The 280,126-nt window shown below is 42.4% G+C and overlaps 29 protein-coding genes and 4 pseudogenes across 30 annotated transcripts; 18 read left to right on the top strand and 15 right to left on the bottom strand.

Annotated features, from left to right (window-relative positions):
* Window positions 1-7,342: 7,342 nt before the first annotated feature.
* Window positions 7,343-7,787, top strand: pde6gb (phosphodiesterase 6G, cGMP-specific, rod, gamma, paralog b). The gene is made up of 3 exons (XM_070852025.1): window positions 7,343-7,488; window positions 7,580-7,620; window positions 7,711-7,787. Exons 1-3 carry the CDS (start codon window positions 7,343-7,345, stop codon window positions 7,785-7,787), a joined length of 264 nt encoding a protein of 87 aa, XP_070708126.1.
* Window positions 7,788-10,045: 2,258 nt separating this feature from the next.
* Window positions 10,046-19,516, top strand: nploc4 (NPL4 homolog, ubiquitin recognition factor). The gene is made up of 17 exons (XM_070851591.1): window positions 10,046-10,206; window positions 10,948-11,028; window positions 12,483-12,592; window positions 13,138-13,374; window positions 13,451-13,499; window positions 13,580-13,674; window positions 13,754-13,877; window positions 14,509-14,688; window positions 14,804-14,890; window positions 15,453-15,524; window positions 15,617-15,743; window positions 16,926-17,086; window positions 17,280-17,351; window positions 17,451-17,543; window positions 18,280-18,396; window positions 18,724-18,826; window positions 19,084-19,516. Exons 1-17 carry the CDS (start codon window positions 10,192-10,194, stop codon window positions 19,242-19,244), a joined length of 1,884 nt encoding a protein of 627 aa, XP_070707692.1. The 5' UTR covers window positions 10,046-10,191; the 3' UTR covers window positions 19,245-19,516.
* A 9,952-nt stretch (window positions 19,517-29,468) lies between these two features.
* rnf213b (ring finger protein 213b) lies at window positions 29,469-58,730 on the top strand. Its single transcript, XM_070851346.1, has 61 exons — window positions 29,469-29,536; window positions 29,631-29,914; window positions 29,996-30,234; window positions 31,113-31,319; window positions 31,406-31,619; window positions 31,711-31,757; window positions 31,830-31,995; window positions 32,080-32,232; window positions 33,356-33,454; window positions 33,572-33,700; window positions 33,824-33,989; window positions 34,068-34,235; window positions 34,357-34,506; window positions 34,636-35,255; window positions 35,578-35,737; window positions 35,828-36,045; window positions 36,126-36,269; window positions 36,358-36,510; window positions 37,140-38,421; window positions 38,621-38,805; window positions 38,900-39,052; window positions 39,533-43,264; window positions 43,360-43,496; window positions 43,583-43,681; window positions 43,794-43,906; window positions 44,015-44,128; window positions 44,238-44,293; window positions 44,400-44,556; window positions 44,818-44,953; window positions 45,204-45,392; window positions 45,479-45,612; window positions 45,731-45,906; window positions 45,990-46,193; window positions 46,442-46,629; window positions 46,707-46,827; window positions 47,135-47,235; window positions 47,457-47,636; window positions 48,070-48,215; window positions 48,303-48,402; window positions 48,758-48,869; window positions 48,975-49,173; window positions 49,336-49,526; window positions 50,131-50,253; window positions 50,820-50,921; window positions 51,009-51,254; window positions 51,884-51,965; window positions 52,053-52,087; window positions 52,180-52,283; window positions 52,386-52,530; window positions 52,626-52,788; window positions 52,881-52,969; window positions 53,120-53,368; window positions 53,779-53,911; window positions 54,000-54,083; window positions 54,950-55,133; window positions 55,855-56,056; window positions 56,161-56,238; window positions 56,408-56,605; window positions 57,226-57,315; window positions 57,684-57,862; window positions 58,350-58,730. Exons 2-61 carry the CDS (start codon window positions 29,663-29,665, stop codon window positions 58,486-58,488), a joined length of 14,115 nt encoding a protein of 4,704 aa, XP_070707447.1. The 5' UTR covers window positions 29,469-29,536; window positions 29,631-29,662; the 3' UTR covers window positions 58,489-58,730.
* Window positions 58,731-59,054: 324 nt separating this feature from the next.
* cep131 (centrosomal protein 131) lies at window positions 59,055-76,212 on the top strand. Its single transcript, XM_070851773.1, has 29 exons — window positions 59,055-59,154; window positions 60,048-60,244; window positions 60,371-60,465; window positions 62,095-62,206; window positions 62,434-62,561; window positions 62,961-63,065; window positions 63,337-63,516; window positions 63,631-63,748; window positions 63,869-63,985; window positions 64,891-65,083; window positions 65,358-65,452; window positions 65,555-65,683; window positions 65,772-65,964; window positions 66,090-66,187; window positions 66,308-66,487; window positions 66,621-66,812; window positions 67,023-67,160; window positions 67,264-67,389; window positions 67,816-67,932; window positions 68,652-68,754; window positions 69,565-69,766; window positions 69,951-70,058; window positions 70,663-70,780; window positions 70,908-70,982; window positions 71,619-71,761; window positions 71,958-72,135; window positions 72,335-72,531; window positions 73,280-73,340; window positions 73,458-76,212. The coding sequence occupies exons 2-29, from the start codon at window positions 60,059-60,061 to the stop codon at window positions 73,527-73,529; spliced, it is 3,759 nt and encodes a 1,252-aa protein (XP_070707874.1). The 5' UTR covers window positions 59,055-59,154; window positions 60,048-60,058; the 3' UTR covers window positions 73,530-76,212.
* Window positions 76,213-77,378: 1,166 nt separating this feature from the next.
* Window positions 77,379-89,849, top strand: st6galnac (ST6 (alpha-N-acetyl-neuraminyl-2,3-beta-galactosyl-1,3)-N-acetylgalactosaminide alpha-2,6-sialyltransferase). Its single transcript, XM_070852176.1, has 10 exons — window positions 77,379-77,493; window positions 78,779-78,989; window positions 81,760-82,114; window positions 83,299-83,464; window positions 84,765-84,939; window positions 85,297-85,435; window positions 85,523-85,626; window positions 86,935-87,018; window positions 87,343-87,442; window positions 87,870-89,849. Exons 2-10 carry the CDS (start codon window positions 78,841-78,843, stop codon window positions 88,059-88,061), a joined length of 1,464 nt encoding a protein of 487 aa, XP_070708277.1. The 5' UTR covers window positions 77,379-77,493; window positions 78,779-78,840; the 3' UTR covers window positions 88,062-89,849.
* A 16,996-nt stretch (window positions 89,850-106,845) lies between these two features.
* Window positions 106,846-109,895, top strand: LOC139220156 (zinc finger protein 155-like). The gene is made up of 3 exons (XM_070852225.1): window positions 106,846-108,126; window positions 109,550-109,649; window positions 109,712-109,895. The coding sequence occupies exons 1-3, from the start codon at window positions 107,004-107,006 to the stop codon at window positions 109,893-109,895; spliced, it is 1,407 nt and encodes a 468-aa protein (XP_070708326.1). The 5' UTR covers window positions 106,846-107,003.
* Window positions 109,896-112,404: 2,509 nt separating this feature from the next.
* Window positions 112,405-117,497, top strand: LOC139220154 (neoverrucotoxin subunit beta-like). Its single transcript, XM_070852224.1, has 3 exons — window positions 112,405-112,495; window positions 114,930-116,390; window positions 116,953-117,497. Exons 1-3 carry the CDS (start codon window positions 112,405-112,407, stop codon window positions 117,495-117,497), a joined length of 2,097 nt encoding a protein of 698 aa, XP_070708325.1.
* Window positions 117,498-119,246: 1,749 nt separating this feature from the next.
* LOC139220153 (hydroxycarboxylic acid receptor 2-like) lies at window positions 119,247-120,929 on the bottom strand (annotated as a pseudogene).
* Window positions 120,930-136,114: 15,185 nt separating this feature from the next.
* Window positions 136,115-138,376, top strand: LOC139220149 (zinc finger protein 260-like). Its single transcript, XM_070852216.1, has 2 exons — window positions 136,115-136,198; window positions 136,975-138,376. Exons 1-2 carry the CDS (start codon window positions 136,115-136,117, stop codon window positions 138,220-138,222), a joined length of 1,332 nt encoding a protein of 443 aa, XP_070708317.1. The 3' UTR covers window positions 138,223-138,376.
* Window positions 138,377-140,561: 2,185 nt separating this feature from the next.
* LOC139219380 (zinc finger protein OZF-like) lies at window positions 140,562-145,967 on the bottom strand. The gene is made up of 2 exons (XM_070851204.1): window positions 145,737-145,967; window positions 140,562-142,229 (listed from the first exon to the last, which is right to left on the bottom strand). Exons 1-2 carry the CDS (start codon window positions 145,921-145,923, stop codon window positions 140,812-140,814), a joined length of 1,605 nt encoding a protein of 534 aa, XP_070707305.1. The 5' UTR covers window positions 145,924-145,967; the 3' UTR covers window positions 140,562-140,811.
* Window positions 145,968-149,592: 3,625 nt separating this feature from the next.
* LOC139219392 (gastrula zinc finger protein XlCGF57.1-like) lies at window positions 149,593-150,740 on the bottom strand. The gene has a single exon (XM_070851216.1). The coding sequence runs from the start codon at window positions 150,407-150,409 to the stop codon at window positions 149,633-149,635; it is 777 nt and encodes a 258-aa protein (XP_070707317.1). The 5' UTR covers window positions 150,410-150,740; the 3' UTR covers window positions 149,593-149,632.
* A 4,171-nt stretch (window positions 150,741-154,911) lies between these two features.
* LOC139220148 (zinc finger protein 502-like) lies at window positions 154,912-157,655 on the bottom strand. The gene is made up of 3 exons (XM_070852215.1): window positions 157,503-157,655; window positions 156,620-156,773; window positions 154,912-156,032 (listed from the first exon to the last, which is right to left on the bottom strand). The coding sequence occupies exons 1-3, from the start codon at window positions 157,653-157,655 to the stop codon at window positions 154,936-154,938; spliced, it is 1,404 nt and encodes a 467-aa protein (XP_070708316.1). The 3' UTR covers window positions 154,912-154,935.
* Window positions 157,656-160,160: 2,505 nt separating this feature from the next.
* Window positions 160,161-164,590, bottom strand: LOC139220145 (gastrula zinc finger protein XlCGF26.1-like). The gene is made up of 3 exons (XM_070852213.1): window positions 164,438-164,590; window positions 163,357-163,435; window positions 160,161-161,323 (listed from the first exon to the last, which is right to left on the bottom strand). Exons 1-3 carry the CDS (start codon window positions 164,588-164,590, stop codon window positions 160,179-160,181), a joined length of 1,377 nt encoding a protein of 458 aa, XP_070708314.1. The 3' UTR covers window positions 160,161-160,178.
* A 2,482-nt stretch (window positions 164,591-167,072) lies between these two features.
* Window positions 167,073-170,987, bottom strand: LOC139219388 (zinc finger protein 235-like). Its single transcript, XM_070851213.1, has 2 exons — window positions 170,704-170,987; window positions 167,073-168,465 (listed from the first exon to the last, which is right to left on the bottom strand). Exons 1-2 carry the CDS (start codon window positions 170,888-170,890, stop codon window positions 167,324-167,326), a joined length of 1,329 nt encoding a protein of 442 aa, XP_070707314.1. The 5' UTR covers window positions 170,891-170,987; the 3' UTR covers window positions 167,073-167,323.
* Window positions 170,988-172,277: 1,290 nt separating this feature from the next.
* Window positions 172,278-172,982, bottom strand: LOC139219396 (gastrula zinc finger protein XlCGF57.1-like). The gene has a single exon (XM_070851219.1). The coding sequence runs from the start codon at window positions 172,892-172,894 to the stop codon at window positions 172,286-172,288; it is 609 nt and encodes a 202-aa protein (XP_070707320.1). The 5' UTR covers window positions 172,895-172,982; the 3' UTR covers window positions 172,278-172,285.
* Window positions 172,983-175,776: 2,794 nt separating this feature from the next.
* Window positions 175,777-178,486, bottom strand: LOC139220144 (zinc finger protein OZF-like). The gene is made up of 3 exons (XM_070852212.1): window positions 178,478-178,486; window positions 178,081-178,165; window positions 175,777-177,482 (listed from the first exon to the last, which is right to left on the bottom strand). The coding sequence occupies exons 1-3, from the start codon at window positions 178,484-178,486 to the stop codon at window positions 176,170-176,172; spliced, it is 1,407 nt and encodes a 468-aa protein (XP_070708313.1). The 3' UTR covers window positions 175,777-176,169.
* A 3,547-nt stretch (window positions 178,487-182,033) lies between these two features.
* On the bottom strand, window positions 182,034-184,343 carry LOC139220142 (B-cell lymphoma 6 protein homolog; annotated as a pseudogene).
* A 1,745-nt stretch (window positions 184,344-186,088) lies between these two features.
* On the bottom strand, window positions 186,089-189,931 carry LOC139219386 (zinc finger protein OZF-like). Its single transcript, XM_070851211.1, has 2 exons — window positions 189,701-189,931; window positions 186,089-187,341 (listed from the first exon to the last, which is right to left on the bottom strand). The coding sequence occupies exons 1-2, from the start codon at window positions 189,885-189,887 to the stop codon at window positions 186,098-186,100; spliced, it is 1,431 nt and encodes a 476-aa protein (XP_070707312.1). The 5' UTR covers window positions 189,888-189,931; the 3' UTR covers window positions 186,089-186,097.
* A 1,090-nt stretch (window positions 189,932-191,021) lies between these two features.
* LOC139220141 (gastrula zinc finger protein XlCGF57.1-like) lies at window positions 191,022-194,426 on the bottom strand (annotated as a pseudogene).
* Window positions 194,427-196,395: 1,969 nt separating this feature from the next.
* Window positions 196,396-200,873, bottom strand: LOC139219379 (zinc finger protein 83-like). The gene is made up of 2 exons (XM_070851203.1): window positions 200,603-200,873; window positions 196,396-198,153 (listed from the first exon to the last, which is right to left on the bottom strand). The coding sequence occupies exons 1-2, from the start codon at window positions 200,787-200,789 to the stop codon at window positions 196,433-196,435; spliced, it is 1,908 nt and encodes a 635-aa protein (XP_070707304.1). The 5' UTR covers window positions 200,790-200,873; the 3' UTR covers window positions 196,396-196,432.
* A 2,164-nt stretch (window positions 200,874-203,037) lies between these two features.
* Window positions 203,038-206,709, top strand: LOC139219378 (oocyte zinc finger protein XlCOF6-like). The gene is made up of 2 exons (XM_070851202.1): window positions 203,038-203,280; window positions 204,713-206,709. The coding sequence occupies exons 1-2, from the start codon at window positions 203,094-203,096 to the stop codon at window positions 206,476-206,478; spliced, it is 1,953 nt and encodes a 650-aa protein (XP_070707303.1). The 5' UTR covers window positions 203,038-203,093; the 3' UTR covers window positions 206,479-206,709.
* A 1,663-nt stretch (window positions 206,710-208,372) lies between these two features.
* Window positions 208,373-211,287, top strand: LOC139219390 (gastrula zinc finger protein XlCGF57.1-like). Its single transcript, XM_070851214.1, has 4 exons — window positions 208,373-208,615; window positions 209,892-210,329; window positions 210,381-210,859; window positions 210,929-211,287. The coding sequence occupies exons 1-4, from the start codon at window positions 208,429-208,431 to the stop codon at window positions 211,127-211,129; spliced, it is 1,305 nt and encodes a 434-aa protein (XP_070707315.1). The 5' UTR covers window positions 208,373-208,428; the 3' UTR covers window positions 211,130-211,287.
* A 1,310-nt stretch (window positions 211,288-212,597) lies between these two features.
* On the top strand, window positions 212,598-216,505 carry LOC139220140 (zinc finger protein 771-like). Its single transcript, XM_070852210.1, is given in 3 exon segments — window positions 212,598-212,784; window positions 215,251-216,326; window positions 216,329-216,505. Coding segments are annotated over 3 exon segments (1,386 nt in total). The 3' UTR covers window positions 216,452-216,505.
* Window positions 216,506-218,174: 1,669 nt separating this feature from the next.
* Window positions 218,175-224,196, top strand: LOC139220137 (zinc finger protein 235-like; annotated as a pseudogene).
* Window positions 224,197-229,097: 4,901 nt separating this feature from the next.
* On the top strand, window positions 229,098-233,188 carry LOC139219383 (gastrula zinc finger protein XlCGF57.1-like). The gene is made up of 2 exons (XM_070851207.1): window positions 229,098-229,373; window positions 231,684-233,188. The coding sequence occupies exons 1-2, from the start codon at window positions 229,187-229,189 to the stop codon at window positions 233,078-233,080; spliced, it is 1,584 nt and encodes a 527-aa protein (XP_070707308.1). The 5' UTR covers window positions 229,098-229,186; the 3' UTR covers window positions 233,081-233,188.
* A 6,969-nt stretch (window positions 233,189-240,157) lies between these two features.
* LOC139219391 (gastrula zinc finger protein XlCGF57.1-like) lies at window positions 240,158-241,134 on the top strand. Its single transcript, XM_070851215.1, has one exon. It carries the CDS (start codon window positions 240,173-240,175, stop codon window positions 240,947-240,949), a length of 777 nt encoding a protein of 258 aa, XP_070707316.1. The 5' UTR covers window positions 240,158-240,172; the 3' UTR covers window positions 240,950-241,134.
* A 1,222-nt stretch (window positions 241,135-242,356) lies between these two features.
* Window positions 242,357-253,844, top strand: LOC139219381 (zinc finger protein OZF-like). 2 transcript variants are annotated; one of them, XM_070851205.1, is made up of 2 exons: window positions 242,357-242,622; window positions 252,438-253,844. In XM_070851205.1, exons 1-2 carry the CDS (start codon window positions 242,436-242,438, stop codon window positions 253,841-253,843), a joined length of 1,593 nt encoding a protein of 530 aa, XP_070707306.1. In that variant the 5' UTR covers window positions 242,357-242,435; the 3' UTR covers window position 253,844. The 2 variants fall into 2 exon arrangements, with proteins under 2 accessions (XP_070707306.1, XP_070707307.1); XM_070851206.1 differs by lacking the exon at window positions 252,438-253,844 and adding an exon at window positions 244,758-246,081.
* On the bottom strand, window positions 247,406-250,040 carry LOC139220102 (oocyte zinc finger protein XlCOF6-like). Its single transcript, XM_070852172.1, is given in 2 exon segments — window positions 247,406-248,703; window positions 249,854-250,040. Coding segments are annotated over 2 exon segments (1,485 nt in total).
* Window positions 253,845-256,728: 2,884 nt separating the features above from the next.
* On the bottom strand, window positions 256,729-258,652 carry LOC139219387 (gastrula zinc finger protein XlCGF57.1-like). The gene is made up of 2 exons (XM_070851212.1): window positions 258,589-258,652; window positions 256,729-258,182 (listed from the first exon to the last, which is right to left on the bottom strand). Exons 1-2 carry the CDS (start codon window positions 258,650-258,652, stop codon window positions 256,906-256,908), a joined length of 1,341 nt encoding a protein of 446 aa, XP_070707313.1. The 3' UTR covers window positions 256,729-256,905.
* A 3,286-nt stretch (window positions 258,653-261,938) lies between these two features.
* LOC139220136 (gastrula zinc finger protein XlCGF57.1-like) lies at window positions 261,939-266,024 on the top strand. Its single transcript, XM_070852208.1, has 3 exons — window positions 261,939-261,948; window positions 262,419-263,909; window positions 265,975-266,024. The coding sequence occupies exons 1-3, from the start codon at window positions 261,939-261,941 to the stop codon at window positions 266,022-266,024; spliced, it is 1,551 nt and encodes a 516-aa protein (XP_070708309.1).
* Window positions 266,025-267,639: 1,615 nt separating this feature from the next.
* On the top strand, window positions 267,640-270,484 carry LOC139219385 (zinc finger protein 260-like). Its single transcript, XM_070851209.1, has 2 exons — window positions 267,640-267,860; window positions 268,843-270,484. The coding sequence occupies exons 1-2, from the start codon at window positions 267,671-267,673 to the stop codon at window positions 270,111-270,113; spliced, it is 1,461 nt and encodes a 486-aa protein (XP_070707310.1). The 5' UTR covers window positions 267,640-267,670; the 3' UTR covers window positions 270,114-270,484.
* Window positions 270,485-275,117: 4,633 nt separating this feature from the next.
* On the top strand, window positions 275,118-276,392 carry LOC139220135 (zinc finger protein OZF-like). Its single transcript, XM_070852207.1, has one exon. It carries the CDS (start codon window positions 275,118-275,120, stop codon window positions 276,360-276,362), a length of 1,245 nt encoding a protein of 414 aa, XP_070708308.1. The 3' UTR covers window positions 276,363-276,392.
* Window positions 276,393-278,272: 1,880 nt separating this feature from the next.
* On the bottom strand, window positions 278,273-279,651 carry LOC139219395 (parvalbumin-like EF-hand-containing protein). Its single transcript, XM_070851218.1, has 4 exons — window positions 279,546-279,651; window positions 279,274-279,409; window positions 278,632-278,747; window positions 278,273-278,316 (listed from the first exon to the last, which is right to left on the bottom strand). The coding sequence occupies exons 1-4, from the start codon at window positions 279,649-279,651 to the stop codon at window positions 278,273-278,275; spliced, it is 402 nt and encodes a 133-aa protein (XP_070707319.1).
* Between the last annotated feature and the right edge of the window lie 475 nt (window positions 279,652-280,126).

The following is a 280,126-nucleotide window of genomic DNA, read 5'->3' as shown; positions in this document are numbered from 1 at the left end:
GCTTGTTGTGATGTCTGTATGAACATTATTGTGAGATCACCACTCCTCTAATTTTAAATAATCCACTTTAAATGAAATGGCGACACCTGCTGGACATAGCTTGAAAGTGCACTCTTGTTTTTTTTTTTTTTTTTTTAGGACCCGCCCAGAAACGATCCAACGCTCGCCATTGGTTTAAATTTAGACTGCTGCCATTTGATTGGTCGCCTTATGTTCTCTCAGCCAATCAACGTGTGTGTTTACAACCGGACACAAATGTCGTAGTTCAGGTTAATGTGAAGTGACGCAACGAGGAAATCCTTGGATGCAACACCCGAAACGGAGCGATTCATGAAATCTAGCGACAGTTTAAAGAAGATGAGTTGTACAGACACATAAACGAGCCTCGTATTTTCTCCGAAGATGCTGTGTTTGGGTCTAAATGTGGCGAGGTCGTCCGTGTCTTTGCAGAAGGTTGGTGGCTAAGCTAACGGTGATGTAAAGCTAACGGTAGAGGAGCTAACTAGTTAGCATAGGTTATAATAAACCCTGGTAGATTGGAGGCAAGTTTACTTTGACCGTCAGTGGGGAATATTTGTAGAAAGTTCTCATTATTTCAACATCAGGAAATGTCGATTAGGTTTTATTTCTAAGACAGTAACGGTAAAAAGCTTTGGCTGAAAGCTCTGAGGTTGGAGAAACTTATGGCTTATGATGACAATGGTTGGGTGTCCTTTAGGTGCTGCCCACTAACTTGCCTGTTGATAAATGGTACTGGGTCAACTAAATGGAACAGAGCCATGTTGTTTACAGCTGCCATTTCCTGCTTTGTCTGCTGTGAAAAGGGTCTCCACAAGATAGATTTTCTCAAATCCGTGATCATTACCTTTGATTTCCTTCTTTTCAGATCTCCAATGAGTTCTTACTAGACATATATAGACATTAGGCAACTAGATATACATTAACTGTGGATTCAAGTTTCATTGAGATGCTCAGAGACCCAGCAGCACTGCAGCTTAGAGTAAAACTTCCCGACTGCCATCAATAATGGAAAAGGAGAAGAATACAAACAGGGATGGTTTCAAAGTTGGATTGGATTAATCGATCATATAACACAACATATTGCTCTGTTTCAGCTATGCGTCCTGTCCCTGCTACACATGAAGCACGGCTCCCATCGCTGCTGTCTGCAGGCGTGGAGGAGAGGTGACAGACGCACCATTCGCTGCGTCTCCACTGCACCAGATTCTCCTGCTCCTCCTGCACTGACTGACTCTGGGTGCACTGACCCCGAGCCCAGCCTCAGTGCCTCCGCCTGGTCCCCGGACCAGGGCCCTCCACCTGCTCCCACCCACTGCTGCATGAGCGGCTGCCATAACTGTGTGTGGATCGAACATGCAGAGCAGCTGCTGGCGTACTACCACGACGGAGGCGATCGAGCACTCGCTGCTATCGAGGAGAACGTTCTTGATGAGAATCTTAAAACGTACCTAAAGATGGAGATCAGACTCTTGAAAAAGACGTGACTCATGTATTTTTTTACCTCTGTTGACGTGGAATAAGTGTTATGAGTGTTCTTAGCTGCACACTTCAGTGACTGATTATACCTCCACGTTCTTATTTCCTCTTTCCGTGAGTCGCACAGCTCAGAAACTTGACACAAAGCAAAAAGTGAAGGTAGCTGTTGACTTCAGGAGTCTTTACGATGGACAAAACAAATCAGCTGTAGCTAAAGCTAAAATGTAAGAGACGGTGGTCGTTGTGTAGCTTGGCTGGTTAACACACTGCACATTTGTTGGATACAGTCAGCAGATAAAAGAAAATAAACTGAACTTACTGGCTGAGGTAGTGGGATAGATGGATGGCTCAGCGTCAGGCTTCAACATAAGTTTTGTGCTCTTGGAAGTGGCTACTGCAAACGTTCTTCATCCCTGCCACTTTGGCTGAGACGGGATGTGAGATTTCAGTCATTTTCACCCATTTCTCTCAGATGTTTGGATCCTTTGGTAATAAATGAAGGCACACTGTTCATTTGTACAGTGTCACCTCGTCCATAATCAGGATTGGTTCCTTTGGCCTGACAAACTTTCCCTGTAGACCTGCTGCTCAGCCATGGAGGTGGCTGCTTAGTTTGCTCTGCATAGAGTCTGACTGTTCCTGTTTCTTCACCTGTTAGTCCTCTTTTTAGTGATGTCCGGTGTTCCCAGATATCAGCAATTCACTTTAAACATGATCATTACTGCTGGGGGTAATGCCAAATATTAGAGAAAATCAGATCAACTTGAATTGTTTCGTAAGTTTCAGCGTAAAACTTCTGAGCCCGCTCTGTTACACTCGAGGGATGCCTGAACTGTTGACACGTTGGTCTGTGCTTTATTGTTTAAGGTGCTTGAAGTGGTTGTTTTGTGTGTGATTGCAGCTGTTGCACTGAATTATATGAAAATGAACACACCAGGTAATGTTTCTAATTCTTTGTTGTGCACCTTTTTAGTTTTGAGGCACGTTTGCACATTTGTTTTGTTTATCAGATTGAAGTTTTAACTGAAGTGCTAATATATATTGTGATGATTTGCTTCATTGTATCTAAAGATAACTACAGAATATGTATTTAAAATGTATTCAGAGTTATTTGTCAAATACACTTTCTTTCTAAGACGATGTGGACAAAGTGTTTTCCTCGGCGTCACTTGAGCCACCAGGGAGTGCCAGACCGGCCTAAAACTGTCCGCTCTCATGAGGATAAAATATTTTGGCTGATCCTCTTAACTTGGTCATTTCGTCTCCGTGTGGATTTAACCAACAAGCACAAGCAGCTCCCTCTCAGGAACACTTTGATGTCTTGTCAGACTCTTTATTATAGTTGAATTAAAACAAAATCTTTCCGTGTATTCAAGTGTTGATGAGTGATCTCAACCTAATGAGTGTAGTCACATAAGTCACGTGCAATCAAGTTTAATATTAAGTGTCTAAATGTATTTTTTGCTATCTTACATGAATCAGGGAGGCTTCCTGCAGACCAGAGCTAATTACCTGGCGGATCATGTCAGCAGTTGTCTGGTTATAGTGATGTGCTGTAAATCCTGATTACCCAGGTGCCAGTGGGGCGCTCCAGCCTGCAGTTATTCTTTGATCTGGGTTATGCAGGGGATTACAAATGAGGCCTTTAACTGATCATATGCAGAACGCTGTACCCAGTGACTCTGACGTCATGGAGCCAACACGGGGCAGATTAGTGCTGATGTCACAGTCGCAGTGTGGTACTTCACACCATGTTAGTGTGAAATATTCATCTGACATAAGGCTACGTCTGATCACATGAGTCACTGTGTGTCACTGACGCACTGCAGGGTCCAAGAGCCCAACACAGCACTGGAAATCTTAGAAATGTTCACGTTAATCTGGAAATAATCAGGCAGTTTGAGGATTCTGGCACTTTTAAAGACATAACATGTTACGATGTGTGAAATGAAGGAATATTTAAGATTCTGCACATTTCCAGCCATCAAATTTAAGCTAATTTGTAACACTGACCAACTTAAGTCATTTTTGCAGGTCAGATTTCCTGGAGTTGCATCCGTCTGTTGAAGCAGAAGGATTTGATGTGCATTTATACAAAGGAGTCAAGTTAATCAATGCTGCATGTTTGTTTAATTTGGATTTGATCAGTAGAAATAGTGCAGAATCTTAACTATTTCTCCTCTTTATATTTCATAACATCGTGTGTTTTTAAATGTCTCTGATCGTTTCCAGGTTCATGTGAAAATGTTTGAGAGTTTCGATATGGTCTCCCCCCACTGGGCCCCACTGACAAAGTGATTATCCTTACTGACATCAAAGCCAACACATCCTGTTCTCTGACAGTGGCCACTCGTTCATTAATAGGGCGCAGAGAGCCGGGCACGTGTGCCCCCCTGCCCCCCCGCTGACAGCTCAGGGTCCACCAGGGGAGGCTGCACAAACACACCCTGAACCAAACCCCCCCCACTCATCCACGTGGGCTAAGACAATGGGACAGATCTGCTTTATTCACCACCTTGACAAGCAGAAATCACATGTTAATTCTACTCTCTTGTTTATTTAGTAGCTGTTCTGGAGGATTCATCATCAGGTGGATGTAGATCTAGTGGAAATAGATCTTGTAGGACTGTTTTATCAACTGCTGCCTCCAAGTTGAGGCTGAACACTGATCAGCTGATAAGCAAACATAAATGAGAGAGAAGTCCTTATAGATCCCATAAAACTACTGCTGCACTTGTCATAAGAAGGAAGTACTACTAGACTTTCATGTCCATCACTGCCCCTGTGGTTTGTTTCCACTTCTTCACTGAGCTTTTTTGTCTGATTTAAAATAACCTTGAGATCTTTTTGATGCGAAACCTGCATCACAAACTGGAGGTGTGGAGGGCAATGAGTCAAGGCAGCGTTATTCTTACAGCACATTTCAAATGTAGAGGTAATTCAAAGGGCTTAACACAGCAATAACAAGCAATAAGGGAAATAAGATAAAACACATCAAATGAATTAAAATACAAACAGAACAGACCAGAAGTACAGTTAGAGTGCAGTAATAAGAGATCCTGCTGGAAATGAAACCATTAATGAGTTAGTCTAAATAAGGATTTGAGGATTTGTCTTCATAAAGAGCAGTGAAACTGAGGCTGTAGCTCCTTCATGCCACACACAGGACAGATAATCAAAATGATCAGAAATAAACAATAAATACACAGTTAATCCTAAACATATATACAATAAGTCAGTATAGTAAATATAAACAGAAGCCACAAGATGGTGTTGACAATGTTAATTCTCATGTTAAATTGTATGTCTATTTGTTAGAGACGATAAAATGCTCATTTATTTATTTTCTTGAAGATTTCAGATTTCTAACTTGGTGTTTTATAAACAGAGAGTCTAATGAGAGAAGCTATCCAGTTGTATTATGGGAAGTTCTTGAAGAAAAGAAGCGATGCTGAGGAAACATCCACCTGAACTCACTAACAAGCCCTGATTAGCAGCGTAGTAATTGATTTCATGTGTGGAGGCTGCTGTTGGATTATTGCTCTGGCCACTCTCAGCGCGGGGATTTACACTGAAGCGTACATTAAGATGATCTAAGAGACCTTTGCAGGATGCAGGGGGATTGAAGGGTTTCGCCTGAAGCAGATGGTGAGACTGTTGCATAACAAGAAGAGAGTGGGCTACCAGGCCTTCCTGCAGCAGCATCCACAGTCTGAACCTACACGCTCCAGCCAGCGTTACCCCGACTGTCACAGTGTTTATCTGGAGGCATACGTTACAGTTGCCATTGTATTTGTGTATAAACAGTCTTTGTCACGTCTCTTTGCTTCATCTCGTCATCTTTATTCATAACACCTGTGTTTTGCTCTGCAGAAAAGATGAATTTCCATGTGAGTAAACAACAAAGATGTCTGTTCTATCTCAAGCACAGTAAACTACATCAACATGAGCAGGTTGTGTCCTGTTTGTCTTTCTTCTCCTATGTTTTAACATTCTGTGAAACACTTTAAATGACCTTTAATGTGCTTTAGTTTCATCACAAATGCTGCATAATGTAAAATCTGGATAAACACAAAGCATGTGTGACATTTTGTTTGTTGAGACAACTGGCACATTTCTAAAAATGATCCAACAAACTTTACAAAGGCACAGTGCTCATCACATCATCATGACATCAGAGAAATGGAGTTTGGACATCTGCACACCCTCATCTTCTTCGACCCAAACCCCATACATGTGAAATGTTGACAGTACAGCGCAGGGAGGCGGCGCGTTCATAATCCTCTGTGGGGCTCAGCATATAAGAGGGGCCCTAAGCCCCGACTGGCCCTCATAGCAAGCCTAGCATAAAACTCCACTCATTTGCTAGACAGACCGGTGCTGCGCTCACACCCACTCGTCTGGCTGTCCTTCACCCAAGCAGCCGGTGAGTAGACCACCGCCACATCACCACCACCACCACCACAGACCAGGCTGTTACAGAGATAGTTGGGATTTAACACACTGTAGTGGTAAACGATGTGAAAGCAGGGGAGGACTCGTTGTTTCCACTCTGGAGCTGCATCAAGTCAGTGGATATTATGGATGCTGTTATCTTTTTTTTTCTTTTTTAACTAGCAAACAAGGAATCAAGTCTTTAACCAAAGCAGACCTCCAGTGTGTCTATTAGAGCTACTGTGCACTTACTCTCTGGTGGGTTTGGTTGTTGTTTGACACCAAATGAAAGTTTCATGACTAACATGAAGACTCTTTCATTGAACATATTGTGTTGTGATTTGGGGACTCAGGTTTCTTGTTCGCTTCTGGTTTCTGGTGGGTAGAGGTAGAGGTCGGTACTATTTGAAATGTTTGGATACTACTGTACATGTGATGCACATTTTGGCACTGGCATCAATATAATACTTTTTTTCTTTTTTACTTTACTTAGAGAAGTTGAAACATATTTTTCTCTCTTTTTGCCAAATATCAAATGTTGTCCAAGCAGCTGGAGGCACAATGTCTCCTGGATCTTGTGATCAAATATATGACCGTATATCCGATACCAGCTTTTCAGGGTTCGGATACTCAACTATTCAGTTCAACACTGAGCCCTAAAGGATTTTCTACTGCTGTGAAATCAAGGGTGCAACTTATTTTCAATATTCACTATTTTCACTATACAGAATATTAATTCTAGAGTTTTAAAGATGTGCTTGCATCATCACCATTTTCAATCACATTTAGTTATATTTTGATGCATCTAGATATACAGTGTCTTCGGCACGCACACAGTAAATAGGCCATGACGGCATTGTTATTACGCCACTGCCATATTAAACCATATTCCTGGTTAAGACTTGTTCAGGACTGTGATCGTCACTGGGACGCTATGAGCGGATTGATCATTTAGAACCTCAGTGCACGCTCAGCATATCTGCTGTATTGTCCTTGCTCTAACGAGATTAGATGTGGCCTGAAACAGAGAGGGGGAGTGCTTATTAACTTGAGCCTGGGATTATGGGAAAATTGGGTCGTCCTCACAGAACACGCTGCAAGACGTCCATCTCAGAGAAATATGAGTGTAAATCCTGCCCACTGCTCGTCACATCAGTAAGAGGATTACGGCCTGTAATGTCAGACAGAGGTGACAGAGGCTATATGCTACCTGTTGTATGAAATTAATGGTGAAAAAGAGAATCTTGGATAAAAGGGACTAGAAAGGGGTTCATCCCTTCAAGCACCGTGGTTTGGATGAATTATCGGACTTTTTCTTTCTCCTTTTCAAAGATATCATCGAGACGACAACACTCCTGAGAGGTGTCTCTAAAACACACCAGCCTGCACACAGGTATCATAACCGCTCAAAATGAATCTTGACGCACCAAAACCTGAGATCAAGTCGGCCACCCGTGTCACCGGAGGCCCCGCCACCCCACGCAAGGGACCCCCCAAGTTCAAGCAGAGGCAGACCCGCCAGTTCAAGAGCAAGCCTCCCAAGAAGGGCATCCAGGGGTATGTCTGGAATGATGCACATATTTTCTTTAGAGGTTTGGATGTGATGTCGAGTTACGGTGTGTAATTTGTTTTCTTTTTAACTTTGCAGCTTTGGAGATGATATCCCTGGAATGGAGGGCTTAGGCACAGGTGAGTTCTCCTGAGGTTTTAAAATGCATTTCATGCCAGTTTGCTCTGCTGTGGCCTGAACACCCTCACATCTATGTCTCTTTGTTGCAGACATCACCGTCATTTGCCCCTGGGAGGCCTTTAATCATCTGGAGCTAAATGAGCTGGCCAAGTACGGCATCATCTGAGCCTTCCTGCGTCTCCCTGCAATCCTCTGAGGATTACAGGTCACGTCCATACACTTCAAACCATCTGCCTCAGGCTCCATCTCCCAGTTTTAAATGGAACTATTCCAAACAAACTACCGCAATGAACCGTAACGAACACAAAAAATGGAAAAATTGAGAAAAATTCTACAAAAAAATAACTTTCTGTCCTCTTTCTCTGGATTCTTCTTCTGATTCTGCAGCTCACACACAACATCTGCTCATGTTTAGGATCTCTTGATTCTCACATCTTCACTAGATCTGCACTGTGTCTCTAAACTTCTCTCAGCATCCTTTTCTCTTCTCCTTTTCTTTCTTTCTTTTTTCTCTTCTCTTCTTCTCTTCTCTTCTTCTCACGGACAAAACATGAAACTTACGCAAGCAAGGCAGCCTCAAATTGAGTTTAAGTGACAAACCCGTGAAGTGGGTGGGTTCCCACTTCATGTGCTTTGGCGCCTCTCTCACCATCTCAGAGGCTTGTCCTCCAACGCCGAACATGTAAAAAACAAATCCTGAATTCTGTAGAGACCGGACACCAGCTTGCCATTGCTGAGCGTAACCTTTCAGTGGGATAACGTTAATCAATCATCACCAGATGTCCCTCTTTTCCCTCTGTTGACTGTTTTTTTTGTCTCTAAATTATCCACCATCATAATATATGGAAGTCTGATGCATGTGGGATAGTGTTCTCAGGAGCAAGAGCTTTAAAAACCAACTAAGCAGAGAATAAATGTCCAGTTTTCGTATTTCTTCTTATTTGTATTTCTCCCTTGTGTAATACCAATGTGTATGAAAATATCCATTTTATGTTTGCATGTTGATTTCTCATACTTTCACACAACACTGTTGTGCCCAGTGTGTTTATATTTGTGTTTTTAAGCTCATTATCTTTGCTCTCGTTTGTTGTCATCTTGTAGAGTCGAACGTTTTCCATTTTCCTCACTTTCCTTCATCTTCCATCCATCATTCAGTGTTACATTGTTTTGATTTCTTCACCGCTTCATCTCCATCGACCTCTTCATCATCATTGAGCTGTCATTCTGTTCATGTTTACACAGTGAAGTATTGCCCTCCTCCTTCAAACCTGTACCAATCTGTTGTACACATTGGATCAACGCTTTTCACACCTTGCTCTGTTATCCTAAACCAGTGATGGAAGAGTTGGTGGATTTTCTTTCAGATGATGTTTACAATGATTATGCTGTCGTAATGGGGGATGGCAGAGGGATGAGTGGGATGGATGTTTCAGTACACGCTCAAATCTGAAGACTTGTGTCCTCTCTAGAGGATGAGGAAAAAAATAAAGCATAAAAAGAGGAAAATTAAAACGGAGATTTATTTATCGATCTTCATAAAGTCTATACACACATTAATTCATACGATATATATATATATATATATATACACACATATATACATTGGGATTTGAATAAATGATCCTTTCATACAGTGTTTAATCAAAGGTAAGGTGGGTAGATTGATGATTTGCAATTTGGAAAAGCAGCAGTATTTAGTATTCGTAGTATTATGTATTTAGACATTTATTGTTCATTAAATTCAAAATAACTGCTGCTAAAATGCAGCCTTTAAAACCAGAAAACATTTACAAACCACCAGAAATCTTTTAATTTCATGATATAATGTAAGATATCCGTTATCCTTAATGGTCACGGTGGGCTGGAGCCAATCCTAGGTGATATTGGGCGAGAGACGAGGTCTCCAGTGAATCACAGGGCTGATGTATAGAGACAAACAACAGATCACACTCACACCACCAGAGGACCCAGAGAGATGCCACACAAGCGTGGGGAGAACACGCAAACTCCACACAGAAAGATCCCAGCCGGCCTGCAGGCTCGACCCTGGAACCCTCTTGCTGTGCTGCTCTTAATGTAATATACATTAAAATAATTATAATACATTACTCAGATGAAAATCTTTGATACAGATTATAAAGACCCCTCTTTTAGCATTAAATAGGTGATATTTAATTTTTTTAAAAAAAAGTATGTAACAAAACATGCATGAACATGAACCTGTGGCCTTGTTTGCTCTTTATGCTACCCTGCATATATTTAAAACATAATTTAGTATTTATGGGAGCTTTAATGCGCACTGTAAGTGCTGCTCAACATTTATGGTATGACTGCAATTCGACAGAAAAGAGGAACCTCCGATTTCAGCTAAAAAAAAATCGCTTGTTTCAGCCGTGGTGGCTTCGGTGTAGGACCGGTGGAGGACGGTCGGTCACTAATGTCTGCAACACCCGGTGTCTGCGTTGTGGGATGGAGTTTCGTTGACAGGCACTAACGCTACGTGAAATTTGTTTTCATTGTGTGTGGCTACTAACACAGCGATATCTACCGGGAGCACCGACCCGAGCAAGATGGCAGATAATATCGTAAGTATAACGGCAGGTGGTATTAACGGCTCTGAAGGGTCGACTCGGCTAACGTGAGCTAGCTTGTTAGCCGAAGTCCGGAGTGATGAGGCAGCAGAATTAGCTTGGTAGCTAACGCTCGCCCGCTATCTTTAGCAAAGAGTGACTGGGGCCTGTGTAGCTAACCGGCTAATCTTAGCTGTTTGGCTAGCTGAGGGCACTCGGTTAAAAAGAGTCATCGTTGGCTAACGAAAGCTACGTAACCGGCACGAAATCAGGGATTAAACTATCTGGGACATTGTTCAGCACGCTGAGCTCATTAGCCAAACATTAGCTGGGATGTGCTCGTTAAATGTGAAGGAAGCCGAGATGTTGTTGATTCACGTAAAGTGATATTTTGTTGACTGTTTTTCATCCCCACACGCTGTGACAGCTTTAGTTAACGTTGCCTGCCTCCAAGCCGACATCTTGATGTCAAAATATAAAACGCTCGCTGCTTAAAAGTAGCTAGAAGCTCACAAGCTAACGTTAACATTACTTTTTTCTGCACTGTCATCGTTGTCAAAATATCCTGACACTGACACCACTGTGAAGAGGGCAGTAGCGCCCTGGTTTTGACTGACAGGTCATATTGAAGCTGTATTAAGCTAATTTTGGTAACTAGCTAACAATGGTGCTTCCCTTCCCAGTTGTTTGAAGTCATAACATGAACAGATCACTCAAAGTATTTTGTGTTTTAATCTTTTTTTTTTTTTTTTTTAGATCATTAGGATACAATCCCCAGATGGGATGAAGAAAATTCCTTCTACCAAGAGGGAGACAGCTGCTGCTTTCCTGAAGAAGGTACCGCCTGCAAAACACAAAAGTCCTCAAGTCATTACACTGTCAAATGTACACACACCTTAGGTAATCACACTGTTACAAGACATTATAAGTGTACAACGTGTGGACACCACATCTGTGCAGCCGTGCAAGCTGGGCTGTGTTTGTGCCGGCTCATTGTTCATTTATGTAAGAAGCTGTGCAGAAAGTAGCAGAGTAGGTCAGTCCTGCACTGCTCCCACTTGTTCCTCTGGCTTTTACATTTGGCTTGCCTCTTGCCAGGGATATTTGTGTTCACAGTGTGTATTGGATGCATTGTGTTGATCACTTGTCATCACAGCTGCTTATCAAGTTGTGGCTTGTGACCCCGATGCAGATAATAAACAGACAGATCTTCTCTTTGTTTTGTTCCCTGTGACCTCTATTTATACATAAACTTATAAAATTAGAAATGCATTTGGAAAAACATGAAATAAAATTGTATTCTGGAAGACTGGCCACTGCAGAGCATTGCAGTAGCACCTCATTAAAAATGTATGTATCCGTGTAAAGGCAGGATGGTGTAGCCTTCAGATCAATGGAAGGAGTAGTTTTCATTCCCTGCCGATTTGTGCAGTGGAATAGAGGATCATGGGTGTGAGGCAGACAGGGCAGAGACAGTCTGAGCTCTGCTGGTCGTATTTCTGCAGCTGAGTCAGAGTTAAAGGAGCTCAAAGTGACTTTCCGTCTCATACAGTGTGACAGTGTACAGTTTCACTCAGCAGTTATAATGTGTCCTGCTGTGTTCGGTTGGAATTGCTTGAGAAAGATAATAATTTTTTGCTCAAATACCCTGCTAACATGAACAAAACACACAAACAGCCAACTGTGATGGTCTGTATGATGGTCTGTTGATTTAGATGTCATGGGATCAGTGCAGCTGTTCTCTTTTGTCATCATGAGATCAGTTTTTATGCCAAGATAATGTAAGGACTCTTACTTTTTATGTTAACGGTTCTTAAATTACATACACTTCAAGAGATGAAACGCAGGGAAATAACAATACAGGCTGATTGTCTGCCTGACGCGTGATGTGATGAAAAAGGTGCGAGGGGATAGTGATCTGGCAGCCAGCTCAGACTGCTCTTAATAGCTTAGTTTGGCTCACTGTCTGATGACCTTAAGAGGTGTTCCTACAAGCGGAGTTTCTCTCGTGCCTAAAGCTCTTTGCTAATCTGCTTTGATTGGGTGATTGGCATCTTTTGAAGAGAGGGCACCCTTTACACATGGATCTTTTTCACTGTGGTTTCCAAGGAAAAGCAAATCTTCATGAGACATGCTAATACTGAGCTCAGACTGATCTAAGACATTGTGTATTTTGATTTCCTTTACATCAAACATTTCATCCATGGTGCTGAAGGTTGGTTGAATTTTAGGCTGTTTGACGCAACATTGCCATCCAGGTTAATCAGCACGCTGCATTATTTCTTTCTCAGGTGGCCAAAGAGTTTGGGTTCAATTCCAATGGGTTTTCTGTTTACCTGAACCGCAACAAGACCGGAGAGATCCTTTCCCAGAACAAAACTCTGAGCCTGCTTAAGATCAAGTAAGTGGAAGCAAATAGCGTTGAACGTTTGTTTAAAGTCTAGATTTTACAACAAACCCCTCATTCAGAATGAGCTCTATAAGTTCTTAACTTTTAGACTACTTAATGTGTTTTGCGAGTGCTTCAGGTGGAGTTATTGGTTATAGCTGTTCAAATTAGAGATTCATTGATTGCAGTTTTCTTGCCGCCGATTCTGATTTTCTTTTTAAGAACATAATCCATGTTTGCTGAAAAGGCCAAGAAAATAAAACTAACGTTAACTAGCCAGCTCACAACAAAAGTATTTCAGGATTTTAGCCACAACATCTGTAATAGGACAACGACAACATTAAGCTCACAGCAGGTGAGCTAGCTAACAACGTTGCCAGTCTGTAAACGATCGGCACATGTGTGTATCATAGACTGACTGATCACCAGCTGACTGATTGGTGCATCTCTAATCTAATAGTTCCATTCAGGGAGAACATGTGGTGAAGCTATGAAGTTTCAGATAGCTTCAGTGTTTCTGTAAATGGGTTATTTGTGTTGTCTTCTCTCCTTCGTAGGCATGGCGACATGCTGTATCTGTTCCCTTCAGGATCCTCTTCCACCTCTGGGGAGGTGATGGACACGGCCACCCCCCACTCATCTTCATCGCTACCATCCATCTCATCTTCCTCATCCTCTTCTTCGTCCATATATATCCCCCGTTCATCCTCAGCGCCCCAGGTCCAGGAGGATGAGATCGATCAGTATCTGGCCAAGCAAGACGGCAAGATCTACAGGAACAGAGATCCACAGCTGTAAGACAGAGACCTCCTGCAAATATCCAGATTACATAGAAATGTCAGACACCTAATGAATCTTCTCTTGTTACAGATGTCGCCATGGTGCCCTTGGAAAATGTGTGCACTGTGTACCATTAGAGGTAAGAGAAGTCCCTCTTGTTTTTGTCTGAAGCAACCATCACTGTTACTTATTGAATTTTTATTTTGTTTGTTTTTTCAGCCTTTTGACGAAGACTACCTGAATCACCTCGACCCACCCGTGAAGCACATGTCATTCCACGCATATCTTCGCAAGCTGACCGGCGGAGCTGATAAGTGAGAAGCTGTTTTTACTCTCGGGTGGAAATGCGAATGAGTTCTTGTGAAATTCTAACACTGTTTTCGCCGCCTGCAGAGGGAAGTTTGCAGCTTTGGAGAACATCAGCTGTAAGATCAAGTCGGGCTGTGAGGGCCACCCTCCTTGGCCGGAGGGGATCTGCACCAAGTGCCAGCCCAGCGCCATCACACTGAGCAGACAGGTACTTGTTGACCCATAAGTCTGTGACAATGAAACTGTCAGCGAGTGCAACAGTAGAGTTCATGACCAAAATTACAAACAACCAACAGCAACAGTGTTCAAAGTCAGGCTTGATAACATTTTACTGTTTCTCCCAGTTTATAAAGATCCTGTAAGGGACATTAGTGAACAGTGGAAATTGATGCTAAAGAGAGAGAGCAGGAACGATTCATATCATCACCTGTGCTGCTTTAACAACTCACTGCTCTGTTAGTGGAACAGTAAATATCAGATTTTCATTTTTGTTTATTCTGTCCTTGATAATCATAGAAAACATATTTTATGCCTGGAAGTTGGTGGAATGAGTAGAAAAGGATGAATTTATTTGTGCTAGTGATGTTTTGGAAACAGATTATAACATTTTGTTCAAATAACAATTTCCATCAAAATATGTTTGAAAATGAATAGTTTTCTTTTGTAAATCCGTCTTGGCTCAAATGCTTTTCTTCAGTTACTGGACAGGTAGCAGACCTGACCGGAAGGAGGAGTTTGGGGTTCCTAAGGTCACCTCGACCATGTCTGAAAACGTCCTGAGGCACTCATGAATCTCAGATGCTGTTGCGTGACAGTAGCGTTCTCTGTTTTTCTCCCAGAAATACAGACACGTGGACAACATCATGTTTGAGAACCACACCATTGCTGACCGCTTCCTGGACTTCTGGAGGAAGACGGGCAGTCAGAGGATGGGGTTCTTGTATGGCCGGTACACTGAGCACAAAGACATCCCTCTGGGCATCAGAGCTGAGGTGGCTGCCATCTACGAGCCCCCACAGGTGCTTCATCTCCTCAAGTCTTTGTTCAGTTCCTTGATACAATATGTTTAGTATACTGTTAGTTCTCCTAAAGCCCTTTCTAATCTTGTGGTTATAAAACTTGTCTGTGTTTCAGAATGCCACTCAGAACAGCCTGGAACTGGTGGACGATCCTAAAGCTGCAGCTGTGGACGAAATCGCTGCCAAACTGGGCCTATGCAAGGTCGGCTTTCTTTTCTTACTTGCTCTGTTAAACGCTCCCAGTTACCTCGGACAGGGCGGTTTCTTACCTTGCTTTCACACTGAGTTTGCACAGTTTGACAGATTATGAAATTTCAGAGCTCGAGACGGATATTAGCCTCTCCATCTACTCCGCTTTATTTATGTGGCCTAATATTACAAATCAGTTTGACATTATACCATCAAGGTGTTTTTGCTGTCTCACCATTGACCTTTGAATGAGAAATTATTTACATTTCATTGAAAAATAAATACTTGAGTTTCTGGTTTAATATGAATATGTCTGCATGGCTAATGAGCCAATCGAACTGATTCCCCCAGGATACAGTCCACCACCTGCTGTCAGTAGCATTTGAGGTGTACTGTTTTCACCAATCTGTTAATAAGAAAAGATTGTTGAAACTTCATAAACGAGTGCAGATCTAAAGAAAAAGGAACCGTCAGTGAGGAACCGTATCAAGATTGCTGCTTTAAGAGAAATCTCCATTGCTGCTGATTGATCAACTGATTGTTTCAGCTGTACTCATTTTATCTGTGGTGTTCAGGTGGGCTGGATCTTCACTGACCTGCTCTCTGAGGACACGAGGATAGGAACTGTCCGCTACACGAGAAACAATGTGAGGATGCAGCTGGCTCAAAGACGACCTGTTCACCACACTGTAAAATGCTGCTGTCCCCCATGTTTCATTCTTGTCCTTACGTCTGTTAGGACTCTCACTACCTGAGCGCAGAGGAGTGCATCACAGCAGGCTACTTCCAGAATCATCATTCAAACTCTTGCAGACTCTCTCGAGACGGCCATTTTGGCTCCAAATTTGTGACCGTGGTGGCAACAGGTATGTTTTTGTTGTCTGAAAGTGGAAGTGAGGGCTGAAGCTAATCTCTTTATCTATTCCTGTTAATACCATAATTCTTGACTAAACCATGGCGACATACAAATGCTTGTTAATATAATATTAGATAAAACAATTCCTGTACTGAACCCCCAATTTGATAGTAAAATATCTTTACTTGACATGTAAAGCAGGAGAGGTGTCGTCTCCTAACAAGGCACCAGTAAGTTAAAATGTTTAGCTGCATTGTTTACTGGCTTAACTTTAAGTCTAGTCATATGTAATTGCAAAACAAATAGTACAAGCTGGCAAATTCCACTCGGTGTGTTTTTAAGTGCAGCTCAGCAGCTTGTTAAAACACTTACTACTTTTTCTTTCTTTGCAAGACTGTTTGTAGTGATTTTGAGGCCAGCGGAGGAGTCTAATACAAGCCAGGCGCTCTGTGAGGTTCTCTGTTTGGTCTGTGGGATCAAGGCCAAGTGTTGACCCCCCCATTACAACCTTGTGAGACTTGTCTGTGTCCCAGAAAAGCACGAAATGCAGCAGTGACCTCATCCCTGTCATTTGCATTAATGAGGCTCCGGCAGCCAAAGCTGACGTCATGGCTACATATGTATCGGCAGCCAGGGCCAAGTCCATCTGTTTTACTTTCCCTTGTGGAAAGACGTGGGCTGTTTACAAATGAGCTGCATGTGCAAAGCTTTTCATAGACACCGACACACGGCTGTGCAATATGACAAACATCTTGTGTCCCGATTTAGGTCATTTCATATCCAGATAACAGTACATGTCACAATATAGGCATTTCCCCTCATTGCTGGTGCTAACAGGGTCTGATTGCCAAAGTTTAAAGCCATTATAGTTTCTGACTGGCAGAAAGTTGATGAATGACCTTTCTGATGATCATTGCAGTCATTTATCAAGTACAACAAACATTTCCTGGTCTGAAAAATGAGGACTCGCTGCTCTTATGTCATCACTGCTCAAATACTGCACATGATACTCTTACAGTTAAGATATCACTTATTTTGTCATCAGCATTTGAACATTTCAAAATGTCACAGACAAATTCTAACGTTGCACCGTAGCTCAACTAGTCTTCAGTCTAAAGTAAAGTCAGCGATGACTCCGTTTATTCTTCAGCCAACAAATGAGCACACGTCTCTGTCTGTTTGCTGTGTGCAGGTGGTCCAGATAACCAGGTGCACTTTGAGGGATATCAAGTGTCCAATCAGTGCATGGCTCTGGTGAGAGACGAGTGCCTACTCCCCTGCAAAGACGCCCCCGAGCTAGGCTACGCTAAAGAGTCCAGCCCTGAGCAGTATGTACCGGACGTCTTCTACAAGGTGAGACTTCACACATGGAGCAGCTGCCCGTGTTAAAATGTCACTGTCCATAGTGTTTAATGGTGTCTTGAGTGGCAGAGCATCGCTCAGATGATCGGACTGCTTCTCACTATGTTATAAGTTGGCTCATCCAGATGTTTGGATCTGGAGGTTAAGAGTTTTATGACCCTGCTATTTCTTGCTCTCCCAAAAGGACAAAGACAAATTTGGAAATGATGTCACATTTCTAGCCCGGCCTCTCCCGGTGGAATACCTTATCATAGATGTGAGTATGACGTCGTGTTTTTATGGTCAACAGGTGTGTGTGTGTGTGTTTTTAGACAGCAATGTACTGACTCTGCCTCTCTGTTGTCTTCCTCTACAGATAACTACAACTTTTCCAAAGGATCCCCAGTACACCTTCTGCTCCACACAACGATTCCCCATTGAGAACCGTGAAATCCTGGGAGAGACACAAGTAAGTTATTTCTAACTTCTCTAAACCTTCTCAACTCTGATTCAACCAGTGTTGGTAAATAGGTCAACTAATGTAAATGAATTCATATATCTTCTTGTTAAATACAGTTGGAGGAAGATTGTGACTGCTGAAAAATAAAAGAACCGTTATTCTATTGTTTGCTTAGATAAGATAAGATAGAGATAAGTCATACATTAGACTAGAGGTAGAGCAGTGGCTACACACAGTATCCCAAACCTCCTCTCCTCATAGTGGAGGTTGATTGGTGACTAGCTCGCTCTTTAAATGGAGCTTGGCTTGCAGTAACATCCTAAATCTATCTCTGTGCTGGAAGCAGGAGGTGAAATGAATCTTCTAATGTGAGTCTGTGTTCCAAGCCCACAGTCAGTTCATGCACTTTTCATTGTTTCAGTGTTTTGCTTGTCTTGAATTTTCCCTTTTCTGCTGTTACAAATAATCATCACATGCATCAAATGATTGCGGTTGTGAATAATAAATGTCTAATTATTGGACATGCATGTTGCAAAGGCAGAATCCCCACAGCAGCCCTGAGGTGCCTGAAGCTGCTGCTGTGCTTGTCAGACTTTCTTCAGGCGACTTCAGCCTTCATCTGTGCCTGCTGTTCAGCTTGACGTGATCGCTCACAGCTTGGCGCCAGACAAAATTAGGGTGACCTTTGGTTTCCATAACCTCCAGAGTTCAGAGGAAGTTGGTCATCTTGTTTTTGTGTCTGCAGGATTTCCACACTTTAGCAACATACCTGTCCCAGTGCACCTCCACGGCATTCTTGGACATCGTGTCAGACTTCCATCTGCTCCTCTTCCTCGTCACTAATGAAGTCATGCCTCTGAGAGTAAGTCAGCTCTTCAAAGCCTCTTCCTTTCTAGTTTTCCATTTGTAGATCATTTGTTTTCCATTTGTACTGCAGAAAATGGTCTAGAATAAGTCCACATTCTTCTCTGATCTGGATCTGGTTACTGGATGTTTTCACTCAAACCACTCGTTCGTGCTGATTGATTTCAAACTGGCCTGAAGCCCATCACCATGAACAAAAGGGGCTTTGATGTGTTTAAATTATTATGAACTGCCTGATCACATTTGCACATATTTTATAAACTCCAGACTGGTGTGTTCCAACATTGTCTAGTTTATAGATGAGAGTTTGTGTTTGTTTTTGCAGGACAGCATCGGGTTGCTACTAGATGCCGTGAGGACTTCCAATGAGGATCTGGCACAGACCTGGAAGAAGTCGGAGCAGTGGGCCACCATCGAGCAGCTGTGCAGTAAGTCCCATGCTCTGCCTCAGCTGGACCTGCCTGATCTTAGCTTGGGTTGTGCACTGCTGTTGAAATAAGAAAGGAAGATGAACAGAATAGATTTTAGTTTTTACATTAATATGATGTTTTCTTGGGTTCTGGCAGTTTTCAGTTTATTTTGAGATCTTATAGGAAAGTAAGCAGTTCATTGAAAAATGAATGAATAGACTGCTATGAAAAAGAGTTGAGCCTGATCTCCTGCACTCCCTCTCCCGTCCCTCCAGGCACCGTGGGCGGGCAGCCCTCCAGCTCTCTGGGTTATGGGGCCATGGGCGGCCCCTCTGTCCCCGCCTCCTCCTCGGCCATGTGGTCCTGCCTCCATTGCACCTTCATGAACCAGCCTGGCACGGAGCACTGTGAAATGTGCAGCCTGCCCCGCAGTTAAAACCCCCCCACCCTCCGCCCTGCTTCCACGCCCTGCCCTGCCCTGCCCTGCCCTCCCCCGATCTTACCCTGCCCAGCCCTTCTTTTAACTCGCCAACGACATCAGCGCACCAGGACCAGCTGCGAGATTCGGATGCCCTTTTTTGTTTCCTGTCGCCTCACTTTGAAGCCTCTGTCCTTCCCGGCTCGCAGGCTGCTGCGACGCGTCCAAGGGATGCACTCGTTTACATCGGAGTCACTCAGTAAATAAAATAAAACCAGACTGCATTTCTTTTTTATCCCTCCTCACAGCGGCTCTCGCCAGTGGCTGGGTTCGTTACGTTAAAGCACTTTTGGCTGAGGCCCCCTTACCTCCACCCACAGCCCCCCCCTGAATAATCACCCCCTCAGATAAAACCTGCTGTGACTCAGGACGACAGCAAAGACTCAAGTGTTTGGATGTTCTCTCACATCAGTGCCCCTCTCACTCTCACAACGTCTTCTGGAAAGTCTTGCTGTGTATAAATACATTTGAGGAATGATACTGTTATTTAATTAAGCTTCTTTTTTTTTTTTTTTTTTTATCTGATTGTAGCGAATACCTTAAAATTTTGAATCTTCAGCGTGGACTCTACTCAGTCAGGTGTTTCTAGGTCTTGGTCTCTTTGACAAGCTCCTTTTAAAAGTACAATCATCGGTCAAAGCTCAGACCCGAAAACTCTAAAGAGCTCCAGAATGATTCCATTTAAGTAGAGAATTTATATTTTTCAGTATTAAATTACTTTCAAAATAAGTCCCAGATTTAAAAAGGAGTACACAAAAAGCTCTTCACCCCTAACACATCCTCCGCTGATTGCAGATGTAACACGAGCTGTTGTTGATCACTACCGTCTGGACTCATGTCCCACCAACTTAAAGTGGTTCCTAAAGATCTTTCGCTGGTTTGTTGGGATTGTAGCTGTTGGATTTGGTGGTTTGAACTTGAGCAGGCATAATATGTAGCTTATTTTATCAGCTGTCTGGTCTTGTTTCTGATGAAAAGCCCTGGACACCATCCATCCTCCTCCTTGTTGTTACTGACTCGCACTGTATTAGCCGTGAGGTGCTTCTAGAAACAACTGGTGCTCGCCACTTTTCCTCCCTGTCGCTCCCTACCTGGGGTTCTTCTTTTGTTTTTCCTGTTGGCGCCACTCCAGAGGAGTCCGACCATGACCAACGTTCCTCTCTGCTGATGACGCCCCACCGGGTTTTTCCATCACTTAGCCTTCAAAGACTTTGCTACTCGGAGTCACAGTCCAGTGTGGGGCTGAAAAGATGCCCAATGTTTGTGCTCGTCTCATCTGATGCCCGTGCTGCTCGTCGGCAGGCAGGATGACGGCTTTCAGCTTTTAAACTCTGAGCTTCTTCCAGCGGGAGGCATGGATGATGTTTCCTCTGCTTCGCAGGGCTGCAGGTGTCCGTGGTGTTCAAGGGTCAGAGCCTGGAAAAAAGCACTTATCTTCCCTTAACAGTCGTAAAACATTTTCTCACTTACCTCTAGTTGTTGTCTTCAGCTATAAAAATACTTGCTATGTCTGAGAGGCGCCCCACTACAGTGGAGGTGAGTGGAATTAAAATGTGACCTTAAAAAATTCAACTGTCAAAAGTTTTTAGAGGCAGAAATCTCTTGAAACCAGGACACACTTAAAAACAAGATCTCCATCTTTAGAGGCCACTAGTGATAAGTGGGGAAATGTTTTTATTTAATATAATTTCAGTGAACTAACCCTTTAACATACATGACAGTCAGTAGTGGGCATATAATGATAGTTGGTTAAAACTGGTTCTTTTTATCACTTCCATGTTTTACTTGTGAAACTAATATTGGGACCAAAACTTGTGAAGTCATTCAAGTCGTGAAAGTTCAGTTGTGGTTGCTCCTCATTAACATCTGGCAGCAAACTGTCACTTTGATCTGCTCCACCCCCCCAAAAAAAACCCTCCAAAACGTTCCAACACGCGAAGTGACAACACGCTGGCCTCGTCCATGCTGTGTAGGGGGCTTTAGTCCAGATGGAGATTCGTGCATGTGTAGAAGCTCGACAGCATCTCATAGATGAAATGAAAGAGCTGTGAAGCTAACGCGCGTCGTCTTCGAGGCTTGTGACCAAAACGATCTTGCATGACTTGAATACATTTGGTATTCTTTTTAGTGCTCATATGAAATTGGAGAATGTCGAGTGATTTTTAAAACTAAAAACAAAACAAGAAGCTAACAAAATGCACATTTCCTAGATTTCTACTCCTAAATAATTGTGATTTGTCTAGTTTTTGACCAACAGAATCATGTCCTCTATGTTCGCTGCTGACTGGAAACATTCTTGAACCTTTTATCTCCACTTTTCATATTTCAGTTTCTTCTGTTTCTTCCTCATAACTTTATGCACTGTTTCATAAAATGGTTTTATGCTGAAAGGATCCAACTGGCAGGAAAACTGAGCGAATCACACAGTGTCGTTTGGGTTGTTGTTGTTAGGAGGGCGAGTCGTGGGCCGCAGATTGGTACTCATGAGACGTGTGCTTCTTCATAAGAGCTTGACGGTAATTCCATTGATGAAGTGAGAATATATTTTTAGTTGTAGATTAATTTGAAAATGCTTGAAAAAACCTTTTTCTTTTTTTTTTTTTTTTTTTGCCCCGTGATATCATTCTTGCCCCCGTGTGAGTTCTGAAGAGCGATTTATCTGATGTCATGCTAAAGGACAACAGTGACCTTTTCCTTTTGTACTGATCCAGGGGCCGTTTGCTGAGCAAGCATGCTCTTGGAGTTACTGCAGGTCCTCACTTTCCACTGAGCTCACCGAGGACCCTGAAAGTTGTGTGCTGTTGACCTGGATTTGAAACAAATAAAAAAAACAAAAACTCAAAACCAACAAAGAACCTTTTCTTGCACATAATCCTGTCTTTGATTTGCTTGTCTGGTTTTCAGATTGACTTCTTTGGTTGTATATTTATAATACAGGAGGGTATTAATAGACATCACATGAGAGCTCAGAGTAGAGAACACTTATTAGACTATTTTTAGACTACATGGCCAAAAGTGTGTGGACGCCCTGTCTGTTCTTATGTTGGTGCTGGTTTTAGTTCCGATGAGGGAGGCTTTGATTCAACAGTATTCAGATGATGGTGTCCTTTCAACTTTGTGTTAACAGTTTGTTAAATGTCCTTTACAGCCTGAAGGATCGATGTTCTGAGGCTGATACAAATGTTAATGATCCAAATTAAATAATCCAAAAAGCAAAAGAAACAACATAAATATATGATTTTTTAAAGTATTGAGACAAAGTTCTATAATGAGGGAGATATTTTACAGTCTGACACTTTTCAACATAAAACTGCAGCTTTGTCTTCTTTATCAGCCGACAGTTATACACATACGATACCTGCATGGAGCTCTAATGACAGTGCCCCTGTCAGGTCCAGAGCCCTCGACCCCGTCCGGCACCTTTGGGAGGAACTGGAACTGGAGCCGAAGTGGACTTTGGTCTCCCTGAGGCTCAAATTCAACCTGGTTTCATCCTCACTTCAGGATACATGCAGATTCCCCACTGTTAGGTTGTTGTAGGATATCCGTCCTCAGAGCTGGCCGAGGGTTCAGGTATGTGAGCCCCATCGCCTCTGATGCTGCTCAGCTGGACAACAGATGAAGAGCAGGAATTTGAGAGCTGGACGAGGCCATAAAACATCAAACACCTCTGCCGAAGCTCCCAGAGGCCTGAGATCACACTGTAGCGTCTCCACTCCATGTTTCCCCTGGATCTGTTCTGCCTTGTTAAAAGTTTAAGGTTATTAACTGTCAGTTTGAGTGTTGTCAGGAAGAAAAACAGCTCATGTCTTGTTATGTTGATCCTCTTGAAACCAGGATTTGAGAATTGACTCCTTGATAGAAAACAGTGGAAGGAAAGTTTGGTGCTCGGCTTTTAAATGAAATCCTGATGTTTCAGGATCACTCCTGATGGGAGTGGAGACTGGAGGCCCTCCCTCCTTCGCAGATGATATGCTGCTTAAAAAGTGAGGGCTTCATCCTCGCTGGATTACTTGACCTCAGGCTGCCGCTGCAGGTATGTTTTCTGTGTGTTGAATTGCTGCAGACGAAGGTTTAGCTCCTCACTCGCTCGCTCGCTCACTTTGTAATGCGAGACAACTTTCTCATTCAGAGTCATTTACAGTAAAAGACGTGTGGTTGTTTCCAGGTGCAGGTTTAAGGATGAACACTGCTGGAGTTCTGCTCATCTTCTCTGTGACTCTGTGTGCTGCTCAGAAACAGAAACATACCCAGAGACCAGAGTGGGACCACAGGAATGAAGGTTAGCCAGAATTTACTTTACCTGCTTCCTACTTTTCGCCCCCCCCCCACTATATTTTAGTGGGAAATATTTCATTTCTCACAGAATTTGGTGATTTGCAGGTAAAAAGTTGTCTTGTTGTTTTAAAACTGGAGTAAATCAGCTTTTAGACCTTTATGCTACGTATGAGTCCTTTAAATAGTTAATATGAGATATAAATGATAAAATCCATCTCATCTCTGGACACATTTCTTTTTCTTAAAGTGACTTCAGGTAGCAATTATTTTATCTTGTCTTGTATCCTATTTTATGAGATTTGCTCTTGTGAATGTTAATGACTAATATTATGAGGGAAAACATGGGAAACTATATGAATAAAGACGATGTAATCATCATCATAGGAGTGTACAATACTCATGGCTTTAGTATTTGTTTAAAATCATAAACAATCATCATTTCTATAACAAGGAAATGTTAACAGCCTGAACTACTTATATTATAAGACTTTATTGAATTTATATTCATTTAATGGAGAAAATGAGTTTTTCACTTAAGCTGCAAGTGAACAGATTTCAGTCATACTGGGTTAAATGATGTGCAAATAATAAAAGGGCTAAATCATTTCACTAGTATCGTCATTGAATATAAACCACTGAATGTGATGTTGTCTGTGTGTTTCTGTTTGTTTGTCTGCTTTATTGTGCTTTGTATTTTTAGTTCTTTTGCAGTTTGTGCTTATAAATTTATAAAGTGTGTATATATATATATATATATATATACATATGAAAGAGTAAGACTTGTTTTAATACTCTTATGTTTTATATAATTAAAGCTAATAAAAGTGTTTAGGTTATGTGAAGCACTTTGTGTTGCACTGCATGCAGAAACTATACTATAGAAATAAAATATTATTCTAATTATTCTAATTATTATTATTATTCTACCGTTCTAGACATCAAAAAACTTAAACTTTTACAGTAAATTTAGCAAAATTTGAACCCAGATATCTTTTTGACTTGAGAAATGGCAGAAGTGACCTTCAGTCCTTCTCTCTACTTCACTTTTAATATTGTCCTTTTAAATCTGAACTGAATTCAGACCTTCACCTCGTCCTGCAGTATTTCTGCTGTTACTGAATGAAGTGATCTAACTGAAGATCATTTGGAGCCATTCGCCTTTTGAACTATCGCTCTGTGAAGCATCAGAAGCAGAAACATTAATAACTAGGTCTGTTTTCTTGTAGCCTGTGGTTTCATAAAGGGTTTATACTTCACCTGCTCTGTGTTTCACTGCCCTGCAGCAGAGAGGGTGAACACCAGAGGATGTGCCAACCTCACTCTGGTTTTGGACAACTGGAAATATGCCATCATGACTCAGGTCAAAGATCTGCTCCTGCACGACCACAGCACCGTGCTGCCTGACTACGGAAGGTGAGGATCCATTTAGTACTCAGTATTTACTGTAATAAACTGTAAGACGTTAGAAGCTTTTCAGTGTGATAGTTAGAAGAGGACTTTTTTCTGTCCCTCAGGATCCAGCCGCTGTCAGACGCCCTGGGAGATCTCTACAAGGAGTTCAACACCCTGAAAGAGCGCCTGGCCGAGCTGACGGCCAAGTTTGACGGAGTTGAGGCCTTTGTGGACAATATGCGATCAGGAAGGAAACGTGCAGCGCCCCGGGTTGAGTCCTGGCCTCCCGGGGTGCTGCTGGGAGAGGCAGAGGCCTCAGCGACTGATGCAGGAGGTCGACCTCAGGGAAGGAGAAGCAGGGTGGTGATCCGGAGAATCCAGAGACCTGCAGGCCCACAGGACTGAGGAGGGATGAGGAAGCTGTCCTGTCTGGTGTGGAGTGACGCTGAATGAGTCCAGTCCATCCATCATTTGTCTGCTGAAGACTTTTGTCCATCAGCACCTCAAATATCATCCAACCATCAAAACAAAAAACTGTGTGGATGATACAGTGAAGGACCAAGACCCTTAACAGTGAAAACTTGTGTTATGTGACACATCGTCTACATAATAAAATGTCACTGCTGAACTTTTCTGCCTCTTTTTGGGGGAAAACAATCCCACAAAAATGGGACCATGTTTGTCTCCACTGATTTATTCATCTTTCCTCATTGGGCTGCTTCTAATAACCTGCCTGCAGGGAAGGAGTTCACATGTTGTAATAACCATCTCATGTGATTTGATTAAACTGTCTTCATACACAGGTGTGTTCTAGAAGTCCTGCATTAACATTAGACTGCAGTAAATGTATATAAGTAAGCTATCTGATGTACTTAAAGTACCGAAAGAAAGATATTCCTCATGCAGAACTGCTAATTTATTATATATGAACATTCATTAGTTGCTTATATTTTGTGTTATTTGTCTGAATCAGCAAAGTAAAGTTATTAAATACATGAAGTGGATCTCACCACTGCACAGCTCAGTACTGGAGACAATAGGTTTCGAAGTGGAAAGACGAAACTTATGAAGAGTCCCTGAATGCACCATAAGTTTCTTGTATTGTGAGACTCAAAGAAACGAAACTGAAGCGGCTCCTTTTGCTTTAGGGACAGTCAAAGAATTCAGGTTTTAAATCAAGACGCAGAAAGCTCCAGGGCAGTGAACCAGCGGACCTGAAGCGTGTGAACAGTGATTAATATGTTGAGTGTGATTTAACTGATCAATAGGGTTGTCTTAGGTAGCTCACCTGGAGAGAAACCCGCTCACTGTACAGCTGGTGGTGAACTTCTCGACGGTCCCTTGAGGAGGTGACAGCAGCTCTTTTCCTCATGATTCCTCTGATTGTTGTCTGACAGAGCTGCAGCCTGAAGCTGCCGACTGATCAACACCAAAGGTAGGAAAACAGTGCTCAGCACCTTCAGTGTCTTCTGTGTTAAATGCTCTGTCTGACTCCTCTAATGTAACCACATGTGTTTCAGATTGCTGCAGCTAAATAAATATAATGTGCAGCTGCGCAACAGCCTGAACTAACAGGTGAGTCAGTGAACATATCTTCTCAGTTATTAACCTCCGAGTGTTTCTCAACCACAAGTCAAACCGTCTGAAATGACATCAGATCAAATCATTCAGAGGTGTTTTCTCCTCTTTTTCCTGTGTTTTATTACCTTCCACTTACTTCCTCCCTCAGTGATGAAAGAAGAGTCAGTACCACACTGTCCAAGTACTCTGCACCAAGTACTCTGCACCAAGTAAAGGTTTAACATTCCTGTCTGACTGAAGTAGAAGTCCTTCTTTATGCAGAACGGAGAACAGAGACTTGTGTTATTATGTATATGATGTTATTGGAGTATTATTATTAGTGCTTCAACATGTTACAGTTGGTGGAGGTGAAACTACTCAGTATCCTGTTTGATTGTGTCATATTGTGTTGATATGTCATCATATGTTTTCAAAGTGTTTTCTATCTACAATTTTGATATTCATTTAATCCTTTTAGTCATTTAACACACAAAAACTCCAAACCTTTGCTGGTTCCAGACGATAAAATGGGACAATCTTCTGCTTTTCTGCTGTTTAATATCGATGTAAATTGAATATGTTTTGAGTTTCTGTTGTTTGGATGAAACTATTTAAAGATGTCACACTTTTCATCACTTTCTGATGTTTTAATGATTAATCAGTTCATCTCAAGAGTTATTGATTTAAAAAGATAATTGCTATTTACAGCCCTAGTGGTGTTTATTGTATAACAGACTATGTGACGTAATGAGTTTATTCTAGTGGTGTAATATACTTTAAATGATTTATGATTGGACAAAGTCCCCCAGGAGAGTGAATATGTGCATTAAGAGACGAGCTGTGGCAGCATCTCTCATTTATCCACTCCTTTACTAGCTGTAATCCAACTTGAGTAGTACGTCTGAGACATGAAGGGAGTAACTGCTCCTTATTTTTATGTTCAGAGACAGAGAACAGGAGAAGAGGGAGGCTCCCTGCAGATGGAGGAGGGAGCAGCCAACCGCCCCATCCCCTCTAGATCCCAGACAGAAACCCAGAAAAAGGAAGATGTTTCAAATAAAAGACCCCGAAAAGGAAAGGAGGTAAGCATGCAGTCATAAGAGGAAAACTGAGGGTTTCAAACAAAACCAGTTAACAGTAAAAAGCAGATATGTGATCCTCAGTTAAAGATGAATGTGTATTCCAGGAGCAAGGAGGCGGCAGTCCCAGCAGGAAAGTCCAAGAGAAAGAGAGGAGGAAGAGGAGGCATCACAGAAGAAAAAAGAGAATCTCAAACACAAAAGGAGATGTAGATGTCGTACCTGAAGACACAGAAAACGTTGAGATGGAGGCTGTGGAGACAGGCAGCCAAACTGTGCCTGCAGGAGAACAACAGGTGGAGCCCCAGCTGGAAGATAAGTCACACAAAGTTGCTACGATGGTGCAAGTTCAGACACAGACAAAGAAACATAAAGGCAGAAACAAGTACACACAAACGCCATTTGTTTGTCAGAGCACCCAGGAAACACAGACAGACCTCCCCGAGCCAAAACAAGATGCTGCAGAGGATCAGAAGACTCAACCGGACACAAACAGTGCTGCTGAGTCACAGCCAGAACAGGCCGAAGACACGCCTGAACCCAAACCGCAGGACGACAACGGCAATCAGACTCTGTTAAGGCAAAATGAAAGTTCAGACAAAAGTAGAGCACCACCAGATTCAGCAGCAGAGACAAACCCCAAGAAAGAGACAAAGCCTGAAGAGAAGCCTCCCTCCACGGGAACCTTAGGTGACTCCACAGGCTCCCAAGCTGAAGAAGATGCCAAACCAAAGTCTTACGCCAAAGCTGTGTCCGGAGAGGGCGGGAGTGAGAAACAGTCCGGCACGGGAGCCTCGAAAGCAGCAGATAAAACCACGAAACCATCCCAAAGCACATGGTGAGGATCAACCCTGCAACAGCTACGTCACATACGAGGGTTAAATGTGTGATCGTTGATATGAATGTATGACTTTTCTCCGCAGTGATCGAACGCCGGTGAGACCTCCACCTGCTGCTCCTATGTTCACCTTTCACATCTACGCTGTGCTGGACAAGAAGTTCAGATTCGACCAAGGACATGACAAGCTTCAGTTGATTTGTGGAGAACTTTGTTTTCCCCTTGAAATGACTCATTTTGTGTGAGTATTACTGGTTTTTTACTGGTTTACAACTATGGTCTCATATTTGTAGTGTATTGATTCATTTCTACCAGCTATGATTACATTATACACGTCACAGCTGAAAAATGGGAACATGGGGACGTCACTACAACAAACTCTGACAGGATGAGAGACATGAGAAGGGTTCATGTGTAAAAACATCTCTGGTCTAATCTATTTCTTTAATCATGTTGTCCTGTGAATATCTGTTTAGCTGGTGTTGGTTATCCATTTTATGTTTGGTCCAAGGTCAAGAAGAAAACGGAATCATTTTACAACCAGCCTTTGTTTTCTTTTTTCTTTTCCTTTCTGGGATCTCACCAGTTTCACTGTAGTTATCCTTTAATGCTGAGTACTAAAGGATTTAGCTCCCCGTCTCTGACCTGGATTGTTTTAAGGGCTTTTACTGCCAGTCCGGTCTTCTGTAGTAAACCAGTCCAGAAACGTCCACTTTTGGCCCTAAACAGCTCCCTGGTTGCCTTGACAGACATTTGTGCCCTGATATATGATATATGATATATAGGATCTTTGTCCTCAGTGTTCATTACAAGGTCTACAAGTCCTACACTGTTGAAATCCACATTGCTGAAGTACACTGCCAAAAATATATGAAACACACACCACTTCAGTAAAAGTGTTATTACAACAAGTGTTCAACATTCTGTGTTTAGTGGACTAAAAGATGGAGGCTATCTGGTAGAAGCAAGTCTTTCCGTTGAAGAAAAGAACCTGGAGAGGGACATACTGTTGGAGTATTGGTACAGTGTAAAGCAACGACACAAAGAAATTTCAGGAATCGGCATCCGATGTGTTCGAATCCCTTTCGACCGCAACATTAAAGGTAAGAAAAGCAAACCGTGTAGTCTCAGCTTGTGACCTTGTCACCACTGTAGGCCTGTTTGCTTAACTGTAACCTGAACCTGTATCTCATCTAGAGCTGCACCTGTATGAAGGCTTCATTGCTCGTATGGATAGGCAAGGCTTTTTCCAAACTAGCCTTCAAGCTGTCGGCCTGAGGAAATCGAAAAGTGAAGAGGTATGGAACGCCTTTCAGGCCTCAGCCAGAGATCTGCTGATCAGAATCTTCCAGAAATGGTCCCCCTCAGACAAGCAGAGCATCCAGAGCTTGTGTTCCCACTTGAATCATTTTAACCGGACTCTCGGTTCTGCACATGAAAGGATGTCGTTCCCTGACAACATACAACCTCCCATTGTCAAGGTCGGTACAACAAGCAGAGCAGCATCCAAAACATTCGTCCTGTTTTACCTGTGATATTCCAGCAGTTTCTTTCATTTCCAGACGTCAGAGCTGATTTCAGAGACTTTGGATCAGGTCTTAAAAGGAGAGCTAAAGGAGGACAGCTGGGGGAGCACCAGTCCTCTGATGCTGGGCCTGTCTGTTTTCATGATTACCAGAAACTGTAACATCAACCTTGGAGTGAAAGGCTGGGCTCAGCTGTGTCTCCTGGTGTCTTCAGGGGCCACAGCGGACAAGACAACCCTGGACGGGGTGTTCAGTTCTTTCCAAAGTCCACAATAGTAAGTGGAGCTAAAAGCTGAGGTACACTTACTAGGTAAAAGCTTTCTACTGCGTCTTACAGTCTTCTTCAGGGGTCACAGCAAACAAACCTCAAAGATCTTTGCTCAAAACTTGTCAGTGAACCAAATGATCTCACACACATACAGTTAATCAAACTCCAGTGATTATATAAAAGTGAAAATGGCTCCAACAAACATTCTTGACGTCAAACCCTTGATTGGTTAGTTTTAGGCACAGAGGGTGAGATGGTGAGGGTAAAAATATAAAGGTCAGAGCCAATCAGGCAGAGAAGGGGCAGGACTTGAGGTGAAATTTCAGGTTCATCCAGTCGTGAACTTTGGAGCCATTGGAGCTAATCGGAGATATGGACTGGCACATAAATGTTGGGTTAAAATGGTGAGGTGCTCTAATTTTACTATCCAGTACACAAGTAGATACACATTTAACTTGGAATATGGACTATTCTTATTCTTATTCTTATGTTTCAGCATTTTAGAAAGACCAGTGACTATTTAACCTTCATTATACTAGACAAGTCCCTGTTGGGATACATAATTATTACATAGACATAGCAGATAAGACAATATTGAAAGAGACAGTAGAATAACAGACAAGACAAAAGCTAATAACAGAGACACTGATAGAGTCATTTACCATTCAGCTAGAATGATCAGTTCAATGAATTAGATTATATTAAGTGAGTATTTCTAGTAAAGTAAAGTAAGCAAAGAAAATGTATCAAAACTCCCTCATTCCTAGAAACAGTACAGCAGAGGTGGCTTTGAGTGGTAAAGGGAGTAGAAGTGTTTGGTATCTGAGGTCCTGATGTGTGAGCTTGTACAACACGTTCTCACACTCATCTCTTTCCTCCTTTTAGTACCGTGTTGGGTCTGATGAACCTCTGTGTGCAGCTGAGGGTGTCTGAGCTCGTGCTGCTCGTTCCTCTGCTCGTCCGCCTCCGACAGCCCGGAGCTGACGCCACAAAAGTGGGTCCAGCTGTCGAGGAGGAGAACTGGTGTGGACTTGAACATGTCAACTTCAGGATGTTCAGGGAGAACATGCAGGCCTACCCTGATAAAAGAAAGTGAGTCCACATCGATGCAACCTCAGCTTTCTTTTCCTCAAATGGTGATTAGATTGTTTTTTAAACGTGACATTTTTTTTCCTCAGGATAATGCTGGATTCGATCCAGACACACTTATCTGTGGCCAAAGAGAAGCCTCTGCTCCTGATGAGCTGGTTATCTCTGGTCGCTTTTCAGGATCTTACTGAATTTTCCGAGCTGACAGAAATACCTGTGGAACACCTGATCCAGAGTCTGTTGTACAGACTGCGGAAATTTGGAGAGACAGGAGATTACAACACAGTAGTGGAGAACGTAAAGGTGGAAAAAAAAATCAAAAATTGATGTTGTTTAACATCTAAAGTTTTATCTTTTTGATAACCGTTGTCCTTTCTACATGCAGCACCTTCAGAAAATCTTGACCCACGTACTGGTGAAGGTTGACCAAGAGAAGGACAGGTGAATATTCTTCAGGTGCTTCTGATGCTGTGGTTTGGGGCTCTGTTGTGACCTTTTGCTTTGTGTCTGCAGACTGATTGAGTCTGGAAACATCAAGCCGGCCTTCATGAGCAGCGTCACTGTGGTGAAGAGCACATGTGGCTTGGTGCGGCTGGTCCCAGGTTACCGGGCTGCAGTCCTGTCCTACCAGCTTGTGTTGAAACTGGCAGAGATTTTAGATGCCAAACTGAGGAAAGAGGTAATAATCTCTTTATTATGAGCTGTGAATGCCTCTTTACAGAGCAGTAACTTAAATTCACCATATTCCTTTTGTGCCTTTTAGTCCTCAGAAGATGAGATTGAGACCTTAAAGCAGAAGCTCTTGGACGATGTATTTGTTGTGCAGCAGCGAATCAGTGACTGGAGAGATGAACTGCTGCACAAACCTCTGTTGACCTCTGTTGTGAAGTTTCTCGCTTACCCAAAGGAAATTGAGGTACCCAAATTTTTTCAAAATAAAGAGATCACCTTAAACTCTGCACACTTTGATTTGATGTTTCTAACCAACAGTGCAGCAGAGTCCCTCTGATAAATGATAATAAACAATAACTGGTGACTGTAGGGGTCTGAATGCAGGTTGATTTATTTACAGCTCATATTTAGACTAATGCAATAAGTTTAATTTTTTGTTTCATTGAACTTAAAATGTGTCAATAATTCAAAATCTCTGTTGTGTTATACACTACTCACTAAAAGTTAGGGATATTCGGCTTTCAGGTGAAATTTCAGGATGAACCTAAAATGCATTCTAACCTTTCCAGGTGAACTTAATGTGACCTTCTCTAAACCTTTGAATGCACATGTCCAACTGTTCAGTGTCTCAGTACTTTCTGCACCAGCTGCTGTTCTAACAAGAAGCTTAACAGCAACATTCACAACAGGTTTGATCCATGAATCCACCAATACATTTCCTGCTTCAGTTAGAATTGGTATTTAAACAGTCCTCCTCATCCTGCTGTTCACATTCTGACATCATGAGACCAAGACGACACCTAACAGTTGATCAGCAGCACCTCAACACTGGAGGCTTCAAACAGGAAGTCCTCAGACGGAGGTGTTCACTGAGCTTAGAGGGTCACAGAGTGTCATCAGGAGGTTGGAACAGTGATACAGAGACTGGAAGAGTCACAGAAAGGAGAGGAGTGGACGTCCTTTGGCCACATCCCAATTTATTGAGACACTGAACATGTTTTGTTGTGGTATACCTACCACTGTTGGTAGATTTTCTTCAAATACATTGTTTAAAATGAAGAAACTACCAGTGCATGCTTCTACTTAAATGTCCTACTCTCATGATATAATATCACTGTAGCATTCACTTTTTACATTTTCCATAAATTTCACCTGAAAGTCGAATATCCCTAACTTTTAGTGAGTAGTGTATATGAGCATATTTGTACTTCTATTCTTACTTTAGTTTTACATCCCTCTTATTGTTTATTTTTTACTGATTTCTGTTTATCTGGATATTTAATTCTACCCTTGCACTGCTGCCACAATCAATAATGGCTTTTCTTATCTGAATGCCTCTTATTGTCATAACTGTGTTGAATTGTCAGATGTGGGATGCCCTGCTGAAGGTGGAAAGCTCTCTTGAAGGAGTTTCATCACGTTGGAGGCTGAGCCTGGAAAAAGACCTGAAGAAGAGGATTTCCAAGGTCAGCGAGTCTTTATTGATTATAGTTCATCATTACTGGTCTTGTTTTTGAGCCACCTGAGCTGCCAGCAGATGAATGGGTCTTTTTTTATGGCACATCTGGACTGTTTCTTTGCAGGCAAGTGAGGAGGATAAAGTACTGGTCTGCTGCCTGGAGTCGTCCCTGGCAGCTATAAGCGAAAGCCACACTGTTGTACGGACCTGTTTCGACGAGCTGTGCCAATCTGCTATCAAGACAATCTGCCAGGTACAGAACATATCAGTGATCCAGGCTCATCACCATCACAGTGTCAATCTGTGTGCTTCTTTAACCAAGCAGGTGAATGAACAGAGTTTAATACGGTAAATGGTCATTCATTGGTGTTTTCAGAGTGGGAAGGAGGGAGACCTGATGCGGACTCTCAGCTCGAAGGTGAAGAATCTCCCTGAGGTTGTCATGTCTGCTGTTGTGGTTGAGTCAGCAGCACGATTCAGAGACAACTCCGTAGTCCAGCTGCTGGATCCACAGTCCGCCATGAACCACCTTCTTTCTCACGGTACTTTCCATTATTACTTTTTCTTTTTCAGTGCTCTTAACATTTTATGATGGTCACAATGTCATCATTTTGGCGCAGGTGATTGGAGGTCGATCCGGGTGGATGACTCTGCAGGGCAGGTTGTCCACAGCTGCCTGGTTGCTCTGCAGTCTCTGGTGGAGTCCCTGCTTCAAGGACACGTACCCCTGGGACACCTGCTGACCTGCCTGAAATATAAAGAGCAGTTTAAGAGACTTCACCAGCAGTGTATGAGCCTTAAGCAGCATCATCACAATGTCACAGACGTCCATGATTTCTACATTAAGTTTCCCCCTTGACAGAAAAAAACAGTATTCAATTAATTATTACTGCATTGTGTCTTCCACAGACAAGAAAAACACCAAATCTGAGACTGTTCCTGTCGATGCAGAAACTGTTCTGGCTCAGAGAGAGAAGGATTTAGACTTGTTCATGCAACAAAAACAGCAGATGGACACACTGATTAAGATGATGGGAAAGGTTACAGAAAGCATCACTGGTAAGTATAACTGCAAAAATAAGTACTAGCCTGAATTAAGTTGAGTTAGGTAACTTTTGCAGAAGGTTTAGTCGTGTCTTGTGGTTTTATGCACAGTTTTCTTCAGTAACATGGTTCTTATTTGACCAGTTCCTGAGATGTCGCCTCTGGAGGAGCAGCACAGTGCAGATCTTAACAATGTGGGCCTGAACAACCTGGTGCTCGTTCAGTCCTTTAATGCTGACGGGAAGTTGGGAAACACTGGCACTCCCCGTGTCCTCTGGTATAAGGCCAGTCTGAATGTCCTGAAAATGGCCAGTGAGATGCACAAACTCCATCACAGCAACCTGATTTTGTCCTTCTGGGTCAAGGGAGCTGCATATTTTGCATCAACAAGGCAACCCTGCCCACTTCCTGTTCCAGTCACCTTAACACAGATCTGCGAAAACATCTGGAAGCCACAACAGGCAGAGTTCTGTCAGCTTGGTGTCAGAATTGCCAGTGCAAACATCACTTTCAAGCACCTTGATCAGGTCTTGGCAGAGTCTGGCGACCAGGGAGACGGTAAAGTCATGAGGAAGGAGCTGAGTCTGATGAGTACAGTTTGTGAGCCCAAACCTAAAGAGAGCTGGGTGGAGCCGAGGCTTCGCCAGATCCAAGTTTATCGACAGCTCCACGAGGCAGCAGCTGCAGCCAGTGCAATACTGAAAATTGCAGAAAAAATGAAGCTTTCTGGGAACTTCACAGAAATTGACACGCTCAGCCAACTGGTAATAGTCTTGTGATTTGACATCTCATTTTAATTACAGTAGCTAACCAAAAAGAAAGCAGACTCTTGTTATTCCTGCTTCTCTTTTTTTACAATTTTTATTCAGAATATTCACTTACACAAGAGATGCACATTCAACATTTAATAGAAATGCATGTAAATATAGAATAGAAATGAGGTGAAACGTGACATTTATGGCAGCTGCATAATGATTTACTTTTTAAAAAGTAAATGCCAAAAGCAAACACACTTTCTATATTAAAAGTACTTTCCTTTTTAGGAAAAAGTATAATTCTTGGATTGTGTGCGCTGCTTTTTAACAGGAAGACGACACATTTAAGCAGAGGCCCCTGGGATCCCTCAGTGATGACCTGTTTCATGCCAAACAGAAACTGTCCACGGTCACCAAGCAGAACACGGCCTGTTTGGAAGAGTTTATAGCGAGCCAAACTCTGGTCAGCTGGGTCAAAGAGAACCTTAAAAGTAAGCCGTTTGCATAAAAGTCATTAACATAAATTGTCTTTTGCTTTGCATATGATGCATGCCTGGTCACTTTTTCTGTGCCCTCAACAGATATAAGCGACGTGAAGGTCTATGTCGACCTGGCCTCCATTTCTGCCGGAGAGAATGACACGGAGATTGACCAGGTGGCCTGTTTCCATGATGCAGTGATGGGCTACGCGCCTCTGCTCTACTCCCTCTCCTCTCGAGCTGACTTTGACGAGTTCATGAAGTGCGCTCAGCCGGTGTGGGACGCCCAAAAAAGAGATGAGAGGCTACCAGACAAATTGGTATTTACTTCTCCTTTGTTTGTAGACAGAACATATAGACCTGTTACTGTGACAATGATGCCACTGGGTTTGTCTTCCAGAGAGAGTCTACTCGATTGCTGAGCTGGCTGAAAGGACTGAAGGAGACCCATGGGTCTGTGGAGCAGTCCTCTCTCTCCCTGGCTTCCTCTATTAATGCTCATGGAGTTTATTACATAGGATGGTCTGATAAAAACACAGAGAAAGTAAGATCTCCTATTAAAAGATACTGTATGTCAGACATAAGAGAAAAATGCCAATTCATATAAATTTCTGATTTTCACTGTTTTGCAGAGATGTCTGACAAACATGGTACATGTCACAGTGAAAAAGGGCAGAGAGGAGAAGAGCTACAAGCTTGAAGACCTGCTGGAGCTACAGAACAAACTCATGCTCATGTCGTCCAAAGGGGAGCACGGCAGAGAGCAAGTCAACAGGTTCACAGAGGTCAGGGGCTTTTGTAAAAGGCAGTTCAACATTTAAAGCTGAAGTATGGAGCTTTCTGCACAGTGTCAAGAACTTATTTAGATGTTTGAGCTACAACAAAAATGGCATCATAAGTGGCCTCTCACTTCAAGCTACCTGGATAAAAGATGTTCTTTTCCAACTGGGTGACATCTTAGATCATTTTATTTTCATCATTATAGTTTGATTGATGAAATTACACCATACAGTAGCACTGGGTATAGACTCTGTAGTATATAATATGTTTACAGTAACTTTATTTACAGTAAGAAGCAACATGTTGCAAACCAGAGCAATGTGAATGAGCAAAGCAAAATCCAATGTGCCAGTCTAACACTCTAAGCAACAATAACTGCATGACTCAGTAAATGTGCAGTAAAATCAAAACAGTGTGCTAAAAAGCTTTGAGGGGAGTGAAAGAGTTGTGCAGGTGTGAGTCACTATGATTGACAACGTTCATGGTTTTACTACACATTTCAGTTATTGTTATTTTAGAAAATTTGTTGAGCTTTAATCCAAAATTTCATCTTTAAGCCCAAAGTGTGTTGTCCAAATGATCTGTTCTGATCAACTGTATTACGGCTCTTCACTCTTGTCTGCACGTCCCATAGGTTTTTGAAGGAGTTCAGAGACTGGGCACCATCCTTCTTCAGATGCAAACATCTGGCAACATGCTCTTCAGAGAGTGGCAGGCTGAGGTCCAGTGCTGCCCACAGCAGCAACCGTGCATCCGAGTCACCTTCTCATCCCTGATGGGTAAAGAGATGACATACGATGGCGAGGTGACCGAGCAGCTCCAAAAGCTGGCTCACTCCATGGATTGCTGCCAGCAAGAATGGCGTTCCTTCATCAGTGAGATGCGCTCCAACTTCAACCTGCTGAACCACTACACCTCAGAGCAGATAGTGTACCTGTGCCACTGGATACACAAAGTGTGTGAACGGCAGACATCAGCTCCTCCACAGTTATGGCATTTACTTTTTCCCATAAAGCCCCAGTGCACTCTAACTGATGTCAGAGCTGCTTACAGTACTGCAGCAAGTATGACCTCAAAGCATGATGAAGCTGAAGGTGTTGAGCTTGATGATGAAGATCAATATTACGAAGAGTCTATGGACTTACACACTGAGGAAGACGTGGAAGAGGCCCATGATTTGATGCAGTTTTCGTCAGAGGAGGAGGATGATGGTGGTCCAGAGGGCTCACTATTCAAACACAGTGAGGAAAGTCTTGAAAAACTTTGGGCTAGATTCAAGGACAACATGCCACAGTACCTCAGCGAACACTTGGACATCTCATCTCTGGCTCACTTTCTCTCGTGCCTCTCTGACATGAACCAGGAACACATAATCAGGAACCTTCCAGCAGTTCTCCAGGAGGGAAAGCCCAATCTTGTGCTTTGTCCTTGTGCAGAGGTTTTTACCACCGTTCTGTCTTATTACATGGAGAGTCCAGAGCAGCCTCTCCCATCAACCGACGAGGTTCTGGTCTGCAGAGAGGAGACTGCAGATGAGGAAGTGGAGATCTTTCTCCGCCGAGCCCTCAGCCAGCGGCCCGGGCGAAACTGCCAGAAGATATACTCTCTTGTCAGTCCAGGGCTGCTGGGATATGACATCAGTGTGGCCTTGGGGGAGCTCTTTGAGGCTCTTCAGAGAAGTGCCAATCCGCATTATCGTTTGATAATAATCAGTCCTGTTGTTCACCAGCACAGATACGTGCCATCTTTCTTCAGCAATGACAAAGTGCAGGCTGGTGTGAGTCTAACAGCAGAGACAGCTAGGAAATATCTACAGCACCACTTCACACAAAACACGATCCCACAAAAGCCTGTCGCACTGGTTTCTCCACATCAGCTCTCAGTCTGGATCGTGTCATCTGTACGCCCTGCAGTTGGTAAGGCTAACTCTAATTGGCATGCTATTATGAGAATGCTTATGCAGTAGTGGCAGTGATAGAATTAGTATATTGTATAAAAGCTATGTTTTGTCAAATGGTGTCACCTAAAATTTTACACATAGGTGCCTTCTGTTAAAACAATTTATATTAATTCATACTATATTTTTCTTGACATAATTCTCTTTTCTATCAATAGGGAAATCCCTTTATGTGGATCGCTTGTTTGAGAAGTTTCAGCAGAAATCTTCCAGAGCAAGGCATATCAGAATCAAGCTGATTGAGCCTTGCATTGACATAGACTCCTTGATTAAGAGTCTGTCAGATAAACTGGCCCCACTGAGAGAGCAGGACCCTGTTCTCCTGCATATCGACACTGCTGGAGTAAGTTTGCAAGAGCTTACCTCTGCAGATCGCTTGCTCTGTTGTTGTTTGACCCTGAACATCTGTCTTATTCTTGACTTTTATTAACGGCCAGGTTCGCTCAGGTTTGGAGGAGCTCCTGTTCCATCTGCTCATTCTGGGCTGTTTCAGCGACAGCCATGGCATGCTGTGGAGAAGGAATGTAGATCACTTGCTCATTGTAGAGGTCCTAAGAACATACGCTTTGCCTCAGAACCAGCCAAAACAGGTAGCAATGTCTTTTTCAGATTATAACTTCTTTTCTGTGCGGCCATTAACTGTCAAGTGACATTTAACAAGTTATGTAACCTGTAAATTTGGTGAAGTCCCAGCTTCAATAACAGTATATTCTCACATTTTATGACATTTATACATCTTATTTCGTTTTTTTATGACTTACCCATTACTAAAAGTGGGCAAAGTCTGTCAGAAGTTGCACACTAGAGACACAATGACACAACCTCTAAAGTAAATACAAGCAGAAAAACATTAATTAAAAAGCTTAAAAGTGCCTTAATAATATAATATGTACTCACCTGCTCATATAAACTTGACTCTGAATTCAATGTCTTAACTTTCCTGAATTTATAAGTATTGCTTAAATTATTAAACTTGTATGTCAAATGTGTCTGTGGTCTTGGGGTAAATTACAAAAATTACTTCAAGCTGCAACTGATTTAATAAATGTGTGTTTAATTTGCTTACACAGGTCAAGTTTGGACTTCTTGACATTCTGCCTGCCATCCATTGTAGACCTCCAAAAGAGGTGAAGCAGTTGTTGGCCAGTAGAGTGACCCGGACCTTTGATCCATTCATGGATGAGCAGGAGTTTTGCAGTGAGGGGATTCAAAGACCGTATCAATACTTAAAGCGCTACGGCAGGAATGAGAATCTGGACCGCTTTAACTACCAGAAAGGATCCAGAGTGGGGGATCCCATTGATTGTGTCACTCACTTTCTGCATTACTGTGGAATGAAAGATCCATCTTGGGCTGAGTTGAAGAACTTCTCCTGGTTCCTCAATGTGCAACTGAAAGACTGTGAGAACTCTGTTTTCTGTGATCCAGATTTTCTGGGTGACCAGCTTCAAGGTTTCAAGGGCTTCATTGTGAAGTTCATGATTCTAATGGCAAGAGATTTTGCCTCACCATCTCTAAACACATCTGATCAAAGTCCATTGCTGTACAGTTTGGAGGATGACCTTCTCGCCCGTCTGACAATTCGTAAACATTGGGAAAATGAGTCTCATCCATACATTTTCTTTAATGCAGACAGATTGTCAATGTCTTTCCTTGGCTTTAATGTGATGAAAGTGCGAAACATGCTCAATGCAGTTGATCCTCACAGCCACAAGGTCCTGATAGAAAATGTGATGTCACTAAACCTTTTCAGTGGTTTGGAACGGCAAAGGATCTCTCTCACCGAAGACTTTGATCAGTTGTCCCGACAGGACAAAATCAAAAGGATTTCGTGCGTTGTTGGTGCCAGGAAAGGAATTTTGGACAGAAACTTTGACCCAGATCCAACCTATGAGCTCACTGCTGACAATGTGATGAAGATGTTGGCCATACACATGAGATTCAGGTGTGGAATACCAGTTGTCATCATGGGAGAAACCGGCTGTGGAAAAACCAGATTAGTCAGTTTCCTTTGCGTCCTGCAGAGGGAGGCAAAACCAGTAAAGAACATGGTACTAGTCAAGGTACATGGCGGAACTACGGCAGAGATGATCTACAGGAAGGTGAGAGAGGCAGAATTACTTGCTAAGACGAACCGTACAATGCACAAGCTTGACACCATTCTGTTCTTTGACGAGGCGAACACCACAGAGGCCATTTTTGCCATCAAGGAAATCTTGTGTGACCAATCAGTGAAAGGGGAGCCGCTGAAGCCAGACAGTGGTTTGAAAATAATAGCTGCCTGCAATCCCTACAGGAAGCACTCCTCTGAAATGGTGGAACGTTTGGAACGTGCAGGATTAGGATACAAGGTGAAGGCAGATGAAACAGAAGACCGCCTTGGCAAAGTCCCTCTGAGGCAGCTGGTGTACAGAGTTCATCCTCTGCCTCCAAGCATGGCTTCTTTAGTCTGGGATTTTGGTCAGTTGAGTGATTCAACTGAACTTTCCTACATCAAGCAGATTGTCCAGAAGAAAGTTGATGACCATGGCTTGCCAGTTGCCTGCAAGGACATCATTTCAAAGGTGCTTGGTGCCTCGCAGGAATATATGCGAAGTCAGAAAAATGAGTGCAGTTTTGTGAGTCTCAGAGATGTGGAGAGGTCTATGAAAGTGCTAGTTTGGTTTTACCAGCATTGCGAGGTCCTTTTCAACAACTGCTCTCAACTCAGTGCAGCTCTTAAAACACTGAAGTGTTTAATTCTCTCAGTTGGAGTCTGCTACTACCCATCTCTGGTGACCAAAGAGAAGTACCTCTCTGTAATTTGTAGGTACTTTCCAGACCCTCTCTGCTCTCCAACAGCATTGCAGGCAGAGATTACATCTTGTCAAGACGTCTTCCTTCAGAACATACACACAAGAGAGACCATAGCCAAAAATGTTGCACTCAAAGAGAACGTGTTTCTGATGGTGGTTTGCATTGAGCTCAGGATCCCACTCTTCCTGGTTGGCAAGCCAGGCAGCTCTAAGTCACTTGCTAAAACAGTGGTTGCTGATGCCATGCAAGGTCAGAGCTCCCACTGTGAACTATTCAAGTCACTCAAGCAAGTTCACATGGTCTCCTTCCAGTGCAGTCCTCACTCAAGTCCTGAAGGCATCATAGGGACATTCAAAAACTGTGCACGCTTCCAGAAGGACAAAAACATGGACGAGTATGTGTCAGTGGTGGTGCTTGATGAAATAGGACTAGCAGAAGACTCTCCTCAGATGCCCCTGAAGACCCTTCATCCTCTCTTGGAGGATGGCTGCATTGACAATGACAGGCCAGATCCACACATGAAGGTCGGATTTGTTGGCATTTCTAACTGGGCCCTTGACCCGGCAAAGATGAACCGAGGAATATTCGTGTCCAGGTGGGATCCGAGTGAGGATGAACTCGTGGAAACTGCCAAGGGAATTTGTTCATCTTCCAACCAAATTCTCTTGAAAATCAAACACCTCTTCCCATCTTTGGCAAAGGCCTTCTTACACATCTGTAAAGAGACCTCAAAGAATCAGTTCTTTGGGCTAAGAGACTACTATAGCCTTGTCAAAATGCTCTTTGCCACAGTCAAATCCACACAACAAGAACCAGATGGTGAACAGTTGGTAGAGTCCATCTTGCGTAACTTCAGTGGACAGCCAGAGGGTTTTGACCCTGTTGTTTTTTTCCAAGAGGTTCTCCAAAACGTAATGGAAATCCCCAGACCAAGCACCCTGCAAATGGTGAAAAAGAATCTCGACCATGACACCAACCAGGAGAGTCGCTACCTCCTGTTGCTGACCACTAACAATGCAGCTCTCCATATCATTCAGCAACAAATCTTTGCCAAAGGAGACTATTCACCACCTGAAATTATCTTTGGTTCTGGATTCCCAAAAGACCAGGAATATGCCCAAATCTGCCGTAATGTTAACCGGGTGAAAACATGCATGGAGACTGGGCGTACAGTCATCCTCCTCAACATGCAGACTCTTTATGAAAGTCTGTACGATGCTTTGAACCAGTACTATGTTTACCTCAGTAAGCAGCAGTACGTTGATCTTGGTCTCGGCTCCCACAGAGTCAAGTGTCGTGTTCATACAAACTTCAGACTGGTGGTAATTGAGGACCAGAAGAAGGTCTATGAGCACTTTCCTATGCCCCTCATCAACAGACTGGAAAAACACAGGGTGGATAGGAGTACCGATTTGGAACCATGGCAGCACAGGGTTCTCCACAAACTGAAGGAGTGGATGAAGGAATTCTTAGGTGAGGCTGCACATGATTTCAGACTGTCTGACATTTTTGTTGGCTATCACGGAGATGCCTGTGCCAGTGCTCTCTTGCAGGCTCTAGAATGTGGAGCACAAAATGCTGAAGACAGTGTTGTAAAGCAACATGAAGAGACCGAAAAGGATCACGATCAGTTGGGTGATGCAATGGACTTAGAGATTGCTGGAAAAGATCAAGAAATTGAGTCAATGGAAAGGAATGATGGTTCCACTGAGGTTTGTGAGGATGAGAACAAAGTGATCTCTGAGAGCGAAGAAATGATGGAGACAGAAAACGATGTTGGGTCTGCTGGGGAAAACAAGGAAGAAGAAGTCTTCAATTTAGCTAAATGTCTCTTGTTGAACTGTGCCACCCCTGATGCTGTGATGAGGCTGAAGTATTCAGATTTAGCAAACCAGGAGAAGGAGAAACTTCAGAGAATGTACTTCCAGCAACAGCATCACCACTCCCTCCGAGATTTCTTGGAAGATTGCCTGAGCAAGCATGAGGGGTCCAGCAAGTTTCTAGAGGTGGGACAGAAACCACTGCTCCAATTTCTTTTTCATCATTTCTTTACAGTATGTTCAAACTGTTTACACCACTGTCCCCTCTGTGGTTTTCATAGATAACTACGTTCTCTAGCCTGTTAACCAGATCAGATGTCAGGGTTGTAGCCCATGATCTAGGACTCCATACGAACAGAATCCTCCTGCTTTCGCTCCACCAGTTTGACACTGAGGTCTCCTTCTGCAACAAAATACGGTACTGAGTATTCACATAACAGCAGCATGGCTTATGTACTTTATTTTTGTCATTTACTCTTTTTCTTACTCGCCTTTCTGTGTCAGGGGCTTCATTCAAGATGCTGGCCACGCTCTTCACACCTTGATAATCCAGATGGACCTCGAGGACTCCCACTGCAATGATGAGCTCATAGCATCAGCAAAGTAAAGCTCAATGTCAAGATCCTGAACACATTGCAATGTGATTTATGCATCCTCTGTGGAAAAAGAACATCAAAGGCATTTCAGACGTGTTTGTGGTTCCATCTGCCTCCAGATATTGCACCATGAATCACTTGTTGTCAGTGGAAGATCAGACCTGTTGGGTGATTTTCATTGTGAAGGTTTCAAGGATCCCAAGTCAAACTCAGTACATTGGTTTCCAAGGAGGTGAGTGCTAAGTGGAATATGATCATTACTGCAATACAATTATTTGCTCATTGCACTGTACATGTCATTTGATAAGAATAAACCCATGTTTTGTCTTTTGCACCAAAGGGGTCTGGCAGTCAGTGCACATTGATGACCTGAGGGATTCAGAGGACATGAGCCTGAACCTGTCAGTTTTCTGTGGAACTCTCATCAGCAACCTAGTCAACCCTGCACTGTCAGGTACATACTAGACATCCTCTGGGCATTAAAGAGTCTAGATAGAGATAGTGTCATTGATCTCTGGGCTAATTTTCACTGTAAAATAAACAATATTCTTGATTTCTAACAGAACATGAAGATGGAGAAATGGTGGGGAAAAGAAAATTCTCTCAGGTAGATACAAATGTGAGTTTAAGAATAAATAAACTTTAGGATTCTTTATATGTGCTAGAATAAAAAAACCTCATGTTTTAATGTTGCTTGAATGTACTTTACTTGTGTTTGTGTACAGGCAGATAAAGCCCATCTTCACAGCCTATCCTTAGTGAGATCGTGTATCCAAAAAGCTGTGGGTTTACTGAGGGAGACCAATGGCGTGACTTCACGAAGCATGCGACGGATACACCTCCTTCTGACTCTTCTGGGAGCTGGTCAAGGGTGTAAAGGAGGTAAATATACCTTAAAAGTGACGCCAGTTTGTATATTAATATCATAAAATTGACCTGAATGTATCTGCTGGTGTCTGACCAGGTTTGTTGATCAATACCAGTCACTTTCCCTGTGAATTGTGATGTTATTTGTTTTGTCTGGAGTAGAATAAGAATTAAGAATAATATTATAATATTATAGTATTATAATGGTCTAGACATTGTATCAGTCTTGATGCATTTCTGGTTTCTGATAGATGTCAACTGTATCCTTTTCTACAGCTGACTTTCAGGAGGTGTTGTTGGGTAGACTGGCAGAAGCTTTGGTACAGAGAGAGAAAAACATGGGCTCTCCCAAGGACTGGGTGAACAGCGAAGCCAAGAAACGGCAGGCTCTGCAGGAGGGGGGAACGCTGAGGTACAGTAACCAACAGGATAAAAAAATCTTATTAAAAGACGAAAAGATTGGGCAGTCATACAGCAAAACACTTGTTCCTTGTATGACTTTGGTAGGAATTCAGTTGTTTGTGGAAATTTCACTGCAGAACCAGATCCTATTTTCTTCTTTTTTTAAATAATGGCGCTTTATGTGCACACTTTCAGTGATCCCTGGCTTCTAGTCAATGATTTCATCAAGTACAGCCTTTCTTTGTGTCTTTAACTGGCAGACATACCCTGTGGCGCTGTCTTCAGTCCACTGTGACTCCAATCTTGGCCAGCATGTTGGAAGTTATGGACAGGTATGGAAATCTGGACCTGCTCTCTGACAACAGGCTCAGTCAGGGCCTGATGAAGCTGTGGTTGGACATCCTGGCAGATTCACAGATTTTACACTTAACACCGGTCCAAAACTCAAGGTACTGTGGATCACCACTTCTGTATAATCTCCACAGTTCATTAGATCAACAAAAGGCATCATGTTCCTGATGATTATGTTTTCTAGTGAGTCAGACCAGGAGGTGCTTGTCCAGAGCTGTTTCATGTTGGCTGATGAAGAACAACTCTGCGCTGCCCCGTTCAGCTGGCTCATCAAATTGCACCTTGAAAGTCTGTGGAATGAATCAGAATTCATGCCAGGTTTGCCTTATTCTCACTGGGGTTTTTTTAAAAGAACAAAATGTTCAAACTCGTGGAGAGATCATGACGTATGTATGGCACAGTTTTAAATTATGTTTTTCTTATAACTGATCCCCAGTAACAACAGAAGATGGCACAGAGAGGATTCTGCAGTTTGTGAGCACCTTCAACGCCAGCAGGCTGGGCAGTCACTTACAGAAGCTCTCAGATGAGGAGAGATTGGAGTATAGCCACCACTATCTGCAGGACTTCCTGCTACTTTCCTTGAAGATCAAGTCAAAGAGCGAGCTTGGGGTATAGACATTACAAGCCATACATTTAAGTGAAACAGTGTTTGCCAAATAGACTTTTAACTTTTCTTGACATGTATTGTACAGGTGCTCACCAGGGCCATGCTCAGCTGTGTGTCTGAGCTGCAGATGTCCATGGGTGTTCTCACACACCTCTCTCCTGCCTGGATAATGGCTGCTGCCAAGCATTTTGCCCCCAGACTGGACACTCTCTGCCACATATTTCTGCTGCAGCCACATCTCGCCACCGATGTCCTTCAGCAGGAGTTAAATAGGCAGCCTCAGGAAATGGTGAGAATAACCTTTTGGCTTCATCTCTGTCTCATTTGTTTGCTGAAATAAGAGATAGTTTGGAAGCATTTGTATAAAATGCACACTAGTGTTTCATCTAGTGGTAGTTTAGTTTATGATGGGATAGCTGGCTAACACCCTCTGCTCTACTGTGAGACTAGTGATGATGTAGACTGCTAACATGCTAAAATGTTAACATGTTCTCATCTTAAAATGAACTTTAACATGATTTCTTTTATTTTTGCTAGGCGGAGGACATTTTAGCTCTTGGTATCTGTGTTGAAAAGACCAGACTACAGACTTTGACGTCCCTGCAAAAGTGCAAGTCCTTTGTGAGCAGGGTTGAGCTTCTGCAGCCGTGTCTGGACAGAGCGTTTGGTCAAAAATACCGTTCCCTCTGTACACAAAGCTATCTGCAACATCTGGACTCCATCAGGTGAGTCTTGCATGACACACAGGGAGAAACGTTTTCAGTGCTTTAAGGTTTATTTCTAAGCTCTTTTACCCCTCCAGGTCACTGTGGCAGGGGATACTGCTTGTTGCATCTTTCATCCAGCACGTCATTTTTAAAGTTAAACAGAATGACTCAAGATTGAAAGAACTGGCTCTCAAATACTGCAACCTTCTCTTGAACGTAAGTAAAATAGGATTAGGATCTATGTTTTCATCTTGATCCGACTGAAAGAGCTTTCCCCCAAGAAATGATTTAGCTGAGGTGGTAAGCCTCCAAGATCCTGATGCATTTTGTCTCATGATCAATTTAGTCAGCAGAAAATGGCCTTAACACACTTTAAAATCATGAAAATGTTTTTTTCCTTTGAGGTTAATTAACTCATCAGAAAGTCTTGATAACTTTTTATCTTATTAATTTCTTACTAAGAGCAGAATATATAGTTTATCTCCCAACAGTACTAGCATTTATGTTTGTTGTTTTCTAACAGCTGATGCAGGAATCTCCTGATGTCAGGAACCTGGACACACTGCAGCAGCTGATCCGGATCCTCAATTCTTTTCATGATGAGTGTATCAGCAGGGATCTGAGGTCCGATTCTTCCCTTACAATTTGTTTTTGGTATTTCATTTGGTATTTCAGTTTCAGGGAACATCTGGTCTTATTCCAGCTCCAAGCAGATACATCTCACCATTTCAACATGTTTACTTTATAATGTATAAAATAAGATGATGATGAATATTACTAGAATCTCTGTTGGTCTTTTCCCAAAGTGCAACAACTCATGGTTTATAATATTTTGCTCTGTAAAGGTTTGGCATTTCTTGCCCAGTTTGCCTGTTGGGTCTCACAGAGCCGTCCGTCCTGCCCTGCCAGCACGTCATCTGCCTGCCGTGTCTCCAACGCTGCCTACAGATAGACAGACGCTTCTGTCCTAAATGCAGGACAGACCTGCCGCCTGAATTCAAGCCCACTGTGTCTCAGGCCGTCAAGTGAGTTCAGAAAAATCACTCCGAAATCAAAAGGCAGGACTTGGTCAAGGGTTCAAGGTTAGGGTTAGGTTTAGGGGTCAGAGTCACATTTTGGCCTTACAGTTCTTCAGTTATGAGGACACTGGTGTGCAGAAGTAGAAAGTACAGAAATGATATTTTGTCACGTCCAGGGGAATTAAATAACACTGAGCCTTGGTTCTACCAGCTGCTAACGGAACAGAACATGTAGTGAGTGCCAGCAGTCACAGAGTCTGACTGCATCAGTTTGAGTTTTTACAGGTTAACATATAAACTCAGAAACTTCTGTTCACAATATGTTTTCCTCAAGTGGCTAAAAAACTTTGGGAAACAAAGGTCAAGGGACTGAAGCATCTGGTTCTCATTTGATAAAGGTTTTCAGGTTTTCACAAACTTGTTTCTTTTCGTGATTCAGGGCAGCACTTCAGCAGCAAACAACAATCAGGGACTGCTGTAACTCCTTCTTCCTGGAGGTGGTGTCCAGGTTCTGTCTATCAGAGAGGCAGAAGCCCGGAGAGGGAGTGGTGGAGCTGCTCTTCTCCTTACTTGTCTCTGCTAACGGTCAGTGAGAGAATAATCACTGATAGTAATTAAATAGGTGATGTGATAATGAGACACTCACCCTTTTTATTCCTTTGTGTGCTGCAGGAGATGTGTACAGGACCAGGGAGCTCACTCCCTTCCTGGAGTGTGTGGACAACAGTCCAGTGGTTCGATCTGTGCTGCCAAAACTGCTGCTCCAACACAGGTGAGGACATGAATCCAGTGAGCGCAGGCGGAGGAAGCTCTCACACCATTTGTTGTTTTAGAAAACCACATTAGGAAAGGAAGAAAAGTACAGGATGGTTCACTTTTTTCAAATTCAAACCTGGTATCAAATTGGAGGTAAAAAATGGGAATGAAAATGTCACACGCTTCTCTACAGGCTGGATAGATTTTGTGATCCAGTCTCTTAGATGTACACTATTTTCTACTGAACAGCAGTGCAAAAGAGAAAAGTGAATAGTTTCAGAAAGTGGAAATACTTAAACAATAAGTAGCTCAAATTTAAAGTAGCACTTTTCTAGAAACTGCATGTTTGTAAATCAGAGTATGTCTGTCAGTTTTGATCAGATGAAAGCTCACATTCAGAACTACCTAAAGAATCTGGAGGAGAATCTTCTGACCAAAGAAGATCGAACTGAACTCTACCTGCTGTTCGTCAACTGTTTCCAGGTAAAAAAACCCCACAAACTTTCACTCGTCTATTTGTGCTTTTATGTAAACGGTCCATTGAATGCCACCACTTGTTCATCATCATGTATTTCCTGTTTTTCTCAGGACTCTCTGCTGTGCTCAGAAGTGAGAGAACAGAGTAGAGAGGAGCGAAGACAAGCGGAGACCAGTTTCCTGAGCAGGACTGCCAGGAAACAGACTCCAGACAGACAAGAGGACCCAGCAGAGTTCCTGCTCAACATAGCCAAGCTGAGAATATGCCTGAGCACTGCTGCTCAGCTGCTGAAGAAAGCTGCAGTTCAAGGTGTGTGATGTAGAAATTCATCACTCACACACTCATTGTTTAACTGCACATTGCCATGATGATATTTGATGCATCAGCGCGGGTAATTAGATGAACTTCAGCTTCATTAAAAAGGAGTAAAGTAAAGGACCATATCTGTTTGTGTTCCCTCCTGAAATGCAGACAGATGTGAAGAGGGTGAGGCTCAGTACCTGCTCCAGGTGAGGGCGGTGTGTGAGTACAATGGGAATGACTGGCACAGGGTTTACCTGCTCCGAGCCCTGCACAGACTCTCCGGTATGGACTGCATACTGTCCCTGATGAACCGTTCGGGCTGGAGATGGGTCTTTCCCGGAAATCTGATCCAACTTCAGGTAAAGACTTCTTAGAGAATCTCAGAGCTGCCAAAGTGAGAAACGAGTTGTTATAACGAGGACGTCTCGTCTTGTGTCCCTCGTCTTACTAAGAACATCTTAAGATTCATGATTCTCAAAAAACACCATATATGTGAGAAATATTGTCCTATTTTTCTTTCCACCATTTTTGCTACAAAGACAATGACGATGAATTGATAATCAAAGTAGTTACTAATTTCTTTTCTGTTGATCAACTATGGTAGGCGATTAATTGACTAGTCATTTTATACGTTAAGCATAACGTAGAATTTAATGTGTTATGTTACATAACCATAACCAACAAACAATGTTTCTCAGTACATATTCTAACCATAACATGGAACTACATTCCTTTATTTGCTAGAATTAAGATAAGATAACGTTTATTAATCCCTCAGTGGGGAAAATTTGCTGTTACAGCAACTCAAGGGGACAAAGCACACAGTTAAAGAAATAGAAAATTAAAGAAACATTACATACACAGAATACAATAATTACAAAGAAACAACAACAGTGATTTACTCATCACTTGTAGTTTGGAACAAAAAAGAAAACTAAACTAAACTTCTTCTTCTCCTTAAAGAGGACATTTCCAATTAACGTGGACCAGTTCCTCTGCTGTGGGACGACGTACGCAGCTATGAGAAAAGCTGTGACCCAGGTTCTGGTGGAAAGCAAATCTGACGCCTTCGTGACAGAAATGCAGGTCAGAAAAACTGAAGAAAGGCTGATGAAAATGTTTATTAATTTAGTTAATGAGCAGTTTAGAGGTAGAACAGAAGAGAAAAGGGGAATTAAGACAATAGACACTGTGTTTAAGCACCGTACAGACATTAAATAAATGGATTAATGTAGTTGTAAGTAGAAATAAGGACATTTTAACTTCTTATCAATGTACAGCATTTGTCAGCAATAATGACTCATATGAGGAAAGCTGTGTTTTACATTATATTTTCATTCATTATTGGTTTACCTCCACAGGAGGAGGAGCATTATAGGGTGTTATAACCCATTTATTAAATGTTTATATACTGCTCATGAATGCTAAATAGGGGTTAAAGTCAAGTTATCATATGTAAGTAAGTTACTGCCTTCATCCACTGGCTGCATCACATTAAAGCAGGTGATAAAAAATATCATCATTCACTGTTTGAAAACCTCTTCTAATGACTTTGCCAAAGCAAAATGTTGTCTTTAACTTTGTGTCTCATCACATCAACTTCAGAGTTTCCTGTATTCCTCTTCTACATCTCCGTTGTTTTATCTCTTCAGAAGCTGAGAGGATCTCAGATCAGCGTCCTGGCCCTGGCCTTGTTCAGACTGGTCACCTGCCGCCACAGATCACCTGACGCCAACGCACATCTCTCCCCACAGGTGATACATGGCGTCTAATGTAAACTGTGTCTGTCGCAAATGTCCACTTCTTTTTTTTTTAACATGCGGCTCTACGTGAACGTACAGGAGACGGCAGGACTGGAAGAGCTCCTGAAAAAAGGCGTCGCGTCAAAGGAGTTCAGGGATTTCTGCACTGCGCTTCTGTCCAATCAGATTGGTGGACCAGGCTCAAGGCTCTGCATCAACAAGGATCTTTTGGCTCAGAGACAAACCCTCCTGGAGCTGCTGGTCCATCTGGACTCTGTGCTCCTCAGTAAAAGTCCTCTACTGGTTCCTCTCTATCAGATCGCCTCCCAGCCTGAGAATGTTACAGTAAGACACTTTTCTTCTTCTGTCTACAAGCTAAACACCAACGATGGCGTTACAAACTGGAGGTGTTGGGTTTGAAATAAGTGGATGTCTACTTGGCAGAGAGGATCTAACAAAAGATGCAGTAGTATTTAATTTTTGAATGTCCCTCACAAGTCCCCCAGCTTTATGGAAGTGCACTACTAACTCGCTGGAGTACCACCGTGATCTACTCATCTTTAGCTCTAAAACATCTTAACAGGACCAGATTGCTTAAAGTGATACATGGTTTATGTAACAATACCCTAAAAAGATACTGACCACCCTAGTTTACAATAAACTGTAGCTCAAAAATAGAAAAAGGAAATCTAATAGAAAGAAGAATGGAAATTGGGCATCTGCTCATTATGCATTATATATAAATTCCTTGTTAACAGTCATGATGAGGTTAAACTATAGATTGAGATTTCATTAATGGTTGAAAGAATGATTGAATGAATGAAACAAAAATCTATTTTCAATTTTCACTTGCACTTTTATATACACACAGATAAATGTCTTGAAAAAAAACTAAACAGTAAAGGTCATTTACCTTATTTCAAACTTTTTTCCATTAATGTTGCACATTAACTCAACTTACTTTTTCCTCCAAGAACTCCTTTCTGCCAACCATGCCTGATGATCACACGAGTGAAGCCAGACAGTGGCTGAACAGAGAAAAGTTACAACCATACTGTAAGTATTTTACATAATAAATATCTTAGTTAGTTCTCTATAAATAGTCCATCAGTACTTATATAATGTGTTTTACGTCCTTTGCAGATTGCGTCAACGGACATCTATGCTTTGTTGGAGAAGTATGAGCTTTTTCTCTGTCCCTCTTGGCAAGCATTCTTTAAGAGAGGAATTCAATAACTAATGTATTATTTGTGTCTGTATTGTCCTGTAGTGTGGTAAACCAGTGGTTGTATCAAAATGTCCAGACTGTGGAGTTACAATTGGTGGTCACAATCACAACCCAGTCCGTGGATTTTCCAGGCAGACGGAGCAAAGGTATGAATGTCTTTTAGTCAGCCAGCTGTGTGGAAACATTTGCTGTCAGATATTTGTGTTTGATTTATTTTGCGTTCCTCCTCGTGTGTATAAAAAAATCAGAGATCAAACTCGGACAGGACATGTGTTAGGAGAGGCTCGTCGGAGGTCTGAAGCCCCTGAAAGACAGATGACTTACGCTCAGTCCTGCATCCTGCGGCTGTTTACACACCTCGCCATGCTTCAGGGCGCTACAAGAAACCAAGGAGTGAGACTTGAGCTGAATGTGCAACAGTGTTAACATACCACTGCTATTGAAAAGACAGAATTATGTGATAATATCGTGTTTTTTTGTTGTTGTAGGGAGTTCGTGACATGATCCACCCGAGGCCCTCTGATGTTTTCAGCTTCCTGTGGAACCACCTTGAAAAGGACTTGGATGCTTTGGGGCAGGCGCTGGATCAGAACATGGACAACACAGCGGTTACAGTTCATTTGATTATCAACTCCTGCACAGGATCCACAGGTTATTACTGACTTTCCAGTGATTTTCAGCACGCTGACTTTACTGTTTGTGTAGAAAAACATGTCGCATAACTCTGCTGAATGTTAACAAAGGTCAGAGAAGACAGGATCTGTCCTCCAGACAAGGACGTCAACAGTGGGAGAAGCTTGTCTGTGATTCTGCCATCAACCCTGTTCTTCAAGTAAGGAATACAAAATCAGTTTTTAAAAGTGACGCATTGATTGATGACATGTCCGTGAATCAGTACTGGGACGTTTTCATGTGAAAGACACAAAGACGTTTCGTGCTACAGGGTGATAAAGTCTTCTTTCTTTCACCTGCCTGATTTCAGGATTTGAAAAAGAATCTGCGTGAAGCTCAAGACCGAATCGGTGCTGATGATGAACTGGCTGGAGGTCCCCTGTTGATTCTCCTCCGTGGGGATCCAGGGAACATGTTATCCCTCCCCTCCGACTGCCCGACACATCGCTCCTCTTTCTGGAGTCTACCCGAGATGATGACAGTAGAGCGCTTCACTCAGCTGGTGGGAGAAGCACAGGGAAGGATGTCCTCACCTTTACTCATCATGTTCCTCAACAAGGTACCGATCTTCATCGGTGACATTTGAAATCCTTTTTCTGACATGGGACACAATAGAGGGTAATCAGGCTGTTAACCAGATCCAACTTGATGTAAATCCTTATCTGAGGTATGCCGAGGGGCTGATGATCTCAGCAGATGATCTCATGCTGCAAGAATTCCTATTCAAATGTCTGTAAGAATGACAGATTGATCCTAGAGGGGAGAGTAACCAAAGAGAGTCCAGCTTATAGAGAAAGTGGTGTGCACCTTTGCCTTCATTTCATTTCATTTTTTTCTTTCATGATTATCTTCCTCTAATGGATCCTCCAGCCAAAGAACTTGACACCAGTGTGCTGGTACAACCTCAGTGACAATAAAAGTGTAAAAGTGTTCAAATGTACTGACTCTGTTTGTGTGTGTTTGTCGCAGATACACTGTGTGAGGCAGTTACACCACCTCCCTGAGCTGGCTGCTCTCCAGTCAGACCTGATGAGGGTGTTTCCTCTGATGTCAGACTCCACACCACAGACTATTGCACAGAAGCTACAGCAGATACCAGCAGGTACATCACAAGCTTCATTTGTAATAGAACGTACAACAACAAAAATGACTTACTGACACAAATGGAGCTTTGTCATTCTCACCATTAGGATATCAGAAGAAGATCCTGCAGGAGAGAGTGGAGACATTCATGAAGGTGTGGAACTGCCTGAGAGCAGAGGTGGCAAACAACTGTAAGCATGTCCCCATTAACATTTGACATTGAACTCTAAAAACGCTGAAGCTGATACTGATACTGATACTGATACTGATACTACTGTCAGTAACATCAATATTACTATTATAATACTAGAAATAACTTTATTGAGCACTTAAACTTTAAGAGTTTTAAGTGAGTTAAACATGACATTGTAATTGTTTAGAATGAATTAAATGCAGGGTAAGCTACACAATAAAAGCATGATTTTATAAGTGATTTAAAAGAAGACATTGACTTAATGAAACATTATATATTAATGCCATTGTGTGTGTCTTTAAAACTGAATGTAAAGTGTTAAAAACAAGATCAAATGTTGGGATCAAATTTGACAACAGTTTTAGCCCCTATTGCTGAGGGTGAAACTTTTTTTATCGCAGTTTGGTTTATTATACTTAACGGGACGTCCAGGGTGTGTTTAAAAGCAAGAAAGAAAGAAAATAAGAGACAAAGTGTAATGTTTCCGTTATTTGTCTTCCGCTGTGACACCAGTGTTTCCTGTAAACAGTCGTCAGTGTTTGGTGTCATAATGTTCGGTCAAATAATGGAAACACTTTGTCTCTTATTTTCTAAACATTTTCACTTGGAACGAGAAAAAGAGTCACACGATTGTACATTTTTATGTAATGAATATACAGAGTTGATTAATTAAGAGCTGATTAATTGTTATTGAACAGTTAGTAATGCCAGACTGATTTGAGAAAGAAAAAATGATAATCAGTCTTTAACTGAACTGAGCTGAGGTTCCCTCCTGTGTAGAGGAGTGATTAGTTGTGTCCTACATGTCTGTATGACTTCATTTACTCTCTCCCATGCGTGTGTGTGTGTGTTCTGTATATATAGCAGCAGACTTGGGCGTGGATGTGAACTTGTGTGAGAAGGAGGTGACAGCCGAGAGCTCTTGGGAGTTTCTGACACCATGCCGACATGGACCGGGGTCGTGTCTCCGAACTCTGGTAGACTTCCTGTCAGAGACTCATAACAGCCTGGTGAGAGAAGCCAGGAGAGCGAGCTGCCAAGAGGACAGGTCAGTCCGTCTGCTCCCGAGTCATGTGCAAAGGCTGCTGGGCTTTGAATGGCTTGGACTGTGTTCAGACTCACTAGAATATGAAAATGTGTCCTGAATGATCTGAGGAGGTTGTTTTTATGCATCTGCACCGGTGACAGACACGGCAGGAGGCGTTATGTTTTCACACTGTCCGTTCAAATGTTTGTCTGTCCGTCCCATTCTTGTGAACATGATATTTCAGGAACCGCTGGGGGGAATTTCTCCAAATTTGGCGCAGACATTGACTTGGACATTTTGGTGGTGAAAGATCAAAGTCATAACTCAGGAATTCATACAGAACTTCACACAAATGTTTAATAAAATGAAATGATGACATCTAATATTCAGAAGGTCAAAAGTCAGCTTCACTGAGACATCATAACGTTTGGCAAAAACACTTTTCTGGTCATTAGATAGAAGAAGAGAGCTTAACTCATTTTTAATTGCATTTAGTTTACTTTGTGATCATCTATGCAGTGGATCAAATTATCGCGGTCCTGATAACTTTTCAGAGATGCATCATCCAGTCACATTAACTGTTGCAAAGACTTTTAGCATCTAATAAGCCTTCAGATTCATATATGTGTCCTACTATACTATTTCTCACCTGTACCTGTAACAGTATCTCAACTCCGATGCAGCCTCTCATGGTTTTAAACCTATGATTAATAATGGATGTGCTTGTGTTTTATTCCCTCAGTGAGTACAATGTTCCCTTAGAAAGGATGTCAGAAACCCAGCTGACTCTGTGCCACCCAGAAAGAGAGCTGCTACCCCTGGTTCTAGCCCACTGCCACTACACCTTGAAGAAAGGTGGGGAGACAGACAGCAGCTACGATCTGCCAGCCATCCAGACCCAGCTGATCCGTCGCTTCCTGGCTGGAAAACCACTTATCCAAGCGGTATAATGAACAAAATGAAAACTAATCACACAGCTGCATGCAGGCAGCAGATAATCCCAAACACACGGCTAACCAGCACTGTCGTCCTCTTTGATTTAAATCAGGACACCTCGAGGTACTTGAACAGACACCTGCAGGATTTCTCTGTGGTTCTGGCCGAAGTCAGAGACAAGATTCATCAGGTAGGAAGTTCAGTATTTTTTCTTCATCTGGAACTGACTAATGCCAGCCGAAGAATGTTCACAGTAGTTTCCCTTTAGGATTTTGTGAGGCCACTTTGTTAGAGGTTAAATTCCTTCACTCTCACTCCTCTTGCTGGGTCGCTGACAGTTTTCTCCATCTGTGCTGCAGGAACCACTGAAGGGTTCGGTGAGCAGCGCCATGAGGACGGTGCTGCGATCATACACAGATGTTTGTGACGCCGTGCGTGTGGTGGAGATTGGCCTTCGCTTACTTGGCAAGACGGGGGGGGATCCTCAGGGTCAACTTTTGTCCTACCTCACTGATTCACTGCAGATGGACCCACAAATTTCCAGCCCTGTGGCCAAGGTAGAAACCTCCAGACTCATAGTGATTTCCATTACAACACTGCTGTGCAAAGACTGTGATTATGTTGATCTCATTTTGTTACAACACCCCTTTCTTCTTGTTTTCTTTCCTATAACCCCCCTTAAATTGGGGGGCAATTTAAGACCACTTTTTTTACAATGTCACTCTGATGTCACTGCCTGGTCTGGTGCTCTGATATTCACTAAAACAGGTAGTACCACAGCTTGCATATGCCAAGCTCCTTTTTAAGATAAAACACACTTACTTGCATGTTTTATCCATTTTCTACCTCATATCCCAACTAATAGTTTTCTCTCAGGAACTCAGGAACCACTCCAGACATTGAAACTTGCATGAATCCATCACAGTGAACAAATGACAATGTAGACTTTGTGATTTTCACTGTGATGAATTACACAATTCAAGTTGCACAGGTTTGCCACACAGAAATGAATGGAAACCAGTGGCTACGGTAGAAAGAAATACATTAAAAACTGTACAGCCAGCATTCAAGAACTATTAGCTACAATTTGAAGCATACAAGAGCTGTAATTCAGGGCCAAAAATCCCATTTGTGTGGTCTTTTGAAAAATGAGCTGTCCGTTTCATTTCAATGTTAGGGTCTTGGAGAAAGCAGACTGGAACACAGCATATTCACCTGGCAGCTCCTGACATGTTGGAAGTCTGAGCTTATGCTGAACAGGAAGCAAGTAAGTATTAATAAAGTCAAACAATTCCAGGAATGGACTTAATATGGCAGAAAAAATGCAATTAAAACATATGATAGAACTAGAACAGTGAAACTTTGCATATGCCAAGCTCCCACCACGGTAACCATATCATTTATTTTTGGGTTTGTGACCCTGCTGGCTGCCAGTGACTGACCTCAAACCCAAGAGAGAGTTATATTTTCTGGCCTGTAATCCGTTGAAAGTGTGCCGTCCGACACGGCTGGCGCCCAGAGTTTGACCCCAATAAAAGCTGAATTTGAGGAACTGCGCTGCTGTTTCTGCTTCAAAGCACTTTGTTGTTGTTGTCGCATTAAACTTTGATCACTTAATTGATGATACTGTTTCAGGACCCCTTTCAGAGGCTACCCTCAGGGTTCCAGCAGAAGCTGTCTGAGGAGGAGAGGAAAGGCCTGAAGGTTTTCCTCTCGGTCACAGATGTTGACGCTTTCTGTTTGGAGCTGCATGAAATTCTGGTACTGAAGACGAGCAGTGCCGTGCCTGACGAGGGTTACCAACCACACTGGGAGTAAGCACAAGCCATTTGTACCCCCCCCCCCATAGTGAAAACACAACTAATTTACCATTTGTGAGTTCAGCTTTTGCAGCAGGTAATGCAACACATGGTAAAACAATCCCAAAACATTTGCATCATTGACATTTATCCCCCTAGTTTACACAAGAGGTGTTTTTGGGATAAGATATTTTTTGTTTAGCTCATGAATGTAAGTCGTGAGTCAGTTCAAAGATCACCACCCTAGTCTGAAGGAATCCATTGATCCTAGACAGCTTTAATCAGAGTAAAGTGTGGCGGTCTCACCCAGGGCTCTCCCCTGGGATTTTGACCATAGTGTGACCCCTCCAGGCAGCCATCTGTCAGGGGAAAGGAGCTTAAGTTGTATCCCCTGTTGAAGCAGCAGCTGGGCAGGGCAGAGAATAGGCATGCTTGTGGTGAAAACAATGGATGCAATGCTAACAGTTGTTTTCTTCATGCCCTCCCTCCCTGCTGTCTGCAGCATCAGGAACACCTTAGAGAACCATTTGGAGCAGAAAGACCTTCCACCTCTGCTGGAGCTCGACTCTTTACCAGAGGACATCACACTAGGACAAGGGGCCGAAGTGTGGAGGGCAGCTGTAGAGTTTAAAAGAAGATAAATTGCCTCCTGAGAGAGACAGCGAGAGAGAGAGACAGCTTTATGGGATTCTTTGAGTTGTTATTGATATATTGCTAACTGTCTGTATTAATTAATTCCATATGACAGGACATGTTGTGATGAAATATGCCTTTCTATAATGTAGACCACTTTCAGATGTCTAATTTGTTAAAGGTTTAAATGAGAGAGACAGTGACAGGGCACTGAATTTGAATTTATTATGTTACGTTCCATCTGTCAATGTGGTCAATAAATCAATAAATCAGATGGTGCTTCCTTTTTTTTTTTTTTTTTTAAGTATTTCCCGAAACTGATAACTTGGATAAAAGGTATTTTACCATCACGCCTCCTTTTGCAAAGTCAACCAAACCGTCGCTTGAGCCACGCCCCTTGGAGTCTTCATTGTTAGACGGACAGCTGTGCTCAGCCAATCAGATGCACGAACAGAGGGACAATGTTGTTTCTCCGCCAATCACAGACGCCGAGAGGCGGCGACTAACATTGTTGTTACCAGCGAGATGATGTTACGCGTTATTTGGTTCCCCGTATTTGTACACTGAGTCAACGGAGCACTTTCTCTGGGTATCAGAGGATTGAGTCGCGAATTAAAACACATCCGCGAAAGTGTACAACAGATTATCAGCAATGGTGGCATCCAGTTCGTGAAGTAAGTGCACTAACTCGCTTGGTCAGCAACTACCGTTTTTGGGGGTGATGGGAGAAACGTTAGAGACGTTAACTATTAGCTAGAAATGCTTCCTTTGACAAGATTTCCCCCGCAAAACAAGCTTTTATACCTCTAGCTGCTCCAAACCAACTTGATACTAATGATTGGAATATAACAGTTGACGTTAGCTTAGCGTGGCGGCAGAAAAGAGGTTAAACAAATCAGTGTAAGTTAACGTTATCACGTTTTAACGACGTTACTTTGCAAATCATCCTGATTTGCATCAGTTGGGAATAATCTGTAGCAGTCATTAAAGTAAGGACAGCGACAGTCACCGTTAATATCGGCATAATGACTGTTAGCTTACCGCAAAGGTAAACGTTACCAATGACTAGTTAGCTAGCAAGTGTAATGTTAACTAACGTTAGCTAACGACAGCTGTGTTTCTGCTGTTTCAGACGTGTTTATCACACTTGTCATGCTTCACAAGCTGGTTTTAGTGATGGGAGGATGAGGAGGTTTGCTAACAAAGCTAGCAGACACCTGCCACAGGGTAGTGTTGTCAGGAGCAGGCACATGTTTCAGGAGAACTTGTCTTCTATTCACCAATTATTTAACTGGGTTCCTATCTTACAAGATAAACACTTTACAGTAAGTAAGTGCTGTTAGTTCCTCGTTTGTGCTTTGATTTTAGCTTGTTCTTGTTGCCAGGTTTTCCCTGCTGCTGTGAAAATAGTGAGTGGTTTTGTTGTTGGTAACCCTGGGAGACAAAACAGTCAGGGGAAAGTGGCTGTTATTTCCTCTGTTGTTGTGGTTGTGCTGCTCAATCCCCTGGTGAGTACCATGTGTGGGCTATTGTGTCTTACATTCAAGCCTATTTTACTTTATTCCAGGTTTTCAGAGAATGCATGCAACACGTAGCCCTTCATCCATCCCGACAGGTGTCCCAGGAGATGCCTTGGACCTCAGCTTGTCAGGCTCCCAGCTCTCTATGTCCAAAAGACCCAGCAGTGCATCGCCAGGGAAATACTTCTCTCGGTCTGTGTCGGTTTCTGTGGCTAGTGACAGCAGAGGAAAACGCAACACCTTGGTGAGTAACTGCACTGCCACATGTACTAGCCAATCAGGGCCGTCTTTTAGGGTGCTTGTTTCCGAATCCTACATGATACCAAGTGTTTGGTCTTGCTTTTCATCAACACATGTTTTAAATCCACAGAGTGATGCCAGCTTCGGTAGCTCCCGCTCCATCAAGAACCTTAGGCGGTCCAACAGCACGACTCAGGTTAATCAGCAGGCCAACATCAGTTTAAGGTACAAACACACATGTGCATACACACTGGAAATATTTATGCTTGTAACACATTTACAAGCAGTAAACTGGTATCCCCTCTTGTTTCTCTGGGTCATTCCTTATCACTGACATTGAGACACTAAACTGCACATAGTACAGTATGTGCTGTTACATCGACTCTGCAGAGCTTCAGGGAAAAGTCAGTTAGATCATCAAATGACCTCTACAGTGACATACATGCCACTGAAAGAAGAAGGCCATGTTTTTGGAAGTGACAAAAGAATATGTGCATTTTAGATAATGTATGTCAGACAGTCTTGAAGTCAGTGCTTCTGTAACCAGGAACAATCTCTATACTTAAGCTGGCTTACATGGAGTCTTAGCTCTTAGAACCAGAGTGCTTCTCTTCAGTGAGCAACAGCTGGCAGCCCTGAAGCTTCAGTGGTTTGGACAATGGGAATTGTGGCGCGCCAGCTCCTGCATGATAAAGAGGAGAGGGAAGTTGGGCGACTGTTGCGAAGGTCGCGGGGTGCAGGGACTTGCTTTGTCCCAGGTTAGAGGGGGAGGGCCGGGACCTCGAGGTCAGGTTACCCCCTTCACCAGGAGCTAATGAAAGGAGAAGTGTGTGTGCACGCTCTGGTTCTATTGTCCGGCAGCTGCCGCCATCCCCCCTCCCCTCTCTCCCTCTGAGGATGCAGAGCAGAGGGGCTTTAAATTTTAAGACATTCTAAATACCTCCAATACCCCCTCCCAGCCTCTGAGTCTTTCAGGGCTATCATTGGGTCACTCACCACCCTCTCTCTGCTGCTTCCTCCCCTCCATGCATCCCTCTCTTGTAAAGCAAAAAGTAGAGGAATGTGCTGCCTGAATAGTGTTGTCAGATTGCTTTTCATTGGGCCAGCTGGCCTCACCCCCCCCCCTCCAAAGACACACACGTTCACACACATACACACGCTCATTTATATACTTAACCAGAGAGAAACACCCTGCGCAGCGCCGGCAGGCTGCAACATAGATACCAGTGGAGGCCCGTCCAGACAGGAGGTCACCCTACATCTGTGCTTCATGATGGGAGGTGCTGGTGTGTAAAGCTATTTGAAGGATGAATGACAGGCCATCGAGATCAACATATGCATGCATCCATTTACACGGAATCCATAATGGAGTTCCCCCTAGCAGACGGTCAGCTGCTACATACTGAATTCCAGCACTTGGAGGGGGGGTTGAGTCCCATTTCTGCAGCTGTCATTACAACATTTAATCACAAAAGCTGCCACTAAAAGCTGTGACTTAAGGTTCCTGCTTTGTGTTGAGTTGTTTAATTGTTTGTTGGGCACTACTAAGCCCTTGTTGCGTGAAAACTGAGCCCAGGATCTGCTTTTCCCGCTCTAATGCACATTTGAAATAGCAGCTACCATGTCAGGCTTTTTAAAGGCAAGAAATGTGCAAAAAATATATGTTTCTTTACCCTGCTCTTGTAGTTTCTGTCAGTCCATACACTTTGTGTTTCATTTCCCCAGGTTTGGACTATCTTTGATTTTTGTTGCCACCAGTGATCATTTGGTTGATGTTCAAAAAAAAAATAGTGCATTATTGTTCCACGTTAAACAATGGGCCTAATCTGTGGCTGCCTTGTGTGCTTTTCCTAGTCACGACGAGAGTGAGGACTATCTGTCCCTGTTTGACAGCAGCTCAGATGGACGCAAGAAACTGGCCAGCCTCAGCAAGGCCTCACCAGACAGAACCACATGGAACATCCTGGTATTTGCCATCAACCACACTCACACAAGACACTTGTCCACTTGTCATCACATTTGATTTAATATACATCCTTAACATCATATTATGTAGGATAATTACCTAAAACACAGCCAATATCAGAATTAGAAACCAAAAGTGTTTCCTCCTTTGCAAACAGTAAGAAGATATCTGATTTACAGGTAGTTTTACAATAGTTCAGGGTGTAACAAGTGTTTCCCTTCTTTAAGGATGATCAGCCTAGAGCTTTCCCCCCGCACTCGAGCTCCCGTAGTACTGGCAGCGTGGATTCTCCCACCAGCATGAAGAAAAGAGAACCTGGCATCGCTCTGGCTGCCACTTTCACTGCTAACAACAGGTGGGCAGCACCTCTGACACATTCACACACACACAGTAGTCCACGTAGAGCAGGGACAGGCCTAACATCAGCCCGGTGACTACTTGCACTGCTGCATTCTGGATGTCTACCTGCTTCTCACGTTTCATAGCTGTTGATCATGTCAGCTGATACTGCCTTCAGGAATTCCACCCACACTCTGGGACTGACACTGGAAGAAATTGTCCAAAAAAGCTTGTGTGGGCTGAGATTGTGATAAAGTCAAAGCAAGTACAGTATCTGTTACTGTAAGGCCTTTAAGGGTGTGCAGTGCAAAGGTGGCAGTGGCACTGTCACAAATTCCTGCACATGAGTTTTGCCTAGTTTGTAACTCAGAACTGTCTCCTGGAGAGTGTCATTGTGCCATTTTGTTTTTCTCAGGAGCAACAAGGGAGCTGTGGGGAACTCTGTCACCACCATCTTACACAACAACTACTCTGAGAAACCACTCACGCCCAAGAGCTCCAACCAGAAGCCGTCCTTTAAGTATGTCCGGAAATTAACAATTCCCTGTTCGATGTGGGTTTGGAGATTTTGTTGATGGCCAAGTCAATGAACTAGGCTGATAGTGGCCATAAAGAAGTGCTTGTAATTTTATTGAATGTTGTGAAGTTTCAGAAAAGTGGACAAATCTATTCTGATCAGTTCAAGATATCACCATCTTGAATTAAGATTCGCATTTCCATTCAGAGCCACGTCCTTGTCAAACAGTTTAAGGACCCTGTTTCTCAGAACTTCCAATCATATTGTCTTTCAGCAACATCCTGAAGGCCACAGCAAACGATGAGGTGTCATTGGAGAACGGTTCCCTGACGAAGTCCCAGAAGAATTTCTCTTCAATTTCATGCAGCTCCAACAACAAATCTCCAGTGTCAGCCCAGCGCGGCAGCCCCGTCCTGTCTCGAAGGAGGGAAGTCACTGAGGAGGAGGCAGAGAGGTCAGACCCACCAAACTGTTCTTCTACAGGGTTTTTACTGTGTGTTTACTAGTCGATTGATGATCTTTTGTCAATTGTTCTGTGACTCATTGCAGTTCCTTTGTGTATTTGAAGGTTTATTCAGCAGGTGAATCAGGCAGCAGTCACCATCCAGCGCTGGTACCGACGACATGCTAGGAAACAACACACTAACCAGGCAGCGCTCAAACGCATCCTTGCCAGTAAAAGAAAGGTATCCATCTGTCCCCAGGCTGCCTTACTCCTTACCTTGTGTTCTTCAAGGTCTCAACTGGTTTGATGTCTTTATTTCCATTGCTACTATGTTAACACTATCTGTGTCTCTCCCTTTCAGGAGTGGGAGGAGAGAACAGAGGAGGACAGTCGCCTGGAGCAACAGATGAAAAAAGATGAAGACAGAAAACGGGTTCGTGAAGAGAAAGCTCGTCTGGCCCGCCTTGCTGCTATCCAGGTGCCCACCTTTGATTTACTCCAAGTGGTTGTGGTATTGAGAAAAGAGAGAGAAAAATGCTGTTCTGCTGCTAAAAACGTTTATAATGTGTAATACAACATACTGTTCTTACCCATCTTAGTGTATGTATAGTTTATTAATGTTTAGTAATGTTTCAGATATCTGGTTTTATCTCACTGTATTGTCACTTACACACCTCAGCCTTATCATCTTCAAGTTTCACACACAACACTTTTGTGTTCTTCTCTCGTGATCTCTGTTACGCTGATCACTGGTTGTCTCAGATCCATTTAGGTATTCCACCTAATGATAAACAGACTTGGGACCTGGCCTAGACCTGAACCCGTACATGTCTCAGTCCAGTTAGACCCCTGAGGACCTCTAGTTTAAGCTCCATAAACACTTCCTCAGTAGCATGGTTGTGTATTCATATATGCTTGTATGTAAACGTCTGCATCTTTGAAATCAAATCCTCGGCATGTTACATACAATACAAAGACTCTCTCAAAAAATGTTACTCCCCGAGTGGATATGCTCCAGTGGCAGTCCGTTAGATAGCTGTGGACACTTTTTAGGCCTGAGTGACAACTCAACAGACAAGAATTACTATCTGTAGAAGCACATTGCTACTGCTAAAACAGACTAATCCCCCTGATAAAACTCAGTTTAACTCAACATTTTTGAGTTGAGTCTGTGCTAAAGTTAAGACAAGATGTCTAACTGTGGACTACATTTACAACCAAATTTACTCTACTAGCTCATACACTTGAAACTGTTATGTATATATTATGGCCTTATCCCTTCATATCGAGCACTACTTATATGAAGCCTCTTTGTGGATGCCGTCCCTGGATTATGATGGTTTACAACATTGCCCTGTGTCTCCCTCTGGTGTTGTGTGACAGGAGCTGCAGCAGAAAAGAGCCCAGCGGGTTGCAGAGGTGCAGCAGGCAGCTGAGGTGGAGCTGGAGAGCCTGAGACAGACCGGTGTGGTTGGACGCAAGAAGCCGCCTAAGATTACTCCCACCAACAAAAGCCCGGCCTCATTGAGCAACAACAGCCCGCTGTCACCCACAGATGTCAAAGCTAAGAACACAGGTCTGTGTGTCTGTTTTACTATAAATACTACATCATTCATTTTGAATAATTCTCTTCAGAAGCGGAGGTGTGTCTTGTTAACTGATTTTTATTTTCCTGTCTGGAAAATGATTGAAAGTTATTTTTTTCTGTACCTCAAAAGGTCTGAGAGAGAACTGAAATGATTTCACACATATAAACATACACTAGTAGAAAGTATATTGTCCTTCTAGTTCTTGATACTTTTGTTGTATAGAATAACTCTGGTATCTTATGGTTGGCAATGTTTCCACAGACTCCAATTTGAATGTGGTGGTCGACTTAGGTGAGCTGACCTTTAGAGCCATTTCTCCAGCTTTGTCCAATCACAGAGGCTCTCATTGTTCCCAGGTAAATATCTCTGTACCCTCATAGCTCACCTCTCCACTTCCTTCACTCTGTCTTTCCCATCCTCCTGATATTTAACAGATCCTCTCTGTTTCTCCCTTGTAGGATCAGGAGGACAGAGCAGAGGTAGACGTTTGCCTGGAGCAGCAGCACCAGGAGAACGACAGGAGATTGATTCGCAAAGAGAAAGCTCGTCTGGCCCGCCTCGCTGCAAACCACGTGAACACATCTGATGTACGTGTTTCGTCATCCAATCACATCATACTGAGTTTGGTTCACAATTCTTGATTGTCTAATGTCTCCCTCTGATGGTGTTTTACAGGATCTGCAGCAGAAAAGAGCCCAGCGGGTTGCAGAAGTGCAACATGTCGCTGAGATGGAGCTGGAAAACATGAGGCAGATCGCTGTGGTTGGACGCAAGAAACCGCCCAAAATTTCTCCCACCAACAAAAGTCCAGCCTCACCAAGCAACAACAGCCCGCTATCACCTACAGACGTCAAAGCTAAGAACACAGGTCTGTATGTCTCTTTATTCCTACTAAAGAGCATCTTCATATACAGGTCAGGTTTGTGCCGATTTAACATGGAATGTTCAGGATGTGAACCCTGTAATAACTGTACTGGTTAATTGTTTCTATAGATTCCAATTTGAATATTGTGGCTGAGTTTGGTGAGCTCTCCAGCTTCAGAGCTGTTTCCCCGGCTCTATCCAACTGCAGAGGTTCCCAGTGTTCCCAGGTAAATCATTGACTGCACTTGCATCATTTAAACTGCTAACCAGTGGTCCACCTGCAACATTTTAAAGTAGTCCTTCTGTTTAGTCCCATTTCAAGCCTGTTTGTTATCTGTGTGCCCCAGGAGATCCTGCAGAGGTCGGTGAGTGTGGAGGACCAGCGGCAGGGAGCTTCGTCCAGCAGAGCTCAGTCCAAAACCACCCTCAACGAGCTGCTGGACACCCTGAAGCTGTTAGAGGAGGAGCCAGAGAGGCTGTCGGAGCCAAAGTGCTACCGCAAAGAGAAATATGCCTGGATAGATGAGGTGAGACTTCCTCAATGCAACAGTACATGTTTATCACCTGAAGTATTACGTCTTTTTTCTTTGTCCAGATTGAAACCATATTAATTTGATTATGCCATGACTGTTGCCTGCATCTCCACTGTGTCTAATAAAGGACGGAGACTCCAACTCTCTGACCACTGACAACCTGGAGCGTCACGGCCAGCTGAGCCACCACCCTGCACTGCCAGATGGGGGCGCCCTTCTCTCTGAGGCCAAGCTGCAGAGCATCATGAGTTTCCTGGATGAGATGGAGAAGTCAGAGCAGGAAAGACCGCGCTCAGTTACTTCAGGGTCACACAGAGAGGTCAGTGTTTTTATGACTTTATTTTTAGATAAACTAGTCAGTATATTAATTAAAATGTTGGGTGGATTGTTTTATAATTCAGTCGATCTAAATCTGTCCATTTTCAGATTATATTAATTCTGGTGTTGTTTAATTTCATGATTAATATCAAAGTGCAAAAACAGTTTACACGTGTCAAGTAAACGTTGGATGGATCCTCTTTGTTCTCAGGCTGTGCTGTCAGAGGAGGAGCTTGTCGGCGTGGAGCAGGCGTCCGCCACGGCAGCCGAAGTAACTGGCTCCATGATGAGAATCAAGTTGGAGCTGGAGGAGAAGAAACGCACCGTTAACATGCTGCAGACCGCATTGGTGGGTGAAATGCACACAGTTTTGGTCACGTTAGCTGCTGTGATATGACAGGACCTAATCCTCAGGTTTGCTGATCTTCTCTATCTCCTCTCCTGTCCAACAGGCCCAGCAGAGGGAGCTGACGGTGAGACATGTGAAGGAGACTGAAAAGGAGCTGAGCAGAAACTTCCAGCTCCAGAAGGAACAATATGAAGCCACCATCCAGAGACACCTCACGTTCATTGATCAGGTAGATCCATCCAGTCAGTACAGTTGAAATTCTTCATTTAGGGACAGCAGTATATATTACAATACACCAGGATGAAAGCAATTTTATATTACCCTGTCCCCTGATATTTTTTTCAAAATTTAAGAACTTAATACCTTTTGGGAGAAGTTAAGTGTGCACAAAAGAACACTCAAAAAATACTTGAGAGAAAATAAGTTAAAAAAAAATTAACAAGGCTTGTTAGAATAATAAAACAACACTGTAGGGTTTTTTCTGTATTGTGGGGTCATCAGGAAGTAACGAGTGCATTGTGAGTTCTATTTTTACAAGAACAAGTGAAACTCTGCCCAGAAGAGGCTTATAACTGAACCAAAATATATGCCAGTGATTGGTTTATGCTGTTTCCATCTTGCCTTCTGGTCTGAAATATGTTCTGTCTTTCTTTAGTTGATCAATGATAAGAAGGCTTTGAGTGAGCGATGTGAAGGAGTTGTGGGAGAACTGAAGCAGGTGGACCAAAAGTACACCAAGAAGATTGCACAAATGCAGGAACAACATGAAATGGTGAGATAGCTAAACCTACACAACAACAATAATCGAATGTTTCCATGAAAATTTGAGAGTTGGCATGTAACTTCTGTGTCTCCGCGTCTGCTTTGCATCTTGTGTGGTCGTCTTGCTTTCTTGCAGTGCTGCTTTTGTTTAACTGTCTTCTCTCTTTTTCCCCTTTCTTCCTCTTCCTTGCTGTCTTTCTCTGTCCTTGTCTGTGGGTGTGTTTTTTTTTCCCTGGCTTTTAGGTGTGGCAAATTCTGGGTCCCTTGTGCGAGGTAACCTACTTTTCTCCTCTAACCCAGTCATCCTTGGCACGATCATCTTTCTCATTCTACCATTCCTTTGTCCTTACATTTGTCTGTTCGTCACAACCTCTGTTGGACAGTCTGTCTGCATGTGAGTGTCCTCAGTCTTTTCTCATTTATCTCTCGATTCAAATATAAAGCTTTTGTTGCTTTCTGTTGTAAGGGTAATCGTCTTGCCTGGAATTTATTTGAACTTTCCTCTTCCTCCCATTACCTGTATAGTGTTTTTTATTTGACTGTTTTGTATCCTGCTACATGCATAGACTCTTGAATTTGTGTAAGTTGTCGTCAGCATGTAAAAACTGAACCTGGAACCTACAAAATACCCCCCTTGCTTTAAATAAGACAAATACCCTACAAATACCCTGCTGCTGGTGTATCATCGGTCCCAAAGCAGCATCATGATTTACCCACCTCCCTCCACAGGAAATCAAGAAGTTAAAAGAGCTAATGAGTGCCACAGAGAAGATCCGCCGGGAGAAATGGATTGATGAAAAAACCAAGAAGATTAAAGAGATCACTGTGAAAGGTACTGTAAACAAACCCTCAGCTCGAAGCAGGAATCTGGAATTAAACCATCTGTACCAAAACTCTGTTAGCATAGAGCATGAATAAAACAGATGCATGTAACATAATGAGCTCTTCTATTGGGGATAACTATTCCTCTCTGCTGTTATCAAGCACACTTTTATTTACATCACAATCCTCTACTGTGCATGTGTCACACACCCTTTAGGGGAAGTGTGGCCTTATATAGTCCACTGGTGGCTAATCGTCATTGTATTACTATTATTGTGCTTACTTGCACTATACGTTTGCCCCTGTTTGGATACACAGCTGTCTGCTTTGATCACTGATCTGTAGCACATCTTTGGATGTCTCACCTCACATGACTTCTTGTCAGTGCTCCTATCAGCTCTGTAAGGCCGTTCAGCAGCTAGTAGCAAAATATGCCATGTTATAAGTGTGAAAGTATTATTTGGATTGGTAAATAAACTTAAATTCTTAAATTATACTGTATCCAGAAGTTGGTTATGCAACTGCAAGTCTTGTAACAAGCCATGCAGTTCTTTTTCCAAAAACTTGCAGTGTTGTTTCCCTCCTTTGATGAGCTGATTCCATGAGAAGTCACAGACAGTTGTCAGCCAGTGCTGAATTGTTTGTACAGCCACAGAGCTTGAGAACCCTGAATTGTTTGTATTTCTTTAGCTAGTGACTCCTTAGGTATGTTTACTTCTATTTTCACCAACAGTAAAAAAAAAAAAACAGTAATTATCCCTTTTTCCCTGCAAACTTTATCCAGCCACAGAACACAAACTGCTTCCTGTTCCTCCCTCAGGTCTGGAGCCAGAGATCCAGAAGCTGATTTCTAAGCACAAACAAGAGCTGAAGAAACTGCGGACGCTCCATGAGGCGGAGCTGCTGCAGGCGGACGACCGGGCGGCCCAGCGCTACGTCCGCCAGTGCGAGGAGCTCCGGCAACAGCTGGAGAGGGAGAGGGAGGAGCAGTGTCAGAAAGAGAGGGAACTAGCCAAACAGAGGTAGGCATGTCACATCACCAACATTCAGATTTGCCTTCTATACACGAGTACATGACTTTCACTACTATACTGTACTTCCTGTAATTATATATAGCAGCAACACGCTGACACACAGGGATTATTTTAGCAGCCGGTGTACAGTCATATTGAGGTGTGTGTGTCTTTTTGTTTATGTGTGTGTCAGATATGAGAAGCAGCTTCAGGAGGAGGAGCTGTCCCTGCAGCAGCAGAGGAGGCGTCTCTATAAGGAAGTGGCTGATGAGAAAGAGAGGCTTGCTCAGCTGGCCGCAAGGTAAGCTCAGGGGAAATCTGAAGGCATAAACCAGATTTGTCCATCTTACAAGAGAACTCCTGAGAAACGACTGTGATGCAAAGTCCTCAAGTAGCTGGTCATCACTAAACTCTCCAGAATAAAAAGCTGAATCAGTGGAATATCACTAAAATCTTGTTTGTGTCAGAGCAGAGAAACACCATCCTGCTCCTGCTGAGGGTTTGTGCTATGAAGTCTGTCTCTGCTATAATCCTGCAGGGAATATAAACCCGACAGGTTTATTTTCTCTAAATAAATGCAAATGCAATCTGCTCAGCTGTTAAACAAGTGACTGTTAGAAGATAGAGGACTAAAATTAGCTTTACTAAATGCCATTAAATTAACATTAACAGCAAGCAGGAGTGTGAGCTAAAATGAATGTATGCATTTGGATGCATACTGTTTATTGGAACTAAATACATTTTATAGGCATGGTTAAACCTCAATCAGCAACAGTAATGTTGCTCTTAATAACTTACCAATTGCAGATTTTGTGTCCCAGCTGTATTTTCTATGGATGACGTACTGTATGGAGTAATTATTGTAGTTCTCCTTTTCAAGGCTCTTCTTTGTTTTTCCCGTGCAGGCAGCGCGCTGAGCTGGAGGATCTGCGGAGGCAGCTGGAGGAGAACAGCTCTCTGGCTGGACGAGCCCTCAGAGAGGAGCTGGACAAGAGCAGAGAGGAGCAGGAGAGGAGACACCAGGTGAGGAGTAGAAACGGTGAAGAATAACGTCAGGATCATTCCTGTCTAGTATCTCTATCGACATCCATCAGACATCTAAGGCAGATAACTGGGCTGCAGCTGGCTAATTGAATGTTTATGTAATTAGGTGGAGATGAAGGCTTTACAAGAGCGCTTGGACATTGAAAAGCAAACCTGGGAAGAAAACTACAAGAAAAAAGAGGTTTGTTGATATTCCGAATCTGTGCACCCACGTTCTGCTTTTTTGTTCTTTATCTGCTCTAAAGCACTCCTTCGTTTGTTTACAGTGAAGTGAAACAAACCACAGAGCACCCATAAATATTAAGTATTGTGCTCATAGGACCCTGTAGCCCTCTGGGTCACCCACTTATTTCATGTTTCAAGCCAAATAAAGAATTCTGGCGTTTCTAGTGCAGCTGAAAAGGTGAAATGTAACTGTTAGTGCAAAAAGAACAGAAACTGAGCTTTTATTCTAAAAATGGTCTTTTTCCATTGGATGTAGTGACATAAGCATGTAGCACTTATCCAGCTCTCTGAAGTGCAGCGAGGTGAGAAGGACCTGTTCTTTCCTAATCTACCTAAATGTAATTTGGATGAAACCTTCAGGGTGTAAATCCAATTTAATGAAGAACAGAATCAACGAGTGAGGAGTTGTTGTGAAAATATGAATACAGTCAGTGGAAATCTTGTTTTTAAGTAAAGAATACATTTTAAAAAAGGGAACTAATTTCAGATATATGAACCTGAGTGTGTTATATTGCCATTTTATGTGTTTGGTGTCTGTATCAAATGAGAAAGCAGCCAGGGACAGACAGCATGTGTGTGCGTGTGTTCACAGGAAGCGTGGCTGCTGAGCCGCGAGCGCGAGCTCAAAGAAGATCTGCGACGAGAACGTGACAAAGAGATCGAGCTCGCAATCTGGACGCTGGAGGAGGAGACGAGCAAGGACAAAGAGGAGTGTGAGAGGGCTGCTGACAACAGGTGTGTGTATGAGAGTGTGTGTGGTGGTGGTTTACACAGATACTGTGAACTTGTGTTTGCTTTACCAATAAAGATGTTGACCTGAAAAATATTTTGGATGTGCACATTGTTCCCTTTTATGTTTCTACAATTCCTCTGGCGTGTAAACGTCAGCCTCACCAACAGTGTTAAACCATCAAATTCACGCTGTTCCCAGGGTGAAGCGTGTGAGGGAGAAATACGAGGCTGAGCTGAGGGAGCTGGAGCGCTCTGAGAGGGCGGCCATGGAGAAACAACAAGAGCTGAGGAAGCAGCAGATGGAGATGGAGGGAGAGCTGATTAGACTCCAGGCCGTGCTCAGACAGAAAGAGCAGGAGAATGAAGAAATCTCACAGGTAAGGAGCTAGTCCCTCTCATTAAATCATTTATAAAACCCTCGAGCCCCCTGCTCTTTCATCTGAAGGCATCAAATTATGTTTCTTCTTCTTGTCTTCAGTATACCAGCAAATGGCAAGTCGACAGAGTTTTTTCACATGTTTACAAAACAATACAAAAGAACTTCACATTCCATTCGAATTTCCATTGTGTATTCAGACCAGGGACAAGCTGGCCGAAGAGCGCCGCAGCCTGGCGGAGGTGATAAGGCAGGAGTTTGCAGACCGACTGGTTATGACGGAGGAGGAGAACCGCAGGATGAAAGTGGAGGTGTCAGAAGTCAGAGCGAGGCTACGGCTGGAGGTGGAGCGGGTCACCAGGGAGAAGGAAGAGGAACTGGCTGAAGTCCACCAACGGTAAGGTGGAGGGGAACAGAGCAGCTTTAAAAGTATGGTTTGTCCATCCATCACACCCTGATAACTGAAGCCATGGTGCTTAAGATACTGCTAGGCAGTTTGGGCTACTGCCTCTGTGTGAGACAAAATCTGATGAATTTAGATCACCAATTGGCAAATCCAAAACCCCACCAAACTTTCTGTAAATCTAAACCCCTCTGTGTGGATTTAGGCCAGCCTCCAAACTTTTAATTTCATGTCTGGTTGGAGGCTAACTGGCTCCTTACAGTTTTGCTCTGTTCAAGGTGTAAAAGGAAGGTTTGACAATGGAGCTTTGTGGCACAGAGGAAGAAGATATGTCAGGCTTTGTTGCACACACAATACTTGTTAGTCGAATAATTTCACCTTAACGTGAGACTTTTATGCTTAGGAGAATGACCGAACAGTTGGTGAGAAAATAGTTGAGTTAATGTGAATAGTCACACTTTAAACCTTGTGTTATTCATTTTTTAGTTTTTATGATTTGTTTGGGTACGTCAGCTTCCCAGCAAAGCTACTAACATGAAAACAGACCAAAGAGGTTCACGCTCAAACCAGACCAAAGCCAAGATCTGTTCATTTGATCATTTGTTGGCAAACATGTTATTGTTGAAGAAGTTAATTGATGGAGCAAAACATGCAGTCACTGCTTGGTGTGTTTGAATGGGAAGCAAAGCTTCATTTTGTTCAGCCCCTTATTGTTAACATCCTCTTACGTGTGAATTGCTAGAGTGAAGGCGGCCATCTTGAAGAAGGAAGAAACTGTCAATCATCTCCGAAAGCAGCATGAGGTGAGAAGCCTGTTGGGGCACCGGCAGCGTCTTTCTGTCAGAGCATGATTAACAATAACACACATGTGGGGAGAGATGATTGACAGCATGTGTAAATATCACCCTCTCCTCTGATAGGCTGCCCTGAAGAGGGCAGATCACCTGGAGGCCCTGTGGGAACAGCAGAGGAAGCAGCTGCTGGAGAAGTGACTAACAGGAAGGCCTGGACCTCTGCTCCCTCCCTCCAGCGTCCCTCTCTCCCTCTGCTCTGAGCTCTATCTATTGTGTCGCTCAAGCCCCCACCTGATTTTTTTTTTTTCTCCTTTGGATGTTGTTTCTGCCAGCAAGACTGAACCTGTGGAACTTCAGAAGGCTGAACAAGTGACTGAACCTTGTCCTACCTCATTTGAAAAGTACAAAATGGGGAAATGCACTGGGCATCACTGTATAGCCCCCCCAGACATGAAGGACTGTGTTGTGTTGGAACTTCCCTAACTTAAACGCCACAGACCAGGTGGCACCAGATAAAAAAGACTATATTTGCTCCCCATTCTTTTACTCCCCTTTGCAGAGAAGGATTGCTGCATTTTTTTTTCGTGACTGCATCCCCCCACCTACCCCCACCCCCTCCCTCCTCCCTCCTCCTTCCCCTCTGCAGTCTGTGGGTGCAGGAATGCCTCCACGTTCCCCACAGAGCTGCCACAGAGAACAGTTCCAGATGTTTCTGAAACCAACTGAAGCCTGCGCTGGTGTAAAGTTGGAGAAGCTGGAGGGAAGGGGGCTTGGGGGGGAGTCTCTCTGTCTGGAGGACCACTTACCACCGAGGACTAAGATCACTCAGCATCAGAGATACAATGAGAGCTTCTATCTGTACCAAGTCATGCTCCTGGTGGCCCTTTTTTTCGGTTGAGTCATGTCTTTTGTCCCGGTGTCCTCTTGAGGCGAGTGCTAATTACAGGATCTATAACTCCACCCTCGCTGCAGCGCTGTGACCAGCTCTAAACAGTTTGTTAGGTGTGTCTCCAGCCAAAATTTGGATCTAACAGAGAAGTTGGCAGTAATATACTAACACTGGTTAGAGGCTAAAGTTATAGAGTGCATGTAGAACGTTGCTAGAAAGAGCTATAGTATGAGTTTGCAACTTAAAGGAAACCGAGTGAAGAAAAGTGGGACTGATGACGGCATGTTTGAGGTCAAAGACAGATGATTGCTGAGTGGCTTTGAAAGTTTCTGAATGTGAGGGGAAAAAAGAAGAGGATGGGTGGGCGGGTTAGAGGGAAGAAGGAATGCGCATAGAAAATGTTTATAGGATTAGGAAAGCAGAGCTGGGACAGAGCGGGGTGGTAGGAGGGTCCGAGGGGGCACGAGGCATGTGACCAGAAGTACGTCTAAAGCCGTATTGATTTTGCCCGGCCTGATTCAGAGGTTGCACCGGGACAAAATGCGTCAACTCAATGGGCAGAGAGTCTGCCTGGAGTCACACACTACTCCTGCTCTGTTTTGTAATTCTCTCAGGAGCCACCACCTCTCAGCACTTGCACATTTGTATGTCATTTCTTTTTTTCTCAAATGTCCCTGCTTCTTTTTTCTAATTTCTTAATCCTTATAATGAATGAAAATGTTTGAAAGCCAGTGTCGGTGACACAAAACGTCTTTGTGGATAAGATTTCCCTTTGAGCGGCCCATAGCATGAGTTGGTGAGGGGTTGGGTCGGGGGGCTGTAACAAGAGTTTGTGGTGCAGAGAGAAACTCTAAACCTGGAAGTAAAGCCTGTTATTTAGGTGCAACGTGATGTGAAGGACCACACTGAGGTGATTGTAAAAGCCCCACATATCAGAAAATATTTATTCTGTTTCTCTTTATTTATTTTCTGTTTTAGGACTCTCACTTGACCTTTGGAGTGCTCTTGGTCCACAGAAATGTTTCTGAAAGCTGGTCAACACTCACACACGTGTTTTTAATTCGTTTTGCAAAAACACTAAAAGTTACTTGGCAGAACTGAAAGCTGCCAAATGGCAAAACCGTATAATTATGCCATTTTTAGATGGTTTGAATATAGTATGTCAGGTTTTTCTGACATGGAAGTTGTCCGAGCCACGATGTAAAGGCTACATATGAAGTGTAAAGGAGTAGAAGGATACGGGGTTAACGTGCACAGCTTTATGGATAATACAGTTTCTGATCTCAGAAGCATTAGATCGGAATGATTATCACATTTGCCACTTTAGTAAAGAGTAATAATGTTAAAAACCAAATACTGAAATCACTTCCAACCCCACTGATATATATCAAGATAAAGTCCTGACTGCAGACAGAAATGTGTCACTGTGGTTTCATGGTCACTAACTGTGAGTCATGAGGACTTTGGTGCAGAGGCCTGAAGGCCACAGTTTGCTCGCAGCCTCTCGCTGCTCTGCTGGTGTTGGCACAGCAGACGGGGGTGGGGGGCTGTTGGCCTCGAACCCGGAAGGGTGACGATGTGAGTTGGCATTCCTTGTGCATGCCCGTCCTACAAGTGCCAATTAGCTTTGCCTTTGTGTGTATGTGTGTGTTTGTGTGCCCACCATTCCTCCCATTTTGACCCGAGATGACCCTTGTGGTGTCAGATACTCACTCGTACTTACACACACAAGGCGCCCTTGTTTTTTTATGCTTCATTTATAACTTTGTATACAAACCATTCCAGCTGTCATCAGTAATTGTTGTTTTTGTTCCATTCCCACATGTATAACCCTCTATGCCCGAACATGTAGCTCTTAAATACACTGTTTTCTGATCTTGTTTTAGTCTAGTTTTTATTGTTATTCATGCTGATGGTTCGAAAAACTGTGAAGATGATGGCGACTGATCTGTCAGCAAAAAAGAGAATAAAAAGCGAAGGCTGTTGGGAAGACGCACTGTGTTCCTCGTTTCTGTTCCCTGTGTGAAAACAGACAATTGTTTGCTTGTTTCTGTCCCTCGCCCTCCCAGAACATAACTCATGGGTTGAGAGATGAAGTGTCTTCAGTCACATCTTGTCAATACCCTGTGGAATCCCAATTCTGAGCCAAAATAGTTGTTGGTTTGGAGCCTGAAAGGATTTATTGACCGTGTATCTGAAGTGTTGGAGTGCCTTGGTAGCTGAGTGGTTACAGCGCATGCCCCATAACCACTCCAGCTGGTGACCTCTGTCTCTTGTCACACCCCTCTCTCTCCCCCTTTGACCTTCCCTTTACAAGAAGAAGAAGAAGAAAAAGACATTTCTGAAGTGTTAATTCCTGAAATATTTTTAAAACCGTTTGTCGTGAAAGGATATTTCTCTAATTGCAGTCCTTCCCTCCTCCTAGCTGCCTTCATGGAGACGAGTTAAAACAACCTCAGGGATGTTTCAGCCTATACATCTGGAATAATGTCCAGAGCTGACCCACTTCTCCTCCTCCTCCTCCTCCTCCTCTCCCACCCCCTTTTGCTTCCTCGCCCTCCAGCTAGCTCACTTCCTCCGGACTGCCAAAGCAACCGGTGGGGCGTACTGAAATGTGTCCCCCCTCTCAGCGTATTTCCTTTCTTTTCACAGAGGAAACCGAACCCAGAGAGGCACACCGACTATTGACTCTCACTTGGCTCAGAGGACCCAGCTGACTGGCTGGCTGCTGGAGGGCTGTGCGGATGGAGTGAATGCCACTATGGATGGAGAGAGAGAGACAGAGAGAGAGAGAAGCATCTTCCTGTCTTGATTTTTAAAAGCTGCCAGCTGTGTGGTGGAAGTTCAGGCTGCATGTTCCTGCTTGTCTCCTCACAGTTTCTGCGTGTATATACATTCATACACGTATGTGTGCTTCTCCTGCTCTCCTTTGTCTGTCATTAGTGTGATGTGTTCAGGGTCTCCACACATTGTGAGCATAGCAGAGATCCTTAGAGCTGCCTGCTCATGTCTAACTTTATTGCAGCCTGGAGTGGGCTTCTCTCCCCCCCCCACCCACCCCCACACTCTCATGCTCTGGAGTTGAGGGGGTTGACCAATTGCCAGCAGCTGTTGCTCATTTCACAATGGTCCCGCCCATACAGTGCCGAGGCTGGCAGTGCAAGCGCTCCACACTAGATGAACAGCAGAGCTCCCAACTTAGAGGAATATGTCTACGCTGTGACCATCATGAAGGAAAGATTGAGACCACGGAACACAGAAGATTTCCTACCGGTGAGAGGACGTTATTTTTTGCTTTCATTTAATGTTTTATGTCATATTTGAGGAGCTTTGTGTCTGTTTAGCGGGGACAGAGACAGATAGCAGAGAGTAGAGTCCTATGACTTTCAGAGGAAGAGAAATTGAGTCATTGTTTGTAACAGTCTGATGCATGTGATTTGTTCCTCCTCTTGTGTTTTCCTGTGACTCTTTTTTAAAGCTGCACTAGACACATTATTTGATCATGTGAATGTCATGCATTTAAGGAAGGAATCTCTTCTAAAACTTCAAGCTGTATTTTTTTTGTCTGGAGAAATACATCTCCCAGAGTTTTCCTGTTATAGTTGTTATCAGAGACATGGGAGCTGACTTTATCACTGGATCACAGCAACACATTCTTTCCATTCCCCATTTAGCCTCAGCCAGGAGTACCCAGTCACACAAGCCTGGGAAACTGTATCACTCACATTGTCATCAGTGCTGTTATTATTTTCTTTATTCGCCCTGTTATTATGTGGTTGCTCTTGAGGATCGATTGTACTTAAGAAAGCAGCTCCAGACTTGGCTTAAGAGAAGTTCAGAGAGCCATTTCAGTCCCTGTCCTCAGGCTGTGTTTATTACAGTACTTACAAAGAGGTGAGAAGTGGAGAGGGGTGGTGCTCAGTGTGTATGCTAATGTCTTCCACTTTCCAATGAGACCTCTCAAGTCTCACAACGTGCGTTGGACCACGACATGCAGGGTGAATAAGAAGAGGTTTACTGTGAGATGGAGTTTTTGGTTTCCTGCATTAGTTGCCGCCGTCATCTGCAGCTGACTCTGAGGTTTTTTTTTTCTACCTTCAGTCAGCAAAGGAAGACTGGCCAAAATATTGTCTGTTCAGCTCCTCTGTGGCTCTTTTACATGTTATTAGGTTTTGCCACAGTGTCTCCTCTTCTATATTTTGCAAGAACAGCGAGAGTAGAAAGGAAAGTAGATAAATAAAAAGCAGGATGTAAACCGATATGAAGACTGTGACCCTGCACTCTGTGTTCACGGGCATGAGCAAAGGTTTCATTAAAAAGGGATTATTTGTCTGTTGCCACTGAAAGATAAAGTTTCCCCTTCAATCCTGCCCCCCCTGAGTCTTTGCTCTCGTTCCAACTTTCTTTCTATCTCCCTTCTACTGTAGTTGTGCTAAAAGAAAGCCAGGGTGGAGCCCAGATCCTGTTGTGGACTAGTTAAATCCCCACCATCACTGGCAGCGCAGCATCCTCACCTGCCTGCTCAAGCTCCAACCTCTGCCTTCTCATGTTCCTTCAGGCGGAGTGGAGGGCAGGGACACACACAGCCTGCCAACTGGGGTCTCACACACCTTGACGGCTATGGCGCTCCAGAGGAGGCTGATGCTGTGTGTGTTGACTGTTGGCTCTCTGCTGTGTGTCTACATCCTGTGTGTAAACCTGGAGAGGCCACTGTCCTGGTCTATAGAGCCTCTGAAGCATTTCCATGGATTCTCACAGGGAGCAAGCAGGTGAGTGACGGGACAGGACCTGCACTGATTATGGGATCATTCGTATATGTGCTATGATGAGTTTTTCATTGTTTTGGCTCTCTGACACGTTGGATATAAAATGACGGAGCTTAAAATGTTGACTTGAAGCTTTAATTTGAGTTCGTTTTACAGATTCCCCTTAATTGCAGGATAAAGTAGCAGATCAGTGATCATCGCTGTCCACACTAGTCACATGACCTAAATCCATGCATGGTAGAGAGCGAGTGTTCACGTCACCAGACAAAATAAGAAAGTTGTGTGATTGCAGAGTTGGTTATGTGAGAGTTAAAGGGCCACTCCACTGATGCAGTGATGCACAACACAAAGGAGACTGATTAACAAAAGAACCATGAAAGTTAAAGCCACAGAGGCTGAAATATCTTGGTTCAGAAATACTGGATCCCACATTTCCCTTAATGCAACTGGATTTTAGTTATGCTGCCCTCACGCCCAATAAGATGGCTGATAGGCAGCCAGTATTTATGCCACAATCTGCCACTAGCACTAAAACACCCAGATCTGTCACAGCCTTCAAATGGAACTTGTGAGCTCATGGTTATAACATGTGAAGTCATGCCTGGTGTTCAAGTGGATATATCGTGAGAGCAGCGTTTTCTTAGTGAGGCAACATGGACACCAAAAGACTGCTTGTTACAACATGGAAGTTTTACAGTTTGCAGTCATGACTTATAGCTAAATGCTGTGAGGTTACCAGGAAAAGCTCCACATGACTAAATTTCTAATAACTTACTGATTAACTTGCATGGCCTCTGCCACGTCTGACAATGTCAACAACAGGTCACAACACAATTTTTAACTAATTCCACTTCTGAAATCGAAAATACGACCCTGTTTGAAGGAACTGTCTGACTGAACTGATAGAGTTTGAGTTGCATTGTGGGTAGAATGTGTGGAATAAAAAGGATGATGTCTCCCAATTATGAGTTTGACTTGAATGTAAACAGCATGTACAAATTAATTACAGTAAGTCCTGTATCACATGAATGTGGCATTAGACCGTCTTTGCCTGATTTGGTTTGGATGTAAACTCCCTCAAATAAACATGAGATAAACCGTTTTACTCTTAAGAAGCTGATTTGGGGAAAATAAGTGTCCAATAGTATTAATAGTCTCCATTTGCTGCTTCAATTTGCCTAAATTGTAGCTGGATGAGGAGACAAAGCAGTTTTATCCGGGACAAAATTGAGGTCAGATTCAGCAGTCGAACAGGCCGGGGTGGAAGAGGCCAAACTCTTAGATCATGAGTGGTATGAAAAGTTCCATGGCTTTTTTTTTGTAACCAGCACTTATTCCCCCTCTAGTTGTATCATTGTGGTTTTAACAAAGGAGCCACACAGCGCTCTGGCTGCACTAATGAAAAAAAGCCCCTGGAGTTATTTCACTAGAGGTGGTCTCTTACACGCGTATGTGAAACGTAAGCTTTGTTGTAACGGGCAGCGCTCCAGGTATAAAAGCTAGCAGGTCCAGATAAGACGCATTAAGTCGGGGGAGAAAGAAATAGGAAAGATGGCTGTTTTTCTCAAAGGTCTATTTCAGACTCTTAATAGTCGGCCTAAGTTTGGGCATGAGGAGCTCGCAGGTCTTTCATTTTAAAAGCTGTTCTTTAATCTGTACGCCTGGGTACAAAATATGACGCAAATATCCTCTTCACTTCCCTTCTTTTTGATGTTGGAGAATTGGACTGCAGAGCCTTTTGCATTTACATACATAAATAAATACATATTATTGAGGTTAACGCACCAGCTAACCAAATATTGATTATTTAATACTTTTTAATTAATAAACTTGCCCCCCCCCCAAAGGAATCAAATAAAATCATGATGACTTTCTCTGTCGCCCCACATCCTTCAAAACAAAACACATGTAAAACCTTATTCCTAAGTGGCCTATAAATATACTTATTTATTTTAATAAAGGACAAAACAAAAACAAAAATAGCATGGGGCAAGAGAACGTGTGCACAGTGACAGAATTCAATTAATGTAGTTTAATTTTAGTTCATTTTATCTTTCTCTCTCTCCTCCTTTCTTCAAACTCTTTCAAGGCGACATAAAACACAGACAGACAGCGTTTTCACTGGCTTCCTCTCTGCAGGTGAACCTTTGATCTTTGTTCAACATTAACAAGTTCCAGTTGCACCTCAGTTCAGCTGTTTTATTACATTTTAGTGTCATTTACTGCCCTTTATGAGGTTTATGAGCAGCATCTGGTGTGTCAGGCTAATAATAAAGCACCAATCAGGATGCAGCGGGTGCCGTGGTTACCTGAGACATTAAATATTTGACTAACGAGCAGTCTCCATAGCAACACAAACTACCTTTATGTTTCACAGTTAAGTCCTGACTCCCCCTCCCCTGCATCATATACAATCACCTGTTGTCATGTGACTGAGGTTTCATACTGAAGGCCATGTGATCACAAGTAAAACTCCAATCTCCATTTCAGGTACAGGTCAGCAGATTACCTTCAGACAGATCCCAACGAGCTGTTTCTAGTCTTTAGGCTAAGCTGAAAGAAAAATAATCTAATGGACAAATATCAGGAGTGCTATCAATCTCAATCTTCTCACCCAACTCTCATGAGGAAAGCAAACAAGCATATTTCTGACATTTTTGAACTGCTCCTTTAAGAATGTGGATCTTACCACATGAGAGCACGTTTGGGGGGTAATTTATTTCCAGCAGTGACTTGCTGGGCTCGCTGCCAATTATTGTTCTGTCTTCCGCAGCAGCTCACGAGACTCTGAGGAGCCTCTTGACAGAAAGAGCAACAGTGACCAGTGGACCCATCCGCCCCCTGCCTCCACCTTTCACCCAGAGCTCACAGTTCTGCATGAACACACACGTGCCACACAGACTCCAACTTTAAAGCCCCAAACACCCACAGCTGCTGAACACAAACCAGCAGAGAGTACTGTCCCGGGTGTCTCAAAGTCCAGTTCCAGGCCCGATGGCGTGGATAAAACCAGGACCAGCACCAAAAGCCCCACACTGAAGCCTCGACTGGCCACACAGGCAGCCGGGCCAACAGAGCCTCCCTTCATCGGAGACATTTATATGAGTGATGACATCCCACCACAAACAGTGAGTTCTACCTGTGAAGAATTTGCTTACTTGTCTTTGACAAGTTTGAGTTGATGTGTAGCTTTCAGAATATTGTGACGTCTTTCTGACTTCCCCGTCTGTGGCCTACTGCAGAGGAGTCTTTAAAAACAGGAGGAGGAAGATCAGGCTTTAGATACACAAACAGATCTCGTTGGTCAGATTGTTGCTTTGGCCTTTTCATGGGATTTGTTAAGCATGCACACAAGTAACATTTGGTTAAAAATGTACCCAGCGTGGGTCAATATAGCGCACAGGCAATACTGGATTAACGGTATCAACACTATAACACAGAGTCAAAACACCCCGTTGGTCGCCAGTCTTTCAGTTAATGGCAAAAATATCCAATTAATTGTACAGATCAGAATAGACACTTCTGGTTTTCATCAGGTTCAGGATGCTGTAATAGGCTGGCTCCTGCTGTTATAATGGGTGGGAGCTGGATGCCAAACCTCTCCCGTCCCACCACCTCCCTACCCAGTTCCTGAATGCGTCATCAACGCAAAATCTCTTTAATTGAGTTGTCAGATGGTCCGCTGAGGGAGATGCAGGGAGGGAGGATGAGAAAACGCACGAGATGAAATGAAAACATTACTCAGATCTGCCTCAAAGTCTTTGAAGGTCTCATGGGAGAGATCACGTGGGTTAATGAAATAATACACCCTATGCTGAATCAAAGTTTTTCATGTGAATTTCCTGCCAGGCGCACACTGAACTATCATCTCAATTCAGCCGCAGTTACGTAAGAGGAGAGCGCACGCACTCTGAATCAGTCTGAATAATTGATTTCACAGAGAACCAGAGGCAGATAACAATTAATTAGATAAAGATCCTAATGGGCTCAGTGCCATTTATGTGCTTGTCTTTGTGGGGCCCTTTTTATGCTTCCTTGTCTGGCTACATGTGATTTTATGTTTTATGCATCAGCAAAGAGTGTTCATGTAAATTTCATAAAGAATATGTCTCGATGGTTGGCGTTTGATAAGTGACAGTCTGGAGGTTCATATTGAGGTTGTATAACCAGTCAAGTGGAGCTGATGGTTGCTGGCTTTGTAATAATACAGTTGGACACAAACGTCAGGTGCTCCTCAGGCGTGGGGAGTGGTGATAAGACTTTTCTGTATGTGGTTTGATAACAACATGGCCGTGTCATCTGCTCCCCTCAGGACTGCCCGGGTGGCATCCGAAGTCGGGTCTCACAAAGCGAATTTAGAGGGCAGTTTCTGAAAAACATTCCAGTGCTGCAGTGGGCCAAACACGTCACTCCTGAACAGCATCAGCGCCTGAGCCACTACCCTGGAGCACATGGCTGGGGGGGGGTCGACTACAAGAGTGAGTTTTTGTTTTTCTTGTTCCAATATATTTTTTCTTTTTTCCTGTTCTTATCCAGTTCATCATTTTCCCCTTGGCCCTATATGATAAACATATTATCATTTCATTGTATATTGTTTAACATTTACTTTCATACATTTTCACCTCTTATTTTATGTCTATTTATCTTCATGATATTGAAAATATTTGTTTTTCAATGACGCCTACACCTATAATAACTGTCTGGGATGGTCGTGCCCATTTTGTACACCTACATGCTGCTGCTCTTCATCACTACACAGACTGTGTAGGAGTATTTGAGCCTTTGGCCCAATGAACAAAGAGTGTTGCTCTCATCAGTGTTGATAAAAGAACACTGATTAAATTTTATCTATTACAAATGCTGGTGGTTTTGTTTTTGAGTCTTCAAGTACTTTGTGGACTTTGTGAGTCCATGGATTCTGCATTGTGTCAGAGGCCATCATGATGCACAAGGCAAGCAACATATGGCAGCTTCACTGTATCTAACTTATGTTCGTTTGTGGTTATTGAAGAGGCATATTTTTATAACTTTTTTCAAAGAAGAGTATCAATTGGAAAAAAGAAAACTGCAGGTATTTGAACAGCTTAGGTTAAGATGCAGCATTTGCTTTCAGTTTATCCATCTCTTCACTGGTGTGTTTAACCTCACACATTTGCAGCTAATCATTGACAAATGGACCCCTTAGAGTCTGGAGGTCCACAGCAGTTACCTTGGATGTTACCTTGACCATTCGGTAATTCAGCTCTGCTCCAAATTTGTTATTGGTGAAAGAAAATCTTGCATCTAAATCCGCATGAAATCTGTCATATCCTTCCTTAAATCCTTGGTTGAGGTAAATGTAAACATGCGATTAACATGGCGTCACAAACCACACGTAGTGTGATTTGTAGTGCAAATGTAACTATAATTCATGTTAGAATTATTATGTGGACTCTGCATCATTGAATCAGTCAGCTAAAGCAGATGGTGTTCTCCATCTTTATAGAATTTGCATTCCAGATATATCCAGGCGGAAGATGAGAAGTCTTTTGAATCATCTAATTGAGGACATGTGGGCCTTATCACTGTTCCGATGCTTATTGTGTTAGTGTTAGTTTCCTGTCTGTGTGCCCACACATGTAGCCTTGGGGGTTTTCTGTCTCTCAGAATAATCACAAGTAATCTAATCTGTGAGCAGATGCAGTTAAATAGGCAAAGAAAAATCAGCAGCGAAATATTTATTTTTATTTTTTTTTTTGCTAAATAAACCTCACCCAGCTTAATTTTCTGTGTCAACAGCTTTGGTGGAAACTCTTTCTGTCCTCAACTCTTCTGCTAACTGGCAGATGTTGGATGACTGGAAGCATCGCCATAGTAAATCCGGGTGTACCCACTGTGCTGTGGTGGGAAATGGTGGGATACTGAAAGATTCAAAGAAAGGGACAGAGATCGACAGTCACCACTATGTGTTCAGGTAGATACTGACGTGGGCTTTGTTAGGTGCTTCTTTGTAAGACAAGTTTTACCCTGACAATCAACAGTTATAACAAGTAGAATTTATACTGATTAAAAAGCTCTAGAAACCTCTTGACCTCAAATAATGTATCACCCCTCTGAAATTTAAATGTCATGATCACTATATTTGCTATAGTGCCCCTAAATCCTAAAATGATGCCCCCAGATTTTTAATTTCCATTAACAGAACACAACCACAGATGTGTAACTTTAAAACATACACTGCATCTTTTAATCATCTAATGGATTAAAGAATATTTAACAGGTTCTGTGTCACTATGTTTGTGTGTGTTCATCTGTCTTTGTGGATCCCCAGGACCAATGGAGCAATCATTAAGGGCTTTGAGGACGACGTAGGGACTCGGACCACCCACTACACGTTCTCCACCAATACACTCATGAACTCCATGAGGAGCTACGCAGGCGTTGGGTACAGTGGACCCCCTCTGTCTAATGTGAGGATAAAAACGCTCTCATGAAATGCTAGAATTGTGACAGAAAACAATCAGAGGGACACGTCACACTTTGCTGCCTTCCAACAGGAGACGCGATACATCTTCCTGCCCGATCATGACCGTGATTACTTGCTGATGAAGGCCGCAGCGACACACGCTCCTGTAGAGAGAGGGCCCGAACGGGGCAAAGAGTAAGCAACACCTCCAGGCTAATGATGAATATGTTCATGCTCTTTATTCCTCTAATTGTTCTTCTGTATCTTCTTCATATGTTCATGTAGAAACTCCATACAAAAGTTGACAGTTTACAGTCGAACCCTGTGGAGCAGTTTGAAAATTTCTCATCAAAAATAGGATGGATCGCCATGAAAGTTTGTCTTCATGGTCCACAGAGGATGAATCCTATTCACTTTGACCCCTGACTTATCCTCTATTTCGACTTAGCACAGAAGTGGTTGAAAACCAAACAAACATGTCTATCATCAGTCAAAGTCTGTCATTCGTGGTAACTGAGCCCAAATGTAATTGTTAAAGTGTTAACACAACAAAGACCACAGTCACGGGCCAGTGGTCACGTATGTTCTGCACTCGTGTGCACATCATCGTTGTTGTCAGCCCTTCATCACTTACATTTTCCTTTTTGTACGAATCAGAATATCTCCCACCAATGAGCTCCGCCGCCAATTAAACCTGCTCAGTTGGCCAAAAAGCCCCCGACAGGAGTCCAACGAGGGCCAGTGGTGCAGGACACAACGCAAACACTGGGGACACCGTCTGAACATTTATACTGTCAATACATTGTATTTTTAATTCTCATACAATCGACTCTGCTATCACACGAGGGTCTTCAGTTGTCGAGTGATCCCATGAAACCACATGAAAATTCATTGATGACACTAATCCAATAATAAAACACATAAGATATTGTAACACTCTGAAAGGGGCAATTCTATACTATGAGCACTTTTTTTTTTATTTTTGACTGAAAACATTTAGCTTAAAACACTTCTGTATTATTACTTATGTAAAGTTTTGAATGCTGAACCTCTAGCACAGTATTTCTACAGCTTGTGTAGATGATCACACATCTTGGAGTCTTTGTACACATGTGTATTTTTTACATTTCTCATTTTTCCAAAAACAATGTGTGCATATATTCTAAAGAACATGTTCTGTCACTCCTGCTCCAAATTACACAACCAAAAGAGTGATATGTTAGTTTTACTTTCTGAATCATGCTTGCTGTGTACAGAGTGCAGTTCTGTGGTTAGTGCTGTTGCTTCACCCACAGACGAGTTTAAACCTCACAGTATTGGAACTCTTGTGGCTGTCTAGAGAAAGTCATTGCGCATGTTCAGTAAACACTGACATTCAGATTGAGTTTCTTGTCATTGCACAACACATTGAAAACATTTTTTCCTGGTGAACTTGTTTTTTTTTCTAAGTGTAAGTAAGAATTGTTTGTGGATTTTTGCGGTAATGTCATATTTTCTCCACAGTCCACTGCAGTTCTTTGGAGAGGACGTGTCGGCAGAAAAGTTGAAGATGTACCACCCTGACTTCATCCGTTACCTCAGAAACAGGTGAGCGAATCATCTGCAGGGCAGGTGAACAGAGTGAAAGCAGCGCTCACAGCTCAAAGAGTTGGAAATGAGATTGAAAGAGAAGCAGAGGCTGAAACCACAGTTTAACAGCTGTGGAAACTTCCCACACTTCCTACACAAAACATGTATGTGTACAACTTTCACATCCTCTGTATCACTGCTGCTTAATCTTTTTTTTGTGTCAAGGACGACCAATTTAAACATGTCACACAACAGGCCTGTATTTGATAAGATGCAGTTCCCCTTATTAGTTATTCCATAACTGAGACTGAAGATCTTTTTACGTTATATGTTACTTTCCAGATTCCTTCGTTCTAATGCTCTGAAGACCAGATATAAGAACATTTACCGTCCGTCGACAGGAGCTGTGATGCTATTGGCTGCAATGCACACCTGCGACCAGGTGGTATTCTCATTCCTGTACTGCATGTTACCATCATTTAGCTGTTTATTTACTATGGGACATGGCTGCACTTGCCTGATAGTGTGAGAATGTTTTGACTCCCAGCTGCTGGCCTTGTGATTGTACGTATGTCTGATATTGTGTAGCCTTGCTACATGCTGATAAGCACCCACTCTGTAGGAGTGCACACAGGAAATATAAAAATGTCCCTTTCCGTTTTGGTTATATGATTTAGCACCCATCCCCCACAGATTCCACAAGATCTGAATGAGCTGTCAAAACCTGTTTTAAACCTGTCTGTGGTAGAAATGAAAATAAGATGCAAATGACTCAGGATACCAAGTAAAAATATGAATTGATTAAATGAGACTGCAACAGAATTTGGTTTATTCTGACTGTAGCTTTTGTGTTTCCTTTGTTGATGAAGGTGAGTGCGTACGGCTTCATGACCCCAGACTACAAGAACTACTCTGACCACTACTATGACAGCAGCTACCACGCAGTGGGCTTCTTCATCAACCATGACCTGCGCATGGAAATGACTCTGTGGCAGCAGCTGCACCAGTCGGGCCTCATAAAACTCTACATGCACAAGTCAATTCAGGTCGACCAGGAATGACGTCATCCTGTCTGCACACCAGTTACCGGTACGGGGACATGGTAACAGGAAACCAAAAATGGGCAGTCCTACCTGCCTCGTCTCAAAATGACTCTCTGAACTGAGCAAAACAAACAAGTAGCAGAAGTTTTCTTTTCATGAAGGTAACAAGAATTCTTTTTTTTTTTAATGACAGCTGCTGTGATTATTCAGTATGCATATTTAGTTTTATTTATCAAAAAAGTGTCTGTCATAACCTTTTTAAAAAGTGTTTCTATATCCCAGGAAGCATGGTTTTAGTGATTTGATTCAAAATGGGTCCAGATGTTCACATTAAAACCAGCCGAAATCTTGTTAAGATTTCAGTAAAAATTAATTAGTCGTCTCTCCACTTTGAATCAGATAGACTTTGATCCAATAGTTGTCAAAATATGACGATTAGTCCTCAGGTGATGAATCATGAAGCCCCTTCATGAGGTCAAAATGTGTCTCAATGTTTTATTGCCAAATATCAACAACACTAACAATCCCATCAGCCTCTGCTAGTCTGCTAATGAGCAAACGTTGGCATGCTAACACCTTAACTTAAGATTGTGAACAGTAAATATCTCACCTGCCAACAATAGCACGTCAGCACTGTTATTGTGAGCATGTAAACAGGCCTATGTTAATGTTAAACTCAAAGCACTGTGAGGACATATCGTGTTCAGGAGCAATTAAGTGCGAGAAATGGCTCGGGTCAACCTCAAAGTTTTAATTTTGAGTCTGAGACTTCAGGAACTTGACAGCTACGGCGTCTCCAACACTAAGTGTTAACAACCTGTTGGCAAAATGGCTTTAATGCCACCATTGCCTGTAGTTGCATCAATAATAAAATCCAATATTAACACGACTATAACAGCACTCCCAAGGGATCATACTCCATTTAACCCCTTTTGCGGACATTGTGTGAATGCAGCAGCTAAAACCACCGCAGTGCCTTACTGACAGCTGTGCTTAGTGAACTAAGCACTGACGAGTATCAGTGCCAGGTAATGAGAGCAGAAAAATCTTTATTATGTAATCAAAACTTTCCAAAGTGCAGTCAAAAAATAGAACAGAGAGAAAAGCTATCATTATTGCATGATCGAGACGTAAAAGTGACCTCGTACTAATACTCATCTGTAGATAGGAGATGCAAAGAGGAGGGATTGAAGAACATGTTTAGGGTAACGAGTCAATCTGTTAAGAGAAGCAATATCTCAATAATTCTGTTTTTATTGCCCCAGAGTTTTCTACTTGAACAGATTTTTATTTAGGTTAACTTTTAGACTACATTCAAAGAACTACATTTCAAAGTGTAGTTACAAGCTGCTACAGACTGACATAGTGATTAAACAAAAGTTACCCTGCACCCACATTTAGTCCGATTTATTTGTCTGGACTTGCAAATCAACAAATCCATGTTTGCTGGGATGACTTAAGAGAGTGTCATGCAATCAGTCACTGCCTGAGAAAAGTGGAATTTCTCGTTAGTGTGATACAGTGTGTTGAGAAGGGACAAGACTGCAATTGAGTTGGCCACTTGCTTAAAATATCCTGTCTCCCCACCCTAAATAGACAGTCAGAGCACTGCTGGCAGTGGCCAAGTTCTATTCTGACATTTACTCAGATTCTGTTCTCTCTATGAGTCTGTCTGTGTTTGTGTATTTTACTGTGGGTGGTTAAAAAAACCCAGAAACCCCACAGAGTGTGACTATAAAGCTCAAATATTTAAACCTGAAACTGTATTTAGTTCAAGGGACTTAACTTAATTTTCTGTGAACTCTTTTATTTTTAAATAATGTGCCACACTGTGATGATAAGAACACTGAGTGGGCTCCACTGGACTTTCAGTGCCTTTAATGTGAATGAGCAGTTTGGATGAAGCACTGTGACAGAAGTGGAAATTTCAGAGGTGATTCAGGAAGTTTCCACAGCAACGCAAACGAGGAAGTCTGAGTCATTTTCGCCAAGGACTCATCTCATGGAGTCTGCTTACGCAACCGCCACATCTGAGCTGTGACAATGAAGGGTCAAAGTTTGTGAGCATTTGTTGCCACTCATCTCAAACTGGACTGAGGCATCGCATCCTCAATCACAGGGATGTACTGTACTGTCTGTGTGACCAATGATGTACTGACAGAAATTCTAGCTTACTGTAGGTCTTAGATTGGGGGAAGAGAACAGAAACCAAAGACGCTGAAAATCAGGGAATATATGTATTTAATTTTTATTATTGTATCAAATCAATACATATTCAAAGTGATCCAGTTATCTGAAATAGTGCATCTTATTTTTACAGTGTAACAGGGGAAGGGAAGACATTTTTATAGTGCAATTTCTGATTTTGACCATTTTTAAAATCTGTATAAAAGGAAACTGATTTTATTTGAGCAGTTTGTGATTCTTTTTTGGGAATTCTATAAGAAAGTCATTTGGTGCTAATTAGAAGGAAAATTAAGTGTTATGTTTGCGCATTTCCAATAAATTAAATCCAATGAGGACAGCATTTCTTGATGAAAATGCTGTCCTGGATATGCAGAACTCTGTTGCCTGGAAAATCTTGAAGCCAAAAAATGTTGCAGTGCCGAAGGGTCGAGAGTCAAATGGCTCACGAGGTGTGTGGACTCATGCAACGTGCTCGGACCACTGAGCAGCAAAGCAGAGGTGAAATTATTGTTGCTGTTGAAAAGATCTTAATGGTGAAGCTGCAGGTGCAGTCATCCAATCAGTTTGATCGGTTTGAAACAGGACGGCTTCAGTAGTCGTCGTATGGTAGCAGTGGTGCTGGACTGCTCCACTGAACACACTGATGGTAAATTGACTGTAGCTCGATTATAGTCTTTGAACCACCACCAACCAAGCGCTTACCCCACGTTTACCCATTCACACACACATTCATACGACAGGTTGACAAAGGAAACTAATCATGCACAGACGGGAGTAATTTGGGGTTCAGTTTCTTGCCCGAGGATATTAAGGAATGCAGATTACGGAAACCTCAGATCTTTTAATTGGTGGACCACCCATTCTACCTCTGAGAAGAAGTAGCAGTAGAAGAAGAAGCTGTAGTAGTACTAGTGCTATTACCTAAAACTTACTTGGTCAAACCACCCAGAAGGAACCAATAACACAAACGTGCTAACTGCTGCCTTTAGTGACAACATATATTCAGATGGCAGCTGTGTGTTAACATCTCATCTATAATTTTACACAAACACACTGAGGGTTGACAGATTATTTGTTAGTTTTGGACACAAGGTGGCCGGCAAATAAAGTAGTCATGTCCAGTTTTCTTCAGTTTTCCACAACTCAGAGTATTTTTTTACTGTACTGATAACAGTCCTCACAGTCACACAATTCATGATCTACAGCAAGAGGAAGAGCGTTCTTCATGGAGGGTGGATCTGGTATGCAGGGCCTCTCCTTCCTCCTCTCCTGTCCGTCATACTCTCTGTAGTGTACAGATTAACCACACAACTTCTACTTCCTCTTCCATCTTCACCAGGTCTGAGAATTGCGCAAGGCGGGAAAGGAGACATATAGAGCCAGAAGTGTATGGTGTGAGATTGTCGGGGCGGGGGTTGCATTAGGGAGTTACCGAAACCATGAGTCAGACTTTGCAGCGTTGCCAAAATGTCTGGCAGCAGGATGTTACAATTACATACTGCAGTTAGTAGAGAGCAGCCACCAGCCTGCAAGACCAGGCATTTTTCAGTCTAGAATATAAACAGACAAATGTAGGACAGATGATCAGTTTACATAATGTGGATTTCTGCTTGTTTCAGCTTTTCCGTAAAGCAAAACAGTTTCCAGTGGATGATGCTGAAGGTGTGGGTACTTTTTAAACTTCCTCATGAGCTCCCTTAAGATGGTTTTTCTTCCGCAATGTAGAGATTAAAACTATTTGTTGTGTAAAACCTCAATTTTAGCTCATAACTCATTTATATTGAATGTAAAACTTGAGCATTTGCATCATGCTGAGCTCAACTGATTATCTGTTTTTAAACAAATTATACACAAACAAACATGGCGGACAAAGCCGCTGTCATGTCTGCATATTTATTCACTTAAATCAATACATGATCCACCTTTTTAGAACCCAAGGGGAGTGACCTGCTGCACTTACTGCTGACCTTCAGTGGTGATGAATGTAAAAAGGGCCCTCATCAGTATCTACAGCTGGGATTATGGCCTCCTCCTCAGAGAGGGGGCCTACCTGTGGACTGAGAATGATTTCATAGCATGAATTAAAAGCTATGTGTATTTCAGATGCATAGTATGAGGATTTTCTGTGTGTGAGAGATATCTGGATGGCATCTCTCATGTTCTGAATTTCTAAGTACGTGCCATGAGCTCACTTGACATACTGAACTGCCCCAAAATGTGCTGTGTCTTATTAAAGTGTTGCTGGGAGGCAGACAGTTCTAGCACCACAGTGTGGCTGGTTAGAGGCATAGCTGGAGAAAATAGTTAATAATTGCGAGGAATGATTTGCAATTATACACACATAAATCCTCCACCTGCCACCCAACAGAATGAATTATCATCAGTGAATTATAATCCAGGTGACCTTTTTATTGTGTGGTGTGCTGATTTATGAGCATTTTCTTCAATGATTTACTTCTTTGCTTTCAATAATTCTAAATGTTTCCATGTGCGTAGTAATGTCACTGCTGCAAATAGCCTGTTGTGGGACATTTAATACTAAAAACTGTAATTATAAAGCTCGAAACTCGCATTTGGGAAACAGACTTAAACTTTTAGCTTCTGAAATGAAATATTTTAGACAACCATGATGCCGCTCAGTGTTAGATTACTCTCAGTGTCATGGACGCTGCTGGAGCTTCCTGCTGCTTCTCCCGCACACATCCTTCTGCTCATCCTCCAGTCAGCACCTGCCAGCTTTTACTGCTCTGCCACACACCTGGTGCTGGTTGCATCATTTACCCTTCAGTACTTATACCAGTCAGTTTGCCTTAGTTGCTTTGTCATATCGCAGTTTGTGCTCCTGTCTGCTTTGTGTCCAGCCTGTTTGTGTGACTTCCCTTGTGGATTTTTTTTTACCTGTGCTAGTTAACGTGATTTGTATCTCTGCCTAATATCGTTGTAATTCTGCGTGGTTGCTTTAATATTCGGTTTTGACTTCTGAAACAGACTGTAGCTGCCCTGTCTGAATCCTTCAGTAAGGTCACTGTGTTACTTTACTCCTTTTGATCCTGCATTTGGGTCGTCTGAACTGTGACACCTAGACTGTGTCTGTGTTGATGTTTAGACATGTAGAAGAACATTTAAATAATTCAATCAATGAAGTTACACCATATATATATATTTATTTCTATCCAGCTATTTCATAAATGGTAAATATTTTAGATACAAGCAAAAGAAAGGAAACAGGAAAGGAACAGGAGAACATGAGAGTGCACTCTGAAGAGAAACCATTTAGTTGTGATGTTTGCAGGGTAAGATTTGCATAGTGCAGTAGCCTGAAGACACACATGATTCTTTTTAAAATACGAAGTCAATAAGTCATGTGACTTTTGCACATTGGGATGCACTTTTTTATTTATCGGATAAAAATCAATCAATTCTTCTTCTTCTGCCTCTTTCAGATCTTTTGTTGCTGTGTTCTGTGTTTGGAAGCTGTTTTCTCTTCTGTTTTATCTGTTTTTAATTGTTTGTCTGTAAATTAGTGTCCAGCATTGACAGCCATCTTTAATTTCAGCGTTCTAAAGCCTGGTTCTCTTCACAATCCCACCTGTGCACTCTGTTTGTTCTATGTTCCTTCTCTTTAGTTTTACTTTATTATACCGACAACCGAAGAACTAAAGACGAGAACTGTCAAAGACACTTTTAATCAGGATTCTGGTGTCAGAGGTCGCCTCCTGCATAATGAAGCATTGCTCACATCACTCTCTTGATGCTGGGCTGTGAAATATAAGGAGGACGCAGAGGGAAAGTGTCAGCGGCCGATATCTCAAAATCTGGTTCAGTGAACTGATCGATTTTTTTTTTAATGAAAAAAATCATAATAATTCTTCTGTTGGTTTTAGGACATGGACCCAAGAGACTTTTTTGTAGGTCTTAGCATTGGCCATATACACAGTGAATTTGAAAAAAATTCGTAGGTGGCGCCGTTGAGTCGTTTTAGCAAATCCAGACCTATAAACCAGATGAAATGACTCATTTTGACACTGTACAGCAACTTTCCATCAACTTTTTGCTCTGAAAACGAAACGCCACGCCCTTAAGAATCTACTCAGATAACTGATAACAGATTTTTGATAACTTTTCATCGTTAATATTATGGGCACACACACACATGAAGTTTGAGGGAGATCTGATAAACCCCCTGGGACTAGATAGACAATTTACAAACCCTATTTATGGCCAAAAATCCATTCAATTTTTCACTTTATTAAAAATAATAAATTTCCTGTTGGCTTTACAACGTGGCTCCAAGAGACTTTTTTGTAGGTCTTCTAATTCTCTATATACTCACCAAAGCACATATCTGTAGGTCAAACATATCGCGGGGGCTGCTTTGTTGAAATGTTGCAGGGGGCGCCGTGGAGAAGGAGGCGTGGCTACAGGGACAGCGTTTCACGAAAGCTCACGTGCTTCGTAATGTTGCATCATCAAAGTCTTGGGAAGGTTTTCACCCAATTTGAGGTGTCTGTGGTTAACCTGCTGGGAGATAATCTTTCGAGAGTAAAGCGTGACACTTCCTCCCGCCAATAGGTGGCGCTATGACTATCGTTAGGGCCCTAATTAAAGCTGCAAGCAGCATTGAAGGACCCTCGCAAATGTGCGCGCGTCATTAATCTATACAACTCCTCACTCTGAGTGTACATGTTGTATATTATTGTTGGTAGTAGTATTAGTATTATATAACACATCTCCTCACTCTGAAGGTACACGTTGTTATATATTATTATTAGTAGTAGTGGTATTATTTGTATCACTATTATTATTATTATAATATGGTACAGCTCCTCACTCTGAGTGTACATGTTGTTATATATTATTGTTGGCAGTAGTAGTAGTGGTAGTAGTATTATTGGTATTATATAGTACAGCGCCTTACTATGATTGTGCATATGGTTATATATTTTTATTAGTAGTATTATAATAGTGGTATTATTGTTATTATTATTATTATTAGACTCTGGACTCACCTGGTGCAGTAATTTACCTCTGTGTAATAATTTGTAATAATAATTTTTAATCTCTCTTTTTCTTTTTATTCATACTTTCTAAGGTTAGCAGAGCTAGTTAGCTACACATCCAAATACATAGAGTTCATTTGCCATTTGGATTTATTATTTTGTGAATAGAGAAAGAACTTATTATAGTGTACAGTAAAGAGACACAGATTTTAATTTAGAAAAACAACTGCTGCATGCAGGGGTTTTTTTGGATTCTGTTTTTTTAGTGTGGATTATGAATGGTGGAGAATTGTGGAGAGGAGCAGAGAGCAGGACCACTGTGGAGGAGGACCAGCGTGGAGGAGGACCACCGTGGAGGAGCAGTGTGGAGGAGGACCACCGTGGAGGAGGACCACCGTGGAGGAGCAGTGTGGAGGAGGACCAGCGTGGAGGAGGACCACCGTGGAGGAGGAGCAGTGTGGAGGAGGACCAGTGTGGAGGGCGCCACGTCCAGCTTGTGCTGTATCCAGGGGAAGGAGAAGGAGAAGGCATCACTCCATGACACTCAGTTAGGGATCTTTCAGTGCAAAAACAAGATGTACTTACTGAACTGGACTGAACACATACATACTTTTTTTCCCCTTTTTTTTGGTAGATTTTACTATTTGTTTTCTATAAAAGTGCCCTAAAATTGTATATACTTACCTGTTTTGGCAGGTAAGTAGGACGGTGAGTCTCGTATACCTGCTGCTATGCATTGTAGCGGCTTTGGGATCACACACATGATAAGTTGAAGATAAAGATAAAAACTTTATTGATCCCTCAGTGGGGAAAGTTTGCCGTTACTGCAGCTCAAGACAAAGCACACAGTTAAAGGAATAGAAAATTAAATAACCATAAAATATATAGAAAAAAACCTTATATACACAAAGAAACACAGCTAATGCTGATTTCCTGTAATATCTAAATATTGCTTCATTTTAAAACCTGATTTTACGTCTTTCCGATACTGACAATAATCTATCTACTGTTTATTAATAACAACCCGTTATCAGCAGAACGTTACCGCGGGTGAATTCAATACGAAGTCAGTGCAAAGACACGAATAGACACAAGCGGAAAAGTTGGGCGTTTAAAAGCCTTGACACGTCTACAGCAGAGCACCTCTGCAGCAAATACTGAGGAAAGAAACGATTGCAAAGAGAAATAGAATTTCTAATTTTTATTTTTATTTTTATTCTTTTCTAATTTAGTCAAATTTAGGATTGGGAGAAACCGAAGCAGCTCGGAGGAAACCCAATCAACTCAGTGGTCACCTGTGCGGTCCCCACGGCAACGGGATCACGGTCCAGAACTGAACCCTGGCCTTGTTGCTGCGAGGCCGCGACGATGAACACCGAGCAGCTAAGGGACCTGAAGTCCTGCATCAAGTCCAGGCCTCTCTGCGCTACCAGCCCCAGTGAGGCGGGAGCATAGAGAATAACCTGGACATAAGCTGGGACTTCAGATCCCAACAGACCTTTTTCACAGCCACAGCTGTCACAGCAGGAGCCAGCGTGCACAAAGCCTGGACCCAGATGGTTTTGGGGCTGTTCAGCATACTTGTGCACTTCCTGCCACGACTGAATGTGTGCTGTGAAAAAGGTCTGTCCCACCCACCCACCCGCCCGAAGGCCGTAGATTACTCGTCTTTGCAGGAGCGTCTTTTGAAGAAGCCCTTTTTGCTGGTCTTCTGTGGCTTCATCAGGTGCTCTTTGAAGGTCTCAATGACGAGTTCGTATGTCTTTTGGTCCTCTATCAGCAGACAAGTCCTCAGATAGAAGGCCTTGATGAGCTTCTTGCACAGGTCGTTGTGCACTGATTTGACTGTCCTTTTACTGTTGCAGTGACTTGGCTTGAGAGTAATGTCAGAGGATGAGATCTCTGCACAAAGCATCTCTGTCAGAGTCACGGTGATGGTTTTCATGGTACCAATGGGCAGCTGCTGGTTTGGAAAAATCTCCATAAGCAGCGCGATGACCATCAACTTGCAGCACTGTCTATCCTGATCACTGACCGGTTGTCCTTTGGCCTCAGGTGCAGCTTTGACACTACTGGAAGCTGCCTCTGCCTCTACCAGTGTGTCAAAGACTGGTTCTGTTGTGGCCTCACATGCAGCTTCATCAGCACTGATCGCTGGCTCATCAGTGGGCATCAGAGTGTCACTTTCCATGTCCTCGGGCTCCGCGGCCATTAATGGCAGATTTACTGCGAGTCCTTCAATCTGCTTGATAACAACACTGGCGTGGTCCCTCTGCGTCTGGTGCGCTTGTTCCTGCTGGTAGAGCCAGTTCGTCATCAGGTTCATGAAAGCGTCCACTTCGGCCCGAATCTCCACCATGAACTCCACCTTTTGCTCCTTGTTCAGTTTCAGGTGGTGGAACACAACGTCACTCAGCTGCTTGGCAAAGATCTCGTGCTTGCCACTGGAAATGTCCGTGGCAAGTTTTGTGTAGAGGCTCTCGTCGTTGGTGCCGCTTGTGTCCTGATTATCGGTCGCAAGGATCATGTCCTCCACCAGACAGTCCACCCCCTGAATCAGCAGGTCCAACGATGCCTTGTCCTTTTCTGGGGAGCAGTCAAGTCTGTACCTCAGATCTTCCACACTGCGGAGGATGTCCTTCTTGGCAAAGTTGGTGATAAAAAAGGCCTTGATTCGACTTCCCAACCTGTCCCAGCAGGATGCTTTTTTGGATTTGACGTCAGGCTGAGTTGTCTGCGACTCAGACTTCTCCACCACAATGATTTTGAGCTCGGATGCTGCCTGGCTTGAATCCTTTGAATAACTGGACTGTTCCTCCTCTGACATGTTGTCAAAATGATTGACCAAAGACAAACTGCCGGCTTCTCTCTCCAGGATCTCTTTGATGTGTTTGCTGGTTTCACAGAGAAGGCTGTCTGTTTCTGTCTCATCGTCTTTTAGAGAGGTTACTGGGGTCTGATGGGGCTCAATCTGCTGGTCCAACGATGCCTTGTCCTCTTCTGGGGAGCAGTCAAGTCTGCACCTCAGATCTTCCACACTGCAGTGGATGTCCTTGGCAAAGCTGGTGGTAAAAAAGGCCTTGACTCGACTTCCCAACCTGTCCCAGCAGGATGCTTTTTCGGATTTGACATCAGGCTGAGTTGTCTCCGACTCAGACTTCTCCACCACAATGATTTTGAGCGAAGACTCTGTCTGGCTTGAATCCTTTGTGCACCTGGACTGAAGCAGGTCGCGTTCCCCCTCTGACATGTTGTCAAAATGATGATTGATGCTGGTTTCACGAAGAGGGCTGTCTGTTTCTGTCTCATCATCTTTTAGAGAGGTTACTGGGGTCTGATGGGGCTCAATCTGCTGGTCCAACGATGCCTTGTCCTCTTCTGGGGAGCAGTCAAGTCTGCACCTCAGATCTTCCACACTGCAGTGGATGTCCTTCTTGGCAAAGTTGGTGGTAAAAAAGGCCTTGACTCGACTTCCCAACCTGTCCCAGCAGGATGCTTTTTCGGATTTGACGTCAGGCTGAGTTGTCTCCGACTCAGACTTCTCCACCACAATGATTTTGAGCGAAGACTCTGCCTGGCTTGAATCCTTTGTGCACCTGGACTGAAGCAGGTCGTGTTCCCCCTCTGACATGTTGTCAAAATGATTGGCCAAAGACAAACTGCCGGCTTCTCTCTCCAGGATCTCTTCGATGTCTTTGCTGGTTTCACGGAGAAGGCTGTCTGTTTCTGTCTCATCATCTTTTAGAGAGGTTACTGGGGTCTGATGGGGCTCAATCTGCTGGTCCAACGATGCCTTGTCCTCTTCTGGGGAGCAGTCAAGTCTGCACCTCAGATCTTCCACACTGCAGTGGATGTCCTTCTTGGCAACCTTGGTGGTAAAAAAGGCCTTGACTCGACTTCCCAACCTGTCCCAGCAGGATGCTTTTTCGGATTTGACGTCAGGCTGAGTTGTCTCCGACTCAGACTTCTCCACCACAATGATTTTGAGCGAAGACTCTGTCTGGCTTGAATCCTTTGTGCACCTGGACTGAAGCAGGTCACGTTCCCCCTCTGACATGTTGTCAAAATGATTGGCCAAAGACAAACTGCCGGTTTCTCTCTCCAAGATCTCTTTGATGTCTTTGCTGGTTTCACGGAGAAGGCTGTCTGTTTCTGTCTCATCGTCTTTTAGAGAGGTTACTGGGGTCTGATGGGGCTCAATCTCCTGGTCCAACGATGCCTTGTCCTCTTCTGGGGAGCAGTCGAGTCTGCACCTCAGATCTTCCACACTGCAGTGGATGTCCTTCTTGGCAACCTTGGTGGTAAAAAAGGCCTTGACTCGACTTCCCAACCTGTCCCAGCAGGATGCTTTTTCGGATTTGACGTCAGGCTGAGTTGTCTCCGACTCAGACTTCTCCACCACAATGATTTTGAGCGAAGACTCTGCCTGGCTTGAATCCTTTGTGCACCTGGACTGAAGCAGGTCGTGTTCCCCCTCTGACATGTTGTCAAAATGATTGGCCAAAGACAAACTGCCGGTTTCTCTCTCCAGGATCTCTTTGATGTCTTTGCTGGTTTCACGAAGAGGGCTGTCTGTTTCTGTCTCATCGTCTTTTAGAGAGGTTACTGGGGTCTGATGGGGCTCAATCTGCTGGTCCAACGATGCCTTGTCCTCTTCTGGGGAGCAGTCGAGTCTGCACCTCAGATCTTCCACACTGCAGTGGATGTCCTTCTTGGCAACCTTGGTGGTAAAAAAGGCCTTGACTCGACTTCCCAACCTGTCCCAGCAGGATGCTTTTTCGGATTTGACGTCAGGCTGAGTTGTCTCCGACTCAGACTTCTCCACCACAATGATTTTGAGCGAAGACTCTGTCTGGCTTGAATCCTTTGTGCACCTGGACTGAAGCAGGTCGCGTTCCCCCTCTGACATGCTGTCAAAATGATGATTGATGCTGGTTTCACGGAGAGGGCTGTCTGTTTCTGTCTCATCGTCTTTTAGAGAGGTTACTGGGGTCTGATGGGGCTTCTCAGTTTCAACCAACTCATGGTCCTCCTCACTCAGCTCTACTGATGCCTGGTGTTCATCAGCTTCACTTTTCTGACTTTGTTGATCTGACATGTCAGCACCAAAGTTGGGGGTGAAGCACGTTGATGAGGCACATTTTTTCAGCATTTTGACGACACATCTTACTATTTGCTGCAGTCTCTTGGTGGAGGCCGGCGGTTTTACTCCATCGCTGCTCTCGTCACTACTTCTGGAGAGCTTGTTAACCCTCTCAGAGACTTCTTTAGCCACGAGTAATGTCATTCTGTTTTTGGTTTTGCTAGGGATGTTCACTTGGACACCTGACGCTTCCACCAAAGTCAATGGAATAACATCACCCAGACTCTTGTTGACTTTCTCTGATGATATAGCCAAGTTCTTCTGTGATCCACTGGATCCAGAAGAGCTTTTGGGTGATTTAGGAGGACTTTGTGATGAGTCCTTCCCCTCTGACAGGCTTAGTTTGACTGCCTTATAAATAGATGTGGATATAATGTTAATTATATCCACAAAAAGGTCAGTGATGGTGTCTTTTGTTGCCTGGTCAGCCCACCCTCTTTCTAGCATCGCCCACTGTAACCCCGTCAGCCTCTTAAAGGCATTTTCGATAAGTGGGCGAAGGGTTTCCTTTGTGACCTGTGGAAGGGCGATTTCCACGGTCTCTTCTCTGCTTCTGTTCTTCATTGAACCGGCTGTCTGTATTCGCTGTGCTGATCTCTGTGGAACGACGTGAACGGGCTCTCAAAGATTAGAAGGAAACTGACGGCTGTCTGTATTCGCTGTGCTGATCTCTGTGGAACGACGTGAATGGGCTCTCAAAGATTAGAAGGAAACTGACGGCTGTCTGTATTCGCTGTGCTGATCTCTGTGGAACGACGTGAACGGGCTCTCAAAGATTAGAAGGAAACTGTATGTTGGACTTGGGTCCTATATACAACCTTCCCCCCCGATGACATCATCAACATTCCATTGTCCTTTGATGACATCATCACATTAAAGGATCTTCGAAGAATTTAAAAAATAACAACAACAGAACTCCACTGAAGGGGCCTCAGGAGAGTTTGAATCAAAACAGGGAAACAAAATAGATTTCAAACAAAGTGAACATGATTTCACAGAGATTATCACTTCATCCAGAGAAGAGGGACGTTTTGAGTGACTTTTAACTGATTCATTATTGGTGATTCATGGATGTGGACCTTTCCAAGAAGACGACAGGTGTTTCAGATGTATTTCCTTTCATTAAAACCCAAAGAACAGGAGCACCGATTCTTTCAGTCCTTTCAGGCAGTTAAGATAAGTAACCTAATGTTGTGTTTGGAACCTATGGGGAAACAGGCTTATTTTGATTTTGTAATATAATCTTATACTATTTTTTTCTAATACTGTTCTTATTCAAATTGTCTGCCGAGAATGAACCAAAAATAACAAAGATTCTGGTAGAATTTTGATTATTGTAGCTCCAACAGAACAAATGTGCTTTCAGTCACGAGGTAATCTCATATTGTATTTTATCAATTTAACATGTAAGAACAGTCTTTGTTATTGTGAACAGATAATATACTACATCAAGTACATAATAATAATTATAATAATAATATATAACAACATGTACATTATTAATGTGTCAGGAAGCAGATATGTTCAGATTTTTGGGGCATGAATGGATTTCTTTCATTTCTGCAACAAAATTGTAAGTTTTTTTCATATAAAAACATCACAGACAGTAGGATTTGTTTGAAGAACCTTTCATGTATTTAACAAATATTTTTCATAACTTATCTATGCCCATAAAATGTGCGACAGTCCATAATTCCTGAAAGATAACAATAATATTACATTACCGCAGGAAATACAGCAATAATACACCTCTTTACAGATGTTCACCTAAATGTACCTAGCTAGCTAGCTTAGTAGCTGTGTGTGTGTATCATTATCAAAATGCTCACACAATTGATTCATACAACTTACGTATTGAAGCTGTATTACTCATTTACATCTGTAATGTGTTCACCAGTCGGCGGACATTTTGATATCATCAAGTCTGTGTAGCTTACAAATTTAATGACGAGCAATGGTTAGAAAACAGGTACAAAATGAGAAATTACTGACTGCTAACACTGACCGCTAACACTAACACTGACCGCTAACACTAACACTGACTGCTAACACTGACTGCTAACACTAACACTGACTGCTAACACTAACACTGACTGCTAACACTAACACTAACACTGACTGCTAACACTGACTGCTAACACTAAGACTGACTGCTAACACTAACACTGACTGCTAACACTAACACTGACTGCTAACACTAACTGCTAACACTAACACTGACTGCTAACACTGACTGCTAACACTAACTGCTAACACTAACACTGACTGCTAACACTAACACTAACTGCTAACACTAACACTAACACTAACACTAACTGCTAACACTAACACTGACTGCTAACACTAACACTGACTGCTAACACTAACACTGACTGCTAACACTGACTGCTAACACTAACACTGACTGCTAACACTAACACTAACACTGACTGCTAACACTAACACTAACTGCTAACACTAACACTGACTGCTAACACTAACACTGACTGCTAACACTGACCGCTAACACTGACTGCTAACACTAAGACTGACTGCTAACACTAAGACTGACTGCTAACACTAACACTGACTGCTAACACTAACACTGACTGCTAACACTAACACTGACTGCTAACACTAACACTAACACTAACACTGACTGCTAACACTAACACTGACTGCTAACACTAACACTGACTGCTAACACTAACACTAACTGCTAACACTAACACTGACTGCTAACACTAACACTAACTGCTAACACTAACTGCTAACACTAACACTGACTGCTAACACTAAGACTGACTGCTAACACTAACACTGACTGCTAACACTAACACTAACACTAACACTGACTGCTAACACTAACACTGACTGCTAACACTAACACTGACTGCTAACACTAACACTGACTGCTAACACTAACACTAACTGCTAACACTAACACTGACACTGACTGCTAACACTAACACTAACTGCTAACACTAACACTGACTGCTAACACTAACACTAACTGCTAACACTGACCGCTAACACTGACTGCTAACACTAACACTAACACTAACTGCTAACACTGTCAGTGCACGTTTTCTAAACTAAAATATGACTGTTAGGGTGGAAGATGTTTTTCTTACCTCAACTTTCACACGTACTCCGCAGCACCGAGTCACTTCCGGTAGTTTCACCAGCTGTCAGACAAAAATCACTGACATAACAATAATGTCCGTACAGCAGGATCTAACGGTGGAATACACACGATTCAATGAGGGGAAACAGCCAAAGAGGTTTTTGGGTCAGTGACGAAAAATTAGCAATTAAAAAATGTTTTAAAAACTTGTTTTAAAAGCATGCATCGTGTTTGTTAAAGTGTCTATTTTGTATTTATGTTGGTACACAAAACATGTAGAATTCAAAGAACCTGTGTGTTCATGAGATCAGATACTATAAGATGTTCCCTTATTAGTGTTGCAGTAGATTAACACACACTGAAAACACATTTTTAACTCCTTCCAAAGAGGTTTACATCCATTAGAAAGCCAGTATTGCCCAGATGAAATAAGTGCAGAATAAATGTTGGTATTTCTAGTGATTTGTGAGCTAAAATAGTTTTTTACCATGCATGTAGTTACACTGAAAGAAGAAAGATTGTCAAAGAAGCATCTTGGAGGATTTAGAAGGTTAAAATGACCACATTTCAGGTCGGTGTAGTTTGTCTGCTTGGAGCCTCTTTGTAGACACATAATGAAAAAAATCATAATAATTCTTCTGTTGGTTTTAGGACATGGACCCAAGAGACTTTTTTGTAGGTCTTGGCATTGGTCATATACACAGTGAATTTGAAAAAATGTTGTAGGTGGCGCCGTTGAGCCGTTGAGACCTATAAACCAGATGAAATGACTCATTTTGACACTGTACAGCAACTTTCCATCAACTTTTTGCTCTGAAAACGAAACGCCACGCCCTTAAGAATCTACTCAGATAACTGATAACAGATTTTTGATAACTTTTCATCGTTAATATTATGGGCACACACACACATGAAGTTTGAGGGAGATCTGATAAACCCCCTGGGACTACATAGATCTGCTCATTTGTCTCGTCTGTGGACGCCACGGCGTAAAACATGACGTTTCCTGTTGAAAGTAATAAGAAGAACATGGTGAAGAACAACGGGGTCTAATTAAAGCTTTAAGGTGATCGGAGCCTCACGCCTTCAGACTCCTCTGGGTTGTTTTGCCGGACGGCGACCGTTTCACCGTTTTTCTGCTGATTTTTGAGGTGGATGTGGTCGACCAGTAAAACATGTCACTTCCTGTTGCCAGCAGGTGGCGCTATGACTATAACTGAATACTGACCTGTAGACGTCTTCAGGGTGGGACTCTTATCAAATGTGAAGTTTGGTGCTGATTGGACCATGTAGAGTCTAATTATTAACCACTTCCTGTTACATGGCGATATATGGCCATTCGATGAAAACTCTGTTGTTTGTCTTTTCTACACGCTGTCATTAGTGTGAGGTGGATCAGACTGAACTCCTTCGACCAGCTTCTTAATTTACGGCTCCTCTGAATCACCAAAAATACACTAAAAAAGTTAAATTAAATCCAAAATGGCCGACTTCCCGTGAAATATGAAAATATTCACCACGACTGACGTGTGTGCAAAGTTTCATGAGTGTGACCTGATAACTACAGTAGGTCAGTAAAGGCATCATCACTGATCATAACTACAGGAGGTCAGTAAAGGCATCATCGCTGATCTTAACTACAGTAGGTCAGTAAAGGCATCATCGCTGATCATAACTACAGTAGGTCAGTAAAGGCATCATCGCTGATCATAACTACAGTAGGTCAGTAAAGGCATCATCGCTGATCATAACTACAGTAGGTCAGTAAAGGCATCATCGCTGATCATAACTACAGTAGGTCAGTAAAGGCATCATCGCTGATCATAACTACAGTAGGTCAGTAAAGGCATCATCGCTGATCATAACTACAGGAGGTCAGTAAAGGCATCATCGCTGATCATAACTACAGTAGGTCAGTAAAGGCATCATCGCTGATCATAACTACAGTAGGTCAGTAAAGGCATCATCGCTGATCATAACTACAGTAGGTCAGTAAAGGCATCATCGCTGATCATAACTACAGGAGGTCAGTAAAGGCATCATCGCTGATCATAACTACAGGAGGTCAGTAAAGGCATCATCACTGAGAGTGCACTCTGAAGAGAAACCATTTAGTTGTGATGTTTGCAGGGTAAGATTTGCATAGTGCAGTAGCCTGAAGACACACATGATTCTTTTTAAAATATGTGAATAAATCAAAGTCTATCAATGTTTTTTGTTGTGGTTGTATCATATATTTAAGTACTTACGTTATAATAATAATAATTATTATTATAATAATAATTATTATTATTATTATTACATCATCCAATAATTATTATTATTATCATCAGTATTATTATTAACATTATTTTGTTTGTGGTCATAACTAAGAGCCAATTAATGTGATCGATTCAGCTCAGAAAGAGCCCACTAACACACAAGCTCATTGCAGCTGTTCACTACGAAATGACACGAAGAAGAAAAACTTCCGCTATTGAGTTACGTCATTTCCTGTTGTGATCTCTACTTCCTGGATTCCATAGCGATGGTAGACACCAAGCTGGTTTTGGCCGTTTTTACTGCTAGTTTAGTAACTTTAAATGTACCTTGACGGAGTAAAAGCTTCCGTTCGTGTGTTTAGCGACATGTCGAAGCTACAAATGCTAAGAGCTTTGCTCAAACAGCGCCGAGATGCGGCTGATGGGATAGTTGGGCTGTTTGGCGGAACAGTAACGTTAGCAGATTACAGGGAGGAACTAGCTCGTTTAAAAGAAAATGGGCAACTGCAGAACTTATTGGATGTGATTTTCAACCCCAAAGTTTTGTTACATAGATCAGGTTTGTGCATTTTCACAGTTTTCTCGCTCTTTGTATCATTTGCTGCACTACTGTGGTGACTGTTTTAGCTTAGCTTGTGAACAGCTAACAGACCGTTTTACCCTCACAACAGCACTTAATGTCTGTAGTATAAATGACGTTTAAATGTGCTACTTGCTGATGCTTTTTCGGGACTAGTAGGTTATTATCATTAATCCTGAGTCTGTCAAAGCAACATCAACCGTACTTACGTCCCTCACAATAAGATTACAGGCCTCAACATCTCCAAGTCTGTAAAATTTGTACAATTTATCAACATTTCCATGGAAACTGTGCAAGCTCCATCCCCATCTGCTGAGAAAGCTCCTTACTTTACAAAATGGACCTGGTGGTGAGATTGTTTTCTCAACTGCTGTTTCCAAGATGAACACTGAAATTTGGATGTGGAATGATACTGATGGTGTCAGGCACCCGAGCCCCATATATTAGTGGTGCCGTATTTTAAAACACTTGTATTCTCATATTTTCTAAGGGAACTGAATCTTTAACAATATTGATGAGTTGTTCATTTTGGAATTTCCCTATAAAATTACCATTAATATTTGTTATAGATTTTAGAAGAAATTAACACTGCTAAGGCTCTTCAGGCCTCATCACTGTTCTCACAAACATAACGTAATGATACCAGACATATCAGTGTAAATATAAAGTCACACTTATCCATAATGGCTGTGTGTGTGTGTGTGTGTGTTTCAGTGTTCCCTGCAAATGTCCAGCAGCTGTTGGTGATTAAAGAAGAGGATCCCCCTCAGTGGAGCCCAAACCTGGAGCAGAAGCACCCAGAGCCCCTCCACATAAAAGAGGAACAGGATGAAGTCTGGACCAGTCAGGAGGGAGAACAGCTTAATAGGCTGGAGGAGCCTGATATCACCAGGTTTCCATCCACTGCAGTTCCTGTGAAGAGTGAAGATGAAGAGAAACCTCAGTCTTCACAGCTTCATCAAAGCCAAACTGAAGACAACAGAGAGGCAGAGCCTCCAGTTAGCAGCTCAGCTACACAGATAAAAACAGAAAGTGGTGGAGAGGACTGTGGAGGATCAGAACCAGCCAGGAACCAAGATCCAGATGGTCACTCACAACTAAGTACTGATGAAAAGGCTTCAGAGATTGAAGTCAGGAATGAAGACGGACAAGAATCTTTGGCAGATTCTGGTCCTGAAAGTGAAGACAGTGACAGTGACAGTGGTTCGATGGAGGCCAGGGAGTCTGGGTCAGATGGAAATAGTTGGGAAGGTTCACAGACAATTCACACAGAAGAGAAACAGTTTGGTTGTGATGTTTGTGGGAAACAATTTAAACAGCAGGGAACCCTAAGGACACACATGACAATCCACACGGGAGAGAAACCATTTAGTTGTGATGTTTGTGGGAAACGATTTGCAAAGCAGGGAGTCCTAAAGAAACACATGAGAATCCACACAGGAGAGAAACCATTTGGTTGTGATGTTTGTGGGAAACGATTTAGAAGACAAGACTCCCTAAGGACACACATAAGAATCCACACAGGAGAGAAACAGTTTGGTTGTGATGTTTGTGGGAGACGATTTACACAGCAGGGACATGTAAGGACACACATGAGAATCCACACAGGAGAGAAACCATTTGGTTGTGATGTTTGTGGGAAACAATTTAGAAGACAAGAAACCCTAAGGACACACATAAGAAGCCACACAGGAGAGAAACTGTTTGGTTGTGATGTTTGTGGAAAACGATTTGCAGACCAGGGAAACCTAAAGAGACACGTGAGAATCCACAAAGGAGAGAAACAGTTTGGTTGCAGGATTTGTTGTGAAGCATAACTTGTGTAAATGGCTTGGGATGAACTACAGCATTTTTAAAAATTTTATTATTGGCCCATCTTCTATATTTTCTGTATCTCTTCTCACCATAATTTTTAAATATGAAAAATATCTAAGAATGCAACCTATCTTATCTATATCTTCATCCTGGTTGCTGGACATCTAAAAGTACCTATGATTTTTTTTTTCTTCCTCTCCTTGTCAATTGGCTGTTATTAACATTTTTATTAAAAATATGTTAACATTTCTTGATACCTGCGTAACAGCCAATGTCCTCCAAAGGATGAAGAAACTGCCTGCTTGTGAAAGATTTAGCTGGGAGATAAATCTTAGGCGGCACCTTGAAGTTCACACAGGAGAGACAGCATTTAAATGTGGTGATTGTGGGAAAAGATTTACACGACAGGAAACGTCCACACAGGAGAGAAACCCTTTCGTTGTGATGTTTGTGGGAAAAGATTTACACTTCAAAGAAGCCTAACAAGGGCAGCATGGTGGTGCTCTGGTTACCACTGTTGCCTCACAGCAAGAAGGTCCTGGGTTCAAATCCCGGTTAATTGGTAACTCTAAATTGTCCGTAGGTGTGCGTGTGAGTGTGAATGGTTGTCTGTCTCTATATGTGGCCCTGTGATTGGCTGGCAAACAGTCCAGGGTGACCCCACCTCTCGCCTAAAGTCAGCTGGGATAGGCTCCAGTTCCCCCGCGACCCTGACAGATAAGCGGTATAGAAAATGAGATGAGATTTCTAGACACCTGTCACTCTGCCCCCACAACCCTGAGGCGAGCAGGAGAGATTCCTTTCCCACCTCACAGCCACTGCATGTTAAATTAACATTACTAGCACTTTTCCACTAGTACCTAGTGCAGTGTCTTTTTTTTTCTTTCATTTTTGTTCAACGCTGTTAATAAAGATTTATCAACTGCTTTTCATTTATAGACGGCTTTGAAGGTAACATTTAGAAAAACTTTGAATTCTCTTCTTTCACAGTTTGTGGTTTTCCTTGGGTATGCGACTGCAAAGTTTTCTAGAACAGTTGCATCCTGGGGGGCAGAGAAGTGAGCTTGTTCCTGGAGGCTCACTGCTTTAAACTGTGTCGATCTGCACTCTGAAGCAACCTGCAGAGGTTCAGAGTGAAGGTGCTGATTAACCCTCAGCCAGACATGGGCATTAGAGAGAGAATCAGAGGGCTTTAATTCCTTCTTTTAATCCAGCTTTGGACATATTTGTTGTTCTTGTCGCCATCAGTGCACAGGGAGGATCAGAGGACCTTATTCTCTAAGACCTGAATCAAAGGGCTTCATGTTAAAGGGACCTCGGTGATTTTAGGGGGTTTAATGTCACCAAAGTTTCTGCTTAAAGGGAGCCGTTGCTCTCATGTGATCTAATGTGAAGACTGAATGTGTTTCATCAGATCCAGCAGTTTCAAGCATCAGGCTGATCCTCCTGCCACTGGCTCTGCTGACGTTCATCACTGCCGTCTGCTTCGTCCATAAGGTACTGCACACATCTCTGTAGGTTAGAGGACTGGCTGAAACCAAAGCACTCAGCCATCTTTGCTTCCATGTGTCTCCAGACCACCAGGGGGCAGAATCCAGGCCCACAGGAGAACATGGAGCTGGATTATCATAAAGCTGGTGTCTGCGGAGCTGAAGGAGGATTGGCTGAAGAGGAAGGAGCCCAGGCAGCAGAGTAGGACCCTCAGAGAGCTCATCGCCATCCACTCAACTGTCCGTCAGCTCAGTGGGAGACCGGGCTGATGCATCTGATGGTTATTCTGATTCACTGTTTCGTCTTTAAAATGTTCATGTGGCCATTTAAATGGACCATGATGCAAAACTAATACATTAAATCAGATCAATATATTGACACGTCCCTTGGCTTCACGTTATAGTTTTAATAGTGGGTTTACACAATGAAAGCTACTTGAATTATGACCGAACCCCCCGGCCAGAGAAAAGGTCCTTCTGTCAGACTGATAGATGGAAAGATTCATAGTTGCCTCTCTGTAAAGTCTTTTATCTGACTCTTGCATCACAGTGTCTTTTAGCCCGGGGGTGTTCTTTTTTGATGAGATGTTGAGAAACTATGAAAACACTGGAGGCCACAGAAACACTGTTATCATGGGAGAATCTTGACTGGCATGTGTGTCTTCACTTCTGGGGAAATATTTCTGCAGGTGTGTCTTCATATTATAATATTTCTATTATATGAAAAAAATATATAGCCTATCTATCTATCTATCTATCTATCTATCTATCTATCTATCTATCTATCTATCTATCTTTCTATCTATCTATCTATCTATCTATCTATCTATCTACACCAAAAGTTAGGGATATTCGACTTTCAGGTGAAATTTATGGAAAATGTAAAAAGGTAATGCTACAGTGATATTATATCATGAAAGTAGGGCATTTAAGTAGAAGCATGCACTGGTAGTTTCTTCATCTTAAACAATTTATTGAAAGAAAATCTACCAACAGTGGTAGGTATACCATAACAAAACATGTTAGTATCTCAATAAATTGGGATGTGGCCAAAGGACGTCCACTCCTCTCCTTTCTGTGACTCTTCCAGTCTCTGTATCACTGTTCCAACCTCCTGATGACACTCTGTGACCCTCTAAGCTCAGTGAACACCTCCGTCTGAGGACTTCCTGTTTGAAGCCTCCAGTGTTGAGGTGCTGCTGATCAACTGTTAGGTGTCGTCTTGGTCTCATGATGTCAGAATGTGATCAGCTCGATGAGGAGGACTGTTTAAATACCAATTCTAACTGAAGCAGGAAATGTATTGGTGGATTCATGGATCAAACCTGTTGTGAATGTTGCTGTTAAGCTTCTTGTTAGAGAACAGCAGCTGCTGCAGAAAGTACTGAGACACTGAACAGTTGGACATTCAACAGTTTAGAGAAGGTCACAGGAAGTTCACCTGGAAAGGTGAGAATGCATTTTAGGTTCATCTTGAGATTTCACCTGAAAGCTGAACATCCCTGACTTTTAGTGAGTTTAGTTAAAGCCTGAATCCACAGTTTGCAGGTTAATGGTGGTTTAAGTTTCACTGTGATCTGTTTGGAAGAGTTTGATCAATAAAGTTGAGAAGATATAAACTTTATTTATCAAGAATTAATCACATTGTCACAATCATTTCATGAGAAGAGGGAAAAAACATTTTAGTCCCAGTTTATGGGCAGCAGTGTGTATCTAAAATGTTTGCTCCTTGGTGTGAATGATGAAGGGCCACACTGGCTCTTCCTCATTGTGCGACACTGTTTCCACTTCCACACACAGCAGCTTCTACTGAGGACTTCATGCTGTGTGTTTTATTTCTCCGTTGACGTTCTGGGCTTCAAGAGAAACTTTAGAGTTCTTAACACAGTGACAGACTCCAACTTATCTAGCAGGTAATAAACACGAACACAGGATCTACTCGGCCTCGGCAGAGTCTGTGATTGTTGAAGACGTTTGAAAGATCCATTCGATCCATTTAAATTGTGTTAAGATGAGTGAAGGCGTCTCTTACGACATCTGAGTTTGAAGAGGTTACTCAAACACTGGAGGCTATAACCTGAGTACAGGACGTGTTCCTGTTCCAACGCGCTGGCTGGCGTGTCCGCAGGCGTGTGATGGGGAGTCAGCAGCCAGTCTGAGAGGATATAAACGACCCGGCGGATAACAGAGCTTCAGACTGGCAGCTGCAGCTGGACGTCAGGAAGACTCGAACACGACTCAGGTGATCTGCACAACTTCAGCAGGTGAGAAAACAGATGCATGTCTTTGTAGAACTGTCCACAGTCATAATGTAAGGTAAAAGAAGAAATGAATGGAGATCAGAATGAGGTCTGGGATCCAAAGACAGATCCTAACCAGGTCCGGGCTCAGAGACCACAAACTGAACATGGAAGAGGATCGACACTTTGACAGAAGACAGGACATGTGGTCTGAGGCTCACGTGCTTCCTCCTACAAGCTCAAACATTCAGTGAAATAAGGAAGGTTTACTTTAAAAGGTTCACCTGTAATCTCAGATCCCAAAGAGCTGAATGATCAGATCTCCCTGCGCCCACCACCTGATTATCGTTATCTGATCTGCTATAAGTTTGTTGCTGACCGTTGGTCGGTGTACCGACTGAACAGTCCAGGTTTCTGATCTGTCTGCCCAGTGACTGTCTGTCTGTCTCCTGTCTGTCTGTGTGTTGACTCCCACTGTTGTACACTCTCAGCGCTCCTCGAAGAGTTCAAACTAAGACATTTCTCTACAGGTTGGAGAAATGGCTTCAGATAACGTGAAGGTTGCCGCTCTGGGTCGACCCTTCACCCTGGGAATGCTCTACGACGCTCGGACAGATCAGCTCATCCCAGGTAAGCCTCCACTCAGACCACATTGTCATGCTTGCAGGAAACGCAGCGGTAACCTGTTAAAGGTGCAGCAGCTCACCGCACCGAATGGTTTGTCAGCACCACCAACCACTACTACTACTACTTCTTCTTGTTCTTCTTCTTCTGCTCCTCCCTACTGATGTATTCGCACCACCACATTCAAGCTGCCACATGAATGTAAAAAAGTAAAAGTGTTTGTTTTGTCCATTATGGGCTACTGTAGAAGCATGGCGGACTCCTGCTCCCCATGTAGATGTGACGGCTCATTCTCACAACGAGTCTTCATTCTTTTGGGTAATTACACGCTAATGAAAGCACACTCATCAGGGCCAATCAGTGGAGAAACATTCTGTTTAATGTTCCCGCCTTTTAGATTTTATTCTGACTATTATAACCCAGTGGGTCAAGCCTCCCCACCCCCACTGCAACCGACCCCACCCATCCCAAATGGGTGGTACCTTCTTTGTTGTGAATGAATTGCATTATGATATATAAAGTCTTTCTAAAATAAGGGCACATCGTTTCACTTTTCGTTTGTTTTACTGGAAAAAAAAAGCAAGAATAAAATCAACATCCAAAGAGACTGGCCTGTCACACATATTCACTGTATTACATTTTGAAGATATATTCAAGTAAAATTAACTTCAAATGTTAAAATTGAAGTTAGGAACAGTGCAACAATTTACATTTCCCCATTTAACAGTCGGTTCTGTCAAACTGAACTGGTGTGCAAGAAAATAAGATGCAGTTTTCCAGTTTCTTTTTGAAAAAATCAAGGTGCTTGTTCACATGATCGGGGTGGGGGGTTTCCAAGTGTCTTTTCAGTGTTCAAAGACACAGCGGCCTCTCGTCTTGGTGTTGTAAAGCCCAGGGACAGATGTGCTGGTTGTTACAGCTGTAACAGTCATCGCTTCCTTCCTATCTCTTGTCTTTTTCTCTGACTCTTTCTGCGTCACTCTGTCTTTCTCTCTCCTTCTGTAACATGAGCCGCTCTGGGGGGGGCGTGGTGGCAACACAGTGCATTTCACATTGGTTCCACTTGATTTATTTTTTTTTCTTAGGTGTAACCATATGATATCGTGCCCTATCTTCACAACTTGTTTGATGATTTTATTATATATTGTTTTACAGGTGTGTGTGTGTGTGTTGTGTGTCTGACATAATGACAAGGAGCAAAGTGTGAGCGTGGGATCCAAACTCTAGCTAGTTTGAAGGTTATGGAAGTATTCCAGAAAAGGTCCCCACACTTTTTGAAACGGGAACCACTGTTTTAAACCAAACCATCATCTTTTCCTAAACCCAACCGAGCAGTTTAAGTGCCTGAACCTAACCAAACCGCCACAGAAGCCTGATGATGATAATAAAACAAACTGAAATATAAAAAATAATCAAGTTTACAAATGAATTCATGTGATTTAGTTTCCTGTTGGTTTCATGCAGGATTTGAGCCCTGTTCATTTGGCTGTGAGTCCTGCACCTAAACCACTGTGTTAACGGACGATGTAGCAGCTGTGTGTCTGTTTGGACCCGAGTGACAATTAACTAATGACACAATTTGCCGTAATTGATCATGATTCTTTTTTTTTCTGAAGACTAAAGCTTGTAATAATGGACATTTAAATGTAAAACTCATGACATCTGTGTTGAATCCACACAATGGAAGTACATTCAAATACAAATACTATTGTTTAACAGCATCTTTTTAACATGGAGCTCAAATTTCTGATAAAACCATCAAGACTTCAACACTGAGCATCAGCCTGAAACGAAATGATTACAAAGCTGAGCCTGTGTGTCATGTTTTAATTTCAAAACCACCAAGGCTGTTTAACTAAATTAAATTAAATATTAAAATATATTATATGTACAAAAAACACAGCACATGGCATAAAAGACGGCCTGAGGTCTCCATCACGTTATTAACTCCCATTTAAAACAATCCATTTTTGACAACTGCAAATTGATTCAGGAATCAAGAATCGAGATTTTTACTTGAAACTGTTCTTGTTTTGCCACCCGGAGTAAAAGATGACACATTTGTCTACATTTTAATGCATAAATTCGGAATGAGAAGGGAAACGCTGTGAAAGGGATGGAGCCAGGAAAAATAGTTCAAAGTACTCTGAGCCGTTTAAATGGAGGACTTCCATTTTCCTGTTACTATCTGTAGGCTCTTATTTTGAAAACCCAGCCCCGTCCCGACCCCCAGTGAGTTCCTGTCACCCTCTGGGGGCTTTTATTTTGGGGCTTAAGGTTGAGGAGGTTTTGCTACCGTGCGTCCTATGACTCCTTCATCAGCCGATGAATGTGGCAGCTGTTCTCAGAAGCTGTAACTGTGACGAGCTTTGTGAGACTTTATATCAACAAACTGATTTTCCTGCTTCATCAGCTGACTGGTGTTTTCCAATTTCTGCAGGTGTGACATTGTGGAATAATGAAACTCTACAGAAGAACGAGGTTAAAAACTCTCAGCACAGCAGTGAATTTGAAATGTCTGCGTCGGACACCGTTGAATCCAAGTCTAATCTGCTGAATATCAAAGCCTCTCTGAAGGCCAGTTTCCTGGGTGGACTGGTTGAAGTTGGAGGATCTGCCAAATATCTGAACGATACGAAGAAATCCAAGAATCAGTGCAGACTGACGTGTCAGTACAAAGCCACCACCGACTTCAAGCAGCTGTCGATGTCCGACCTTCTGACCCTGGACTCAGAGCAGACGAGCATCATTGAGAACAGCGTGGCGACACATGTGGTCACGGGCATCCTTTACGGGGCCAACGCTTTCTTTGTCTTCGACAGCGAGAAGGTAAAGTCCAGCAGTGTTCAGGACATCGAGGGCAGCATGGAAGCCGTGATAAAGAAGATCCCCTCGTTTAATGTTGAGGGGAAAGTTGAGATCAAGCTGACTGAGGAAGAGGAAGCGCTGACCAAGAAGTTCTCCTGCAAATTCTACGGGGATTTCATTCTTGAAAGCAACCCTGCGACATTTGTAAATGCCGTGAAGACCTATGTAGACCTTCCAAAGCTGCTGGGAGAAAACGGAGAGAACGGCGTCCCACTGACCGTCTGGATGATGCCGCTGAAGAATTTGCACTCAGAGGCTGCTGAGATGACAAATGAGATCAGCGTCGGACTGACGAAGAAAGTTCAAGATGCTCTAGAAGATTTGAAGGAAATAGGAATGAGATGTAACGACTGTCTGAGCGACAGCGTGGTGAAGAGTTTTCCACAGATCCAGAAAAAGCTCCTCACTTTCCAAAAGTTGTGTAATTATTACGCATCTAACATCCAGCAGACGATGGCGGAGATACTTCCCTCCGCCCGCAATGGTGAAGAAGTCGAGAGATCAGCAGAACAAGTCTTGTTCTCAGACAGCGGAGACTCGTCGCCGTTCAGTCATGAAAAGCTGAGCAGATGGCTGGATCATAAAGAGAGAGAGATCAACGTGGTCCGGTCCTGTCTGGAGATCATGGAGGGAACAAAGGTGGTCCAGAGCCAGTCGGAGATGGACAGAGAGGTTCTCGCTCCAGGTGTACACGAGGCGCTGATCTTTGTCTTCACCTCCCTGGACACCCCCGACCCCTGCCTCCACGACATGGACAACCACCTGGAAGGACTTAAAGCAGGAAGTACCAGCGACGACCCGTGGTACTACTCAGATGATGTTTTCATCAAAATGAGGAAAAGAGCAAAAGATTTCCATAAGTTTACCTTGAAGGGCAGCGGAGGCTGTTTCCTGGTCGCAGCCATTGCAAATGAGAAGCACAAAGGAGCGAGCGTCTACCGCTACAGGAACGGCATTCTGGTCAATGAGGACTTCTACATTCAGGATCACCTCAATGTGGAAACGCTCACAGACATAAAGGATCTAATCGACTGTAAGTGATTTACTTTCACTGTCTGACTAACGACTAAACCCCGTATTAGTTAACCCAGTAACAGTAACTGTACTGTCCGTGCTGCAGTACCAGCAGTAACTGTACTGTCCGTGCTGCAGTACCAGCAGTAACTGTACTGTCCGTGCTGCATTACCAGCAGTAACTGTACTGTCCGTGCTGCAGTACCAGCAGTAACTGTACTGTCCGTGCTGCAGTACCAGCAGTAACTGTACTGTCCGTGCTGCATTACCAGCAGTAACTGTACTGTCCGTGCTGCAGTACCAGCAGTAACTGTACTGTCCGTGCTGCAGAACCAGCAGTAACTGTACTGTCCGTGCTGCAGTACCAGCAGTAACTGTACTGTCCGTGCTGCAGAACCAGCAGTAACTGTACTGTCTGTGCTGCAGTACCAGTACCAGTGCAGTTAATCATGTGGTAGTTGTACTGTAGTAACTTGTTGAGTAAACAGTTCTTTCCATGTTCATGTGAACGTTAAATATTCGTTCCTGTTGCTGATGAACGAGCGTCTGAGTCGTGATCATGATGTCGTTCTCTCCTGCAGATGCCTATGATGTCACTCTGGACCCCGACACAGCACATGACAGCATCAGTCTGACTCCGGAGAACAAGATGGCGACTCTCAGAGGGTCTCACGGATACGAAGACTCCCCCCAGAGGTTTGACTCTGTGTCACAGGTCCTGTGCAGAGAGGGGCTGACTGGGCGCTGCTACTGGGAGCTGGACTGGGGTCCTGTAGCATCAATGGAGTCCAGCGCAGGTGTTTGCTACTCAGGTCTGCAAAGGAAAGGGGATGGCGACGAGAGCCGTCTTGGGAAGAATGCCATGTCCTGGTGTTTAGGCTATCAGCACAACTTCTTGTCAGGAGACAGTGTTGTTTATGTAGAGCACGATAACAAGTCACAGGATCTAGGTCAACCTGTCATCAACAAACTGGGGGTGTTCCTGGACTGGTCTGGTGGCTCTCTGTCTTTCTACAGTGTCTCAGATGCCGCCCTGACTCACCTCCACACCTTCTACACCACCTTCTCCGGGCCCCTGTACCCAGCCATCGGCCTGAACACCTTATTCAGCTACATGAAGCTGTGAACTTCACCTGATTCAGTTCAAAACCTGTGAAGCAGCATCATCAGTCACATTCAGCCATGACAAACATTAGAACGCTTCCTTAGCAACATGTGCTAAAGACCTAAACACATGACAACACTTGAATACAAGCAGAATGAAATGTGAGCAGCAGCCTTCTGCAGCACCCACATCCTTACTGTGTCTCGCTCTCTGATTGATATACTGATGTACTGATGACTGTCTGACCTTCTTTGCAAAGAATAAACCTTATAAAGACGTCCTGTTTTTCCAAAGTCTTCTTTCAGTTCTCACCAATAGAAAACACTCTTCTTCTTCTTCTTCTTCTTCCTATTATTAGGCAGCAGGTCACATTTTTCACTTTGAGGGAGAAAAGACGACGAGTGTGGATGTGTGGACATGAGAACGTACAAGAATAAAAATATAGTGCAACTAGAGAGATACAGGATTCAAAGGATTCAAAGTGTTTGTTATCATGTGTACAGTGCGGGAACGGGTTTCCCTGTACAATGAAAATCTGACTTTGCCGTCCACGCTGAATGCCAAAGAGTTTAAAAGAGTAAAGAAGAGGATAAAATATAAAATATAAACTACTATTGCCAACATATAAATATATTTGCAAAATGTGCAATTTTATTAACATAAAGCAAAGTGAGTGTGCAGATTAGAGGGAGTTGGGTGTTGTATACAGTGGAAATGTTGTGGTTCTGATGGTGATCAGACGGTGACAGTCTCTGCCGTCAGGAGGTGCTGGCTGCTGCGGTGTTGTGCAGTCTGATGGCTGATGGTATGAAGGAGCCGCCCAGTCGCTATAGAGGTGATGTTAGATGACCAGAGCCGGTGTGGCTTCAGTTTTAGAGCAGGAAGCTGAGATTCATCCACACCTTTATCTCCTCCAGGCAGGTGGAAGGAGATATGGCTGCAGAGGAGTTAGTTTAAAGCAACAACAGCTATTCTACTCTACTCTACTCTACTCTACTCTACTCTACTCTACTCTACTCTGCTCTGCTCTGCTCTGCTCTACTCTACTCTACTCTACTCTATTCTACTCTACTCTATTCTACTCTACTCTATTCTACTCTATTCTATTCTACTCTACTCTACTCTACTCTACTCTATATGTCAGAAACCACAGCTGAGACAGAAACTCTCTGAGCAGCTGCTGCAGGTGAGGAAGAGTCCACTAGATGGAGCAGGTGATCCACCATCAGAGGAGGAGCTCTGACATTCAGGCTTCTCTCTCATGAGCTCTGAGCTAAAATGCTGCTTGTTGTTGGTGTGCAGGTCCCAGGACCTCTCTGCTGGACTCTGACGCTCTGCTGGACTCTGACGCTCTGCTGGACTCTGAAGCAGCATTTTGTTTGGTTGTGTTTGTGAGTCGGGTCACACTGTGGGCACCTGATGTTTTACAGGTAGGAGGGCAGGTGTAGGACCAGCATGCACCTGGGTGGGCCTGGCCTGTAGCTTTTTACCAGCACTACAAAGGCAGCAGGAACCAGAATGTATTTTCTGTTTCTTATTTTGTCTACTTGCTTGTTTTGAGAAAATAAACCAGGAGAAAGCGCTGCATACCCATGATGCACCTGTGGCCCTTTGATTCTACGTTTGAATTTGAATGTTTTGACGAATGGCCACTACAGGTCTAGCAGAGATGTCTCCAGTCAGACAATCAATGATTTATTTCAAACAAACAGTTTCAGAGTTTTCAGTAAATGAAGACAGATAAATACACGAGTTTGTCTTAAACACAGATCACAGGTGGAAAATAAAAAACCACTTGGAAACAGGACCAGACTGTGTTTATTACGTTATCTCGTGGCTTCGCTCCCTCTGTCCGCCCTCAGAGACTTCAGCTCCTGCTGCTCAGTCGACTGAGTCCCTGACGTGGACGCCGTGCTCGCGGGGCAGCGAGCTGCAGAGGGCCTTCCTGAACATGGAGCTGGAGAAGACGTAGACGATGGGGTCGAGGGCCGAGTTCAGGAAGTTCAGGCCCAGAGACACGATGGTGAGCTGGGTGAATGTGTAGAAGGAGGCGCAGTCCCACGGGCGGTACGAGCGGATGACCCACACCCCGATGGTCGTCACCGTGGTGGGTAAGAAGCACACCATGAACACCGCCACGATGACAGCGCACACCCGCATCGCCTTCCGCACCTTATCTGGTTTTCCCATCTGCCGCTCCTTCAGGAAGCTGGAGATCCGGATGGAGCAGAACAGCAGCAAGGCCAGCGGGACCACGAACTCCACCACCGTCAGGACCCGGTGCATGCCGACCAGGATGAGGATGGCCCGCGACGCCTCTTTGTAAGACGTGAAGAAGAAGCACTGCGTGGTGTTGCCGCGGCCCTTGATATGGCTGTAAGCCAGCATGGGAACCCGCGGAGTGATGACCAGCGTCCAGACGAACGCCGACAGGAACGCAGCCCGGCGCTTGGTCATACGGCTGAACCGGTGCTGAGGATGGACCACCTGGAGCAAGAGCACAGCGGGGACACGTGTTTTACACCATTTAGAGCCGATGTTATGCTGTCAGGGCCGAGTCCTGGAAGTCCTCATGCAGGGTTCATTTAAAAGATCAATTAGGATCAATTAGGATCAACTTCTACGTCAGATTACATTTGATCACTTTGTCATTTTTCTCTCCTGGAAGCTGAAGTTGTAAAAAGTATTTTTGGGGGTGAAGTCGACCAACGGAGGGTTTAACTCAGAAAACTGTTGAATGCTAATGTTCATTATTGATCTGACAGAAAAAGGTCCTGAAGTCTGACCTTCAGCTGACTTTACTGCTGTTTCACACCGTTACAATGATCCTGTTCCAGTTTGTCTAAAGGCTCTCTGAGCTCTGTCATTAAAATGTATTAGAATTATTGCTTTTATCCAACTATATCAATTATTAATGAATGACTTTCAGTTAACGGTTTAAACTGACATGAACTGAACTGATAATCACTGTTATTTGAAGAATGATGCGTGGAAGCGTGGCAGTGGATGTAACGGCAGAACTTGCACTCGTTTCCTCACCTTGAAGTATCGGTAAACTGCCACCACGGTCATGAGGGCGATGCTCGCCGTGCGGTTGGAAAACATCATGAAGAGGTTGATCCGGCACAAGCCGTCTCCAAACACCCAGTGGCCCCTGAGCAAGGCATCGATCCTCAGCGGCAGACTCACCAGAGCCAGGAAGTCGGCGATGACCAGGTTGAAGAGGAACAGGGTGTTGGTGTTCCAGGCTTTCAGCTTAAAGCAGAAGACCCACAGGGCGACCAGGTTTCCCAGCAGCCCCAGGATGACATCAATGGTGAGGACGGGGGGCAGGATCACACCCTCCAGCTGAATACCGACCGGTGGGCAGCCGCCGCCCTGACCGCCGCCGGGCACCGGGGTCGTCGAGTTTAAGACCAAGACGGTGAAGTTCTCGTTCTGCTCCGACGGCATTTTGGCGAATTTCACCTTCAGTGTGTGTTCTTAGCTTCTGTTGGACTGAAGTAGACGAGTTAGAAGAGTCAGAGGAAAGGATCTATATGAGCCTCTGTATTCAACAGAGGAAAGTTTGGACATTACCACATTTGCCACTTTTTTTTTAACACATCCTTTTGGTTTAACCACAAACAGCACACACACCAGACTACATTCACTAAAGCAGGGATTTTAGAGAACAGGACACAGGAGCTGCTGGTCTAACTTTTGTGACGTTGGTATTTTAACATGTTAGCTTGGATCTAAATGAACTCTTTAAAACACTGAACACACACACACTGACTGATGGAGGCAGCAGCAGAGCAGCTAACACGCTGCTAAACACTAAATCCACTTTTAGAAATGTGCTGGTGTTTTCTACAGTTCCATCTCAGCCACAACCAGAGCTCTGAGAGGAACTTCAACATTTGTCATGACACAAATTCAACAACGTGAAACATCTCTAAAGGCCACACGGGGGCGCTAAATATCAACAACGTCATCTCCATGGTTACTCACTTTTTAACAGCTTTGAGCAAACACCATTTCCCATCAGCCCACAGACCATCGCTGCTGACCACTGTCTGTGGTGAGTTCACTGTCTTTAGTAACAGCAGGACAGATGAGTGTCTGTGGTGAGTTCACTGTCTCCTGACCCTCCTCTGATTGGTCAGGTTCAGACAGGACCCTCCTCTGATTGGTCAGTGAGCAGGTAGCCCCGCCCTCTTCCTGGTGTATCTTCCTCTAAATGGACCTTCACTGACTAAATGAACATCCTGCTGTGCTGAAGAAGACAGTAAACTAGAGGCTGAGAGCAGAACCTCATCAGCTGATAACGCTCCGGTAACGTGACGGCTCACTGTGACACCTGCTGCTGTTCACGTTGTTGCTGCCGACTGGAATATAAAAGGTTTAGATAATGTTTCACATCAAACAGATGTAGAATAAAGACCTCTGGTCATCAAATCAGTGTTTTTCATCCGTTTTTTGAATTCACAACAAAAGAAGAAAGTTCTTCTGCTCTAGATTTTCTTCACTGCTTTAAATAACTTCTCAACAAAATGAGCAGATTGGCAGCTGAGAGCTGATCGACAGTCGGCCGCCTCGGTCCAGCCTGATGGTGACGTTTGCATGTACGGAGGCTCTGAAGGGTCAAATGACTGCCGGTTTGTGTAAACATGACCGACGTGACGAGTATTTATTATTGCAAAAGTCTGTGAGAATAAAAGTATAATTTTACAAGGAAAAAGTCAAATTTCAGGATCGAAACGATCAAAAAAAATCTTATTATAGTATTTTGAAAAGAAAGCATATACACACACACAAACTATAGGTTCTCCTTCAGAAGAAATATAGTCTGGTTATTAATTATGATCATGCTTCAAACTGAGTGAGGTTGCAGCAGTTTGACAGAAGCGTTTCTCTGTTGCAGAGGAAGCGTGTCCTCGCTCATGAGGCGTCTGTTCACCACACCACTATCACCACTATCACTATCACCACTATCTCCTCGTCAGCGTCAGGTTTCCTCTGACAGGAAGCAGCCGGACAGAACAAACCACTCTGTTTGAATGTGAACTAAACGAAGCTGAGAGGTTTCCTGTGGGGCTCCTCGTTCTTAGTGGAAGTGAGGAGGCGAGGTTTGCCCCTGGACCTGGAGAGCCAGCGTTCAGCTTCTACGCTCCGCAGACCTGCATCAAACTGCAGGTCTGCTGCAGCTCTCAGCTCATTAAAGACTCATTAAGACTTTCATTAAATCACTTTCTTCATTTCTTATACTGAAAATGACCGGCACAGGACACCAACCCTCCAGGACAGACTCCACGACTCAAAACGCTCTCAAATAATCCCAATAATCCCAAATCAGCTTTCTAATCAGAGAAAACATCCTGTGCTGACCTGGACTGATGAGGCTCCTCTGGAGGCTCCTTCATGTTTTAAAGGGTTTCCTCTGATCTCAGACCTTTTCTTCCAGAAGTGGACGACAGGCTCGACTGTGGCGTCACGTCTCTGATTCTCTAAAACTTCCCTCACATGACGTCTCTTTCAGATCTTAGTTAGTTTAGCAGCTCGTCTCTGAACCTTCTCAAGTTTTTCTATTTATTTTAATTAAAACCAGCAAATTCAGGATGAGACCTCACCAAGGGTTTGTGGAACGGTTAAACTATTTCCTTTAAAAAAGGTTCTTCAGGTTATCGTCAACATACAATTTACTTTTTAATCAATTCTGAAATACATGTGTGAAATTCAAGGGAACTATCAACCACAACACCGCTGTTCTTCTCCTCCTCCACTTTCTGTGCCACCAGTTCAGTCTCATCAACTGTGGTCCTTTGTTTTCCCATAAATGTCCACATTTAATTACTCTAAATGTTTTCATATTATCTGCAAAAAGATATGCATCAGATTGTATCACACCCGGTAAGTCATTTATATCTAGACAACAAAGAGTGCCGGGCCCAGCACAGATCCCTGTGGAACTCCAGAAGGCACTGGTTTCCATTCTGAAGTGGCACCAATTATTCCTGTAGCTTTCTTAGTCTTCTTCTATTTTAGCTTTTTTATTTTCTCGTGTCTCTGTTTCCTGTTTTATTTTGTAGTAAAAGTCCTGCCCTTGTGATTGTGTGCACCTGTTTGATTCACCTGTCGTCCCTCCACGGCTGCGCTGATCCTCTGATTTTTGGAGGAGGTGTGGAGTCAGAGCAGCTTCTCATTGTTAACGTCGGATTTCTGCGTTGGTGTGAAAATGATGAAACAAACAGGTCACTTCGTCGATACGAAGTCAATAAGTCATGTGACTTTTGCACATTGGGATGCACTTTTTTATTTATCGGATAAAAATCAATCAATTCTTCTTCTTCTGCCTCTTTCAGATCTTTTGTTGCTGTGTTCTGTGTTTGGAAGCTGTTTTCTCTTCTGTTTTATCTGTTTTTAATTGTTTGTCTGTAAATTAGTGTCCAGCATTGACAGCCATCTTTAATTTCAGCGTTCTAAAGCCTGGTTCTCTTCACAATCCCACCTGTGCACTCTGTTTGTTCTATGTTCCTTCTCTTTAGTTTTACTTTATTATACCGACAACCGAAGAACTAAAGACGAGAACTGTCAAAGACACTTTTAATCAGGATTCTGGTGTCAGAGGTCGCCTCCTGCATAATGAAGCATTGCTCACATCACTCTCTTGATGCTGGGCTGTGAAATATAAGGAGGACGCAGAGGGAAAGTGTCAGCGGCCGATATCTCAAAATCTGGTTCAGTGAACTGATCGATTTTTTTTTTAATGAAAAAAATCATAATAATTCTTCTGTTGGTTTTAGGACATGGACCCAAGAGACTTTTTTGTAGGTCTTAGCATTGGCCATATACACAGTGAATTTGAAAAAAATTTGTAGGTGGCGCCGTTGAGTCGTTTTAGCAAATCCAGACCTATAAACCAGATGAAATGACTCATTTTGACACTGTACAGCAACTTTCCATCAACTTTTTGCTCTGAAAACGAAACGCCACGCCCTTAAGAATCTACTCAGATAACTGATAACAGATTTTTGATAACTTTTCATCGTTAATATTATGGGCACACACACACATGAAGTTTGAGGGAGATCTGATAAACCCCCTGGGACTAGATAGACAATTTACAAACCCTATTTATGGCCAAAAATCCATTCAATTTTTCACTTTATTAAAAATAATAAATTTCCTGTTGGCTTTACAACGTGGCTCCAAGAGACTTTTTTGTAGGTCTTCTAATTCTCTATATACTCACCAAAGCACATATCTGTAGGTCAAACATATCGCGGGGGCTGCTTTGTTGAAATGTTGCAGGGGGCGCCGTGGAGAAGGAGGCGTGGCTACAGGGACAGCGTTTCACGAAAGCTCACGTGCTTCGTAATGTTGCATCATCAAAGTCTTCACCCAATTTGAGGTGTCTGTGGTTAACCTGCTGGGAGATAATCTTTCGAGAGTAAAGCGTGACACTTCCTCCCGCCAATAGGTGGCGCTATGACTATCGTTAGGGCCCTAATTAAAGCTGCAAGCAGCATTGAAGGACCCTCGCAAATGTGCGCGCGTCATTAATCTATACAACTCCTCACTCTGAGTGTACATGTTGTATATTATTGTTGGTAGTAGTATTAGTATTATATAACACATCTCCTCACTCTGAAGGTACACGTTGTTATATATTATTATTAGTAGTAGTGGTATTATTTGTATCACTATTATTATTATTATAATATGGTACAGCTCCTCACTCTGAGTGTACATGTTGTTATATATTATTGTTGGTAGTAGTAGTAGTGGTAGTAGTATTATTGGTATTATATAGTACAGCGCCTTACTATGATTGTGCATATGGTTATATATTTTTATTAGTAGTATTATAATAGTGGTATTATTGTTATTATTATTATTATTAGACTCTGGACTCACCTGGTGCAGTAATTTACCTCTGTGTAATAATTTGTAATAATAATTTTTAATCTCTCTTTTTCTTTTTATTCATACTTTCTAAGGTTAGCAGAGCTAGTTAGCTACACATCCAAATACATAGAGTTCATTTGCCATTTGGATTTATTATTTTGTGAATAGAGAAAGAACTTATTATAGTGTACAGTAAAGAGACACAGATTTTAATTTAGAAAAACAACTGCTGCATGCAGGGGTTTTTTTGGATTCTGTTTTTTTAGTGTGGATTATGAATGGTGGAGAATTGTGGAGAGGAGCAGAGAGCAGGACCACTGTGGAGGAGGACCAGCGTGGAGGAGGACCACCGTGGAGGAGGACCACCGTGGAGGAGCAGTGTGGAGGAGGACCACCGTGGAGGAGGACCACCGTGGAGGAGCAGTGTGGAGGAGGACCAGCGTGGAGGAGGACCACCGTGGAGGAGGAGCAGTGTGGAGGAGGACCAGTGTGGAGGGCGCCACGTCCAGCTTGTGCTGTATCCAGGGGAAGGAGAAGGAGAAGGCATCACTCCATGACACTCAGTTAGGGATCTTTCAGTGCAAAAACAAGATGTACTTACTGAACTGGACTGAACACATACATACTTTTTTTCCCCTTTTTTTTGGTAGATTTTACTATTTGTTTTCTATAAAAGTGCCCTAAAATTGTATATACTTACCTGTTTTGGCAGGTAAGTAGGACGGTGAGTCTCGTATACCTGCTGCTATGCATTGTAGCGGCTTTGGGATCACACACATGATAAGTTGAAGATAAAGATAAAAACTTTATTGATCCCTCAGTGGGGAAAGTTTGCCGTTACTGCAGCTCAAGACAAAGCACACAGTTAAAGGAATAGAAAATTAAATAACCATAAAATATATAGAAAAAAACCTTATATACACAAAGAAACACAGCTAATGCTGATTTCCTGTAATATCTAAATATTGCTTCATTTTAAAACCTGATTTTACGTCTTTCCGATACTGACAATAATCTATCTACTGTTTATTAATAACAACCCGTTATCAGCAGAACGTTACCGCGGGTGAATTCAATACGAAGTCAGTGCAAAGACACGAATAGACACAAGCGGAAAAGTTGGGCGTTTAAAAGCCTTGACACGTCTACAGCAGAGCACCTCTGCAGCAAATACTGAGGAAAGAAACGATTGCAAAGAGAAATAGAATTTCTAATTTTTATTTTTATTTTTATTCTTTTCTAATTTAGTCAAATTTAGGATTGGGAGAAACCGAAGCAGCTCGGAGGAAACCCAATCAACTCAGTGGTCACCTGTGCGGTCCCCACGGCAACGGGATCACGGTCCAGAACTGAACCCTGGCCTTGTTGCTGCGAGGCCGCGACGATGAACACCGAGCAGCTAAGGGACCTGAAGTCCTGCATCAAGTCCAGGCCTCTCTGCGCTACCAGCCCCAGTGAGGCGGGAGCATAGAGAATAACCTGGACATAAGCTGGGACTTCAGATCCCAACAGACCTTTTTCACAGCCACAGCTGTCACAGCAGGAGCCAGCGTGCACAAAGCCTGGACCCAGATGGTTTTGGGGCTGTTCAGCATACTTGTGCACTTCCTGCCACGACTGAATGTGTGCTGTGAAAAAGGTCTGTCCCACCCACCCACCCGCCCGAAGGCCGTAGATTACTCGTCTTTGCAGGAGCGTCTTTTGAAGAAGCCCTTTTTGCTGGTCTTCTGTGGCTTCATCAGGTGCTCTTTGAAGGTCTCGATGACGAGTTCGTATGTCTTTTGGTCCTCTATCAGCAGACAAGTCCTCAGATAGAAGGCCTTGATGAGCTTCTTGCACAGGTCGTTGTGCACTGATTTGACTGTCCTTTTACTGTTGCAGTGACTTGGCTTGAGAGTAATGTCAGAGGATGAGATCTCTGCACAAAGCATCTCTGTCAGAGTCACGGTGATGGTTTTCATGCTACCAATGGGCAGCTGCTGGTTTGGAAAAATCTCCATAAGCAGCGCGATGACCATCAACTTGCAGCACTGTCTATCCTGATCACTGACCGGTTGTCCTTTGGCCTCAGGTGCAGCTTTGACACTACTGGAAGCTGCCTCTGCCTCTACCAGTGTGTCAAAGACTGGTTCTGTTGTGGCCTCACATGCAGCTTCATCAGCACTGATCGCTGGCTCATCAGTGGGCATCAGAGTGTCACTTTCCATGTCCTCGGGCTCCGCGGCCATTAATGGCAGATTTACTGCGAGTCCTTCAATCTGCTTGATAACAACACTGGCGTGGTCCCTCTGCGTCTGGTGCGCTTGTTCCTGCTGGTAGAGCCAGTTCGTCATCAGGTTCATGAAAGCGTCCACTTCGGCCCGAATCTCCACCATGAACTCCACCTTTTGCTCCTTGTTCAGTTTCAGGTGGTGGAACACAACGTCACTCAGCTGCTTGGCAAAGATCTCGTGCTTGCCACTGGAAATGTCCGTGGCAAGTTTTGTGTAGAGGCTCTCGTCGTTGGTGCCGCTTGTGTCCTGATTATCGGTCGCAAGGATCATGTCCTCCACCAGACAGTCCACCCCCTGAATCAGCAGGTCCAACGATGCCTTGTCCTTTTCTGGGGAGCAGTCAAGTCTGTACCTCAGATCTTCCACACTGCGGAGGATGTCCTTCTTGGCAAAGTTGGTGATAAAAAAGGCCTTGATTCGACTTCCCAACCTGTCCCAGCAGGATGCTTTTTTGGATTTGACGTCAGGCTGAGTTGTCTGCGACTCAGACTTCTCCACCACAATGATTTTGAGCTCGGATGCTGCCTGGCTTGAATCCTTTGAATAACTGGACTGTTCCTCCTCTGACATGTTGTCAAAATGATTGACCAAAGACAAACTGCCGGCTTCTCTCTCCAGGATCTCTTTGATGTGTTTGCTGGTTTCACAGAGAAGGCTGTCTGTTTCTGTCTCATCGTCTTTTAGAGAGGTTACTGGGGTCTGATGGGGCTCAATCTGCTGGTCCAACGATGCCTTGTCCTCTTCTGGGGAGCAGTCAAGTCTGCACCTCAGATCTTCCACACTGCAGTGGATGTCCTTGGCAACCTTGGTGGTAAAAAAGGCCTTGACTCGACTTCCCAACCTGTCCCAGCAGGATGCTTTTTCGGATTTGACATCAGGCTGAGTTGTCTCCGACTCAGACTTCTCCACCACAATGATTTTGAGCGAAGACTCTGTCTGGCTTGAATCCTTTGTGCACCTGGACTGAAGCAGGTCGCGTTCCCCCTCTGACATGTTGTCAAAATGATGATTGATGCTGGTTTCACGAAGAGGGCTGTCTGTTTCTGTCTCATCATCTTTTAGAGAGGTTACTGGGGTCTGATGGGGCTCAATCTGCTGGTCCAACGATGCCTTGTCCTCTTCTGGGGAGCAGTCAAGTCTGCACCTCAGATCTTCCACACTGCAGTGGATGTCCTTCTTGGCAAAGTTGGTGGTAAAAAAGGCCTTGACTCGACTTCCCAACCTGTCCCAGCAGGATGCTTTTTCGGATTTGACGTCAGGCTGAGTTGTCTCCGACTCAGACTTCTCCACCACAATGATTTTGAGCGAAGACTCTGCCTGGCTTGAATCCTTTGTGCACCTGGACTGAAGCAGGTCGTGTTCCCCCTCTGACATGTTGTCAAAATGATTGGCCAAAGACAAACTGCCGGCTTCTCTCTCCAGGATCTCTTCGATGTCTTTGCTGGTTTCACGGAGAAGGCTGTCTGTTTCTGTCTCATCATCTTTTAGAGAGGTTACTGGGGTCTGATGGGGCTCAATCTGCTGGTCCAACGATGCCTTGTCCTCTTCTGGGGAGCAGTCAAGTCTGCACCTCAGATCTTCCACACTGCAGTGGATGTCCTTCTTGGCAACCTTGGTGGTAAAAAAGGCCTTGACTCGACTTCCCAACCTGTCCCAGCAGGATGCTTTTTCGGATTTGACGTCAGGCTGAGTTGTCTCCGACTCAGACTTCTCCACCACAATGATTTTGAGCGAAGACTCTGTGTGGCTTGAATCCTTTGTGCACCTGGACTGAAGCAGGTCGCGTTCCCCCTCTGACATGTTGTCAAAATGATTGGCCAAAGACAAACTGCCGGTTTCTCTCTCCAAGATCTCTTTGATGTCTTTGCTGGTTTCACGGAGAAGGCTGTCTGTTTCTGTCTCATCGTCTTTTAGAGAGGTTACTGGGGTCTGATGGGGCTCAATCTCCTGGTCCAACGATGCCTTGTCCTCTTCTGGGGAGCAGTCGAGTCTGCACCTCAGATCTTCCACACTGCAGTGGATGTCCTTCTTGGCAACCTTGGTGGTAAAAAAGGCCTTGACTCGACTTCCCAACCTGTCCCAGCAGGATGCTTTTTCGGATTTGACGTCAGGCTGAGTTGTCTCCGACTCAGACTTCTCCACCACAATGATTTTGAGCGAAGACTCTGCCTGGCTTGAATCCTTTGTGCACCTGGACTGAAGCAGGTCGTGTTCCCCCTCTGACATGTTGTCAAAATGATTGGCCAAAGACAAACTGCCGGTTTCTCTCTCCAGGATCTCTTTGATGTCTTTGCTGGTTTCACGAAGAGGGCTGTCTGTTTCTGTCTCATCGTCTTTTAGAGAGGTTACTGGGGTCTGATGGGGCTCAATCTGCTGGTCCAACGATGCCTTGTCCTCTTCTGGGGAGCAGTCAAGTCTGCACCTCAGATCTTCCACACTGCAGTGGATGTCCTTCTTGGCAACCTTGGTGGTAAAAAAGGCCTTGACTCGACTTCCCAACCTGTCCCAGCAGGATGCTTTTTCGGATTTGACGTCAGGCTGAGTTGTCTCCGACTCAGACTTCTCCACCACAATGATTTTGAGCGAAGACTCTGTCTGGCTTGAATCCTTTGTGCACCTGGACTGAAGCAGGTCGCGTTCCCCCTCTGACATGCTGTCAAAATGATGATTGATGCTGGTTTCACGGAGAGGGCTGTCTGTTTCTGTCTCATCGTCTTTTAGAGAGGTTACTGGGGTCTGATGGGGCTTCTCAGTTTCAACCAACTCATGGTCCTCCTCACTCAGCTCTACTGATGCCTGGTGTTCATCAGCTTCACTTTTCTGACTTTGTTGATCTGACATGTCAGCACCAAAGTTGGGGGTGAAGCACGTTGATGAGGCACATTTTTTCAGCATTTTGACGACACATCTTACTATTTGCTGCAGTCTCTTGGTGGAGGCCGGCGGTTTTACTCCATCGCTGCTCTCGTCACTACTTCTGGAGAGCTTGTTAACCCTCTCAGAGACTTCTTTAGCCACGAGTAATGTCATTCTGTTTTTGGTTTTGCTAGGGATGTTCACTTGGACACCTGACGCTTCCACCAAAGTCAATGGAATAACATCACCCAGACTCTTGTTGACTTTCTCTGATGATATAGCCAAGTTCTTCTGTGATCCACTGGATCCAGAAGAGCTTTTGGGTGATTTAGGAGGACTTTGTGATGAGTCCTTCCCCTCTGACAGGCTTAGTTTGACTGCCTTATAAATAGATGTGGATATAATGTTAATTATATCCACAAAAAGGTCAGTGATGGTGTCTTTTGTTGCCTGGTCAGCCCACCCTCTTTCTAGCATCGCCCACTGTAACCCCGTCAGCCTCTTAAAGGCATTTTCGATAAGTGGGCGAAGGGTTTCCTTTGTGACCTGTGGAAGGGCGATTTCCACGGTCTCTTCTCTGCTTCTGTTCTTCATTGAACCGGCTGTCTGTATTCGCTGTGCTGATCTCTGTGGAACGACGTGAACGGGCTCTCAAAGATTAGAAGGAAACTGACGGCTGTCTGTATTCGCTGTGCTGATCTCTGTGGAACGACGTGAATGGGCTCTCAAAGATTAGAAGGAAACTGACGGCTGTCTGTATTCGCTGTGCTGATCTCTGTGGAACGACGTGAACGGGCTCTCAAAGATTAGAAGGAAACTGTATGTTGGACTTGGGTCCTATATACAACCTTCCCCCCCGATGACATCATCAACATTCCATTGTCCTTTGATGACATCATCACATTAAAGGATCTTCGAAGAATTTAAAAAATAACAACAACAGAACTCCACTGAAGGGGCCTCAGGAGAGTTTGAATCAAAACAGGGAAACAAAATAGATTTCAAACAAAGTGAACATGATTTCACAGAGATTATCACTTCATCCAGAGAAGAGGGACGTTTTGAGTGACTTTTAACTGATTCATTATTGGTGATTCATGGATGTGGACCTTTCCAAGAAGACGACAGGTGTTTCAGATGTATTTCCTTTCATTAAAACCCAAAGAACAGGAGCACCGATTCTTTCAGTCCTTTCAGGCAGTTAAGATAAGTAACCTAATGTTGTGTTTGGAACCTATGGGGAAACAGGCTTATTTTGATTTTGTAATATAATCTTATACTATTTTTTTCTAATACTGTTCTTATTCAAATTGTCTGCCGAGAATGAACCAAAAATAACAAAGATTCTGGTAGAATTTTGATTATTGTAGCTCCAACAGAACAAATGTGCTTTCAGTCACGAGGTAATCTCATATTGTATTTTATCAATTTAACATGTAAGAACAGTCTTTGTTATTGTGAACAGATAATATACTACATCAAGTACATAATAATAATTATAATAATAATATATAACAACATGTACATTATTAATGTGTCAGGAAGCAGATATGTTCAGATTTTTGGGGCATGAATGGATTTCTTTCATTTCTGCAACAAAATTGTAAGTTTTTTTCATATAAAAACATCACAGACAGTAGGATTTGTTTGAAGAACCTTTCATGTATTTAACAAATATTTTTCATAACTTATCTATGCCCATAAAATGTGCGACAGTCCATAATTCCTGAAAGATAACAATAATATTACATTACCGCAGGAAATACAGCAATAATACACCTCTTTACAGATGTTCACCTAAATGTACCTAGCTAGCTAGCTTAGTAGCTGTGTGTGTGTATCATTATCAAAATGCTCACACAATTGATTCATACAACTTACGTATTGAAGCTGTATTACTCATTTACATCTGTAATGTGTTCACCAGTCGGCGGACATTTTGATATCATCAAGTCTGTGTAGCTTACAAATTTAATGACGAGCAATGGTTAGAAAACAGGTACAAAATGAGAAATTACTGACTGCTAACACTGACCGCTAACACTAACACTGACCGCTAACACTAACACTGACTGCTAACACTGACTGCTAACACTAACACTGACTGCTAACACTAACACTGACTGCTAACACTAACACTAACACTGACTGCTAACACTGACTGCTAACACTAAGACTGACTGCTAACACTAACACTGACTGCTAACACTAACACTGACTGCTAACACTAACTGCTAACACTAACACTGACTGCTAACACTGACTGCTAACACTAACTGCTAACACTAACACTGACTGCTAACACTAACACTAACTGCTAACACTAACACTAACACTAACTGCTAACACTAACACTGACTGCTAACACTGACTGCTAACACTAACACTGACTGCTAACACTAACACTAACACTGACTGCTAACACTAACACTAACTGCTAACACTAACACTGACTGCTAACACTAACACTGACTGCTAACACTGACCGCTAACACTGACTGCTAACACTAACACTGACTGCTAACACTAACACTGACTGCTAACACTAACACTGACTGCTAACACTGACTGCTAACACTAACACTGACTGCTAACACTAACACTGACTGCTAACACTAACACTAACTGCTAACACTAACACTGACTGCTAACACTAACACTAACTGCTAACACTAACTGCTAACACTAACACTGACTGCTAACACTGACTGCTAACACTAAGACTGACTGCTAACACTAACACTGACTGCTAACACTAACACTAACACTAACACTGACTGCTAACACTAACACTGACTGCTAACACTAACACTGACTGCTAACACTAACACTGACTGCTAACACTAACACTAACTGCTAACACTAACACTGACACTGACTGCTAACACTAACACTAACTGCTAACACTAACACTGACTGCTAACACTAACACTAACTGCTAACACTGACCGCTAACACTGACTGCTAACACTAACACTAACTGCTAACACTGTCAGTGCACGTTTTCTAAACTAAAATATGACTGTTAGGGTGGAAGATGTTTTTCTTACCTCAACTTTCACACGTACTCCGCAGCACCGAGTCACTTCCGGTAGTTTCACCAGCTGTCAGACAAAAATCACTGACATAACAATAATGTCCGTACAGCAGGATCTAACGGTGGAATACACACGATTCAATGAGGGGAAACAGCCAAAGAGGTTTTTGGGTCAGTGACGAAAAATTAGCAATTAAAAAATGTTTTAAAAACTTGTTTTAAAAGCATGCATCGTGTTTGTTAAAGTGTCTATTTTGTATTTATGTTGGTACACAAAACATGTAGAATTCAAAGAACCTGTGTGTTCATGAGATCAGATACTATAAGATGTTCCCTTATTAGTGTTGCAGTAGATTAACACACACTGAAAACACATTTTTAACTCCTTCCAAAGAGGTTTACATCCATTAGAAAGCCAGTATTGCCCAGATGAAATAAGTGCAGAATAAATGTTGGTATTTCTAGTGATTTGTGAGCTAAAATAGTTTTTTACCATGCATGTAGTTACACTGAAAGAAGAAAGATTGTCAAAGAAGCATCTTGGAGGATTTAGAAGGTTAAAATGACCACATTTCAGGTCGGTGTAGTTTGTCTGCTTGGACACATAATGAAAAAAATCATAATAATTCTTCTGTTGGTTTTAGGACATGGACCCAAGAGACTTTTTTGTAGGTCTTGGCATTGGTCATATACACAGTGAATTTGAAAAAATGTTGTAGGTGGCGCCGTTGAGCCGTTGAGACCTATAAACCAGATGAAATGACTCATTTTGACACTGTACAGCAACTTTCCATCAACTTTTTGCTCTGAAAACGAAACGCCACGCCCTTAAGAATCTACTCAGATAACTGATAACAGATTTTTGATAACTTTTCATCGTTAATATTATGGGCACACACACACATGAAGTTTGAGGGAGATCTGATAAACCCCCTGGGACTACATAGATCTGCTCATTTGTCTCGTCTGTGGACGCCACGGCGTAAAACATGACGTTTCCTGTTGAAAGTAATAAGAAGAACATGGTGAAGAACAACGGGGTCTAATTAAAGCTTTAAGGTGATCGGAGCCTCACGCCTTCAGACTCCTCTGGGTTGTTTTGCCGGACGGCGACCGTTTCACCGTTTTTCTGCTGATTTTTGAGGTGGATGTGGTCGACCAGTAAAACATGTCACTTCCTGTTGCCAGCAGGTGGCGCTATGACTATAACTGAATACTGACCTGTAGACGTCTTCAGGGTGGGACTCTTATCAAACGTGAAGTTTGGTGCTGATTGGACCATGTAGAGTCTAATTATTAACCACTTCCTGTTACATGGCGATATATGGCCATTCGATGAAAACTCTGTTGTTTGTCTTTTCTACACGCTGTCATTAGTGTGAGGTGGATCAGACTGAACTCCTTCGACCAGCTTCTTAATTTACGGCTCCTCTGAATCACCAAAAATACACTAAAAAAGTTAAATTAAATCCAAAATGGCCGACTTCCCGTGAAATATGAAAATATTCACCACGACTGACGTGTGTGCAAAGTTTCATGAGTGTGACCTGATAACTACAGTAGGTCAGTAAAGGCATCATCACTGATCATAACTACAGGAGGTCAGTAAAGGCATCATCGCTGATCTTAACTACAGTAGGTCAGTAAAGGCATCATCGCTGATCATAACTACAGTAGGTCAGTAAAGGCATCATCGCTGATCATAACTACAGTAGGTCAGTAAAGGCATCATCGCTGATCATAACTACAGTAGGTCAGTAAAGGCATCATCGCTGATCATAACTACAGGAGGTCAGTAAAGGCATCATCGCTGATCATAACTACAGTAGGTCAGTAAAGGCATCATCGCTGATCATAACTACAGTAGGTCAGTAAAGGCATCATCGCTGATCATAACTACAGTAGGTCAGTAAAGGCATCATCGCTGATCATAACTACAGGAGGTCAGTAAAGGCATCATCGCTGATCATAACTACAGGAGGTCAGTAAAGGCATCATCACTGATCATAACTACAGGAGGTCAGTAAAGGCATCATCACTGAGAGTGCACTCTGAAGAGAAACCATTTAGTTGTGATGTTTGCAGGGTAAGATTTGCATAGTGCAGTAGCCTGAAGACACACATGATTCTTTTTAAAATATGTGAATAAATCAAAGTCTATCAATGTTTTTTGTTGTGGTTGTATCATATATTTAAGTACTTACGTTATAATAATAATAATTATTATTATAATAATAATAATTATTATTATTATTACATCATCCAATAATTATTATTATTATCATCAGTATTATTATTAACATTATTTTGTTTGTGGTCATAACTAAGAGCCAATTAATGTGATCGATTCAGCTCAGAAAGAGCCCACTAACACACAAGCTCATTGCAGCTGTTCACTACGAAATGACACGAAGAAGAAAAACTTCCGCTATTGAGTTACGTCATTTCCTGTTGTGATCTCTACTTCCTGGATTCCATAGCGATGGTAGACACCAAGCTGGTTTTGGCCGTTTTTACTGCTAGTTTAGTAACTTTAAATGTACCTTGACGGAGTAAAAGCTTCCGTTCGTGTGTTTAGCGACATGTCGAAGCTACAAATGCTGAGAGCTTTGCTCAAACAGCGCCGAGATGCGGCTGATGGGATAGTTGGGCTGTTTGGCGGAACAGTAACGTTAGCAGATTACAGGGAGGAACTAGCTCGTTTAAAAGAAAATGGGCAACTGCAGAACTTATTGGATGTGATTTTCAACCCCAAAGTTTTGTTACATAGATCAGGTTTGTGCATTTTCACAGTTTTCTCGCTCTTTGTATCATTTGCTGCACTACTGTGGTGACTGTTTTAGCTTAGCTTGTGAACAGCTAACAGACCGTTTTACCCTCACAACAGCACTTAATGTCTGTAGTATAAATTACGTTTAAATGTGCTACTTGCTGATGCTTTTTCGGGACTAGTAGGTTATTATCATTAATCCTGAGTCTGTCAAAGCAACATCAACCGTACTTACGTCCCTCACAATAAGATTACAGGCCTCAACATCTCCAAGTCTGTAAAATTTGTACAATTTATCAACATTTCCATGGAAACTGTGCAAGCTCCATCCCCATCTGCTGAGAAAGCTCCTTACTTTACAAAATGGACCTGGTGGTGAGATTGTTTTCTCAACTGCTGTTTCCAAGGTGAACACTGAAATTTGGATGTGGAATGATACTGATGGTGTCAGGCACCCGAGCCCCATATATTAGTGGTGCCGTATTTTAAAACACTTGTATTCTCATATTTTCTAAGGGAACTGAATCTTTAACAATATTGATGAGTTGTTCATTTTGGAATTTCCCTATAAAATTACCATTAATATTTGTTATAGATTTTAGAAGAAATTAACACTGCTAAGGCTCTTCAGGCCTCATCACTGTTCTCACAAACATAACGTAATGATACCAGACATATCAGTGTAAATATAAAGTCAACCTTATCCATAATGGCTGTGTGTGTGTTTCAGTGTTCCCTGCAAATGTCCAGCAGCTGTTGGTGATTAAAGAAGAGGATCCCCCTCAGTGGAGCCCAAACCTGGAGCAGAAGCACCCAGAGCCCCTCCACATAAAAGAGGAACAGGATGAAGTCTGGACCAGTCAGGAGGGAGAACAGCTTAATAGGCTGGAGGAGCCTGATATCACCAGGTTTCCATCCACTGCAGTTCCTGTGAAGAGTGAAGATGAAGAGAAACCTCAGTCTTCACAGCTTCATCAAAGCCAAACTGAAGACAACAGAGAGGCAGAGCCTCCAGTTAGCAGCTCAGCTACACAGATAAAAACAGAAAGTGATGGAGAGGACTGTGGAGGATCAGAACCAGCTAGGAACCAAGATCCAGATGGTCACTCACAACTAAGTACTGATGAAAAGACTTCAGACTCTTCTGAGACCGAAGTCAGTGATGATGAGTGGCAAGAACCTTTGTCAGACTGTGGACCTGAAACTGAAGACAGTGACAGTGTTTGGAAGACCAGAGCACCTGAATCAGATGTAGATGGTCTGAAATATAACGAGGCCCCTGTAAGTGTTGTGGGACATAACACTGACAAAAAATCTTTTAGGTGCTTTGAGTGTGGTAAACAATTTCACTGCAAGTGGTGTCTTCAGAGACACATGATGTGTCATTTAGGAAAAAGGTCCTCCAGTTGTTTGGTTAATAAGAAATGTTTTACTGTCAAGCAAAAGGAAAATTCCAAGATGAGAGTCCATACAGGAGAGAAACGATTTGGTTGTGATGTTTGTGGGAAAAGATTTACCAGGAAGACAGATCTTATAAGACATATGCGAATCCACACAGGAGAAAAACCATGTGGCTGTGATGTTTGTGGGAAAAAATTTAGCCGGGAGACAAATCTTAAGACACACATGAAAGTCCACACAGGAGAGAAACCATTTGGTTGTGGTGTGTGTGGAAAAAGATTTAACCGGGAGACAAATCTTAAGATGCACATGCAAGTCCACACGGGAGAAAAACCATTTGGTTGTGATGTCTGTGGGAAAAGATTTACACAACATGGAAGCCTTAAGAGACACATGCCAGTCCACACAGGGGAGAAACCATTTAGTTGTGATGTCTGTGGGAAAAGATTTAACCAGCGGACACATCTTAAGAGACACATGAAAGGCCACACAGGAAGGAACCCAGTGGACCCATTTTAAAATACAAATGCAAGTTCATCCAGAGAAACCATTTTGTTGTAATGCTTGTGGTAAGAGATTTACACATCAGGGAAGCTTGAAGACGCATGAAAGTTCACACAGGATAGAAACTGTTCTGCAAGATTAAAAGAGTAAATGTATTGGTAAGAACCCTTGCAGCTGTCTTTGTCTTTTATTGCTTGATTGTGCTTTTTAAAAATATTACAAAAAAATGAGTCTCTCAGATATTATGAGATATCTATACTGAAGTACTGATTAACTTGACCCAGAAATTAGGCAATGATGGAGCGTGAGAAAGTCATTCTAATAAAAGTTGCTTACTGGATGCATAAGTGTTGTCATTCCCCATCATGCGTTCCTTAACACATATGTAGTAGAAGCCATTAGTAGGCGAGCTCCAAAACCTTAGTTGAGGTTCTGGAGCCTTGAGAGCACACAGATCTTTGACCATTTGCTGCGCCTGTTAATGTATGAAGTATCTTTTGTACATTGACAAGAAAGTTTTCAGTTAATGGCTGAAACCAAGAACTTGGACTAGAGTTTTATGGAAGCATGTGTAAACTACATGCTTAGTTTCCATAGCAGGAGTGGGCATATTTACAGGAAATACACAGAGCCACACGAACACATACATCCCAGACAGTCAGCTAATCATTAAGTTACTTCACTCATTACATTAGATTAGATTAGATTAGTCTTTATTTATCCCACAGTGGGGAAATTCACAGTCAGCAGCAGTTCACACATACTAGGTAAAAGTATAAATATATAAAAATATTTAAAAAATAAGATATAAAAAAGGAAAATATATGTCTATATACAGTATAAACAAAAACAGTGTAATTGTATGGTGAATGAGAGAAAAAAAGGCTGTTGCACATGAAAAGGTTATAACAATATAGAAAAATATATATGAAATATTGCACTTTTGTTTTTCTTTATGTTGGTCTACTGGGAGCAGGCTTGGTTGTCTGACAGCAGCAGGGAGGAATTACCTGCGATGCCTCTCTTTGGCGCATCGTGGGTGACGAAGCCTGTCACTGATGGAGCTTTCCAGGGCTCTCACAGTCTCATATAGGGGGTGGGAGACATTGTCCATGATCGATGACAGCTTCGCTACCATCTCCTGTCACCCACCACCTCCACAGGATCGAGGCTGCAGCCCAGGACAGAGCTGGCTTTTTCCACCAGTTTATTAAGTTTCTTCCTCTCTGCTGCCGTGATGCTGCTGCTCCAGAAGACCACACCGTAGAAGATGGCTGATGTGCATTTGAAGGACTTTTATTTTAAAACTGTGAAACCTTCCTTCTATTCTAAATAGTAAAAGGAGTATTTTAAAACATTAAATGTGTTTTGATTGGGCAGTGGAGTGGGCATATTTACAAGAAATACACAGAGCCACACGAACACACACATCCCAGACAGTCAGCTAATCATTAAGTTACTTCACTCATTACATGGAAGAGGATCCAGCTTCAGCCCCAGCCTTTAACTCAGGTTCCCAACGACCAGGTTGCACCTTTGTCAGCTAACCCCAAGCAAGCTAGTCTGTAACAAATCATAGGATGGAGTAAATATAATCAGGGGGTTTAAGAGTGGAGGCAGAAATGCTGACTTCTACACAGAAAATGAACTATGAGTGGCAGTGGAAATTTCCTTTGGGAAAAGCATCATGTAGACTGAGATTTCAAATAATTATAAAGTCAAATAGTAATAAAGTGCATAGGTGGTGGTTGTGCAGATTCTCCACCAGTTTCTTCCTCGTCGTCCAGGTATTCAGGCGGAGTGAGGTGCACAGAATAAAACTGTTTCTCCAGCTGCTTCCAGGTCTTTGAACAACTTCCTCCTTTGGTGGCTAATTGGTTTGGTTAGACACTTAAAGTGACGGATCCTCTGATGTGAAAGGAGTGAGAGCAGGTATGGGGGCAGGGGGCATTGGTGTACTACTTCATGTGGAGTGCAGTCAACGTACGAGTCGGCAGGTGTGACAATGAGTCCCTGACAACAGATAATCAAACAGCAGGAAGTAGTGGAGTTTCAGCAGTAAACTTTATTATCATCTTTGTAGATATTCAGCTTTCAGGTGAAATCTCAGGATGAACCTAAAATGCATTCTAACCTTTCCAGGTGAACTTAATGTGACCTTCTCTAAACTTTTGAATGCACATGTCCAACTGTTCAGTGTTTCAGTACTTTATATATATACACACACACGCAGATAGACAAGAACACATTGACTTTATTATGCAGGTATCTAGAAATGTTAACATGCATTCTTGGTTCAGAAAATGTTAAAATCTAATGAACACTTGGTTTGGAGAAACATAAAATGTCCGCCATCTTGAATGTTAAACAATTCTCACACTCAAATCATGGTCAATTGACAGGGAGAGGAAGAAAAAAAAAACATCATAGGTACTTTTGCATATCCAACAACCAGGATGAAGATATGATCCAGGTTGCATTTCTAGATATTTCTCCATATTTCAAATTTAAGGTGAGAAGAGATACAGAAATTATTATTATAATAATACAATTCTAAAAAATGCAATAGTTCATCCCAAGCCAAATCCTGCAACTGAACAGTTTCTATTCTGTGTGTAGTCTCATGTGTCTGTTTAAGGTTCTCTGCTGTATAAATCTTTCCCCACAAACATCACAATCAAACTGTTTCTCTCCTGTGTGGATTCTCATGTGTTTATTTAAGGTTCCCTTCTGGCTGAATCGTTTCCCACAAACACCGCAACCAAATGGTGTCTCTCCTGTGTGAAGTCTCATGTGTATCCTTAGGCTGTCTTGTTTTCTAAATTGTTTCCCACAAACATCACAACTAAATGGTTTCTCTCCGGTGTGGATTCTCATGTGTATCCTTAGGCTTCCCTGCTGTCTAAATAGTTTCCCACAAACATCACAACCAAACTGTTTCTCTCCTGTGTGGATGCTTGTGTGTCTCTTTAGAGTGTCTTGTCTTCGAAATCCTTTCCCACAAACATCACAACTAAATTGTTTCTCTCCTGTGTGGATTTTCATGTGTCTCCGTAGGGCTCCCTGATGTGTAAATTGTTTCCCACAAACATCACAACCAAATTGTTTCTCTCCTGTGTGGATTCTCATGTGTCTCCTTACGTGTCCCTTATGTGTAAATCGTTTCCCACAAACATTACAATTAAACGGTTTCTCTCCAGTGTGGACTCTTATGTGTATACTTAGGCTTCCCTGATGTGTAAATCGTTTCCCACAAATATCACAACTAAATGGTTTCTCTCCGGTGTGGATTCTCATGTGTATCCTTAGGCTTCCCTGATGTGTAAATCGTTTCCCACAAACATCACAACTACATGGCTTATCTCCTGTGTGGATTCTCATATGTATCTTCAGATAGTTCTTACTTTTAAATTGTTTCCCACAAACATCACAAATAAACTGTTCCTCTTCTGTGTGAACTGTCTGTGAACCTTCCCAACTATTTCCATCTGACTCAGACTCCCTGGCCTCCATCGAACCACTGTCACTGTCACTGTCTTCACTTTCACTGTCTTCACTTTCAGGACCAGAATCTGCCAAAGATTCTTGTCTGTCTTCATTCTTGACTTCAATCTCTGAAGCCTTTTCATCAGTACTTAGCTGTGAGTGACCATCTGGATCTTGGTTCCTGGCTGGTTCTGATCCTCCACAGTCCTCTCCACCACTTTCTGTTTTTATCTGTGTAGCTGAGCTGCTAACTGGAGGCTCTGCCTCTCTGTTGTCCTCAGTTTGGCTTTGATGAAGCTGTGAAGACTGAGGTTTCTCTTCATCTTCACTCTTCACAGGAACTGCAGTGGATGGAAACCTGGTGATATCAGGCTCCTCCAGTCTATTAAGCTGTTCTCCCTCCTGACTGGTCCAGACTTCATCCTGTTCCTCTTTTATGTGGAGGGGCTCTGGGTGCTTCTGCTCCAGGTTTGGGCTCCACTGAGGGGGATCCTCTTCTTTAATCACCAACAGCTGCTGGACATTTGCAGGGAACACTGAAACACACACACACATTATGGATAAGGTTGACTTTATATTCACACTGATATCTCTGTTAACTTCACGTTAGTGAGAACATCGATGAGTCCCGGTGATCCTCAGCATTGGCAGTCGTTTTCTAACATACTAATAGCAAAATTTGAAAATGAACAACAACAAATCAATAATGTGAAAGATGGAGTTCCCTTAGCAGATATTAGGATAGAGGACAACGATGTGTGTAACTATTGTAATGGAGAAACATCAATAGCAACAGAGGAAGTCTTTGTTAGTGTTTGACTGCAATTTGCTTCAATATTGTCTGCCAAGTTAAAAGATTGACTGCAGAGACACTGCAGAATAACTGCACCAGACAACATACATTTGCCAGCAACTTCAAAAATGTTACAAATCTTCAAAGCAAAACTGTTTCTCTAATTTGATATGGTTATGGTTCTGCTTAGGTCAGACTTTAGAACCTAATGACCCAGTTAGTTTTAGATAAAAGATCCTGGTTTGGGTTAAAATAATTGTTTGGCTAAAGTTAGGGACCTTCGTCATCATGGTAACAATAATAACCACTTGGCTAAAGTTAGGGAATGACCAAGGTCACTGTTAAAGACCTACGGTGACTGTCCATAGAGGAGAAACAAACACTGGTCTCCTGTGTCAACATCAAATGTTTTGTTGACCCGTCTAACCACCCCAACCTCGTACCGTCACGTGAGCAGTGCCTTAACCTTCTTTCATCCAATCTACACCAGTGTCCTGCAGAAGAGCTCTCTCTCTAGAAACATTTCATCATTTATTTTACTTACTTGACAGTAAACACTGTGTCAAAAACAGTTTGGTCTCGATCAAACAGTCAGTAACTGATGCTGCTGTTGTTAGGTTACAAATTTCTGTCAGTTAAGATGAGTAAAGTTGTTTTCTGAGATGATTTTCTGTAATTTCTCTGAGCTCTTCTCACAGTTTTTGAAGTGTGCAGGGCTGAGTTTGAAAAGAGTGATATCCTGCATTTCCATGCACCAATTAGGATTTTGCAACATTCAGATGTATTGATGTTTACAGTATAAACACAAGAGTCCACAGTTTCTCTGGACCTGAAGTGGACTCCCCACATAGACTCTGTCTGTGAAAAGGCTCAGCAGAGGTTGTACTTCCTGCTACAGCTCAGGAAGTTTAACCTGCCACAGGAGCTGCTGATCACCTTCTACTCCGCCATCATCCAGTCTGTTCTCTGCACTTCTATCACGGTCTGGTTTGGATCGGACACCAAACAGGACGGGCACAGACTGCAAAGGACAATCAGGTCTGCAGAGAGGATAATTGGGGCCGATCTGCCCTCCATCCAGGACGTGTACCTGTCCAGGGTCAGGAGGAGGGCAGGTAACATCTCTGCAGACCCCTCACACCCTGCACAGAAACTCTTAAAACTCCTCCTGTCTGTTAAACCACCAGACACAGAGACAGTTTCTTCCTCCAGGCCGTCACCCTGATGAACTCTCCCTGGTCTCAGAGACTCAGGAACCACTGTGCAATAGTCCCAAACTGCACATTTGCACTATACTTGAACTACTTTTTGCACCACAACCGCCCACAGTATGTGAGGCTGCGGGACATCACGTCGGACACCATTGTGAGCAGCACAGGGGCGCCTCAGGGGACGGTCCTGTCTCCCTTCCTGTTCACACTCTACACCTCAGACTTCAGGTTCCGCTCACAGTCCTGCCACTTTCTCGGAAGTTCTCGGACGACTCTGCCATCGTGGGCTGTATCAGCAGGGACCAGGAGGCTGAGTACGGGAGTGTGGTGGACAGGTTTGTGGAGTGGTGTGGACTGAACCATCTGCAGCTCAACGTCACCAAGACAAAGGAGCTGGTGGTGGACTTCAGGAAGCAGAGGACCTGTCCAAACCCCATCACCATCAACGGATCAGAGGTGGACATCGTGGAGGACTACAAGTACCTCAGTGTGCACATAGACAATAAACTGGACTGGTCTAGAAACACCCACGCCGTCTACAAGAAAGGTCAGAGCCGACTGTACTTCCTCAGGAGGCTGAGATCTTTCAATGTCTGCAGGACCATGCTGCAGATGTTCTATCATTCGGTGGTAGCCAGCGTCATCTTCTACGCTGTAGCGTGCTGGGGCAGCAGACTGAAGACAGCTGACGCCAACAGACCCAACAAGCTCATCAGGAGAGCTGGTTTTGTCCTGGGAGTCGAGTTGGAGTCTGTGGTGGAGGTGTCTGAGAGGAGGATGCTGAAGAAGCTGCTCAGCATCATGGACAACACCTCCCACCCCCTGCACGCCACACTGATAGCCTGTCAGAGCACCTTCAGTCGTCGACTCAGACCTCCAAGGTGCACCACAGAACGCCACAGGAGGTCTTTCCTACCTGTGGCTATTAGACTGTATAACGCCTCCTCCACCAGCAGGAGGGACACATAACGGACTCACTCAGCAGAATCATGTGCAATAACCATAAAGGTCATTCCCTTTCACTTTGTCTCCCGTTTTGCAGTTTGCACTTTGCACATATCTTATTTTCTGTTCAATTTTGTATTTTAATATTTTGTATTGTTGTGACGACCTCTGTATCGCACTCTGGCACAACAATTTCCTCCGGGATAAATAAAGGCGGTCTTATTCTTATTCTTATTTCTTAACCTCATAATTTGGAGTTGATGATACGTGTTATTATTATGGGGAAAAAATCTCTTCGTCAGGTCTTCGACAACACCTGAGTTAAAAGTACTTCAAATAGTTCAAAAAGTCAAAAAGGACCTTGTGAAGGTCAGTAAAACAGACTGAATTAGAAAACCATGCTACAGTAATACAATTATCTTCACCCCTCCACTGTCCGAGCAGCTTGCCCACATGAACTCATGGCAGTGGTCCAACAACTGGCAGTAATCTAACCCCAACTTTTTCAACATAATGGTGACAAAAACTGAATATATGTGAACTAAAACATACAAAAGAGGTCAAATAAGGGTCCTTACACATTTGATTCAAACTTGACATAATGTGTTGCTGCTGTGTGGCTCCACCAAACGGTGAGGACTGATGTTTCTCTGTCTTTTGAACAAAGGGCTCCCTCTCTGAACTCAGCTTCCCAGAGTCCTTTAGCTTCACACGTGTGTGTGAAATTACTCCTGGACTCAGTTTTACAGCCACCATTGGTTCATGTGTGAAACATGACCTACAACCTCAGGTCAATAAAACCAGAGCTCCCTCTCCAAAACTCTCTCACCTCCCTTTGCTCATTCTAGTAAAGACAAAGCTGAAATAAATGGCTAAAACGATACTCAGTTAGAAAAGGTAAGAGGTTAGACTTTACTTTTACACAGTTAAACCAGCTGAGAACATCACACCGTGATTTATATTAGTAACTAAAGTGAACATGAGCCTCGGTGAGGCTGCAACTCTGCCTCCTATTAGTTAGCAAGCTAAGCTAACTTCAGCAGCACTGTGGCGATTAATAAGAGGAGCAAGAGAGAAGATGAACATGTACAAACCTAAACTGTGTAAATGGACTTTAGGGTTGAAAACCGCATCCAGTAGTTTGTATCGTCGCTCGTTTTCTTTTAAACGAGTCAGTTCCTCCTCGAAATCTGCTATTGTTCTTTCAAACAGCTCAAATATCTCATCTTCCGCATCCAGTCGCTGTTTCAGCAAAGCTCTCAGCCTTTGGAGCTTCGACATGTCGCTAAACACACAGACAGAAGCTTTTTCTACTTAAAACTCCGTTTAAACGTTACTGAAGCAGCAGCAGTGAAAACAATGAAAAGCCGCCTGGTCAAGAAACCAGGAAGTACAAACCACGTGGGCAGTAGGCATTTCCGCATTTAACAGGAAACCACGTGATCTCTTCTTCTTCTTTTTCGGGCGAATGAGTGTAGATTAGATATCGTTTATTGATCCCTCAGTGGGGAAAGTTTGCTGTTACAGCAGCTCAAAGGGGACAGACAAAAGCACACAGTTAGAAGAAATAGAAAATTAAATAGCAATAATATAATATATACAGAGGAAAAACCTGTATACACAAAGAAACAATTATATACACAATAATTACAAAAAAGAACAATAACAGGGTGAGGTGGAATGGGATGTGAATTATTGCACAGTTTATGTAATAATAATAGTAATAAAGTGCATATGTGGTGGTTGTGATTATGATTGGTGCAGCAGACTATAATGCAGCATTATCGTTGATATTTTACTGTGCAGATTCTCCACCAGTTTCTTCCTCGTCGTCCAGGTATTCAGGCGGAGTGAGGTGCACAGAATAAAACTGTTTCTCCAGCTGCTTCCAGGTCTTTGAACAACTTCCTCCTTTGGTGGCTAATTGGTTTGGTTAGACACTTAAAGTGACGGATCCTCTGATGTGAAAGGAGTGAGAGCAGGTATGGGGGCAGGGGGCATTGGTGTTGTTGCGGCTTCCAAAACCAAACCTTTTAGCCACTGAGAGTATGAGGTTGGGTCCTCAGGTTCGCGGATTTGTGACGCGCACGGACGCTATAATGATAAATACACTCGATTCAAAGATGCGTTTTGGTGCATTTATTACAAAACCAACAGCACAGAGCTATCACAGCGCAGCAGGGATGGATGAATGGAAACATCAAAAAACCAGCGGATTAAACAGATAAAAATGATGAATGAATGAGTAGCGAATAGCGATCAACAAAAATTACGGCTACCACCCAACCCTGACTCTCTCCATCTGTGAACCAGGTGAGTCCACGCCTTTATACACACCTCCATACGTGCACACGCCTACTCCCAGGTGAACCACTGCCTCTACAGCTCGCACACACACCCACACACTCAAACACACCGTGCACCTCATTTCCAATCTGTATGTCTCCTACAGGTGTACTACTTCATGTGGAGTGCAGTCAACGTACGAGTCGGCAGGTGTGACAATGAGTCCCTGACAACAGATAATCAAACAGCAGGAAGTAGTGGAGTTTCAGCGGTAAACTTTATTATCATCTTTGCAGCTTTTAAGTGTTGGCAGTAACTTCTGCAGTCTGTCACGATGAGAAATGTGTTTATTACATGTTAATACATTAACAATTCTAGATATGTTTATATCAACACTATTGTTTTCCACTTGTGGTGCATTTGGGGCACTTTTATTTAAACTGTCAATCCTTCCTTCTGTCTAAATGGTAAATGGAGTATTTTAAGACATTCAGGTTCCCAACGACCAGGTTGCACCTTTGTCAGCTAACCCCAAGCAAGCTAGTCTGTAACAAATCATAGGATGGAGTGATGTGGCAAAGAACCAAGGTTCTAAGCCACTAGGCCAGATTTATAGTTGTCTTATCAGTGCGCAATGGATTGAGAACACTTTAATAATAATAATAATAATAATAATACATTTTATTTATAGGGCGCCTTTCAAAGCTCACAAGGTCGCCTTACAGAATACACATAAACATACAATATAATAAATAAAACAGGTGTAAAACAGGTATTAAATTAACATTACTAGCACTTTTCCACTAGTACCTAGTGCAGTGTTCAGAGCAGCAAACAGTCCTTTAATCACCGGTAGTCAAAGGGAGAACAGTCTATCTGCACAGTACATACAGTCAGAGAGCTCTGAGCTCTCACATACAGGACATCAGCTTATATTCTCATGAGACTCCACCTGCTTTCCTTTCATCACAGCATCAAAATACCCAATCAAGTTATATTGTAACATTACACCATTATAATCATTGGTCAGGTGTTGGTAGTGTAACATTACACCATTATGTTTCTTGACCAGGTGGGTCCTGGATGATGTTTCCTTGAGTTGGATTGTAGGGACTTTCCAGCCACCTGCACTAGTGCGGCTTTTTTTTTTTTTTTATATGCCATGTTGTATAAATTTTACACCAATATTTCTTTGACCTACCTTGTTCTTATTTTTCATTCTAAGTTCTCTCCTCATTTTACACCCTTATTTCTTAGCTTCCTTTTGTTGCCTTTTTTTAAAAAATTATAGTGTTTAATGTAAGTGTACTTGTTTTAACATAGAGCAAATATGTGATACAGTGAGGGTCAATGAGTGAGGGATACACACAGTTTTACCTCAGTCCAGTGATGAGTACATGTAAAATCATAGTGAGGAGTATATGTATCCAAACCATGGTGAAGAATATAAGTCATAGTCAGACTAATTACTAAAACTTCAATCAACACATCATCCTCCAGCATATATGTAGCTGTTCTAGTGTTTACTCCATTATTTCAATAGTTCCAGTGTTTAAATCAATATGGCAGCGTGTCTTTTTTTACACTACAGGAGTAAATATAATCAGGGGGTTTAAGAGTGGAGGCAGAAATGCTGACTACTACACAGAAAATGAACTATGAGCCGCAGTGGAAATTTCCTTTGAGAAAAGCATCCTCTCATGTAGACTGAGATTTCAAATAATTCAAAGTTTTTCTAAATGTTACCTTCAAAGTCGTCTATAAATGAAAAGCAGTTGATAAATCTTTATTAACAGCGTTGAACAAAAATGAAAGAAAAAAAAAGACACTGCACTAGGTACTAGTGGAAAAGTGCTAGTAATGTTAATTTAACATGCAGTGGCTGTGAGGTGGGAAAGGAATCTCTCCTGCTCGCCTCAGGGTTGTGGGGGTAGAGTGACAGGTGTCTAGAAATCTCATCTCATCTCATCTCATTTTCTATACCGCTTATCTGTCAGGGTCGCGGGGGAACTGGAGCCTATCCCAGCTGACTTTGGGCGAGAGGTGGGGTCACCCTGGACTGTTTGCCAGCCAATCACAGGGCCACATATAGAGACAGACAACCATTCACACTCACACGCACACCTACGGAAAATTTAGAGTTACCAATTAACCGGGATTTGAACCCAGGACCTTCTTGCTGTGAGGCAACAGTGGTAACCAGAGCACCACCATGCTGCCCTTGTTAGGCTTCTTTGAAGTGTAAATCTTTTCCCACAAACATCACAACGAAAGGGTTTCTCTCCTGTGTGGACGTTTCCTGTCGTGTAAATCTTTTCCCACAATAATCACATTTAAATGCTGTCTCTCCTGTGTGAACTTCAAGGTGCCGCCTAAGATTTATCTCCCAGCTAAATCTTTCACAAGCAAGCAGTTTCTTCATCCTTTGGAGGACATTGGCTATTACGCAGGTATCAAGAAATGTTAACATATTTTTAATAAAAATGTTAATAACAGCCAATTGACAAGGAGAGGAAGAAAAAAAAATCATAGGTACTTTTAGATGTCCAACAACCAGGATGAAGATATAGATAAGATAGGTTGCATTCTTAGATATTTTTCATATTTAAAAATTATGGTGAGAAGAGATACAGAAAATATAGAAGATGGGCCAATAATAAAATTTTTAAAAATGCTGTAGTTCATCCCAAGCCATTTATACAAGTTATGCTTCACAACAAATCCTGCAACCAAACTGTTTCTCTCCTGTGTGGATTCTCACGTGTCTCTTTAGGTTTCCCTGGTCTGCAAATCGTTTTCCACAAACATCACAACCAAACAGTTTCTCTCCTGTGTGGCTTCTTATGTGTGTCCTTAGGGTTTCTTGTCTTCTAAATTGTTTCCCACAAACATCACAACCAAATGGTTTCTCTCCTGTGTGGATTCTCATGTGTGTCCTTACATGTCCCTGCTGTGTAAATCGTCTCCCACAAACATCACAACCAAACAGTTTCTCTCCTGTGTGGATTCTCATGTGTGTCCTTAGGGTTTCTTGTCTTCTAAATTGTTTCCCACAAACATCACAACTAAATGGTTTCTCTCCTGTGTGGATTCTCATGTGTGTCCTTACATGTCCCTGCTGTGTAAATCGTCTCCCACAAACATCACAACCAAACTGTTTCTCTCCTGTGTGGATTCTTATGTGTGTCCTTAGGGAGTCTTGTCTTCTAAATCGTTTCCCACAAACATCACAACCAAATGGTTTCTCTCCTGTGTGGATTCTCATGTGTTTCTTTAGGACTCCCTGCTTTGCAAATCGTTTCCCACAAACATCACAACTAAATGGTTTCTCTCCCGTGTGGATTGTCATGTGTGTCCTTAGGGTTCCCTGCTGTTTAAATTGTTTCCCACAAACATCACAACCAAACTGTTTCTCTTCTGTGTGAACTGTCTGTGAACCTTCCCAACTATTTCCATCTGACTCAGACTCCCTGGCCTCCATCGAACCACTGTCACTGTCACTGTCTTCACTTTCAGAACCAGAATCTGCCAAAGATTCTTGTCTGTCTTCATTCCTGACTTCAATCTCTGAAGCCTTTTCATCAGTACTTAGTTGTGAGTGACCATCTGGATCTTGGTTCCTGGCTGGTTCTGATCCTCCACAGTCCTCTCCACCACTTTCTGTTTTTATCTGTGTAGCTGAGCTGCTAACTGGAGGCTCTGCCTCTCTGTTGTCCTCAGTTTGGCTTTGATGAAGCTGTGAAGACTGAGGTTTCTCTTCATCTTCACTCTTCACAGGAACTGCAGTGGATGGAAACCTGGTGATATCAGGCTCCTCCAGACTATTAAGCTGTTCTCCCTCCTGACTGGTGCAGACTTCCTCCTGTTCCTCTTTTATGTGGAGGGGCTCTGGGTGCTTCTGCTCCAGGTTTGGGCTCCACTGAGGGGGATCCTCTTCTTTAATCACCAACAGCTGCTGGACATTTGCAAGGAACACTGAAACACACACACAGCCATTATGGATAAGGTTGACTTGATATTCACACTGATATCTCTGGTAACATTACTTCATGCTAGTGAGAACATCGATGAGTCCCAGTGATCCTCAGCATTGGCAGTCATTTTCTAACATAGTAATAGCAAAATTTGAAAATGAACAACAACAAATCAATAATGTGAAAGATGGAGTTCCCTTAGCAGATATTAGGATAGAGGACAACAATGTGTGTTACTATTGTAATGGAGAAACATCAATAGCAACAGAGGAAGTCTTTGTTAGTGTTTGACTGCAATTTGCTTCAATATTGTCTGCCAAGTTAAACGATTGACTGCAGAGACACTGCAGAATAACTGCACCAGACAACATACATTTACCAGCAACTTCAAAAAATGTTACAAATCTTCAAAGCAAAACTGTTTCTCTAATTTGACATGGTTATGGTAACATCTCTGCAGACCCCTCACACCCTGCACAGAAACTCTGTAAACTCCTCCTGTCTGTTAAACCACCAGACACAGAGACAGTTTCTTCCTCCAGACCGTCACCCTGATGAACTCTCCCTGGTCTCAGAGACTCAGGAACCACTGTGCAATAGTCCCAAACTGCACATTTGCACTATACTTGAACTACTTTTTGCACCACAACTACCTCCACTGTACATACTGTTGTCATGAGTACTTTATTGTTCTTATTGTTGTAGTTTATTTCTTACTGTAAATAGAGAAACAAGTTTCAAATTCATTGTTTGCTTGTTCAAACTTGGCCAAATAAAGTTGGTTCTCATTCTGATAATTGCTTAGTTATTATATCAGTTGGAGTTCTGCACGTGATATAAATGAGAAAAGAGCTTAACAAATCATTCAGCAGGTGGTGGTTTACACTCCAAAATGGAGATCGAGGAGCCTTAACCTCATAATTTGGAGTTGATGATACATGTTATTATTGTGGGGAAAAAATCTCTTTGTCAGGTCTTCGACAACACCTGAGTTAAAAGTACTTCAAATAGTTCAAAAAGTCAAAAAGTATCTTGTAAAGGTCAGTAAAAAAGACTGAATTCAATAAAACCAGAGCTCCCTCTCCAAAACTCTCTCACCTCCGTTTGCTCATTCTAGTAAAGACAAAGCTGAAATAAATGGCTAAAACGATCCTCAGTTAGAAAAGGTAAGAGGTTAGACTTTACTTTTACACAGTTAAACCAGCTGAGAACATCACACCGTGATTTATATTAGTAACTAAAGTGAACATGAGCCTCGGTGAGGCTGCAACTCTGCCTCCTATTAGTTAGCAAGCTAAGCTAACTTCAGCAGCACTGTGGCGATTAATAAGAGGAGCAAGAGAGAAGATGAACATGTACAAACCTAAACTGTGTAAATGGACTTTAGGGTTGAAAACCGCATCCAGTAGTTTGTATCGTCGCTCGTTTTCTTTTAAACGAGTCAGTTCCTCCTCGAAATCTGCTATTGTTCTTTCAAACAGCTCAAATATCTCATCTTCCGCATCCAGTCGCTGTTTCAGCAAAGCTCTCAGCCTTTGGAGCTTCGACATGTCGCTAAACACACAGACAGAAGCTTTTTCTACTTAAAACTCCGTTTAAACGTTACTGAAGCAGCAGCAGTGAAAACAGTCAAAAGCCGCCTGGTCCAGAAACCAGGAAGTACAAACCACGTGATAATAGGCATTTCCGCATTTAACAGGAAACCACGTGATCTCTTCTTCTTCTTCGGGCGAAGGAGTGTAGATTAGATATCGTTTATTGATCCCTCAGTGGGGAAAGTTTGCTGTTACAGCAGCTCAAAGGGGACAGACAAAAGCACAGTTAAAAGAAATAGAAAATAAAATAGCAATAATATAATATATACAGAGGAAAAACCTGTATACACAAAGAAACAATTATATACACAATAATTACAAAAAAGAACAACAACAGGTTGACGTTGAATGGGATGTGAATTATTGCACAGTTTATGTAATAATAATAGTAATAAAGTGCATAGGTGGTGGTTGTGATTATGATTGGTGCAGCAGACTATAATGCAGCATTATCGTTGATATTTTACTGTGCAGATTCTCCACCAGTTTCTTCCTCGTCGTCCAGGTATTCAGGCGGAGTGAGGTGCACAGAATAAAACTGTTTCTCCAGCTGCTTCCAGGTCTTTGAACAACTTCCTCCTTTGGTGGCTAATTGGTTTGGTTAGACACTTAAAGTGACGGATCCTCTGATGTGAAAGGAGTGAGAGCAGGTATGGGGGCAGGGGGCATTGGTGTACTACTTCATGTGGAGTGCAGTCAACGTACGAGTCGGCAGGTGTGACAATGAGTCCCTGACAACAGATAATCAAACAGCAGGAAGTAGTGGAGTTTCAGCGGTAAACTTTATTATCATCTTTGCAGCTTTTAAGTGTTGGCAGTAACTTCTGCAGTCTGTCATGGTGAGAAATGTGTTTATTACATGTTAATACATCAACATTTCTAGATTTGTGTATTTCAACACTATTGTTTTCCACTTGTGGTGCATTTGAGGCACTTTTTTTTAAAACTGTGAAACCTTCCTTCTATTCTAAATGGTAAAAGGAGTATTTTAAGACATTAAATGTATTTTGATTGGGCAGTGGAGTGGACATATTTACAAGAAATACACAGAGCCACACGAACACACATCCCAGACAGTCAGCTAATCATTAAGTTACTTCACTCATTACATGGAAGAAGATCCAGCTTCAGCCCCAGCCTTTAACTCAGGTTCCCAACGACCAGGTTGCACCTTTGTCAGCTAACCCCAAGCAAGCTAGTCTGTAACAAATCATAGGATGGAGTAAACATAATCAGGGGGTTTAAGAGTGGAGGCAGAAATGCTGACTACTACACAGAAAATGAACTATGAGCCGCAGTGGAAATTTCCTTTGAGAAAAGCATCCTCTCATGTAGACTGAGATTTCAAATAATTCAAAGTTTTTCTAAATGTTACCTTCAAAGCCGTCTATAAATGAAAAGCAGTTGATAAATCTTTATTAACAGCATTGAACAAAAATGAAAGAAAAAAAAGACACTGCACTAGGTACAAGTGGAAAAGTGCTAGTAATGTTAATTTAACATGCAGTGGCTGTGAGGTGGGAAAAGAATCTCTCCTGCTTGCCTCAGGGTTGTGGGGGCAGAGTGACAGGTGTCTAGAAATCTCATCTCATCTCATCTCATTTTCTATACCGCTTATCCGTCAGGGTCGCGGGGGAACTGGAGCCTATGACTTTGGGCGAGAGGCGGACTGAGAGTGGACTGTTCGCCAGCCAATCACAGGGCCACATATAGAGACATCCATTCACACTCACACTCACACTCACACCTACGGACAATTTAGAGTTACCAATTAACCTAATGTGCATGTCTTTGGATTGTGGGAGGAAGCCGGAGAACCCGGAGAGAACCCACGCTAGCATGGGGAGAACATGCAAACTCCACACAGAAAGACCTCGGGTTTAAACCGGAATATGAACCCAGGACCTTCTTGCTGTGAGGCAACAGTGGTAACCAGAGCACCACCATGCTGCCCTTGTTAGGCTTCTTTGAAGTGTAACTCTTTTCCCACAAACATCACAACGAAAGGGTTTCTCTCCTGTGTGGACGTTTCCTGTCGTGTAAATCTTTTCCCACAATCACCACATTTAAATGCTGTCTCTCCTGTGTGAACTTCAAGGTGCCGCCTAAGATTTATCTCCCAGCTAAATCTTTCACAAGCAAGCAGTTTCTTCATCCTTTGGAGGACATTGGCTATTACGCAGGTATCAAGAAATGTTAACATATTTTTAATAAAAATGTTAATAACAGCCAATTGACAAGGAGAGGAAGAAAAAAAAAATCATAGGTACTTTTAGATGTCCAGCAACCAGGTTGAAGATATAGATAAGATAGGTTGCATTCATAGATATTTTTCATATTTAAAAATTATGGTGAGAAGAGATACAGAAAATATAGAAGATGGGCCAATAATAAAAATTTTAAAAATGCTGTAGTTCATCCCAAGCCATTTACACAAGTTATGCTTCACAACAAATCCTATAACCAAACTGTTTCTCTCCTGTGTGGATTCTCACGTGTCTCTTTAGGTTTCCCTGGTCTGCAAATCGTTTTCCACAAACATCACAACCAAACTGTTTCTCTCCTGTGTGGATTCTTATGTGTGTCCTTAGGGTTTCTTGTCTTCTAAATTGTTTCCCACAAACATCACAACCAAATGGTTTCTCTCCTGTGTGGATTCTCATGTGTGTCCTTACATGTCCCTGCTGTGTAAATCGTCTCCCACAAACATCACAACCAAACAGTTTCTCTCCTGTGTGGATTCTTATGTGTGTCCTTAGGGAGTCTTGTCTTCTAAATCGTTTCCCACAAACATCACAACCAAATGGTTTCTCTCCTGTGTGGATTCTCATGTGTCTCTTTAGGACTCCCTGCTCTGCAAATTGTTTCCCACAAACATCACAACCAAATGGTTTCTCTCCTGTGTGGATCCTTATGTGTTTCTTTAGGACTCCCTGTCGTTTAAATTGTTTCCCACAAACATCACAACCAAACTGTTCCACTCCTGTGTGGACTGTCTGTAAACCCTCCCAAGTATTTACATCTGACCCAGACTCCCTGGCCTCCTTCCAACCACTGTCACTGTCTTCACTTTCAGGTCCAGGATCTGCCAAAGATTCCTGTCTGTCTTCATTCTTGACTTCAATCTCTGAAGTCTTTTCATCAGTACTTAGTTGTGAGTGACCATCTGGATCTTGGTTCCTGGCTGGTTCTGATCCTCCACAGTCCTCTCCACCACTTTCTGTTTTTATCTGTGTAGCTGAGCTGCTAACTGGAGGCTCTGCCTCTCTGTTGTCCTCAGTTTGGCTTTGATGAAGCTGTGAAGACTGAGGTTTCTCTTCATCTTCACTCTTCACAGGAACTGCAGTGGATGGAAACCTGGTGATATCAGGCTCCTCCAGACTATTAAGCTGTTCTCCCTCCTGACTGGTCCAGACTTCATCCTGTTCCTCTTTTATGTGGAGGGGCTCTGGGTGCTTCTGCTCCAGGTTTGGGCTCCACTGAGGGGGATCCTCTTCTTTAATCACCAACAGTTGCTGGACAGCTGCAGGGAACACTGAAACACACACACAGCCATTATGGATAAGGTTGACTTTATATTCACACTGATATCTCTGGTAACATTACTTCATGCTAGTGAGAATATTGATGAGTCCCAGTGATCCTCAGCATTGGCAGTCATTTTCTAACATAGTAATAGCAAAATCTGAAAATGAACAACAACAAATCAATAATGTGAAAGATGGAGTTCCCTTAGCAGATATTAGGATAGAGGACAACAATGTGTGTAACTATTGTAATGGAGAAACATCAATAGCAACAGAGGAAGTCTTTGTTTGTGTTTGACTGCAATTTGCTTCAGTATTGTCTGCCAAGTTAAAAGATTGACTGCAGAGACACTGCAGAATAACTGCACCAGACAACATACATTTGCCAGCAACTTCAAAAATGTTACAAATCTTCAAAGCAAAACTGTTTCTCTAATTTGACATGATTATGGTTCTGCTTAGGTCAAGTGTTCACAGTTTCTCTGGACCTGAAGTGGACTCCCCACAGACACTCTGTCTGTGAAAAGGCTCAGCAGAGGTTGTACTTCCTGCTACAGCTCAGGAAGTTTAACCTGCCACAGGAGCTGCTGATCACCTTCTACTCCGCCATCATCCAGTCTGTTCTCTGCACTTCTATCACGGTCTGGTTCGGATCGGCCACCAAACAGGACGGGCACAGGCTGCAAAGGACGATCAGGTCTGCAGAGAGGATAATTGGGGCCGATCTGCCCTCCATCCAGGACGTGTACCTGTCCAGGGTCAGGAGGAGGGCAGGTAACATCTCTGCAGACCCCTCACACCCTGCACAGAAACTCTTTAAACTCCTCCTGTCTGTTAAACCACCAGACACAGAGACAGTTTCTTCCTCCAGACTGTCACCCTGATGAACTCTCCCTGGTCTCAGAGACTCAGGAACCACTGTGCAATAGTCCCAAACTGCACATTTGCACTATACTTGAACTACTTTTTGGTTTACACTCCAAAATGGAGATCGAGGAGCCTTAACCACATAATTTGGAGTTGATGATACATCAAAAAAAAATCTCTTCGTCAGGTCTTCGACAACACCTGAGTTAAAAGTACTTCAAATAGCTCAAAAAGTAAAAAAGTATCTTGTAAAGGTCAGTAAAAAAGACTGAATTCAATAAAACCAGAGCTCCCTCTCCAAAACTCTCTCACCTCCGTTTGCTCATTCTAGTAAAGACAAAGCTGAAATAAATGGCTAAAACGATACTCAGTTAGAAAAGGTAAGAGGTTAGACTTTACTTTTACACAGTTAAACCAGCTGAGAACATCACACCGTGATTTATATTAGTAACTAAAGTGAACATGAGCCTCGGTGAGGCTGCAACTCTGCCTCCTATTAGTTAGCAAGCTAAGCTAACTTCAGCAGCACTGTGGCGATTAATAAGAGGAGCAAGAGAGAAGATGAACATGTACAAACCTGAACTGTGTAAATGGACTTTAGGGTTGAAAACCGCATCCAGTAGTTTGTATCGTCGCTCGTTTTCTTTTAAACGAGTCAGTTCCTCCTCGAAATCTGCTATTGTTCTTTCAAACAGCTCAAATATCTCATCTTCCGCATCCAGTCGCTGTTTCAGCAAAGCTCTCAGCCTTTGGAGCTTCGACATGTCGCTAAACACACAGACAGAAGCTTTTTCTACTTAAAACTCCGTTTAAACGTTACTGAAGCAGCAGCAGTGAAGACAGTGAAAAGCCGCATGGTCCAGAAACCAGGAAGTACAAACCACGTGATAATAGGCATTTCCGCATTTAACAGGAAACCACGTGACCTCTTCTTCTTCGGGCGAAGGAGTGTAGATTAGATATCGTTTATTGATCCCTCAGTGGGGAAAGTTTGCTGTTACAGCAGCTCAAAGGGGACAGACAAAAGCACACAGTTAAAAGAAATAGAAAATGAAACAGCAATAATATAATATATACAGAGGAAAAACCTGTATACACAAAGAAACAATTATATACACAATAATTACAAAAAAGAACAATAACAGGGTGAGGTGGAATGGGATGTGAATTAGTGCACAGTTTATGTAATAATAATAGTAATAAAGTGCATAGGTGGTGGTTGTGATTATGATTGGTGCAGCAGACTATAAAGCAGCATTATCGTTGATGTTTTACTGTGCAGATTCTCCACCAGTTTCTTCCTCGTCGTCCAGGTATTCAGGCGGAGTGAGGTGCACAGAATAAAACTGTTTCTCCAGCTGCTTCCAGGTCTTTGAACAACTTCCTCCTTTGGTGGCTAATTGGTTTGGTTAGACACTTAAAGTGACGGATCCTCTGATGTGAAAGGAGTGAGAGCAGGTATGGGGGCAGGGGGCATTGGTGTACTACTTCATGTGGAGTGCAGTCAACGTACGAGTCGGCAGGTGTGACAATGAGTCCCTGACAACAGATAATCAAACAGCAGGAAGTAGTGGAGTTTCAGCGGTAAACTTTATTATCATCTTTGCAGCTTTTAAGTGTTGGCAGTAACTTCTGCAGTCTGTCACGATGAGAAATGTGTTTATTACATGTTAATACATTAACATTTCTAGATTTGTGCATATCAACACTATTGTTTTCCACTTGTGGTGCATTTGAAGCACTTTTATTTTAAAACTGTGAAACCTTCCTTCGATTCTAAATAGTAAAAGGAGTATTTTAAGACATTAAATGTATTTTGATTGGGCAGTGGAGTGGGCATATTTACAAGAAATACACAGAGCCACACGAACACACACATCCCAGACAGTCAGCTAATCATTAAGTTACTTCACTCATTACATGGAAGAGGATCCAGCTTCAGCCCCAGCCTTTAACTCAGGTTCCCAACGACCAGGTTGCACCTTTGTCAGCTAACCCCAAGCAAGCTAGTCTGTAACAAATCATAGGATGGAGTAAATATAATCAGGGGGTTTAAGAGTGGAGGCAGAAATGCTGACTACTACACAGAAAATGAATTATGAGCCGCAGTGGAAATTTCCTTTGAGAAAAGCATCATGTAGACTGAGATTTCAAATAATTCAAAGTTTTTCTAAATGTTACCTTCAAAGCCGTCTATAAATGAAAAGCAGTTGATAAATCTTTATTAACAGCGTTGAACAAAAATGAAGGAAATAAAAGACACTAGGTACTAGTGGAAAAGTGCTATTAATGTTAATTTAACATGCAGTGGCTGTGAGGTGGGAAAGGAATCTCTCCTGCTCGCCTCGGGGTTGTGGGGGCAGAGTGACAGGTATCTAGAAATGTTAACATGCATGTTTGGTTCAGAAAATGTTCAAATCTAATGAATACTTGGTTTGGAGAAACATAAAATGGCCTCCATCTTGAGCCTGGTAAACAATTCTCACACTCATTTCATGGTTAATTGACAGGGAGAGGAGGCACTACATTTACATAACTTATGTTTCCCAACAAATCCGGCAACTGAACAGTTTCTATCTTCTGTGGACTTTCATTTGTTTCTTAAGATGCATCTTCTGGTTAAATTTTCTCCCACAAACTTCACAACCAAATGGTCTCTCTCCCTTGTGGATTTTCAGGTGTTTTTTAACATTTCTTCCCCAGTTAAACCTTTTCCCACAAACACCAAGATCAAATGGTTCTTCTCCTGTGTGCACTGTCATGTGTGTTGTTAGGCTTCTTTGAAGTGTAAATCTTTTCCCACAAACATCACAACGAAAGGGTTTCTCTCCTGTGTGGACGTTTCCCGTCGTGTAAATCTTTTCCCACAATCACCACATTTAAATGCTGTCTCTCCCGTGTGAACTTCAAGGTGCCGCCTAAGATTTATCTCCCAGCTAAATCTTTCACAAGCAAACAGTTTCTTCATCCTTTGGAGGACATTGGCTATTACGCAGGTATCAAGAAATGTTAACATATTTTTAATAAAAATGTTAATAACAGCCAATTGACAAGGAGAGGAAGAAAAAAAAATCATAGGTACTTTTAGATGTCCAACAACCAGGATGAAGATATAGATAAGATAGGTTGTATTCTTAGATATTTTTCATATTTCAAAATTAAGGTGAGAAGAAATACAGAAAATACAGAAGATGGGCCCATAATACAATTTTTAAAAAATGCTGTAGTTCATCCCAAGCCATTTACACAAGTTATGTTTCACAACAAATCCTGCAACCAAACAGTTTCTATCCTGTGTGAACTGTCATGTGTTTCTTTAAGGTTCCCTGCTGTGCAAATTGTTTCCCACAATTATCACAACCAAATGGTTTCTCTCCTGTGTGGATTCTCATGTGTGTCCTTACGTGTCCCTGCTGTGTAAATTGTTTCCCACAAACATCACAACTAAATGGTTTCTCTCCCGTGTGAAGTCTCACGTGTGTCCTTAGGGTTCCCTGCCCTCTATATCGTTTCCCACAAAAATCACAACTAAATGGTTTCTCTCCTGTGTGGATTCTTATGTGTGTCCTTAGAGTTTCTTGTCTTCTAAATCGTTTCCCACAAACATCACAACCAAATGGTTTCTCTCCTGTGTGGATTCTCATGTGTTTCTTTAGGGCTTCCTGTCGTGCAAATCTTTTCCCACAAACATCACAACCACACTTTTTCTCTCCTGTGTGGCTCATCATGTGTCTCCTTAGGGTTCCCTGCTCTCCAAATTGTTTCCCACAAACATAACAACTAAATGGTTTCTCTCCTGTGTGGATTCTCATGTGTGGCTTTAGGGTTCTTTGTCGTGAAAATCTTTTCCCACAAACATTACAACCAAACTGCTTCTCTTCTGTGTGAACTGTCTGTGAACCCTCCCAAGTGTTTACATTTGACTCAGACTCCCTGGCCTCCTTCCAACCACTGTCACTGTCACCACTTTCAGGACCAGAATCTGCCAAAGATTCCTGTCTGTCTTCATTCTTGACTTCAATCTCTGAAGTCTTTTCATCAGTACTTAGTTGTGAGTGACCATCTGGATCTTGGTTCCTAGCTGGTTCTGATCCTCCACAGTCCTCTCCACCACTTTCTGTTTTTATCTGTGTAGCTGAGCTGCTAACTGGAGGCTCTGCCTCTCTGTTGTCCTCAGTTTGGCTTTGATGAAGCTGTGAAGACTGAGGTTTCTCTTCATCTTCACTCTTCACAGGAACTGCAGTGGATGGGAACCTGGTGATATCAGGCTCCTCCAGACTATTAAGCTGTTCTCCCTCCTGACTGGTCCAGACTTCATCCTGTTCCTCTTTTATGTGGAGGGGCTCTGGGTGCTTCTGCTCCAGGTTTGGGCTCCACTGAGGGGGATCCTCTTCTTTAATCACCAACAACTGCTGGACATTTGCAGGGAACACTGAAACACACACAGACAGCCATTATGGATAAGGTTGACTTTATATTCACACTGATATCTCTGGTAACTTCACGTTAGTGAGAATATTGATGAGTCCCAGTGATCCTCAGCATTGGCAGTCATTTTCTAACATAGTAATAGCAAAATTTGAAAATGAACAACAATAAATCAATAATGTGAAAGATGGAGTTCCCTTAGCAGATATTAGGATAGAGGACAACGATGTGTGTAACTATTGTAATGGAGAAACATCAATAGCAACAGAGGAAGTCTTTGTTAGTGTTTGACTGCAATTTGCTTCAATATTGTCTGCCAAGTTAAAAGATTGACTACAGAGACACTGCAGAATAACTGCACCAGACAACATACATTTGCCAGCAACTTCAAAAATGTTACAAATCTTCAAAGCAAAACTGTTTCTCTAATTTGATATGGTTATGGTTCTGCTTAGGTCAGACTTTAGAACCTAATGACCCAGTTAGTTTTAGATAAAAGATCCTGGTTTGGGTTAAAATAATTGTTTGGGTAAAGTTAGGGACCTTCGTCATCATGGTAACAATAATAACCCCTTGGCTAAAGTTAGGGAATGACCAAGGTCACTGTTAAAGACCTACGGTGACTGTCCATAGAGGAGAAACAAACACTGGTCTCCTGTGTCAACATCAAATGTTTTGTTGACCCGTCTAACCACCCCAACCTCGTACCGTCACGTGAGCAGTGCCTTAACCTTCTTTCATCCAATCTACACCAGTGTCCTGAAGAAGAGCTCTCTCTCTAGAAACATTTCATCATTTATTTTACTTAAAGTAAACACTGTGTCAAAAACAGTTTGGTCTCGATCAAACACTCAGTAACTGATGCTGTTGATGTTGTTAGGTTACAAATTTCTGTCAGTTAAGATGAGTAATGTTGTTTTCTGAGATGATTTTCTGTAATTTCTCTGAGCTCTTCTCACATTTTTTGAAGTGTGCAGGGCTGAGTTTGAAAAGAGTGATATCCTGCATTCCCATGCACCAATTAGGATTTGGCAACATTAAGATGTATTGATGTTTGCAGTATAAACACAAGAGTCCACAGTTTCTCTGGACCTGAAGTGGACTCCCCACAGACACTCTGTCTGTGAAAAGGCTCAGCAGAGGTTGTACTTCCTGCTACAGCTCAGGAAGTTTAACCTGCCACAGGAGCTGCTGATCACCTTCTACTCCGCCATCATCCAGTCTGTTCTCTGCACTTCTATCACGGTCTGGTTCGGATCAGCCACCAAACAGGACGGGCACAGACTGCAAAGGACAATCAGGTCTGCAGAGAGGATAACTGGGGCCGATCTGCCCTCCATCCAGGACGTGTACCTGTCCAGGGTCAGGAGGAGGGCAGGTAACATCTCTGCAGATCCCTCACACCCTGCACAGAAACTCTTTAAACTCCTCCTGTCTGTTAAACCACCAGACACAGAGACAGTTTCTTCCTCCAGGCCGTCACCCTGATGAACTCTCCCTGGTCTCAGAGACTCAGGAACCACTGTGCAATAGTCCCAAACTGCACATTTGCACTATACTTGAACTACTTTGTGCACCACAACTACCTCCACTGTACATACTGTTGTCATGAGTACTTTATTGTTCTTATTGTTGTAGTTTATTTCTTACTTTTTTGCTGCACACAGAGACAAGTTTCAAATTTGTTTGCTTGTACAAACTTGGCCAAATAAAGTTGATTCTCATTCTGATAATTGCTAAGTTATTATATCAGCTGGAGTTTTGCACGTGATGTAAATGAGAAAAGAGTTTAACAAATCATTCAGCAGGTGGTGGTTTACACTCCAAAATGGAGATCGAGGAGCCTTAACCTCATAATTTGGAGTTGATGATACATGTTATTATTGTGGGGAAAAAATCTCTTCGCCAGGTCTTCGACAACACCTGAGTTAAAAGTACTTCAAATAGCTCAAAAAGTCATAAAGTATCTTGTAAAGGTCAGTAAAAAAGACTGAAAAGTTACATATAAAGTTCCTGGGCATCCACATCTCCTCTGACCTCTAAAGGCCCAACAACGACTCTTCTTTCTCAGGAAGCTGAAGCGATCTGGACTCTCTTCTAAGCTGCTTACAAACTTCTACAGAGTCACCATTGAGAGCATCCTGTGTCTCAGTGTGACAGTGTGGGATGGAAGCTGCACGTCATAGAACAGAAAGGACTTAGCCCAGGTGGTGAGAACAGCACAGGGGATTGTGGGCTGCCGTCTACCGGATCTGGACTCAGTCTACACTGCCCAAGTCTAGAGGAGGGCCAGACGTATTGCAACCGATCCCACCCATCCGGGCAATAAACTGTTTGCACCGCTTCCATCAGGAAAGCGGTACAGGACCATTAAAACCAGCACCAAAAGACTCAGAGACAGCTTCTTCCCCAGAGCTGTGAAAGCAATAGCCCCCCTGTAGCGGAGCACTTGCACACCAACAGTCACACACACTCATCCTCTCAATACACACTATACCTCTATCACACACACACCGCCTCAAACCCACAGACATACACACTCTCTCTCTCTCTCTCTCTCTCTCACACACACACACACACACACACACACACAGGACTGCACCAAGCTGCACCTTATTATCATCATCACTCATCACTTTTTACCCCTGTACATATGTTCCTCTGCACATACATTTTGTTTGTTCGTCTGCTTTAATTATTCTGCTTTATTTATGTATGTGCCGGGAGTCTGCAAAATTTCATTATCTTGTATAATGACAGTAAAGAAACTTGAACTTGAATTCAATAAAACCAGAGCTCCCTCTCCAAAACTCTCTCACCTCCGTTTGCTCATTCTAGTAAAGACAAAGCTGAAATAAATGGCTAAAACGATCCTCAGTTAGAAAAGGTAAGAGGTTAGACTTTACTTTTACACAGTTAAACCAGCTGAGAACATCACACCGTGATTTATATTAGTAACTAAAGTGAACATGAGCCTCGGTGAGGCTGCAACTCTGCCTCCTATTAGTTAGCAAGCTAAGCTAACTTCAGCAGCACTGTGGCGATTAATAAGAGGAGCAAGAGAGAAGATGAACATGTACAAACCTAAACTGTGTAAATGGACTTTAGGGTTGAAAACCGCATCCAGTAGTTTGTATCGTCGCTCGTTTTCTTTTAAACGAGTCAGTTCCTCCTCGAAATCTGCTATTGTTCTTTCAAACAGCTCAAATATCTCATCTTCCGCATCCAGTCGCTGTTTCAGCAAAGCTCTCAGCCTTTGGAGCTTCGACATGTCGCTAAACACACAGACAGAAGCTTTTTCTACTTAAAACTCCGTTTAAACGTTACTGAAGCAGCAGCAGTGAAAACAGTGAAAAGCGGCCTGGTCAAGAAACCAGGAAGTACAAACCACGAGGTGACAGGCATTTCCGCCCTTAAAAGGAAACCACGTGATCTCTTCTTCTTCTTCTTCGGGTGAAAGAGTGTAGACACTATAAGAGTGTGTTGCTGCTCTCTACTGTTTGACAGTCATTGATGTTTTACTGTGCAGATTCTCCACCAGTTTCTTCCTCGTCGTCCAGGTATTCAGGCGGAGTGAGGTGCACAGAATAAAACTGTTTCTCCAGCTGCTTCCAGGTCTTTGAACAACTTCCTCCTTTGGTGGCTAATTGCTTTGGTTAGACACTTAAAGTGACGGATCCTCTGATGTGAAAGGAGTGAGAGCAGGTATGGGGGCAGGGGGCATTGGTGTACTACTTCATGTGGAGTGCAGTCAACGTACGAGTCGGCAGGTGTGACAATGAGTCCCTGACAACAGATAATCAAACAGCAGGAAGTAGTGGAGTTTCAGCGGTAAACTTTATTATCATCTTTGCAGCTTTTAAGTGTTGGCAGTAACTTCTGCAGTCTGTCACCATGAGAAATGTGTTTATTACATGTTAATACATTAACATTTCTAGATATGTGGATATCAACGCTATTGTGTTTCACTTGTGGTGCATTTGAGGCACTTTTATTTAAACTGTCAATCCTTCCTTCTGTCTAAATGGTAAATGGAGTATTTTAAGACATTAAATGTATTTTGATAAAGTTTGTATTGAGAAATGTTCATTTTATTTCTCTAATCTTTGTTCAGTCAGTGCATATCATGTTTACCTTTCTAGTTATAATGGGGATTCCTTCAGGTCTCTCTATTGTTTCTATGGTTGCCACAGATGCTCAACCTTACAATAATCATTTTAATAATTAATCTTAACATATTAAATTCTCCACTGGGAATAAAAGGAACAGACTAACAATGAATGAGAGCAGCCTATATATAAATATATATATATATATATATACACACACACACACACACACACACACACACACACACTACTCACTAAAAGTTAGGGATATTCAGCTTTCAGGTGAAATTTCAGGATGAACCTAAAATACATTCTAACCTTTCCAGGTGAACTTAATGTGAACTTCTCTAAACCTTTGAATGCACATGTCCAACTGTTCAGTGTCTCAGTACTTTCTGCACCAGCTGCTGTTTTCTAACAAGAAGCTTAACAGCAACATTCACAACAGGTTTGATCCATGAATCCACCAATACATTTCCTGCTTCAGTTAGAATTGGTATTTAAACAGTCCTCCTCATCCTGCTGTTCACATTCTGACATCATGAGACCAAGACGACACCTAACAGTTGATCAGCAGCACCTCAACACTGGAGGCTTCAAACAGGAAGTCCTCAGACGGAGGTGTTCACTGAGCTTAGAGGGTCACAGAGTGTCATCAGGAGGTTGGAACAGTGATACAGAGACTGGAAGAGTCACAGAAAGGAGAGGAGTGGACGTCCTTTGGCCACGTCCCAATTTACTGAGACACTGAAATGTTTTGTTGTTGTTTACCCTCCACTGTTGGTAGATTTTCTACAAATACATTGTTTAAGATGAAGAAATCACCAGTGCATGCTTCTACTTAAATGCCCTACTTTCATGATATAATATCACTGTAGCATTCACTTTTTACATTTTCCATAAATTTCACCTGAAAGTCGAATATCCCTAACTTTTTGTGAACCCTATATATATATGTGTGTGTGTGTGTGTGTGTGTGTGTGTATGTATATGTATGTATATATGTGTGTATATGTATGTATATATATGTGTGTGTGTGTGTGTGTGTGTGTGTATATATATATATATATGTATATCAAACTGGAACAACTAAATAGTCCTTATTCACATATTTTTAATTCACACATTTTAACCAAAAATCCCTGATTCCTCCTTTCGACCGTCTCTTTTGTTATTGAGCTCCAAATAGTTCCCAGCTGTTCCCTCAGACTTGCTTTGGATTAAATTTGTGTGTGATCTATTTTCTAATTCAATAAATCCCACATCTGTTTGATAGGATTCAAGTCTGGACTTTGACTTGTCCAGTCCATCAGTTCCTCTACTCCAGATTCCTTTTATATCATTTCAAATACATCATTCTGATTAAAGAGCTGCACATACTGGTGGATTAATTGTTACAGAAAAAAAAATATATATATATATGCAGACAAGAACACAGTAAAACGGCCATCATCTTGAATGTTAAACAATTCTCACATTCAAATCATGGTCAATTGACAGGGAGAGGAAGAAGAAAGAACATCATAGGTACTTTTGCATATCCAACAACCAGGATGAAGATATGATCCAGGTTGCATTTCTAGACATTTTTCCATATTTCAAATTTAAGGTGAGAAGAGATACCGAAATTATTATTATAATAATACAATTCTAAAAAATGCAATAGTTCATCCCAAGCCATTTACACGTTATGTTTCACAACAAATCCTGCAACTGAACATTTTCTATCTTGTGTGTAGTCTCATGTGTCTGTTTAAGGTTCTCTGCTGTATAAATCTTTTCCCACAAACATCACAACCAAATGGTTTCTCTCCTGTGTGGATTCTTGTGTGTTTATATAAGGTTCCCTTCTGGCTGAATCGTTTCCCACAAACACCACAACCAAATGGTGTCTCTCATGTGTGACATCTCATGTGTATCCTTAGGGTGTCTTGTTTTCTAAATTGTTTCCCACAAACATCACACCCAAATTGTTTCTCTCCTGTGTGGATTCTCACGTGTCTCCTTAGGGTTCCCTGCTGTCTAAATCGTTTCCCACAAACATCACAAGTAAATGGTTTCTCTCCCGTGTGAAGTCTCACGTGTGTCCTTAGGGTTCCCTGCCCTCTATATCGTTTCCCACAAAAATCACAACTAAATGGTTTCTCTCCTGTGTGGATTCTCATGTGTGTCCTTAGGGTTTCTTGTCTTCTAAATCGTTTCCCACAAACATCACAACCAAATGGTTTCTCTCCTGTGTGGATTCGCATGTGTTTCTTTAGGGCTTCCTGTCGTGCAAATCTTTTCCCACAAACATCACAACCACACTTTTTCTCTCCTGTGTGGCTCATCATGTGTCTCCTTAGGGTTCCCTGCTCTCCAAATTGTTTCCCACAAACATAACAACTAAATGGTTTCTCTCCTGTGTGGATTCTCATGTGTGGCTTTAGGGTTCTTTGTCGTGAAAATCTTTTCCCACAAACATTACAACCAAACTGCTTCTCTTCTGTGTGAACTGTCTGTGAACCTCCCCAAGTGTTTACATCTGACTCAGACTCCCTGGCCTCCTTCCAACCACTGTCACTGTCTTTACTTTCAGGACCAGAATCTGCCAAAGATTCTTGTCTGTCTTCATTCCTGACTTCAATCTCTGAAGTCTTTTCATCAGTACTTAGTTGTGAGTGACCATCTGGATCTTGGTTCCTGGCTGGTTCTGATCCTCCACAGTCCTCTCCACCACTTTCTGTTTTTATCTGTGTAGCTGAGCTGCTAACTGGAGGCTCTGCCTCTCTGTTGTCCTCAGTTTGGCTTTGATGAAGCTGTGAAGACTGAGGTTTCTCTTCATCTTCACTCTTCACAGGAACTGCAGTGGATGGAAACCTGGTGATATCAGGCTCCTCCAGCCTATTAAGCTGTTCTCCCTCCTGACTGGTCCAGACTTCATCCTGTTCCTCTTTTATGTGGAGGGGCTCTGGGTGCTTCTGCTCCAGGTTTGGGCTCCACTGAGGGGGGTCCTCTTCTTTAATCACCAACAGCTGCTGGACATTTGCAGGGAACACTGAAACACACACACAGCCATTATGGATAAGGTTGACTTTATATTCACACTGATATCTCTGGTAACTTCACGTTAGTGAGAACATCGATGAGTCCTGGTGATCCTCAGCATTGGCAGTCATTTTCTAACATAGTAATAGCAAAATTTGAAAATGAACAACAACAAATCAATAATGTGAAAGATGGAGTTCCCTTAGCAGATATTAGGATAGAGGACAACGATGTGTGTAACTATTGTAATGGAGAAACATCAATAGCAACAGAGGCAGTCTTTGTTAGTGTTTGACTGCAATTTGCTTTAGTATTGTCTGCCAAGTTAAAAGATTGACTGCAGAGACACTGCAGAATAACTGCACCAGACAACATACATTTACCAGCAACTTCAAAAAATGTTACAAATCTTCAAAGCAAAACTGTTTCTCTAATTTGATATGGTTATGGTTCTGCTTAGGTCAGGCTTTAGAACCTAATGACCCAGTTAGTTTTAGATAAAAGATCCTGGTTTGGGTAAAGTTAGGGAATGACCAAGGTCACTGTTAAAGACCTACGGTGACTGTCCATAGAGGAGAAACAAACACTGGTCTCCTGTGTCAACATCAAATGTTTTGTTGACCCGTCTAACCACCCCAACCTCGTACCGTCACGTGAGCAGTGCCTTAACCTTCTTTCATCCAATCTACACCAGTGTCCTGAAGAAGAGCTCTCTCTCTAGAAACATTTCATCATTTATTTTACTTACTTGACAGTAAACACTGTGTCAAAAACAGTTTGGTCTCGATCAAACAGTCAGTAACTGCTGCTGCTGTTGTTAGGTTACAAATTTCTGTCAGTTAAGATGAGTAATGTTGTTTTCTGAGATGATTTTCTGTAATTTCTCTGAGCTCTTCTCACAGTTTTTGAAGTGTGCAGGGCTGAGTTTGAAAAGAGTGATATCCTGCATTTCCATGCACAAATTAGGATTTTGCAACATTAAGATGTATTGATGTTTGCAGTATAAACACAAGAGTCCACAGTTTCTCTGGACCTGAAGTGGACTCCCCACAGAGACTCTGTCTGTGAAAAGGCTCAGCAGAGGTTGTACTTCCTGCTACAGCTCAGGAAGTTTAACCTGCCACAGGAGCTGCTGATCACCTTCTACTCCGCCATCATCCAGTCTGTTCTCTGCACTTCTATCACGGTCTGGTTCGGATCGGCCACCAAACAGGACGGGCACAGACTGCAAAGGACAATCAGGTCTGCAGAGAGGATAACTGGGGCCGATCTGCCCTCCATCCAGGACGTGTACCTGTCCAGGGTCAGGAGGAGGGCAGGTAACATCTCTGCAGACCCCTCACACCCTGCACAGAAACTCTTTAAACTCCTCCTGTCTGTTAAACCACCAGACACAGAGACAGTTTCTTCCTCCAGGCCGTCACCCTGATGAACTCTCCCTGGTCTCGGAGACTCAGGAACCACTGTGCAATAGTCCCAAACTGCACATTTGCACTATACTTGAACTACTTTTTGCACCACAACTACCTCCACTGTACATACTGTTGTCATGAGTACTTTATTGATCTTATTGTTGTAGTTTATTTCTTACTTTTTTTTTTACTGTAAATAGAGAGACAAGTTTCAAATTCATTGTTTGCTTGTTCAAACTTGGCCAAATAAAGTTGATTCTGATTCTGATAATTGCTAAGTTATTATATCAGCTGGAGTTTTGCACGTGATATAAATGAGAAAAGAGCTTAACAAATCATTCAGCAGGTGGTGGTTTACACTCCAAAATGGAGATCGAGGAGCCTTAACCTCATAATTTGGAGTTGATGATACATGTTATTATTGTGGGGAAAAATCTCTTTGTCAGGTCTTCGACAACACCTGAGTTAAAAGTACTTCAAATAGTTCAAAAAGTCAAAAAGTATCTTGTAAAGGTCAGTAAAAAAGACTGAATTCAATAAAACCAGAGCTCCCTCTCCAAAACTCTCTCACCTCCCTTTGCTCATTCTAGTAAAGACAAAGCTGAAATAAATGGCTAAAACGATCCTCAGTTAGAAAAGGTAAGAGGTTAGACTTTACTTTTACACAGTTAAACCAGCTGAGAACATCACACCGTGATTTATATTAGTAACTAAAGTGAACATGAGCCTCGGTGAGGCTGCAACTCTGCCTCCTATTAGTTAGCAAGCTAAGCTAACTTCAGCAGCACTGTGGCGATTAATAAGAGGAGCAAGAGAGAAGATGAACATGTACAAACCTAAACTGTGTAAATGGACTTTAGGGTTGAAAACCGCATCCAGTAGTTTGTATCGTCGCTCGTTTTCTTTTAAACGAGTCAGTTCCTCCTCGAAATCTGCTATTGTTCTTTCAAACAGCTCAAATATCTCATCTTCCGCATCCAGTCGCTGTTTCAGCAAAGCTCTCAGCCTTTGGAGCTTCGACATGTCGCTAAACACACAGACAGAAGCTTTTTCTACTTAAAACTCCGTTTAAACGTTACTGAAGCAGCAGCGGTGAAAACAGTGAAAAGCGGCCTGGTCCAGAAACCAGGAAGTACAAACCACGTGATAACAGGCATTTCCGCGCTTAAAAGGAAACCACGTGACCTCTTCTTCTTCTTAGGGTGAAAGAGTGTAGACACTATAAGAGTGTGTTGCTGCTCTCTACTGTTTGACAGTCATTGATATTTACTGTGCAGATTCTCCACCAGTTTCTTCCTCGTCGTCCAGGTATTCAGGCGGAGTGAGGTGCACAGAATAAAACTGTTTCTCCAGCTGCTTCCAGGTCTTTGAACAACTTCCTCCTTTGGTGGCTAATTGCTTTGGTTAGACACTTAAAGTGACGGATCCTCTGATGTGAAAGGAGTGAGAGCAGGTATGGGGGCAGGGGGCATTGGTGTACTACTTCATGTGGAGTGCAGTCAACGTACGAGTCGGCAGGTGTGACAATGAGTCCCTGACAACAGATAATCAAACAGCAGGAAGTAGTGGAGTTTCAGCGGTAAACTTTATTATCATCTTTGCAGCTTTTAAGTGTTGGCAGTAACTTCTGCAGTCTGTCACGATGAGAAATGTGTTTATTACATGTTAATACATTAACAATTCTAGATATGTTTATATCAACGCTATTGTGTTCCACTTGTGGTGCATTTGAGGCACTTTTATTTAAACTGTCAATCCTTCCTTCTGTCTAAATGGTAAATGGAGGATTTTAAGACATTAAATGTATTTTGATAAAGTTTGTATTGAGAAATGTTCATTTTATTTCTCTAATCTTTGTTCAGTCAGTGCATATCATGTTTACCTTTCTAGTTATAATGGGGATTCCTTCAGGTCTCTCTATTGTTTCTATGGTTGCCACAGATGCTCAACCTTACAATAATCATTTTAATAATTAATCTTAATATATTGCATTCTCCACTGGGAATAAAAGGAACAGACGAGCAATGAATGAGAGCAGCCTATATATAAATATATGCACATAGACAAGAACACATTGACTTTATTATGCAGGTATCTAGAAATGTTTACATAAAAATTTTTGGTTCAGAAAATGTTAAAATCTAATGAAAACTTGGTTTGGAGAAACATAAAATGGCCGCCAACTTGAATGTTAAACAATTCTCACACTCAAATCATGGTCAATTGACAGGGAGAGGAAGAAAAAAAAACATCATAGGTACTTTTGCATATCCTACAACTAGGATGAAGATATGATCCAGGTTGCATTTCTAGATATTTTTCAAATATATATTTCAAAATTAAGGTGAGAAGAAATGGTTCATCCCAAGCCATTTACACAAGTTATGTTTCACAAAAAATTCTGCAACCAAACAGTTTCTATCCTGTGTGGAGTCTCATGTGTCTGTTTAAGGTTACCTGTTGTGAAAATCTTTTCCCACAATCACCGCAGCCAAACAGTTTCTCTCCTGTGTGGATTCTCATGTGTCTCCTTATGGTTCCCTGCTGTGTAAATTGTTTCCCACAAACACCACAACCAAACAGTTTCTCTCCTGTGTGGATTCTCATGTGTCTCTTCAGGGCTTCCTGTCGTGTAAATCTTTTCCCACAAACATCACAACCAAATGGTTTCTCTCCTGTGTGGATTCTCATGTGTGTCCTTGCGTGTCCCTGCATTATGAATCGTTTCCCACAAACATCACAACCAAACAGTTTCTCTCCTGTGTGGATTCTTATGTGTCTCGTTAGGGATCCCCGCTGTGTAAATCTTTTCCCACAAACATCACAACCAAACTGTTTCTCTCCTGTGTGGATTCTCATGTGGTACTTTAAGGATTCCTGTTGTGTAAATCCTTTCCCACAATCACCGCAACCAAACAGTTTCTCTCCTGTGTGGATTCTCATATGATTCTTCAGATTTCCCAGATGTTTGAATCTTGTGCCACAAACATCACAACCAAATGGTTTCTCTCCAGTGTGAAGTACCATATGTGCCTTCAGATTGCCATTATGATTGAATCTTGTTCCACAAACATCACAACCAAACTGTTTCTCTTCTGTCTGAACTGTCTGTGAACCTTCCCAAGTATTTACTTCAAACTCAGACTCCCTGGCCTCCATCCAACCACTGTCACTGTCACTGTCTTCACTTTCGCTGTCTTCACTTTCACTGTCTTCACTTTCACTGTCTTCACTTTCACTGTCTTCACTGTCACTGTCTTCACTTTCAGGACCAGAATCTGCCAAAGACTCTTGTCTGTCTTCATTCCTGACTTCAATCTCTGAAGTCTTTTCATCAGTACTTAGTTGTGAGTGACCATCTGGATCTTGGTTCCTGGCTGGTTCTGATCCTCCACAGTCCTCTCCATCACTTTCTGTTTTTATCTGTGTAGCTGAGCTGCTAACTGGAGGCTCTGCCTCTCTGTTGTCCTCAGTTTGGCTTTGATGAAGCTGTGAAGACTGAGGTTTCTCTTCATCTTCACTCTTCACAGGAACTGCAGTGGATGGAAACCTGGTGATATCAGGTTCCTCCAGCCTATTAAGCTGTTCTCCCTCCTGACTGGTCCAGACTTCATCCTGTTCCTCTTTTATGTGGAGGGGCTCTGGGTGCTTCTGCTCCAGGTTTGGGCTCCACTGAGGGGGATCCTCTTCTTTAATCACCAACAGCTGCTGGACATTTGCAGGGAACACTGAAACACACACACAGCCATTATGGATAAGGTTGACTTTATACTCACACTGATATCTCTGGTAACATTACTTCACGTTAGTGAGAATATTGATGAGTCCCGGTGATCCTCAGCATTGGCAGTCATTTTCTAACATAGTAATAGCAAAATTTGAAAATTAACAACAACAAATCAATAATGTGAAAGATGGAGTTCCCTTAGCAGATATTAGGATAGAGGACAACGATGTGTGTAACTATTGTAATGGAGAAACATCAATAGCAACAGAGGAAGTCTTTGTTAGTGTTTGACTGCAATTTGCTTCAATATTGTCTGCCAAGTTAAAAGATTGACTACAGAGACACTGCAGAATAACTGCACCAGACAACATACATTTGCCAGCAACTTCAAAAATGTTACAAATCTTCAAAGCAAAACTGTTTCTCTAATTTGACATGGTTATGGTTCTGCTGAGGTCAAGAGTCCACAGTTTCTCTGGACCTGAAGTGGACTCCCCACATAGACTCTGTCCGGGAAAAGGCTCAGCAGAGGTTGTACTTCCTGCTACAGCTCAGGAAGTTTAACCTGCTGCAGGAGCTGCTGATCACCTTCTACTCCGCCATCATCCAGTCTGTTCTCTGCACTTCTATCACGGTCTGGTTCGGATCGGCCACCAAACAGGACGGGCACAGACTGCAAAGGACAATCAGGTCTGCAGAGAGGATAATTGGGGCCATCTACCACTGTGCAATAGTCCCAAACTGCACATTTGCACTATACTTGAACTACTTTTTGCACAACTACCTCCACTGTACATACTGTTGTCATGAGTACTTATATTGTTCTTGTTCTTATTGTTGTAGTTTATTTCTTACTTTTTTGCTGTACATAGAGAAACAAGTTTCAAATTCGTTTGCTTGTACAAACTTGGCCAAATAAAGTTGATTCTCATTCTGATATTTGCTAAGTTATTATATCAGCTGGAGTTTTGTACTTGATATAAATGAGAAAAGAGTTTAACAAATCATTCAGCAGGTGGTGGTTTACACTCCAAAATGGAGATCGAGGAGCCTTAACCTCATAATTTGGAGTTGATGATACATGTTATTATTGTGGGGGAAAAATCTCTTTGTCAGGTCTTCGACAACACCTGAGTTAAAAGTACTTCAAATAGTTCAAAAAGTCAAAAAGTATCTTGTAAAGGTCAGTAAAAAAGACTGAATTCAATAAAACCAGAGCTCCCTCTCCAAAACTCTCTCACCTCCGTTTGCTCATTCTAGTAAAGACAAAGCTGAAATAAATGGCTAAAACGATCCTCAGTTAGAAAAGGTAAGAGGTTAGACTTTACTTTTACACAGTTAAACCAGCTGAGAACATCACACCGTGATTTATATTAGTAACTAAAGTGAACATGAGCCTCGGTGAGGCTGCAACTCTGCCTCCTATTAGTTAGCAAGCTAAGCTAACTTCAGCAGCACTGTGGCGATTAATAAGAGGAGCAAGAGAGAAGATGAACATGTACAAACCTAAACTGTGTAAATGGACTTTAGGGTTGAAAACCGCATCCAGTAGTTTGTACCGTCGCTCGTTTTCTTTTAAACGAGTCAGTTCCTCCTCGAAATCTGCTATTGTTCTTTCAAACAGCTCAAATATCTCATCTTCCGCATCCAGTCGCTGTTTCAGCAAAGCTCTCAGCCTTTGGAGCTTCGACATGTCGCTAAACACACAGACAGAAGCTTTTTCTACTTAAAACTCCGTTTAAACGTTACTGAAGCAGCAGCAGTGAAAACAGTGAAAAGCCGCCTGGTCAAGAAACCAGGAAGTACAAACCACGAGGTGACAGGCATTTCCGCGCTTAAAAGGAAACCACGTGACCTCTTCTTCTTCTTCGGGTGAAAGAGTGTAGACACTATAAGAGTGTGTTGCTGTTCTCTACTGTTTGACAGTCATTGATATTTTACTGTGCAGATTCTCCACCAGTTTCTTCCTCGTCGTCCAGGTATTCAGGCGGAGTGAGGTGCACAGAATAAAACTGTTTCTCCAGCTGCTTCCAGGTCTTTGAACAACTTCAGAGTGGAGTCAGATGCTCAACCTTACAATAATCATTTTAATAATTAATCTTAACATATTAAATTCTCCACTGGGAATAAAAGGAACAGACTAACACTGAATGAGAGCAGCCTATAGGCCTATATATGCACATAGACAAGAACACATTGACTTTATTATGCAGGTATCTAGAAATGTTTACATAAAAATCTTGGTTCAGAAAATGTTAAAATCTAATGAACACTTGGTTTGGAGAAACATAAAATGTCCGCCATGTTGAATGTTAAACAATTCTCACACTCAATTCATGGTCAATTGACAGGGAGAGGAAGAAGAAAAAACATCATAGGTACTTTTGCATATCCAACAACCAGGATGAAGATATGATCCAGGTTGCATTTCTAGATATTTTTCCATTTTTCAAAATTAAGGTGAGAAGAGATACAGAAATTATAGAGGATGGGCCAATATTACAATTCTAAAAAATGCAATAGTTCATCCCAACACAAGTTATGTTTCACAACAAATCCTGCGACTGAACAGTTTCTATCCTGTGTGGACTGTCATGTGTTTATTTAAGGTTCCCTGCTGTATAAATCTTTTCCCACAAACACCACAACCAAATGGTTTCTCTCCTGTGTGACGTCTCATGTGTCCCCTTAGTTTTCCCTGCTCTGCAAATCGTCTCCCACAAACATCACAACCAAACTTTTTCTCTCCAGTGTGGATTCTCATGTGTGTCCTTAGGGTTACCTGCAATGCAAATCGTCTCCCACAAATATCACAACTGAATGGTTTCTCTCCTGTGTGGATTCTCATGTGTGTCCTTAGGTGTCCCTGCTGTGTAAATCGTTTCCCACAAACATCACAACCAAACTTTTTCTCTCCAGTGTGGATTCTCATGTGTTTACTTAGGGTTCCCTGTTCTGTAAATTGTTTCCCACAAACATCACAACCAAATGGTTTCTCTCCTGTGTGGATTCTCATATGTGTCCTTAGGGTTTCTTGTCTTCTAAATTGTTTCCCACAAACATCACAACCAAACTGTTTCTCTCCTGTGTGGATTCTCATGTGTCTCCTTAGGGTTTCTTTTCTTCTAAATTGTTTCCCACAAAAATCACAACCAAAGACTTTCTCTCCTGTGTGGGTTCTCATGTGTGTCTTTACATGTCCCCGCTCTGCAAATCGTCTCCCACAAACACCACAACCAAATGGTTTCTCTCCTGTGTGACATCTCATGTGTCTCTTTAGGTTGTCTTGACTTCTAAGTTGTTTCCCACAAACATCACAACCAAACTGCTTCTCTTCTTTGTGAACTGTCTGTGAACCTTCCCAAGTATTTACATCTGACTCAGACTCCCTGGCCTCCTTCCAACCACTGACACTGTCTTTACTTTCAGGACCAGAATCTGCCAAAGATTCTTGTCTGTCTTCATTCTTGACTTCAATCTCTGAAGCCTTTTCATCAGTACTTAGTTGTGAGTGACCATCTGGATCTTGGTTCCTGGCTGGTTCTGATCCTCCACAGTCCTCTCCACCACTTTCTGTTTTTATCTGTGTAGCTGAGCTGCTAACTGGAGGCTCTGCCTCTCTGTTGTCCTCAGTTTGGCTTTGATGAAGCTGTGAAGACTGAGGTTTCTCTTCATCTTCACTCTTCACAGGAACTGCAGTGGATGGAAACCTGGTGATATCAGGCTCCTCCAGTCTATTAAGCTGTTCTCCCTCCTGACTGGTCCAGACTTCCTCCTGTTCCTCTTTTATGTGGAGGGGCTCTGGGTGCTTCTGCTCCAGGTTTGGGCTCCACTGAGGGGGGTCCTCTTCTTTAATCACCAACAGCTGCTGGATATCTTCAGGGAACACTGAAACACACACACACACACAGCCATTATGGATAAGGTTGGCTTTATATTCACACCAATATCTCTGGTAACATTACTTCATGCTAGTGAGAACATCAATGAGTCCCAGTGATCCTCAGCATTGGCAGTCATTTTCTAACATAGTAATAGCAAAATTTGAAAATGAACAACAATAAATCAATAATGTGAAAGATGGAGTTCCCTTAGCAGATATTAGGATAGAGGACAACGATGTGTGTAACTATTGTAATGGAGAAACATCAATAGCAACAGAGGAAGTCTTTGTTAGTGTTTGACTGCAATTTGCTTCAATATTGTCTGCCAAGTTAAAAGATTGACTGCAGAGACACTGCAGAATAACTGCACCAGACAACATACATTTACCAGCAACTTCAAAAATGTTACAAATCTTCAAAGCAAGACTGTTTCTCTAATTTGATATGGTTATGGTTCTGCTTAGGTCAGGCTTTAGAACCACAGTTTCTCTGGACCTGAAGTGGACTCCCCACATAGACTCTGTCTGTGAAAAGGCTCAGCAGAGGTTGTACTTCCTGCTACAGCTCAGGAAGTTTAACCTGCCACAGGAGCTGCTGATCACCTTCTACTCCGCCATCATCCAGTCTGTTCTCTGCACTTCTATCACGGTCTGGTTCGGATCGGCAACCAAACAGGACGGGCACAGGCTGCAAAGGACAATCAGCTCTGCAGAGAGGATAATTGGGGCTGATCTGCCCTCCATCCAGGACGTGTACCTGTCCAGGGTCAGGAGGAGGGCAGGTAACATCTCTGCAGACCCCTCACACCCTGCACAGAAACTCTTTAAACTCCTCCTGTCTGTTAAACCACCAGACACAGAGACAGTTTCTTCCTCCAGGCCGTCACCCTGATGAACTCTCCCTGGTCTCAGAGACTCAGGAACCACTGTGCAATAGTCCCAAACTGCACATTTGCACTATACTTGAACTACTTTTTACAACTACCTCCACTGTACATACTGTTGTCATGAGTACGTATATTGTTCTTGTTCTTATTGTTGTCTTATGATGCTCCAAGACTGTTTTGATAGCACAGACTGGGGCCTGTTTGCACACGAGGACTTAGAGGAATATGCCGGATCTGTGTTGGACTACATGCGTTTCTGCTCGGACACGGTTAAAACACAGAAGACAATCAAGGTGTTCCCCAATCAAAAACCCTGGATGAACACCACTTTTAGAGCACTGCTGAAGGAGAGGGATGCAGCCTTCAGGTCAGAAGACAGGCAGGCTTACAGGGAGGCAAGAGGGAAGCTCCAGAAAGGCATCAGGGATGCGAAGTGGGCCTACAAGCTGTGGATCGAGGAGCAGTTTAACAACAATGACCCCTGTAGCATGTGGAAAGGCATCAAGGCAGTGACGGACTACAAATCCAGCAGTCTGCTGCCCAGCGAAGACGCTGAACTGCCTGATGTCCTCAACCACTTCTTTGCCCGTTTTGACATCCCGAGGGAGAGGTCTGCCCCCCCCCACCGACCCCCCTGCTGAGGCGTCTCCGCTGGTACTACAACAACACTAGGTGAGGGCCACCCTGCGCAAAGTCAACCCACGCAAAGCAGCAGGACCAGACGGAGTGGCAGGCCGGGTTCTGAAGACGTATGCAGAGCAGCTTGCTGAGGTGTTCACAAACATCTTCAACCTCTCACTGCAAACTGCTACTGTTTCCACATGTCTGAAGACCTCCACCATCATCCCTGTGCCTAAAAAGTCATCTGTCAAAGACCTGAATGACTACCGCCCCATGGCATTGACACCTATTGCCATGAAGTGCTTCGAGAGGCGGGTGCTCTCACACATTAAAACCATCATCCCCCCCGACCTGGACAGACATCAGTTTGCTTACAGAGCAAACCGTTCCACGGAGGACCCCCCCCCCCCACGTCTCCAATGTCCAATGTCAACGTCTCCACTCAGATGTCTTGGACTACCAACACCTCAAATCTAGTGAAGAAGGCTCAGGAAAGACTCTTCTTCCTTAGAAAGCTGAGAAAGGCCAAACTCCCCAAGGAGCTTATGCTCAACTTCTACCGCAGCACCATCAAGAGCATCCTCACAAACTGCATCACCGTGAGGTTTGTGAGCTGCGCGGCGGCGGAGAGGGTGAAGCCCTGCATAGAGTGGTGAAGGCAGCTCAGAGGATCATCGGGCTGGAGCTCCCTCACCTCGACACACTATACGCCAGCAGACTGAGGAAGAAGGCCAGGAGCATCACACTGGACACCACACACCCTGGGAACTCCCTGTTCGAACCACTTCCGTCTGGGAAGCAGTTCAGAACCTTGAAATCCACCACGAACAGGCTGGGGAACAGCTTCTACCCCAGAGCTGTGGCCTCCATCACACCCCTCCCCCGTTTCCAAGAACTCCTAACCAGGACGACTTCAGCTGCCTCTAAGCACAGAGGCGAGCTTAACACACTGCACTATCTTTGCACTGTACTCACTTTTCATGCTGCATTGCACTGTTCTGTACATATTGTATATATCGAAACTGTTATTTTTGATCATTTGTGTTTTTCTTTTGCCTATTTTTATATATCTCTATTTATTGTTTGTACATTTCATATGGGAGAGGTCAGACGGAATTCCATTGTACTTTTCCGTATAATGACAATAAACCTGATTCTGATTCTGTTGTAGTTTATTTCTTACTTTTTTAAAGTTGATTCTCATTCAGATAATTGCTAAGTTATTATATCAGCTGGTGTTTTGTACGTGATATAAATGAGAAAAGAGTTTAACAAATCATTCAGCAGGTGGTGGTTTACACTCCAAAATGGAGATCGAGGAGCCTTAACCTCATAATTTGGAGTTGATGATACATGTTATTATTGTGGGGAAAAAATCTCTTCGTCAGGTCTTCGACAACACCTGAGTTAAAAGTACTTCAAATAGTTCAAAAAGTCAAAAAGTATCTTGTAAAGGTCAGTAAAAAAGACTGAATTCAATAAAACCAGAGCTCCCTCTCCAAAACTCTCTCACCTCCGTTTGCTCATTCTAGTAAAGACAAAGCTGAAATAAATGGCTAAAACGATACTCAGTTAGAAAAGGTAAGAGGTTAGACTTTACTTTTACACAGTTAAACCAGCTGAGAACATCACACCGTGATTTATATTAGTAACTAAAGTGAACATGAGCCTCGGTGAGGCTGCAACTCTGCCTCCTATTAGTTAGCAAGCTAAGCTAACTTCAGCAGCACTGTGGCGATTAATAAGAGGAGCAAGAGAGAAGATGAACATGTACAAACCTAAACTGTGTAAATGGACTTTAGGGTTGAAAACCGCATCCAGTAGTTTGTATCGTCGCTCGTTTTCTTTTAAACGAGTCAGTTCCTCCTCGAAATCTGCTATTGTTCTTTCAAACAGCTCAAATATCTCATCTTCCGCATCCAGTCGCTGTTTCAGCAAAGCTCTCAGCCTTTGGAGCTTCGACATGTCGCTAAACACACAGACAGAAGCTTTTTCTACTTAAAACTCCGTTTAAACGTTACTGAAGCAGCAGCGGTGAAAACAATGAAAAGCCGCCTGGTCCAGAAACCAGGAAGTACAAACCACGTGATAACAGGCATTTCCGCATTTAACAGGAAACCACGTGATCTCTTCTTCTTCTTCGGGTGAAAGAGTGTAGATTAGATATCGTTTATTGATCCCTCAGTGGGGAAAGTTTGCTGTTACAGCAGCTCAAAGGGGACAGACAAAAGCACACAGTTAAAAGAAATAGAAAATGAAATAGCAATAATATAATATATACAGAGGAAAAACCTGTATACACAAAGAAACAATTATATACACAATAGTTACAAAAAAGAACAACAACAGTGTGAGGTGGAATGGGATGTGAATTATTGCACAGTTTATGTAATAATAATAGTAATAAAGTGCATAGGTGGTGGTTGTGATTATGATTGGTGCAGCAGACTATAAAGCAGCATTATACAGTCTGACTGCAGTCGGGATGAAGGACCTGCGGAAGCGCTCCTTTTTACATTTAGGGTGTATCAGTCTGTCACTATAAAGACACTATAAGAGTGTGTTGCTGCTCTCTACTGTTTGACAGTCATTGATATTTACTGTGCAGATTCTCCACCAGTTTCTTCCTCGTCATCCAGGTATTCAGGCGGAGTGAGGTGCACAGAATAAAACTGTTTCTCCAGCTGCTTCCAGGTCTTTGAACAACTTCAGAGTGGAGTCAGATGCTCAACCTTACAATAATCATTTTAATAATTAATCTTACCATATTGCATTCTCCACTGGGAATAAAAGGAACAGACTAACACTGAATGAGAGCAGCCTTTATATATATCTATATCTATATATATATATATGTGTGTGTGTGTGTGTGTGTGTGTGTGTGCACATTGACAAGAACACATTGACTTTATTATGCAGGTATCTAGAAATGTTTACATAAAATTTTTGGTTCAGAAAATGTTAAATCTAATGAAAACTTGGTTTGGAGAAACATAAAATGGCCACCATATTGAGTGTTAAACAATTCTCACACTCAAATCATGGTCAATTGACAGGGAGAGGAAGAAAAAAAAAACATCATAGGTACTTCTGCATATCCTACAACCAGGATGAAGATATGATCCAGGTTGCATTTCTAGATATTTTTCCATTTTTCAAAATTAAAGTGGGAAGAGATACAGAAATTATAGAAGATGGGCCAATGATACAATTCTAAAAAATGCAATTGTTCATCCCAACACAAGTTATGTTTCACAACAAATCCTGCAACTGAACAGTTTCTATCCTGTGTGGATTCTCATGTGACTCTTTAGGGTTCTGTGCTGTATATATCTTTTCCCACAAACACCGCAATCAAACAGTTTCTCTCCTGTGTGGATTCTCATATGATTCTTCATATTTCCCAAATGTTTGAATCTTGTCCCACAAACATCACAACCAAACGGTTTCTCTCCAGTGTGAAGTACCATATGTGCCTTCAGATTGCCGTTATGATTAAATCTTATCCCACAAACATCACAACCAAACGGTTTCTCTTCTGTGTGAACTGTCTGTGAACCTTCCCAAGTATTTACTTCTGACTCAGACTCCCTGGCCTCCATCCAATCACTGTCACTGTCACTGTCACTGTCACTGTCACTGTCACTGTCACTTTCATTGTCGTCACTTTCATTGTCTTCACTTTCATTATCTTCACTTTCACTGTCTTCACTTTCACTGTCTTCACTTTCAGGTCCAGAATCTGCCAAAGATTCTTGTCTGTCTTCATTCTTGACTTCAATCTCTGAAGCCTTTTCATCAGTACTTAGCTGTGAGTGACCATCTGGATCTTGGTTCCTGGCTGGTTCTGATCTTCCACAGTCCTCTCCATCACTTTCTGTTTTTATCTGTGTAGCTGAGCTGCTAACTGGAGGCTCTGCCTCTCTGTTGTCCTCAGTTTGGCTTTGATGAAGCTGTGAAGACTGAGGTTTCTCTTCATCTTCACTCTTCACAAGTACTGCAGTGAATAGAAACCTGGTCATATCAGGCTCCTCCAGTCTATTAAGCTGTTCTCCCTCCTGACTGATCCAGACTTCCTCCTGTTCCACTTTTATGTGGAGGGGCTCTGGGTGCTTCTGCTCCAGGTTTGGGCTCCACTGAGGGGGATCCTCTTCTTTAATCACCAACAGCTGCTGGACATTTGTGGGGAACACTGAAACACACACAGACAGCCATTATGGATAAGGTTGACTTTATATTCACACTGATATCTCTGGTAACATTACTTCATGCTAGTGAGAACATCGATGAGTCCTGGTGATCCTCAGCATTGGCAGTCATTTTCTAACATACTAATAGAAAAATCTGAAAATTAACAAAAACAAATCAATACCAAGGTCAAAACCAAGGTCACTGTTAAAGACCTACAGTGACTGTCCATAGAGGAGAAACAAACACTGGTCTCCTGTGTCAACATCAAATGTTTTCTGTAATTTCTCTGAGCTCTTCTCACATTTTTGAAGTGTGCAGGGCTGAGTTTGAAAAGAGTGATATCCTGCATTTCCATGCACCAATTAGGATTTTGCAACATTAAGATGTATTGATGTTTGCAGTATAAACACAAGAGTCCACAGTTTCTCTGGACCTGAAGTGGACTCCCCACATAGACTCTGTCTGTGAAAAGGCTCAGCAGAGGTTGTACTTCCTGCTACAGCTCAGGAAGTTTAACCTGCCACAGGAGCTGCTGATCACCTTCTACTCCGCCATCATCCAGTCTGTTCTCTGCACTTCTATCACGGTCTGGTTCGGATCGGCCACCAAACAGGACGGGCACAGACTGCAAAGGACAATCAGGTCTGCAGAGAGGATAATTGGGGCCGATCTGCCCTCCATCCAGGACGTGTACCTGTCCAGGGTCAGGAGGAGGGCAGGTAACATCTCTGCAGACTCCTCACACCCTGCACAGAAACTCTTAAAACTCCTCCCGTCTGGTAAACCACCAGACCCTTTTTACTTTTACACAGTTAAACCAGCTGAGAACATCACACAGTGATTTATATTAGTAACTAAAGTGAACATGAGCCTCGGTGAGGCTGCAACTCTGCCTTCTGTTAGTTAGCAAGCTAAGCTAACTTCAGCAGCACTGTGGCGATTAATAAGAGGAGCAAGAGAGCAGATGAACATGTACAAACCTAAACTGTGTAAATGGACTTTAGGGTTGAAAACCGCATCCAGTAGTTTGTATCGTCGCTCGTTTTCTTTTAAACGAGTCAGTTCCTCCTCGAAATCTGCTATTGTTCTTTCAAACAGCTCAAATATCTCATCTTCCGCATCCAGTCGCTGTTTCAGCAAAGCTCTCAGCCTTTGGAGCTTCGACATGTCGCTAAACACACAGACAGAAGCTTTTTCTACTTAAAACTCCGTTTAAACGTTACTGAAGCAGCAGCAGTGAAAACAGTCAAAAGCCGCATGGTCAAGAAACCAGGAAGTACAAACCACGTGATATGACGCATTTAACAGGAAACCACGTGACGTCTTCTTCTTCTTCTTCTTCTTAGGGTGAAGGAATGTAGACACTATAAGAGTGTGTTGCTGCTCTCTACTGTTTGACAGTCATTGATATTTTACTGTGCAGATTCTCCACCAGTTTCTTCCTCGTCGTCCAGGTATTCAGGCGGAGTGAGGTGCACAGAATAAAACTGTTTCTCCAGCTGCTTCCAGGTCTTTGAACAACTTCCTCCTTTGGTGGCTAATTGCTTTGGTTAGACACTTAAAGTGACGGATCCTCTGATGTGAAAGGAGTGAGAGCAGGTATGGGGGCAGGGGGCATTGGTGTACTACTTCATGTGGAGTGCAGTCAGATGCTCAACCTTACAATAATCATTTTAATAATTAATCTTGACATATTGCATTCTCCACTGGGAATAAAGGGAACAGACTAACAGTGAATGAGAGCAGCCTATATACAGTATATGCACATAGACAAGAACAGTAAGTTCATTATGCAGGTATCTAGAAATGTTCACATAAAATTTTTTGTACAGAAAATGTTAAAATCTAATGAAAGCTTTGTTTGGAGAAACATAAAATAGCCACCATCTTGAGTGTTAAACAATCAATCTTTATTTATATAGTACCAATTCATAACAGCGTTATCTCAAGATGCTTTACATAAAGAGCAGGTCGAGACCAAACGATTCAGGAATTCAAAATTAAGGATTCAAGAATTCCCACATGGGCAAGCATCAGATATTATACTGAGCAACAGTGGCAGGAAGAACTCTCCTTTAATGGGAAGAAACCTCGAACAGACCCAGGCTCAGTGTGGGCGGCTTCTGTCAGGGTCCGTGATGGACACAGAGAGACACAGAGAGAGAGAGAGAGAGAGAGAGAGAGAGAGAGAGAGAGAGAGAGAACATAAACAGCAACCAACGTACCAACAGGGACTATAGTACTAACAATAGGAGTAGAATTAATAAATTAGCAGTATGGTAATATTAAAAAAATATGACGAGTGGACGACGATCCGCAGATCCACAGGAACCTGAGAGATGAGAAAACCACAGAAAGGCTCCGGGGAAGATAGCAAGACAATGGCAGACATGAGACATAATGATGGAGAGGATGAGGAGGAGAGAGAATAGAGAGGAGCCCAGTGCATCATAGGAGTCCCCCAGCAGCCTGATCAAGCCCATAACTATAGGCTTTATCAAAAAGGAGGGTTTTTAGTCTGCTCTTAAATGTAGAGAGGGTGTCTGCTCCCCGACCCAAACTGGAAGGAGATTCCACAGGAGAGGAGCCTGATAGCTGAAAGCTCTGCCTCCTGCACTACTTTTGAAGACTTTGGGAACCACCAGTAGGCCTTAAACAATTCTCACATTCAAATCATGGACAATTGACAGGGAGAGGAAGAAGAAACATCATAGGTACTTTTAGAAATCCAACAACCAGGATGAAGATATCATCCAGGTTGCATTTATTGTCATTTTTCCTATTTCAAAATTAAGGGGAGAAGAAATACAGAAAATATAGAAGATGGGCCAATAATAATTTTTTTTTTTAAAAAGCAATAGTTCATACCAAGCACTTTATACAAGTTATGTTTCACAACAAATCCTGCAACTGAACAGTTTCTATCCTGTGTGGACTTTCATGTGTTTACTTAAGGTTCCCTGCTGTCTAAATAGTTTCCCACAAACATCGCAACCAAATGGTTTCTCTCCTGTGTGGATTCTCATGTGTGTCCTTAGGTTTCCATGCTGTGTAAATCTTTTCCCACAATCACCGCAACCAAACAGTTTCTCTCCTGTGTGAATTCTCATGTGTGTCCTTATGGTTCTCTGCCATGTAAATTGTTTCCCACAAACATCACAACCAAACAGTTTCTCTCCAGTGTGGCTCATCATGTGTCTTCTTATGGTTCCCTTCCATTTAAATCGTTTCCCACAAACATCACAACCAAATGGTTTCTCTCCCGTGTGGATTCTCATGTGTGTCCTTACGTGTCCCTGCCGAGTAAATCGTTTCCCACAAACATCACAACCAAACCGTTTCTCTTCAGTATGGATTCTCATGTGTCTCCTTAGGCTTGCCGGCAACGCAAATCGTTTCCCACAAACATCACAACCAAACTGTTTATCTCCACTGTGAACTGCCATATGTACCTTCAGATTGTTCTTATGTTTGAATGTTTTCCCACAAACATCACAACCAACCAGTTTCTCTTGTGTGTGAACTGTCATATGTCTCTTCAGATATTTCTTAGCTTTTAATCTTTTCCCACAAACATCACAACTAAACTGTTTCTCTTCTGTGTGAACTGTCTGTGAACCTTCCCAAGTGTTTACATTTGACTCAGGCGCCCTGGCCTCCATCCAACCACTGTCACTGTCTTCACTTTCACTGTCTTTACTTTCAGGACCAGAATCTGACAAAGATTCTTGTCTGTCTTCATTCTTGACTTCAATCTCTGAAGCCTTTTCATCAGTACTTAGTTGTGAGTGACCATCTGGATCTTGGTTCCTGGCTGGTTCTGATCCTCCACAGTCCTCTCCATCACTTTCTGTTTTTGTCTGTGTAGCTGAGCTGCTAACTGGAGGCTCTGCCTCTCTGTTGTCCTCAGTTTGGCTTTGATGAAGCTGTGAAGACTGAGGTTTCTCTTCATCTTCACTCTTCACAGGAACTGCAGTGGATGGAAACCTGGTGATATCAGGCTCCTCCAGCCTATTAAGCTGTTCTCCCTCCTGACTGGTCCAGACTTCATCCTGTTCCTCTTTTATGTGGAGGGGCTCTGGGTGCTTCTGCTCCAGGTTTGGGCTCCACTGAGGGGGATCCTCTTCTTTAATCACCAACAGCTGCTGGACAGCTGCAGGGAACACTGAAACACACACACAGCCATTATGGATAAGGTTGACTTTATATTCACACTGATATCTCTGGTAACTTCATGCTAGTGAGAACATCGATGAGTCCTGGTGATCCTCAGCATTGGCAGTCATTTTCTCATCTCATTTTCTATATTGCTTATCCATGAGGGTCGCGGGGGAGCTGGAGCCAATCCCAGCTGACTTTGGGCAAGAGGCGGGGTACTGGTCGGCAGCCAATCGCAGGGCCACATACAAACACTCACTCTCACACCTATGGGCAATTTAGAGTTACCAGTTTCCCTAATGTGCATGTCTCTGGATTGTGGGAGGAAGCCTGAGTACCCGGAGAGAACATGCAAACTCCACACAGAAAGACCCCAGGTTCAAACCAGGATTCGAACCCGGGACCTTCTTGCTGTGAGGCAACAGTGCTAACCACATTTTCTAACATACTAATAGCAAAATTTGAAAATGAACAACAACAAATCAATAATGTGAAAGGTGGAGTTCCCTTAGCAGATATTAGGATAGAGGACAACAATGTGTGTAACTATTGTAATGGAGAAACATCAATAGCAACAGAGGAAGTCTTTGTTAGTGTTTGACTGCAATTTGCTTCAGTATTGTCTGCCAAGTTAAAAGATTGACTGCAGAGACACTGCAGAATAACTGCACCAGACAACATACATTTGCCAGCAACTTCAAAAAATGGTACAAATCTTCAAAGCAAAACTGTTTCTCTACTTTGATATGGTTATAGTTCTGCTTAGGTCAGGACTCCACATCCCCCACTACAAGGACTCAATTAACACAGCCAAATCACAATATTACGCAGGTCTGATCAGTGCTGGTGATGGCAACACTCGGCTTTAGAACCTTCATTTATCAACAACTCCCTCCACCCTCCGGACTATTTTCCACCACACTTCTACTCTGTTGGCCTCTCACATCCCCTACAATTCTCTCCCTCCTGTTCCCCAAACTCCCTCCTCCCAGACACTCAAGTTTCCACTTTCCTTCTGCTGCTGCAATAACTGAACTCATCAGAAAATCTAAATCATCCACCTGTCAACTTGACCCCTTCCCGACACCTCTCATCACCACCATCATCCACTCCTCCCTCACCTCTGGTTCAGTCCCATCACCTCTCAAATCTGCTGCAGTAACACCGATTCTGAAGAAACCTGGTTCAGGCCCCAACAATTTCAATAACCTTCATCCTATCTCCAATCTGCCATTCCTCTCCAAAATCCTGGAAAAAACAGTTGCATCTCAAGTCCACTCTCACCTTTCCAATAATAACCTCTATGAACAGTTCCAGTCAGGCTTCCGTCCCCATCACAGCACAGAAACAGCCCTTCTCAAGATCACCAATGACCTTTTAATGACAGCAGATTCCGGACTCTTATCCATCCTCATCCTCCTCGACCTGACTGCAGCTTTTGATACCATCTCCCATTCCATCCTTCTCCATAGACTGGCTTCCATTGGCTTATCTGGCACCCCACTTGACTGGTTCATATTATATCTCTAGCCATTCCCAGTTCATTCAGTTAAAAACAATTTCATCCCAGCTATCTCCCATCTCCTCCGGTGTTCCCCAGGGTTGTGTCCTTGGTCCTATACTCTTCATCATCTATCTCCTCCCCCGTGGCCACATTTTCCCTAAATATAACATTCACTTTCATTGCTATGCAGACGACACCCAGCTCTACCTTTCCACCAACTTAACTTAACTTTTAACTTGTTTTTTCACTGTTTGTTTTTGTCTGTGTGTTGTACAGTGTCCTTGAGTGCTTTGAAAGGCACCTATGAATAAAAATGTATTATTATTACTATTCCAAAATGGAGATTGAGGAGCCTTAACCACATAATTTGGAGTTTTTGATACATGTTATTATTGTGGGGGGAAAATCTCTTCGTCAGGTCTTCAACAACACCTGAGTTAAAAGTACTTCAAACAGTTCAAAGAGTCAAAAAGGACCTTGTAAAGGTCAGTAAAAAAGACTGAATTAGAAAACCATGCTACAGTAATTTACTACAATTATCTTCACCCCTCCACTGTCCGAGCAGCTTGCCCACATGAACTCGTGGCAGTGGTCCAACAACTGGCAGTAATCTAACCCCAACTTTTTCAAACATAAATGGCTAAAACGATACTCAGTTAGAAAAGGTAAGAGGTTAGACTTTACTTTTACACAGTTAAACCAGCTGAGAACATCACACCGTGATTTATATTAGTAACTAAAGTGAACATGAGCCTCGGTGAGGCTGCAACTCTGCCTCCTATTAGTTAGCAAGCTAAGCTAACTTCAGCAGCACTGTGGCGATTAATAAGAGGAGCAAGAGAGCAGATGAACATGTACAAACCTAAACTGTGTAAATGGACTTTAGGGTTGAAAACCGCATCCAGTAGTTTGTATCGTCGCTCGTTTTCTTTTAAACGAGTCAGTTCCTCCTCGAAATCTGCTATTGTTCTTTCAAACAGCTCAAATATCTCATCTTCCGCATCCAGTCGCTGTTTCAGCAAAGCTCTCAGCCTTTGGAGCTTCGACATGTCGCTAAACACACAGACAGAAGCTTTTTCTACTTAAAACTCCGTTTAAACGTTACTGAAGCAGCAGCAGTGAAAACAATGAAAAGCCGCATGGTTAAGAAACAGGAAGTACAAATCACGTGATAACAGGCATTTCCGCATTTAGCAGGAAACCACGTGACCTCTTCTTCTTCGGGTAAATGAGTGTAGACACTATAAGAGTGTGTTGCTGCTCTCTACTGTTTGACAGTGATTGATATTTTACTGTGCAGATCAGTGTTGCCAGGTGTTCGATGATTATCGTATTTCTACCATAATTTTGCCCTCTGTACGATCAATAATCCAGAAAAGGCCAAAAGTACGATAATTTGACAGTTTCCGTGAACATGTGGTTCCAATCAGCTTTGCTCAAATCTGTTTCTCCAGCTGCTTCCAGTTCTTTGAACAACTTCCTCCTTTGGTGGCTAATTGGTTTGGTTAGACACTTAAAGTGACGGAAAGTGACACAAGATAGACTGCACTGTGTTTTTAGTCTATTTTATGTGTTTTATTCGTTTTACCTGTTGTGCTGTGTTTTTTGATGTGTGGGGGTGTTTTTTTATGCCTGAATGTTTATGTTTATATATTCATTCAGATTCATGAAGCAGAGAACCACAGCATCAGGACTAGGATCAGGATCCACAGGAACCTGAGAGATGAGAAAAGCACAGAAAGGCTCCGGGGAAGATAGCAAGATAATGGCAGACATGAGACATAATGATGGAGAGGAAGAGGAGGAGAGAGTTTTTAGTCTGCTCTTAAATGTAGAGAAGGTGTCTGCCCCCCAAACCTGAACTGGAAGGAGATTCCACAGGAGAGGAGCCTGATAGCTGAAAGCTCTGCCTCCTGCACTACTTTTGAAGACTTTGGGAACCACCAGTAGGCCTTAAACAATTCTCACATTCAAATCATGGACAATTGACAGGGAGAGGAAGAAGAAAAACATCATAGCTACTTGTGGATATCCTACAACCAGGATGAAGATATCATCCAAGTTGCATTTATTGATATTTTTCATATTTCAAAATGAAGGTGAGAAGAGATACAGAAATCACAGATGAGCCAATAATACAATTCTAAAAAATGCTGTAGTTCATACCAAGCACTTTATACAAGTTATGTTTCACAACAATTCCTGCAACTGAACAGTTTCTATCCTGTGTGGACTTTCATGTGTTTCTTTAAGGTTACCTGTTGTGTAAATCTTTTCCCACAAACACCACAACCAAAGAGTTTCTCTCCTGTGTGGATTCTCACGTGTCTCTTTAGGGTTTCCTGCAATGCAAATCGTTTCCCACAATAGCTGCAAGCAAACTGTTTCTCTCCTGTGTGGATTCTGTGGTGAAGACGTAGGGATCCCTGCCATTTAAATCGTTTCCCACAAAAATCACAACTAAATGGTTCCTCTCCAGTGTGAAGACCCATATGTGCCTTCAGATTTTTCTTATGTTTGAATTTTTTCCCACAAACATCACAACTAAACTGTTTCTCTCCTGTGTGAAGTCCCATATGTTCCTTCAAATTTCCCTTATGTCTAAATTGTTTCCCACAAACATCACAACTAAATGGTTTCTCTCCTGTGTGGATTATCATGTGTCTCTTTAGGTTTTCCTGCAATGCAAATCGTTTCCCACAATCACTGCAAGCAAACCGTTTCTCTTCTGTGTGGATTCTCAAGTGTGTCCTCAGGCTTACCAACAATGCAAATTGTTTCCCACAAACATCACAACCAAATTGTTTCTCTTCCATGTGAAGACCCATATGTCTCTTCAGATTTTTCTTATGTTTGAATATTTTCCCACAAACATCACAACCAACCTGTTTCTCTCCTGTGTGAAGTCCCATATGATCCTTAAGATTTCCCTTACGTTTGAATATTTTCCCGCAAACATTACAACCAAACAGCTTCTCTTCTGTGTGGATTCTCATGTGTCTCCTTAGGGTTCCTGGCAATGCAAATTGTTTCCCACAAAAATCACAACTAAACTGTTTCTCTTCTATGTGAAGTCCCATATGTGCCTTCAGATTTCTCTTATGTTTTAATATTTTCCCACACACATCACAACCAACCTGTTTCTCTCCCGTGTGAAGTCCCATATGTGCCTTCATATTTCCCTTATGATTGAATATTTTCCCACAAACATCACAACCAAACTGTTTCTCTTCTGTGTGAACTGTCTGTGAACCTTCCCAAGTATTTCCATCTGACCCAGACTCCCTGGCCTCCATCCAACCACTGTCACTGTCACTGTCTTCACTTTCAGGACCAGAATCTGCCAAAGATTCTTGTCTGTCTTCATTCTTGACTTCAATCTCTGAAGTCTTTTCATCAGTACTTAGTTGTGAGTGACCATCTGGATCTTGGTTCCTGGCTGGTTCTGATCCTCCACAGTCCTCTCCACCACTTTCTGTTTTTATCTGTGTAGCTGAGCTGCTAACTGGAGGCTCTGCCTCTCTGTTGTCCTCAGTTTGGCTTTGATGAAGCTGTGAAGACTGAGGTTTCTCTTCATCTTCACTCTTCACAGGAACTGCAGTGGATGGAAACCTGGTGATATCAGGCTCCTCCAGTCTATTAAGCTGTTCTCCCTCCTGACTGGTCCAGACTTCATCCTGTTCCTCTTTCATGTGGAGGGGCTCTGGGTGCTTCTGCTCCAGGTTTGGGCTCCACTGAGGGGGATCCTCTTCTTTAATCACCAACAGCTGCTGGACATTTGCAAGGAACACTGAAACACACACACAGCCATTATGGATAAGGTTGACTTTATATTCACACTGATATTTCTGCTAACTTCATGCTAGTGAGAACATCGATGAGTCCCGGTGATCCTCAGCATTGGCAGTTGCAAAATTTGAAAATGAACAACAATAAATCAATAATGTGAAAGATGGAGTTCCCTTAGCAGATATTAGGATAGAGGACAACGATGTGTGTAACTATTGTAATGGAGAAACATCAATAGCAACAGAGGAAGTCTTTGTTAGTGTTTGACTGCAATTTGCTTCAATATTGTCTGCCAAGTTAAAAGATTGACTGCAGAGACACTGCAGAATAACTGCACCAGACAACATACATTTGCCAGCAACTTCAAAAAATCTTCAAAGCAAAACTGTTTCTCTAATTTGATATGGTTATGGTTCTGCTTAGGTCAGGCTTTAGAACCTAATGACCCAGTTAGTTTTAGATAAAAGATCCTGGTTTGGGTTAAAATAATTGTTTGGGTAAAGTTAGGGACCTTCGTCATCATGGTAACAATAATAACCACTTGGCTAAAGTTAGGGAATGACCAAGGTCACTGTTAAAGACCTACAGTGACTGTCCATAGAGGAGAAACAAACACTGGTCTCCTGTGTCAACATCAAATGTTTTGTTGACCCGTCTAACCACCCCAACCTCGTACCGTCACGTGAGCAGTGCCTTAACCTTCTTTCATCCAATCTACACCAGTGTCCTGCAGAAGAGCTCTCTCTCTAGAAACATTTCATCATTTATTTTACTTACTTGACAGTAAACACTGTGTCAAAAACAGTTTGGTCTCGATCAAACACTCAGTAACTGATGCTGTTGCTGTTGTTAGGTTACAAATTTCTGTCAGTTAAGATGAGTAATGTTGTTTTCTGAGATGATTTTCTGTAATTTCTCTGAGCTCTTCTAACATTTTTTGAAGTGTGCAGGGCTGAGTTTGAAAAGAGTGATATCCTGCATTTCCATGCACCAATTAGGATTTGGCAACATTAAGATGTATTGATGTTTGCAGTATAAACACAAGAGTCCACAGTTTCTCTGGACCTGAAGTGGACTCCCCACATAGACTCTGTCTGTGAAAAGGCTCAGCAGAGGTTGTACTTCCTGCTACAGCTCAGGAAGTTTAACCTGCCACAGCAGCTGCTGATCACCTTCTACTCCGCCATCATCCAGTCTGTTCTCTGCACTTCTATCACGGTCTGGTTCGGATCGGCCTCCAAACAGGACGGGCACAGACTGCAAAGGACAATCAGGTCTGCAGAGAGGATAATTGGGGCCGATCTGCCCTCCATCCAGGACGTGTACCTGTCCAGGGTCAGGAGGAGGGCAGGTAACATCTCTGCAGACTCCTCACACCCTGCACAGAAACTCTTTAAACTCCTCCCGTCTGGTAAACCACCAGACCCTTTTTACTTTTACACAGTTAAACCAGCTGAGAACATCACACCGTGATTTATATTAGTAACTAAAGTGAACATGAGCCTCGGTGAGGCTGCAACTCTGCCTCCTATTAGTTAGCAAGCTAAGCTAACTTCAGCAGCACTGTGGCGATTAATAAGAGGAGCAAGAGAGCAGATGAACATGTACAAACCTAAACTGTGTAAATGGACTTTAGGGTTGAAAACCGCATCCAGTAGTTTGTATCGTCGCTCGTTTTCTTTTAAACGAGTCAGTTCCTCCTCGAAATCTGCTATTGTTCTTTCAAACAGCTCAAATATCTCATCTTCCGCATCCAGTCGCTGTTTCAGCAAAGCTCTCAGCCTTTGGAGCTTCGACATATCGCTAAACACACAGACAGAAGCTTTTTCTACTTAAAACTCCGTTTAAACGTTACTGAAGCAGCAGCAGTGAAAACAATGAAAAGCGGCCTGGTCAAGAAACCAGGAAGTACAAACCACGTGATATGACGCATTTCCGCATTTAACAGGAAACCACGTGACCTCTTCTTCTTCTTCTTCGGGTGAAAGAGTGTAGACACTATAAGAGTGTGTTGCTGCTCTCTACTGTTTGACAGTCATTGATATTTACTGTGCAGATTCTCCACCAGTTTCTTCCTCGTCGTCCAGGTATTCAGGCGGAGTGAGGTGCACAGAATAAAACTGTTTCTCCAGCTGCTTCCAGGTCTTTGAACAACTTCCTCCTTTGGTGGCTAATTGGTTTGGTTAGACACTTAAAGTGACGGACCCTCTGATGTGAAAGGAGTGAGAGCAGGTATGGGGGCAGGGGGCACTGATGTACTACTTCATGTGGAGTGCAGTCAGATGCTCAACCTTACAATAATCATTTTAATAATTAATCTTAACAAATTGCATTCTCCACTGGGAATAAAAGGAACAGACTAACCGTGAATGTTATGTATATGTATATATGTGTATGTGCATCCTTATAAACTGCATCACCGTGAGGTTTGTGAGCTGCGCGGCGGCGGAGAGGGTGAAGCCCTGCATAGAGTGGTGAAGGCAGCTCAGAGGACCATTGGGCTGGAGCTCCCTCACCTCGACACACTATACGCCAGCAGACTGAGGAAGAAGGCCAGGAGCATCACACTGGACACCACACACCCTGGAAACCCCTTGTTTGAACCACTTCCGTCTGGGAAGCGGTTCAGAACTTTGAAATCCACCACAAACAGGCTGAGGAACAGCTTCTACCCCAGAGCTGTGGCCTCCATCACACCCCTCCTCCGTTTCCAAGAACTCCTAACCAGGACGACTTCAGCTGCCTCTAAGCACAGAGGCGAGCTTAACACACTGCACTATCTTTGCACAAACACTGCATTCACTTTCTCATGCTGAAATTGCACTGCTCTGTATATTTTGTATATACTGTTAGTTATTTTTGATAATTGTGTATATATATATTTCTTTTTCCTATTTTTATATCTTCATCTCTATTTATTGTCTTGTTTGTAAATGTCATATGGGAGAGGTCAGATGGAATTTCATTGTACTTTGTCGTATAATGACAATAAACCTGATTCTGATTCTGAAAACAGCATTATCTCAAGACGCTTTACATAAAGAGCAGGTCGAGACCAAACTCTTTAATTAGAAAGAGACCCAACGATTCAGGAATTCAAAATTAAAGATTCAAGAATCCCCACATGAGCAAGCATCAAATATTATACTGAGCAACAGTGGCAGGAAGAACTCCCCTTTAATGGGAAGAAACCTCAGCAACCAACGCACTAACAGTGACTGTAGTACTAACAATAGGAGTGTAACTAATAAATTAGAAGTATGGTAATATTAAAAAAAACATGACGAGTGGACGGCAATCTGCAGCAGTGATTCATGAAGCAGAGAACCACAGCAGCAGGTCCAGGACCAGGATCCACAGGAACCTGAGAGATGAGAAAAGCACAGAAAGGCTCCGGGGAAGATGGCAAGATAATGGTAGACATGAGACATAATGATGGAGAGGAAGAGGAGGACAGAGAATAGAGAGGAGCCCAGTGAATCATAGGAGTCCCCCAGCAGTCTGAGCCTATAGCAGCATAACTAGGATCTGGTCCAAGGCCTGGTCCAGCCCTGAACTATAGGCTTTATCAAAAAGGAAGGTTTTTAGTCTGCTCTAAATGTAGAGAGGGTGTCTGCTCCTACCAGGATGAAGATATCATCCAGGTTGCATTTATTGTCATTGTTCCTATTTCAAAATTAAGGGGAGAAGAGATACAGGAAATATAGAAGATGGGCCAATATATAATTTTAAAAAAAAGCAATAGTTCATACCAAGCACTTTATACAAGTTATGTTTCACAACAAATCCTGCAACTGAACAGTTTCTATATTGTGTGGACTTTCATGTGGTTATTTAAGGTTCCCTGTTGTGTAAATCTTTTCCCACAAACACCGCAACCAAAGAGTTTCTCTCCTGTGTGGATTACCATGTGTCTCTTTAGGGTTACCTGCCATGCAAATTGTTTCCCACAACAGCTGCAAACAAACTGTTTCTCTCCTGTGTGGATTCTCTGGTGAACATGTCGGGATGCCTGCCATTTAAATCGTTTCCCACAAACATCACAACTAAATGGTTCCTCTCCACTGTGAACACCCATATGTGCCCTCAGATTTTTTTTCTGTTTGAATTTTTTCCCACAAACATCACAACCAAACTGTTTCTCTCCAATGTGAACTCCCATATGTTCCTTCAAATTTCCCTTATGTCCAAATAGTTTCCCACAAACATCACAACTAAATGGTTTCTCTCCTGTGTGGCTTACCATGTGACTCTTTAGGTTTCTCTGTGATGCAAGTCCTTTCCCACAAACATCACAGGTAAATGGTTTCTCTCCTGTGTGGCTTACCATGTGTGTCTTTAGGTTTTTCTGTGATGCAAATCCTTTCCCACAAACATCACAGGTAAATGGTTTCTCTCCTGTGTGGATTACCATGTGTCTCTTTAGGGTTGCCTGCCATGCAAATTGTTTCCCACAACAGCTGCAAACAAACTGTTTCTCTCCTGTGTGGTTTCTCTGGTGAACACGTCGGGATGCCTGCCATTTAAATCGTTTCCCACAAACATCACAACTAAATGGTTCCTCTCCACTGTGAACACCCATATGTGCCCTCAGATTTTTTTTCTGTTTGAATTTTTTCCCACAAACATCACAACTAAATGGTTCCTCTCCAATGTGAACTCCCATATGTTCCCTCAAATTTCCCTTATGTCCAAATAGTTTCCCACAAACATCACAACTAAATGGTTTCTCTCTTGTGTGGCTTACCATGTGTCTCTTTAGGTTTCTCTGTGATGCAACTCCTTTCCCACAAACATCACAGGTAAATGGTTTCTCTTCTGTGTGGATTCTCATGTGTCTCCTTAGGGTTCCCTGCTCTGCAAATTGTCTCCCACAAACATCACAACCAAACTGTTTATCTCCTGTGTGGATTCTCATGTGTACCCTTAGGTTTCCCTGCTCTGCAAATTGTCTCCCACAAACATCACAACCAAACTGTTTCTCTTCTGTGTGAACTGTCTTTGAACCTTCGCAACTATTTACATCTGACTCAGACTCCCCGGCCTCCTTCAAACCACTTTCACTGTCACCACTTTCAGGCCCAGAATCTGCCAAAGATTCTTGTCTGTCTTCATTCTTGACTTCAATCTCTGAAGCCTTTTCATCAGTACTTAGTTGTGAGTGACCATCTGGATCTTGGTTCCTGGCTGGTTCTGATCCTCCACAGTCCTCTCCATCACTTTCTGTTTTTATCTGTGTAGCTGAGCTGCTAACTGGAGGCTCTGCCTCTCTGTTGTCCTCAGTTTGGCTTTGATGAAGCTGTGAAGACTGAGGTTTCTCTTCATCTTCACTCTTCACAGGAACTGCAGTGGATGGAAACCTGGTGATATCAGGCTCCTCCAGTCTATTAAGCTGTTCTCCCTCCTGACTGGTCCAGACTTCATCCTGTTCCTCTTTTATGTGGAGGGGCTCTGGGTGCTTCTGCTCCAGGTTTGGGCTCCACTGAGGGGGATCCTCTTCTTTAATCACCAACAGCTGCTGGACAGCTGCAAGGAACACTGAAACACACACACACAGCCATTATGGATAAGGTTGGCTTTATATTCACACTGATATCTCTGTTAACTTCATGCTAGTGAGAACATCGATGAGTCCCGGTGATCCTCAGCATTGGCAGTCATTTTCTAACATACTAATAGCAAAATCTGAAAATGAACAACAACAAATCAATAATGTGAAAGATGGAGTTCCCTTAGCAGATATTAGGATAGAGGACAACGATGTGTGTAACTATTGTAATGGAGAAACATCAATAGCAACAGAGGAAGTCTTTGTTAGTGTTTGACTGCAATTTGCTTCAATATTGTCTGCCAAGTTAAAAGATTGACTGCAGAGACACTGCAGAATAACTGCACCAGACAACATACATTTGCCAGCAACTTCAAAAAATGTTACAAATCTTCAAAGCAAGACTGTTTCTCTAATTTGATATGGTTATGGTTCTGCTTAGGTCAGACTTTAGAACCTAATGACCCAGTTAGTTTTAGATAAAAGATCCTGGTTTGGGTTAAAATAATTGTTTGGGAAAAGTTAGGGACCTTCGTCATCATGGTAACAATAATAACCACTTGGCTAAAGTTAGGGAATGACCAAGGTCACTGTTAAAGACCTACGGTGACTGTCCATAGAGGAGAAACAAACACTGGTCTCCTGTGTCAACATCAAATGTTTTGTTGACCCGTCTAACCACCCCAACCTCGTACCGTCATGTGAGCAGTGCCTTAACCTTCTTTCATCCAATCTACACCAGTGTCCTGCAGAAGAGCTCTCTCTCTAGAAACATTTCATCATTTATTTTACTTACTTGACAGTAAACACTGTGTCAAAAACAGTTTGGTATCGATTGAACAGTCAGTAACTGCTGCTGCTGTTGTTAGGTTACAAATTTCTGTCAGTTAAGATGAGTAAAGTTGTTTTCTGAGCTCTTCTCACATTTTTTGAAGTGTGCAGGGCTGAGTTTGAAAAGAGTGATATCCTGCATTTCCATGCACCAATTAGGATTTTGCAACATTAAGATGTATTGATGTTTACAGTATAAACACAACTGTCCACAGTTTCTCTGGACCTGAAGTGGACTCCCCACAGAGACTCTGTCCGTGAAAAGGCTCAGCAGAGGTTGTACTTCCTGCTACAGCTCAGGAAGTTTAACCTGCCACAGGAGCTGCTGATCACCTTCTACTCCGCCATCATCCAGTCTGTTCTCTGCACTTCTATCACGGTCTGGTTCGGATCGGCCACCAAACAGGACGGGCACAGGCTGCAAAGGACAATCAGGTCTGCAGAGAGGATAATTGGGGCCGATCTGCCCTCCATCCAGGACGTGTACCTGTCCAGGGTCAGGAGGAGGGCAGGTAACATCTCTGCAGACCCCTCACACCCTGCACAGAAACTCTTTAAACTCCTCCTGTCTGTTAAACCACCAGACACAGAGACAGTTTCTTCCTCCAGGCCGTCACCCTGATGAACTCTCCCTGGTCTCAGAGACTCAGGAACCACTGTGCAATAGTCCCAAACTGCACATTTGCACTATACTTGAACTACTTTTTGGTGTACACTCCAAAATGGAGATCGAGGAGCCTTAACCTCATAATTCGGAGTTGATGATACATGTTATTATTGTGGGGTAAAAATCTCTTCGTCAGGTCTTTGACAACACCTGAGTTAAAAGTACTTCAAATAGTTCAAAAAGTCAAAAAGGACCTTGTGAAGGTCAGTAAAAAAGACTGAATTAGAAAACCATGCTACAGTAATACAATTATCTTCACCCCTCCACTGTCCGAGCAGCTTGCCCACATGAACTCATGGCAGTGGTCCAACAACTGGCAGTAATCTAACCCCAACTTTTTCAAACATAATGGTGACAAAAACTGAATATATGTGAACTAAAACATACAAAAGCGGTCAAATAAGGGTCCTTACACATTTGATTCAAACTTGACATAATGTGTTGCTGCTGTGTGGCTCCACCAAACGGTGAGGACTGATGTTTCTCTGTCTTTTGAACAAAGGGCTCCCTCTCTGAACTCAGCTTCCCAGAGTCCTTTAGCTTCACACGTGTGTGTGAAATTACTCCTGGACTCAGTTTTACAGCCACCATTGGTTCATGTGTGAAACATGACCTACAACCTCAGGTCAATAAAACCAGAGCTCCCTCTCCAAAACTCTCTCACCTCCGTTTGCTCATTCTAGTAAAGACAAAGCTGAAATAAATGGCTAAAACGATCCTCAGTTAGAAAAGGTAAGAGGTTAGACTTTACTTTTACACAGTTAAACCAGCTGAGAACATCACACCGTGATTTATATTAGTAACTAAAGTGAACATGAGCCTCGGTGAGGCTGCAACTCTGCCTCCTATTAGTTAGCAAGCTAAGCTAACTTCAGCAGCACTGTGGCGATTAATAAGAGGAGCAAGAGAGAAGATGAACATGTACAAACCTAAACTGTGTAAATGGACTTTAGGGTTGAAAACCGCATCCAGTAGTTTGTATCGTCGCTCGTTTTCTTTTAAACGAGTCAGTTCCTCCTCGAAATCTGCTATTGTTCTTTCAAACAGCTCAAATATCTCATCTTCCGCATCCAGTCGCTGTTTCAGCAAAGCTCTCAGCCTTTGGAGCTTCGACATGTCGCTAAACACACAGACAGAAGCTTTTTCTACTTAAAACTCCGTTTAAACGTTACTGAAGCAGCAGCAGTGAAAACAGTGAAAAGCGGCCTGGTCAAGAAACCAGGAAGTACAAACCACGTGATAGACGCATTTAACAGGAAACCACGTGATCTCTTCTTCTTCTTCTTCTTCGGGTGAAAGAGTGTAGACACTATAAGAGTGTGTTGCTGCTCTCTACTGTTTGACAGTCATTGATATTTTACTGTGCAGATTCTCCACCAGTTTCTTCCTCGTCGTCCAGGTATTCAGACGGAGTGAGGTGCACAGAATAAAACTGTTTCTCCAGCTGCTTCCAGGTCTTTGAACAACTTCCTCCTTTGGTGGCTAATTGCTTTGGTTAGACACTTAAAGTGACGGATCCTCTGATGTGAAAGGAGTGAGAGCAGGTATGGGGGCAGGGGGCATTGGTGTACTACTTCATGTGGAGTGCAGTCAGATGCTCAACCTTACAATAATCATTTTAATTATTAATCTTAACAAATTGCATTCTCCACTGGGAATAAAAGGAACAGACTAACAGTGAATGTTATGTATATGTATATATGTGTATGTGCATCCTTACAAACTGCATCACCGTGTGGTGTGATTCATGAAGCCAGAGAACCACAGCAGCAGGACCAGGACCAGGATCCACAGGAACCTGAGAGATGAGAAAAGGACAGAAAGGCTCCGGGGAAGATGGCAACATAATGGTAGACAAAGCAAATTCTCACATTCAAATCACGGCCAATTGACAGGGAGAGGAAGAAGAAACATGTTAGGAAATAGGAAATGTGCAGACACGCTTATGCTAATACATTTTTATGTTAGTACATTTATGCTTTATTATCATGAAGTTTTAGCCTGATGCAGGACTGTGTGATAGTTGCTGTGACCTTTACACAGACCAAAGAGATGTGTGTTGCTGTAGGATGTATCAGACTGTGCTTGCATTCTTGAGATAAAGAAGAGTTCGAGAAGGCCTTGAACGGTGAGAAGCCAGGACACCTGCGCTTCCCACCAACCGCCCCTGCAAGGAGGAGAGGGAGCAGGGTGAGGAGGAGGACTGCTGAGAGGAGGAACTTTGCTTATACATGTTACATATATGCTTGACAGACACAGACTGCTCAGTGCAGATGTAGATCTTTGCCTGTACTCCTTGCTTGTTGCAAGTAAAACTTTGAACTGAGATCTCTGTCTCTGAGAGTTTATCTTGTGTGTTGGGAAATTAATGGTACGAACTAACAGCGAAAATACAGTTCTGGTCTTATAGAAATAATTTCCTGACATAATTGGTCCTTCGAGCCGGATGTGCAATATCTGGACGCCTGAGGAAGCCCTGGAAGCCTGAGAGGACAAAATCCATGCATGGTCAGACTACGGTCTGTATTGGTCATCCTTTTCTGGGACCACGATGGCTGACAGGGCTCTCTGAGGGTGCCCGGTGACGCACATCCACTTCGATGGACGCATAAAGACACAGCACATGGAAGATTTGATACTGCAGTTACAGCGCAAGATAGGTTGAAATTCCTAGAAGGGTTTGAGTCCCATAAAATAGTTTGTGAGTCTGGCAGACGCAGTGACGTCGGGACAAGAAAGCGCTGATTAGGAGAATTTTAGGAGAATCTACCAGGTAAATTGTGTTGATTCCTAACAGGTACTCCAACCTCAAGTTGGACAGGGGAATAACCTCCTAATTTGAGATTTGTGTTCTAAGAATACAACAAAGGCCTGCACACATACATACATTTGTGAGTGAATGTGAGAGTGAATGTGGTAATTCCTCGAGGTTTGAAGCCACAATAGGTGGTATCGGAATTACAGTTTGTTGTTTTATCTTCACAAAAGATTAAGTTTTGGTGCAGTGAAAAGTATATGAGACATGTTTTTAAGTAAGTATCCTTATTTGTCATTCTACTTATCCTAGTCTATATCAAGGATAAGCACGTGTCTCATCGTGACAGACTGCAGAAGTTACTGCCAACACTTAAATCTGCAAAGATGATAATAAAGTTTACCGCTGAAACTCCACTACTTCCTGCTGTTTGATTATTTTGTCAGGACTCACCCTTATACCCTTATAGTGTCTACACTCTTTCACCCGAAGAAGAAGAAGAGATCACGTGGTTTCCTGTTAAATGCGGAAATGCCTGTTATCACGTGGTTTGTACTTCCTGGTTTCTTGACCAGGCGGCTTTTCATTGTTTTCACTGCTGCTGCTTCAGTAACGTTTAAACGGAGTTTTAAGTAGAAAAAGCTTCTGTCTGTGTGTTTAGCGACATGTCGAAGCTCCAAAGGCTGAGAGCTTTGCTGAAACAGCGACTGGATGCGGAAGATGAGATATTTGAGCTGTTTGAAAGAACAATAGCAGATTTCGAGGAGGAACTGACTCGTTTAAAAGAAAACGAGCGACGATACAAACTACTGGATGCGGTTTTTAACCCTAAAGTCCATTTACACAGTTTAGGTTTGTACATGTTCATCTTCTCTCTTGCTCCTCTTATTAATCGCCACAGTGCTGCTGAAGTTAGCTTAGCTTGCTAACTAATAGGAGGCAGAGTTGCAGCCTCACCGAGGCTCATGTTCACTTTAGTTACTAATATAAATCACGGTGTGATGTTCTCAGCTGGTTTAACTGTGTAAAAGTAAAGTCTAACCTCTTACCTTTTCTAACTGAGGATCGTTTTAGCCATTTATTTCAGCTTTGTCTTTACTAGAATGAGCAAAGGGAGGTGAGAGAGTTTTGGAGAGGGAGCTCTGGTTTTATTGACCTGAGGTTGTAGGTCATGTTTCACACATGAACCAATGGTGGCTGTAAAACTGAGTCCAGGAGTAATTTCACACACACGTGTGAAGCTAAAGGACTCTGGGAAGCTGAGTTCAGAGAGGGAGCCCTTTGTTCAAAAGACAGAGAAACATCAGTCCTCACTGTTTGGTGGAGCCACACAGCAGCAACACATTATGTCAAGTTTGAATCAAATGTGTAAGGACCCTTATTTGACCGCTTGTGTATGTTTTAGTTCACATATATTCAGTTTTTGTCACCATTATGTTTGAAAAAGTTGGGGTTAGATTACTGCCAGTTGTTGGACCACTGCCATGAGTTCATGTGGGCAAGCTGCTCGGACAGTGGAGGGGTGAAGATAATTGTATTACTGTAGCATGGTTTTCTAATTCAGTCTGTTTTACTGACCTTTACAAGGTACTTTTTGACTTTTTGAACTATTTGAAGTACTTTTAACTCAGGTGTTGTCAAAGACCTGACAAAGAGATTTTTTCCCCACAATAATAACATGTATCATCAACTCCGAATTATGAGGTTAAGGCTCCTCGATCTCCATTTTGGAGTGTAAACCAAAAAGTAGTTCAAGTATAGTGCAAATGTGCAGTTTGGGACTATTGCACAGTGGTTCCTGAGTCTCCGAGACCAGGGAGAGTTCATCAGGGTGACGGCCTGGAGGAAGAAACTGTCTCTGTGTCTGGTGGTTTAACAGACAGGAGGAGTTTAAAGAGTTTCTGTGCAGGGTGTGAGGGGTCTGCAGAGATGTTACCTGCCCTCCTCCTGACCCTGGACAGGTACACGACCTGGATGGAGGGCAAATTGCAGTCAAACACTAACAAAGACTGCCTCTGTTGCTATTGATGTTTCTCCATTACAATAGTTACACACATCGTTGTCCTCTATCCTAATATCTGCTAAGGGAACTCCATCTTTCACATTATTGATTTGTTTTTGTTCATTTTCAAATTTTGCTATTACTATGTTAGAAAATGACTGCCAATGCTGAGGATCACCGGGACTCATCGATGTTCTCACTAGCATGAAGTAATGTTACCAGAGATATCAGTGTGAATATGAAGTCAACCTTATCCATAATGGCTGTGTGTGTGTGTTTCAGTGTTCCCTGCAGCTGTCCAGCAGCTGTTGGTGATTAAAGAAGAGGATCCCCCTCAGTGGAGCCCAAACCTGGAGCAGAAGCACCCAGAGCCCCCCCACATAAAAGAGGAACAGGATGAAGTTTGGACCAGTCAGGAGGGAGAACAGCTTAATAGACTGGAGGAACCTGATATCACCAGGTTTCCATCCACTGCAGTTCCTGTGAAGAGTGAAGATGAAGAGAAACCTCAGTCTTCACAGCTTCATCATAGCCAAACTGAGGACAACAGAGAGGCAGAGCCTCCAGTTAGCAGCTCAGCTACACAGATAAAAACAGAAAGTGATGGAGAGGACTGTGGAGGATCAGAACCAGCCAGGAACCAAGATCCAGATGGTCACTCACAACCACGTACTGATGAAAAGGCTTCAGAGATTGAAGTCAAGAATGAAGAAAGACAAGAATCTTTGTCAGATTCTGGTCCTGAAAGTAAAGACAGTAACAGTGGTTGGATGGAGGCCAGGGAGTCTGGGTCAGATGTAAATACTTTGGAAGGTTCACAGACAGTTCACACTGAAGAGAAAAAGTTAGGTTGTGATGTTTGTGGGAAACGATTTACAAAGCAGTCAAGCTTAAGGAGACACTTGAAAATCCACACAGGAGAGAAACAGTTTGGTTGTGATGTTTGTGGGAAACAACTTACAAGACAGGAAACCCTAAGGAAACACATGAGAACCCACACAGGAGAGAAACAGTTTGGTTGCGGTGATTGTGGGAAAAGATTTGCATATCAGGTAACCTTAAAGAATCACATGAGACTTCACACAGTAGAGAAACAGTTTTGTTGTGATGTGTGTGGGAAACGATTTAAAAGACAGGAAACCATAAAGATACACATGAGAATTCACACAGGAGAGAAACCATTTAGTTGTGATGTTTGTGGGAAACGATTTAACTGGCCGGGAGACCTAAAGATACACATGATAATCCACACAGGAGAGAAATCATTTAGTTGCGTTATTTGTGGGAAAAGATTCACATACAAGAAAAATCTGATGAATCATATGAGAGTTCACATAGAAGAGAAACAGTTTGGTTGCGGAGTTTGTGGGAAAAGATTCAAACACAGGAGAGGTCTGAAGGCACATATGAGCGTTCACACAGAAGAGAAACCATTTGGTTGTAATGCGTGTGGGAAAACATTCAAACATAAGGCAGTTCTGAAGAGACATATGAGAGTTCACACTGGAGAGAAACAGTTTGGTTGTGATGTTTTAGGGAAACAATTTACACGGCGGGGAACCCTAAGGACACACATGAGAATCCACACTGGAGAGAAACAGATTGGTTGTAATGTTTGTGGGAAACAATTTACACGGCGGGGAACCCTAAGGACACACATGAGAATCCACACTGGAGAGAAACAGTTTGGTTGTAATGTTTGTGGGAAACAATTTACACGGCGGGGAACCCTAAGGACACACATGAGAATCCACACAGGACACCAACTATTTGCTTGTGATGTTTGTGGGAAAAGATTAAAATATGAGAGAAGTCTGAAGAAACATATGAGAGATCACGCAGAAGAGAAACTATGTGGTTGCAGTGATTTGGGGAAAAGACTTACACAACATGAAACCTTAAAGAACCACACGATAGTCCATACAGAAGAGAAACCATTTGGTTGTGCTTTTTGTGGGAAAACATTCAAGTATAAGGCAAATCTGAAGGTACATATAGGACTTCACACTGGAGAGAAACAGTTTGGTTGTGATGTTTGTGGGAAATGATTTGCATTGCCGGGAAACATAAGGACACACATGAAAGTCCACACAGGAGAGAAACTGTTCAGTTGCAGGATTTGTTGTGAAACATAACTTGTGTAAAGTGCATGAACCACAGCATTTTTTAGAATTGTATTATTGGCTCATCTGTGACTTCTGTATCTCTTCTCACCTTCATTTTGAAATATGAAATCAATAAATGCAACCTGGATGATATCTTCATCCTGGTTGTAGGATATCCACGAGTAGCTATGATGTTTTTCTTCTTGAGTTTGGTTCCAGAGCCGACACTGTGCATGGAGGCAAGCCCAACTATATCTAGCTGGTAGCACTCAGCCTCCCGCACCAGCTCCGGCTCCTTCTCTGCCAGAAAGGTGACGTTCCATGTCCCTAGATCCAGTCTACGATGCTGGGGACCGCACGCCCAGGACCCTGCCTCAGCCTGTCACCCGGCTCTCCATGCACCCATGCCTGTAGCGGCCCCTGCAGGTGTTGAGCCCACAGGGTTGCGGTTCCACGTTATTCCTTCGGGCGTTTCCCGGGCCCAGCCACCAGACGCTCGCCGGCGGGTCCCCTCCCAGGTCTGGATCCAGAAGGAGAACCCGAGCGAGGGAACGTTGTTCTTTCAGTTCCTCTTCATACAGGGTGTTTTGAACTGCTCTTCGTCTGCCCCCTTCCCTGGAACCACCAATAACACAGCTCCAAGGTTCACAGGGGCGCACAAACTCCCCCACCACGACAAGGTGGTGATTCATTGGGGGAGTCCCAATGAATTGTTAAGATTGGCCAGCTGGTGGAACAGGTTGTGTCATTCAAATACCTGGGGACTGAGATTGACACAGCCTTATCTTTCAATACATACACGGCCTCCATCTACAGAAAGCTCCGGTCCTTCAGACATTCTGATCATGGTTTACAAATCACTGATCGAATCTGTGCTCACTTTCAACATAGTATCCTGGTACAATTCACTCACAAAACAAAACTGTCCCGCATCCACAAAACAGGCTGAGAAAATAATTGGATCCCCCCTCACAGAACTTTACACCCAGGCAGTTACCAGGAAAGCCACCACCATCACACAGGACCCCACCAATCCTTCCAACTCTTACCATCAGGTCGCTGCTATAAAGTCCCACTTTCATTTTCACCACCCGGAACAGTTTGAAACAACAAATCAAAGTCCCACCCAGATACACTGCACTGTCATATATATATATTGCATAATGTTTGTCTTTGTACTTTGTCTCGTGTGTTTTTATCTATTTATTTCGGAGCCTACCAAAGATGAATTTCTGTCACTTGAACAGACAATAAAGGTTCTCATCTTATCTTGTTAAGATTAAATAAAAAAATGATTATTGTAAGGTTGAGCATCTGTGGCAACCATAGAAACAATAGAGAGACCTGAAGGAATCCCCATTATAACTAGAAAGGTAAACATGATATGCACTGACTGAACAAAGATTAGAGAAATAAAATGAATATTTCTCATTTGAAATGTTATCAAAATACATTTAATGTCTTAAAATAGTGCCTCAAATGCACCACAAGTGGAACACAATTACGTTGATATCCACATATCTAGAATTGTTAATGTATTAACATGTAATAAACACATTTCTCACCGTGACAGACTGCAGAAGTTACTGCCAACACTTAAAAGCTGCAAAGATGATAATAAAGTTTACCGCTGAAACTCCACTACTTCCTGCTGTTTGATTATCTGTTATCAGGACTCACCCTTATACCCTTATAGTGTCTACACTCATTCACCCGAAGAAGAAGAAGAGATCACGTGGTTTCCTGTTAAATGCGGAAGTGCCTACTGCCCACGTGGTTTGTACTTCCTGGTTTCTTGACCAGGCGGCTTTTCATTGTTTTCACTGCTGCTGCTTCAGTAACGTTTAAACGGAGTTTTAAGTAGAAAAAGCTTCTGTCTGTGTGTTTAGCGACATGTCGAAGCTCCAAAGGCTGAGAGCTTTGCTGAAACAGCGACTGGATGCGGAAGATGAGATATTTGAGCTGTTTGAAAGAACAATAGCAGATTTCGAGGAGGAACTGACTCGTTTAAAAGAAAACGAGCGACGATACAAACTACTGGATGCGGTTTTCAACCCTAAAGTCCATTTACACAGTTTAGGTTTGTACATGTTCATCTTCTCTCTTGCTCCTCTTATTAATCGCCACAGTGCTGCTGAAGTTAGCTTAGCTTGCTAACTAATAGGAGGCAGAGTTGCAGCCTCACCGAGGCTCATGTTCACTTTAGTTACTAATATAAATCACGGTGTGATGTTCTCAGCTGGTTTAACTGTGTAAAAGTAAAGTCTAACCTCTTACCTTTTCTAACTGAGTATCGTTTTAGCCATTTATTTCAGCTTTGTCTTTACTAGAATGAGCAAACGGAGGTGAGAGAGTTTTGGAGAGGGAGCTCTGGTTTTATTGAATTCAGTCTTTTTTACTGACCTTTACAAGATACTTTTTGACTTTTTGAACTATTTGAAGTACTTTTAACTCAGGTGTTGTTGAAGACCTGACAAAGAGATTTTTTCCCCACAATAATAACATGTATCATCAACTCCAAATTATGAGGTTAAGGCTCCTCGATCTCCATTTTGGAGTGTAAACCACCACCTGCAGAATGTTTTGTTAAGCTCTTTTCTCATTTATATCACGTAAAAAACTCCAGCTGATATAATAACTTAGCAATTATCAGAATCAGAACCAACTTTTTATGGCCACGTTTGTACAAGCAAACAATGAATTTGAAACTTGTTTCTCTATTTACAGTAAAAAAAAAAAAAGAAAAAGAAATAAACTACAACAATAAGAACAATAAAGTACTCATGACAACAGTATGTACAGTGGAGGTAGTTGTGGTGCACAAAGTAGTTCAAGTATAGTGCAAATTTGCAGTTTGGGACTATTGCACAGTGGTTCCTGAGTCTCTGAGACCAGGGAGAGTTCATCAGGGTGACGGTCTGGAGGAAGAAACTGTCTCTGTGTCTGGTGGTTTAACAGACAGGAGGAGTTTAAAGAGTTTCTGTGCAGGGTGTGAGGGGTCTGCAGAGATGTTACCTGCCCTCCTCCTGACCCTGGACAGGTACACGTCCTGGATGGAGGGCAAATTGCAGTCAAACACTAACAAAGACTGCCTCTGTTGCTATTGATGTTTCTCCATTACAATAGTTACACACATCGTTGTCCTCTATCCTAATATCTGCTAAGGGAACTCCATCTTTCACATTATTGATTTGTTGTTGTTCATTTTCAAATTTTGCTATTAGTATGTTAAAAAATGACTGCCAATGCTGAGGATCACCGGGACTCATCGATGTTCTTACTAGCATGAAGTTACCAGAGATATCAGTGTGAATATGAAGTCACACTTATCCATAATGGCTGTGTGTGTGTTTCAGTGTTCCCTGCAAATGTCCAGCAGCTGTTGGTGATTAAAGAAGAGGATCCCCCTCAGTGGAGCCCAAACCTGGAGCAGAAGCACCCAGAGCCCCTCCACATAAAAGAGGAACAGGATGAAGTCTGGACCAGTCAGGAGGGAGAACAGCTTAATAGTCTGGAGGAGCCTGATATCACCAGGTTTCCATCCACTGCAGTTCCTGTGAAGAGTGAAGATGAAGAGAAACCTCAGTCTTCACAGCTTCATCAAAGCCAAACTGAGGACAACAGAGAGGCAGAGCCTCCAGTTAGCAGCTCAGCTACACAGATAAAAACAGAAAGTGGTGGAGAGGACTGTGGAGGATCAGAACCAGCCAGGAACCAAGATCCAGATGGTCACTCACAGCTAAGTACTGATGAAAAGACTTCAGAGATTGAAGCAGATTCTGGACCTGAAAGTGGTGACAGTGACAATGACAGTGGTTGGATGGAGGCCAGGGTGCCCAAGTCAGATGTAAACACTTGGGAAGGTCCACAGACAGTTCACATAGAAAAGAAAAAGTCAGGTTGTGATGTTTGTGGGAAACGATTTACAAAGCAGGCAAACCTAAGGAGACACTTGAAAATCCATACAGGAGAGAAACAGTTTGGTTGTGATGTTTGTGGGAAACGATTTACAAGACAGGAAACCCTAAGGACACACATGAGAACCCACACAGGAGAAAAACCATTTGTTTGTGGTGATTGTGGGAAAAGATTTGCATATCAGGAACTCTTAAAGAGACACATGAGACTTCACACAGTAGAGAAACAGTTTTGTTGCGATGTTTGTGGGAAACAATTTAAAAGACAGGAAACCATAAAGATACACATGAGAATCCACACAGGAGAGAAACCATTTAGTTGTGATGTTTGTGGGAAACGATTTAACTGGGCGGTAGGCCTAAAAATACACATGATAATCCACACAGGAGAGAAATCATTTAGTTGCGTTATTTGTGGGAAAAGATTCACATACAAGAAAAATCTGATGAATCATATGAGAGTTCACATAGAAGAGAAACAGTTTGGTTGCGGAGTTTGTGGGAAAAGATTCAAACACAAGAGAAATCTGAAGAATCATATGAGCGTTCACACAGAAGAGAAACCATTTGGTTGTGAGGCTTGTGGGAAAACATTCAAACATAAGGAACATCTGAAGAGACATATGAGAGTTGGCACTGGAGAGAAACAGTTTGGTTGTGATGTTTGTGGGAAATGATTTGCATTGCCGGGAAACATAAGGACACACATGGAAGTCCACACTGGAGAGAAACTGTTCAGTTGCAGGATTTGTTGTGAAACATAACTTGTGTCAAGTGCATGAACCACAGCATTTTTTAGAATTGTACTATTGGCTCATCTGTGACTTCTGTATCTCTTCTCACCTTAATTTTGAAATATGAAATCAATAAATGCAACCTGGATGATATCTTCATCCTGGTTGTAGGATATCCACGAGTAGCTATGATGTTTTTCTTCTTGAGTTTGGTTCCAGAGCCGACACTGCATGGAGGCAAGCCCAACTATATCTAGCTGGTAGCACTCAGCCTCCCGCACCAGCTCCGGCTCCTTCTCTGCCAGAAAGGTGACGTTCCATGTCCCTAGATCCAGTTTACGATGCTGGGGACCGCACGCCCAGGACCCTGCCTCAGCCTGTCACCCGGCTCTCCATGCACCCGTCCCTGTAGCGGCCCCCGCAAGTGTTGAGCCCACAGGGTTGCGGTTCCATGTTATTCCTTTGGACTTGGCCCGGGCCCAGCCACCAGACGCTTGCTTGCGGGCTCCCCTCCCAGGTTTGAATCCTGAAGGAGTCCCCGGTTAACCTAACCCGAGCGAGGGAACGCTGTTCTTTCAGTTCCTCTTCATACAGGGTTTTTTGAACCGCTCTTCATCTGCCCCCTTCCCTGGAACCACTTTGCCGTGGGAGATCCTTCCAGGGGCAATAGCTCACCGACAACACAGCTCCAAGGATCACAAACTCCACCACCACGATAAGGTGATGATTCATTGGGGGAGTCCCAATGAATTAAGATTAAGATTAATTATTAAAATGATTATTGTAAGGTTGAGCATCTGTTGCAACCATAGAAACAATAGAGAGACCTGAAGGAATCCCCATTATAACTAGAAAGGTAAACATGATATGCACTGAACAAAGATTAGAGAAATAAAATGAACATTTCTCAATACAAACTTTATCAAAATACATTTAATGTCTTAAAATATTCCATTTACCATTTAGACAGAAGGAAGGATTGACAGTTTAAATAAAAGTGCCTCAAATGCACCACAAGTGAAACATAATAGCGTTGATATAAACATATCTAGAATTGTTAATGTACTAACATGTAATAAACACATTTCTCATCGTGACAGACTGCAGAAGTTACTGCCAACACTTAAAAGCTGCAAAGATGATAATAAAGTTTACCGCTGAAACTCCACTACTTCCTGCTGTTTGATTATCTGTTGTCAGGACTCACCCTTATAGTGTCTACACTCATTCACCCGAAGAAGAAGAAGAGATCACGTGGTTTCCTGTTAAATGCGGAAATGCCTGTTATCACGTGGTTTGTACTTCCTGGTTTCTTGATCAGGCCGCTTTTCACTGTTTTCACCGCTGCTGCTTCAGTAACGTTTAAACGGAGTTTTAAGTAGAAAAAGCTTCTGTCTGTGTGTTTAGCGACATGTCGAAGCTCCAAAGGCTGAGAGCTTTGCTGAAACTGCGACTGGATGCGGAAGATGAGATATTTGAGCTGTTTGAAAGAACAATAGCAGATTTCGAGGAGGAACTGACTCGTTTAAAAGAAAACGAGCGACGATACAAACTACTGGATGCGGTTTTCAACCCTAAAGTCCATTTACACAGTTTAGGTTTGTACATGTTCATCTTCTCTCTTGCTCCTCTTATTAATCGCCACAGTGCTGCTGAAGTTAGCTTAGCTTGCTAACTAATAGGAGGCAGAGTTGCAGCCTCACCGAGGCTCATGTTCACTTTAGTTACTAATATAAATCACGGTGTGATGTTCTCAGCTGGTTTAACTGTGTAAAAGTAAAGTCTAACCTCTTACCTTTTCTAACTGAGGATCGTTTTAGCCATTTATTTCAGCTTTGTCTTTACTAGAATGAGCAAACGGAGGTGAGAGAGTTTTGGAGAGGGAGCTCTGGTTTTATTGACCTGAGGTTGTAGGTCATGTTTCACACATGAACCAATGGTGGCTGTAAAAAGAGTCCAGGAGTAATTTCACACACATGTGTGAAGCTAAAGGACTCTGGGAAGCTGAGTTCAGAGAGGGAGCCCTTTGTTCAAAAGACAGAGAAACATCAGTCCTCACCGTTTGGTGGAGCCACACAGCAGCAACACATTATGTCAAGTTTGAATCAAATGTGTAAGGACCCTTATTTGACCGCTTTTGTATGTTTTAGTTCACATGTATTCAGTTTTTGTCACCATTATGTTTGTTTGAAAAAGTTGGGGTTAGATTACTGCCAGTTGTTGGACCACTGCCATGAGTTCATGTGGGCAAGCTGCTCGGACAGTGGAGGGGTGAAGATAATTGTATTACTGTAGCATGGTTTTCTAATTCAGTCTTTTTTACAGACCTTCACAAGGTCCTTTTTGACTTTTTGAACTATTTGAAGTGCTTTTAACTCAGGTGTTGTCAAAGACCTGACGAAGAGATTTTTACCCCACAATAATAACATGTATCATCAACTCAGAATTATGTGGTTAAGGCTCCTCGGTCTCCATTTTGGAGTGTAAACCAAAAAGTAGTTCAAGTATAGTGCAAATGTGCAGTTTGGGACTATTGCACAGTGGTTCCTGAGTCTCCGAGACCAGGGAGAGTTCATCAGGGTGACGGCCTGGAGGAAGAAACTGTCTCTGTGTCTGGTGGTTTAACAGACAGGAGGAGTTTAAAGAGTTTCTGTGCAGGGTGTGAGGGGTCTGCAGAGATGTTACCTGCCCTCCTCCTGACCCTGGACAGGTACACGTCCTGGATGGAGGGCAGATCGGCCCCAGTTATCCTCTCTGCAGACCTGATTGTCCTTTGCAGTCTGTGCCCGTCCTGTTTGGTGGCCGATCCGAACCAGACCGTGATAGAAGTGCAGAGAACAGACTGGATGATGGCGGAGTAGAAGGTGATCAGCAGCTCCTGTGGCAGGTTAAACTTCCTGAGCTGTAGCAGGAAGTACAACCTCTGCTGAGCCTTTTCACGGACAGAGTCTCTGTGGGGAGTCCACTTCAGGTCCAGAGAAACTGTGGACTCTTGTGTATATACTGCAAACATCAATACATCTTAATGTTGCCAAATCCTAATTGGTGCATGGAAATGCAGGATATCACTCTTTTCAAACTCAGCCCTGCACACTTCAAAAAATGTGAGAAGAGCTCAGAGAAATTACAGAAAATCATCTCAGAAAACAACATTACTCATCTTAACTGACAGAAATTTGTAATGTAACAACAGCAGCATCAGTTACTGAGTGTTTGATCGAGACCAAACTGTTTTTGACACAGTGTTTACTGTCAAGTAAGTAAAATAAATGATGAAATGTTTCTAGAGAGAGAGCTCTTCTGCAGGACACTGGTGTAGATTGGATGAAAGAAGGTTAAGGCACTGCTCACGTGACGGTACGAGGTTGGGGTGGTTAGACGGGTCAACAAAACATTTGATGTTGACACAGGAGACCAGTGTTTGTTTCTCCTCTATGGACAGTCACCGTAGGTCTTTAACAGTGACCTTGGTCATTCCCTAACTTTAGCCAAGTGGTTATTATTGTTACCATGATGATGAAGGTCCCTAACTTTACCCAAACAATTATTTTAACCCAAACCAGGATCTTTTATCAAAACTAACTGGGTCATTAGGTTCTAAAGTCTGACCTAAGCAGAACCATAACCATATCAAAGTAGAGAAACAGTCTTGCTTTGAAGATTTGTAACATTTTTTGAAGTTGCTGGCAAATGTATGTTGTCTGGTGCAGTTATTCTGCAGTGTCTCTGCAGTCAATCTTTTAACTTGGCAGACAATATTGAAGCAAATTGCAGTCAAACACTAACAAAGACTTCCTCTGTTGCTATTGATGTTTCTCCATTACAATAGTTACACACATCGTTGTCCTCTATCCTAATATCTGCTAAGGGAACTCCATCTTTCACATTATTGATTTGTTTTTGTTCATTTTCAAATTTTGCTATTAGTATGTTAGAAAATGACTGCCAATGCTGAGGATCACCAGGACTCATCGATGTTCTCACTAACGTGAAGTAATGTTACCAGAGATATCAGTGTGAATGTAAAGCCAACCTTATCCATAATGGCTGTGTGTGTGTTTCAGTGTTCCTTGCAAATGTCCAGCAGCTGTTGGTGATTAAAGAAGAGGATCCCCTTCAGTGGAGCCCAAACCTGGAGCAGAAGCACCCAGAGCCCCTCCACATAAAAGAGGAACAGGATGAAGTCTGGACCAGTCAGGAGGGAGAACAGCTTAATAGACTGGAGGAGCCTGATATCACCAGGTTTCCATCCACTGCAGTTCCTGTGAAGAGTGAAGATGAAGAGAAACCTCAGTCTTCACAGCTTCATCAAAGCCAGACTGAGGACAACAGAGAGGCAGAGCCTCCAGTTAGCAGCTCAGCTACACAGATAAAAGCAGAAAGTGATGGAGAGGACTGTGTAGGATCAGAACCAGCCAGGAACCAAGATCCAGATGGTCACTCACAACTAAGTACTGATGAAAAGACTTTGTCAGATTCTCGTCCTGAAAGTAAAGACAGTGACAGTGGTTGGAAGGAGGCCAGGGAGTCTGGGTCAGATGTAAATACTTTGGAAGGTTCACAGACAGTTCACACAGGAGTGGAACAGTTTGGTTGTGATGTTTGTGGGAAACGATTTAAATGGAAGGGAACCATAAGAAGACACATGATGAGCCACACTGGAGAGAAAAAGTTTGGTTGTGATGTTTGTGGGAAACGATTTACACAGCAGGGAAAACTAAGGACACACATGAGAAGCCACACCGGAGAGAAACCATTTAGTTGTGATGTTTGTGGGAGACGATTTTCAGTGCAAGGAAACCTAAGGATACACATGAATATCCACACAGGAGAGAAACCATTTAGTTGTGATGTTTGTGGGAAACGATTTAGAAGACAAGACTCCCTAAAGAGACACATGAGAATCCACACAGGAGAGAAACCATTTAGTTGTGATGTTTGTGGGAAACGATGTGGACGGCAGGGAACCCTAAGGGAACACACAAGAAGCCACACAGGAGAGAAACTGTTTGGTTGTAATGTTTGTGAGAAACGGTTTGCATTGCTGGCAAGCCTAAGGAGACACATGAGAATCCACACAGGAGAGAAACCATTTAGTTGTGATGTTTGTGGGAGACGATTTGTAGAGCATGGAAACCTAAGGATACACATGAGAATCCACTCAGGAGAGAAACAGTTTGGTTGTGGTGTTTGTGGGAAACGATTTACACAGCAGGGAACCCTAAGGACACACATGAGACGCCACACAGCAGAGAAACTATTTAGTTGTGATGTTTGTGGGAAACAATTTAAAAGACAAGACTCCCTAAAGAGTCACATGAGAATCCACACAGGATAGAAACTGTTCAGTTGCAGGATTTGTTGTGAAACATAACTTGTGTTGGGATGAACTATCGCATTTTTTAGAATTGTAATATTGGCCCATCCTCTATAATTTCTGTATCTCTTCTCACCTTAAATTTGAAATATGGAAAAATATCTAGAAATGCAACCTGAATCATATCTTCATCCTGGTTGTTGGATATGCAAAAGTACATGGGTACACGTTTTTTTTTTTTCTTCCACTCCCTGTCAATTGACCATGAATTGAGTGTGAGAATTGTTTAACATTCAAGATGGCGGCCATTTTATGTTTCTCCAAACCATCTCATCTCATTTTCTATACCGCTTATCTGCAAGTCATCCCAGCTGACTTTGGGTGAGTGGCAGGGTCACCCTGGACTGGTCGCCAGGGCCACATATAGAGACAGGCAACCATTCACTCTCACACTCACACCTACGGACAATTTAGAGTTACCAATTAACCTAATGTGCATGTCTTTGGATTGTGGGAGGAAGCCGGAGAACCCGGAGAGAACCCACGCTAGCATGGGGAGAACATGCAAACTCCACACAGAAAGAAAATCGTGATTTGAACCCAGGACCTTCTTGCTGTGAGGCAACAGTGCTAACCACCATGCCACCATGCTGGCCCTTCTCCAAACCAAGTGTTCATTAGATTTTAACATTTTCTGAACCAAGAATGCATGTTAATATTTCTAGACACCTGCATAATTGGTAAATGGTTTTTTCTAGTGCGCATGTGTTGAGTATATGCAGCCTGTTACAATTTCTCCTGCTAGTTTTCTTATTTTTTCTCACTTTTAACTATATTTTTAAAATATTTGTTTTACTTTTTGTTGGTAATATTTTTTTAAGACGTTCTCTCTCCAATACATGCTGGTTGGAGAGTGATCTTGTCATCTTTTTGCTGTGAAAGTACTACTTTAACTCTGCTGGGTGCAGTAAACATATGGCTGTTGGTAGCCGTTTTGTCTACACGAGTGATCAGCTGATTGCTCTGAAAGCTGCTGGCATCTTGACAACAAGATCTTCACAAATTCCAGAAGAATTGTGGAGGAAAACACACTGAGGTTGCAGAGGAGAGAAGAACCAGCGGAGGAGAGAAACCAGAAGGAGCCAACGGAGGCGTATGGAGGAAAAGAAATCTAAACCCTGTCTCTCCATCGTTACTATGGGCAACGTGAGATCGCTGGTAAACAAGATGGAGGAGCTAACAGCGTTAGCCAGGAGTCAGGTGGAGCACTGGGAGTGTAGTCTAATGTGCTTTTTGGAGACGTGGCTGCATCAGGACATTCTCGACGACAATGTTTCCATTGGTGGCTTCCAAACTGTTCCGGCCAACAGGGACTGCACCAGGAGCGGTGAGCAGAAAGGAGGGGGGCCGTTCTGGTGAACAACAGGTGGTGCAGTCCTGCTCATGTTACTATCAAGGAGCTCATCTGCAGCCCGGACATTGAACTGTTTGCTGTTGGTCTTCGTCCTCGTTGCCTGCCACGGGAGTTTTCACATGTTGTCATGGTGACTGTTTACATTCCTCCTTCTGCCAACCCGACTTTGGCGTGTGACGTCATCCACTCCGCCATAGCCCGGTACAGACTTACACCTGAGTGCACTCACTGCTATCTCTGTCTTCAACCATGTCACCATGGCAAAGGCACTGCCCAACTTCACCCAGTACGTGAACTGTTCCACCAGAGAGGAGAGAGAGGACCCTGGACTTGATGTATGCTAACGTGAATGGTGCATACAGCTCCTCTCCCCTCCCCCCTCTGGGCAGGTCTGACCACAATCTCATACACCTCAGTCCCACTTATTTGCCTCTGGTAAAAAGACAGCCTGTGACCATAAAGACAGCGAGGAGATGGTCGGAAGAGGTGTATGTGGAACTGCAGGGATGTTTTGAGGTCACAGACTGGCAGGCACTCTGTGAGCCAAAAGGAGAAGACATCGACGGGCTCACAGGGACAGGGACTCTGGGGACTACAGACCTGTGGCGCTGACCTCCCATATCATGAAGACCCTGGAGAGACTCATCTTGGAGCAGCTCCGGCCCGTGGTCAAATAATTTTGGACCCCCTACAGTTCGCCTACCAGCCCCAACTTGGAGTGGAGGATGCCATCATCTACCTGCTTGACCGCGTCTACACTCACCTGGACAAGACGGCGAGCACTGTGAGAGTCATGTTTTTTGACTTCTCCAGTGCTTTCAACACCATCAGCCCAGGTCTACTGGGTGAGAAGATGTCAGCGATGCAGGTGGACCCCGCCATCGTGTCCTGGGTTGTGGACTATCTGACTGGCAGACCACAGTATGTGCGCCTGAAACGCTGTGTGTCAGACAGAGTGGTCAGCAACACCGGGGCCCCACAGGGGACTGTCCTCTCTCCTTTCCTCTTCACCCTCTACACCACGGACTTCAACTACTGCACGGAGACCTGTCATCTCCAGAAGTTTTCTGATGACTCGCCGGTGGTTGGATGTATCGGCAAGGGTGATGAGGTCGAGTACAGGGCTGTTGTGGACAACTTTGTCACATGGTGTGAGCAGAACCATCTACAGCTCAATGTGACAAAGACAAAGGAACTGGTGGTGGATCTGAGGAGGACCAAGGTGCCCGTGTCCCCTGTTTTCATTCAGGGGGTCAGTGTGGACGTTGTTGAGTATTATAAGTACTTGGGGGTACACATTGATAACAAACTGGACTGGGGGAGGAACACTGATGCCCTTTATAAGAAGGGCCAGAGCCGTCTCTATTTTCTGAGGCGGTTGAGGTCCTTCAACATCTGCAGGACTCTGCTCAGGATGTTCTATGAGTCTGTGGTAGCCAGTGCTGTCTTCTATGCTGTGGTATGCTGGGGCAGCAGGCTGAGGGTAGAGGACGTCAACAGACTGAACAGACTGATCCGCAGGGCCAGTGACGTTGTAGGAGTGAAGCTTGACTCTCTGACGGTGGTGACAGAGAGGAGAATGCTTCACAAAGTGGGAGCTATTTTGGACAATGTGTCCAACCCACTCCATGAAGTGCTGGTTAGATATAAGATATAAGATTCAAGATTCAAGATTCAAGATGTTTATTTGTCATGTGCACAGTAAGAACACGATGGTGACACTGAGCAATGAAATTCTTACTTTGTTCGTTTCCCTCCACATAGACACAAGAATATAAGATAGAAAAAAAACAATTATAAATATAAAAAAAGAGGGCAATGTACAGAAGAATAATTTAAAATATATATAATATATAATATAGGAGTTCTTTCAGTGCCAGACTAATTGTACCACGATGCACTACAGAGCGCCACAGGAAATCATTCCTGCCTGTGGCCATTAATCTATGCAACTCCTCACTCTGAGTGTCCATGTTGTTCTATGTTATAACTATTATTATTATTATATGATTCAGCTCCTCACACACGTTGTTATATATTATTATTATTAGTAGTGGTATTATTTGTATCATTATTATTATTATTATAATATGGTACAGCGCCTCACTCTGAGTGTACATGTTATGTGTTATTGTTGGTAGTAGTAGTAGTGGTAGTGGTATTATTGGTATTATATAATACATCTTCTCACTCTGAGTGTACATGTTATTATATATTATTGTTGCTAGTAGTAGTAGTGGTAGTAGTATTATTGGTATTATATAGTACAGCGCCTTACTATGATTGTGCATGTTGTTATATATTTTTATTAGTAGTATTATTATTGGTATTATTAGTAGTGTTATTATTGTTATTATTATTATTAAGACTCTGGACTCACCTGGTGCAGTAATTTACCTCTGTGTAATAATTTGTAATAATAATTTTTAATACATCTTTTTTTATTCATACTTTTATATATTTATATTTTACTTTGTGTTTGAAGTTTATTCTTATTCTCATTCTTTTGGAGCTGTGTGTAACAAAAAGCAATTTCCTCCTGGGGATTATTAAAGTAATTCTGATTCTGATTAATAAACTTACTGTGTTCTTGTCTATGTGCATATATACATATATACATACACACACTACTCACAAAATTTATGGAAAATGTAAAAAGTGAATGCTACAGTGATATTATATCATGAAAGTAGGGCATTTAAGTAGAAGCATGCACTGGTGATTTCTTCATCTTAAACAGTTTATTGAAAGAAAATCTACCAACAGTGGTAGGTATACCACAACAAAACATTTCAGTGTCTCAGTAAATTGGGACGTGGCCAAAGGACGTCCACTCCTCTCCTTTCTGTGACTCTTCCAGTCTCTGTATCACTGTTCCAACCTCCTGATGACACTCTGTGACCCTCTAAGCTCAGTGAACACCTCCGTCTGAGGACTTCCTGTTTGAAGCCTCCAGTGTTGAGGTGCTGCTGATCAACTGTTAGGTGTCGTCTTGGTCTCATGATGTCAGAATGTGAACAGCAGGATGAGGAGGACTGTTTAAATACCAATTCTAACTGAAGCAGGAAATGTATTGGTGGATTCATGGATCAAACCTGTTGTGAATGTTGCTGTTAAGCTTCTTGTTAGAAAACAGCAGCTGGTGCAGAAAATACTGAGACACTGAACAGTTGGACATGTGCATTCAAAGGTTTAGAGAAGGTCACATTAAGTTCACCTGGAAAGGTTAGAATGTATTTTAGGTTCATCCTGAGATTTCACCTGAAAGCTGAACATCCCTAACTTTTCATTCATTTTTAGTCTGTTCCTTTTATTCCCAGTGGAGAATTTAATATATTAAGATTAATTATTAAAATGATTATTGTAAGGTTGAGCATCAGTTGCAACCATAGAAACAATAGAGAGATCACGTGGTTTCCTGTTAAATGCGGAAATGCCCGTTATCACGTGGTTTGTACTTCCTGGTTTCTTGACCAGGCCGCTTTTCATTGTTTTCACCGCTGCTGCTTCAGTAACGTTTAAACGGAGTTTTAAGTAGAAAAAGCTTCTGTCTGTGTGTTTAGCGACATGTCGAAGCTCCAAAGGCTGAGAGCTTTGCTGAAACAGCGACGGGATGCGGAAGATGAGATATTTGAGCTGTTTGAAAGAACAATAGCAGATTTCGAGGAGGAACTGACTCGTTTAAAAGAAAACGAGCGACGATACAAACTACTGGATGCGGTTTTCAACCCTAAAGTCCATTTACACAGTTTAGGTTTGTACATGTTCATCTTCTCTCTTGCTCCTCTTATTAATCGCCACAGTGCTGCTGAAGTTAGCTTAGCTTGCTAACTAATAGGAGGCAGAGTTGCAGCCTCACCGAGGCTCATGTTCACTTTAGTTACTAATATAAATCACGGTGTGATGTTCTCAGCTGGTTTAACTGTGTAAAAGTAAAGTCTAACCTCTTACCTTTTCTAACTGAGTATCGTTTTAGCCATTTATTTCAGCTTTGTCTTTACTAGAATGAGCAAACGGAGGTGAGAGAGTTTTGGAGAGGGAGCTCTGGTTTTATTGAATTCAGTCTTTTTTACTGACCTTCACAAGATACTTTTTGACTTTTTGAGCTATTTGAAGTACTTTTAACTCAGGTGTTGTTGAAGACCTGACGAAGAGATTTTTTCCCCACAATAATAACATGTATCATCAACTCCAAATTATGAGGTTAAGGCTCCTCGATCTCCATTTTGGAGTGTAAACCAAAAAGTAGTTCAAGTATAGTGCAAATGTGCAGTTTGGGACTATTGCACAGTGGTTCCTGAGTCTCTGAGACCAGGGAGAGTTCATCAGGGTGACGGTCTGGAGGAAGAAACTGTCTCTGTGTCTGGTGGTTTAACAGACAGGAGGAGTTTAAAGAGTTTCTGTGCAGGGTGTGAGGGGTCTGCAGAGATGTTACCTGCCCTCCTCCTGACCCTGGACAGGTACACGTCCTGGATGGAGGGCAGATCGGCCCCAATTATCCTCTCTGCAGACCTGATTGTTCTTTGCAGTCTGTGCCCGTCCTGTTTGGTGGCCGATCCGAACCAGACCGTGATAGAAGTGCAGAGAACAGACTGGATGATGGCGGAGTAGAAGGTGATCAGCAGCTCCTGTGGCAGGTTAAACTTCCTGAGCTGTAGCAGGAAGTACAACCTCTGCTGAGCCTTTTCACGGACAGAGTCTATGTGGGGAGTCCACTTCAGGTCCAGAGAAACTGTGGTTCTAACCTAAGCAGCGCCATAACCATATCAAATTAGAGAAACAGTTTTGCTTTGAAGATTTGTAACATTTTTTTGAAGTTGCTGGCAAATGTATGTTGTCTGGTGCAGTTATTCTGCAGTGTCTCTGTAGTCAATCTTTTAACTTGGCAGACAATACTGAAGCAAATTGCAGTCAAACACTAACAAAGACTTCCTCTGTTGCTATTGATGTTTCTCCATTACAATAGTTACTCACATAGTTGTCCTCTATCCTAATATCTGCTAAGGGAACTCCATCTTTCACATTATTGATTTGTTGTTGTTCATTTTCAAATTTTGCTATTAGTATGTTAGAAAATGACTGCCAATGCTGAGGATCACCGGGACTCATTGATGTTCTCACTAGCATGAAGTAATGTTACCAGAGATATCAGTGTGAATATAAAGTCAACCTTATCCATAATGGCTGTCTGTGTGTGTTTCAGTGTTCCCTGCAAATGTCCAGCTGCTGTTGGTGATTAAAGAAGAGGATCCCCCTCAGTGGAGCCCAAACCTGGAGCAGAAGCACCCAGAGCCCCTCCACATGAAAGAGGAACAGGATGAAGTCTGGACCAGTCAGGAGGGAGAACAGCTTAATAGTCTGGAGGAGCCTGATATCACCAGGTTTCCATCCACTGCAGTTCCTGTGAAGAGTGAAGATGAAGAGAAACCTCAGTCTTCACAGCTTCATCAAAGCCAAACTGAGGACAACAGAGAGGCAGAGCCTCCAGTTAGCAGCTCAGCTACACAGATAAAAACAGAAAGTGGTGGAGAGGACTGTGGAGGATCAGAACCAGCCAGGAACCAAGATCCAGATGGTCACTCACAACTAAGTACTGATGAAAAGGCTTCAGAGATTGAAGTTAAGAATGAAGACAGACAAGAATCTTTGGCAGATTCTGGACCTGAAAGTGAAGACAGTGACAGTGACAGTGGTTCGATGGAGGCCAGGGAGTCTGAGTCAGATGTAAATACTTTGGAAGGTTCACAGACAGTTCACACAGAAGAGAAACAGTTTGGTTGTGATGTTTGTGGGAAACGATTTAGAAGACAAGACACCCTCAAGAGACACATGAGAATCCACACAGGAGAGAAACCATTTAGAAGAAAAGAAACCCCAAGGACACACATGAGAATCCACACAGGAGATAAACAGTTTGGTTGTGATGTTTGTGGGAAACGATTTGCAGTGCATGGAAACCTTAGGATGCACATGAGAATCCACACAGGAGAGAAACCATTTAGTTGTGATGTTTGTGGGAAACGATTTAGATGGCAAGACACCCTAAAGAGACACATGAGAATCCACACAGGAGAGAAACCATTTAGTTGTGATGTTTGTGGGAAACGATTTGCAGTGCATGGAAACCTTAGGACGCACATGAGAATCCACACAGGAGAGAAACCATTTAGTTGTGATGTTTGTGGGAAACAATTTAGAAGACAATACAACCTAAAGAGACACATGAGAATCCACACAGGATAGAAACTGTTCAGTTGCAGGATTTGTTGTGAAACATAACTTGTGTTGGGATGAACTATTGCATTTTTTAGAATTTTATTATTGGCCCATCCTCTATAATTTCTGTATCTCTTCTCACCTTAAATTTGAAATATGGAAAAATATCTAGAAATGCAACCTGGATCATATCTTCATCCTGGTTGTTGGATATGCAAAAGTACCTATGATATTTTTTCTTCTTCCTCTCCCTGTCAATTGACCATGAATTGAATGTGAGAATTGTTTAACATTCAAGATGGCGGCCATTTTATGTTTCTCCAAACCATCTCATCTCATTTTCTTTACTGCTTATCCGTCAGGGTCGCGGGGGAGCTGGAGCCTATCCCAGCTGACTTTGGGTGAGAGGCAGGGTCACCCTGGACTGGTCGCCAGGGCCACATATAGAGACAGGCAACCATTCACACTCACACCTACGGGCAATTTAGAGTTACCACTTAACCTAATGTGCATGTCTTTGGATTGTGGGAGGAAGCCGGAGAACCCTGAGAGAACCCACGCTAGCATGGGGAGAACATGCAAACTCCACACAGAAAGAAAATCGTGATTTGAACCCAGGACCTTCTTGCTGTGAGGCAACAGTGCTAACCACCATGCCACCATGCTGTCCTCTTCTGCATAATAAACTTACTGTGTTCTTGTCTATGTGCATATATAGATATATATATATATATAGAGAGAGAGATATAGATATAGATATAGATATAGATATATAGATATTGATATATATAGATATATAGAGATAGATAGATATATAGATATATATTGCTCATATATTGCTCAGTTTGGACAGGCGGCCGGCTCTAGGAAGAGTCCTGGTGGTTCTGAACCTCTTCCATTTACGAATGATGGAGGCCACTGTGCTCTTCGGGACTTTCAATGCTGCAGAAACTTTTCTGAACCCTTCCCCAGATCTGTGCCTCGATACAATCCTGTCTCGGAGGTCTACAGACAATTCCTTTGACTTCATGGCTTGGTTTCTGCTCTGACATGCACTGTCAGCTGTGGGACCTTATATAGACAGGTGTGTGCCTTTCCAAATCAAGTCCAATCAATTGAATTTACCACAGGTGGACTCCAGTCAAGTTGTAGAAACATCTCAAGGACGATCAGTGGAAACAGGATGCACCTGAGCTCAGTTTTGAGTGTCATAGCAAAGGGTGTGAATACTTAAGTACATGTGATATTTCAGTTTTTTATTTTTAATACATTTGCAAAAATTTCTAAAAAACTTTTTTCACTTCGTCATTATGGGGTATTGTGTGTAGATTGATGAGAGAAAAAAAGAATTTAATCCATTTTGGAATAAGGCTGTAACATAACAAAATGTGGAAAAAGTGAAGGGGTCTGAATACTTTCCAGATGCACTGTATATATATGTATATATGTGTGTGTGTGTGTGTGTGTGTATGTGTGTATATATATATATATATGTGTGTGTGTGTGTGTGTGTATATATATATATATATATGTGTGTGTGTGTGTATATATATATATATATACACACAAATGAATAAATTAACAATATTGCTGATAACCAAAATATTTTTTTTAATTTCTGTAATGGTTAACCCACCAGTATGCAGCTCTTTAATCAGAATGATGGATCTGAAATGATGGAAAAGGAATCTGGAGTAGAGGAACTGATGGACTGGACAAGTCAAAGTCCAGACTTGAATCCTATCGAACAGATCTGGGATTTATTGGATTAAAAAATAGATCACACACAAATTTAATCCAAAGCAAGTCTGTGGGAACAGCTGGGAACTATTTGGAGGTCAATAACAAAAGAGACGGTCGAAAGGAGGAATCAGGGATTTTTGGTTAAAATATGTGAATTAAAAATATGTGATTAAGGACTATTTAGTTGTTCCAGTTTGTTATTTGCCTAATAAATAATAATACAATGTTTAATTTGAAACAAGTTTTTGACAGATTTCTAAAATATTTGTGTTTTCTCCTTTTTATGACAACAGTTGAAACCAGAAGTTTACATACACTGTATAAAAAGACACATAACCTTTTATTTCTCACTGTCTGACATTAAATCACACTAAACTTTTCTTGTTTTAGGTCAGTTAGGATTACCAAAATTATTTCTATTTGTTAAATGCCAGAATAATGAGAGAGAGAATTTATTAGAGAATTTTTTTATGACTTTCTTCAAAGTCAGAAGTTTACATACAGTTCCTTAGTATTTGGTAGCATTGCCTTTAAACTGTATGACTTCGGTCAAATGTTTGCTGGAATTTTGTCCCATTCCTCCTGACAGAACTGGTGTAACAGAGTCAGGTTTGCAGGCTGCCTTGCTCGCACACGCCTTTTCAGCTCTGCCCACAAATTTTCTATGGGATTTAGATCAGGGCTTTGTGATGGCCACTCCAAAACATTGACTTTGTTGTCCTTAAGCCACTTTGTAACTAATTTGGCGGTATGCTGCATTTGAAAGACCCATTTGCGCCCAAGCTTTAACTTCCTGGCTGATGTCTTGAGATGTTGCTTCAATATTTCCACATAATGTTCTTTCCTCATGGTGCCATCTATTTTGTGAAGTGCACCAGTCCCTCCTGCAGCAAAACACCCCCACAACATGATGCTGCCACCCCCGTACTTCACAGTTGGGATGGTGTTCTCAGGCTTCCAAGCTTCCCCCTTTTTCCTCCAAATGTAACGATGGTCATTATGGCCAAACAGTTCCATTTTAGTTTCATCAGACCACAGGATATGTCTCCAAAAAGTAAGGTCTTTGTCTCTGTGTGCATTTGCAAACTGTAATCTGGCTTTTTTATGTTGCTTCCGGAGTAATGGCTTCTTCCTCGCTGAGCAGCCTTTCAGCCCATGTTGGTACAGGACTCGTTTCACTGTGGATAATGAGACTCTCTTACCAGCTTCAGCCAGCATCTTCACAAGGTCCTTTGCTTTTGTTCTGGGGTTGATACGCACATTTCGCACCAAAAAACGTTCATCTCTGGGACACAGAACCTGTCTCCTTCCTGAGCGGTATGATGGCTGGACATTCCCATAGTGTTTATACTTGTGTATAATTGTTTGAACACATGAACGTGGCACCTTCAGGCATCTGGAAATTGTACCCAAGGATGAACCAGTGTTGTGGAGGTCGACAGTTCTCTTTCTGATATCTTGGCTGATTTCTTTTGATTTTCCCATGATGTCACACAAGTAACCAGTGTGTTTGAGTTGTGCCTTAAAATACATCCAAAGGTGTGCCTCCAATTAACTCAGATGTTGTCAATTAACCCTTCCAGATCATCATCTGGGCTTTCCCAAATTGTTTCAACGCATAGTAATCTTAGTGTATGTAAACTTCTGACTTTGAAGAAAGTCATAAAAAATTCTCTAATAAATTCTCTCTCTCATTATTCTGGCATTTAGCAAATAGAAATAATTTTGGTAATCCTAACTGACCTAAAACAAGAAAAGGTTTAGTGTGATTTAATGTCAGACAGTGAGAAATAAAAGGTTATGTGTCTTTTTATACAGTGTATGTAAACTTCTGGTTTCAACTGTATATATATATATATACACATACACACACACACACACATACATACATACATACACACACACTACTCACAACATGTATGGAAAATGTAAAAAGTGAATGCTACAGTGATATTATATCATGAAAGTAGGGCATTTAAGTAGAAGCATGCACTGGTAGTTTCTTCATCTTAAACAATTTCTTCGAAGAAAATCTAACAACAGTGGAGGGTAAACCACAACAAAACATTTTCAGTGTCTCAGTAAATTGGGACGTGGCCAAAGGACGTCCACTCCTCTCCTTTCTGTGACTCTTCCAGTCTCTGTATCACTGTTCCAACCTCCTGATGACACTCTGTGACCCTCTAAGCTCAGTGAACACCTCCGTCTGAGGACTTCCTGTTTGAAGCCTCCAGTGTTGAGGTGCTGCTGATCAACTGTTAGGTGTCGTCTTGGTCTCATGATGTCAGAATGTGAACAGCAGGATGAGGAGGACTGTTAAAATACCAATTCTACCTGAAGCAGGAAATGTATTGGTGGATTCATGGATCAAACCTGTTGTGAATGTTGCTGTTAAGCTTCTTGTTAGAAAACAGCAGCTGGTGCAGAAAGTACTGAAACACTGAACAGTTGGACATGTGCATTCAAAAGTTTAGAGAAGGTCACATTAAGTTCACCTGGAAAGGTTAGAATGCATTTTAGGTTCATCCTGAGATTTCACCTGAAAGCCAAATATCCCTAACACTGAGTAGTGTATATTTATATATAGGCTGCTCTCATTCATTGTTAGTCTGTTCCTTTTATTCCCAGTGGAGAATGCAATATGTTAAGATTAATTATTAAAATGATTATTGTAAGGTTGAGCATCTGTGGCAACCATAGAAACAACAGAGAGACCTGAAGGAATCCCCATCATAACTAGAAAGGTAAACATGATATGCACTGACTGAACAAAGATTAGAGAAATAAAATGAACATTTCTCAATACAAACTTTACCAAAATACATTTAATGTCTTAAAATACTCCATTTACCATTTAGACAGAAGGAAGGATTGACAGTTTAAATAAAAGTGCCTCAAATGCACCACAAGTGAAACATAATAGCTTTGATATAAACATATCTAGAATTGTTAATGTATTAACATGTAATAAACACGTCTCATCGTGACAGACTGCAGAAGTTACTGCCAACACTTAAAAGCTGCAAAGATGATAATAAAGTTTACCGCTGAAACTCCACTACTTCCTGCTGTTTGATTATGTTGTCAGGACTCACCCTTATACCCTTATAGTGTCTACACTCATTCACCCGAAGAAGAAGAAGAAGAGGTCACGTGGTTTCCTGTTAAGCGCGGGAATGCCTGTTATCACGTGGTTTGTACTTCCTGGTTTCTTGACCAGGCCGCTTTTCATTGTTTTCACCGCTGCTGCTTCAGTAACGTTTAAACGGAGTTTTAAGTAGAAAAAGCTTCTGTCTGTGTGTTTAGCGACATGTCGAAGCTCCAAAGGCTGAGAGCTTTGCTGAAACAGCGACTGGATGCGGAAGATGAGATATTTGAGCTGTTTGAAAGAACAATAGCAGATTTCGAGGAGGAACTGACTCGTTTAAAAGAAAACGAGCGACGATACAAACTACTGGATGCGGTTTTCAACCCTAAAGTCCATTTACACAGTTTAGGTTTGTACATGTTCATCTTCTCTCTTGCTCCTCTTATTAATCGCCACAGTGCTGCTGAAGTTAGCTTAGCTTGCTAACTAATAGGAGGCAGAGTTGCAGCCTCACCGAGGCTCATGTTCACTTTAGTTACTAATATAAATCACGGTGTGATGTTCTCAGCTGGTTTAACTGTGTAAAAGTAAAGTCTAACCTCTTACCTTTTCTAACTGAGGATCGTTTTAGCCATTTATTTCAGCTTTGTCTTTACTAGAATGAGCAAACGGAGGTGAGAGAGTTTTGGAGAGGGAGCTCTGGTTTTATTGAATTCAGTCTTTTTTACTGACCTTTACAAGATACTGTTTGACTTTTTGAGCTATTTGAAGTACTTTTAACTCAGGTGTTGTCAAAGACCTGGCGAAGAGATTTTTCCCCGCAATAATAACATGTATCATCAACTCCAAATTATGAGGTTAAGGCTCCTCGATCTCCATTTTGGAGTGTAAACCACCACCTGCTGAATGATTTGTTAAACTCTTTTCTCATTTATATCACGTGCAAAACACCAGCTGATATAATAACTTAGCAATTATCAGAATGAGAACCAACTTTTTATGGCCAAGTTTGTACAAGCAAACAATGAATTTGAAACTTGTCTCTCTATTTACAGTAAAAAAAAGTAAGAAATAAACTACAACAATAAGAACAATAAAGTACTCATGACAACAGTATGTACAGTGGAGGTAGTTGTGGTGCAAAAAGTAGTTCAAGTATAGTGCAAATGTGCAGTTTGGGACTATTGCACAGTGGTTCCTGAGTCTCTGAGACCAGGGAGAGTTCATCAGGGTGACGGCCTGGAGGAAGAAACTGTCTCTGTGTCTGGTGGTTTAACAGACAGGAGGAGTTTAAAGAGTTTCTGTGCAGGGTGTGAGGGGTCTGCAGAGATGTTACCTGCCCTCCTCCTGACCCTGGACAGGTACACGTCCTGGATGGAGGGCAGATCGGCCCCAGTTATCCTCTCTGCAGACCTGATTGTCCTTTGCAGTCTGTGCCCGTCCTGTTTGGTGGCCGATCCGAACCAGACCGTGATAGAAGTGCAGAGAACAGACTGGATGATGGCGGAGTAGAAGGTGATCAGCAGCTCCTGTGGCAGGTTAAACTTCCTGAGCTGTAGCAGGAAGTACAACCTCTGCTGAGCCTTTTCACAGACAGAGTCTATGTGGGGAGTCCACTTCAGGTCCAGAGACACTGTGGACTCTTGTGTTTATACTGCAAACATCAATACATCTTAATGTTGCCAAATCCTAATTGGTGCATGGAAATGCAGGATATCACTCTTTTCAAACTCAGCCCTGCACACTTCAAAAAATGTGAGAAGAGCTCAGAGAAATTACAGAAAATCATCTCAGAAAACAACATTACTCATCTTAACTGACAGAAATTTGTAACCTAACAACATCAACAGCATCAGTTACTGACTGTTTGATCGAGACCAAACTGTTTTTGACACAGTGTTTACTGTCAAGTAAGTAAAATAAATGATGAAATGTTTCTAGAGAGAGAGCTCTTCTGCAGGACACTGGTGTAGATTGGATGAAAGAAGGTTAAGGCACTGCTCACGTGACGGTACGAGGTTGGGGTGGTTAGACGGGTCAACAAAACATTTGATGTTGACACAGGAGACCAGTGTTTGTTTCTCCTCTATGGACAGTCACCGTAGGTCTTTAACAGTGACCTTGGTCATTCCCTAACTTTAGCCAAGTGGTTATTATTGTTACCATGATGACGAAGGTCCCTAACTTTACCCAAACAATTATTTTAACCCAAACCAGGATCTTTTATCTAAAACTAACTGGGTCATTAGGTTCTAAAGTCTGACCTAAGCAGAACCATAACCATATCAAATTAGAGAAACAGTTTTGCTTTGAAGATTTGTAACATTTTATGAAGTTGCTGGTAAATGTATGTTGTCTGGTGCAGTTATTCTGCAGTGTCTCTGCAGTCAATCTTTTAACTTGGCAGACAATACTGAAGCAAATTGCAGTCAAACACTAACAAAGACTTCCTCTGTTGCTATTGATGTTTCTCCATTACAATAGTTACACACATCGTTGTCTTCTATCCTAATATCTGCTAAGGGAACTCCATCTTTCACATTATTGATTTGTTGTTGTTCATTTTCAAATTTTGCTATTAATATGTTAGAAAATGACTGCCAATGCTGAGGATCACCGGGACTCATCGATGTTCTCACTAGCATGAAGTAATGTTACCAGAGATATTGGTGTGAATATAAAGTCAACCTTATCCATAATGGCTGTGTGTGTGTTTCAGTGTTCCCTGCAAATGTCCAGCAGCTGTTGGTGATTAAAGAAGAGGACCCCCCTCAGTGGAGCCCAAACCTGGAGCAGAAGCACCCAGAGCCCCTCCACATAAAAGAGGAACAGGATGAAGTCTGGACCAGTCAGGAGGGAGAACAGCTTAATAGGCTGGAGGAGCCTGATATCACCAGGTTTCCATCCACTGCAGTTCCTGTGAAGAGTGAAGATGAAGAGAAACCTCAGTCTTCACAGCTTCATCAAAGCCAAACTGAGGACAACAGAGAGGCAGAGCCTCCAGTTAGCAGCTCAGCTACACAGACAAAAACAGAAAGTGATGGAGAGGACTGTGGAGGATCAGAACCAGCCAGGAACCAAGATCCAGATGGTCACTCACAGCTAAGTACTGATGAAAAGACTTCAGAGATTGAAGTCAAGAATGAAGACAGACAAGAATCTTTGGCAGATTCTGGTCCTGAAAATAAAGACAGTGACAGTGGTTGGATGGAGGCCAGGGAGTCTGAGTCAGATGTAAATACTTTGGAAGGTTTGCAGACAGTTCACACTGAAGATAAACAGTTTGGTTGTGATGTTTGTGGGAAACGATTTGCATTGCCGGCAAGCCTAAGGAGACACATGAAAATCCACACAGAAGAGAAAAGGTTTGTTTGTGATGTTTGTGAGAAACGATTTGCACAGCAGGGAAAACTAAGGACACACATGAGAGTCCACACCGGAGAGAAACCATTTAGTTGTGATATTTGTGGGAGACGATTTTCAGAGCAGGGAAAACTAAGGATACACATGAGAGTCCACACAGGAGAGAAACCATTTAGTTGTGATGTTTGTGGGGGACGATTTAAACACCAGGGAACCCTAAGGACACATATGAGACTCCACACAGGAGAGAAACAGTTTGGTTGTGATGTTTGTGGGAGACGATTTGTAGTGCATGGAAGCCTAAGGACACACATGAGAATCCACACAGGAGAGAAACCATTTAGTTGTGATGTTTGTGGGAAACGATTTGCAGAGCAGGGAAAACTAAAGACACACATGAAAAGCCACACAGGAGAGAAACCATTTAGTTGTGATGTTTGTGGGAGACGATTTAAACACCAGGGAACCCTAAGGACACACATGAGAATCCACACAGGAGAGAAACCGTTTAGTTGTGATGTTTGTGGGAGACAATTTGCAGAGCAGGGACACCTAAGGTCACACATGATACTCCACACTGGCGAGAAACAGTTTGGTTGTGGTGTTTGTGGGAAACGATTTACACACCAGGGAACCCTAAGGACACACACGAGAATCCACACAGGAGAGAAACCATTTAGTTGTGATGTTTGTGGGAAACGATTTAGAAGACAAAACACCCTAAAGAGACACATGAGAATCCACACAGGATAGAAACTGTTCAGTCGCAGGATTTGTTGTGGAACATAACTTGTGTTGGGATGAACTATTACATTTTTTAGAATTGTATTATTGGCCCATTCTCTATCTCTTTTTTTCTTCCTCTCCCTGTCAATTGACCATGATTTGAAAGTGAGAATTGTTTAACATTCAATATGGTGGCCATTTTATGTTTCTCCAAACCAAGTGTTCATTAGATTTTAACATTTTCTCAACCAAGAATGCATGTAAACATTTCTAGATACCTGCATAATAAAGTCAGTGTGTTCTTGTCTATGTGCATATATATATATATATATATATATATAGGCTGCTCTCATTCATTGTTAGTCTGTTCCTTTTATTCCCAGTGGAGAATGCAATATGTTAAGATTAATTATTAAAATGATTATTGTAAGGTTGAGCATCTCTGGCAACCATAGAAACAATAGAGAGACCTGAAGGAATCCCCATTATAACTAGAAAGGTAAACATGATATGCACTGAACAAAGATTAGAGAAATAAAATGAACATTTCTCAATACAAACTTTATCAAAATACATTTAATATCCTCCATTTACCATTTAGACAGAAGGAAGGATTGACAGTTTAAATAAAAGTGCCTCAAATGCACCACAAGTGAAACATAATAGCGTTGATATGAAGATGGCGCCGCGAGAGTGGCAGCCAGTTGCAGCAGCTCTTCCAACTTTTCTCGTTTCTGCTCTATTTTGGGTGTTTTCCGTGCTATTTGTTACTGTTCAATTCAACTAGTCATAACTTTTGCACATCAACCATGGATGTGCAAGTTATATAGTCAATACTAACATGTCTCGCACCGTTTTTGGCATTTTTAAGTCCGCATCTGGTGACCCGTTCAGCCACGGCTCCATTGTTTACACCCGGGAACAGCTGTTGGCGCTGCGCCGAGCCGGGCCTCATCTGACATGGGAGAAGCCTGAACATCCCCGCTGAGCTCCGGAGGAGGAAGAGAGGATGCAGAGCCGGAGTAAAGCTCCGAGAGAGGAAGAGACGGTACAAACCATCCGTACCGTCTGTGATTATGGGCAAGGTGAGGTCTCTCCCTAACAAGATAGAGGAACTAACGGCGCTGACCAGACTGCAGCGGGAGTATCGGGAGTGCAGCATCATGCACTTCACGGAGACGTGGCTGAACGAACTCACTCCGGATTCGCTTGTAACTTTGGACGGCTTTCATCTCGTCAGAGCGGACCGGAGCGTGAGGGAGAGTGGTAAGAGGAAAGGAGGGGGACTGGTGATGTACGTGAATGAGCGGTGGTGTAACCCGGGGCACGTCAGCGTCAAAGAACAGCGCTGCACTAAGGATATTGAACTGCTGGCAGTCGGCCTGCGGCCATACTACCTGCCGAGGGAGTTTTCACATGTCATTGCATTGACTCTTGTACATCCCCCCCCTCGGCCGACGCGGCTGCCGCCTGCGAGATCATCCACAGTGTTGTGTCCCAGCTACAGACATCCCACCCCCAGTCCCTCATCCTCATATCAGGGGACTTTAACCATGCTTCTCTGTCTGCCACTCTCCCCAAATTCCGCCAGTATGTGGACTGCTTCACAAGAGACAATAAACCCTGGACTTACTGTATGCAAACACCAAGGATGCATACAGTTCATCACCCCTCCCCCCGCTGGGCCGCTCAGATCACAACCTGGTGAGACTGCAGCCCATTTACATACCTTTGGTGAAGAAACAACCCCCCACCAAAAGGTATGTGAAGAAGTGGTCTAAGGAGGCCACTGAGGCGCTGCAGGACTGTTTTCACACCACGGACTGGGATGTGCTGTGCAGCCCCCACGGAGAGGACATCGACACTCTGACACACTGCATCATGGACTATATTAATTTCTGTGTGGAGAACACCGTACCCACCAGGAAAGTACGGTGCTTCTCCAATAACAAACCCTGGGTGACCTCAGAACTGAAGGCCCTGCTGAAGGAGAAGAAGAGGGTCTTCAGATCTGGGGACAAGGAGGAGCTGAGGAGGGTGCAGAAGGAGCTGAAGAAGAAGATCTGGGAGTGCAAGGCCAGCTACAGGACCAAGATGGAGAGCCACTTGCAGACTAACAATGCAAGGGCAGTCTGGAGAGGACTAAAGGCCATCTCTGGTCACAGCAGAGGCCATGAGAGGGGGCTGGAAGGAGACCAGGAGAGGGCAAACGAACTTAATCTGTTTTTCAACAGATTTGACTCTGCCCCCGCCCCTCCCCCCACTCATCAAAGCACGGACCATCTCAGCACTCTGACACCCCCCTACACCTCCACCCCAAGCCTCTCCATAACAGCTGACCAGGTGAGAAGTGAGCTGAGGAAGACCAAGGCGAGGAAGGCTGCAGGTCCTGATGGCATCAGCTCCAGACTGTTGAAGGACTGTGCAGACCAGCTCTGTCAGGTGCTCCTGCACATCTTCAACCTGAGCCTGAGTCTGGAGAGGGTACCAGCTCTGTGGAAGACTTCCTGCGTGGTTCCGGTCCCAAAGACAACGCACCCCAGGGAGCCCCACCACTTTAGACCGGTGGCCCTCACTTCTCACCTGATGAAGACCATGGAGAGGATCATCCTCAAAAACCTCCGCCCCCTGGTGAGCCCACATCTGGATCCACTGCAGTTTGCCTACCAACCGAGCACTGGAGTGGATGATGCAGTCATCTACCTGCTTCACAGATCCCTGACTCACCTGGAGAACACCGGCAGCACTGTGAGGGTCATGTTCTTTGACTTCTCCAGTGCATTCAACACCATCCAGCCGTCACTGCTCAGGGTGAAGCTGGAAAGAGCGGGAGTGGACTGTCACCTGGCTGCATGGACAACGGACTACCTCACCAACAGACCGCAGTACGTGAGGCTCCAGGACTGTGTGTCTGACATGGTGGTCTGCAGCACAGGGACCCCACAGGGGACAGTACTCTCCCCCTTCCTCTTCACCCTGTACACCTCGGACTTCAGCTACAACTCTGGGAACTGTCACCTCCAGAAGTTCTCCGATGACACAGCCATCGTAGGGTGTGTGTCAGAGGGGGACGAACAGGAGTACCGGGAGGTCGTCTCTAACTTCGTTGACTGGTGTGAGCTAAACCATCTTCAGCTCAACACCCTCAAATACCTGGGTGTTCACCTCAACAACAAGCTGGACTGGTCTCATAACACAGACGTCCTGTACAAGAAGGGCCAAAGTCGTCTCCACCTGCTGAGCAGACTGAGGTCCTTTGGAGTGTACAGGACTCTGCTCAGGACTTTTTATGACTCTGTGGTGGCGTCTGCAGTCCTCTATGCAGTGGTCTGCTGGGGAGGAGGGAGCACGGAGAGGGACAGAAAGAGACTGAACAGGCTGGTCAGGAGGGCCGCTTCTGTCCTGGACTGCTCCCTGGACTCCATAGAGGAGGTGTGTGAGAGGAGGACACAAACAAAACTCAAGTCCATCATGGACAACCCCTCTCACCCCCTGCACGGGACTGTGGGGGCCCTCAGCAGCTCCTTCAGCAGCAGGCTGAGGCCCCCACCCTGCAAGAAGGAACGCTACCGCAGGTCATTTCTCCCATCAGCCATCAGACTCATCAACAGCAGCATCACTGGCTGATGTTAATATACTGTTTTTCCATTCATATCATTCCACTCCTTGATATTCCTGCCCATACTTGTACATTTCACATTTTATTTTATGATACATAATATAAATATTCCGTAATGTAAATATTCCATAGTGTAAATATTTATTTATCATCACGACACATATTTATTTTGCTATTTGCTTTATTTTCCAATGTTGCTTGTATTCACTCTTTCTTGTCTATTGTTGCTGCTGTAACATGTAAATTTCCCCCTATGGGAGATCAATAAAATAAGTCTAAGTCTAAGTCTAAGTCTATATAAACATATCTAGAAATGTTAATGTATTGACATGTAATAAACACATTTCTCACCGTGACAGACTGCAGAAGTTACTGCCAACACTTAAAAGCTGCAAAGATGATAATAAAGTTTACCGCTGAAACTCCACTACTTCCTGCTGTTTGATTATCTGTTGTCAGGGACTCATTGTCACACCTGCCGACTCGTACGTACCCTTATACCCTTATAGTGTCTACACTCATTCACCCGAAGAAGAAGAAGAGATCACGTGGTTTCCTGTTAAGCGCGGGAATGCCTGTTATCACGTGGTTTGTACTTCCTGGTTTCTTGACCAGGCGGCTTTTCACTGTTTTCACTGCTGCTGCTTCAGTAACGTTTAAACGGAGTCTTAAGTAGAAAAAGCTTCTGTCTGTGTGTTTAGCGACATGTCGAAGCTCCAAAGGCTGAGAGCTTTGCTGAAACAGCGACTGGATGCGGAAGATGAGATATTTGAGCTGTTTGAAAGAACAATAGCAGATTTCGAGGAGGAACTGACTCGTTTAAAAGAAAACGAGCGACGATACAAACTACTGGATGCGGTTTTCAACCCTAAAGTCCATTTACACAGTTTAGGTTTGTACATGTTCATCTTCTCTCTTGCTCCTCTTATTAATCGCCACAGTGCTGCTGAAGTTAGCTTAGCTTGCTAACTAATAGGAGGCAGAGTTGCAGCCTCACCGAGGCTCATGTTCACTTTAGTTACTAATATAAATCACGGTGTGATGTTCTCAGCTGGTTTAACTGTGTAAAAGTAAAGTCTAACCTCTTACCTTTTCTAACTGAGGATCGTTTTAGCCATTTATTTCAGCTTTGTCTTTACTAGAATGAGCAAACGGAGGTGAGAGAGTTTTGGAGAGGGAGCTCTGGTTTTATTGAATTCAGTCTTTTTTACTGACCTTTACAAGATACTTTTTGACTTTTTGAGCTATTTGAAGTACTTTTAACTCAGGTGTTGTCGAAGACCTGACGAAGAGATTTTTTTCCCCACAATAATAACATGTATCATCAACTCCAAATTATGAGGTTAAGGCTCCTCGATCTCCATTTTGGAGTGTAAACCACCACCTGCTGAATGATTTGTTAAACTCTTTTCTCATTTATTTCACGTGCAAAACACCAGCTGATATAATAACTTAGCAATTATCAGAATCAGAACCAACTTTTTATGGCCAAGTTTGAACAAGCAAACAATGAATTTGAAGCTTGTCTCTCTATTTACAGTAAAAAAAGTAAGAAATAAACTACAACAATAAGAACAATAAAGTACTCATGACAACAGTATGTACAGTGGAGGTAGTTGTGGTGCAAAAAGTAGTTCCTGTAGCAGGAAGTACAACCTCTGCTGAGCCTTTTCACAGACAGAGTGTCTGTGGGGAGTCCACTTCAGGTCCAGAGAAACTGTGGACTCTTGTGTTTTATACTGCAAACATCAATACATCTTAATGTTGCAAAATCCTAATTGGTGCATGGAAATGCAGGATATCACTCTTTTCAAACTCAGCCCTGCACACTTCAAAAATGTGAGAAGAGCTCAGAGAAATTACAGAAAATCATCTCAGAAAACAACATTACTCATCTTAACTGACAGAAATTTGTAACCTAACAACATCAACAGCATCAGTTACTGACTGTTTGATCGAGACCAAACTGTTTTTGACACAGTGTTTACTGTCAAGTAAGTAAAATAAATGATGAAATGTTTCTAGAGAGAGAGCTCTTCTTCAGGACACTGGTGTAGATTGGATGAAAGAAGGTTAAGGCACTGCTCACGTGACGGTACGAGGTTGGGGTGGTTAGACGGGTCAACAAAACATTTGATGTTGACACAGGAGACCAGTGTTTGTTTCTCCTCTATGGACAGTCACCGTAGGTCTTTAACAGTGACCTTGGTCATTCCCTAACTTTAGCCAAGGGGTTATTATTGTTACCATGATGACGAAGGTCCCTAACTTTACCCAAACAATTATTTTAACCCAAACCAGGATCTTTTATCTAAAACTAACTGGGTCATTAGGTTCTAAAGTCTGACCTAAGCAGAACCATAACCATATCAAATTAGAGAAACAGTTTTGCTTTGAAGATTTGTAACATTTTTTGAAGTTGCTGGCAAATGTATGTTGTCTGGTGCAGTTATTCTGCAGTGTCTCTGCAGTCAATCTTTTAACTTGGCAGACAATATTGAAGCAAATTGCAGTCAAACACTAACAAAGACTTCCTCTGTTGCTATTGATGTTTCTCCGTTACAATAGTTACACACATTGTTGTCCTCTATCCTAATATCTGCTAAGGGAACTCCATCTTTCACATTATTGATTTGTTGTTGTTCATTTTCAAATTTTGCTATTACTATGTTAGTGTCAGGAAATTATTTCTATAAGACCAGAACTGTATTTTCGCGGTTAGTTCGTACCATTAATTTCCCAACACACAAGATAAACTCTCAGAGACAGAGATCTCAGTTCAAAGTTTTACTTGCAACAAGCAAGGAGCATGAAGTTAGCAGAAATATCAGTGTGAATATAAAGTCAACCTTATCCATAATGGCTGTGTGTGTGTTTCAGTGTTCCCTGCAAATGTCCAGCAACTGTTGGTGATTAAAGAAGAGGATCCCCCTCAGTGGAGCCCAAACCTGGAGCAGAAGCACCCAGAGCCCCTCCACATAAAAGAGGAACAGGATGAAGTCTGGACCAGTCAGGAGGGAGAACAGCTTAATAGGCTGGAGGAGCCTGATATCACCAGGTTTCCATCCACTGCAGTTCCTGTGATGAGTGAAGATGAAGAGAAACCTCAGTCTTCACAGCTTCATCAAAGTCAAACTGAGGACAACAGAGAGGCAGAGCCTCCAGTTAGCAGCTCAGCTACACAGATAAAAACAGAAAGTGATGGAGAGGACTGTGGAGGATCAGAACCAGCCAGGAACCAAGATCCAGATGGTCACTCACAACTAAGTACTGATGAAAAGGCTTCAGAGATTGAAATCAAGAATGAAGACAGACAAGAATCTTTGGCAGATTCTGGTCCTGAAAATAAAGACAGTGACAGTGGTTGGAAGGAGGCCAGGGAGTCTGAGTCAGATGTAAATACTTTGGAAGGTTCACAGACAATTCACACAGAAGAGAAACTGTTTGGTTGTGATGTTTGTGGGAAACGATTTAGAAGACAAGACACCCTAAAGAGACACATGAGACATCACACAGAAGAGAAACAGTTTGGTTGTGATGTTTGTGGGAGACGATTTGCAGAGCAGGGACATATAAGGACACACATGAGAATCCACACAGGAGAGAAACCATTTAGTTGTGATGTTTGTGGGAAACAATTTGGAAGAAAAGAAACCCTAAGGACACACATGAGAATCCACACAGGTGAGAAACAGTTTGGTTGCGGTGTTTGTGGGAAACGATTTACACAGCAGGGAACCCTAATGACACACATGAGAATCCACACAGGAGAGAAACAGTTTGGTTGCGGTGTTTGTGGGAGACGATTTACACAGCAGGGAAAACTAAGGACACACATGACAATCCACACAGGAGAGAAACCATTTGGTTGTGATGTTTGTGGGAGACGATTTGCAGTGCATGGAACCCTAAGGACACACATGAGAATCCACACAGGAGAGAAACCATTTGGTTGTGATGTTTGTGGGAAACGATTTACACAGCAAGGAAAACTAAAGACACACATGAGAATCCACACAGGAGAGAAACCATTTGGTTGTGATCTTTGTGGGAAACGATTTGCAGAGCAGGGAAATCTAAGGACACACATGAGAATCCACACAGGAGAGAAACCATTTAGTTGTGATCTTTGTGGGAAACGATTTAGACAGCAGGGAAAACTAAGGACACACATGAGAATCCACACAGGAGAGAAACCATTTGGTTGTGATCTTTGTGGGAAACGATTTAGACAGCAGGGAAACCTAAGGAGTCACATGAGAATCCACACAGGATAGAAACTGTTCAGTTGCAGGATTTGTAGTGAAACATAACTTGTGTTGGGATGAACAATTACATTTTTTAGAATTGTATTATCGGCCCATCCTCTATAATTTCTGTATCTCTTGTCACCTTAAATTTGAAATATGGAAAAATATCTAGAAATGCAACCTGGATCATATCTTCATCCTGGTTGTTGGATATGCAAAAGTACCGATGATGTTTTTTTTTTTCTTCCTCTCCCTGTCAAGAATTGTTTAACATTCAAGATGGTGTCCATTTTATGTTTCTCCAAACCAAGTGTATGTTAAGATTAATTATTAAAATGATTATTGGAAGGTTGAGCATCTGTGGCAACCATAGAAACAATAGAGAGACCTGAAGGAATCCCCATTATAACTAGAAAGGTAAACATGATATGCACTGACTGAACAAAGATTATAGAAATAAAATGAACATTTCTCAATACAAACGTTATCAAAATACATTTAATGTCTTAAAATACTCCATTTACCATTTAGACAGAAGGAAGGATTGACAGTTTAAATAAAAGTGCCTCAAATGCACCACAAGTGAAACACAATAGCGTTGATATAAACATATCTAGAATTGTTAGTGTATTATCACATAATAAACACATCTCATCGTGACAGACTGCAGAAGTTACTGCCAACACTTAAAAGCTGCAAAGATGATAATAAAGTTTACCGCTGAAACTCCACTACTTCCTGCTGTTTGATTATCTGTTGTCAGGGACTCATTGTCACACCTGCCGACTCGTACGTTGACTGCACTCCACATGAAGTAGTACACCAATGCCCCCTGCCCCCATACCTGCTCTCACTCCTTTCACATCAGAGGATCCGTCACTTTAAGTGTCTAACCAAAGCAATTAGCCACCAAAGGAGGAAGTTGTTCAAAGACCTGGAAGCAGCTGGAGAAACAGTTTTATTCTGTGCACCTCACTCCGCCTGAATACCTGGACGACGAGGAAGAAACTGGTGGAGAATCTGCACAGTAAATATCAATGACTGTCAAACAGTAGAGATTGGTAGATGTAGATTGGTATTGTAAGTTGTAAGTCATACTTCATGTGACGCAAATATCAACATGACTGTCGTGAATGTCGTGATTGTTGTTTACATATACTGCACTTTACGTACACTGACTCTCGTCCCTTTTGAGCGGGAAGCTGATGCAGTGCTATAGTTACCGACGTTTTCTCCCGGTGCTATAAAGAAATAGATACAGTAAATGGACGTGTATTACGTGTGATCCTTCCTCAATATGGACGCCGAAGCAGCAGAAGTAACAACACTCTTTCACCCGAAGAAGAAGAGGTCACGTGGTTTCCTGTTAAATGCGGAAATGCCTACTGCCCACGTGGTTTGTACTTCCTGGTTTCTTGACCATGCGGCTTTTCACTGTTTTCACCGCTGCTGCTTCAGTAACGTTTAAACGGAGTTTTAAGTAGAAAAAGCTTCTGTCTGTGTGTTTAGCGACATGTCGAAGCTCCAAAGGCTGAGAGCTTTGCTGAAACAGCGACTGGATGCGGAAGATGAGATATTTGAGCTGTTTGAAAGAACAATAGCAGATTTCGAGGAGGAACTGACTCGTTTAAAAGAAAACGAGCGACGATACAAACTACTGGATGCGGTTTTCAGCCCTAAAGTCCATTTACACAGTTTAGGTTTGTACATGTTCATCTTCTCTCTTGCTCCTCTTATTAATCGCCACAGTGCTGCTGAAGTTAGCTTAGCTTGCTAACTAATAGGAGGCAGAGTTGCAGCCTCACCGAGGCTCATGTTCACTTTAGTTACTAATATAAATCACGGTGTGATGTTCTCAGCTGGTTTAACTGTGTAAAAGTAAAGTCTAACCTCTTACCTTTTCTAACTGAGGATCGTTTTAGCCATTTATTTCAGCTTTGTCTTTACTAGAATGAGCAAACGGAGGTGAGAGAGTTTTGGAGAGGGAGCTCTGGTTTTATTGACCTGAGGTTGTAGGTCATGTTTCACACATGAACCAATGGTGGCTGTAAAACTGAGTCCAGGAGTAATTTCACACACGTGTGAAGCTAAAGGACTCTGGGAAGCTGAGTTCAGAGAGGGAGCCCTTTGTTCAAAAGACAGAGAAACATCAGTCCTCACCGTTTGGTGGAGCCACACAGCAGCAACACATTATGTCAAGTTTGAATCAAATGTGTAAGGACCCTTATTTGACCGCTTTTGTATGTTTTAGTTCACATATATTCAGTTTTTGTCACCATTATGTTGAAAAAGTTGGAGTTAGATTACTGCCAGTTGTTGGACCACTGCCATGAGTTCATGTGGGCAAGCTGCTTGGACAGTGGAGGGGTGAAGATAATTGTATTACTGTAGCATGGTTTTCTAATTCAGTCTTTTTTACTGACCTTCACAAGGTCCTTTTTGACTTTTTGAACTATTTGAAGTGCTTTTAACTCAGGTGTTGTCGAAGACCTGACGAAGAGATTTTTACCCCACAATAATAACATGTATCATCAACTCCAAATTATGTGGTTAAGGCTCCTCGATCTCCATTTTGGAGTGTAAGCCAAAAAGTAGTTCAAGTATAGTGCAAATGTGCAAATGCGGAGTAGAAGGTGATCAGCAGCTCCTGTGGCAGGTTAAACTTCCTGAGCTGTAGCAGGAAGTACAACCTCTGCTGAGCCTTTTCACAGACAGTCTCTGTGGGGAGTCCACTTCAGGTCCAGAGAAACTGTGGACTCTTGTGTTTATACTGCAAACATCAATACATCTTAATGTAGCAAAATCCTAATTGGTGCATGGAAATGCAGGATATCACTCTTTTCAAACTCAGCCCTGCACACTTCAAAAAATGTGAGAAGAGCTCAGAGAAATTACAGAAAATCATCTCAGAAAACAACATTACTCATCTTAACTGACAGAAATTTGTAACCTAACAACATCAACAGCATCAGTTACTGACTGTTTGATTGATACCAAACTGTTTTTGACACAGTGTTTACTGTCAAGTAAGTAAAATAAATGATGAAATGTTTCTAGAGAGAGAGCTCTTCTTCAGGACACTGGTGTAGATTGGATGAAAGAAGGTTAAGGCACTGCTCACGTGACGGTACGAGGTTGGGGTGGTTAGACGGGTCAACAAAACATTTGATGTTGACACAGGAGACCAGTGTTTGTTTCTCCTCTATGGACAGTCACCGTAGGTCTTTAACAGTGACCTTGGTCATTCCCTAACTTTAGCCAAGTGGTTATTATTGTTACCATGATGACGAAGGTCCCTAACTTTACCCAAACAGTTATTTTAACCCAAACCAGGATCTTTTATCTAAAACTAACTGGGTCATTAGGTTCTAAAGTCTGGCCTAAGCAGAACCATAACCATATCAAATTAGAGAAACAGTTTTGCTTTGAAGATTTGTAACATTTTTTGAAGTTGCTGGCAAATGTATGTTGTCTGGTGCAGTTATTCTGCAGTGTCTCTGCAGTCAATCTTTTAACTTGGCAGACAATATTGAAGCAAATTGCAGTCAAACACTAACAAAGACTTCCTCTGTTGCTATTGATGTTTCTCCATTACAATAGTTACACACATCGTTGTCCTCTATCCTAATATCTGCTAAGGGAACTCCATCTTTCACATTATTGATTTATTGTTGTTCATTTTCAAATTTTGCTATTACTGTGTTAGAAAATGACTGCCAATGCTGAGGATCACCGGGACTCATCAATATTCTCACTAGCATGAAGTAATGTTACCAGAAATATCAGTGTGAATATAAAGCCAACCTTATCCATAATGGCTGTGTGTGTGTTTCAGTGTTCCCTGCAAATGTCCAGCAGTTGTTGGTGATTAAAGAAGAGGACCCCCCTCAGTGGAGCCCAAACCTGGAGCAGAAGCACCCAGAGCCCCTCCACATAAAAGAGGAACAGGATGAAGTCTGGACCAGTCAGGAGGGAGAACAGCTTAATAGACTGGAGGAGCCTGATATCACCAGGTTTCCATCCACTGCAGTTCCTGTGAAGAGTGAAGATGAAGAGAAACCTCAGTCTTCACAGCTTCATCAAAGCCAAACTGAGGACAACAGAGAGGCAGAGCCTCCAGTTAGCAGCTCAGCTACACAGATAAAAACAGAAAGTGGTGGAAAGGACTGTGGAGGATCAGAACCAGCCAGGAACCAAGATCCAGATGGTCACTCACAACTAAGTACTGATGAAAAGGCTTCAGAGATTGAAGTCAAGAATGAAGACAGACAAGAATCTTTGGCAGATTCTGGACCTGAAAGTGAAGTCAGTGACAGTGGTTGGAAGGAGGCCAGGGAGTCTGAGTCAGATGTAAATACTTTGGAAGGTTCACAGACAGTTCACACAGAAGAGAAACAGTTTGGTTGTGATGTTTGTGGGAAAATATTCAAATATAAGCAAAATCTGAAGGCACATATGGGACTTCACACTGGAGGGAAACAGGTTGGTTGTGATGTTTGTGGGCAACAATTTAGAAGAAATGAAACCCTAAGGAAACACATGAGAATCCACACTGGAGAGAAACCATTTACTTGTGGTGTTTGTGGGAAAAGATTTACACAGGAGGAAAACCTAAGGGGACACATGATGAACCACACAGGAGAGAAACAATTTAGTTGCGCTATTTGTGGGAAAAGATTCACATGCAAGAGATATCTGATGAATCATATGAGAGTTCACACAGAAGAGAAACCATTTGGTTGTGATGTTTGTGGGCAACGATTTAGATATAAGGCAAATATGAAGGAACATATGGGTCTTCACACTGGAGAGAAACAGTTTGCTTGTGATGTTTGTGGGAAAAGATTAAAATATGAGAGAAGTCTGAAGAAACATATGAGAGATCACTCAGAAGAGAAACTATGTGGTTGCAGTGATTTTGGGAAAAGACTTACACAACATGAAACCTTAAAGAACCACACGATAGTCCACACAGAAGAGAAACCATTTGGTTGTGTATTTTGTGGGAAAACATTCAAATATAAGGGAAATCTGAAGGTACATATAGGACTTCACACTGGAGAGAAACAGTTTGGTTGTGATGTTTGTGGGAAATGATTTGCATCGCCAGGAAACATAAGGACACACATGAAAGTCCACACAGGAGAAAAACTGTTCAGTTGCAGGATTTGTTGTGAAACATAACTTGTATAAAGTGCTTGGTATGAACTATTGCTTTTTTAAAAAAAATTGTATTATTGGCCCTTCTTCTATATTTTCTGCATCTCTTCTCACCTTAATTTTGAAATATGAAAAATATCAATAAATGCAACCTGGATCATATCTTCATCCTGGTTGTTGGATTTCTAAAAGTACCTATGAGGTTTCTTCTTCCTCTCCCTGTCAATTGTCCATGATTTGAATGTGAGAATTGTTTAAGGCCTACTGGTGGTTCCCAAAGTCTTCAAAAGTAGTGCAGGAGGCAGAGCTTTCAGCTATCAGGCTCCTCTCCTGTGGAATCTCCTTCCAGTTCAGGTCTCTACATTTAAGAGTAGACTACAAACCTTCCTTTTTGAGCCTTCCCCCCAGCAACCCATAGTCGTATGGAGGCGACCCTCCAGTTCAGCGGGAAGAACTCTAACACAGCGGCGCCCGGCCAGGGACTTGTGAGTATCCTCAAACCTCCGCCTGGCGCCTCTCACCCTGAGCAACTCCAGAAAAGGAGAGAGTCCAGACCAGTCCAACCACAGTTTGGTTCCAGAGCCGACACTGTGCGTGGAGGCAAGCCCAACCATATCTAGCTGGTAGCACTCAGCCTCCCGCACCAGCTCCGGCTCCTTCTCTGCCAGAGAGGTGACGCTTCATGTCCCTAGATCCAGTCTACGATGCCGGGGACTGCACGCCCAGGACCCTGCCTTGGTCTGTCACCCGGCTCTCCATGCACCCATCCCTGTAGCGGTGCCTGGAGGTGTCCCACTTTGCCTTGGGACACGCTATCAGAGGCTATAGCCCCCACCAACACAGCTCCCAGGTTTACAGGGGCGCACAAACTCCCCCACCACAATATGGTGGCGATACATTGGGGGATCCCATAATAGTAAATAATCATTTTAATAATTAATCTTAACATATTGCATTCTCCACTGGGAATAAAAGGAACAGACTAAGAATGAATGAGAGCAGCCTATATATATATATACAAATATATATATGCACAAAGACAAGAATACAGTAACTTTATTATGCAGGTATTTAGAAATGTTTACATGCATGTTTGGTTTAGAAAATATAAAAATCTAATGAACAGTTGGTTTGGAGAAACATAAAATGGCCGTCAGCTTGAGTGTTAAACAATTCTCACACTCAATTCATGGTCAATTGACAGAGAGAGGAAGGTCATAGGTACTTTTGGACCAGGATGAAGACAGGTCATCCAAGTCCATATTTCAAAATTAAGGTGAGAAGAGATACAGAAATCACAGAAGATGAGCCAATAATAAAATTTTAAAAAATGCTGCAGTTCATCCCAAAGCCATTTAAACAACAAATCCTGCAACTGAACAGTTTCTATCCTGTGTGGAGTCTCATGTGGTTCTTTAAGGTTCCCTGTTGTGTAAATCTTTTGCCACAAACACCACAACCAAGCAGTTTCTCTCCTGTGTGGATTCCCATGTGTCCCCTTAGGCCTTCCTGTCGTGTAAATCTTTTCCCACAGTCCCCACAATCAAATGGTTTCTCTCTTGTGTGAACTTTCAGATGTCTCCTAAAATTACTCCTGCACTGAAAAGTTTTCCCACAAACATCACAACTTAATGGTTTCTCTCCTGTGTGGATTCTCATGTGTCCCCTTAGGGTTCCCCGCTCTGCAAATTGTTTCCCACAAACATCACAACCAAATGGTTTCTCTCCTGTGTGGATTCTCATGTGTGTCCTTAGGGTTCCCTGCAATGTAAATCTTTTCCCACAAACATCACAACCAAACTGTTTCTCTTCTGTGTGGACTCTCATATGTTTCCTTAAGCTTCCCTGCAATGTAAATCTTTTCCCACAAACATCACAACCAAATAGTCTTTCTCCTGTGTGTACTCTGATGTGTCCCGTTAGGGTTCCCTGTTGTGTAAAGTGTTTCCCACAAACATCACAACCATATGGTTTCTCTCCTGTGTGGACTCTCATGTGTGTCCTTAGGGTTCCCTGCAATGTATATCTTTTCCCACAAACATTACAACCAAACGGTTTCTCTTCTGTGTGAATTGTCTGTGAACCTTCCCAACTATTTACATCTGACTCAGACTCCCTGGCCTCCATCCAACCACTGTCACTGTCACTGTTTTCACTTTCAGGACCAGAATCTGCCAAAGATTCTTGTCTGTCTTCATTCTTGATTTCAATCTCTGAAGCCTTTTCATCAGTACTTAGCTGTGAGTGACCATCTGGATCTTGGTTCCTGGCTGGTTCTGATCCTCCACAGTCCTCTCCACCAATTTCTGTTTTTGTCTGTGTAGCTGAGCTGCTAACTGGAGGCTCTGCCTCTCTGTTGTCCTCAGTTTGGCTTTGATGAAGCTGTGAAGACTGAGGTTTCTCTTCATCTTCACTCTTCACAGGAACTGCAGTGGATGGAAACCTGGTGATATCAGGCTCCTCCAGTCTATTAAGCTGTTCTCCCTCCTGACTGGTCCAGACTTCATCCTGTTCCTCTTTTATGTGGAGGGGCTCTGGGTGCTTCTGCTCCAGGTTTGGGCTCCACTGAGGGGGGTCCTCTTCTTTAATCACCAACAGCTGCTGGATATCTTCAGGGAACACTGAAACACACACACAGCCATTATGGATAAGGTTGACTTTATACTCACACTGATATCTCTGGTAACATTACTTCATGCTAGTGAGAATATTGATGAGTCCCGGTGATCCTCAGCATTGGCAGTCATTTTCTAACATAGTAATAGCAAAATTTGAAAATGAACAAAAACAAATCAATAATGTGAAAGATGGAGTTCCCTTAGCAGATATTAGGATAGAGGACAACTATGTGAGTAACTATTGTAATGGAGAAACATCAATAGCAACAGAGGAAGTCTTTGTTAGTGTTTGACTGCAATTTGCTTCAATATTGTCTGCCAAGTTAAAAGATTGATTGCAGAGACACTGCAGAATAACTGCACCAGACAACATACATTTGCCAGCAACTTCAAAAAATGTTACAAAGCTTCAAAGCAAAACTGTTTCTCTAATTTGATATGGTTAGAAAACCATGCTACAGTAATTTACTACAATTATCTTCACCCCTCCACTGTCCGAGCAGCTTGCCCACATGAACTCATGGCAGTGGTCCAACAACTGGCAGTAATCTAACCCCAACTTTTTCAACATAATGGTGACAAAAACTGAATATATGTGAACTAAAACATACACAAGAGGTCAAATAAGGGTCCTTACACATTTGATTCAAACTTGACATAATGTGTTGCTGCTGTGTGGCTCCACCAAACAGTGAGGACTGATGTTTCTCTGTCTTTTGAACAAAGGGCTCCCTCTCTGAACTCAGCTTCCCAGAGTCCTTTAGCTTCACACGTGTGTGTGAAATTACTCCTGGACTCAGTTTTACAGCCACCATTGGTTCATGTGTGAAACATGACCTACAACCTCAGGTCAATAAAACCAGAGCTCCCTCTCCAAAACTCTCTCACCTCCGTTTGCTCATTCTAGTAAAGACAAAGCTGAAATAAATGGCTAAAACGATACTCAGTTAGAAAAGGTAAGAGGTTAGACTTTACTTTTACACAGTTAAACCAGCTGAGAACATCACACCGTGATTTATATTAGTAACTAAAGTGAACATGAGCCTCGGTGAGGCTGCAACTCTGCCTCCTATTAGTTAGCAAGCTAAGCTAACTTCAGCAGCACTGTGGCGATTAATAAGAGGAGCAAGAGAGAAGATGAACATGTACAAACCTAAACTGTGTAAATGGACTTTAGGGTTGAAAACCGCATCCAGTAGTTTGTATCGTCGCTCGTTGTCTTTTAAACGAGTCAGTTCCTCCTCGAAATCTGCTATTGTTCTTTCAAACAGCTCAAATATCTCATCTTCCGCATCCAGTCGCTGTTTCAGCAAAGCTCTCAGCCTTTGGAGCTTCGACATGTCGCTAAACACACAGACAGAAGCTTTTTCTACTTAAAACTCCGTTTAAACGTTACTGAAGCAGCAGCAGTGAAAACAGTGAAAAGCGGCCTGATCAAGAAACCAGGAAGTACAAACCACGTGGGCAGTAGGCATTTCCGCATTTAAGAGGAACCCACGTGATCTCTTCTTCTTCTTCGGGTGAATGAGTGTAGACACTATAAGAGTGTGTTGCTGCTCTCTACTGTTTGACAGTCATTGATATTTTACTGTGCAGATTCTCCACCAGTTTCTTCCTCGTCGTCCAGGTATTCAGGCGGAGTGAGGTGCACAGAATAAAACTGTTTCTCCAGCTGCTTCCAGGTCTTTGAACAACTTCCTCCTTTGGTGTGAGTGATCCTGACAAAGGAAGAAGATTTGCCTCACTGTCTCCTGACCCACAATGTTCACCCTGCTCAAACTCAATCTGGTTATCACAGCTGAATCTTTTCTTTTTCCATTATTTCCTGCAATGTAAAGTAAAACATTCTCCTTTCTCCATTTACTCATGTCTGTACTTTGAGAGTCTGTATTATAGGCAATTTCTATTCTATCGACATGAACTGTGCTCTTTGCCAAGTGATCTGCTTCCTCATTTCCCTCTACACCCACGTGAGTTGGTACCCAAATAAAACCCACCTCACGTCCTGTTTCGTGAAATCAGCTCTGACTGAGAAACACTTGAATGGCAAAGGTGAGTGTAGACACTTGGAGATTGTGAGACAAATCCTCATCACATGCAGGGATCGCTTATGCCGAAGAAGAAAGCTGTTCAAAGAACTGGGAGTAGCTGGAGAAACAGTTTTACTCTGTGCACCTCACTCAGCCTGGATTCGTGGACAACAAGGAGGAAACTGATGGAGTGTCTTGAACAGTAGATTACAGCTACACGCCATTGTAGCATCTAAGCTGCCTAATTATTATTATTATTAGAAGAAGAAGAAGAAGAAGAAGAAGAAGAAGGAGGAGGAGGTGGATGAAGAAGAAGGATGAGAAGAAGAAAAAGAGGTTACGTCATTTCCTGTCAATCGCGGAAATGGCTTTTTTGCTATTTGTAAGAGACCGAACTGCCTCCAACTGTTTTTTTTACTGCTATGTTATGTAACTTTTGTGGACATTTCAATGGAGAATAAGCTATTGTTTTGTGTTTAGTGACATGTCGAAGCTCCAAATGCTGAGAGCTTTGCTGAAACAGCGACGAGATGCAGCCGATGAGATGTTTGGGCTGTTTGAAAGAAGAGCAACGCTCGCTGATTACGAGGAGGAACTAACTCGTCTGAATGAAGATGGGCGACTTCACAAACTACTAGATGCGGTTTTCAACCCTAAAGTTCAGCTACAAAGATCAGGTTTGTACATTTTCACTGTTTTCTCGCACCCGTTTAGTTGGCATAACACCGCTGTGGCTAGCTTAGCTTAGCTTAGCTTGCTAACAGCTCCTGCGGATGTTCACTTTAACTACTAAAATAATAATAATATGATCATGCAATGTTTCCTTCAGAGTCATTCAATGTTTTCCGCGGCTGTTAGCATCTGTAGCTCCATGTCAAAGCTTGTATTTCTCCCAGGTTTGGGATATGTTGGAAAGCTAACAGACGTTTCATTGTTTTGATTAACTAAAAATCACCAATGACGATGCAGCACTGAGAGGGAAAGTGAAACACTTCTATTTATTAATTTATTGTTTTCAACACAGAGGCCTCAAACTCAGTGTCATGTCTAAGCATTTGCAGATCGACCCTGAACAGCAGTCAATAGCATATAATTGGAAACGTGTTTTATAGCTTGCCAATGTCATTTAAGTGATATAATAAACTTAATTACTGTTTTTTTTCAGTCTGTATGAACGTGCTTTCTTTTAAAACTTGATATTGGGGTGAATCCTAAAAAAATCTGGGGCTGATCCGTGAGGAATGAATGAAGCAGTGAGTTCTTAACTCAGTCTCAGTATAACTCAGATATACTGGTCATGATTCAAATGAGCAAGATGTTGAAATTACAACCTCATATTTAGTAGCGGTGTGATAGAGAGTGAGCTGTTTTAGACTCAGTCGTCACTCTCACATTAAGTGTCCATTAAATTGGAGCATGTTTCCAATGAAATACAAACAAGCATTAACATCCAGAACACAAGAGACCACGGCAGCAATAACCTTCCTCAGAAGTCAATTCTCTTTATTCATTGTGTTCTTATTCTTATTCATTGTTCTTAGTCGTTGTCCATTCTTCATTAGATCCCAAGAAATGTCTGCCAAGCTGTTTTGTATCTAGATCAAAATGAACAAGGATCATCATGACTAATCACTGTACTCTCTAATAAAGTAATGATACCAGAGGTGTCAGTGTGAATATAGTAACAGCTGTCTGTGTGTGTTTCAGTGTTCCCTGCAAATGTCCAGCAGCTGTTGGTGATTAAAGAAGAGGATCCCCCTCAGTGGAGCCCAAACCTGGAGCAGAAGCACCCAGAGCCCCTCCACATAAAAGAGGAACAGGATGAAGTCTGGACCAGTCAGGAGGGAGAACAGCTTAATAGACTGGAGGAGCCTGATATCACCAGGTTTCCATCCACTGCAGTTCCTGTGAAGAGTGAAGATGAAGAGAAACCTCAGTCTTCACAGCTTCATCAAAGCCAAACTGAGGACAACAGAGAGGCAGAGCCTCCAGTTAGCAGCTCAGCTACACAGATAAAAACAGAAAGTGGTGGAGAGGACTGTGGAGGATCAGAACCAGCCAGGAACCAAGATCCAGATGCTCACTCAGAACTAAATACTGATGAAAAGGCTTCAGACTCTTCTGAGACTGAAGTCAGCGATGATGATTGGCAAGAACCTTTGTCAGACTCTGGACCTGAAACCAAAGACACTGACAGAGCACCTGAGTCAGATGTAAATGCCCTGAAGCATAAGGAGGCCCCTGTAAGTGAAGTGGGGTGTCGTGCTGACAAAATATCTGTTAGGTGCTTTGAGTGTGGTAAACAATTTTATGGCAAGGGATCTCTCCAGAGGCACATGACAGGTCATTTAGGAAAAGTGTCCTCCAGCTGTTTAGTTAATAAGAAACATGTCACTGTGAAGCAAAACGTAGATTCACAGATTAGAGTCCACAGAGGAGAGAAACGATTTGGTTGTGATGTTTGTGAGAAGCAGTTTAATTGTAAAACAGATCTAGAGAGACACATGAGAGTCCACACAGGTGAGAAACCATTTGGTTGTGATGTTTGTGGGAAAAGATTTAACTGGGAGACAAATTTTAAAAGACATATGCAAATCCACACAGGAGAGAAACCATTTGGTTGTGATGTTTGTGGGAGACAATTTAACTGTAAGACAGATCTTGAAAGACACAGTCGAGTCCACACAGGAGAAAAACCATTTGGTTGTGATGTTTGTGGGAAAAGATTTAACCAGCAGACACATCTTAAGATACACATGAGAGTCCACACAGGAGAGAAACCTTTTGGTTGTGATATTTGTGGGAACAGATTTAACCAACAGGCACATCTTAAGATGCATATGAAAGTCCACACTAGGCACAAATCATTTGGTTGTGATGTTTGTGGGAAGAGATTTAACCGGGAAACAAATCTTAAGAGACACATGCAGGTCCACACAGGAGAGAAACCATTTACATGCGATGTTTGTGGAAACAGATTTAAGCAGAAGGCACATCTTAAGATACACATTCGAGTCCACACAAGAGAGAAACCATTTGATTGTGATATTTGTGGGAACAGATTTAACCGGCAGACAAATCTTAAGAGACATATGAAAGTTCACACTCGGTAGACACTTGCGGGATTTGTTGTGATTTTATTTTAAAACATATATTTTAAAAAGTCTATAAAAGTTATTCTTCATCCTCATCATGTCACTGTTGTGAACAACAGCTTCCTGTAATAGGAAACTTTTGGATGTGTTGGAATACAAAAATCAAGTGGAAATACTGGTAAATGTCATCAACTGCATATAAAGATTGATGATATGAAAGCTCCAAAAGTAAAACCAAAACTCAAAGTCAAAATACATTTCAACGTTTCTAAAAAAGAGGCCATCTAATAAAACAAATGCATCTTTATTTGTTTAACAGCAGTGACTGACACCTGATTCGGGTGTAGTATTTTTTTTAATTAAAATGTTATAGTCATTTGATCTTTGTTAGTTTTAGTCAATAAAAACATTTACGTCTAGCCTTTGTCAGTAAAATTCTGGTCAAATTTTTGTCATGCCTTTTTTTTATTTTTAGGTTTCCTAAGCATTTTGAGGATACATCTGTTGCTATCGTAATCAATTACCGTGTCATTTGATCTATTGTGCGGGGAGGGAAATATATAGCACCAGATGTGTGTGTGTGTTTCTGTGCAGTGAAGTTGGGGGCCTGCAGTAGGGACTTAACAATGCTATATTTCTCTAAGTTCATTTTGGATCATTACTCTCTCTGATAACACATAAGCTATTATTAGAGCCTTTAAGAACATAGAAATCACCTACACATTTTCTATTTACTTTGTATTAAACTTTTTTAAAGCCTGAAGTGAGTGACCATTTCTTTCTTCAGACATGAAGAGTTACAAACTGCTGACCGTTGGTGGTGACTACAGGTCAGTGCACTAAGGAGTGTGAAAAAGATCCTCCTTCCTGGAGCTGATGGAGTTTCAGTCGACAGACTGTACCTATGCAAAGAGAAATCTTTATCAGAGTCTACAAACCCTGAAATTTATCATTTCAAAGACATTTTAAGGATAAGGCAGACATATTATTCTTACTGTTAAATAGTCCTGTGAGGATCTACAGGAGAAGGAATGCTCTTCCTCCTCTTGTAGATCATGATTTGAGGGATCATAGTGGTATGTGATTAACTAATTATAATGATTATCAAGAAAAACAAGGAGTCCTGGAAGTGATGATGTTGCCCCCACAGAGCCCTGATCTCAACATCATCCAGTCTGTGTGGGATCCCATGAAGAGACAGATGGATCTGAGGCAGCCGACATCCGCAGAAGATCTGTGCTTAGTTCTCCAAGATGTTTGGCACAACCTTCCTGTCGAGTTCCTTCAAAAACTGTGTGCAAGTTTACCTGAAAGAATTTATGCTGTTTTGAAGGCAAAGGATGGATTTTGTAAATTGATAAAAGAAAAGTTAACAATTAAGTTTTGTATTTTCAAAAGCATTCTTACTTCAGAACAACTGCCTACAACACTTGCACAGTACTGTATATGTAAATATTTGTACATATACACGAACACAAGCCATTGTTTACCTCTGACCTACACACCAGGGGGGCTGAGTGGCAGCCATCTTGACTGTAGTCATTTGGATTCACAATCCTTGTAGTTTCCTTTATCCCTACAATCACATGGCTGTCGTACCTTAAGCCTTCCCTTCACTTTTGCTATGTTTTAATAAACGCTTATTGTTATACATGCTGTCCTCTTTAAACTTTACTAGTTATTGATATGGTTGTAATTAATTATTCATCCTAATTAAAACCACTACCAAATTATCTTTAAGGGCCAAAAACAGAATTTAGGAAAGGCTAGGTCCTTCACACCATGACTCCACCATGACCAGCTCAATGTGCTCATCAAAAAGCCTCTTTGTAAGGATTTTGTCTGTAGCATCACCAGATTTGTGTGAGTGTGGCGTCAAGCAGGAGGTCTAAAAGGAGCACACAGCAACAGTGGGGGCGGAACCAATCTGCGGCTGTGGAGTTGCTACCTGGGATAAAAAAATAGGCGCACATGGCACCTGGGGGAAAGGCTGATGAAGAAGGAAGCCACGGACAAACAAATGGACAAAAGAGATAATTCAAAAACACTGTGGAGAGTTGCTGTGGCAAACTGTGCAGGACTGATCCCAACACAAAATCCAGGTGGCAGCCGGTAAGATTTACAGCTTACTAAAAAACTGGTTAACCTGCCGAAGGTTCATTTCTTTATGTCCATGTATACCTGGTAAAGCCAATGCACTTTAGGGGGAGTGATAAAATGCACCATGCACTTTAATCACTCTATGCACTTTAAATGGATAACTTAAAAACATAAGTAAAAAAGTATAAAATGCTACAAAAGTTTGATAAAATATTTTAAAATGTTTGACAATATAAATGTTAGAATTTGGTTAAAATTGCCTTTGTGCAAAATGCAGTGAAGATATATGTGGTGCATTATTGAGTGGGGACTATCTGTTTATATTTAATAATGTGAACATTTTTCTTTGTCTCTGTTCAAAGGTTTTTCACCTTGAAACCATACAACTTAAATCCTAAACAAACTGCAAAATATAAGAAGGAAAAAAAAAATTAACAACGGTTATTTGAGTGGAATCCAACTCGAGCCCGTGTGAAAGGGATCATCCTTTTCAAGTGGGGAAGCTGCACAGAAATCCTCCAGTTAATGACAAAAAGAGGGGGGAAACTTGACAGTGAGGGAATAGTGTTTTTGGCCTTTCACATATTTATTCTTAACTCAAGTTGCCTTTTAGACATCCTGAACACTACACATTAAGATACATTCATATCTAATAAAGGGGGAGCAACTAGTGGGATTTTGAGTGCATGAATATTGAAACGCTCCCCACTGTGTGATGATTGACTGATGATTGATGTGACTGGTCTCTCTCTTTCTTTAAAAGAGAATTAGACTGGATGAAGCGACTTTCCGTTCACTGATGCTTTAATTTCAGCCAACTGAGCTGTTTCTTCTTTTTGTAACATATTTCAAAATTCATACAAGAATAACACAAACAAACCACACAATAGAAAAATAAAAGACAATGAATACTGCTGGGGTTCTTACCAACACACGAATGCATTTATTCTTTCACAATAAACCCTGTAACTAAATAGCTTCTACCATATATGAACTTTCATGTGTGTCTTCAGAATTTCCTGTCGTGTAAAACTTTTCCCACAAATTTCGCAACCAAATGGTTTTTCTTCTGTGTGGACTCTAATGTGTGTCTTAAGATGTGTCTGCTGAATAAATCTTTTCCCACAAACATCGCAGCCAAATCGTTTCTCTCCCGTGTGGACTCGCACGTGTCTCCTAAAATTTGTCTTGCAGTTAAATTGCTTCCCACAAAAATCACAACCAAATGGTTTTTCTGCCGTATGCACTCTCGAGTGTATATTAAGATCTGATTTCCGGTAAAATCTTTTCCCACAAACGTTACAACCAAATGGTTTCTCTCCTGTGTGGGCTCGCACATGTCTCCTAAGGGTTGTCTTACAGTTGAATTGTTTCCCACAAAAATCGCAACCAAATGGTTTCTCACCTGTGTGGACTCTCGTATGCCTCTTAAGGTCTGTCTTTCGGTTAAATCTTTTCCCACATACATCGCAACCAAACGGTTTTTCTCCTGTGTGCACTCCCATGTGTCGTCTCAGATTTTTATGTTGTGTAAACCTTTTCCCACAAGCATCACAACCAAATGGTTTCTCTCCTGTGCAAACTTTAATCTGCAAATCTTCCTTTTGCTTCACTGTAAAACTTATCTTTTTGACCAAACAGTTGGAGGATCTTTTTCCTAATTTAGATGTCCCAAGTCTCTGAGGAGAACTCTTGCTGTGAAGTACAGGGGCTTCATGTTTCAGAGCATTTACATCTGATTCAGGTACCCTAGTCTCCTTCCAACCACTGTCACTGTCTTTGGTTTCAGGTCCACAGTCTGACAAAGGTTCTTGCCAATCATCATCACTGTCTTCAGTCTCAGAAGAGTCTGAAGCCTTTTCATCAGTACTTAGTTGTGAGTGACCATCTGGATCTTGGTTCCTGGCTGGTTCTGATCCTCCACAGTCCTCTCCACCACTTTCTGTTTTTATCTGTGTAGCTGAGCTGCTAACTGGAGGCTCTGCCTCTCTGTTGTCCTCAGTTTGGCTTTGATGAAGCTGCGAAGACTGAGGTTTCTCTTCATCTTCACTCTTCACAGGAACTGCAGTGGATGGAAACCTGGTGATATCAGGCTCCTCCAGCCTATTAAGCTGTTCTCCCTCCTGACTGGTCCAGACTTCATCCTGCTCCTCTTTTATGTGGAGGGGCTCTGGGTGCTTCTGCTCCAGGTTTGGGCTCCACTGAGGGGGGTCCTCTTCTTTAATCACCAACAGCTGCTGGACAGCTGCAGGGAACACTGAAACACACACACACACACACAGACATGTATTATATATTATACTACTACTATATATATATATATATATATATATATATATATATATATAAAACAAAGAGTAACTGGTAGGGAGATTGAAGGGAAACACAATAAAACCTAATGGCTTAATAGCTCATTTGGAATATTTAATAACACACTTGCTTGGCTCAGTCACGAACAGAAGAGGAGGCAGGCAGGAGAGTTTCTATGTAGCAACATCATCATGCAGAAACATACGTCAGGTCATGTGAGGAAATATTTTATGACATTTTGACACTGAAACACACACTTGACCAAAATTTTAACCTACAAAATGAAATAAACTGCTAACAACAAATGAGTCAAACACAAACCAAATGATTTAAAGTGATTTGCCATCACTCACCTTTTTCTAATGAGGTGGGCGATGAGCACAGGACAGGCCGCTCGGTCGCCAAGACGTTGGCCATTTGTCAAACAGCTTCTGCAAACCTGCAATAAATAAACAAATAAATGAGAGAAAGAAAGCACACAGAGGGTCTGACACACGGTAAGAGGCATCACCTGGACATTAATGTAAGGAAGGACATTAAACGAATATAACTCTGTCATTATGGAAATAGTACATGTGTTCAGAACACTTTCATCATTGAGACTAAAAGCTGAAGTTGATCAGTACAATTTTATTTTCAACAGGTTTATTTAGTGTTTGGTTTCTAATTGGAGTTCAAACTGATTTTCAAAATGCCCCACGCTGATTTATTTATTTATTTTTTGTCTGACTATTCAGTTATTGATTACGTTTCTCACGTATTGATGTATTGGTTCTGTTATGTGAATTTCAACCAAGATCACAAAAAGTGCTTCTGAAATAAATATTAAACATCTATGTGCTCGGTAAAGTAGAACAATGGCGACCGACCTCTAATCTGCACATTCACTTTACTTCATGTTAAGTTGCACATTCTGTAAATATATTTCTATATTAGCAATAGTAGTTTATATTTATATTTTATCCTCTTCTGTTTTACTCTTTGGCATTCAGTGTGGATGACAAAGTAAGATTTTCATTGTACAGGGAAACCCGTTTCTGCACTGTACACATGATAATAAACGACTTTGAACCTTAAATCACCTGAGCAGAGAGTGGAGTCACACACACACACACACACACACACACACACACACACAAGCCGGAAACGAGTGAGAACCGTTGCCTAGCGACAGAGTGGCTAAGCTACAGAGCTAACACGGTAGCACAAATGCTAACGAGAGACCCGGTCGCGGGGCAGATGGATAGTACACATTCGCGTTGGTTTGACATGGTGACATATCCTCGTACGGAGGGCGTTTAACCGTGTGGATCCACCCTCACCGGGCGCCTTGCAGGGATCCGATGGCTCGATGCTCCACGGTTGGTTTTAGCTTTGGCACCGCAGCTCCGGCGTCTTTCCTCCAGCCCGCAGAAGTCCGCTAGAATCCTCCCGGACCTCTCCTCGTCTCCCCGATCCGTTACCTGAGGATCCACCGGTCCAGGGTTTTAACTCAGCAGTGACACAGACTTTAACCCAGTTACTGTGAACGTTACCAGACCATCGGCTGCATGTTGCGTTCAGGGTCTAGTCTGTGGGCTGCATGTGTTGCAGCGAATAAAGTTAACTGTATATAAAGTCACATTTCTGTAATGTGTGGTGTTGCGATACCACCACACTGTCCAAAACCCCTTTGTCCTGCCAGGGTCAAACTCCTGACAAAAACAGGAGCTGCTTTTCATCAGTTCCACTTTCCCTCGTTCTCTCACTCTCAGGCCGGAAAACGTCGCGTTGATCCACCAAACTGTCCCTGATTATTGAACAAATCCGGTTCACATCCTTGGACTTTTTTTGTTGTTAGTGTTGTGCACCAAAACAGCAACACCCCGTTTGGGCGGAAGTCGTGTAACCAATGCTACCTCACCAACGGAAGCCGACGTGCAACAACAACAACAGACGTAAACAGTGGCAGCAAGATGGCGGATGGCGAAAATACATCACTAATCAGGCCGACACACTGCCTACCTGCTAGCCCATATATGTTTTGATAGTTGTCATAAATATATTATAAATGTCACGAAAACAGAAAACAGTAAGAGTAAATGAAGGGATTCTGTTCAGAGAAACGCTACGGGGCTTTTACTTTGAAAGGAAACCATTTACGTTTGTACAGATATGGGCTGTGAAGCTGTGAAAAAACAATGCACCGTAAATTAAAAATTCTCTAAAAAAAAAAAGACAACATTTAATTGTTAATTTTCACAAATTTGCAAAATTTGTGCTCAAAACAAAACAAAAGCTCAAAAAAAGAAGAGGTGACGTCACGTTATTTCCTGTTGTAGGCGGAAGTGACTGATGACCGCGTATTCTGCCTGAAAGAAACTAAACTTTTCCCGAATTTTTCCACCGATTTTGTCTGTGTGTTCAGCGACATGTCGAAGCTCCAAAGGCTGAGAGCTTTGCTGAAACAGCGACTGGATGCAGAAGATGAAATATTTGAGCTGTTTGAAAGAACAATAGCAGATTTCGAGGAGGAACTGACTCGTTTAAAAGAAAACGAGCGACGATACAAACTACTGGATGCGGTTTTCAACCCTAAAGTCCATTTACACAGTTTAGGTTTGTACATGTTCATCTTCTCTCTTGTGTAGTGTAAAAGACAAGTGTTGTGCTAAAGAAGACGCTAATACTCATTTATTGATGTTGATTATATGGATTATGAAGAATTAGTAAGACAAATCAGGACATCATGGAAAGGATAATAATTACTCAAAATATGGTTTGTATACTCTTCACTGCACCAACTATAGCCTTCCTCACTGTATCACATGTATTCTTTGGGTTAAATCAAGTGCACCTACATTAAATCTTATTAATTTTAAAAAGGCTGCAAGAAAGAGTTGAGAAATGAGGGTGTAAAAAGAAGAAGCAACCTGGATAAAAGAATAAGGCAAGTTTAAAAGATACTGGTGTCAAAAGTGTGTAACACAGTATTAAAAAAAAAAGAAGAACATGTTCTGGCAAGTGGGAAGTCTCCAGAAGCCCCACTCTGAGGGCATCAAAGCTGAGATACCACATTTAACCAATGAATTATAATGGTGTCAAGTTGCAAGTCAATAAGATTGGATATTTGATGTTGTGATGAATGGAAAACAGGTGGAGCCCTTGGGAATATAAGCAGGTGTCTTGACCATAGGAACTCAGAACTCTCTGGCTGTATGTAAAGTGCAAATAGATTGTTCTCCCTTTGCTGCCGGCATTAAAGGTTTTGCTGCTCTGGACTCTGACTCCTGATGACTCAACTGCAGAGGCTGTTTCTCCTGACTCCTGTTCGCTCATTTTTGGACTCAACTACATAGTTTTTCCAGCCTAATTGAATACTGCTAAAATACTTTGAATCTGGCCCTGTGGCCTTGAACCCAGGTTCTTTGCCACGACAGTTGCTCCTCTTATTAATTGCCACAGTGGTGCTGCAGTTAGCTTAGCTTGCTATGTGGGTCGTTACTGTGGTATAATTTTCAATGAGACACGTGTTGTGCTGAAGAAATTAAATTGCAAATTGCTAGATATTGATTATGAAGTATTATACTGAAGATGATTGTGATATGTTATTGTAACCCCCACTGCCCTATAACCCTCGTGTAATCCCACGTGAGAAATAAGGGTGTAAAAAAAGCAGAGATAACTTAATTAAAAACAAAGAACAGGATGAATTTAGAAGATAATGGTGTCAGGTGAGTACAGCACAGAATTAAAAGAAAAAGACATGCTCAGGAATGTCCAAGCATGTCCTGAAGATAGAGGAATGTCCCTTACATACATGGGGTGATAATATACTGGTGTAATATTAGAAACAAATGAAAATGTTTAATTGGTGGGGTGATAGGTGGATCCTTTAGGGAATATAAACAGGTGGACTGTCCAGTGGAGCCCAGAGCTCTCTGGGTGTATGTAATGTACACATGAGAAGTCTCCCTCTTTACTGCCAGAATTAAAGACCACATCGTTGTCCTCTATCCTAATATCTACTAAGGGAACTCCATCTTTCACATTATTGATTAGTTTTCGTTAATTTTCTAATTTTGCTATTAGTAAAGAAGAAAATGATTCACCGGGACTCATCGATGTTCTCACTACCATGAAGTAATGTTACTAGAGATATCGATAAAGTCACACTTATCCATAATGTGTGTGTGTGTTTCAGTGTTCCCTGAAGATATCCAGCAGTTGTTGGTGATTAAAGAAGAGGATCCCCCTCAGTGGAGCCCAAACCTGGAGCAGAAGCACCCAGAGCCCCTCCACATAAAAGAGGAACAGGATGAAGTCTGGACCAGTCAGGAGGGAGAACAGCTTAATAGACTGGAGGAGCCTGATATCACCAGGTTTCCATCCACTGCAGTTCCTGTGAAGAGTGAAGATGAAGAGAAACCTCAGTTTTCACAGCTTCATCAAAGCCAAACTGAGGACAACAGAGAGGCAGAGCCTCCAGTTAGCAGCTCAGCTACACAGATAAAAACAGAAAGTGGTGGAGAGGACTGTGGAGGATCAGAACCAGCCAGGAACCAAGATCCAGATGGTCACTCACAACTAAGTACTGATGAAAAGGCTTCAGAGATTGAAGTCAAGAATGAAGACAGACAAGAATCTTTGGCAGATTCTGGTCCTGAAAGTAAAGACAGTGACAGTGGTTGGAAGGAGGCCAGGGAGTCTGAGTCAGATGTAAATAGTTGGGAAGGTTCACGGACAATTCACACAGAAGAGAAACCGTTTGGTTGTAATGTTTGTGGGAAACGATTTACAAGACAAGACACCCTAAGGAGACACATGAGAATCCACACAGGAGAGAAACCATTTAGTTGTGGAGTTTGTGGGAAACGATTTACACAGCAGGGAAAACTAAGGACACACATGAGAGTCCACACCGGAGAGAAACCATTTAGTTGTGATGTTTGTGGGAGACGATTTGCAGTGCATGGAAACCTAAGGAGACACATGAGTATCCACACAGGAGAGAAACCATTTAGTTGTGATGTTTGTGGGAAACGATTTACACAGCAGGGAAAACTAAGGACACACATGAGAATCCACAAAGGAGAGAAACAGTTTGATTGTGATGTTTGTGGGAAAATATTAAAATATAAGCACAATATGCAGAGACATATGAGACTTCACCTAGAAGATAAATTGTTTGGTGAAAGTGAAGGAGAGGACTGTGGAGGATCAGAACCAGCCAGGAACCAAGATCCAGAGATTAATTCACAGTCTTCTGAGACTGAAGACAGTGAGGATGAGTGGCAAGAACCTTTGTCAGACTCTGACCCTGAAACCAAAGACAGTGACACTGGTTGGAAGGAGACTATGGCACCTGAGTCAGTTGTAAATGCTGAGGTAGATTCACAAATAGGAACCAATGCAGCACAGAAACCATCTGGCTGTGGTGTGTGTGGGATAAGATTTACACAAGAGAAAAATCTGTGCAGACACACAAGACTTCACGCAAGAGAGAAATCATATTGTTGTCGTGTTTGTATGAAAAGATTTACCCGGAACACACATCTTAAGAATCACATGGCAGTCCACACAGGAGAGGGACAGTTTTTTTGCGATGCTTGTGGGAAGCCATTTAATTGTAAGAGGGATTTTGAAAGACACGTGGCAGGCCACACTGGAGCGAAACCATTTGGTTGTGGTGTTCGTGGGAAAAGATTTTACTTGAAAACATATCTCAATGCACACATGAGAGTACAGAACAAACAAAGATGACACGGAAATGTGGGAGAGAATTTCTGGGTAGGAGGGATCTTGAGAGACACAAGCGAACTCATACAGGAGAGAAACAATTTGGCTGTGATGTGTGTGGGAAAAAATTCAGACAGCAGATACATCTCACAACACACATGAGAATCCACACAGGAGAGAAACCTTTTAGTTGTGACATTTGTGGGAGAAGGTTTAACCGGAATACACATGTTAGGTCACATATGCGAGTCCACACGAAAGAGAAACAGAAATTTCCTTGTGATGTTTGTGGTAAAAAATTTAAGCGCAAGGAAAACTTTAAGGTACACATTAGAATCCATACAGAATAAACACTCTTCAGTTGCAGGGTTTGTTGTAAAAGGTGAATCATTCTTCATCTGCAAGTGTTGATAACCCCAGCAATTCATTGGATTTTGTCCTGTTTGCATCTCTCATGTTGGACATATCTAAAAAGTTCTTGTCCTATTAGACTTGCCACACCTGTCTCTTATCCCACTGGCAAACACGACCAATTAAAAAAAATTATACACAATTTACTGTATTTTGCTATATTATAGTATATTAATGCAATGTATGGAATGATTATTTCGCACTGTTCTTTGTCAGTCCTCATGCTGCGTTGTTTTTCTGTCATGCTGTAGGCTCATATTCTGTTGCCATTGGGTTAAGGGTGTTGAATGGTTCGTGCTGTTTGACAGATGCAGCTACCTCAGTTTCCAAGTCAAGCTGTTTGTTCTTCCTCCTGACACGATGCTCCTCTTCCTCCAGCGTCTGCTGTTCTTTCTGTTTAAGTGCAGATTTTTCTGCTGCCTTTATTTTTTGCATCATTTATTGGAAACTCACAGTGGTACTCGACTTATTGCTGGTGTCACTTTTATTTAACCATCACTTATCACCTTCAGTATTGAATTCACCAAATGCCTTGATTTTCAGACACATGATTTCATTATATACTGTAGTGTAAAAAGACAAGTGTTGTGCTAAAAGAAATCCAATGTGCAAATTGCTATTACTGATTTAAACACTGTAACCACATGAATAATGAGGAATCACTGGAAATATACTGGAGTGTGTTGTGTTAATTATATTGTAACAACGCAGGATAAAAGGGATTTTAATCAAGAATGGATAGTTACTGGAGAATAAGACTTATATACTCTGCACTATACCAAAGTATGATTGTGTGTGTGACCCTCACTCATTGACCCTCACTGTATCACATGTATTCTTTGTGTTAAAACAAGTGCACTTACATTAAACACTATGTTTTTAAAAAAAAAAAAGGCGGCAAGGGAGAGTTGAGAAATAAAGGTGTAATAATAATAAGCAACTTAGATTAAAAAATAAGAATAAAGCAAAGTTAAAAGATACTGGTGTCAGGAGTATATAACATAACATTAAAGAAAAAGAACACGCCCTTGGCATGTTCAGGCAAGTGGAAAGTCCCCAGAATCCCAACTCTGAGGATGTAAGTGTTTCCACACTGGATAGAAATTGTTTAGTGGCAGGATTTGCACATGTGTACACATTTGTATATGTGTAATGCTTTTCCTGGCTTTTACCCTTGCCTGCTTCACTATCCTATGAGACTTCTCTTGTCTTTGTGTTATATTAAAGCACTGAAATTTACCAAGAAACCACTGCACATGAGGGAATATAATCTGTTTTTATCAAAGCAGATTCAAGATAAGTGACCCACTAAACTAGAGATTCTTTCCTGGTTTTTACTAAAACTTTGGAAACAATTAATTTTATAATAAAATATATTTTACCTAACTTTTCTTTTCTTTTTCTAAGTTTTCTTTTTTCAATCGGTAAACAAATCCTTACAGTCCTACAATTCATGATCCACAGGAGGAGAACAGACATTCTTCATCTGGTAAGCAGGGCGTCTCTATCTTCCTCTCCTTAATCTTTTACTCTTCCTCTGTAGTGACACTCTGGAGCACAGATTAACCGCGTGACTTCTACTTTCTTGGTGTCTTCTCCATCTTCACCAGGTCTGAGAGCTCTGCCAGGTAGGGAGGGAGATGTAAAGAGTCAGATGTGACTGTTTCTGTGCAGTGAGTTTTGGCTCTGTGATAACAAATATACTTTATTTTAATATCTAACAGTTGCAATATGTTGACATTATTATAACAACTGATCTTTTTGTAATAAACCTATTTTATGCAACAAAGTCAGCGGACGTTTTTCCTCTCATCATCTGCACATCATCGGCATCAGAGAAGTCACAACACTGTCCTTAAATTTGATGCATGATTCAGCTTTTTAAAGCCTCAAGTGAGTGAGTGACATTCAGACTCACTAACCGCTGACTACAGGTCACTGCACCAGAGAAGTTAACACCTCTGTGGCCTTCTCCAACTACAGAGGAGATTGGGTTCACAATGTTAAGGCTGGGGCACCGTGCGCTGAATAAACCAGTTAAAATGGAAGTGAAAGGAGTCAGAGGAGAAAATAGTTCTGAGCTGTAGGAGGTGCAGACAGACGGAGGTAATGAGGAATAGTCTGCAGGAGTTCGGGATGCTGGATTTCACATTATAAGGATTACTGAGCATGTTTCAGAGAGCATGGTGGATTTTAAAGTAGTTCCTGGTAATAAAGTGTGGATGGTGTAGTGTGTTTGTTTTTTTCGATGAAGGACAGGCAACTTCTCTCATTTCAGGTGTTTTATTTTCTGTGTGAATAAGTATTGATCTTGGTCAAGGACACAGTCTGAGCTCTGAAAACCACAGTCAGCAAGCTGTTAGTCTGTAGCCAACAGGTCCCAGAGTGAGCCTCGTATGCAGTAACAGTACATTCTAACAGGAATACAATTATTTTTGATTGGTCGGCTAGTTGGGGAGTAACCGTGGTTTAGACTTGGCCCTCCCTTCGTTGGTGCCCAGACTGGTCCCAGCCTCTTGGCATCACGGCCTTCCACCCAGTTACTGCACCTGTGAACAAAGTATCCTCCCTAATGACCTTTCTCTATCTTGTGAGCGCCTCATACAATAGAGTCTTTCTGAGAGCATCCCTCCCCTGCAGTTATCTCATCCTCCCGTTACAATGATGGCCTTCCACCAGCCTTCGGCCTTGGAGCTCCCAGTTTAGGGTGTGAAATGTAAGCGTGTAAGTGTGTTTGTGCTTTCTTGCCATAAACATCCCACTTGATCATCATGTGTCTGACCCTTCAGAACCTGGGGCCAGTGCTTGTTCCCCTCTAGCAACTATGGGGTATGGCTCTTCCCTGTGGCGGTGCATTGCATTAATATGTCTCTCCCTGCAGATATAACACAGCACATATTGTCAGTAAGAACTGAGCTTCCAGTGTTAGCAAAACAATAGGCTCTATTGGTTGATTGTATAATATTATTAGTTCACTCACAGGTCACTTAATTAGTTCAAATGTAGGTTATACAGTTTATTATAATGTGTGTGTGTTTCTTGGGATTTAAACGTTTAGTCCAGTGTTTGATCCCCACTCCGGAGCACAGGGTGGCAGGAATGCGCCACCAAGCTGTAACAGACGAAGAAGAAGAAGAAGAAGGAAGAAGAAGAAGAAGAAGCTAGTGCGTAGTAACCATGTAATGTCTGTCTACTTGTTTCTTAGCGTTTGTTTGTAAAACACCGAGCTGTCTTTCACTGTTTTTGCTGCCAGCTGAGTAACATTTAAGGACGTTTTATGGAGAAAAGGTCGTTGTGTTTGGCGACATGTCAAAGCTTCAGAGGCGGAGAGCTTTGCTGACACGACGCCGAGATGTGGCCGATGAGGAGATATTTGGGCTTTTTGAAACAACGTTAGCAGGTTTCAAGGAGGAACTAAGTCCTGTAAAGGAAAACGAGCATTCACACAAACTACAGGATGCTGTTCTCAACCCTAAAGCTCAGCTACACTCACCAGGTTTGTATATTTCCGCTGTTATTCTCGCGCTTCATGTTGATAGCTTAGCTTAGCTTAGCTTAGCATGCTAACTGATGAGAGACACAGTTGTAACTTCACAGCAGCAGTTAATGTTTGTGTGTTTAGCTGACATTCACTATAACATCTCATATAAATGATGGTGTGGTGTTTTCAGTGAATTTAATGGTGTAAAATAAAAAAAACAAACAATTTCTTTTCTAACTGAGCATCAAAGAGACACCATCTCCACCTCCTCGTTGTAAAGACTGTGGCTGATGGTTTTTCGGGGGTATTTGCTTATTTTTTATTGATCCTGAGTCTGTCAAAGCAACATCAATGCGATCAACACATCCGCGACCTTACCTCCGTGTTTCACAATATGATAACAGGCTCCTGTAAACCACCTCAGTCACTAACAAAATACTAGCTGATGCATTAAATATATCAATATGTATATGTCAATACATAGATATACTGTCTATGAGTGCATGCATCACTGTTATTAGTAATACTAATATATAATAATAATAATAATAATAACTTTAATCGTCTTTTAATCATTTTGAATCAAAGAGAAATAACTGTAGAAAATGTGATTTATTCAGTGATAAATGTTATTTGCATACAAATAATGAAACATCAAAGACACCAAAAGTCACCCAGCTCCAATACTATGTTTAATTAACAGATATAATTAATTAACAGTTAAAATAATTGGAGATTGTATCATTTTAAATGTGGTATCAATAGAAGTATGCAAGTACTGATACGTTAGACAACCTTATTACAGTGTGGGCAGTATGAGCCATGTTTAACTTTCTTCCACATTATAGTTGAGTTTATGTTCTTTTTTATATCAGTTTCTTAGAAATGAAACGAACACTGCTGATCTTCAGGACTCGTGTCTGCTTTCATTGACATAAAGTAAAGATACCGGAGTTATCAGTGTGAATATAATAACAGCAGTCTGTGTGTGTTTCAGTGTTCCCTGCAAATATCCAGCAGCTGTTGGTGATTAAAGAAGAGGATCCCCCTCAGTGGAGCCCAAACCTGGAGCAGAAGCACCCAGAGCCCCTCCACATAAAAGAGGAACAGGATGAAGTCTGGACCAGTCAGGAGGGAGAACAGCTTAATAGGCTGGAGGAGCCTGATATCACCAGGTTTCCATCCACTGCAGTTCCTGTGAAGAGTGAAGATGAAGAGAAACCTCAGTCTTCACAGCTTCATCAAAGCCAAACTGAGGACAACAGAGAGGCAGAGCCTCCAGTTAGCAGCTCAGCTACACAGATAAAAACAGAAAGTGATGGAGAGGACTGTGGAGGATCAGAACCAGCCAGGAACCAAGATCCAGATGGTCACTCACAACTAAGTACTGATGAAAAGGATTCGGATTCTTCTGAGACTGAAGACAGTGATGATGATTGGCAAGAACCTTTGTCAGACTGTGGACCTGAAACTGAAGACAGTAACAATGTTTGGGAGGACACCAGAGCGCATGAGTCAGATGTAAATGCACTGAAGCCTAAAAAAGCCCCTGTTACTGATGTGGGATGTAATGCTGGCCACACAGAAGGGAAACGGTTTGGCTGTGATGTTTGTGGGAAAAGGTTCAATGGGAAAACAGATTTTAAGAGACATGTGCGAGTCCACACAGGACAGAAACCTTTTGGTTGTGATGTTTGCGGGAAAAGATTTAACCGGAAGATAAATCTTATGTCACACATGAGAGTCCACACGGGAGAAAAACCTTTTGGATGTGATGTTTGTGGGAAAGAATTTAATCAAAAGGCACATGTTAAGACACACATGGGAGTCCACACAGGAGAGAAACCATTTGGCTGTGATGTCTGTGGGAAAAGATTTAATCGGAAGACAAATCTTAAGTCGCACATTAAAGTCCACACGGGAGAAAAACCATTTGGTTGTGATGTATGTGGGAACAGATTTAACCGAAGGACAGATCTTAAGAGACACATGCGAGTCCACACAGGAGAGAAACCATTTAGTTGTGATGCTTGTGAGAAAAGATTTAACCGGAAAACGGATCTTAAGAGACACATGCAAGTCCACACGGGTGAAAAACCATTTAGTTGTGATGTTTGTGGGAAAAGGTTTCACCAGAAGACGGATCTCAAGAGACACATGCCAGTCCACACAGGAGAGAAACCTTTTAGTTGTGATTTTTGTGGACGAAGATTTAACCAGAAGACACATCTTAAGATGCACATGAAAGTCCATACAGGAGAGAAATGATGTGCTTGTGACATGAAAGTCCACAAAATAAACTGTGCGTCCACACACAAGGTTTGCTGTGAAAGATTGATCACGCAAATGTGTTGGTAGGAACCACAGCAGTTTTTATTGCTGGTTTCATTGTCTTTTATCTGCTCGTTTCTCTTTGCTTTTATTTTAATAATGTGAAAAAAAATGTCTGTAAATTTTCTTCCTTGTCCAGGTCGTTGGATTTTAAGTACTAAAAGAGTTAATGCTTTATTGTTATTTTCCCCAACTAGTGGAGATTCCCAGGAACTGGCCCTGAATAAAGGATGAGAACTGGTTTCCAGACTCAAGATGACAACAGTTCATTGTATCAAAAGTCGATTACTGGGTGCATATTTCCATTGTCATACCTCATTGTGTGGTCCTTAGCATATATGCAATAATGGGTGAGCTTGCAAACCTGACTGGTTGAGTGCATGTTTGTGCCAGGTGGATGTGCTTATCACAAAAAACAGCACAGTCCACTTTCACAGATTGCCTTAATGGCTCTGTGCCAACAGAGTACCAACGTCATTGGAAATAATACTGACTATTAAACATAGATTTCTTCGGAAGAGGATCAGGGCAACACATGACAAAATTTTATTCTACAATTTGCATCCGAATTCACATTTGAATCCAAATACACTTTTCTCATGTGGACCTATTCCTCCATATTATTTGTCATTATTTGTCTCTCTGCCAACACTTAAAAGCTGCAAATAAAGTTTACCAGAGCAGCCCACTTCCTGCTGCTGTCGGATCATCAGCTGTCGGTTGGCCCTTGTTGCTCCTCTACCTTGATGATATAATAATGTGAGAGTTAAAAGTAAAATGTTGGTATCATCAGCATCTTGACACACTTTGAGCGTGAGATGTACTTGCATTAAGATGTTTTTAATACTTGTAGTACTCAAGGGTACTCAGAGAGACTCATATCTGCTGGATTAAAACGACGCTGCATCCTGAGCAGAGAGTAAAGAACTGAAAAAACAAGCACAGCAACAGAAACTGTCACAGATTCCTATAAAAGGAAACGTTTGGATGTGTGGGGACAAAAATATGTTTATATATTTTTTGTAATGGACTAGTTTTGTTTATAACAAAAACTAGGTCATCTCCACAACATTATTTAACACAAAGTAAGTTAACCTATATACCTATATATGATAAATCTTTATTGTATTAACAGCATTGACAACATACTGTAGGCCTGTAATGGGAACAAGAAATAATCAGGGAATATATCTGTATAATATAATATAGACCCACTGGATAAATTCTGGATGGCATTTCTCCATAACAGCAAACTTTCCCCACTGAGGGATCAATAAACGATATCTAATCTAATCTAGTTGTGTTGAGATCATTAGTTTTGTTCTCATAACCTTTTCAAAGCTGAGAAAACAGCTAACGTGCTTTCTGCTTACTGTGCAGAAAGTTAATGTACTGTTCAGCTTTTTAAAGCCTGAAGTGAGTGAGTGAGTGATTATTTTTCCCCTCAGACACGAAAAGTTACCAACTGCACCAGAGAGGTTAACGTGAAATAGGCCCTCACCTACATAGTCAATGCATCCATCCCCATCAGTAGCAGTAGCAGGATCCCTCACAGCAAAGTATTTATGATTTCAATTTCATTTCAAAGACAACATCTAAATGATAAAGACAAAGTTCCATATTTTTCTTATTGTCAAATGAAAAGATAAACACCCACAATGGATTGTGTTCACAAGTATTAAAGAGTGTATTAAGACCTGTTATTGTCCCAAACTAATTAAAAACACACCAATGAGCCACACACGAACACACATTCATCACCTGCTGCTATAAACACTCTCTATGTATTAATGCAGCTGTTTTAGGAAAATTTAACTATTTATATTTGTGATGGGTTTTTAAACATCTTTTCCTGCTCTTTATTTTCATGCTATGAACTGAGTCCTGAACCATTTCTACTGGCAGAAAGCAGAATGTATTCATTATTATTTATACGACTTCCGGGTCAGGCGGGGAAATATGAAACAAGAGATGTGGCACCCGCAGTGTAACCTTTGCCTCCTGTGTCCTCGCTGGGAGGAGGAGAGAGGAGACAAGCATCACACCGGAAGTCCACCTGAGGAGGTACGGTCATGTAAATCCCCCGTGCATGTGGCATCCCTGAGCAGTCTGAGGGGCTGAGGGGAAGAGGAGCCATGAGCGGAACCAAAGACACGCAGCCACTGTTTTCTTCATGACCCCGGAAAGGCAACACTTTGGCCGCCGTGCATGGATGCATCAACCCCCTTCAGGCACCTAAAGTCCCGTTGTCCTGCTTTAAGTTCAGTGTTTGGCTCATCAGTGGAAACATGTGCGGGAATAAGCCAAGAGACTGATGCTCTGCAGCCTGCAGGCTCTGCTCTGGACGCTGCATGCAGCAAATGTGTCGTTGTCGTCTGGTAACATCAGCCGGGCCACTGCTTGGTGAGACCTCTCACTCATCCATACACGGAGACCCAGTAATATTGTCCAGAAAAACCTGCAGCAGCCGGAACTTCGTTTGGAAATATCCAGTAAGGGAGGCGACACAGAGGAGCTGCCAGCAGCTGGAAGGCGACACAGAGGAGCTGCCAGCAGCTGGAAGGCGACACAGAGGAGCTGCCAGCAGCTGGAAGGCGCCCAGAGGTATGTGTTTAAAGGCCGTTTAGATAGTGTGGATCCTCCCTCAGGAAATTCATCCATTGTGGTTAAACTGCTCCAATTCACAGAGAAGCAGCAGCCATCAGAGGCATTAACGTGTTCATCAAGAGGACTTCTGTGGTGTGTTTGCATGAAAGGAAACTGTGTGTGATGTAAATTAGTCAAATTTCAGTTTTGGCTGTTAGTTTTGAGAAGAAAGTGGACTCTCTCCCCTCCCTCTCTCTCCAAACCCCCCCCCTCCCATATGACACAGGGGGCTATGATATATAAGTGCAGGCCCGGTACACTAATGGCATACAGTGCAGTACACCAAAGTAGGCTTTAGATGGGCAACTGGCCACAGAAATCTGGGTAGCAGGCAGGAGCTGCTGGGAAATCACAAGCTTCAGACAGTGAGCTGGATCCTCATGACATGCCTGCAGATATTCCCTCCCCCAAATGATGAAATTTAAAAAGCCCATCCACTTTATTTATTAGAAATAGTCTTATTTGTTGTGCTTATTTCTAAGCAGAGAGCACACAGATGCAGAGAGAGGTGAGGGTGGGTGCTTTATGGTATATTTTCATGAGGCTGCTGATAAAGATCAGCTCCGTGTGTGATTAGAAAAATGCAGATCAGCTCCTTTTGTGAATCAACATATTGCTGTGCCTCCACCTCGTGTGTGCTGTCTTACTAAGAATGAAGCATGAATTATACTCCACACAGATAGAAATAACTTTCCTGCTGCTGGTTGTTTCTCAGATATTTTGTTTACGTAACTCCCCCTTAAGCCACCGCGGAAGATATTGAGCTTGACTGTGAGAGCATGCACAGGGGAGGTGGGTGGAGGGGGTGACACTGTGTTAGAGACTCTCCTCCTTAGACTGGTTCTTTTCATTCAGGCATGGTCCATTCTTGCAAATTACACTTTGCAAGCTGCAGCCTTTTTTTTTTTTTACTGACTTTTTAGTTTCATTGCTTACCTTTTCCAATGCTCTGATCACATCCAACACCACTCTCTGCTGCCCGCTCTCTCTCGCACTCACTACACAGCCGTCTTGGGAATGTAGCCTCTGAGAGTTGGCATTATTTCATTTGATTTCACTCCAAAGATGATGCAAACGAGTACTAAGGGAGGCACCAACTGGTCAAGTATTTGATGATTTGATCAAAGGAGTCCGAGTTGACTGCCAACCTTGCAGAGGAATCATCACAGTGGTGTGAAAATCAAAAGGATCATCCCAGTCGTTAACATGGGGGGTACTGAATGTATGATTTCACATAGATCGGCTGGGTTTCTCCCAAAAAATATCATATTTTGGTATATTAATAACACTTTTTTATGTTCAATCAATCAGTCTCCTTAATGTGCACGAATAAACCACCATAGTAGACTAAACTACACTTTACGAACCAGTAGGAATGTTAGATCAGTGTTTTGGCTTGTGTGGGAGCAGCACTTCATTGGTAAACGAGAAAGCATTTCTGTCCTCCCAAAATATTGGTAAGGACGTGTTTCTACCATCAATTTGCAAACCCATCGATATGCTATGCCCTTGAATGTGTGGACACACAACTGGGCATCAACCCAATGCACTGGTTGCCAAAGTGGGAGAACTTGGACTTTGCATTCACCTTCTGCTGCGACGGGCTATCAATTGACTGACTATTCATCAGGGAGGTGCGACATGTGTGCGAAATGTAACTACTGTTCTAATGAAATATGTGAGACCACAGGAGTAGCTGTGGGACATTTTCTGCAGGTAGTTTAATGTGCATGACGTCTTGCAGAAACATGCACAGTTTGTTATTATTCCTATGGCAGGAAGAAGCAAAGATGGTGGATCATACAAAACACCCCAGCCATGGTATGTGTCTGTCAAATCCTCCTCAAATCCCATTTATTTTTGTAGCTTATTCATTAACAAGGTGGGTGTGGGGGTTTTGTTTGTTCATGTATTGGTCTACCTCTGTTAATGTGCAGATGCTGCCAATCTAACAATGATTAGCTGAATACTTTAGCTAATGTTCAGTAGGCTGTTTGGTTAGTGTTTGACTCATTTATATGGCAGGTCCAGAGTGGTCAGGCTGTGTCGCCCTGTTCCTAATGAACTTTAAGATTAGGTCATGCGGATGTCACACACTTGCACAAAAACACATTTTTGGAAAATGTTAGTTAAAAAATATATATATTTTTAAACCTCATATCACAGAGGAGCTTTAACAAGTCCACTAAAGCTCATCACTGTTCTCACTAACATGAAGTAATGACACCAGACATGTCAGTGTGAATGTAACGTCACTGTTGTGTGTGTGTGTGTGTGTGTAAAGGGAGCCCCAGCATGGAGCAGAAGCACCCAGAGCCCCTCCACATAAAAGAGGACCAGGATGAAGTCTGGACCAGTCAGGAGGGAGAACAGCTTAATAGGCTGGAGGAGCCTGATATCACCAGGTTTCCATCCACTGCAGTTCCTGTGAAGAGTGAAGATGAAGAGAAACCTCAGTGTTCGGAGGCAGAGGCAGATCCTCCAGTTAGCAGCTCAGCCACGCAGATAAAGACAGAAAGTGATGGAGAGGACCGTGGAGGATCAGAACCAGCCAGGAACCAAGATCCAGATGGTCACTCACAGCCAAATACTGAAGAAAAGGCTTCAGACTCTTCTGAGACTGAAGTCATCGATGATGATTGGCAAGAACCTTTGTCAGACTCTGGACCTAAAACTGAAGACAGTGAAAGTGGTTGGAAGGAGACCAGAGCACCTGAATCAGATGTAAATGGTCTGAAATATAAGGAGGTCCCTGTAAGTGATGCGGGGTGTAATGCTGACAAAAAATCCTATAGGTGCTCTGAGTGTAGTAAACAATTTCAATATAAATGGTCTATGCAGAGACACATGATGTGTCATTTAATGAAATCATCTTCCAGCTGTTTGGTGAAGAAGAAATGCGTTGGAGTGAAGACAGAGGTAGATTCACAGATGAGAGTCCACGTTGGTGGGAAACCATTTGGTTGTGATGTTTGTGGCAAAACATTTAACTGTAATGCAGATCTTAAGAGACACATGAGAGTCCACACAGGAGAAAAACCATTTGGTTGTTATTTTTGTGGGATTCAGTATAACTTTAAGACAAGTCTTACAAGACACATGCGAGTCCACACAGGAGAGAAACCATTTGGCTGTGAGGTTTGTGGGAAACAATTTACTTGTACAACAGGACTTAAGAGACACAGGTTAGTCCACACAGGAGAGAAACCATTTGGTTGTGATGTTTGTGGGAAAAGATTTAACTTACAGAGACTTTTTAAGACACACATGAGAGTCCATACAGGAGAAAAACCATTTGTTTGTGGTGTTTGTGGGAAAAGATTTACACACCAGACAGATCTTATGAAACACACAAGAGTACATACAGGAGAGAAACCATTTGGTTGTGGTGTCTGTGGGAAACAGTTTAACTGTGGTACAAATATGAAGAGACACATGAAAGTCCACACAGGAGAAAAACCATTTGGTTGTGATGTTTGTGGGAAAAGATTTATCCAGCAGACACATCTTAGAAGACACACGAAAGTCCACACATTATAGAAAGTGTTCAGTTGTATGTTTGTAAGAACCCTACCAGTTTTCATTGTCTTCACCACCTTGTATCGAGACATTGTAGAAAAGGTGCCAAAGGCTCCCTCTCTTTGATGAATTTTTATTTAAATTTTGTGAAATACAAACACCATTACTGTTGATTTAACGTGATTTCCTCATAAAATATTTCTATCAGTATGATATTTTGTAATTTTTTTTCTTTCTATTTTGCAAATAATAAATAGATGTGAAATCATTTTATGGTGCTAGGCCACGCAACTTTCTAGCCCTTATACCAGAAAATCCTCAAGACTCTGATGCTGATCTAAATGATGATGATGGCGACTGTATAGAGGATCCTGATTATCAGGGCACACAAGCAGAAGAGACTGGAGACTCTTCTTTTGACTCTATGGATGAGGAGGAAGTTGCTTCAACAAGCACATCTACCAAACCAATGCCCCACCATTTCAGTACTTCAAAACACTCTTCACTGACAAGTCCACACAGTGTGGATGAGGTCATGGTGGCATATAAAGGCACAAGGCTGGTACTCTCCATCAATATATTGCCAATAAGCCAGACAGGGGCTTTAAGTTGTTCTGCCAGGTCAGTTCATGTGGCATCATCCATGACCTACTGCTCTATCAAGGGGCATCCACATTCTTCAATGTGGCCCTAAGTGAGCAGGAGCAAGCTCTACCTTCAGGGCCCAAACTGGTGACAACATTATGCAAAACAGTAACACTGCCACGGCTTTCAGTTGTCTTCTGTGACAATTACTTCACCGGTTTCAGCTTGGTCCAGAGCCTGCATGCAACACTGGGTGTCAAGTGTATCGGCACTGTCCGGTCAAGCCCATGATGAGCATATGGGAGGCACTGATCTTTCTGACATGCTGGTACACTTGTACAAGACTCCAGCCAAGTCAAGGCGATGGTACATTCCTCTGTTTGGCTACATCCTTGACATGTGCATGTCAAAATGAAGTGAATCTAATGGCCAAAAACATTTGTGCAGTTTCACCACAAGACAGCTGAGCGACTTTGATTTATTTCTGCTATAGTCTACAGTTTATTTGAGTTTTTCTACATTTTTTTTTGTATTTGTAAATGTATTCTGATACCTTGGCTATTATAATTTATTACATTTTGAAAGTAATTTTCAGTTTTATATATAGTCATGTTCATAGAAAGAGTTATGTATGCATACAAATGTCTTTCATTTCAGTTAAATGCATAAAAATCTATGCAGATACTTGAAAATGCAGAGCGACATCTCAACTGTTTGGTAGAGGCCAATATTTCAAAAACTGTGGGGTCTGTTCTTTAAGAGAAGGATTGATTGTTGTTATTAGTGCCACAAGGAAATAGAAAATTTAAAGACAAAAAATGTTGATAGCTTTTTTCTTGGTGAGAACTTTAAGGGTTAAGAGCAATGACAATATACTGTAGGTCTGTGATAGAGTGAACAAAAAAAGAAAAACCAAAGACACTGCAACAGATATATGATCTAATATATCTGTATTTAGAATACAAATGTGTGAAACCTGTAATACAAGCATATTCATAGTAAGTGGTCCTGTCATCTGAAAATGTCTGGATTGTATTTTTTAAAAAGGGTAACGTGGAAGAGGAAACCTTAACAACACAATTCCTGATTCAAATTTTTACCTTTCTTAAGTTGATATAAAAAGAAACAAGATTTCTTAGTTTGATACGAAAACTTTGTCACCTCTTGATTTTACAGGTCCCACGGTAGAACAAACCTTCGCCCCCCCATCTCATTTTTATTTTTTTTACTCCTCACAGTCCCTTAATTCCTGATCCACAGGAGGAGGAAGAGCCTTCTTCTACTTCTCCAGTCTGTCACACACACTCTGTAGTACCACGTTGGTGCAGGGATTAACCACGCTACCTCTACTTCCTCGGTTTCTTCTCCATGTTCACCATCTCTGAGAACTCTGCGGGGTGGGGAGGGAAACAGAGGCAGATGTGAGTGTTTCTGTGCAGAGAGGGTTGGGGGCTATGAGGGACTTAACAAAGCTGTATTTCCCAAACTTAATCTTTTGTTGTTTGATCTGTTAATATACTGACATTAGTATTTGCAGCACTTCTGCATCATGCTGAGCATTTCAGCTCTTAACAGAACCTTTTAAAAGCTATGAGAATTCAGCTGGCAGCCTGAACTGAGTGAGTGAGAGTTACTAACTGCTGACCCTTAGTGGTGACTACAAGTCAGTGTACCAGAGAGGTTGAAATGTAAAAATGGCGCTCACCTCTGTAGTCGATGCGTCCGTCTCCATCGGTGTCAACAGCCTGGATCATGGCCTCTGCCTCCTCATCAGAGAGAGGAGCTGATGGGGTAGCAGTTGGTACAGTTGACAGAATATACCTGAGAGAAGAGAAATCTTTATTGCTTCATATTTTAGTTGCCACATGCAGGTCGATTCAGAGTCTAGGAGCCCTGAAAGCAAAGTATTTATCATTTCTCAGAGAGCAGACAAAGGATAAGCCAGTTCCATATTTTTCTTATTGTCAGACAATCCCACATTAAAAAGACCAAAACAGACAATGGATTGATTCTGTTAATTAGTATCACGTGTGCACCAAAAGTTGATATATCTTGTTCTTGAGCCACAGAGCTCTGTTGTTTCCCAACAAATATTAAAAACACATCAGTGAGTCAGACATTTGCTCTGGGTGACGTGTTCCCTCCTCACCACAAACACACACAATACAGTTTTTTTTTTACGTAATTGCACACACACCACTGCTGTAAAGACTCACAGGAGCATCAAATGTGTGCAAGCCTTTAGTGTGTGTGTGTTTAGAAACGTCACATCTTTATGTTGTGTTGCCAATAAGAACACTATGGGATAACACCGGCTTTATGCATTCAATGAGTGTAGGGCTCATACTTGATCTCGTTCCACTCTATGTAGCCACTGCCATCTTTATCAAGCATCATGAAGGCCTTCTTGATGGCCTCCTCTCTCTGCTCTGAGGTCTTGAACTGCCTCATGTGCTCCAGAAACCTGCTGTAGTGGAAGTTTCCTGTAGGGAAAAACAAAAGATGAGATCAGACAGTGAAATCATCATCATGACTCACCAGTGAGCACCTCCTCAGTCATCACACTGTCAATGCATGACTGTCACACACACACACACACACACACACACACAGTGTCACCCTGCGTCGTCATGCCCCGTGGCATGCGGTCGATGTCCTGCTCTGTGAGTGAAGCGCCCATGGCCACAGCCATCTTTTTCACCTGTGGCCGGAAGTCGTCCTCCATGATCTCCAGGTGTGTCCTGAACTGGGGATCAGGAGAGCAGTGCATGTTTAGTCACCAATAGTAATGCTGATTCTTACATATATTCATTTCTGTTTCCTTATTCTGAATTTCAGAGGGAAATATTGAAGTCCATGCCAGTTAGATTCCAAACGTTAAACCTTAAAGGAATCGTTCAACATTTTGGGAACAATGTTTATTCTGTTCTTAGTGTTTAAAAGTCTGATGAAAACCTTTATACACCACACTACTTATAAACCTCTTGTCTGTATGTTAAAGCTAAAGTTAAAGTTTAAAAGTGTAGAAACGGTGGTTTGAAGCTCTATGTAAGGATTATAAGAACAGTGGTTGCCTGGCAACCTCTCCTGTCTCCAGGGTATTTCCCAAAATGTTGAACTACTCCTTTCGTCGTTCTTCAGTTTTCTTTTCTTCTCTTCTTCATTTCTTCTGTCCTTACAGTCTGTTTCTATTGTTCCTA

Source organism: Pempheris klunzingeri, chromosome 20 (assembly GCF_042242105.1).
Source record: "Pempheris klunzingeri isolate RE-2024b chromosome 20, fPemKlu1.hap1, whole genome shotgun sequence".
Taxonomy (NCBI): domain Eukaryota; kingdom Metazoa; phylum Chordata; class Actinopteri; order Acropomatiformes; family Pempheridae; genus Pempheris; species Pempheris klunzingeri.
This window is presented reverse-complemented; position numbering and strand designations above follow the sequence as displayed.

Excerpts from the sequence above, each read along its gene's own strand:
- LOC139220149 (XM_070852216.1), top strand. The coding sequence starts at position 136,115 with ATGTCGAAGCTACAAATGCTGAGAGCTTTGCTCAAACAGCGCCGAGAT. Across the intron at positions 136,199-136,974 it reads TTGGGCTGTTTGGCGGAACA|ACATATCAGTGTAAATATAA; the intron begins GTAACGTTAGCA and ends TAATGATACCAG.
- LOC139220154 (XM_070852224.1), top strand. The coding sequence starts at position 112,405 with ATGGCTTCAGATAACGTGAAGGTTGCCGCTCTGGGTCGACCCTTCACC. Across the intron at positions 112,496-114,929 it reads GACAGATCAGCTCATCCCAG|GTGTGACATTGTGGAATAAT; the intron begins GTAAGCCTCCAC and ends CAATTTCTGCAG. Across the intron at positions 116,391-116,952 it reads CATAAAGGATCTAATCGACT|ATGCCTATGATGTCACTCTG; the intron begins GTAAGTGATTTA and ends TCTCTCCTGCAG.
- LOC139219378 (XM_070851202.1), top strand. The coding sequence starts at position 203,094 with ATGTCGAAGCTCCAAAGGCTGAGAGCTTTGCTGAAACAGCGACTGGAT. Across the intron at positions 203,281-204,712 it reads AGTCCATTTACACAGTTTAG|TGTTCCCTGCAGCTGTCCAG; the intron begins GTTTGTACATGT and ends TGTGTGTTTCAG.
- st6galnac (XM_070852176.1), top strand. The coding sequence starts at position 78,841 with ATGGCGCTCCAGAGGAGGCTGATGCTGTGTGTGTTGACTGTTGGCTCT. Across the intron at positions 83,465-84,764 it reads GGGGGGGGTCGACTACAAGA|CTTTGGTGGAAACTCTTTCT; the intron begins GTGAGTTTTTGT and ends CTGTGTCAACAG. Across the intron at positions 84,940-85,296 it reads AGTCACCACTATGTGTTCAG|GACCAATGGAGCAATCATTA; the intron begins GTAGATACTGAC and ends GTGGATCCCCAG.
- pde6gb (XM_070852025.1), top strand. The coding sequence starts at position 7,343 with ATGAATCTTGACGCACCAAAACCTGAGATCAAGTCGGCCACCCGTGTC. Across the intron at positions 7,489-7,579 it reads CCCAAGAAGGGCATCCAGGG|CTTTGGAGATGATATCCCTG; the intron begins GTATGTCTGGAA and ends TTAACTTTGCAG. Across the intron at positions 7,621-7,710 it reads AATGGAGGGCTTAGGCACAG|ACATCACCGTCATTTGCCCC; the intron begins GTGAGTTCTCCT and ends TCTTTGTTGCAG.
- LOC139219390 (XM_070851214.1), top strand. The coding sequence starts at position 208,429 with ATGTCGAAGCTCCAAAGGCTGAGAGCTTTGCTGAAACAGCGACTGGAT. Across the intron at positions 208,616-209,891 it reads AGTCCATTTACACAGTTTAG|TGTTCCCTGCAAATGTCCAG; the intron begins GTTTGTACATGT and ends TGTGTGTTTCAG. Across the intron at positions 210,330-210,380 it reads AGATTCTGGACCTGAAAGTG|ATGTAAACACTTGGGAAGGT; the intron begins GTGACAGTGACA and ends TGCCCAAGTCAG.
- cep131 (XM_070851773.1), top strand. The coding sequence starts at position 60,059 with ATGCATGCAACACGTAGCCCTTCATCCATCCCGACAGGTGTCCCAGGA. Across the intron at positions 71,762-71,957 it reads GAGAGGGCTGCTGACAACAG|GGTGAAGCGTGTGAGGGAGA; the intron begins GTGTGTGTATGA and ends CGCTGTTCCCAG. Across the intron at positions 72,532-73,279 it reads CTGGCTGAAGTCCACCAACG|AGTGAAGGCGGCCATCTTGA; the intron begins GTAAGGTGGAGG and ends GTGAATTGCTAG.
- LOC139220136 (XM_070852208.1), top strand. Across the intron at positions 263,910-265,974 it reads ACCATTTGGTTGTGGTGTTC|GTCTGAGAGCTCTGCCAGGT; the intron begins GTGGGAAAAGAT and ends CATCTTCACCAG.
- LOC139219395 (XM_070851218.1), bottom strand. The coding sequence starts at position 279,651 with ATGGAGGACGACTTCCGGCCACAGGTGAAAAAGATGGCTGTGGCCATG. Across the intron at positions 279,410-279,545 it reads ACGGGGCATGACGACGCAGG|GAAACTTCCACTACAGCAGG; the intron begins GTGACACTGTGT and ends TTTTCCCTACAG. Across the intron at positions 278,317-278,631 it reads CGGACGCATCGACTACAGAG|AGTTCTCAGAGATGGTGAAC; the intron begins GTGAGCGCCATT and ends CCCACCCCGCAG.
- LOC139219379 (XM_070851203.1), bottom strand. The coding sequence starts at position 200,789 with ATGTCGAAGCTCCAAAGGCTGAGAGCTTTGCTGAAACAGCGACTGGAT. Across the intron at positions 198,154-200,602 it reads AGTCCATTTACACAGTTTAG|CTGTCCAGCAGCTGTTGGTG; the intron begins GTTTGTACATGT and ends TGTTCCTTGCAG.
- LOC139219381 (XM_070851205.1), top strand. The coding sequence starts at position 242,436 with ATGTCGAAGCTCCAAAGGCTGAGAGCTTTGCTGAAACAGCGACTGGAT. Across the intron at positions 242,623-252,437 it reads AGTCCATTTACACAGTTTAG|TGTTCCCTGCAAATGTCCAG; the intron begins GTTTGTACATGT and ends TGTGTGTTTCAG.
- LOC139219383 (XM_070851207.1), top strand. The coding sequence starts at position 229,187 with ATGTCGAAGCTCCAAAGGCTGAGAGCTTTGCTGAAACAGCGACTGGAT. Across the intron at positions 229,374-231,683 it reads AGTCCATTTACACAGTTTAG|TGTTCCCTGCAAATGTCCAG; the intron begins GTTTGTACATGT and ends TGTGTGTTTCAG.
- nploc4 (XM_070851591.1), top strand. Across the intron at positions 17,087-17,279 it reads TACCGGACGTCTTCTACAAG|GACAAAGACAAATTTGGAAA; the intron begins GTGAGACTTCAC and ends CTCTCCCAAAAG. Across the intron at positions 18,827-19,083 it reads CACCATCGAGCAGCTGTGCA|GCACCGTGGGCGGGCAGCCC; the intron begins GTAAGTCCCATG and ends CCGTCCCTCCAG.
- LOC139219396 (XM_070851219.1), bottom strand. The coding sequence starts at position 172,894 with ATGGTACTTCACACTGGAGAGAAACCATTTGGTTGTGATGTTTGTGGC.
- LOC139220144 (XM_070852212.1), bottom strand. Across the intron at positions 177,483-178,080 it reads GGATGATGGCGGAGTAGAAG|TGTTCCCTGAAGATATCCAG; the intron begins GTGATCAGCAGC and ends TGTGTGTTTCAG.
- LOC139220135 (XM_070852207.1), top strand. The coding sequence starts at position 275,118 with ATGGAGCAGAAGCACCCAGAGCCCCTCCACATAAAAGAGGACCAGGAT.
- LOC139219385 (XM_070851209.1), top strand. The coding sequence starts at position 267,671 with ATGTCAAAGCTTCAGAGGCGGAGAGCTTTGCTGACACGACGCCGAGAT. Across the intron at positions 267,861-268,842 it reads AGCTCAGCTACACTCACCAG|TGTTCCCTGCAAATATCCAG; the intron begins GTTTGTATATTT and ends TGTGTGTTTCAG.
- LOC139219392 (XM_070851216.1), bottom strand. The coding sequence starts at position 150,409 with ATGGAGGCCAGGGAGTCTGAGTCAGATGGAAATAGTTGGGAAGGTTCA.
- LOC139219387 (XM_070851212.1), bottom strand. The coding sequence starts at position 258,652 with ATGGCCAACGTCTTGGCGACCGAGCGGCCTGTCCTGTGCTCATCGCCC. Across the intron at positions 258,183-258,588 it reads GCCCACCTCATTAGAAAAAG|TGTTCCCTGCAGCTGTCCAG; the intron begins GTGAGTGATGGC and ends TGTGTGTTTCAG.
- LOC139220148 (XM_070852215.1), bottom strand. The coding sequence starts at position 157,655 with ATGTCGAAGCTCCAAAGGCTGAGAGCTTTGCTGAAACAGCGACTGGAT. Across the intron at positions 156,774-157,502 it reads GATACAAACTACTGGATGCG|GTACACGTCCTGGATGGAGG; the intron begins GTTTTCAACCCT and ends GACCCTGGACAG. Across the intron at positions 156,033-156,619 it reads GGATGATGGCGGAGTAGAAG|TGTTCCCTGCAGCTGTCCAG; the intron begins GTGATCAGCAGC and ends TGTGTGTTTCAG.
- LOC139220145 (XM_070852213.1), bottom strand. The coding sequence starts at position 164,590 with ATGTCGAAGCTCCAAAGGCTGAGAGCTTTGCTGAAACAGCGACTGGAT. Across the intron at positions 163,436-164,437 it reads GATACAAACTACTGGATGCG|AAGTTTGTAAGCAGCTTAGA; the intron begins GTTTTCAACCCT and ends GTGACTCTGTAG. Across the intron at positions 161,324-163,356 it reads TCGTTGTTGGGCCTTTAGAG|TGTTCCCTGCAAATGTCCAG; the intron begins GTCAGAGGAGAT and ends TGTGTGTTTCAG.
- LOC139219386 (XM_070851211.1), bottom strand. The coding sequence starts at position 189,887 with ATGTCGAAGCTCCAAAGGCTGAGAGCTTTGCTGAAACAGCGACTGGAT. Across the intron at positions 187,342-189,700 it reads AGTCCATTTACACAGTTTAG|TGTTCCCTGCAGCTGTCCAG; the intron begins GTTTGTACATGT and ends TGTGTGTTTCAG.
- LOC139219391 (XM_070851215.1), top strand. The coding sequence starts at position 240,173 with ATGAGACATCACACAGAAGAGAAACAGTTTGGTTGTGATGTTTGTGGG.
- rnf213b (XM_070851346.1), top strand. The coding sequence starts at position 29,663 with ATGGATAGGCAAGGCTTTTTCCAAACTAGCCTTCAAGCTGTCGGCCTG. Across the intron at positions 30,235-31,112 it reads TCTTTCCAAAGTCCACAATA|TACCGTGTTGGGTCTGATGA; the intron begins GTAAGTGGAGCT and ends TCCTCCTTTTAG. Across the intron at positions 52,284-52,385 it reads TCCAGGCAGACGGAGCAAAG|AGATCAAACTCGGACAGGAC; the intron begins GTATGAATGTCT and ends TAAAAAAATCAG.
- LOC139220156 (XM_070852225.1), top strand. The coding sequence starts at position 107,004 with ATGGCTGTGTGTGTGTGTGTGTGTGTTTCAGTGTTCCCTGCAAATGTC. Across the intron at positions 108,127-109,549 it reads GTTTGGTTGCAGGATTTGTT|ATCCAGCAGTTTCAAGCATC; the intron begins GTGAAGCATAAC and ends GTGTTTCATCAG. Across the intron at positions 109,650-109,711 it reads AAGGTACTGCACACATCTCT|ACCACCAGGGGGCAGAATCC; the intron begins GTAGGTTAGAGG and ends ATGTGTCTCCAG.
- LOC139219380 (XM_070851204.1), bottom strand. The coding sequence starts at position 145,923 with ATGTCGAAGCTCCAAAGGCTGAGAGCTTTGCTGAAACAGCGACTGGAT. Across the intron at positions 142,230-145,736 it reads AGTCCATTTACACAGTTTAG|TGTTCCCTGCAAATGTCCAG; the intron begins GTTTGTACATGT and ends TGTGTGTTTCAG.
- LOC139219388 (XM_070851213.1), bottom strand. The coding sequence starts at position 170,890 with ATGTCGAAGCTCCAAAGGCTGAGAGCTTTGCTGAAACAGCGACTGGAT. Across the intron at positions 168,466-170,703 it reads AGTCCATTTACACAGTTTAG|TGTTCCCTGCAAATGTCCAG; the intron begins GTTTGTACATGT and ends TGTGTGTTTCAG.